Here is a 235,675-nt window from a genome sequence, read left to right as displayed (position 1 = left end):
GCCGTGCCTGCTGCCTCTTTCACGGTATCCAAGTTTTTATGCACATTGCTCTAAGAATTAACTAACTAGCTAATTCAAACAGAGCAGCAGAACCGAGTTATTTAATGCATCAAAATCCCTCAGAGATGTTGAAAATTATGAGGTTTCAAAGACAAATACTGTTTTTATTACATAGCCAGACAGGGACCCTTAAACCCACCGGTCTTAATGCAAATAATATATAACAATGAAAACTGCAGGAGCAGTTTCAGAAAAAGGATTGATACTGAAGACAAAATTGCATGTGTCTAGCTGAGAAATTGCTTGAAGTACAGCAAAATTTTGTTAGGTGATAGAACCAATAGCAGATGTGACATGATTTCCTCAGTCATTTGGGTCCAAAATAAAGAAGATAGGAGGAAGAGAATGATGTACATTCAGATAATTTTCTTTTGACAATTTCAGACAAAAAATCTTTTTAGGCTTTTGCTTTGAAACAGCATTGCTTTAAACTGAAATAGGGTGGGTTTAGATTAGACATTAGGAAAAAAATTCTTTACTGTGAGGGTGGTGAGACACTGGAACAGGTTGCCCAGAGAAGTTGTGGATGCCCCATCCCTGGAACATGGACAGGGTGGATGGGGCTTTCAGAAACCATGTCAAGTGGAAAGTGTCCCTGGCCATGGCAGGGGAGTTGGAACTAAGTGATTTTTAAGGCCCCTTCCAACACAAACCATTCTGTGAATCTTGATATTTGCCATGTTTCATGCAGCCCAAAACACACATATATGGACTGTGATGTCCTATCATATCCCTATGCCAAGGATATGTCAGTGTCGTTTACTGACACGAGTCATACAAGTTCAAGTTGCATAAACCAATGCTCCTTTGTATTGCACTAAGTTACTGCTCCTCCATCCAGAGGGATATCCCCTCAAGATTTTATTGCCTGCCTTACGAGTCTATTTGGTATGTATCAAAACAGCATTTGTAAATGAAGTGTGTGAGAGGCTAGGGGTGAAATGTAAAGTAAAGTAAGCATTGCACAGCTACAGCAGCAGGGCAGCACCATTTAAAACACGCTCTGGAGATTAAGGAGTGTAAGCAATTTCTAGGCATCACCAGCATTGATCTCTTTATAAATAAGCAAGAGCAGTGAGACAGACAGCTAGAGAGAGGCAGGCATGACATAGGAATCTCTTTTCATTTCAGTCCCAGCCTTGACTATGAAGGAGATGGATTTAAGAGTGGGAAAGAGAAAGGCTGAGAACGGTAAACTAATGCTCTCTTGATGAAAGATGGAACCCACAAAACCTCTATACCATCCCCAGTGCCCATTTCACATGTAATGGCAAGGAAGGAAAACTCAACCCACTTCATCCTTGGAAGGCTCCAGACTTATTGCTGTATATAACCGTACTGCAGATCAAGGAAGAAACCTGTCTCTGAGACTACAGTGAGAACAAGATCTGACATCTTATAGAATCATAGAATTGTTAAGGTTGGAAAAGATCTCTAAGAATACCAAGATCTTGATCCGATCCCAGCCCTACATATGGGGCACGGAGTCACTGAGTATCATAAGGTGTACAACTCCATTTCCACTTTGGGCTACTGTGGGACCAGTAGCAGATCTTACTTAAATCCTCCACGTATGTATGGTACAGGTGGGATGCAAAGTATGGAGCTGACATTGCATCTCAAAAGCCAAGGGCTGAAACAGGCTGAGTGAAACCAATATTTCCTCATCTTACACTTTGGTTTTAAGTGAACAGATTAAACACTATCAAGGCAGTCCAGAGAAAGTAAATGGTATAAAGCAATATCAAATTCAAGCAACATCAGAGAGAAAAACGTAGAAATTGTTTCTGGGTATCGTCTTTGCCTGCTGAAAAGATTTGTTAACTATACTGGATCACTGTATAGACATACTGGATGTGACTTTGGTTTTCAATGGTTTTTAAAAAAAAAAGAGTAGGCAATTACTGACATATCTTACCATGATTTAAACAAAACCCAAAACACAGCACTGCTCATTTTTTTTAGTGAGAAATGGAGTCAAGCTTGCAGTTTCTTTTTGTTTCTTGTACTTACACCTTTAAAAACCGAGTACTTTGACTTTAAGACAGCCAGCGGAGACTACTGGGTCAATGCATAGGTGGATTTGCCTAAAGAGTTACTGAACTCTTGCCACAAGTTGGACATGAAACACTGGAAGTAAGATGACTTTGTTAACTTATGGCATATGTCTCATTATTGTACAACTCCCCTGCTTGTGGGGCACATTTTTAATCTCTACTTCTATCAGCTGTTACAACTTAAAGGTGAGAGAAGAAATACTTGGGACTTCCAGAGGTCTCTTTTGAGTTAGAAAAATAAATCAGAGTATGTTCACATTTTTAAGAATTAATTTTGTTCCTTGTCTGTCCTCAGTATTTTTGTCTATCCTTAGTGTTTTGTCCATCACATTTATCATACTCCATATAGGTCTGCTTCTGTTCTACAGATCGGTAATTAACCACTGCCTGCATACATTTGATAGCTGGTACCCAAAATTCAGCCTGTCCCCAACAACTGACTCCATCCTCCAAATCACGTACTGTAAAGAACTCCACGCTCCAAACCAGAGGGCAGAGGAAGCAAGGTGCTCCTCCAAACAAGATGATAACTTTTAGTAATAACCTTCACAAACCAAAGAGCAAGGCAGCATGGGCTGGAGCACCATCTGCTGGCATCCTCTCTGCTGACTGCTTTTACTTTTGGTTGCTCCCACACACTCATGAGCACCACAGCTTATTGCCCTCAGGGGACACAGTGGCCAGGGATACTTGCCCCCACTTTCCTGCAGGGTGCAGGAAGGGGCAAGAGTGTGGGCTTCCTCCTAACCAAGAGTGGCAGGAGTCCAGGGGGCTGGGACAGCAGGGGTCCAGCCTTGCTGGCCACACTCCCCAGCCGTGCACCCGCTGGGACAGCCCAGGTCACACGGCTGGGAGCAGACACGCACCCGAGGGAATTCTCAGCCAGCAGCCCCATGGGGCTGCATGTCCCCCATGCTCTCAATTTTCCATGACCCGAGCACAGGGGAATCTCACAGCCACTGCTGGAGAGGCGAACATCTTGGCAAACACAGCCACATATTACACAGTGATCAACTCTCAAACATGAAATTTTTTGCTTTCTGGGTACCACTGACCTTGCTTGAGGCCTTCCCTGAGCAAAGTGGAATAGATTTTTGCAAGGGTGATTGGCTGCCAGGAGAATTAAGTATGGTTTTGGTAATTTTTTCCAGTACATCACCATAAGTATTCTCCCTGTAAAACATCCTTTCACTGTCTGGTTTTGTAACTGTCAGATGACATTCACATATTTTCCCTTTCCCTGCATTTGCTGCTCGAAGCTCAGTTCACATATAGATTCCTTGCCACAGGCAAGAGGACAGAAGGGCCCAGGCAGCTGTGGAGAAATCCTGGCTCATGTGGAACTCTCCACAACTTGGAGCATGCACAAGTGCCAAAAGCAACTTTTTGCATGGCCACACTTTCTATTTAATAGTCACTGGATAAAATACACAAATATTAGAGAAAGTGTAAAGGTGAGACCAGCAAGAATGATCTCAAAAAAGTGTCTTCTGAAGAAAGGCCAAACACACTGAGGCTGCTCAGGGCACACTTGAGATGCAAAGACTGAGAAAGGGGAAAGTAACTATCCTGTCATGCTGCAAGGAGAAACAATACATCGTTCTCTGGGTCCCTGGGAATAGGACAAGGTGTAGAGAGCTCAGCTTGCCATGAAAAAGGTTCAGATTGGACGTTTTGAAGACCTTCCAATAGAACAGATATTACAGCACTACATTAAGTTGCCTGTGGGGTCTCTGTGGCCAGGACCAAGTCAGGCTTTTCTCAAGAATGAGGGAGGTGTAAGTGATCTTGTCCCAGTGTACAGGGGTGGATCTTGAAATCCTCCTCCAGCTGTATAAGCATTAGTCTCCTGGGAGCAAACCCATGCATCCCTGGTGCAGCCTACCCAGAAGGAAACACGTTTGTCCTTTTAGAGGCATAGCCTGGGTTTTTGGAGAATAGATGGGAAGCTTTGGATGAAGATATGGAGCAGATGAAAGTGGATGTCCAGAATTACAGGTTTAAATTTAGGCAGAAATTATGATCAAATTCTACTGTAGCATCTTAAACATTTTTTCTCCCACTTTGGAGCTGAAGTTTGGTCCTCCCTACTGCAGTCTCATGAATAATGTTAATGAAAATCAAGCCAATGTCTAAGCATGCTCAACGTCCTAACATTTTAGGGCCCAGTTGTATTACTTTGCGTTATTCCTCTACACATTCTCAACCTTATAAGCAAAATATGGTTTGAAAAATTCAGGGACCATTTTAGACTCCAGTAGGCAGACAGAAAATGTGCCATGTTAGAAGGGACAATAAGGACCCTTGTCTGTGTAAAATTGAGAATTCCCATGGCCAATGACTAGATGTGGGAGAAGGGGAAAGCAAGGAAATTTTTAAGGAAAGATAGCAGACTGAATTAAACACTAAGTTTCAAATGTTTCCAAACCTCTGTCACTAGCATCAGTGCACTTAATAGAAATCATGCTAATATGCAAATGTTTTCAATTCAGCTGTTATCTTTTCATATTTTATTTGTTTATTTAGTCATGGTGCTAACAGTAAAACTATATTTTCAGCACAGTGCCTTCGGGGATATTAAAGAAAGTTCCTTTATTATTTCAGGCGGCTCCTGAGAATAGCCTACATATTTTATATAGATGTAGCAGATCAGTAAAAGCATTTCCTCACAAGACATACAAATCCAACATTTTGCATTTTGCAGCCATGCAAAGGGATAACAGAAAAAAAATTATGACAGACGCAGAACAGCAAGATAGGAAAAATCCTACAGTCAAGCAACACAAAGGGCCAAATACTCAAGTCTCTTTAAATCAAGTCTTTCTAACTTCCCTTCTAGATCCCAGTATGTAACTGACACCAACTTACACTCTCACCTGTTTGGGTATAAGTCTGGAAGAGAAATGCATACTTCATCTTTGGACTTCACTCTGCAAGCAGAACCACATGTATGCCTCAAAAGCCTCAAATGTGTCCCTGGCTGAGGATTAAATTTTAATCTGCATTTTAAAGCACATGTGGTGGTGATTGAAAAAAATCGGGGAAGAAACATTGCTGTAACCACAAGTTTTTTTAAAATGTTGACTATTTGAAATGGCCCTGAATGCTGTAGAGCTACATTAACCCAGCTGGTGAGATAGATTAATATGTTGCATGTGGCTGATGTGCTCATACACTTCAGATAATTCATTATACAATGCTACTGATATTTAAGAAAAAGAAATGGTAGGAAGTTTCTCCAAAGTAAAAAAGTTTCTCCAAAGTTCTCTATTAAGTATGTACATATACAAGCAAAATGTGGATGAACTCAGTGATTGTCAAGGTGGCAGCATGAGAAAGCTTCTTTGTTATGACACTGCACAATTTAGGGACATGTTTTTCTGAATAAGGAAAATCTCTAGTCATGAATAATTTCTTAAAAGCATACCAGGCTGCTAGTTACACATTATAGTACTGTCAAAGTAGATGAAGTTTTGTAAAACAATCACCTTGTGTCAGCTATATCTGCCAATACAGAGAGTGCACAGCCGAGCCCTGAGTCTAAAAAGCACTGAGTGTAAAATTTGTTACATAAGCCTATGCCTTGAGATAGGGCTAATCTCCTATTTATCTGGACTGCATCAACACTGCAATGAAAACAAACCAAAGTTTTAAGAGGCCACAAATGCCACATTCTCTCTGCTGTGTTGATGAAACTTTTAATTACAAAATGAGTGAAGCTAGTTAAACTCCATAACACTGTCGATTGTGTTGGCCTAACACAATTACAGTTGTTGCAGAAACATACATTTCTGCTAGCTCTTTCCCTTTTCTCTTAGGCATACTGCTCCATAAACATAGAATCATAGAATTTTTAAGCAATTTGCATCACTGCTTTTGTGATGCCATTGTTAATAGCCAAGATCAATAAACTGTATAAGTGTGTCAGTATGCTTTGCTGGCTCACATAGGTATGCAATAAATCCTGTTTCTGCTGTAGCCTTGTGAACTGGAGAAACTGAATGTTTTGGAATAAATCCATATATGCTCACTGGAGAAGTGGGGAGTTTATCTCTGAGAACACACTTTCAAATTTGCTAGCTGTTGAATGAGATTAGTACCAGAAATGGATCACATTCATTTTTGGTGCAATTATGTCATCCTCAAAAGTGGGTTGAGTTCTACATGTGTCAAATTCCAAATCATACACTTCAACCTGTAAATTTTCTCTGTGATTTTGTAATAGCAGTGTCTTTCAGTGAACTCAGATTCAAGTATGCTAATATTGTGAGTTTCAAATTCATAATTCATGAAAATAAAGTACTGCAGGAGTTTGAAATAAATTTGTGCGGATAAAAATATTCCCTAACAGGAGGTTCATGGATTTTAAGGAAATTACAATGAGCACACTTCTTGCCAATTCTTTTGTATTAAGTCACTAGATGCTAAGGAAAGTATCTCATTAAATACTTGTACATGAGTTCTCATAGGAATGTCTGTTATACTGTCTTTCTCTGCTGCACAGTTGAGCAAAGAGGGACGCCATGTATTATGCTGTAATACATGTTAGCAAGGCAAGACATTGGCTGTACTAGGCACAGGGAAAGCAAAGCCACTATTAATTTTGACTCAGCTAAATACATTTTGGTGTTTCTCAAACAAGATAGCACAACAAATTCTGAAAAAGCCAAAAAATTATGCCTAGAATCTAATCCAACAATAATGGCCAAATCTACAGGGATAACTGTCCAGGCTCCCACAGGCTACATCTGCGGTAGTAAATCAAGCAGTGTCAGGGAACATATTGCTGTAACAGTCCCTATCTGCTGTCTCAGTTTCTGGGCATGGGGCAGAGAGATTGCTATCTCCACATTGCTCTTGGTGGGCCCCTATTTACCAAAAAGCACCTTTTAAAAGACATGCGCTTCTTGCTCTAACTGCTCCCATAATGACTCTCTCTGTCCTTGAAGTAAAGAGGTTGAAGGAAAAGATGAAAAAGAGCCTGGTACCTGGAGAAGAGGATCTTTTTAGGCGTTCCTGCCATGTTCACTGCAGTCTCATGTCACAGATACTCTTGGAGAAGCAAAATTCTCTGAAGTAGAGGGCAGAGAGCTGGCTTTTGTCAGTGCACCCAGCCCTCCTATCTGCTTGCCCCACTGTACCTGTCAGCCTCCTTCAACAGGTTTTGCAGGTGCTGAGGAATAAGAGCTGCATGTTTCAATGCAAAAGGAGCATTATGTGCTGAGGCTGTGTCTGTTTCCCCTGAAGCACCTGCATGAGGTGCCGAGAGTAGACAGAAGCGCTGCAGTGGTAAGTGGACAGTGGCTGTTGCCATTGCCCTGTGTTTCTGGGATGAGTTGACAAGCCGTATAACACCCCAGGATTGAACTCCCCTCAGAGCTCCCAGGCAGGGGTAGTGTTGGCATCACCCCCTGCCAGGGAGCTGGAGGACACCAAAGGGAGGCACAGCTCCTGCTATCAGTGTGACAGGATGAAACCACCTCCAACTGCTACATCTGATTCCCTACTTGCTCACACACACATTGAACCACAAGTCACTCTAAGAATTAAAAAGACAGCACCATAAACAGAGTCAAGAATCAGACCAAATAGGATGGAGATCTAAAAGCCTTAATCGTATGAGTAGCTCACAAAAGTTTTTTCCACTCTAGTGCTCGCTTGTCAAAATCATCATCTGCCGTTTTGCTCCACTAAATACAGAATCACAGAACATGCTGAGTTGAAAGGGACCCACAAGGATCACAGAGTCCAACTCTTACCCTTGTACAGGACTACCCCAAGAATCACACCACGTGCCTGAGAATATCATTCAAACACTTCTTGAACTCTGTCAGGCTTGGTGCTGTGACCACTTCCCTGGGGAGCCTTTTCCAGTGCCCAACCACCCTCTGAGTGAAGAACCTCTTTTCTGATATCCAATATAAACCTCCCCTGACACAATTTCAGCCCATTCCCTTGGGTCCTGTCACTTATCACCACAGAGAAGAGATCATTTCCTTCCTCTGCTCTTCCCCTTACAAGGAGGTTGTAGACTGCAATGAGGTCTCCCCTCAGTCTCCTCTTCTCCAGTCTGAACAGACCAAGTGCCCTCAGCCTCTCCTCACATGGCTTCCCCTCAAGGCCTTTCACCATCTTCATCACCCTCCTTTGGATGCTCTCTAACAGCTTAACATCTTCCTTATATTGCAGTGATCACAAGTGCACACAGACCTCAAGGTGAAGCTGCACCAGTGCAGAGCAGAGCAGGACAATCCCCTCCCTTGACCAGCTGGTGATGCTTTGCCTGATGCCCCCCCAGACACAGTTGGCCCTCCTGGCTGCCAGGGCACTGCTGACTCAGATTCAACTTGCCATAGACCAGGACTCCCAAGTCCCTTTCCATGGCACTGCTTTCCAGCATCTCATTCCCCAGTCTGGATGTACATCCAGGGTTGCCCCATTCCAGGTGTAGAATCCAGCACCTCCCCTTGTTGAAGTTCACATGGTCGGTGATTGCCCAGCCCTCTGATTTGTCGAGGTCTCATTGCAGGGCCTCCCTGCCTTCGAGGGGGTCAACAGCTCCTCCCAGTTTTGTCCTGCATCCAAGTCATTTATGAAGATGTTGAAGAGCACAGGGCCTAAGATGGAGCCCTGTGGAACCCCACTAGTGACAGGTCACCAGTCTGATGTTCTCCCATTCACTATTACCCTCTGTGCTCGACCTGTGAACCAACTGCTCACCCACCACGTGATGTGTTTATCCAGCTGTGCTGGACATTTTGTCCAGAAGTATCCTGTGAGAGAGAGTGTTAAAAGCTTTACTGAAATCCCAAAAGTTTACATCAACTGGTTTCCCTTGATCAGCTAGGTGGGTTACCTTGTCATAGAAGGAAATCAGGTTCAACAAGCAGGACTTTCCTCTCATGAAGTCGTGCTGGCTGTGACTGATGACAGCATTGTCTTTCAGGTGTTTTTCAATACTTCCAGGGTCCTCCTTCTTGCCCTTCTTGAAAACTGGGACAATGTTTGCAAATTTCCAGTCAGCTTGGACCTCTCTGGATTCCCAAGACTGCTAGAAAATCATCAAGACAGGTTTTGCTATGACATCAGCCAGCTCATTGAGTATTCTAGGATGAATCCCATCAGGCCCCGTAGATTTGTAGGGATCCAGCTGGAGCAGCAAATCCCACACAGTTTCAGGGTTGACTGGGAGTTGATCATACATAGGCTGTGAGTGGCTTTGTTTTCCCTTAAAACAAATCTGCACAAACTGAAGGCATCTCAGGCACCTGTTGAAGTACAACCAACCATTTTAATTGCATGGGGAGGCCTTAGCTACCTCCACTCCCTCAGCTGAGCTACACTATTCAGTTCTGAAACCTTTCCAAGCACAGAAACACCAAACACAGATGAAAGGTCCCACTGCTCTGCAAAACAACTAAAACCACTACCCAGTTCCTGTCCACACAGATTTGTCATGCTGGCCTCCACTGGTTTCTCTTCATGTTTATTCACAACTGTAAAGACAATCTGTTTGTGGGGTAAAAACTTAACGAATGGACTGGATGTACTTAATGATGTGGCTATTGTTCATTTGCTCTGCACACTCTCTGTCAGACAGACATGGCTTTCAGTAAAGCCCATTGGGTTACTGGGTTTTTTACAGCCCAGGAACAAGTCAATGTGCTAAGCAAAATATTAAAATACTAGATCCCAGTCACACAACTAAATACACAGCTAGTGACATTCATTGAAGGAAGCCAAGCTTAGCTCATCCTACACCAACCCCAGGACTCACAAAATGATTGCCCTCTGATTGCCCGCAATCCCTTTTCAACCCCCTGTTGCAGGGCTACATCTGGATCTCCTCTACCTTTGAAGGATGCTGCCTGTGGGAATGGTCCATGGGCAGTGCTAGAGGGACCTTCTGTGAGTTCCAGATAGAGGCTGTCAGAAATCACCTGGACCTGTCCTTGGGGCATGCTCAGCCTGATCATCACAGCTGTGCAGTCAGTCCCTGTCAAACCTCAGTGTGCGATCCCCAGCGTGATGCTGCCGGTGAAGTAAAGCCAGTCACATTACGTAAAGTCCAGTAAAATCACATGGGAATCAAATGTTAGTTTTTTTTATTTACCTTTAAAAGCAATTAAAAGTTAAGCTTCCTAGTGTCCTTTCTTTTGGTCAGACCTAAGAGGACCTTTCCTAAAGGCAGATTGATTTTTTTTTCCCTAGGAATTATGTATTTAGAAAAATATGTACATCCATATATATACAAATATTTCATGTTTGATTGATAGATTGACAGCTATAAATAGTTGCATTTAATTAAGGCAGTACTCACAATATCCTGGCTCTTCACATCCACACCCACTTCACACTGATTATGTTCTGGATGTATTCACAAAACTCGGCTGGGATTCTGTATGTCATGGTGCTCATTTTCTCTGGTCTCACTGACAGCACTTACACATAGAGGTTCACCAGGACCTTTTGTTTTGGGAACATAAGTAATTTTTTTCAAGGTCCATATTTTTGCGTTGTGTGAAATTTTTAACTGTCTTCAGATCTAAAATATCATTTGAATGTGCAGTTTATTTCTACTAACTACCAGTTTGCTACAGATGAAGGTCCCTGAAACCCCTGTTAGATCACGGCCTACCTGCGGTTCTGTTTTTGCAATGGTACTACACAGAAAAGAAGTATGTACACACTGCAGCTGGCAGCTAAATGATGTAGTATTTTAGTGGTGAATCTTGGGGCCAGCCCATCATCATGTAAATCCACACTCTTTTATTGGTGTGGTTTTTTAGGAACCCGGTACCATTAATGTCTCCCCAAATCCAACAAAACAGCTCATCAGTGGGGAACCCACCAGCCCTGCTTTGCAAGTGAAAGGCTCATCATGAAGTCTTTCAATATCAGCAGGCTATTTAAAAATTGAATTTGTGGCAGTCTGCAAGAGACTTCTGTAATTTCAATTAGGCTTTCTTTGGAATGGGCTATCTAAGAAAAGAACGGTTTTGGAAAATAAAGGCTTTATCTACTTATTAGCAAGTCAATAAAAGCCATGAAGTCTCCAAACTTCTGCTTTGGCTTTGTGTGCCTTAACAGACCAAACAACCTAGCTTCATTTGAAACTGGTTTCAAATTACTTGCAGATGGCTGGATGTAGATGAAAGACTGCATAAAGGTGTTCCTTATTCTATTCTCTACTCCCTAGACTATTGGGCTATGTGCTGACACTTGGATGCTTGTTTTACAGTATCATTTGACATGTGGGATTTATGTGTCAAAATTTCATTTAAAGCCAAGAAAATGTCAACTAGCACGCACAGAGAAGCAGCAAAAGACTGTGCTTTTCAAGACAGAAGTCAGTGAGTTGGACACTGCCAAGTCTTAACCTTGTACCAAGCACACACAGACAAAAATTTGACCCAACTGCCAGCAAACTAAGATTCCTTTGGTGTGTTCTGCTGAGATTCCATTACTGCCTTTATCATTAAGAAAATAATGTAATAAAATGAGACCTTTTCCCTGAATGCATTAATAAAGATAACTTGTTGGTCAAGCTCCAAAACCACTGGAGCCACATTTAATTTACTGCCTTTATGGATTTAGGATTTGGTTTGCTGCTATGTTCAGTCCACTGCAACAATATAATGGGAAATTGTAATGGCGTGTTTAAAAGAAAGGGTTTATAATCTATCACTGAAGCTTTAAAATGTCTTGTGCAGACATCCATAATTAAATGCTACCAAAAAAGGGCTTTTCACATGGTTTCACCACAGCTTACCAAAGGGGAAGCAGGGAGGAAGAGCCAAATAATCATTTTGTGTTAGTCACCTTAAACCAGTTTAGTGAAAAGAACTACTACAATAACTTCTAAGGGCTTTGCAACCCCATTTTGCAACTTCTTATGTCAAGAATGTCTGTGTATTACTTCATAAAATATCGGATGGCATACCACTTGATTCCCAATCAATAAAAATAATAATGAGTTATGTAAAGGTCCTTCTGATATCTTACAAGCAGATAGAACAGTGCCTTGTTCAGAAAGGCACTGGTATTTTGTTTGTGCCTAATTTAGGTGGTGGAGACTTTGCTGTTGCCAACACATGAAGCACTGAGAAAACCAGAGCACTTGTGAGGTGCAGTACCATGGACGGTGTCACATGGCAGAGATAAAGGTGGCATGAAAGACCTGTATCCTGTCAAACTCCACATAAGAAGAACCCTGCTTGCTAAGAACGTGATTCTACAGCCTCCCACATTGAGCAGGAACTGCTCCAACAGCTGCATTCTCTTGGGCTTGCTGCTACCTTGTGATACATGAAAAATGGGAAATTAAGTATTGGTTTGTTTGAAATGTCCCTTGCATGTAAATGAGATCATTTTTCAGAGCAAGGTTTTAAGGTGAAATGCCAGCCTGAATGATTAGACATAAATTGTCATGGCTTCGGCTCACCTGCAAAAAATAGGCTCAAGCTACCCTCCAAGTGCCATATGTTCCTCCCTTCCTCCTCCCAGGACAGCAGGAGCCTCCTCCTTCTCTTGCTCAGGTTTTAGGAGATGACAGCAGGAGTTCTCTCTCCGCATGGCTGAGCAGTCTCTCATGACACCATGATGTGATCCAGTGCCTGGGTGAGAACAAATAAAAGCCCCTGACAGAGTGAACACTAAACCCATCCAGTTCATTTGGATTTATTTTAAGATTGTGGGATATGGTAAAGAATGTCTGACAAATCCTTTCAAATTGTCCTAGGAAATGTGCCTGACTCTGCTTTCAGGCAAGGTAGGAAGGAATCTGCCATTTTAAATTTACCATCAGGACTGATTAAATGCTTTGTTGAATAAGATGTTCTTCAACCCAGGTGACAAAGAAAAGCCTTACTTAGAAAATGCAGCTTGTCCAGAGACTTACTCTAGTTGCAGAATTAAACAAACATTTTTTATTTGTGTTCAAGATTTTTCATTTCTGCAGCTTTTGCCAGAAGACTGAAGATGTCCGTGATGTGTAATTTACTGCTCAGTGATTTTAAAGATGAATATTTGGATTCTCGCTGATATTTGGTTTTTATTGTTCATTTTTTTACCAGGAAGGTTGTCAGATGCAGCTTTATATAAACTCAATCTATTTGCTTGTTCTGAAACAGTATGTCTTGTTTCAGGAAGAGTTTGGAAACAAATGCTCTGGTGTTTTGTTTGCTTTGCTTTTTTTCCTCTCCACAGCTCATGCTTATACTTTTTATTAATTCCTTGCTGAAAATAAATTTTGTATTGCTGGGATTTCTGTCAGTGATTTTGGGATTCTTCCTCCTTGCAGACCTAGTGAGCTAGGCTACCCAGAGCAGCAGGGCATGGGGGACGCTACCCACATCCTCACTTTTGCATGTCCCAAAACCTACTTGAAGCCTGTCAGCTTGTGTCTCCAACACAGGCCCACCATGACCAGTGAGAAATAGATTAGACCATGAACAGCCCAATCACAACAGGGCTCTTTTGACCAGCTTTATCACCATATGGATGCTGTAAATTCCACTGTGACCAGAGCAGCTTTCAGGAACCTCTGTGAGGTGAAGGTTCACAAAAAGTCCTGAGAGATATCAAGTTGGGCTCAGATCAAGTTTAGAAGTTTATATCCAAAACATTAATCCTGACAGCCCATGCCCAGCAGGCAGTTGACCTTCTTGGGAGCACTGGGGCCTGGATGCCCCATTGATAAGGACTGAACATGGTCCTCCTGCCCACACCTTGGCAGCTCATCCAGCTTAAGCCAAGTTAAGGCCCACTAATGAGACCCACTTAGGAGTCACTCCAGGAGAAGTGCAAGGGCATGCCTCATAGGTGTTTTTAGAACAGGACTTTTCACAAAATACAGCAGCAATGCTATTGAAAGGTGGACAGAGGAAGCCGATATGCCTTTACACAACAGCCGTAAAATTCTGCCAAGGAGCAAGCAAATCCACTTCATTTCCTCCTCCCTGTGGAAGGCTTACAGCTCACCAGGTTCCCCGATTGTGTTTCACCTGGGCACCTAATCAAACAAACTGTTCATGAAGTAAGAGCTGACTGAGCAATATTTCAAATCCTGCAACTCCATGTACAATAGAAGTTGTTTTAAAATTACTTGCCAAATTAGCTCAAGCAAGCCAGCAGCACGAACCCCTAGCCAAAGCCCTCAATGCAAGTCTGAAAGTTGAAACAAAACTTTTAGGGCTCTTAAAGAACAGGAGATGAGGGAAATGGCATTTACATATATTACAAAAATGTAATTCATAATCCCAGCGGTGGGAATGCTAATGCCTTGTGATTAATGACAGCAATTTCTTTGTGAAATCAAAAAGATCTCTGGACCTGAGGACACTACAAAGAGCAAATGAAACATCCTGTAATCATGGCTGTAACTCAGAAAAGCAGACAGGTATATGCCTTACCTTAAGTACAAGGTTAAGTGCTTTGCTACATAGGGTTGTACTTGAGTCAATGTATTTTTTTCCTGTACTGACCTTTGTCTTGTCTTCTTCTTAGTGAATGCATTCTATTTCTGCTTCATTTAATTTTTTAAAAAACTAGCTTTCCAGAAATGGCTAAAAACATTTTCAAGTATTTATTCACTAATGTGTCTTATCTGCCATTAATAAAGCATACAAGAACTGCCTCTAAAAATTAACAGACTTCAGTATGTCTATCATCCCCCACAACAAACATGTATTCCAACATAAGACCTCTGAACTCCTCTCTTGACATGAGATATTTTCACCCAATAGTAACCGCTAGTTAATTTCTCCCTGCCTCTTTCTTCACATTTGCCTGTAATATAGAAAGGCTGTGACAGGCAGAAGAATACAGTGTCTGTCTTATTCTGTGGGTATTCCATCATGGCATATGAAACGCCTATTTGTTGCTCTGTTTATACAAAATTAGGTTATTGACTGTCACAGACACACACAAATAACACTGTAGGCTGAAAAGACATCCAGAAAAGTCTGAGTTACAATGCAACTACATTGCATCCTCTGAAGCACACATGGACCTTTAGGCCATCATCTGGCAAAGCACTTAAGCGCTCTACCTTTAAGCATGTGATCAGACCCACCGATGTCTATGACAAACAACATGCTTCCTTGCCCTCCCTCTGCATGGACATGGGAGATGAGAGATCAGATTTTACCACATCCTTGTATATTTTGAATAATAGGTAAAATAGTATCCCATGTCCACATTTGTGCTGTTTTCTATCATTGATAAACTCTTGAATTCTTATAAACAGGTAACTTGGCACTGAGCATATTCCTCTCTGAGAACTAGATGCTCACTAGGCCTGAGGTTTTAAATCTGCACCATCCTTCAGTGAGTCTTGTACATGAAATACAATGATTTTTATTTTGATGGGAAAACTATTAACTGGATTTCCATTAAAGTTTCGCATATGAGAAGTATGTGTCATTGCTCATTTGGAGGGAAGGACTTCTAAGCTCCTGTAACTAAAATCTTCAAAAGAAAATGCCATGCAGAAATACAAGCAGAGTGATTTCAGTGTCATTTCCTGGACATCAACAGTAAAGCAAACTGTGACCATTTAGATAACTAAAAGATCTGGATTAATGTGTCATGATTCCTGTAAATTTCTCCTATGAATAAGAATGTTTTCAGATTAAGAACTGGTAATTTATCTCTACTTGCTGCTCCACTGTGGTTACTTCAGCTACAATCCCACCCTAGGGATCACAATAGGGGGTGATTGCTGGCATCTGACATCCACCCCACCCCCAAAAAATAAGACTATTTATTTACATGGGGAGTGGGCAGGAAAGAGAGGAAGGAATATAATTGCTAAAACATAGGCTGTACTCAGAAATTGCTTTTTTTTTTTCCCCCAAGTAATATACATTGGAATCTCAAGTAAATGGAGTGTATAATTCCTTGTGAAATGGACACAGAAACAAATACTCTGAAACACAAACCAGCACACGGACAGAAACGCATATATGTCTGTGTTGTACTCAGACACACAGAGAAACTGTAATTCCTTTTATCCACTTAAGTGTATGTCTTCCCCTAACATCTTACTTTCTGTACTTTCAAAGTCTTATTTTTTAATTAAGAACACCTAATTTATTTTTTTTTTAATGACAAAGCCACAGCAGACTTGTGGTAGGCTTCTGGAATGCAATTACCCGATTCCACAGTACCAGTCCCTTTTCTTTTTGGATGGCAGTCACAGACTTCAGATGCCAATGTACTGAGGCTAATTTTTTCCATCAGCAACATCTAGCTATTTGGCAGGATGCTCTAGAATTTTTGCTGGCTGCCTCAGAGCAGTTAAATGGCAGCACTCTCCATATATTGCCTGGGAAACTGATTTACCTGGGTGGTATTTTAACCAGTGTTTTGCCTTACCCATAGATTTTATGCAATAGCTTCCTACTAATACACATGCCTCTGAATTATCTTCTCATTAGATTTCCACAAAGACATACTTTTATTTGTAGTTGGACTTCTGTGCTTAAATGTTCTTTCATGATTCACAAGATCCTGTGGTCACAAATCCAGGGTACCAAGATTCCTGAACTCCTGTGCTGAGGGATAGTGGAAGCCATGCAATTAATCTGCACAATTCACCAGCCAACCTGAGAGAGACAGAAGGGAAATGATTTCAGCCTGATCTCAATTTCAAGTTGTATTTGTTTCATCAGCATATTTCCCTTCTCAGTGTTACTTCCAGTTGACTAAAACATTCTATATGGTTCAAAACTTTTAGAACAAACTACCTTCCAGGTGAAGAGCTATTAAAAATCTATTTCTTTTCTAATTTGCCAAGCAAATGTTGAAAAGAAGGTGCTGTTCTTGATTTGTTTTTCCCCCTTTTTTTTTGTTCTGACCAGAAGCATTCATGGAGTTTTCTATGAATTCACAAAAAAAATTATATGCCTTGCAGCTTCATTTCTTATCCATAATATGTAATGAACTTCATATTATATCATACAGCTGATATAAAAATAAATATTTGTGCTAAGTTCACATATATATGTAAAAACACGTAAGTACATATATATATGTACATGCATGCTACCAGGAACCCAACTTGAAAATATAGTTTACTTGAAAATATATAATGCCTAAGCTGAGTGACATAAAATTGGACGTCAGTAAAGGCAAGCAGAGCACAAAATTCAGTTGGGAGAAGGGTAAAACTGCAAGGAGAATTGAGTTTCTTGGTGCCCATGTGGTCATAGATAACGGGACAGAGCTGCACCTGGGGATGCTTAGGTTAAGCACCAAGAAAAAAGTTCTCACGATGATCTAGTTAAGTGTCCAAACATGCCTGTGGAGGATGGAGATACTCCAGATCAGACCCAAGAAGTGCCTGTCAAAAAAGGTTTGGGAGTAGATGATGTTCCAGGGTGACAGGGAAGAGCATCTGGGTGGTCCCTGAGCCCATACCTCCACACAGCTCTGTGAGCCTGTGACTCCAGCCTTGCTCTCCTGGCTGTCCTCACCTCTTTCTTTCACCAGAATTTGACTCCCTTGCAAGTGAGAGACCATAGGCCATTGCTTACATCCCCTATAATCAAAACATCAGGCACTTTCCAGGGAACGATGAACAGTTGTCTCTCCTCAAAGGAAGCCAACAATCCACTGCTATTCAGCTGAATGCTGGATGTCTTTCCCATGAGCTGTCACAATGATTAAGCCTTCTGCTGGTTTATCTATTAAACCTTTGCGTTTTAATTAAGGGTCTCGGAGGAGGCCTATTTTCTTTGGAAGGGGAAAGATGTAATTTTCATTTTTTCCCTCTAGTGCTCCCTCCTCTTGGGAAAGTTCCCCCATGGAGCTTAAGTGTGGATAATTTGCTTTCTGCATCAGAAAAAGCATCATCTACAGAGCACATATTCCAGTGGACAAAGCATCCCTTGGCTTCAGGACACATGCTTCAGTGCAGGCACATATCCATGGAGTGGCAGGTAGCTCTCTTCACTGCCCTTGATGGGAAGCTCTTGCCCTTTCCACTGCCTGTGCACTGCTCCTAGCAAAACAGGTCTCATACCTGTCACTGCACAACAGGTGACTCTCTGCATCTGTGCTGTGTGGTTGCAGAAAATGTCAGGTAAAAGCACCAGTGATGTGGTGTTCATGTGCACTCAGAACCCTCTATGTCCCTCCAGAGTGATGGTACTGCTGGGTTGGCTTTACACTTTATGAAGGGCTTTCTCCACATGAGAAACAGGTTCTTCATCACAGGACTGTTCCTTCTGTGCATCTTTTTCTGCAATCCTGGTTGGTTTCAGTGCTGTCAGAGCCTTCGCAAGAGCTGTGCCTACCTCCCCTGGAGCTGATGACAAGCCACATGAATGACCACAAGAACATTTTGTCTCATTACTGTGCCTGGAGCCTTTCTCCTCTCCACCCCAAACCACAGACTTACCAGAGCTGAGGAACGAAGCTGAAAAATTAAACCACGTTTTGCTCTGTGTCTGAAAAAAACATAGTAAGCAAACACATTTTGTAGAAAGTAGTAAACAATTGGGTTTTTTGGTAGGACTGAGTGCATCTGAATGACAAGAAATACCTCCTGAGCTTTCTCTGAAGTTAGATTTCATATGCATTCCTGTCCATTTTTTCACCAATATCATCATCATGGCCAGTCTTCGCGAGCGAAGATTTGGGAAAGGTCATTACCCTTCGAGCCTGCGCAGTGGATTTTTTAGGTGAGACACAGTGTGCGCTGAACTGAGCCCACCCTTTAATCCTGAGGTTCATCTGCCGGGGCCGAGCGAAGCTCGGACGGTGGCAGGGAGGTCCTCAGGATGTAGGTTTGTTTAGAGTGACCTTCTCTTAGATGGATGGCCTTGCAGGGCTGACGAGCTCCATCTGCCCAGAGGGGTTCCCTGACCAGGAATCGAACCCGGGTCATGGAGGTAAGAGTGCTGCATCCTAACCACTAGACCACCAGGGGGCCCCTCACCAACATACTATACTAGGAAAAAGGATGATGACTGGAAGTTACTGTAATTTATATTTTAAATTTATAGAGGGCAGGTCCTCTTTAGGATGAATTGAAAATCTTCTTTCTGCCTTCACCAGTTATTCAATGTTAATGTGCTGGACTGTGCCCAGGTGTTGGCAAATCACCTGCAGATTGATGCCTCCTTGCTGCAGTTGGAGCCCCCAGGGAAGAGCTGGCACTACCAGGGCTCCTGCTGAAAATCCAGGACAGCTGCTCCATCCATTGATAAGTTTCACAAGGAGCCTGCCACTAGCTCTGGGCACCTACATGCTCCTGAAAATCTGGCTCTACTGCCAAATACTTATTCTCCTTATGGTGTGAAAAGTGCATAACTTTCTTCCTTAGTAGAATTTAAGTCTCATCCCTGTGCCAAATGTAATATTGCAAAATTCAAAGGAATTATATAGAACCTACAGCCTGATCTCCAGAGCTACTTATCAATCTCAATTTCCATTTAGCTCAGCTGGGTCACTCCATTCTCCAGTGCCCTTGGCTCAGTTATATTGTCTTACAAAAGATACAGTTACAGATGGAGACCCAAGGGTTAAATTGCGTAGGGTATAAGATCAAGATAAACCTATGGAGTCCTAAAGAAGTCATGGTTAGATGTCAGCTGTTACCTCATGCTGGCATTCTTGGATCATGCAGTAATGTGAGTTCCACATACGTGCTCTGTCAATACTTTTATTTGTCCCATGAAGTGTTTCTCCTCGGCCAGCAACAAGTCAGATCCTGGGACATAAATCTCATTGCTATTTTATCACTGGCTGCTGCCATGTGGAAGATAAAACTTGCTACTCCCCCTGCCTTGCTGTCAGCCCTTTCTCTCTCAGCAGCTTGTCAAATGCCATTCGCAGATTACACAGCTTTCATCTACCCAGCAGTGGACGCCTGCCTGCCGTGATTCCACATGCTTGCAACTGTAGGTCATAGGGAAGACTCAACACCATTCAGCTCCTGATGCAGCCGATGATTGCCCCATCGTGAAGCCCATTGGTGGGCCACTGGGAATAGGAATATCCAGTGCTTCTGGCGAGCAGCAACATTGGTGTTGCAATGCTGTTGCATAATTTTCAAACTTGAGGCTTGCAGCTTCTTGTGTTCTTAGCCAGGAACAGTTTGACAGCTGCCTTTGTACCAGCTGAGCTCCAACTCTGCAGGGCTTCACCTTTCCAAGAGCAGCAGCAGTGGAAAGGAAATACAAGGAAATTGCAGAGAATGGTGTGACAGGTGGAGGGCTTTGCTCAAGGGTGGCAGTGCCTCATCCTTCATTTTTACTGCATTATCTGTTACAGATGTCTGTAGGCTATGGCTTCCCAGACTTCTGTAAGATCAGGCTCTGAACAGGAGAGACCAGATGAAAGTCTTTAACTGAGGAAGAGAAATCAATTACCATGATAGATGAGTTGTAGCAGTTGGAGGTGAAGAAAAGAAAAATGGCCAGTGAGCTCTCCTACAGCACACAGCAATAGTCCATGTGAAGCAGCTGTAGTTCCCCTTCAGGAGGTGTTTCCAGCCATACAAAACACCCATGGCCAGCAGGGTAAATGCCCGCTGCCAGCCAAGTGTAGTGGCAGGAGCAGCTCCTGGCTGACTCACAAACTTCTGAAAATAAAGCCTTGAAGAGATCATATTGGTTTTCACATATTTGCATGGCTTGGTGCTCAGAAAGTAGTCATCCATCAGCAAGGAAAAGTGATGGTGAACAAATTTTTCCCCTTTGATAAATCTGCTGATTTACAAAATTTCTTTTCATTATTTTTTCAATGAAAGTGGGTAAAATTAAAAAAATAATAGCACTGAGTGTATCACATGAGAGGTGTTCAAATAAGAGGCTCTAACAATGTCAGGTCTTCAGAAAGCATCAAGCAGTAGCCTTCTGAAAATGAATCCTTTTGAAAGTTATTTGGTATAGGTATCCAAGAAATTTGACCTCTAAAGTAATAGTTTTTTTTAAGAACTGTTTTTATAAACCAGGAATTATTCCACTATAATTTTGATGTAGCAATAATTAATCAAATTCTGCTGGATATTTGTATATATAGTCATATACAAGATCATTACTTTCTTACCTCGTAGAACAAATTTAGTCTTTATTTTAGATATAAAATAACTTGGTTTTGTACTAACCCCCCTGCTTGTCTCCTGTACTTTCTACACAACAGAAGTACTGAAACATAGCACTTTTTTTAATATCAAGAAAAATACTATATCTGAGGTGCTTTTTCAGTGATGCTTTTTCAATGAGAAAAACTGGCCTTGCCAGATATCAATAGTGGCCATGTGTTAGATGATGGAGTCAGTTGCAATGAGCTTGTTTAATTTGCAATCATACACAAACTTAACAGTAAACAACATCAGCAAATAATGAGCAATTGATGGAGAGCATTTTTTACTAGGGACAACAAACATGAAAGTCAAGATGAATCCATTACTTCAATTTCATGGACAATGTGAATTAGAAACAGGCTGCATACATTCTGTTTTAACTTAGAGAATAAAATGTTTTCATTGTCTAAAATCTAGATTCATTTTCAGTAAAACTCAAAACTTATTTTACTTCCTCCTAGTGTTTTTTTCAAAAAGTCCACAAGTAGCTGTCTTAAATATAGCAAACTAATTTTTTATTTAGATAAATGTGAGACAGCAAACAACTTTTTTTGCTATTAATTGACAGAAAAGATGCAATGGATCAACTCAGACAGCTCAGATCAATCTTTTCATGTTTAACATGTGTTTTGAAAACACAAAAAACACAACTTTGCAACTGATCGATGTGAATAAAATTGGCTACACTCTCCTTCTTCCGTATTAGCTAGAAACATCTATATTTAACACCTAATATACTAATTTCAATGCCTCGTGGCTTCCTCAGGCAGGTTTCTCCTATGTACCAGCCCCAGCGCGTATCTAAAGGTGCCTACAGGACACCACAGTGAGAGTGACGGTTCGTGGTATTTTCCTGGTGACAGAGTAGTAGGTGGAAGCCCCATTTTCATTCCTGCTGTCACACCTGGCAGTTGAGTGACTTCAAGACACCTCTCCATATCTCCCTGCCCTTGCCTCTCCTGCAGGAGAGAACAAGGCTCACCACTGCACTCTGTGCTCCATGACTGCCTAGTGCCAGCTCAAGGAGCCTCGCTCGGTCCCTCTGTGCCCCACACTAAAGCAATTACAGCAACAGACTGCAAGAGAGTGCAAAAAAAAAGATGCAAAATCCACTGAAATCAGCCAAATCAGCTCAAGCATTCAAAGTAACAACTACGTTCACAGAATAAGAAAGAAAAGGCTGCAGCATAAGTACCCCCACAGATGTCAAATGTGCATGGGGAAAAATAACACAGCTCAGCAAAGCAAGGGAGAAAAACACACTAGGAAGAACGTAGGAGCAGCAAGAAAGGGCTGCCCCCAAAGATAAACAATCAGGAGGATGGTAAACAAACCCTGGAAAAAGAGAAAAAAGACAAAGAACAGATGGTGGTGAATAAATAAAGCCAAAAACATAGCAAGGATTACAAAGATTTTTTCTATAAACATCAGTAGAGGAAAGAGCTCATAAGAATGGTAAAATGTTATTTATTAACTCACAGTTTGTTCATTTTATGGTGCCCGCCTGATGTATTGACAGGTGTATAAGCCCAGTTCCCATAAAGAAAACTCACTTTTCAAGTGCACTGCTGCATCTGGAGGGAGGTGGTTTGTATTTGTTTTGATGTGGATTTTTGCCTATATCCACAGGTTGTCATTTTTCTGAGAATATCCCCAAATGCTGCAGGGAAAAAACCTGCCACAAGCAGTTCAGTTTGCAGCTAGGACCAAGCCTCTCTAAAAAATTATGTTTTCTCAGTTCTTTAGGGAGGATGACTGTGGATATCACAGGTGGGACTTTCTTGAAGCAAACAAATGTTTGGGGAAAGCTTGAGCTCTCTGAAGTTGGAAAATATTCTTGGTCTGGGTGAAAACAGAGGAAACAGTCCATCCTTGGTATGCCAAATATTTCTACAGCAGACATGTGCTAATAACTACCTCACCTAATAGTTATTATTTATGAAACTGCAAAAATGTGTTATTTTTACCAAAGTAACAATAGCAAGACACATAGAAAGACAATATATCCTGGTGACTGATGACTCCACAAAGGGACATTGAGACAGACATCTACCCTGCAGCACAAGCTCTGTGTTAGGCCATGGGCAGAAGTTGCGGCTGAATCAGGTTATCTTGCACCCTGTGGTCAGTTTGAAGGCTGAGGTCAATGAGAAATCATAACTGATAAGTTAGACTGAAAGAGCTAGCTGAAGAATTACATTTACTGACCACACTGGATCCTACAAAGGCTATTTATTACCCACCTAACTAATTGAACTTACTACTGATGGCATGGCCAACCCCTGCAGTGCCTTTTACTGTTGCCTGGACCTGATGTTTCCCTTGCAAAGCAGTTGTCAAAAAACTGAGTCTACTGTTGGCAGTTGTGCTTGCTGGTATTTTAGGTGTTGTGGTTACCTTGTGCCATTTGTGTTACATTGTTATTGACTTCTTTCTGTGGTACCCCTCTTGTTTGCAATAATTTAAAAAAACCCGTTGTAAATGTGTTGTGTCCTGAGACAACAAATCACAGTGGTTTGTTGTTATTGGGTTTAACCTTCATCAGTTCGTGTTGCAGCCTTGCTCCAGTTTCTCTGGCCTCAGTTGCCAAAGCAACACGAACTCTAGCCCTCAGTTTTTTGTCTTAAAAATATACATGAGAAGCAAAGCTGTGTTACTGCTGTTCTTACATTTCTATATGGATTAGATGTGTATAGATGGATGGATAGATAGATAGACAGACAGATAGATAGACAGATAGATTAGACAGATAGATTAGATAGATAGAAAGATAGCTACCTAGATAGATAGATTAGATAGGCAGAAAGATAGATTAGATAGATAGAAAGATAGCTACATAGACAGATAGATTAGATAGACAGATAGATAGATTAGATAGATAGATAGATGTGTGGTTCTCTTCAGGAGTCATTGTATTATTTACCAACATTTTTCCACGTACAGTGGATTGGGTACAGAAGAGGTTACTACTTACATATCCAAAACTGCACTTCATGACAGACTGACTAAAATCATGCCTCCTGCCTGAAAAGTGACACAAAGTATTGTATGAGCACAATAAAACCCCAAACGCTAGGTATGAAATGGATAATATTTAATGATAAATGATAAGTTGTCGAGTCATGTCCGACTAAATTAGATGCAACCTATTTCTGTTTAGCTATATTCCACTCTAGCAGGGGAACTATGCTAGGGAACTGTAGCAGTGGATTGACAATACCTGTTTAAAATTTGAACATAGTTTTTGCAGTAAATATAAACTGAGAGAAACTTCATTCACCTCTGCCCCATTTGAGGGCAGGAATTTTTGCTGGCCACCAACATTAGCTCTTTCATTTACCAGGGTTTGTATCCTTGGCATTTGTCATCAGCTTTATTGGTTTCATCTATTCTTTTAAGGAAAGAATGAAATGGCTTTCCTTGATTTTATGATTTTGAATATGCTTTCCTTCATACCCAAGGAATCACCTACCATGCATCCTAAGAAAGTCCTGAGTGGGACAGGTGGGAGGTGTAGTCCCAGCTGGCCTCACTATCAGCTTCAACAACTTTCTAAAGCATCAACCCCAAGGCATTACTGGCCACCCCAGCCTGTACTCTCTCAGGGACCAGACATTTTCACAAGGTTTTGTACATCCAGCTGATGTGTACACTTCCTAGTTATTTTTCTCAAATGCTGTACAAAATCCTTCTCCAAACACCAAACCTCTTCCATGCCTGTATTCAGTCTCTACACATCTGTGTGTTTGTCATCTGTAGGTGAGTGGAAGGCATTGCAAAGGCCCCTTCTGGCAATGTCAGGATGTTATTTGTGCCAGTTAACATGGGCTTCCCTCAAACAGAGGCATTAAACCTTTAGCACCACAGCCACAGCTGTCTTCTTTCTTTAGAACTTTTTTTACTATAAAACACTCAAAAGTGTTTGTTAGTGTCTGCAGTGCATAACCTGCTGATTTAATGCTTTAGGTTTTAAATCAAGCTGACACGTATCAGTCTTAGAAATTAATTTGTGGTTGCACAGAAATATTCCCAAACATACGCATCACCCAAAACAATTCATTCTGAATGCTATGAAGAGAAAGAAGGGTCTTTTCCCACACAGAGCATAATGATATGGTAAAACACATCATCCTTACCACATGGAAACTAGAAGTTTAAATGAATAAAAACAGAGATTAGGGCAATTAACAGAAAACAGGTTAGTGCAGTGGCTCCTGAACACCATTCTACCCATACACCTTGCAGCTTACCATGTGTCATGGAGGATGCCAGGCCCCACATGGACAATACTGTGCTGGTTTTGGTGCTCTTCTTCCAGGCATCCACTGTTGACTATGGTTGGAGCAGGACAACCATATGACCTTCACTGCCTTCCTTAGGATCTGTGGATACAGCAAGTCTTCCTGCATCTGCCTCTGGAGCAAAGTTATGACACTCTGAGAAGAGATCACCAAAGCATTTGAGCTGTGTCCTTGGCAGCAGATACTCTTTGCTCTGTCTTCTGATGGTACACGTTCCAACTCCAGGACAATCCCAGAGTAAGACTGGGCTAAGTGTGCACATGGGTGCAAAGAAAAGAGAGTCTTTTCAAAGCCAGATACTACCAGTGTCTTTCCACTCTGGGACTATGATGAATGTTTATGCTCACAGCACTGACTGTTCATTAGCAGAAACTGTCATTTTTTCATCTGAGATCACTTGGCTGAAGTGTTTTGCCAGTAAATTTCTGGCACCTCTCTTCGTGAGGAATGCCAGACAGCAAATTGCTCACCAGCTGCATCTACACTTTTAAATAATTGACAGTTCCATTTTGTTCATTTTTAGACATTGATGTAGCTGACAGTTCCTTAAGAGATGTCTCTGTGCTCAAACTGAAGGCATATCTGAAGAAACAGCCACTGGAAGTGCAATATTGCTTTTTCCCCTTCCGCCTTAATCTAAATACCTTCAGCTTGAAATGTCAAATATTGGACTCTGTCATATTCTTTATCTCTGTATGTATAATCAAAAGGAAACATATTTCCAAAGATGACATTTTTATTTTGAAATAACCTGTTGATTTTTAAAATACTGTTTTAATTTCCTCTTCATTTTCCCAAACTCTTCACAGTCCACCCAAACTAATTTTGAGTTTTCCAGTGCTGTTCATCATTAAAAAATAAATAAATCTGAGCACACATTATTGAAATTGTAGCATTGGGACCTTGCTACAATTTCTGACTTGTTTCTTTTTAGAGGAAAACTTGGTTGAGAAGAGCTGGAGAGAGGGATTAACTGGAAAGGGACAAGGTTGATAAGGAGGTTTGGAGCCAAGTTTTGTGAATGGCAATTCTTAAGGCTGGAAAGATGTTGTTGTGCTTCCTCAAGGGAGCTACTCTCTATGCTTGCCTGATCTCTTCCAGGCTCTTGTGACTCAGCCATCATACAGAGTAGTTGGGTGTGCTGGTCTGCAGTTGGCAGCACACAAACTGGAATTCAACCTTTCAACGTAGCTGACTGATCAACATGGTGGAAGACTGGGGTCTAAGCCCTGAACCAGAATCTAGAGCTAAGAGACAACTGAAGGGGTTGAGCACAGGCCCAATCTGCTCAGCATATGGAGAAGGCAAGCAGCCACATGCTGTAATCCCACCCATCCTGTCCAATGGTCACACATCTAAATATCCTATTAGACTCCACGGCAACAAAGAAAATTAGAACAAAAATGTAGAAATCTTGCAGATCAGCAGATGTGCTCTGAGCTCTTGAAAACTAGACCACTTGGATTAAACTGTGTACCCTCATAATGTTGGTGGGGCAGGGAGGGAACTTTAGCCTTAAAATTTTTAATTTATTATCATATCTAAGCTCTTGATCACATTTTTGCTCATATATATAACTCAAAAGGGTGTATCATGGATCCCCTGTCATGGGGTCTTTACATAGTTTTGCATAAGAGATTAATGATTTTACTTGGCTTGTTTATAATGTTCTGTTGACTCGAGAAGTATGACTTTTTTTTGGAAGAAATGCTTTTCTCTAAAAAATGTTTGTTTAAATCAACCAAAATTCTTTGTGATTTGACTGACATTTTTGGCCAAAAATTATTAGACTTTCAAACAATTCAGAAGTTCAAATGTTTTGATTTTTCATTAACTTGAACTGTTTTGCTTCCTGCTTTACTAAGGACTTTTTAAAAATAAAAATGCTTTTATTAAACTCTCAATCCATTTTAGGTGGTGGTCATGATTTTACAATGACACAATTCACTGAATCTTTTTCACCTCTTCCTCCAGTTTTAGGGGTTGTCTATCAAACCCAAAAACTTGTTGTCTTACCATCTCTCCCATTCAGGCAGCCAGGAATAACCCTTGGCCCTGCTTACTGAAATTTAGAAATACATTCTTAGTGAGACTTGATGCTGCAAAGCATTTACACTCCCTAATCCATCTGATCCATAAGGAGAGAGTTCATAGGCAAAGTAGCAATGCTCAGAATGCTCAGGGAGCTTATGATCAGTGCACAGGCACTATGCTCCAAACCTCTGTGCACAATTACCTTAGTTTTCCTAAAGCTGGTCTGTTTTTACCTACATGAGACTGTGTGTCTAGAGTTTCTTTTATTTCATTAATTATATCACACAGGAGGTTATTCCTCTTAAAGCCCTCTTGGTTCTACTTCTCATATTAGTATAGGCAGCTTCTGCCCTGTGAAATGTGCTCATGCTACTGCCTCCTCCTAGAGCTTCATTGTTTTACAGTCAGCAGTCACCTGGGAGGTAAAGGCCCTAATCAGCAGTTTAGAGGCCTTTCTCATCTAACCAAATCTGGATTTATTTGGCGGTCAGGAGGAAAACTTCAGCAGAGGGAAATGAGTGTCACTTAGCAAGGCTGTTAGCACTCTCATGGCTCAACTCTAACCCAAACCTATATTCAACACATTTTGAATAACAAGTACTAGAAAAGCATGGAGTTTGCACAGCAGTCATTGTGCCAAGTACAAACATGAGAAAGTCCCCACACCATGTAAGATCTCCTTGATTATAGGTGCAAGGCTGAAGACTCAGCTCACATTTTCTTAGAGAATTGTACAGGCATCTTGAGTTAATCCATTAGCCACCATGATTTCCAGCTCTTTCCTTGGACTGCAGAGTACTGACAAATGTGGTCAGCACTGCACCAACACAGAATGCCATACCAGAACTAAAGGTATCTAACTGACCACTTTTCACCATAGCACAGCCCTTGATTGCTCTTCATTCACTGGTCTCTAGGTTAACTGCCACTTACTCTTCAGGCCATTGATAAAAGGTAGCAAACTGCACTGATGCGAGATCTGATCCTATTAATTTCATTGATTAGGTTGCAGAGATTTTATACTCCTTTCATGTCAAAACTAAAATGCAGCCAGGAAAAACAAATAAAATACCAGACAACTCATATCAGTACAGCAATCACTAGCAAGTAAATTCACAACCTCATCGCAGCTCTATCAAATTAAATTAGTAAATTATCTTTTCTCCAACCCCAAGTCTGTCTCAGTCTTTGTGAACTGGCATTATGTATTTAATTGATGTTTAATTCCTTCTTGAGTCACATCTCAGCCTTTCCAGTGTTTCGTTCAGACAGGCTGATCTGAGTAGCGACTCCAATTGTTTCTATTTCAAGATTGACTTAATATTTACCTTTATATGAGTTTCCCAAGGTGTGGGGGATCACCTCATTTAAAAAACAGCCCCTTCTCAAGTAGCTCTTTACAAACTCTTATGATCTAATTATTGAGACCTCTGGGTTAACCTAATTGACTATGTCAGTGGAAGCCATTGCATGATCAGCCAGCATAAAAGCATTGCTTGCTTGCCTCTTCTATCTGTCACTTCCAGTCTTTCCTTGAGAGGAACTTAAGAGCTAAATCTTTCTGCTTAGCTTCATCCACTGTGGCTGACCCAGATGGATTAACAGCTTGAATCATTCAACAGCAGAGCCAGCTGCAAACCCAAAAAACAATTCCCAGCTTCTTGTCTTCACAAAGCCACAAGAAGGCAAGACCTTCCTCCAGCCGTTCTGTGCAGAAGCTCACTGAGAACAGACGCAGCATGTCCGTCTCACTCTGAAGCGGGATGCTAAAAGCACTCAGGATATTTGCAATGACAGCAGCCACAGTGGGAGGGCAAAGCCTATGTTTTTTTCCATGAAACTCAGGACAAAGCAGTAAACATTTAATCTTCTCACAGGAAGCCTCTTTTCATGCTGCTGTTGCTTTGTTCACCCAAGTTTGAGCATATTGGATCAAAGGTCCATCTAAACCAACAAATCTAGTTTTTCCAGAATATGTTCCCAAGCTCCAGACAGTTGCGGCTGAAGGATTTCCTGAGCCAGAACCAATGTCCTTCTATGAAGATCTCTGCGCAGGGTTTTCTCCCACAGGTTTTTGCAGGACGTTGGCATATATATGTGGTACATTTTTGATACGTTAATTCAGAGCAGACTATGTATCATTGATAAGCAAAATGATTATTAGAGTAGCTGCTTGGTAGGGGCCAAATGGTTACATAAGGAAAATGAATCCAATTAAAAGTCCATTCTTCTCACAACCACATTCTTCTGAATCACTCATTGTTCAGGCTGAAGTTTTCCATGCCTAAAGAGAGGGGTTTTTTTCTTATTCCGTTAAAGTCAAAGCAAAATCCCTGCAACCATTTTTAGGTTATGGGAGAGTGATTCTAACCAAATTTTTTCCAGAAGAACTACAGCAAAAAAAGATGAAATTTGAAACTCAGCCATGACTGAGTAATCAATGAAAATTAGTGTTCTTGCGTGCTCTGAAAGTAATTGGCTTTAATTTAGCAAAGTTGCGGCTTTTCACAAACAGTGTGCTGTATACCATGTATACTCATGGCTGAGATGTCTACAGGTGGATGTACTGCAGGGGTCAATGAGCACAAGATCTCTATGTTGCTGTGGAACCTGCCATTCACTGAAGTCAACCTGTAGAAAAATTATTTCTATTTTATGGGTATGTAGATCTGAGCTAATCCAGCCCTTGAATTTCTTCCCATCTCCATCAGGTGTGAGGGCTCTGTGCTCAGACTGTGAGAATAGTGCTTCCGCACAGGTGAAAGGGAATGAATCAATAAACCAACTATGTTTTCTAAGAGCTTTACTAGGTTTGAAAAAATCTTCTTCTTACTCTTTCCCTCTGGGAAAAAAATCCTTGCAGCAGCTCATCTTCAGAGGGGAAGGGAGAGTCCTTCCTCACAAAACCCCTGGTGGTTAGGGATGTCCCTGAGATACAAATGGTGGTGATTAGGACCCCTTAAGATAGGTCTTACCTCATAACTCTTAGTTCTTGGATGAGTCTTTAACTCCTTTCCAGTCAGCGAACAGGATGAGTTCTGGGTGAACAGAGGCCATTGGAGATTCCTGCTGTTCTCTGCGCATTCTGTGAGACACTGATGGTGGCCGAGTCATTTTCTGACCATAACCAATTTCTTTAGGGAGTCGACAGAGTTAACGGCCCATTGCTCAGCAGCACACCTCCAGAGGCAGCTGTTGCCTCAGTAAGGAATTCACTGACCGAATAAATAATTCAGAGTAGGCAAGAACCCTGGCAGGGCCAAATGCTTAGAAAATAGTTAGGCCAGTGACCAAGGTAGGCTACTTGAACCTCCCCTTCTGCTTCTTGAAGGGAATATTTCTTTTAATGGGGGCCACATCTGATTATTTTTAAAGCTTCATTGTGTTTGAAACAACATAAGAAATTGTGTAAGACAACAACCAGCAAAGGAACAAACAGAAAACAGCCCCAGGCCTCACCCAATGACATTTTCTGAGAGTTATTCTGAAATATCTTGATATACCTAGGCATCACTCATTTACGCATCTTTGTTTACTTTACATGAATAAATGGCTCCCACAATGTCTGAAAGGTTTCACTTCTGGCATTAATCTTCAAAGAAATTCTTGTGAAGCAATTTCCTCCCTGTCAATTTTTAGCTCTTTTAGCTCTTCCTCTTCTGGGAATCATTTCCTTGGACAACTAATTATACAAGAAACCCTTTTTTGACAGAATTTATAAATGCAAGAATAAAGAAAGAACACCATTCTGAGTCACCTGAAAATTGCTATTGTGCCTTTTTTCTTATTTTTAAAGTCTTTAAAGCATATGGATGATACATGACAGATTACAACCTTGAATTTATGCACCACCAGGAAATGCCATTATCCATCAGCCAATACTGAAACACAAAACTCTAGAGGTTATTTATATGATATACACCTACTCTATATTCTTTTTCTTTTTCATCCTGAGCTCATCAGTTTAATAAAATTATCTACTTTGTCCTTCATCAAAGCACACAGTGCCATGTTCTGAACCCTTTGAGAAAAAGTGTACAAAAAAGGTTGGCTAGGTAATATCCATAAAAAATTATGCAGGAGTATGATGTTAAAATGCCTTTTAATATTAAAAATACTATTCTGCATGCCTGGGAAGGGTTAGTATGAAGAACAAAAATTTCTTCAATTCTGTAAAATCTTAGGTTTTCACTGCTTTACAAGTTTCAGTTCTTTTGCAAAGTTGCAGCTATAACTGAATAAAAACTTGTTACATAAAACTAAAGATAAAAAATCCATGGCAATTCTTTTTTCTTTAAAAATACAAAATTCTTTTTTATATTAATTTTAGCAGTATTCAAGATTGAAGTATAATAAGTATCTCATACAAAATAAGCAACTTCTGTGTTCTTTCCAAAACCTCAAAAATAGTTTAATGCTGGGTTAATCAACCTGTAATTATCAATGAAGGAAGGACTGGAATACTCTGAAGCATCTCAGCATAGGCAAGCAAGAACCTAATGAGACCCAAGAAAAGAGTCAGTTTTTAAATCCTTTTGCAACATAATAAAGTTGTTTCTGTTAGAAACCCTAAATTACCTTTTCTTTTATTGGCTCCCAATCCCATTAGTTGAGTTTTTAATTTTTGTCACTTGCCATGGAAAGACTTTGATCATGTGTTAAATGGTTTTACAGTAAGTGGGCAGGACTGCAAGTAGCAAGGTACAGAACAAGGAACTTATCCTCAAGAGCTTCATTTTGATGGGCTGCCTTTGATCCCACAAAGACCAGATTACAACTTTGAAGTCCATCCTAGCAGTGGGTGGATCACCTCAGGAACCGACCAGAGAACAAAGCACATTCCAAAGGCAGGACCTGGCTTAAAACTCCTGAGCTGCAATTCAGGGACTTCACCAAAAAAAGAAACCCAATACTTGTGCCAAGCCATCTAACAACCACAGAATCTGGGAGAGTGTTCAACTCACTTCCTTTTTATCTGTTTGTCCAGTTGCCAGCTTTCCCCAGGTTTGTTCTTCAGCAGCCACTGTCAAAGAGTTATTTCTTGAATCATATTCTGTTTTGCCTATACCTTGCGCAAATGACAGGAACTGCTTAATATTTATGGGAATGTAACAGAGAAAAGAATTTTAAATGCTTCAAAACTGAGGAATCGGAAGATGAAAAAACGTAAGAAAAGCATTCAAAATGTCTACAATAAAAGAAAGAGAAGGAAAGAAAAGAAGTTAAAGATTATTTTTCCTTTCGTGAAAGCCAGCTAGGAATTCTTGAAATTCTTCAAGCGACATTGAGCTACATCTTCTAGATCTAAATGTGAAACAAGATTTAAGCACATGCTTACACAGATATTTCAACCACTGACAATTTCTGTTCCCACAGGAAGATTTCCTCTTTTCTTATCATTTCTCTACATCTTCGACAGTGTCTTCATTAAAGCTGTTCCTGAGTCATAAATTTGGTTTCTGAGTAGGGAGTTTTCTGAAAATCATAAAGTGTTAGATTTAATGCAGAGGGAAGCATAAAATGATGTAATTTTTCATGTTGTGAGCACTCTTCCACGTATTGAAGAGATTTGTCCTGGGTGAGAATTCCCACTGAAGCCCTGGGGAAGAATTGGATTCAAATAAATTATTCCCAGAGAGCTAAGTTCCATTTTCATTACATTTATAGGTATTGAAAACAGGGAAAATTTGTGAATAATGTCAAGAGGAAAAGATGTTAGAGAGAAGAAAAGGAGTGGGACTTCTCTCTCCTGTATCCCCTCTTAAAACAGACTCCTGGCTTGAAGGCCACTTAAGGAAGGACACTGTTTGTATTGTGTTTGCATTGCAGCACTGACTAAGAGGAACACTCACAGGAAAAAACCAGTTAATTAAAACACCAGCAATCAATTTAAAACAACAACAAAGCCTATTGGGAAAGTTCCTGGGAGGAGATACTACTGTTGTATTTCCTCCAAGATTTCCACAGAAATACATAATATCCAGTGATTGATTCAGCCCTTGAGCTACAGATGACACTTTGCAGACTATCAGCGGATAGGAACTTGGGATCCAGCTGTGGTAACTTCTTTCATATGCACAGAGGACTCAGACCCCAGTCCATGAGAGCGGGGTGACACTTACCACAAGTTGACTACTTTCCTCTCAAAATAAACTATGAATCTCACCCTTGGAATTAGCCTGCCCAGAATAAAAGTTACCAATAAGCTTAATGACTCTCCTAGGTTGCAAGCAAAAGATTTAATTCCATTAAAAAGCCAGTAAGTCTCTTCCTACCTAACTGTTTATGGTTAAAAAAAAATCTCTGTCTGTGGCTGATCATGAGATATTTTGCTTTAAGAGGCATGCCAAAAGTTCTCTCATTTTTAGAGGTTTCTAAATGCATTATTTATAAGTTCCTTTACTCTCACAGAATTCTTTATAGTTGGAATTGTAGTATTAACGGAGCTTGGCTTTACAGTCAGAGACAGAAATAGAAACAATAAAACTTTAAAACTTACTAAAATATTTTATGAATAAGCTCTTGTAAAATATCAGGCATCTACAGAGCACACTGTGGTGTGAAATACTCCAAAGGCCTTATTGTTGCTTCTTGGAGACAACATGTATCACTCACTGACAGCATCTTCAGTCAGAAATACTGAATCTTTCCAAATGCACACTGTGATACTTTCTACAACCACATTCCAAAAATGTCACAATTTTTAAATATGTCTCATACACATCTTTTATACTTCCACATCTATAAAATGGAGTGAGATGATTCAGTAATACAACATTTAATAGCAAAATCTGCTTTCAGTCGTCTGACTACAGGTTCTCAGTTTGAGTTCAAATCCCAAAATAAGTTTTGGCAGGAAGAGATATTGTGGGGTGGGGAGAAAAACAGGCAGGGAAACAGAAGAAGGAAAAAAGGTAGATTCATGAAACTGGAAGCTTAGTAAAATGTGCCTGCCTTTGAGTTTTCATGCATTGTTTATGAAATGTGAACATCTCTATTAAATTTCAAAATACCTTGATGAAAACTCAAACAAAATATTTTTAAATATTTGAATCCCTGGGCAAATTTTGAAACTACTCAATTTGTCCCAAACTCACATCAAGAAATGGCAGTTCTAGATAGCCTAATGGATTAAACAGAGTTCTGTGAGTTATGGTACTTTGAACAGTACTGAAGTCCATGCCAAGATGCATGATCCTGGACACCACCATCTCAGTACATTCTCTTTTGTACTTGCATTCATGCTTTATGCAACTTTTTCAAATGGTAGTGTTTTCTCTGTGCTAACAAAGATAAATTCTTTCTTCAAATACAATTGTGTGAAGCACTATTAATTCATAAATGTTCAATACATCTTTCTAGTTTGTACTTCTGAAGAAACATGACAAACCTCTGACATTATTTAGGGACAATAAACATTGTCCAGTCCATTAGTAAGTGAAGGAATGGTAATGCTACAAATGTCAGAGAAGAGATACCAGGATGAATATGGTTGAATCAGCAGCTGGGGTACTTGGCATTCAAGAATCAAATAAAAATTGGCTGCAAATACTTCAGGTCTACAAATGTTAAGATGCAATTATTTTTGGTATTTAAGAATACTGGAATAACAACTGAATGAAATGTATTTCAAGGAGTTGAATATGTAGCTTCTGATGAGAGCCACAAAAATTTCTGAAGGACCGGAGAAAATTACATATGGTGTGACAGTAGAAAAGGTTAAATAGAGATTAAAATAGATATGGTTACAAAGACCAATCATATCAGAAATTCAGGTGCCCCTTAATCTAAACCAGAGCAAGGTAATATAAGAACCAATAGTTGGAGTATGAAGTTTGAACAATTCACATATGAAGTTAATCCAAATTCCCTCTTGTAAACTGACCAAGCTCTGTTCCAATCAGGCTTCTTTCTGTCACTGGCTCTATTGGAAATATTAAGCAATCCAGAAAAATCCATCTGCGAAACCAAGTCCAGAAAAATCTGTCTACCAATGACTTCGCTCCAACTCTGGTTTTCCCTTCCAATATACTCTGCAATAAATGTATCATGTTGCAGTTCTAGAATCAACTCTTACTTGGCACTGTGTCAAGTGCTTTTTTGAAACTCAAATACATGAATTCCATTGAATTTATGCATTGAGCTGTCTCCTAAAAAATGCAGGGTTTGGGCACATGACCTACCCTGAAACCTGAGCACAATACTGTTGCACCTGTGTGTCATGATTTTTCTCCAAAGCTGATTCCAATCCAATGGAGATAACTGTTCAAGGGTTGGGTGAATTTCCCCATCTTTGCTAGGGGGACTCCATCACGACTTTCTAGTGGCATGCTTTTATCCTTTCCTGTTGGGCATGCTAACTCCACACTCACATACTCTTTCACACTCATAGGACAACAACTTTTATTTCCCCTCTCTTTGAGTATGCTGTTTTCATCTCAGGCATGGTCTCTTTTCCTTCCCTGCTCTTACTATTAGCTTTGTCCTGTCATTCATCCCATGGTCAACATCAACCTCATTTTCCAGGGTTCTTATTTCTTTCTTTTTATGAGCAAACAGCCTTTGGCAGTTTACAGTTATTTTCTGAAGTCTATTCACTGACTTTTTGTAATCCTTACACTTTGTCCCCTTTGAAACATAAACATAAGGATAAAACATACTGGACAGTCCATATCCTGGTTTGTTTTTTTTTTTTCCCTGAATAATGTTTGCTATCCAGACAGTTCCAGCTCATGTTCACATCTTTAGCTGGATACAATTCTAAACTTCTTCAGCATTCAGACTGCTGGGTCCCAATGCCTTCACCTCTATATTTTTTTGCTCTTTGAAGTCAGTAATCCTAGAATTTAGCTTACATTACACAGTAGGGAATATGATCAAACAACCTATTTTAGGTAGTGTAGCTATATCGGTACAATGTTCCACTTGAGCTAGTAAACTGTGAGTCTGTTAGCTGGAGCAAAAAATGTGGTAGCACATCTTCAGATATTCAAATCAGCCCATTCAGAAGTATTTTGGTTCTCTTTTATGGGTAGATACTGTTGTGTAGACATAATTTTTAGTTACAGACCAGTTCCTTCCTTTCATCAGAACAGGTGTTGGGTTTTTTTTTAATTTAAACAAAATTAGCTTATGGTTACAGACACAAGCTTGTTTTCTAAAGTTAAGTCTTCCATAACATACTAATTATTTATCAAAATAAAAATTAATATAGATCACCTGTTGTCATTAACTTTGTGAATAAATGTTAGCTCTAAATGATCCTAACATGATTAGCAATATTTGTTTACCAGACATAAATATATTATTACAGAGAATCATCCAGCAGTACAGTAACAGAAAATCTTATGTGTGCATATATACCTGTGCCTAAGTCAACCTTACAAGCCACAGCAGGCTCCGTAACCAACCAAAACCTGCTCTCCCTGGACAGCACAAATGCTTTTGATACCCATGTTCTAATTGTAATTATTATACTTGACTTCGCATCTTGCATGAGCAGTTGAAGTTTCACCGTTCGGCAAAGTATCTTTCTGAAAAACATACAGGAAGCTCAGTTGTGTCTAACCTCGTTCAATACCACACCTGACCTTTAATCACCCACTGAATCATCTACCTTTTCACTATTATTGATGGTAACACTTCTTTCTTACAGTAACAGAATAGTTTAGGTCAGTAAGGACCCCTTGAAGTCTCTAATTCAACTTTGTGTTAAAAGCAGTGCAAGCTTTAAAGTTATATCAATTTATTCAGGGCCTTGTTCAGTTTTGCAAACCTCCAAATCTCTTGTCCATTCCTCTTGCCTCCGTGATTCCTTTTTCCATTATTGCCTCCTCACTCACCTGATTTTTCTCTTCCATATTACAGAACCAAGCTTGAGAAACTGTGTGTGTCCTCTCTGACCTTCTCCACATTGTTTTTCCCTATTCTTTACCTCTTCTTGGCTGATCAGCAGAACTCTGCTGAAGGTCATTGCTGTAGTTTAGGGACAGTATTCTCCAGTTTAGTGCTCCTACTGCTCCACTGCTGCTCACTACCCCCTTCCTCCTGTGGCAGGATGAAGAGAAGAATAAGAGGTACAAAAGATAAAGATCATGGGTTGAGATAAGAACAATTTACTGGAAACATCAACGAGACAAGTAAATGAACAGTAAGAGCAACAATACTAGCGACAGAAAAGAAACTATTCACACAGAAAAACCCACCTGATAATAGACAATATCAGCCTCATTTTCTTGACCAGAAAGGAGGTGGTATGGAATAACATCTGTGCCCTGGTCATGCCCCCTCCCAGATACTGCAAAAAATGAACCCTGTCCTGGCTGGAACCAGGACAGTCATCTAGGCTGCAACGTCCCAAAGCCCCAGTTTTTTGCTACTAGCCTTGACAGACTCAAGCAGACAGTTTCTTTTGTCATGAGGCTGCAGGTGAACAAAGGAAGCTTTTTTGTTCCTCAGAGGTTATTTCTTAGTGCCAGGTCTTTAACATGCAACTCTGTCCCGGGCAGGCAGAACAACACTGTCTTCTGGACAGCTGCACTGGTTAGCACTCAGTTCTTCTTAACAGGGAATTCTCACTAACAGAGATCTGCTCTGCGTCTGTATGTATCTCTGCTCTCCCTTTCAACTCCAGTTTATCCCATTGTCTCGTCTCTGTCATAGACTTTTACATATCACCCTCTTTCTTCATTGCTGAGACTCAGAACATCTCTGCTTGAGATACACACAGTAAGCAAATGTACACACATTTCAGAATAATGTAATCAAAAGTCACTGGAAAGCTTTTGCTCAGATTCATAATTAATCTCTCTCTTAGGGAGAATACCCCAAAATCTGTCTTTTTGTTACTTACTTGTGGTAGTTTTTTGTAAATTAAGAAGCTCAGCAGGTGACAGCTTCGATGGCACTGTATCGGTCTGAGCTATTGCAATAAAGGATCACTAATTTTGCCATGGGAATTGCTAGGCACTTTTGCTTATACATGTGAGAATTATAATTGCTACAAAACATGAGCTGTAACAAAGGATTATCAGGTCTGCATTTCACAAAGTACTACCTAGCAGTATTGCCTAACACAAGATCTTCCTAAGCAGTCAGTGTCTCAAGCAGGTGGGTGAATTGGATGCACCTTTTACTCAGTCTCATGTTTCAAAATTCAGTTATCAAGATGTTCTCCTTGCCCCATCATTTCATCTTTACACTAGTTACAGTAATCAAATTTCCTTGCTGCTTTTTGGTTTTGTGGTATAAATATCACTACTTAACTCAATGTAAATCACAGGAGACCTCATTAAACCCCACACAGAAACTACCACTAAGAGGAAGCTTGTGTTATTAAACCCTCATTTATCTCTAATAATGATGGAACATATAACATTCTTTTAAGGGGAAACATTAGCATCTTGGTTCCACACCTTAACTGATTAGAGATAAGAATGCCTAATTTTCAGTTATTAAAATTAAGTTAAAAGAAATATGTGAGAGATGAAAATGGTGAACACTGAAACATATTAGCTAGATATGGAAAAACTGAAGGAAAATGGGGAGTTCAAACATATCATTGATCAAGCATAGTTTATGACCTTCACAACAAGGTTACATGTAGTTTACTGCAATTTGATTGCCACAGAATAGAGTAAGCCACTGAAACTTATCAATCTCTACCCAGTGAATGTGTGATCAGCCAATGGCACAAGATGCTCCACTAGTGTCACAGAAGACAGAATTCAAAGTGCAAAAGATATATGACTTTGGAGTTCAACTTAAAACTGAAAAAACACATGCATCTTTCAAAAAAACCCCAAAAAAACCAAAACCCCAAACCCAAAAAAACACCAAACAAAAACCAACTCCACAAAATCCCCCAAACCCTAACAACTACTCAACAACTCCCAAATCCTTCCTGGCTACTTTAACAGTTATTAGGATCATTTTGAAGATTAATTCTAGACAGTACTTGACCTCAGGTGAAGTGCTTACAAGACAAAGACAAGTGCAGAAATTCCTGTCTGAAGGCACGATTATTCTGTGCGTTCAGTAAAAGCAGTAGCAAATCAGGCAGCCAAACGTAGTTTACATAAAAGTAGAATGAGGAAACAGTAGGTGACCTTTCCTTTACAGACCTTCTCAGACTTCTTTTAAAAGTCACTCCAAAATAAGCACATAAAGCAAGGTTTGTATCAATCACCATGAAGCATAGAGGAACCTCAACTTCAAATCACAGCCCCTCACTGCATGCTGGTTCTACTCTCTTTTCCAGGCTCTTGCTGTCTCTTCTCTTAATGCTGCTTCCTGCTGGTTTACAGCACTGTACACTGGGGAGACAGCTCTCCACTGCCAGGGACTCTTGTGGGAGAACCAGGAACACACGTATGTTGTCGATTTCTTCCAGGTGCATTTTTTATTCAAGTCCCACTGAACTCACTAGAAGAAGTCTTGGGGTATTGGATCAGAACCCAATATTTTAAAAGCCTTTGAAATTAAATGAACTCTCCAGTTTGTTAAAAAGGAGAGTCTAGAAATGAGTCTGCATCCAGCTAGATGGGGCTTGAGACATGACTTTCTGAGGTCAACGCAAACAAGTTTGACTTGCTACCCCTTTCTTTTGGTTATATTACCAGTAACACCATTTTAGAAGCTCTTTTGAATTTCCCATTTGAAAGTTTCCAAAAAATGATGGAGGCATATATATTACGTAACAGCTAGTGAGTAGGAATCATGTAGCCCTATCCATTCTGAAATGTCACTTTTAGACAACAGCTACTGCTAGCTGACCAGCTCTCACAATCAAGAGCTTTACTTTCATTTTCTTAGTTTTCTGAAAGCTTTTTGTAAGCAATTAACATGCAGTTTTAGGGCAAGGTGACCAGTACTGTGTAAATACCAACCTTCCAAAAAAATGTTAAACATAATATTATTTTCAATAGGATAAAGTTACACAGATGTGACCAACAGTTTTAAGTGTAGTAAACATGATACTCAAGAAATCTGAGTTTTCTAATTGTAATGAGATTTTCAATTGATATTTTGAATACCATGATGGATGCCTTCAGGCCTTTACTATGTCATCTGCATTTTCAGGCATGTGGCTTGGCATCTAATGTTTCATCCACTACAGGACTTGTTTGGTCAGTTGAACATTTATACAGTAACAAGTCAGCAATTGTGATTTTTATGACTATCATCAGCTAAAGGATTTGGTATTGTCTACATTGCTCAAGTAACCCATATGTGTCGAGAAGTATATTCATTTTGCAATTTTAGCCTACCCTGCTGCCCCTCTGTATTCCTTACAGATGCTCCTCTGTTACTTTTTACACATTTTAGAAGAAAAGCATCTGATGTTTTATGAGGAATAGCCCTAGCAGCAATGTAAAGTGCAAGTCTAAACCAAAAAGTTTTAGATTTTCATTTTTCCCTTCTATGAGGCCCCTTTTCTTTTGCTTAGGCATCCACATTTTTTCCAATGTTTTTGAAATGTTGCATGTATTTATGGAGGAATTTTCAAAGCCACCAAGAGGATTTTGATGTCAGACTGCAGTTCTTCTGAATGAGATCTGATTATACAAATCCATACACAGACTGAATATACATTAGGCCTTCTGTACATGCTGAAGAACAGTTAACAGAGCTAGCAACTAGGCAGCACCCAAAAGTATACTCAATTTGATTCTGCAACACTAGTTATTCCAACCAGATCATCTACAGGGAACTAAGTCACATATTTCCATAGTGAGTTGGTTCTCTTGTGGCAGATACTAAGAGCAAGAAGCCATAAAGCCATTTCACTAGCCAAGTAAGCCAAACTGTAAATATAAACCTCTCACCACAGTATATTCAATTAGAAAGCTGCAACTGCCTCCTATTCCAATTTGTGATTTTACAGGATTTTAAGGAACAGCACCTTTCATTCACAGCCAACCAGTGCAATTCCCTCATTGCAAGGATTCAATTCCTCTGTGTCCTTCATCCTCAGGGGCTGGTTTTCAAGGCAGCACTGCTGAGAGGCAGTCTAATCCAATTGCCTCACATGCCTGTGGTAGCCAACTGGATTGCCAATTGGTCTTTGACTCCATGAGCTGTAGAAGTATAAAGCCATATGGGCACAACTGTCAGTCTGGTGCTAGTAACACTTTTTTTGTCAGGGCAGCGTGTTTGTAGTTTGTATGTCTCCCAAAGAGAACAGTTAAATATAGTTTTTCAGGAAGCTACATGTCAATTACAGAAAACAAGTGACATACAGCACAGAGAATGGATGACAACTAAATGTAAATGATAGTAGGAACTGTCAGTGCAATAGAATTAGCAACAACAGTTTATTTTTATCAGAACTATTTTTACCTGTAACTGATTTAGGAACAATTCCTATCTTCAGTTGAAGATAAAAGACAAACTAAGTACGGACTTGTGTAGGTAACTAGTGGTTTTAGTATCATTTTAGAAAACAGGCATACATTTTTATAATCTGTAAATGATGGGTTCCCTAAAAATATGAAGGCTTTCCCCCTTTGCACAGAAATCTGCTTGAGCATCATTATAACGATTACTACCGGTGGATGGAATTTTTATATCCATTTGGTAGTGATTTACACTAGTGTTTTCAAGGCTGCCAACAAGCAAATCCAGAAGGCAGGCAGCCAAAATTCCAGAAGAGACAACTGTCTTTTATTTTATAGCTTATGCTTTTTGAGCTTAATATGATTTTCCACTAACAAGTTTTGTACCTTCTCCCAAGTGCTAAAACTGGTGTGCAGAATTGCAAAGTAACACACCCTCTTCAAGGCAAGCTAATATTAAACTCATGGTAAATTATAGAAGTTATACTGTTTACTTAGGGATAAAAACAGTAAGGTTTAAAAGAACTGTACATGATTTATTGCAGACACTTGTTTCAATGTTTATACTTTTAAGCCTGACTACAACGTGTTGTTTCTCATTTTATAAAAAATTAACTAATACATAAGAGACAATGAAAACATTGCTGTAACACTTAATAGGAACACAAAGTATGCATTGGTTATATAATGTGCTTGATAAATAGGTTGCAAATAATATCAAATCTGATTAGAAAGGCACCAAAAACAAGCTCTGCAAAAAATGCATAAACAGAAATAGTTTTCACATTTTTCAAGAACTCTTGGAGGTGGGCAACCATTAGCATGGTGAGGACCAAATATTGTTCTAAATATGATGACTGATGCTTTTTAATGATTTCTAATTCTAATAGCATTAGAACTCTTGCAACAGCAATATTAGCAAAGAAAAAGCTACTCATCCATTAGCCTAGACTCTACACATGAAAGGAAGTCCTAGCTACCAGCTTCACATCCATCAATGTGAAGGATGAAATATAGTTTTTCTGTATAAAGCATTTATTCTTCCACTGATCACACACTGGAAAGATAATCCCCGTCAGGATGGCATGTGCTCATTGCTCCTCAGAGCAACAGCTGCCACTTGCCCATGACCATCTGAAACTAACAACACGTTCGCTAAGTTCTTGACTTTATAGAAAAGGTATCTTTGTGTGCCTCCCAAAACTATAACTGCACAGAAGTGAACACCCAAAGAACACCTTTCGCTCTATTAGAAATTACTGTACAACTTAAGACATGTAAGTCAAAAGTAAACAGGCTATAGATGACATAATGCTAACAAGTGGAGAATAATATTCATTCTGAAATAATGTCCTTAAACTGATACCCTATTATTCCCAGTTCAGATATGAACTGGAAATCAGTCCTCTTTTTTGCTTTCCTCTCCCTGGCACAGGTCTGACTATAAAACTTACCATTCTGTCTTCTTAGTAAAATTTGTCTATCCCAATGAATGCCTAAGCTATGTCTTGTTTCCTACTCCACAGCAGTACACAGAAAAAATGCCAGTTTTAAAAGACACTCTCTTGCATAGCAGCATGGATCCTATTCTATATGCAGGGTGTACGCTGACAATTTAGCCTCAGAAATAGGATCTTTATTCAAAGACAAGTTATGAGCCCACAGGCTGCAAGTCTTGACACGCATGACTGAGGACAAGCAGCCACTGCACACCTGATGCTGATTCCACAAAATCACTCAGCCTGACCACACTATGCTTTCCCTCCACCTGTACAAGGTATACTTCTGTACACATCCAAGTCGTAGCAGATTCCTGGGCACCAATTAGACACTCCCCTATAGCTCAGTTCTAATCCATGTGATGCAAAAGACTTTTAAATATACATTGAAGAAAAAACAGTTATTCTACACGTATTTTCTGTGTATTTTATTGATCTGATACAATACACAAGCATACGCAGCATGTGTGTGTCTGGATATACATACATACACAAAATGCCAAATGTATGATACATACAACAAACAAGGCCAGATTATCTGGTCTTGTAGAGATCTTTGGTCCAACACAGGACCAAAGACCAGGGTGGACACATACAAGACCTTCAGAACTGTAACACTGTCTGTGCTTACAGTTGCCTGAGGACCAGGACAGCTTCTGTAACAGGACAGAAAGACAGTAGGTATCTATTTGTGATGTAATAATAGAGAAGATGGTTGCTTTTCTCTTATGGTTATTCTGTTTTCCAAGGGTGAACCATTATTCAGATGATTGTGACTTGCTGGCTTTGAACCAGGAGATAAAGAAGAGGTGCACAGAAAGTGCTAATGGGTTTCCACAGCACAAAGATAGCTAATAAAGCCCAAGTATAAGGCATAGCAGATGATGAAACCACCCAGGCACAGCAGGTTGTTGGGACTCAGGGGCTGAGATTTGGGAAGTCTGGATACACACTAGAGAAAGAGCTCTGTAGGAATCCTTGCTCTATTCTTTGCCCACCTCCAGACCTGCTGTACTTACACATCCCTCTGGTATCCTCTTCTAATACCACCATAGAAGCAGTCAGAACCCACCAGCATGCTAATGAATCTTTGCCAAAATAAATAATTACTTCCCTTTATTTGTTATTGATGTATTTTATGAGAAGAACAGTAAAATTAGTCAAGTTGGTTATCAGGCACCTGGCTGTGGGTTTTACATAGGAAACCACAGGTGAGAGTTGAAAGAGGAGAAGCCTCATGGTCTCACAGTGTATTCTAGGAAGAATAAGATGTACAGTTACAAAGTTTGTGGTTATTTTATATTTTAACTGTTTCAGCTCATGGAAACAAAGAATACTGGTGATATAGCTCTGACAGGCATATTTTGCTGTTAAAAAATAACAAAATATATTTTAAGCCATATTTTTTACTGTAAGATATGTCAGTTAATAACCTAGACCTGAATTTCTTCCTCCATTGCAAGTTCATAGCTTGGATCAATAAGACATGTTCCTATCATTTTCCCATCAGATACTACTGGAGAAGCAGTAGGTGTCTGCATAGTAAGTAAAGAGAGAGAAGGAGAAAAACTTGGGGTCATGGTTGGTGGAGGGTATCCAAGATTATGGATAATGGGAGAATGAGCATATTTATTAAATGCTTGCCTTGATGTTATATTTGGCATTCTTGGTGGCACTGTCCGTATGCCAGGCTGTGCTACTGATGTTATCAAGGGAGGAGGGAAAACAAGAGATTTCTTCTCCTTGGGCAAGCTGTGAATGTGTACGTTTTCATCTTTCAGTTCTGCAATATCATTAAACACTGAGGCAAGAGATTGAAATCTGGGTTCCCAGCTGAGTACATAATCTCGGTTATAACTACCTGCAAGATCCTCATCAGAGGTGCCAACAGCTGCAAGTGAATCACACCCAGAGTCTTGCCTATCTGACATCGGGACACATTCTCTTGTGAGGTCTGTCATTATACCTTTCTCTTTTATTCCAATTTTCTTAAGTGTTTGAGACAAAATTTCATGTGCATAGGCTGTGTCACAGGCTTCTTCTCTGCCTTCTCCTTTAATGGTCTGCATGTTCTCCGTGCTTTGCATGGTAGCCATGCCATCCATTTCTCCAGACTGATAGGAGAACTGATCAGACTCTCTTGGGATCCCTGAATCTGGCATTCGCGAGCCGTACTCGCTCAGTGCTGAGCTGGTGTTTTTTCTGCAAGGATACTCGTTGATCCTTTTTATTTCTTCATCCTCTGCAGTTTCTCCTTCAGCAGAACCATGGCCACTGGAGTCTGAATGCCTGCAGGGGACATCATCATCCTTCCCCTCTCCAATTCTTGCTAGGCTCAGCCATTTTGCTATAGCACCCATGGGAAGCATACTGCTCTCAGTACTTTGGATTTTCTGGCAGTCCTTATCTTCTCTTGCTGAATTCACATCAGTAGCTGAGGAGGAAACTGCTTCTTTTTTCACACAAGCATTCATCAGATCTTTTCGCTTATGTCTCAGAGTAAGTGCGATCAGACCGACCACAAGCAGCAAGAACACTATCGATGAAATGGAAACACTAATGGTCAGGCTGTGTGCTGATGCTGTGAGATCAATATCAGGAGAACTGGAAACATTTACAAAAACAGTGCATATTGTGAACTTTGACTCCATTTTTGGGCTATGAGCTCTTACCAACAATTCCAGACTATCATCATTCTTTTTGATGCCATTTTTCTTTCTGTGAACAGTGTGAGTCAAATAAATATTACCACTGGTTTCATTCACAGAAAAGAATGGAGAAGGTTTTAGAAGAGAGTAATGAACAACTCCGTCCAGTCCACCATCACTGTCTGATGCTGTCACTCTGCCAAGTAACTGGCCTGCTTCATTCTTCTCGGGGAGATTAAAAAAATAATGTTCTTGTGTAAATACTGGGTCAAATTCATCTCTCCCCTCAATATCTACCTGAACTGTAATGGTAGCCAATGAGTCACCTTTGTCTTTTGCTTGGATTATGAGGCAGTACCTATTCTGACTTTCATAGTCAAACATTTGCTTTGTATGAATATCTCCTGTCAAAGGATCAATAAAGAACATGTCATGGTCTCTAGGAGCTTCACGATGAGCCAAACATGAAGACTGAATGGAGTAGGTAATGTGCCCATAGGAGCCTTTATCAAAATCCAGTGCACAAACAGCGCACACAAAAGAAAATGTAGGCATATTTTCACTGACAATGCAGCTCAGACTGGGAAACAAAAAAAGCGGGGCATAATCATTGTCATCTAGGACATTTACAAAAACAACAGCAAAAGCCATATTTTTTATATCAGCTCCTCCATCTGTGGCTTGGATGATCAAAGTGAATTTCATGGTATCCTCATAATCCAGCATTTTCATCAAATCCATTGATCCTGTTTTCTCATCCAAGCGAAAATGTCCCCTGTCGTCTCCAGAGATGATAGCATAAGTGATCTCTGCATTAGTGCCTGCATCACAGTCATTTGCTGAAACTTCGGTGACATGACTACCTATAGGGATGCTTTCTTTGACATGAACATGGTATTCCGGGCTGCTAAATACTGGAGCATTATCATTAACATCCAGCACAGTTATTAGCACAGTAGCAGTTGAATTCAAGGAGGGTGTTCCACAGTCAGAGGCAAGGAGGACCAAATGGTGAGAAGAAGCTGTTTCCCTGTCAAGAACATCGCTCAAAACCAGACTGCCAACAAGTTTGTAGGATGTTTCTGACCCCATGACGCTTGTTTCTATGGAGAATAAATTCTCAGCATTGCCTTCAATAATAGAGTATTCAACATATGTGTTTTCATGGGTCCAATCATAGTCGATGGCTGAAAACATGAGGACGCTTTCTCCGACTGAGGCATCCTCACTCACGCTGAGATTGTACAGAACCTTTGTGAACTGAGGGGCATAGTTATTTACATCTTCTATGTGCACCGCTATGGAAGTAACTGCAGTGAGAGCGGGACTGCCACCATCCATGGCTTCTATCAGAAGATGAATAGTGGAAATATTTTTCAGCTCTGTCACTGGTCCTGTAGCAAACACTGAACCTGAAAATACAAAAGAATTAACAAAAGGCCACACTCCACAGGCAAGTAAATGTGATTCCAAAAGCTGAATCTAAACAGTCATATTTGAAAATGACTCAACCATAATGGCTGCACAAACCATAGTAAATCTCTTGCATCCAGAGAATAGTGGGTCAACAGCTCAATGGATGGACACGATAGACATCACTTACTAGTGGTGTCCCTCAGGGGTCTGTACCGTGACCAGTACAGTTTAATAGCTTCATCAGTGACACAGACAATGGGATCGAGTGCACCTTCAGCAAATGTGCATATGACACCAAACTGAGTGGTGTAGCTGACATGCCTGAGGGATGGGATACTATCCAGAGGGAACGTGGACAAGCTCAAGAAGTGGGGCCTCATGAAGTTCAACAAGGCTCAGTGGAAGGTCCTGCGCAAGAGTTGGGGCAACCTTTGATACCAATTCAGGCTGGGAGATTAAGGGATTCAGAACAGCCCTGTGGAGAAGGACTTGGGGATACTGGTGCACAAAGAACTGGACATGAACTTGTAATGTGTGCTCACAGCTCAGAAGGCCAACTGCATCCTGGGCTGTGTTAAAAAAAGTGTGCCCAGCAGGTTGAGGGAGGCGATTCAGTCCCTCTACTTTGCTCTTGCTGGAGCCCACCTGGAGTACTGTGTCCAGCTCTGGACTTTTCAGCACAGTAAAGATACAGACTTATTGGAACGAATCCAGAAGAGGGCCATAGAAATGATCAGAGGGCTGGAGCCCCTCTCCTGTGATAAAAGGCTGAGATAGCTGGGGTTTTTCAGCCCAGAGAAGGGTCCAGGGAGACCTCACAATGGCCATAAAGGAGCCTTATAAGAAGGATGGGGACAGACAGGCTGTTGTGACAGGACAAGGGGTAATGGTTTTACACTAAAAGAGGGTAAAGCCAGAGTAGATATAAGGAACTATTTTTTTTTTATGAGGGTGGTGAAACACTGGAACACATTTCCCAGAAAGGTGGTAGATATCCCATTCCTGGAAAAATTCAAGGTCAGATTGGACATGACTCTGAGCAACCCGATCTAGTTGAAGATGCCCCTTCTCATTGCAAGGGGTTGGACTTGATGACTTTTAAAGATCACTTCCAAACTATTTTGTGATTCTAAGAACTCATAGCTAATACTGTGAAGCCAAGGCCTCCCCACAACAATAAAGTATCAAATACACATACTGCATCTAGAGCAGCAAAAATATGCATGGTTCCGGGACAAACTGAGAACTCCAGTCTTTGATGCGATCAGTTCTTCACTGATAATGGCAGATTTAGCCAAAACATATGCATGGACTTTGGCCACCAAAAATTTCCAGAACTCAACTAATCGCTGGCAACAGGTGAGGAAGCAATAGGACTCTTCAATTTACACTAAAAAAGCTGAAATAATAAGCCATGCTTACAGACTCACCATTCTTGTGATCAATGGAAAATCCCTCAGAAGAAGAGAGGATTTTGTAGGAAATCATTCCGTTATGCCCAGAATCTCTATCTGTTGCAGAGACTGTCAGAACAGTGGCATCCATAGAAATAAGCTCTGGCAAGTTCACCTGACATATAAAGCAAAAATAGAGCTTAATAAAATATTTGAAACATAAAAAGTATACATTTGGCTTTATTTGATCTTATTAGAAAAAAACACACACAGTTCCCAGCTTTGGAAAAAGTTTTACTTACCCATTTTCTTCTGGGGCAAAACTATAAAGAGCTGAGATATTGAAAACTATGCCTTTAATACAGCCAAAATTCACAGTACACTATAAGCAGTAGTAAAATCCACCCAGCTCATTATGACAGTGAGTTCAGAGAATAAATGAATCACTTTTTTCAAAATTACATTAATGGACTGCAACTAATAGCTTTTCTTCTTGCTTTCAAAAACACCTTCATTTCCATACATGGAATACAGTCTGCAGTCTCTGTCTGGAATATATGCTTAACCACTAAAAAAAACCCAATACATGCACCCTGAAAATTCCAGCACTAGAGCACTGGATTATTCCTAGAATTTAGTATTTCAAAATTCTCCCTTTTTTCCTCTAGGAAACCAAGAAAGCCCATTCCCTTTTTAACAATTTTCATTATTTGAAGTCCAGATACAGTACTTTTGTGACCAAAGTTTCCTTCCAAAGTATAAATCTTTGGAAGTATAAATTTCAAATGAACAGCATGATATAGCAGCTACCTCTGTCATAACTTGAAGTGTTAGTTTAAATAATTTAAACAGAGAGATTATATGTATATAATAACCATACGTATATATTAAACTATATATAAGGAGCATAAATATGAAAACACTTGAAAGGATAATAAAAGGGTAAAAATACAGGATGATGAATAGGGAATTATACATATCATTGACCAAAAAGCAGCACTGTATCTTGCTCTCCAAGCAACACATCCAAACATAAGGATTGTGGAAAAGAGAAGCTCAGCTGTTTATGTTAACATGGTCAATAGAGCTACACTGTTTTGCATCACTTTATAATGCTGCCTATAATGTCTGCTCCAATCTACAAAAAAATTCCTAGCACTTGCAGAAGAAAGTACTTGCCTAAACTATTATCCATAATCAGACACATAGGAGGGTTGAAGAAAACTAAAGTCTAAAAATCACTTGAGCATTAATAGTGCATTTTTTTCCAGAATGTAGATTTATGAGTACAAGTGGGAATTTTACATAAATCCTGACAACTCAGGCACCTGAAAGTTTTACAGGTATCTAAGTGACTAAACCACTGTGCCTGCACTTGCTCATAGATTGAAAATTCTTTACTAAGCCAAATGTTTAGACTTATTTCTTGAATAAATCTGTCTGATATTTATAAATGAAGCATTATTCAATCCACGTCTTCTGTTGTGCCTCATATTTTTGGCTCTGAGGACGTCCACCACACACAAAAAGCACCAGATCAAACAAACAGTTCAGTTCACAGGATTGCAGAATGGCTGAGGTTGGTGGGCACCTCCGGAGGTCACCTTGTGCAACCCTTGCTCAGAGCAGGGTCACCTACAGCAGGGTGCCCAAGACTGTGTACAGATGTGTTTTGAATATCTCCAGAGACAAAGACTCTACAACTGATCTGAGCAACCTGTGCCAATACTTAGTCACTGCTAGAGGTTTAAAAATAAAAAAAAAAAGAAAAAGAGAAAGATGTTTCCTGATGTTTAATAGAATTTCCTGTACTTTGATTTGTGCCCACGCTTCTTGTCCTGTCACTGGACACCACAGAGTGGAGTGTGGCTTGCCCATCTGACTTGCCCATCTTTACTCCTCACCATTATTATTTACACAAATTGGTAAGACTGAGCTTTCTCTTCTCCAGGCTGAACTATCCATGCTCTAGGCTCTCCTGCGCCTCAGCCCAAGCTGCACAGGCCTAGTCCCACACCAACAAGTCCTAAGGAAACAACTGCTCTGGCACCCAATTTCTCCTGTGGCACTTTTATTGCAGCCGACCTTAACCTGAAGCTCCAGGCTTTGTCTTTCTCCCATTCCAAGCCCTAACTCCAAGCTGTTACCTCTGCTGAGCCTTAGACCACGCCCCACAGTCCTACGGCTGATTAAGTCAGCAAAACCCTTTTAGCAGCCTGCTCTTGAGAGTCTTGTGTGATATCATGCTCACTTTGGCAGCACAGATAGTAAAACTGCAATGACACAGAGAAGTTATCATGACCCCTGTGCAAGGATGATACGCAAATTCGTGAAGCATTCCATACTGTTTTAGGGATCTGGGGTGCTGGTTGGCAGCAGGCTCAATGTGAGTCAAGAGTGTGCCCTGGTTGCAGAGGCAGTAAACTCTACGCTGGGCTGCATCAGGTACAGCATCACCAGAGAGTCAACAGAGGTGAATGTCTCACTGCATTCAGCCTTGGTGTGGCCTCACCCTGAGTGCTGTAGGAAGTTCTGGGCCCCACCCTTTCAAGAAGGGTGTGAAGGTTCTTGAATGTGTCCAGAGGAGGACAACAAAGCTAGTGAAAGGGCTGGAAGGCATGTCCGATGAGGAGTGTCTAAGAACTCTGGGTTTGTCTCATTTGGAGAAAAGGAGGCTTAGAGGTGACCCCATTGCTCTCTGCAGCTTCCTGAAGAGAAGGGGAGAAGGAGGTGCTGAGCTCTTCTCCCTGATAACCCAGTGACAGGACACGTAGGAATGGCTCAATAGTTGTGCCAGGAGAAGTTCAGACCGGACGTTCAGAAGCACTTCTTTACCGAGACGGTGGTCAAACCAGAACAGGCTTCCTCGAGAGATGGTCAATGTCCCAAGCCTGTCAGTGTTTAGGAGGCATTTGGAAAATTCCCTTAAAAACATGCTTTAGCTTTTGGTCTGCCCCTGAATTGGTCAGGCAGTTGGACTGGATGATTTTTAAAGGTCCCTTCCATCCTAAATTATTCTAGAACTCAATGACTCTGAGATTAGGTCAGTTGGCTAGAACATGGTCTAATAACACCAAGGTTGCGTGTTCAATCCCCATACAGGTCACATATTTAAGAGTTGAACTTGATGATCCTTGTGAGTCCCTTCCAACTCAATATTCTGTGAAATCTGTGACTCTGTTTTATAGACGCTCTAATTTCTTAAATCATCTCAGTGGCCCATAGCTGTCCATAGTGACTAAAACTGCTTTGTTTCACTGTTAGACAATTTGATTTCTACAACAGTATAGCAGTTCAAATGCTTGTCCAAAAGTCCAAAAGCTGAGCTCTGCACCCTCCTCAGTCCAGTAGGGGAAACTGGGGAAGTCAGAACTCCTATGCTTCACTCCCTAGATGAGCACCACTACTGTAAGGCAGGGTTACACATTACAAACTATAAGTGCATGAACTATCACAGGGGCACTTGCTACACCTCTGTGGAGCTGTGTAACAGAAAATGAAGAAATTCATGCCATAGTAACAGGGTCAGAATAAATGTATCAACTTCTTCACCATTCTCTCAGAAGAAGGAAGTTCTGAACACTGAACCCTGCTCCTCACTGGTTTGGATAATATCCCGTAACTCCTAGTGATGAATGCATGGTGTATGGAATACAGCTAGCATTCACATCACTTGCCTTCTGAAGTCAGAAACCACAAACATTCAAACAGAACAATTCCCTCAGTTCTTTTAGTAGAATTCTTAGGAAGAGGCTGGGGTTTCCCAGAAGAGCTCTGCTTTGTTTCTGCTCAGAAATAGTTTGCAGAGACCTTTCTTCTTGGTGCTCAAATGCATTTTTAAGACAAACATAAACAAGTACTCTTACTATTTATCATCATATACGGAAAGATATCTATCACGTGTTTGTTGTCCATTTGCCATGTTCTCACCTGATATGAATCCTGAGTAAAGACTGGTGGGTTATCATTGATGTCCAAAACAAGGATAGTGAGTTCTGCTTCTGTTTGATGCACAGAATCTGAAACTATGATTTTCAGCTTATAAACAGCAGTTTCTTCAAAATCTAATGGTTCCACTACTGTGACTACACCAGTGTGTTGATCGATGGTAAATTTCATTCCAGGACCATTATCATAAATAAAACCAAACTGAAGTGCTGGCCTGGAGTCTGCATCACTTGCTGACACCTGAGTCACTATAAAACCAGGCTGGGCATCTGAAACAATAATTTTGAGAATAAGTCATAGCTAAAAGATGATGTTACAATTTCTGAGGATTTTGCCTATTTTGTAATATTGAATCTTTGATATATGTAAACTTTCAGTATAGCTTTTGATGTATTTTAACTTTGTGTTTTACAATAAGCACAGTATCCAGAAACAGTATGGAAATAGTAGTGGATTTCTTCAAAGGTATGTGCTGTATCCCAGTTTTAATTTGGGTTTTCTCTAGACTTTCTCAGATCCAGTGTAGTCATAACTGTTTCTTTGCTACCAACAGGAACTTACATGGTTTTACATGAGCATTTAGGTGACATGAATTTATTGAACAATGTCACAAACCTCCACAAGAATATTTAACTGAGGCATCAGAGACCCCTGGTCTGTGTAGAACCAGCAAATGCAATTCTGAAGCTTTTCAAAGGAGGAGGCCACTAGAGAGAAAGGAGACCTCCAGACAGACCTACATGGTACAAAAATATTAGGGTCTATCAAGGTATAACCCTATGAGGTTGAGAAACTGGATACAGACAGCTTTGTCATGGGCTAAATTGACAGTACCGGTAACTGCAAACTGAACCTATTAGTGATCATTTAACAAAGCCTGGAACTAACAGAAGCTAAACCATTTCCCATTTGCATGCCTGGGGCATGAGGCTTCAAAAATACTGTATCATATCGTAAAACAACTGTTCTTAAACGGCATACAAAAAGCTAAATAAGTAACTACTATTTACAGCTGCTGTGCATCCATGAATTCTGTACCTGTCATTACCAGTGGGAGTTAAATTTAGGAAAGGCTAAAACATATCATGAGAAAGACAGCCTTGATATCTTTTCTTAACAGAACTACTGGGGTTTCAACACCTAAGTCTTTATAAATTTTCCGTTGTGTATCTTAACGCATTCACATATATGATGCCTGTATTTGAAAGTTATGGGCTTAAGACTCAAGATCTGCAAATGTTGAGCTAACATCACACAACATACCAGATGTGTGCTGGGATGAGAACTTGGGAGGTCCTGGGTCCTCCTATTTATGATCATCAACTGGATCAAGTTATAGAGCATTTTAACACTTCATTCAAATTTACAGAAATTATTTCTTTCATCACAATGAAATTCAAAATGTCTCATTTCTAGCAACGCTAGTTTTACCACCAAGCATTTTTATTGGAAAAAAGTGGAAATTGAAGACATATGAAGGATATGATACTGGAGTTCAAAATGAACAGATTACAGTTGTATTTCTGCAGATTTTTTTCTCTTTATGAATTGCCTATGGTTTTGTTCCAAACTATTCCTAAACACAATGTCTAAAGATTAAGAACAATGCCTCTGAGAACAAAAGCAAAACACAATTAATTTTGATATTTCAGCTTTAATACTACCCATTAGCCTTTTTACTACAGTTGTTTAGTTACACCAATCACCAAAAGCACTACCGTTATCTCACAATTCCCAGCCTTAACAAAACTTAGCTGTACTATCACACTTACTTTCTGGGACCTCCACTTCACCTAGCAGTTGGAAAACTGGAGCGTTGTCATTAACATCTAACACCTCTATCCTCACAATACTTGTAGCAGAGAGTCTGGGGTTTCCTTTATCAGCAGCTTGTACAACCAACCTACAATTAAAGGAAGCAGTAATTGTCACTTTTGGTCAGAAATCACTGAATTATCCACCAATGTTATAAGCAGGGGAAATTTTAAACCCAAAAAGATTAGTCATTTCTGTTCCTCATGGCAACTCTGAAATTCCATCTTTCTTTCTGTAAGGTTGACTATCCAGAGTTTTAGTTTTTCATCTTTGAGCAAAAATGTCCAGGAGATTCTACAGGGTAAAAATATATTAAAATCACACAAAGAAAAGGAATTGTTTTTCTGTATTCATTTCATCCAGTTACATACCAAATGCAGGTGGTTAAACAACTCTTTTAAATAAGACACAGTTTTTCAGTTGGTAATTCAGAGCAGGAATTAAAATGTAAGCACTAAATTATCCTTTGGAGGAACCTATCTCTCTTCATTGTTTATAAAGAGACAACAGGGATGTGAAAATGGGGTAATACAAAAACATCCAAAGTAACATTCAGCCAAAATGCCTGCAGACACATTGAATAGCCCCTCCATTACACTATAAATGTAAGTGATGAAATGAAAACCCTGAATACATGCACCATTTGACAATGGTAAGGTTCCCGCTGATTTTAGCAGGACCAGAATCTCACTGCCAGATTAGAAGAGTTGGCCTATACACTTCCATATTACACCTGCATAAGGAAGGGTAGTAAAGATCAGACAAAAAAAGAAGCTATGTGAAGGGATATAAAAGTCAAAGCTGGGCATCTCAATTAAATGTTTTATGCAATAACAATTGTTTACATGTCACACCATATTGCCTGGGTCTCACTGAAGATCTTTCGAATGCGTTATTTCTCCTTCTTTCTTCTAAGTCACAGTTTCTGTTTAAAGTGTCAAATAGATGTTACTTCCTAAATGTTCACATGATAACATGGAATACCCAGGCTGTAACTCAAGCTGTGGATTGCAGCACTTCCATTCCTGAACCACACCAGCTCTGCTCTGGGTGTCCTTGTGGTTTTTGACACTGACAGAAGACATAACTTGAATTGCAGACCAGTATTCAATCAATGACCATGCAAAATTCCATACAAAAAATGTATTTTTTCTAGAATGAATATTGTTAAGGTATACATATGGAAATATTTTACTAAAAATAATCACTTTCTAAGGTTTCAGGAAAAAAACCTCTCATAAAAACATTTTAGCCAAGGCATTAAAATTCTCTCAACACTTCCATTATAACTCCTATTATAAGGGACTTAGAACTTCTGGGGGTGAAAATGTTCAATTTAGATAAATAAGCAACTCCTTGCAAATTTGAAAGAACTGATGGTAACATTTTGAAATCAAACAGGAAAACAGTTTTGAAAGCTTCTTTTGCTATTCACTATTCACCTAACAATGTGATTAATACAGATTAATAAAAATGTGATTAACACAGATTAATAACTAATTATAAAGAGAAGGAATATGAAGCTTCATATTCCTTGAATATACTGTCAGTTTGAAAGGCTAGAATTCCAACATAAATGCTGAAATAACTCAGGTTGCCAGTTAAAGACAGATATGAGAATTATGCTCATATGCTCAATATTTCACCAGCAGTAAACATCCTTCCATTGAAGGATTTATTCAAGTGTTCTTTTAAAGTACCTAGTTACAAATAAAATGTGTTACACTACTTAAATTACTAAAAATCAGAACTGGTGTTTTTGATTCAGTGAAAAGCTGAAAAATAAACTTCAAGTTAAGTGTCCTATATGTTATGTTAAAACAACATATATTTTTTAGGACATTATTATCAAATTACACTGATACTAAGAAAAACCCCCCACATACTCTCTCAATCTTTCTGATGTCATTTTCTACAAGTTATTCTCATACATAAGAATTCTTATTGGATGTTTAAAACTTTAAGGTCCCAGAGGACAGGAAAACTTGCAAATATTTTTACTGATACTACAACCATATGTAAAAAACCCCGTAATTTCTACTGACACATACAAGAAATCTACTTTTTGTGGAGACTGTGGTACTTAAAAAGGGTCTATTAATGAATCTGCATACTCATATTTGTCTTCAAGGCATGATTTATTTGCTTTCTAATTCCAATTATGGCATGACCTGCAAAGAAAAATTGTTATGTCCACTTGACCATATTTATGCACAGTTTCTTGAAAAACAGGAAAAATATTTAGTGCAAGACAGCTTATAGCTGAAAACAGTTTACAAAAGCATCTTTATCAGATTATGGAGAAGAAAATTTAAGTATATTCTAATCTAAAACCAGAACATATCTCTATTTCTTGGATTTGATTTGATGTTTTCTCTGTGTCTTTACATATTTATAAAGAATGTTTCCAGAGAGGGAGTGGCTATACAGTTCTTCATAAACTAAAATCCAGGAACTGTCATTGTTCCTTAGTGAATCATCACACTCATTTATGTCAGTAAGTGTTGCCATTGATTAAACAAGACTATTTCTTTCTCTAAATTTGATAAGTATGCAAGAATCCATAGTACAAATGGGCAGCTTTAGTGCTGTTCTCAGTGCTGTCTGGCTTGCACCCAGGTTCTGTGGGTAATGGATATCAACAGGAAACTATGAAATATGAAATATGCAATATGAGCATTTTCAAGTTAGAGTGAACAAAGAAAAATACATTTTTATGAGAACCTTGCATACAAACCTGTAAGATGAAGTGTTTTCGTGATCTAGGCCTGTATTTGTTGCTAGAATTCCTCGTGCTGAATCAATTAGAAATGTTGCATTTTCATTACCAGATAAAATTGAGTATTCCATTTCTCCATTCAGCCCACTGTCAAGGTCAGTTGCAAATACCTGTTTGTGAGCAAACGTGAGGCTTAATTAAAACCTGCAGAATGCAATTTCAGAAAGAAAACCTTATACTACAGTCAGATATTTCTGGTTACTTTCCTTTCAACTGCACAGATTTAAATAAATCATCGTCTTTGTCCCCAGCATGAGTGTCATGTGAGGTCACAAAATCTGCTTATGAACTGCAATGGGCTGCACATGAATGAGTAATCTGAAATTCAGCTAAAGAAAGTGTTAGGGCTGAATATAATAATTTTACTATTAGGTTGCTGTTAGAATGCTGTCCCTGTTTAGTACACAAATATGCACTTTCTCAGTGGTACAGGACTGACCTTAAAGTATTGCTGCTATACAAACACACAAAGCATAAAATAATTAAACTATTAAGCTTTCGGATCTTTCATAGAATAGTTAATTACCTTTTAAAAATACAAACCAGAAAACATAAAAAGGGCAGAAGCAATCTATAAAACCAACAGAATAACTAACATCCATCAGCAATGAACAGGTTTCTCAAAGACTCCTCTGACTCTTTGAAGAGTCATCTTTGTATTTTTCTGGTTGCTGAACAAGCATTATAATGAGTATGGGATCCAAACCACAGCAGAAGCAACCAGTCAGATTGAATAAAGGAAACATAATAGAATGTATTCTGTCATAAAATTTTGATTACACATCTGGCTTGACTGCCTTTTGATTTTTCTTCATTCCTGGACATATGTTTCTCTAAATACAACGTCCATCAGTTTCTAATCACTTTGCCCTGGAGGCATTTGTAGCGTTCCATTTATTTATTCTCTAGAGAAAGAATATCTTTAGTACCTAACATGACCCTCACTGTGACCTGACTTGCAATGCAAGAACATACACTGAGGAAATTATGTGTTCTTCTAGACCAACTGATGTATTCTTTTGCTCTAACATGGCCAGATGGAAACACTTTGGGAGAATGGATCCATTCAGAGGAAGAAGTGTTTGCACATTTAAATTAAGACAAGCTGCTCTTTAGGCATCAGATTTTAAATTGAACACTTGGGTTTGATTCTACTAGTCTGATGAGTAGAAAGTATTCTTTGTATTACTATAGCCCTTTCAGTAGATGCATTAGTACAAGATCCAGCCTCTATTGTAACCAGAACCGCAGATTTCAATAGTATCTTTCAACTTCTTGAAGATAGAAACATAAATTTTTTAAAAAGAGAATTTAAAGTCCAGCTGCACAACTATCAAGAAGATACAGAATTCTCTTTCAACTTAAACCTGAATGAAAGATCTGAAATGTCATCTAGAAAAAAACTTAATTTAATATTTTAGATATCCAAGCAAAGTAGTAGCAACATCAAGAAGCTCATTCTCAGTTTTTAAAAGACAGTGGTCCAGAACAGACCTAGCAGGATTGTAGTCATGAACAGATGAGCCAAACTTCTTTTTAACTACAGCACTGGGCTTGGGAAGATATACTTCCACTTACCTGTACAATGTCCATTTTGGGACTCTGGCCTTCCCATACTGATGCTTTGTAATAGCTTTGTTCAAATTTAGGTACGTTGTCATTGACATCTTGAATCAAAACTGTCACTCCACAGAGCGCTGAATTCAAGCTATTTTCAGCCAGAACTGTAAGATGTATTTTACACTTAACTTCATAATCAAGAAACTTTGGCTCTTTCACTGTGATTGTACCTAGTTTATTAACAGAAAAATAAAAAATCCCAAGATGTGACACATATCCAGGGAAAAACATGCACAAATGCAGTTATGAAATTCCTAACATCTATGGTCACCTCCACCGAACACATGACAGAATTCCAGCAAGCTCTCCATCATGTCCTTCTTCTATGTAACATCACCCCCCACATGAACAGCTAAGTTTTCACCGATCATTGTCATGTTGGCAATTTCCTAAAACAAAGCACATTTACTGGTAGAGGGATAGAGAGAAAGTGGCTGTGTGCTCCCTTGGTACATGACAGTGAGACTGCCATGCCAGAAGAGACTCTTGTCCCTCATCTAGCCCTCCATCTATATCCAAATCGGGCAACAGCTGCAGTAATTTATGTATCTGACTGGCACACAGGTAAAACACTGGCTCTTTCTGATGCAGTGAGCTCCCTCACCCCAACTATTATTCTATCAAAAATAATAAATGAAAATTATTGAGACTACAAGTACAACTAGACATCTCCACATTAAACATGAAATGTTCTTGGAAATCTGTAGTCATTGTTTCAATGTTCTAGGTAATAATTCTCCATTACATCTAAGCATCAAACATAGTTAAGTTGTGTATTAATTTCATTGGAATTCAAATTCAGTTTTCTATGGACTTTTCAGTAACAATGCCATGACTATCTATATCCCAAACTTGAGATAGCATAAGTGCTTTTTATTTTTTTATTTTCTAAGATAAGTAGCAAAGATTAACTCTTGTGTATCAATCTATGTCTTGAACATAAGGATTTCAAAGCTGGCAGGTGGTCTTTCTTCAGCACAACACTTAAAAATTATCACATTCTGTATACAGAGGAAGAAAAACAGACAGTGGCAGAAGGAATACACTTCAAGATGACAGAGAGTAAACTGAAAGACTCAAGTGTAGAGTGGAATAAATAATCAAGTTTGAGGTACACCAGCTAGGAGGAACATGTGAAAGAACCAGAGTTGCTTATTATAAAGAAGTGCACGCTAAGAAGAACCAAGATAACAGTCTTCAAATATGTAAATAATAGGGGGGTTGCCTTTGTCTTACTTCTACTGCTACTGGGTTAAGAAGTAATAAGTTTAAAAGATTTCAGCAAACATGAATATGAATAAAAACTTTCCAATTGCCAAGACTTGTTCAGATTATTGAGAGAGTTTGCAAAATCGTTACCCCTGATGGCTTTTAAGAACGTTACAGATGTCAGATTTTGGCACAATTGATTCCCCTTCTGTATCAGAGAACAGAGTAGTTCACGTCTTTGAGTAATTTCCTACTATACTTTCTATGATTCTACAACATAATAAATCCCCCTATAGTGGTTGACAGTCTTCTTTAAAGTATGGTTAATTAACTTCAGTGCTTGAAAAGACAAGTAGAGCACACCTTTGGCTGTTCAGAATATGTAACATAGAAAGGGCATCGATACAGCTCAAAATACTTTTGCTGTAGAAGCAATGGATAGAGAATTACTGGTGTCAAAATTATTCTGATGTAAGAGCTGCTCTCAGAAATTCCTAAAGGCTACACTTCAGTTAATGTTTTCTAAGAAACAGAACAGTTTCAGAGGAAAGGAAACAGAAGAAACCACAATGGTTCAAATGTCTCAAAAGAAGACTTGTGACACATTCACCGCTATAGAAATTCCACTCCTGTTTGTGAAGAAAAGTGCTTATGAGACTCTTCAAAACATCATGTAACCATTTTTCAGCCTAGCTTGATAAAAAAAAAGGAAAATCCCATTTGATATATTTTTTTTTTGGAGGTGATATTGGAGAAGATTCATTTTCTTGGGGATAAACTTGTCTAAGATATTCTTTAAGACTAATCTCTCTAGCTTTATTTCAGTGACATAAAAAGGACTTGAAAATCAAGAGTATGCACTTTAAGTGCCCCTCATCTAAACAAAACAAAATAATTTTAATTGTCCATCAGCATCAACCATGATAAACTTTACAGTGGTATGCCACTTGATGCCTGGAGACATCAGGATAATCAGATTAAAGCCTCCAGAAACTGAGGGAGAAAGCCACTTGTTAAGAGTACAACCTACATTATTTCTGAGGAAAACTCCTTACATTGTCTATGCCATCCCAGAAGGAAAGACTACAGCTATTCAGAAGGCAAACTCTATTCTTGCAAATGTTTAGGAGCTGACAGGCAACAGAGTAGTTATGCTGTCTTATGAACCTTAGATGACAAACATGTAAAGGCATAGGGGGAAAGTGCTGCTACCTCCTGCACCTGAAATTCCTGACTGAAGAGCAGCTAAAAGCAGACCTGCTGCAGAACACAATCACACACAAAAAAAAAATGAACTACTTTAAAACATGTCAACGTTTGCCTGAAACAAAGAGCATTAAGCTCAACAAGGTTCTAATGCTTCTACATTAGAAGTGTTTTGAAGGTTTTTGTTTATTGAGTTTTCAGGCAACTTTATGATGAGAAACAAGATGGAATTTCAGCTTGGATCACAAAGTTTATCCACCCCCACACCTGGTGACCAAAGTTAATCAGAACTGAGTGTCTTAAACAGATATACTGGTGTTCAGTGTCTTTTTACATCAAGTTTACAACATTGCAGGTCTCTCCATGTGCCTGAATTTACTGTGCCTGATCTATTCACTGTAACAGGAGAATTACCCTAATTACTAGGGAGTACTCTTAAGATATCTAGCCCTTGTTCTTGTGCTAGGAACTTGCTAATGTTCTAAACTATACACAGAGACTTGAAAAAAAATTGTAAAAACATACCTGTAGTGGGATGTATGGAGAATATGCTCTCCTTGTCACTGAAGATGCTATATTTTATGTCTTCTCCCGTAAATTTGTGTTCATAAGCTTCTACTGTTAGAAGTGATGTACCTATGGAAGCAATAAGACATTTTCATCATGTCCACTTTAGAAGGTTTTATTCTAATTTTATATTACTGATATTAATAGCAGATGCACAGCTATGGACCAGGTTAGGTGCTTATTCATGAAATAAAATAGTAGACAATAAAAATATTTCCCTCATGACTTTCACTGTTTTACAAATTCATAGGCAAGGTACTGTCTATCCCTCCTTGCCCAGTAAATTATGCATCTGATACCAACTTCCTCAGCCGCTTAAATAAAATTATGAATTTTAACTTCTCTTAATAGCAAACTCACATGAACCAATGGAATTCTCTCTTACCTGAAGTCATATGTATTCCTTTCATTCAGGTTATGCTGTCTTTGATCATTTAAATCTCACCTTTTCATGAGTGCTTTTAGGTAAAACAGTCTTTTTTTTTTTTTTCCCCTGTGCATTATATTACCCATGAATGACCAGGAAGAGTTTATTTTTGCTCCACTTAACAGAATTCAATTTGAGTTTCTGAACAACACTCTAAATAAAGTATTTTAATTAGCCACCTTTTGACAAAGGGAATGAAAAGATGAAACTATGTGCACAGCTATGTGTCAATTCACGGAGAATCCAAATTTCACTAAAACAGCAATAATTTAATATAGAATGCAAGAGACATGAAATAAAAATCCTGTTTGAAATAGGATTAAAGGGAATATGTGGAACTGAATAAATTATCCTGCTCAGAATCATCACATTTAACAAAAATGTAGCAAGTTAAAAAGTATTATAAAAATTTGCAAATAATTATTCTTTTCAAGTGAGTGAGGAAATTGTTTAGCATATATAGCAATTGATTTTAATGGTTTTAATTACTTAATTTAATTGTAATTGATTCCATGCAGCTGTGATGGAGTGAGGCAACCTGAACTCTTCCAAACAGCATTAGAGACAATAGTTACTTTATTGCATCACAAAGGGCACGCTGTTCACACTCAGTGTCCTGGATGTTAAGGAACAGAGTAAAAGATTTTAGTATAAAAAAATGAGAGGAAACATTGCTCTTACAACTATCTGACACATTTTATTTTACCATTGCTGTGTATTACATTATAAAAACCAGACTTTTTATTTTAATGGTTTACTATTTGCTCTCAAAATAGCAAAAATATGCCGATGTTGACAGATGTAATTTTCTGTATTTGTCAATATACTTGTAAGATATTTACTAGAAAATTTCTGAAAGTAAAATCCGTCTTTTTAATAGGTAAAAAGTGATATGAATGCTGCACTTGGGTTTTTTAGGAACTAAAATAAGGGGCTATATGTTGGATTTTCATTGCCAAGAAACTTTGATTTGCTACAAGTTCCTGCAAGGGCAATCATTCACATCACTCAGAACATAGTTAAAGCTAAGAGAAAAATGTAAGGTCTGAAGAATATCACAATTTATCTTTTAATGCTGTCTGCAGTCCTTCTGTTTGTTTGCTTGTTATGTTTAAGAAGAGAAACCACCAGAAATAAAGGGAGCAGCAGCATTTCCACTTGAATCCTTGTTTTTCAAAGGTTAGGTTAATAAACCGTTGTTCTGGGTCCTCAAATCCTAATCCTTTAAGCTTCACATTTTTCACATTTCAGATAAAATTGTTTACAACTTCTTTCTGTCAGAGAACAAATTTTTTCCTGTTTCTGATACCTTTCCCAGAATAAAATTCCTCCAAAAAATGAATTTTTACAGCTCATTGTCAAAAAAGTATGAGGTCTGTTGTGACCTCAAACTCTGAGGTCTGTTGTGACATAAAGAGGCCCTACACAGATAAATAGCAAAAGCCAGTGCCCATTGAAACTTGCAGTTTCAATCATACACAATTCAAAGGTTGCCTCAAGCAGAGGTCACAATATGTAATGCTTAACATGGAGAACAATAAAGGAAAGGTAAACTTTCTGCCCACAAAGCACATTGAGGATGAGATCAGCACTGAAGTCAGAGCAAGGAAGAAGGGAGATCAGGATCAAAGCAGGAAGCAGTCGGATTGGCTTGAAATGTTATGCAATTGACTTCTGAATTAGTTAAGAATATTAAAAGACATGAAGTGTAGTTGAAAATGTTTGTATTTAGGGGTTTTTTTCAGTTTAATCACAGACAACCTGATTTCATTTGGAAGTATCTCAAACAGTTTTATATAGCCTACACCTCAACCTTTGCTTTATGTCTCTGGATTTGAAACTGAAAAATGGCAGCATGAACAGCATTTGCCTATCTGGCCAAATCAGCTCCAAAACATTTACTGTGTTTTGTGTTAGGACATATATGTTAATTATATATATATATGTATATATTTATTCTTTTTTACATTCATATGTATGTTCATACATGTTTATATACACACCAGCACTGCACTGAGCTACTGTAATTTTGTATCATTTCTTCTCTCTTCAGTATTCATTATAGTAGTCTCTTTTCCTGTCCTTTGCCTTCTGACCTGGGTTCATCCTTGCCATTATTTCTTGAGACCTCTTAATTGCCATGAAAGGAAAAGCTAACTGAGCACAGAGATGACTATTCAAGAACCGTCTGGATGCAATCCTGTGCAATGTGCTCTAGGATGACCCTCCTTGAGGAGGGAGGTTGGACCAGATGTGGTCCCTTCCAACCTGACCCATTCTGTGATTCTGTGCCTTACAGAGTAAGAGCCTACATATTTTGTATCTATCAGAAAAAAAAATAGAGGAGTCAAAAAGTTTTACTGGTGAATCTTTCTCCAAGGAATTGTTATGGAAACAACCATTCAACTGAAAGTTTGGTGAATAATAAAGGTTTCTTACCCTCTAAAGAGCACAGTGTCTTATTATTTATTGACTGGTTTCTAAGGCCTGCTGTAATGCAGTTTATAATATTTAAAGACATTAAATATTCAATATTAAACAAAAAATAGAAAAATGGGGTTTTCTGAAGGTCATTAAACTTGGTCAAACACTTACAGAAAATCTGACCACAGGGATCAGTTCCCAAGGCACTCACCCAGTTGAGAGGTTTAGACTACCTTAAAATTAAGGACACTTGGCTTTGGTTTTTGTTGTTTATATTATTCAGATTTTTTATTCTTTTTAAAATAAACTTAGCATTTTCCCCCTCTATCAGTTAAGGCAGAAATAAAATTAGGAGTAAAAGCCACATTTATTAATACCAGATCTATAAATAATCAGCATGTAATGTAAATCTCTCCTGGATTGAATACACTGGTACTATTCACATTCGTAGGGGTCCCAGGATCACATATATCCTATAAGCTAACTTCCATGACAGTTTTAATTATAATCATGCCTTTTTCCCTACTGAAATTTAAAATATTTAATATTTATGTATGCTTATATAAATAAGAAAACACCATAAACAGTGACGAAACAGTACTGGTATTTGATAAAATCTCTCATATTCTTAAAAGAATTTGATCTTCTTAGCAAATAGACTTATTATTAAACACAAATTTGATTTTGTGATCAAACCCTCATGTTTACCCTGAAGCTTTGTTAAATTTCCTTTAATCAAAACAACTTAAATTGAATCTTAATTATATTTTCTATAGATTGAATGGGAGAACACTATGGTATTCTGATACCACAGTTCCTTGGGGCTTTTCTGTAATTTCAGGCTGGACTTTCTAGCCTGACTCAGGAACATATCTACGCTTATGAAAATCTAGGATCAGAGCAGTATACCTATTGCCAGAAAGCCCTGATCCTTCTTCTCTTTCTTTAAATCTAACAAAATCTATCTTCCCTCTTTTCCTTTTTCTTAAATAGAAAGAAATATTAATGCAGGATTAATGCAGGTTAATTCCATCTCCCATCAAAAGACTAAAACCCCTGGGTCTTGACCTTACTCTCCTGGGAAGCCTCACAAACAGGTTTTCACGACACTTTCCGAAAAGCCGAGCCTGCTGCAGCAAGGAAGAGACAAAACAGAGCCCAGAGCTTGCCTCTGGAAACAGCCTGGTCTCTTGGCTTTCTGGCCACTTGGGACAGAGTCCCCTGTATATCACCACAATTGACTGCCAACAGGCAGATCAGTGAAAAGACGGAAAACCAGAGATTAACACACAATGCTGTGACATCAGAACTGTCTTCTGGAAGTAGCATTTCCCTAGGGTATCTTTCATATTTCAGGAGGGTGCTTTAACCATCAGGTTGCTGCACATTCCCCTCTTTCCTGTTGGAAACCTTTCACTTTTTCCAACATTCCATGTTTTTAGACAGACAGTGAGAGAGAGAGAAGGATGCTCTTGCTCGGTAGTTTGATTAATCACTCATCACAACTTTTTAAAAATAGCCTGAAACCAAAATATTTCCTCTGTGGTTAACAAAAAGAAAGTCACTTAATTAAAAGAACACTTCAATGCCTATTTTCAATCTGTTAATTGAAACAGTAATACTCACAGCTTTATCTTTATCTTAAAATACATTGACTTGGCTTGTAGTCCCAAACAGGTACAAAGGAATGGCTGAATAACCTCAGCAGTAATTACTGCAACAGGCATCTTCACCCTTCATTCTCTATTCTGTTTGCAATCATCCAAGAATATTGATTGGTTTTCCAAAATTACTAACACATTTCTTATTTACTGATTCTTAATCCAATATATAGGTTGTTACTCAAGATCCAAGAATTCACTAGTCTCACAAGACCCGTAGGATATAAAAGAGTACTGCTTTCATTTTACTGAGAGAAATTTAAACTATAAAGAACTACAAAGAGGAATAATGACTTGTTCAAGGTGAACTTCATGAGGTGTTTGAATCAAGAATATAGTGCAAGTCAAATCTCTAAATACATCTGGCCAATTGTATAGTGAGATTTGTGGACAGAAAAATGTGAAAGGCACTCCTTTCTGCCCTTCATTAGAATGAAACCAGTCCCTGAAGCAGAAGAAAATACTTACCATACCTAATTGGCTGGAGGGATAACCACTATTATTCTTTGAATGATAAAAAGTAGAGCAGTATTTCTCATCATTACACTGAACAAACCCAAATAAATCTGTAAACACCTTGTAACCGAAGCTGGTTTGTCCATTGGTATCATTCCATTAGAGAATAGAGAGACACTCAAGAAGCCTGTCTGAGTGGCAATGTACCAACAGCCTCTGAACTTCTCTACCCTTCCCCTCACCCTACCTCCCTCTCTCCTTCTGCAAAATCAGAAACTTCAGTATGGTTTTAGAGTATTTCTGAAAGCTACTACAGTTCGTGAAGGGTATTGCCAAAACAAGAAATGACACATCGAAACTGGTTCCCAACACTCACCTTATGTATGCTTGTGAGCATCAGCCAGTGAAACAAATAAATGCTGTCCACCCACCACAAAAGTAATTTTGCTAAAGGAATGATGCTCAGGGCTTCCCCAGCTCAGGGATAGAAACATACCACCTTTGAAAAGGGAGCTATTTAATGAGAGCATCACTGCTGTACAAGGGCAGCAAACTTAAGAGCCAGACAACACCTCCATTCTTTTTAATGCTGGTGAACTGGAAAAGGGCAGGTGGGTATTTGCTACATCCGCATTAACTTTTCCCTGCTGCTGCACAGAAAAGAAAGGTTTTCCTATACTATTTGTTACAATTACTCTTTCAAAAGGAGGGGAGATTGGCAACCCCAAGAAGAGGGATTTCATGCCCACCTGCTGCACTGTTCTCAGGCACACTTGCTTCATACAGGCTATGGCTGAATGAAATCTCCTCCTCTTGTTCTTCTGTAAAGATAATGATCTTAGCTGTGGCTGTTCGAGGTGAGATACCTTGATCTGAAGCTGTCACTAGCAGCTGGGTACTGAAGTCCTTGGAAGCCAAGGGCTCTTGAAGAATGATGTCACCTGTCTTCACATCAATCTGAAATACAGTTTCTGCTATCATCAAATTAAAAACAATAGCTCCATTTGATCCCAGATCCACATCCTCTGCTCTCACAGTGGCTACTATCTCATTCACAGGGGTTTCAGCAGGCACAAATGCCCTGATAGGATTCTGCAAAAAGATGGGATCATTGTCATTGACATCCTCAATGTGCACCACAACACTGACAGTGGTGCTCCTTGGCAAATGGGTGCTACAGTCACTTGCTACAACCCTAAATGTATAGTGGGACTTGGTCTCCCGGTCCAGTGCTTTTGTAGTAACTATAGATCCTGTTACACTGTCGATGGCAAATGCTCCAAAGGTGTTGTCAATGAGGGAGTACAGAACTTCACCATTTAGACCATCATCTTCGTCAGAAGCATAGAGGTCCAGGATGGCTGAGCCTTCCTCTAGGTCTTCTCTCACAGAGATTTGATACTGGGGCTTTGCAAACAACGGGCTGTGGTCATTTTCATCCAAGACTGTTAGATAGAGCTGTGCAGTGGAGCTCCTCGAGGGACTGCCTAGGTCATGGCACTCAATCACAAGAGTGAAATTGCTGATGTCTTCTCTGTCTAAGCCACGAGTGACCAGCAGTTTGCCTGAAGTGTGATTTAGTGTGAAGTATCCTCCAACATTTCCACCTTTCAAACACATAAAAAATAAAATTATCACCAAAAACTATTAAAAAAAAAAGAACCCTTTGTGATTGTGCTATGTAAATTGCAATAACAAGATCCAATTGCTCGTACAGCTGGTGTGCTCATGTGCCTTTCACATATTTTATTTCTCTTACACAAATTAAAACCTGTATTTCATTTAAATCAGTGGGTGGCAATGACAGTAAGTGCAGAATGTCATATCAATTTACAGAGTGGCTATTTGAACAGATGCATGTCGTTTTTCCCAAACCAGCCCACCTTATAAAAGCTCATGCATCTAGGTTGCTGCATGAAGTGACCTCTTCCCAACCTTGGTTACAAATTCCAGAAACCTATAAAGTATTGCTGAAAATTGTAATTACTTGCTCCTTGTTCTCTTTTACAAACCTGTCTCTTGGAATTGAATAGTTGTACAAGGTCTTGATTTGGGAGGAGTGGGAGATAAATACGAATCAGTCAACTGAGAAGTCAGCATTTTTAGTAACAGTGAATGGCATACATAGTTTATAATGTGTAGAAAAACCAAAGATAATTAAATTAAATATCATAGAAAATCATGAAAACAGAGGAATTCGTAACTTTTTGTTGGTTGTTACCACAGTAGTTCTCTGCCTACACTTGAGCTATTGCTGAGAGCTGCAGACCAAAATAAGCGTAGCAAACTTGTATTTGTGAAAAGATATTACAGGAGGCTTTGAACAGCTGTAGAGTTTATATTGGCACAGTGGACACAGGGAGAGTTTGGCAAGATGAAAGCTAAGTATGACATTACTAATTGCTGAGTGAAAGAAGCTCTCATAAAATAAAATTAAATACCATTAAATAAATAAAATCAATTAGTTCTTGCACTTATTTTCAAGGGTATATTTACATTCAGACTTCTACAACTATAACAGAAAGGACAAAATCATGCCTTCATGATTAATTCCTCCTTTCAGCATTTGGTATTTTTTGGTTTTCTCTCTGTACTATTTCAAATCCAGAAAGCAGAATGAAAGTATGCCTGGGAAGTGCTTATTAATGCTGACAAAGAGGTGAAAAATCTTTTTTCTTTTCCACATAAAAGAAGCATGCAGACAAGATGGGAGCTAGGGAGCCTGGTAAAATCAAGACTAGTCTAAAACTTGGATCCTGTTGTTTATATACTCCCTGATTTATATTAACAAAAATGATGGAGTGTAGCTTACCAATTATTTTGTATCTTAGAGCTCCATTATTGCCAGCATCCATATCTACAGCCTGGCTAATGTAAACAACAGAAGGCTGTTGGTTCTCTGGGATCCAGATTTCAGAGGCAGGAAAAAGAAACATGGGAGAGTGATCATTTTCATCCAGCACTGTGCAGATAACTGTCACTGTACTTGATAGTGACGGGGTTCCACTGTCTTGAACCAAAACTACGAGCAGTAAAAAGAAAGCAAATTTTATTCAGTGGTTGTGGGTGCAACAATAAATACTCCTTAATAATACCAGAGTAGGAGAGTTATTTGTGCAATGCAAAAAGCATATACACTTCTGTACCAGAAAATCTTACCACTTGTACATAATTCAGAAGGCATGAAAAAAAGTAATGCTGATAGTAACACCACACCCATTCTCACTTTCCACTGTAGAGGCACTCATAGATATTTTACATTGTTACCTTTAATGCTGAAAACCTCCTGGGTTTCTCTGTCCAGTGATGCAGTTGTGACGAGCTCTCCACTGCTTAAGTTCATCTTGAATTTCTCATAACCAATTCCTGGTAAGATTTTATACCAAAGCAAGGAATTCAATCCTTTAAAACAGAATGGAAGTCTTAGTAAAACATAGCCACTTTCCTCACATTCAGGTCTACAGATTTGTCTGTTTTTTCTGAATGACATTTCCATACAGCTCCTAATCAGACCTTCCATTTGTACATAGTACAGGGATTTTAGCCTTTCCTTCTTTCTCTAGGAAACAGGCTAAAAGTGTGCAGGCTTTTAAAAACCTTTCCTTCAAGTTGCATCCCTGAGTTGAACAAGAAATGTGACTCCACACTTTTACCTATTATGGTTATAAAATAATTTCTGTCATATTTCTTCTAGTTGCAACACCCTCCTGAGGAAAGTATAATGTCATCTCCATCACACTTATTATTACCTTTAATGAGTTTAATCCTACATTATACTCCAAGGGCTTGTACTACTGTACTCTTTAATTTTTTAAAAAATTTTCCGAAGTTTCATTTAATCCTTCTGTGTTTTTTCCAACCAACAATCAGTCCTTTAGTAGGGTAGGAACAGTTGGTGCACCTGGAAAACTACAGCACTCCTAGTCATACAAAAACTGCTATTCAGAGTCAAATACTGCCTGCCTGCTCTCATCTGCTGCAGTCAAGCACAGATCACAGTCAAGCAACACATCTGCACTGGAGTTGATGGAGAAACACCCATGTGAGAGAAGAAACAGAGCCTACAGTTTTTAACATCCATGACTTCCTTTGTTTACCTTTTAATAGCTTTGACAATGCTACTGAAATGTGATTAAGAGAATTACTACTATAAATGCATTTGCACCTAAACTAAGTCAAGGAAGGGACATATTCATACAATACATAGTATACGTATGTACACATATAGGTGCCATCTGAGTTGAATATCCACATAATGTCGAAATTAAAACTTTTAGCCTTTAAAAGACACAGATACGTAACATCTTAATTAACCTTCTTTCCCATATCCAGCTGCAAGGAGTGTACAAGAAGCATTAGGAAAAAGCTGCACACCCTGCCCAAGAGAGAAGCATGATGACTTTACACATTCTCATAGCACAGCAGAGCAGCTAGCACATTTGCACTCAATCCAACCTGTTGGTTAATTATTCAGTAGTGCCAGCCACATTTCAGGGGCTGAAGTTACAAGCTGAAATGAGAAATAAACTATTCTTCCTGCACATCACAAGCTGGAAGAGGAAATAAACCCATTTCTTGCCACTGGCCGGTCACAAGGACCCCTTTCCCTGCTGACCAAATGGCAGAGGGGATGTATGGTGCCTGAGCTGCAGCCAGGGAAAGCCTTCAGCCCCTTTTCCTGTTCCCCTGTCACAGCATGGGTAGTCCCTGCACTCCTACAGCTTGTTGAAAGCAGCAAGAACCGTGGAATTATACTGTGGTTATGCCTAAGTGCCAACACTGGTGAAGAAGCAATGAGAATAAATGTCCTCCCTGTCCCAAATCTAGACTCAAATCTCATCCTTATAGGACTTTCTAATAATATCTAGTGAATGGCAGTAAGCCCTGTCTCATAACTCTAAGTCAGTGGTCCCTATTAACCTTTTGAAATTTTTCTCCTAAGGCTCCAGACACAACTATTGAGCCACAGAGGTGCACATCAGCTTAAAAACAGGCCTTGCCAAATGGTAGTTTAGTTTATTCAGAGCTTCTGCTAAGACCTGCCTCAAGACAAACCCCTGACCTATCTTAAATATGCTGCTGGTATCTCTGCTTTCCCATGCATATTTTTTAACATTCACCTGTATTACGTGTGTCTTTTACATTTGCAGGGGGGCACAGAGGGTTCCCAAAGTGAGGCAACACAGACATGCAGTAAGTGCAGGTCTTGTAATGTGCATGAGGGAGTTAGTTGAACAAGAAGTTTCATGGATATTCATGGGAAAGAAAACCACTCCAATCAAAAATTTTAGTCATGATTTCCCCCCAAAAAGACCCTATTCCCTTCACAGAGACTGAAGTAGAAAGAAAAATAAAACAAAAAGTTGAGAATGGCAGATATTGCTAATAAAAATTATTCCTCCCAGTGGTCAGTCAGAGAATGTATGAAGGGAACAGAAAAAATGTGATGGAAGAAAGTCCTCCACTGAGACTATGCAAATATTACTGGGATGTGAACTGCAATTTAAAGAGTCTATAAAAATGAAGTAAAAAGTATGATGTAAAAAAAAAAAAAAGAACACTATGAGAATAGCATCATTCAAAAAAACTGTATTCCAAAAACACAAGAAAAGTGCATAGCATTATATTTATATGACTCCTATATAAATCAAGTTTTCTTACATTATGAACATCACTTCAGTATTTGTACGAAACAACACTATTACATATGCATGACATGGGGCCAAATAAGGCAAATGTGAGAAAAAGACCCAACAGAAGGACTGTGGTTACTGGAAAATGTACTTCAAAAAAAAATAGCAGGAAGGAACAATCAGCCACAACAGTGCTCCAACCCAAAGTGTCTGCGCAGGCAGGCGCACACTGTGCCACCCAGTACACTTGGAATGCCCTTCCTCTCCACCCTGCCAAGCCACCCCGGCTCCCTCCTCCTAACTGCCCCTGGAAGGGAGGAGGGAGAGGAATTCAAGCAAATTCTCACTTTTTCTCTATTATCTTGCAAACATTTTTCTCCAAATACCACCTTTTTTATATAGTGTGATCCACAAAAGAAAGAAAATACTTGGAAGAGTGAGATACAGAGGCAGATTGCAGCACTGCTCAGCTGTCATGAAGATCATCACAGACAGGGATACCTACCCATTCCTAATTTCTAAATGCTTTATAGATTTGTGGGGAAATGTCTTTTTCTATATAACACCTCTCCTGAGCTCACATCTGCCTTTTGTAATCAATATATGCTCTACATTAAAATGACCAATCTTACTGAATACAGAAAATTATTTTGCTAAAAAGTTCTATAATCTACTTTTTGGATGGCACAATCTTACACAATTCTAAAGATGTACAGAAAGTGAATCCACAGTAAAAAGAAAGTCATGCACAGAGCTGAGACCATCTTTTGGGCAAATGCAGCAGTATTGTAATATTTAGTTCTCTTTTCAGATTTTATCTTTACTGCAGACCAAAAACTCTGTGTAACTGCTCCAGCAGTTACATCAGTTACATATGATGTAAACATCATATGCTGTGCATTTTAGATATTTCAAAAGAGCAGGTAGTTGAAGAACTAAAAAGAATTTTGTGTTGCTTAGACTGTCTCAGGTTTAGTCCTCACCTGTGATTCACAGAGCAGATGAACCACCCACCACCCGCCTTATTCATCCTTTCTGTGTGTGGTTGAAAAGCAATGCATTAACATCTTTTGCATGAAAAATCCTGTTTAAATTCCAGAGCGGCTTCCACGATCCGTTCACAGCTCAACCAGTCGGAAAATCTTGGATTACAGTGCCCCTCTCTGGTCAGAAAAGATGAGTGCATATTTGCCGGTTCTGATACAAAACGAGGGCTCATGCCTAGTGAATTGCTTTAAAACTGTTCAAAACGCTCTGATCGACGGCAACAAAACATTCAGATACTAACTTTAACTAAGCTGAACATTGTTTGCTAATTATTAACCAGCGCACGTTGGCTTTCTTCACATGAAAGCTAAAGTAGGCCGTGTCATGCAAGTGCACGTTTTACATTTAATATAGCAGTCAGAGCTGAAGCTACCCCAGAGTGCAAGTCAGAATACCTCCAAACCCTGAATAAAGGTTGAGAGCCTGAACCAAAACACATGTTTTGAAACTCAAAACTCATACATTACCTTGGAAAAGCACAGCAGCTGTACACGCATGGCAGCAAGACTGGATTGGTCTACTATGGTCCACAATCAAATCAACAGCAAAAGGACACAAATTACCTGCATCTCGGTCCACAGCTTCCACTTTTATGACAAACTCTCCTGGATCTTGGTTTTCATGAACTGCAGTCTCATAAAATTGCTTTGTAAATATTGGGATCTCATCATTCACATCAAGAACAATGATGGTCAGAACCTGCGTGGCCGAGAGAGCTGGGCTTCCATCATCAAGAGCCATGACTGTCAAACTGTAGCGCTCCTGAATCTCACGGTCTAGAAGCTGGGCTGTAGTTAAGAGTCCTATTATAAAAAAAGAAGGTATTAAAAAGTATTCTGGTCCAGGTTAGGATCCTAGTTGTTTCGGCACTCACAGTTTCAATGTAGCATCACTGTGCCACTGCTGCAAGGCTTCCAGACTTTGGAGTCATTCATTACCTGTGATTCCCTTTAGGGTCCTAATTGGCCCAGAATATCCCTTTTGACATTAGAGGGAACTGGGATTCATGGAAAATTCACCTAAAGTTCAGGTACTACTTTTCATATGACTTTGGGATTAACTTTTTAACTTTATTTAACATAAATATATGTCTTCTTTTGCACATAAGTTATGCTCTTAGGAGCTCTACAGATTAGTGTCAGCTGCATCAACTAATGGATTCAAAATCAGAATAAGAACCAGAACATATTGCAACTATTAGGGCGATATTTGCATTAAGACGGTTAATAGTCAGGAAACAGAGAATTTCAGAGGACTGAAGAATAAAATGCTCTGGCACTTTGAGCCTCCTCTTAACATGTTCCACTCACAGTGGACACACTCCTTGATCTTGACTTGCCTTCCCTTGTGTGTATGTATCATAGCATGTGTGTGCACATGCTTTAAGTATGCATCATGCCAAAATCAGAATGGAGTATTTCACTGCACACACTTTCTTTAATGCACTTTTCCTTAATGCACTACTGGAAGATGCTCCTAAAGTACACCTAAACAACATGGTAACAGTGTCATGCCAAAATTTTTGAGCTGAGTCTCATTGCATGCAGTACTGTCATGCTTGTGCAGTGCTCTCCTCAAGGTAATCCCTCCTGAGGACAGTAAGGCACCTGGGTAGAATGCCAACGGGGTATTTCACTATTGCACTGTATTCACTCCCAAATGTTGTCCTGAGATGCACATCACAAGAAACTCCAGAAAATAGAAGTTACAGTACCTGTGATTTTATCCAATACAAATGCTTTGTTTTCATTGCCTGAAAGAATGTAATATGTAACTTGTCCATTTCTTCCCTCATCAGGATCTTTTGCAATTATGTGGTGTACAAGGAAGCCCACCTCCGCATCCTCCATGACATAGGAAAGAGACGAAGATGTAAAATTGGGACTGTTGTCATTGACATCTAAAATAATAATTTTCACAGCCAAGGAATCCAGTCTCCGATCAGTCAGATTTATTGCCTGGTCTGACGCAGACACTGTAAAAATCACAGAATCAGTAATCTCCCTGTCTAGTGGAGAAGCCGTGGTCAAAGTGCCATACAAAGGGTGAATAAGAAATGGATTTTCACCCATGTTACTCGTTTCTAGGGAATACTGTATTTTGCTGTTCAGAAAACTGCCATCTCCATCTTTTGCATTGAATGTGTAAACCGGAGTGCCAACAGGTACATTTTCCTCTATGCCAATCACTACAAAGTCATCTTGAAAAGATGGAGAATGATCATTCTTATCTTCTATGTCAACACTTATGAAGACAGTGTTATTTTGTGGGGGATTATTATTATAATCCTTTACAATAACTTGCAAAAGAAAGTGTGAAGCTGTTTCATAGTCAAGCTCCTTGGAAAGAAAAAGGTCTCCTGTCAAGCTGTCTATTTCAAAATGAACACTATCATCATCTTTAGCAATACTGAAATGCAGTTTCCTGTTAATTGCTAGATGATTATCAGGCCACTTCAGAGAATCCAACACTTGTGCAGGTTTAAAATTTTCAGGTACGACAAAGTGCTTGAAATCTTGAGAGAAGCCAGATCTCCCATTGGGCAGTGGGATTACCTGCAACCAAAACACAAAGACTGTTGTATTTTCCCATTATTATGAATATTGACATGAAAATTATTTTCCTTGATTGAGAGTTTAATAATTTCTTATTTGTGACTACGTTTACTCTTAGTATGTTTCAAAGCCAGAAAACAAACTCAGCATGCTGTGTAAGAGCAAATAGCCCTTGGTCAGCCATTCCATAATCCTTTAATGCCACATTTAAAAAAAAAAAGGGACAAAACTGTCTCTCATCCTCTGAATCCCAGGGGTCCAAAGACAGACAATTTGAAGACTTCTATCTCTGCCTCTATTCTGAGGCACTTCAACTGTCTTTCTTCATAGGACAGCACCACACAGACAGATGTGACAAAGAATGCACGGTACGTTGTGCAGTTTACCAAGCGCAAACAGATGGGTTTTTTGAGGATTGTTTATGTCATTACAGGATTTCATTCATTATGGCTTGCTGCAGTGTTCCAAGTTAATGCTTTAAAATGAAAGGATCTCTAACTTGTCTTGACCAAAGCATATTTTTACAAGCTATCCAAAATTAACCATCTTTTGGGTGACTTGAACACAGCAGCCTCAGTGACATTCAACCTTGGATGGAGGAGTGCACAGGTGGCCTGGACAAAGCAGCCTTACTCTGGCTGGATAAACAGCCGGTGGAATGAGCACACAGTGGATTTTGCAATGATCTCCTACTAAAGCACAAGCATCATCTATTTGCAAGACAATCCAGAATGGTGTTAGGTATTCTTAACAAATCAAAAGGAGTCTGCCCTCTCATTTCCTCCCTCAACAGAAAATTGGCTAAAGAAAATTACCATGAGACAAGGTGCTTACAATTTTGAACTTCTTCCTTTCTTCAGTTTATTTCCTTACCTTCTTCCAAAATGTCTTCTTTTCCAAGAAATTAATAATCTAATATAACTGTTCTATCTGTACAGTGTAAATAAGTACCTGGATGTAAACAGTAGCATGTCCTTGAAGCGAAGGCATCCCCTGGTCCCTGGCTGTGATCATCATTCTATAGTCTGATCTCTCAGCATGTGATAGAGACCGGGTTGTTCTTAACTCTCCACTGACAGCATCAATCTGGAAGTATCCTATGTCCTCTTCTATGGGGTAATAATGGACATGTGTTATTGTAAATCAATTCAGCTTGCCTCCATAATACTGAACACTGTGATAAACACTGAAAAAGAGCGGGACGCAGAGGAAAGGAACTTGCTGCACTCATTTGGATCTCTGGCTTGTTTCATTCACCTCATCTTCCTTCATTAGGTACATAGTTATTATAAACCACTTAATTTGGATTTAGAAAGCTACAGAGAGAAATGCCATGGAGTACTAAAGCAACTGCCCCATTTTGTTCTCAGGTCATTACTCACATCAATGGCACATGCATCAGGAGAACAACAGATACCCAAGGATTGGTCCTTCTGTTTCCAACTCTGGCAGGCAGGGCCAGAGAAGGAATTAAGTGTTATTCTCTGAACGAGCACAAAGGGTCAAGTATCTGCTGCTGGCCACACGGCTGGTTCCTGTGCCTTGCCAGACCATGGGGTCAGCAAAGAGCCCTATGGACCCCTAAGACACTGTAACTGCAGTGATGCTGCCTGCCCTGTCTGTGCTCTGAATCAGGACCTAATTGAGGGTAGCTAAAATCTTACAGTAACCTGTTTCAGAGCAACATGTGAATATTGGAAATCATGCTTATAACCTTCATCGAGGACTGGTGGCATTCTAGTAACAAGCAACTTTAAATTAAAATTACTACTTGCAGTTACATCATATTACATTTATTCTAGAGCTACAAAGAATAATTCTACCACAGATGAGTAAATAGCTTTTTCTGACTTAGAATTATAGAAGCATTTAAGTTGGAAAAGACCTTTAAGATCATCAAGTGGAATCTTTAACCTAACACTGCAAAGTTGACTTAACCATGTCCCTAAGTACCACATCTACATGTCTTTTAAATACCTCCAGGGATGGTGACTCCACCACTTCCCTGGGCAGCCAATTCCAATGCTTTACAACCCATTAAGTGAAGAAACTTTTCCTAATATCCAATTTAAACCTTTTCTGACACAACTTGAGACCATTTTCTCTTGTCCTATCACTCTGTACCTGGGAAAAGAGACCGACACACAATCCCCCATTTTCAAGAAATGGAATCAAATTACTCTCAAATTTTTAGTAAAATGGGAAAGTATCTATTACTTCATATATCTTACCAGAAACAGAGAAAATCACAATTGTCATAACTACTTCTCTCAAAATACTATGCAAACAGCTTTTTGTTACATGAATTTTTAATAAGGTGTACTAGTGGGTTAAACAAAGTCACGCAGCATAACAGCTGCTATTCTAATAAGCATCTGTGGTGAAAATAAATTCACTGCAGATGTAGTACACAAAACACCCATAAAGGACTGTATTTCCATAGGCACCTAAGTGAGCATGAAGCTGTTTATGTTCTCCAAATCTACACATGCAAATTAGTTAGCTGCACATATAGATGTTCGTTTTTGTTCCCAATCACCTCATCTGCACCTGTAAAATACTTGCACCTGTAAAATTTGAAAAACCACTGAGCAAATTAGATAGAAAACTGGGTTTTCACAACCAAAAAATAGGAGGGTTTTTTGGTATGGTTCTGCTCTTTTTGTCTGATTATAGGTTCCTAATTCTCCATGAGTCCCTTCTAGGTTGAGTCTTGCTGTCTGGAACATAATAGGAAATAGCCAACAAAAGAAAACAATATGTAGAGACAAATATATTGAATGAGACAGTCCTGCATTTTGCATTTTTCATGATAGTTTCAAAATATTAATGGTTCTATATTACTGTTTTCATAAGTAGCTTTTGGGTTACTTTCCTGATTTTTGTCCCAACAGTATGTCTACATTCACAGATATGCCATTTTGTTCCATATAATGCTTCATGACATAAAATCCCAGCCAAGCAAAAGGCAGAGGAGATATGAAAAACAGAACACATAATGTGAATTTCATGCATATATTTTCAGTATTTTGCTAAAACTAACATTTATAGTTTCATTAAAATACAAATATTGCATGAAACATTCAGGTTTGTGCATATTTTGGTAGCAATAAAGGTAACAAAAAAGTCTGATAATATTGGAAAGAGATATTGTATAGAACCAGAACCCCTTGGGACTTCCATTTTGTGTTTGTCATTTTGTTTGTCTCTATAAAGACAGCCAAAACTGAAACATTTTATTTCTATTTTTCTGTTATTTTTATCAGTCTATTTTTTTAAAATTTATTTTTGGAAAATTGAAAAGTGTAACCATTTGATTGTAAATCAGAAAAAAAGTTTTACACTCATAGAGTATGTCAGTCATTGCTGTAAAAGCTCATGCTCCCTGCATTTCCAGAAACATTTGCTCAGCTTTCATCTCGAAAAGTCACTTGAATTAGGCAACTGCTGCTTATATCATGCATCCTAAATACGTCCTTTTTGTGTATGAGGGGAAAAGGAAGAAAGTACAGGAGAAATGAATAAGAAATAAAGAAACTGGAGGGAGCAGATGAAGCATGAAACAGAAAAAAAGTAAATCTCTTGGTAATTAGACTTTTCTTGTGCTTGCAAAAGTAACCTGCCAATAAACTGATATGTTTTTACAATTAAATTTTTCACCTCTGCCTTGTCCAACCTGTTGGCCAGGTTTTCATTTACATGAGGTTTTCCAAGGTCAAGGCACTTTCTCAGCTCTGTGGTCTCAAACATGATCAGAGAAATTGCAATTTGGGACAAAAAAAAAAAAAAAAAAGATGGCCTGAGAAACCCCCAGGAATGTGTTACTGTGAACTTTGGCAAAACATTCAGGCCTTCCACAGACTGGCACTTCAGCAAAATGGCCCAGAAAGCAGACACAGAGTAACACCAGAGATTTCTCAGGTATCAGTGACTTCAGAATTTAGTGATGGTTAGCTGTATATTTTAACCTAATTCCTGAAGAACTGTACCTTCCCTAGGTGTGCAAATACTTAGTACCTTGATCATCTCATTCTCTTTTGAGATGAAGGAAAAGTTGTTTCTCTTAACAGAAAAGAGGAAAGCAATGCCATGGCTCCCCAAGAACCTGAATATGATGGTTTCTGCAGAAACGCAGCCCTCTGCAAGTCTAGGAGTGCTCCCTGCACACTGCTTGCAATTCATTCTGGAGAACAAGTATTTCACAGACATACATACAACACTTGCCAATTCGTGTGTGTTAGCAGTGTAAAACAGGCTTCTCCTAGCACTTGTGTGGTCAAGCGCTAATGTCGTCTTCACATAACTGGTCCAAACATAACTGTAAAAGCCTCTGCTTTGCCAATGCTAGTCTTAACACACAAAACAATACTTTAACATGCACTATAAATACACACTAATTTTTCTTGTAAATGCTATACTATATCCTATTGGCAGTCATAAAGGAGGCCAGGCAATACACTTCGCATTTGCCAGCATCACTAAGGAACAGCACGCATAGCTGGGATTCACCTCCCTCTGAATTAGGTTACTCTTTCAGTGATAACATAGAAGTGGAGGTAGGGTCATATGACCACCCACTTCCATACACATAAATGTTCAAGGATGATTTGCTTTGATTTTCTGGAAGAGGGAGGGGAATTTTGAAGGAAACACTTCCCTGCAACCCAGAATTCATCTGGCATGTAAACGTCAGTTCTTTTATAGATTTTTCCTTATGTAATTTGTTGGCATTTGTCAGTAACCCTCCTGCATAGCTTAATCTATTGCTGCTATCTTGACATTTCTTCAAGATCTCAAGAACATTAAAAATTACCCAGTGACATTTACAAGCTTAACAGTTGACACTGACACTCACAGCTCTTCATCTTGTGGAAGTTCCACAACTGTAGAAAAGAGCACTGGTCTGCATGCAGTGCCCCAATTAGCCTGCTTGTCTTTGTGTTTAACAAATATGGCTGTAAATCAGATCATATTTCTTCTTCATATTTTAGTATTGAACAGTGTCCCAGAACTAGAAAATACTATTTTAAATATAAACCAGGCAAGAACTTCACCATGAAACAGAAGACCAGATGTTAAAGGCAGTGAGCCAACTAAGAACAACAACAACAAAAATTAGTATCAGAGAAACTCAGCTGTTTCTGGATTTGTTTATCAGGAAAATATCTAGTTCCAAAGCTGGAAGGGCTTTTTTAGTGGTTTGGGGTTTTTTTGTTTGGTTGGGTTTTGGGTTTTTTTTGCTGCTGTTTTTATCCTTTTGTTCTTTCTAGAAACAGCTTTTGCAAGACCAGCCATATTTTGTGTTGCTAGTAACTTTTCTAATTTGAACTTTAACTTACTCCTCTGTGGGGCTCTACAGTGAAATCAGTAAGAAAATCCAATGTGCTGTTTGAAGTAAGGGGATATAGTTAGATACACAGACCAGCAGAGACCCCTGAAAAGCACTTCCTGTGTTGCCTGGCTATCACACGTCAAACAAAGGGTTGCACACTACTCGTTCCCTTTTTCTCAAGGGGGATCATTTTGTGCAAAATATTCTTACTCACAGTGCAGAAGTCTTAAGGTTCTCTCCAATTCCCTCTGGAAGAGGCAGTCATTTGTATTCAAATTAAGGGAATAATATGTTTTCTTACTCCGGTCATACAGTATGCTCTATGTGCAAATTTCCACAGACTACAAATATCACACTTAAAAGGTACTGGTTACACTAAGCTGGTAAAATGGAACAGGTATCAAACAGAAAGAAATAGTTCTGTTCCTGGTAGCTCTTACTGTTTTGAACCAATAGTGGAACAAAGCAGGAGGAACAGACCTCCCGGGTTACAGATGGAGTTATCACTTTTATGAAAGTATAGCAAGTAAAAACATGCAGTAAAAACAGACATCACATCTATGTCTCTTACCAGTATTAATGCCCCAGTCCCACTCATGTTCTAATTTAGGACTGCTCTGTTATTAATTTCACTGCAAACAAAACTGGATCCTACAGCTTACCCCAGAAGTGAACTACTACATGTAGGAATTATGAGAAAAACTAAAGAAAAGTGTTTTTAAGTGGCCATGCTATGTCAGGTTAACGCAGCGGTAAACAAAGGGTGAAACTTGAACTAAAACCCACAAGCCTCTTGTTTGCCCAGATTATCTGCTGATCCCTCCAATCCCTGTCTCAGACTGTCGCAAACTGTTATTTTAGTAAGAAAATTTTCAATTGGTCATGGGAAAAGAGAGATCATTTTTCCTTTAAGATGTTAAACAACTGACTGAAATACTAAACTGTACAGTACAAAATCATGGTCCTAATCTTTCCTGAGTGCTGTTTGAACACACTCTGGTCAGCCACAGAAGCAACCAAACCCCTGGAAAGATAGCACAGAGGGGGAAGGGAGGAAAGGTAGCTGCTTGCACCTCCTTGGGTACTTCATAAGACACATGATGGTCCTGATTCTTATTTACACAGGCACCTTTATTTTACCAGAAACACAAAATAAACACAAAATGTATGTACACGTGGCACCTCTAAAATTCCAGTTACCTTAATGTATCTTTTCTTATTAATAACACTTTAAATTCTTACCTGATTCTACTGAATATAATACAACACCGTTGTTTCCAGAATCGAAGTCTTTTGCAAAGATGGTTGTAACAAGTGTCCCTGATGGTTGCCCTTCCAAAACCTGTCACCAAGTAATTTATAAATAATTTGCAAGTACACGTCGACAAAATGAGTCTTAGAATAAATTCCTTGCCATAACACAAGAGTTTATCTGTTGCTCTGTTTTCAGTACTAATTTACAGTCAGTGCAATGAGCATTTCAGGAGATGGTTAAGTAACAGCTATTTAAGCAATGCTCTGTTACCGTCTGCATAAATCGCTAATTCACTCTTCAGTACAGAAAACCGGGAGGTCGAAAATTAAAAGAGATTAAAACCCACTGCATACATAAATAAAACTGTATCCGTGTATCCTTTATATCTGGCAGCGCACAAGGCGAAGAAGTGCCATGGTTTGACAAGACCCGAGGTTCCCCGTTACGCCCGCGCCGCCCCCGCGCCACAGGGTGTCGCTGTGAGCCCGGCGCTTCCCGGCGCATTCCCACCTGGATGCGCAGCGCCGGCCGCGGGAAGCGCGGCGCGTGGTCGTTGCGGTCCCGCACCGCGATGTACACGGCGGCCGTGGCGCTCCGCTGAGGGGACCCCTGGTCGGTCACCAGCACGGACAGCTGGTGGTGAGCCTGCTTTTCGCGGTCCAGCGCAACCCAGTTTATGATTTCACCTGACGGCCAAAGAAAAGGAAGGAGAAATGGAGCTGGGTATTTACTGTATGCTAGCGCACTCGTCTTACTGCATGCAATTATACATTTAATTTAACATGGAATGTTAATTTATTTTAATTTAACATACGTGCCCTGTGATACGCTCTTCCACTGATATTAAAACTTCAGCTTTCCAAACTGCATTGTGTAGAAACAGTACAGTTTGCACGTGTACTTTAGTACCATATTACATCCTTTAGTGTACAGAGGATGCCCCAGAGCAAAGGTATAAAACGAACCAATCCACTGACCTTCCAAAGAAATCCATCTGGCCTGTTCTTCAACACACTTCAGGACAGATAATACATGAACACAGAGTTTTAACAGCTGACAAAGGGCCTTTATTAATTAAGAACATTAATCAGAAGCCCTTATGTCTCCTATACATTCTGGTAAACCCAGTAAATAAATCTGACCAATCTTCTCTTCGTCTGCTTAATACAGCTGTAGATTTTTGGTTGACAAATGCCCTCCACACAAACAACCACATGGGTTTTTTAGATCTTGTTGGTTAACTCCTAGTACTCTGCCTTTAAACTTCCATAAGCGGACTCAAAAGGAACCTGCTTTGAAATGGCAATTTTATTTTGAGATTCATCCAGAGAAATTCTGGAAAAGCCTATTCACTCTCCATGAAGACTGAACGTCTGGGAATAGGAATTTTAAACAGCAGATCTTTGCTCACTACATATCATTTTGCTAAACTGGATTATTTACAATGCCTGTGTCCCTTGGAGGATTCCCTTCATCTAGGCTCTCCATGCTCTGGTCTGTGAACATAATATCTATTACTCAAGGCATTTGAGACTCACTGCAGAGTACACCCTGTGCTGTGAAAAATTTCTCTCAGTCAATTTGACTTCTGTGATGCCATGTACAACATTAACTCAGTTTTGATGTAAATTACAGAAGTTTTCACAAATATTTTAAATCACTCTGTCTGACATCGTAAGTACCCTTATAGCTACTTATGGATATCTGTACTTTTCAACTCTACTTGATCACAGGCAATTAAATTCCCTGTATGAACTGCTGAAGCTATAACTTAAAACTTCTTTTAATTTCTTCAAACACTGAAACTTATGACTAAGTGACCTCAACAAAGTCATGAAAAAAAAAATCAAATCCTAAAGTTCATTCCACATGAACATGTATTGGATTTATTTCATTCCCCAAATTGTGAAGTTCTGAGTTAGAATATTCACATATCAAACCAAAAGATTCACAGCAGTTCCTGAAAGCTTTATAATTTACTTCAATACCCTTAGGGAGTGCTCCTTTCCAAAAGCAATATTAGGCAGATTACAAATCATAAAATGCTACCTGTGTTAGAATTCATCTTGAAATACTTTCCATCAGACAAGAGGAAATAGGAAAGCTGTCCATTTCTTCCTGAGTCTCTGTCAACAGCTGTAATGGTGCCAACCACGCCCCTGGGAATTGGATTTTCCTCAATTTCAAAGAAGTAGCTCTCATGCATAAACATGGGAGAATTATCATTTTCATCCAGGACATTAACTATTACAGATGTACTTGCATTTTGCCTGAGGTTTTCATCCTCGGAGGTGCTGACCAAGGCTCTAAAACTTAGTATCTGTGCACATTCATAGTTCAAATGTTTCCGAAGATAAATCCAGCCAGTATCAGAGCTGATTCCAAATGCAACAGAATCAGTGCTAGGCTCTAAGAAATACGTCAGATTGGAGGTAACGCTGTGTGGATCAAGCAAGTGGGCTTGAACCTGAAGGATTCGGGCACCTGGAGAGGTAGCTTCACTGACTTCTACTTGATACACCAAGTTCTGAAAGACCAAAGTAGGGCCCATCTTCTGCTCTTCAATAACCACCGTCAACATCAGCAAAGAAGTTAGAGGAGGACTTCCACAATCTTCAGCTGCTATGTGGAGAGTATATTCCTGCTGCTTATCTGCAAACACTGTCCTAGTAAGGTTTACCACTCCAAGACTTGGATCAATGCTAAATGCATTTGACTGCTTACTTGCAATACTGTATTTGATTGCCCCATTTAGGCCACTGTCTTTGTCTTCTGCATGAGCAATATAGACAGCAGTGCCAGGAGGCTGGGTATGTGAAATAGTTACCTTATCAGATTTGGTCAGAAATACTGGAGGGTTGTCATTAATATCTATCACAGATATGTTGACTTGAGTGCTACTGTAGACTGGGGAGTTACCCAGCTGGGACTGAATGGTGAGCACCACAGCAGACTGAGTTTCATGATCAAGCTGTTTTTTGGTGCGTATAATGCCAAACTGGGGATCAATAGAGAACTTTCCATGTGGATCACCAGAGGAAATTCGGTAAGAAACCACTTCTAAAGAATCTAGAAATGGAAATAACAACAAAAAATATAAAAAAAAATATCTGGAAGTGATAACATGAATGTTGGTAAGAACATCTGTGAAGAATGCATGCTGTTAAATTCAATGGAATAAATGTAGGCTACACAGATGTTTGACATTCTTGGGCTTTTTATGCTTCCTTATTCCTCTCCCTGGAGCCCTTCAGTAAAATATGAATGTACACAGTTTGTCCACTTCTGCACTGTTTGATTTTCATCACACTGCTATTATAAAACTCTATAGAGAAAATGGTATAATAGCCTTTTGTTTTTCCCTGACCTAAAATATAGAAAAAACACTCTTACAAATTAGTCTTATGGGAGCAATTTCGCTACCCACAGGCATTCACTATAGCAAGGAATGAAACAGATTGCAGTTCTCTGAAAGAACTGCATTTTAATCAACTTACTGTTCATGGGTGACCATTCATACATCAAATGCTACCTAAAGCAAAAGCTGTGTAATGATTCAGGCTTACTATCAAGGCTGCCCCGCAGATGCTACCTCCACCCTGAGGACAGTCCTTCCCAAAAGAAGGAAATGGGAGGACCTGACTTGTATAAAACCTCAACCTCTACCACTTTAAATTTACAGATCCATCATCATCAACCTGTTATGTGAACTCCTGGCTCCTACTGCTCTGCATAGGAACCAAATACATATGGCTTTTAGGACAGGGTCTTTTATGACCATGGACTGGCAGGAGCTAACTCTTTAACCCTTTACAAAAGATTAAAAAAACAGGTGGATTAAATACATTTTTAAAAGGTCCCATAAACATTCATCTGGACTTCTCCGCCTAATTTGAGACAATGTGGGGCTATGTTTGGTTGGCTGGGTTTTGTTTCGGTATTTGGAGGGGTGGTCAGCAGCACTTCATACAGATCCTCTGAAACTTATGAATACTCTCTGATTATGACTATCGCTCTGAGATGTCTCTTGCATGGCTAATACTTTAACACAATCCAGACCATCACACAGACCCTTCCTTACACTTTCACAACATGCTTCCCATCCACCCATTTACATTTATAGAAACCCGTTTTGAAGAAAATGGAGGCCATTGCCAATCCCCATGGACCACCAAGGAGAGTACCAAAAATCTCCAACTGTTCTAAAGAGTACCATGATAAACCAGTGATTACACCAGTTGCTGTAAATACCAACAGTAAATTCTATTTATTGCTTGACAGACTGAATGAATAACATGGAAGTTTAGAAAAAAAAAGTAATCTACAGATATTTGCAGTTAATGGTCACAACAAAAATGCAATGTAATCTCTGACTGAGCATGCAACTTACTTGGAGGCTCTCTGGCCTTTACAGTGCCTAGCAGGCTGTCTTCAGGTGCACCTTCTGGAACAGAAAAGGTATACCGCGATCTCTCAAATATGGCAGGAGCCAAAACAGTCTGAAGGATGTTTACTGTGACAGCTGCATTGGTGGCAGAGGGAAGGCCACCCCCATCCCGTGCAGAAACAGTCAGGAAGAGTGCAGAATGTGCCAGGTGGCCAAGAACTGAGACAAGGTAAATAGTTCCTGAAAGTACACAGAAATAAAAGAGCACTGATGTAAGATAAAATTCAGCAGGCTGTCAAAATAGTTTCAACATGTCTTCCCTTAGAGAAATGATAACGTGGACAAAAAGCAGCACTCCCAATTTGTTTTTTGAGAGCCAAGTTCTTTTCAAATGATATGGTCTTTAAAATTCACAAAGACACTGAGACACAGCAAGTTCTGTGTCAAAACACAGTGTCCATAATTCTGATTTTAGAAATGCAGATTCAGCTATATCTTTGATAATATTAGGCAAAGCACAATTTTACTAGTACTAGTCTATAGGAATTTGGAAGTGCATTGAGGGGAAAAAAGTACTTTATTGTTACAAAAGATTAATTTATCTTTGCAAATGGTAAAGTTAACTTTATTTCAAACAGGTAACGGAGACATTCTGCTTAAGTAACTTCTGAAATAAAACATCCACACAATGGTTTAAGCCCCAAAATACAAACCTTAGGAGCAGTGTGCTCTATGGAAAATATCTGGGAAACAATCATTTGCTGTCTGATCACACATTTCTGGTAAAATACCCTTTAATAGTGAATTCTAAGTTCTGTTGAATTTGCAAGCTGCTACCAATTACATTTTATATAAACTCTATGAAGTAATTCTTTGAAAAGAAAATAACAGCACTTTGGACGTGCCTTCCTCAAGATAAATACATTTTCATCCTTCAACTCTGATGAATGAGACAAGCTGTCTCCAAATACACACTCTTCTGACTGCTAAAATAAAAGTTTTTAGTACTATCAAATAGTTATGCCTGACTTCCAAATACTCTCTCTATAACTACAGAAACCTACATCACACTATTACTACCTAAGATGGCAGAAAGAATGAACGTGTCAGGGATCCTGTCCCATCTTCTTCTACAGTAAAAGCCTGTATGAACTTCAAAAAAGCTTTGTTTGAATGAACAGTTCAGTCTCAGCAATGAGAACAACATCCAAACCATAGCTCTCTACGGGCTGTTCAAAATGGTCTACCACAATTATCCAAAACTGATACTTGTTAATTATTCCACAAGAGACAGTCATACACTGTCCTTTGCAAGCAAATTGAGGTTTTATAAATGAGGATATAAACCCACAAATAAATAACTAGCTCTCAGAGCATTTTGAAATGTCTGGTTTAGATGAAGTGAACATAAATGTTTAAAATCTTAGGGATAAACACTAGATCACAAAGCAGTACAGCAAATCACAGTATTGTTGTTACTCATAAATTTTATAACTAAATTATAACATGAGGCACATAGTGGAAGATCAGGTGCTTTCAGCCAGGCAAAGGATGGAATACAGAAATGTAATTATGTCCTAGAGAGCATTAATACTGGTTTGTCTTATCCTTTCCAACATCTTCTCTATCACCGAGCAGGAGGAAGAACACTTTCACTTATTCTGAGGTGACAAAAATCCATTAGTATTTTAAGACCCTTAAGTGGTCACAGATTTTGCAACACTGAGAGAGTTATTTGTGAAGAAAGTTTTTCAATATAAAAATGAAGATGAAAGATGACCAAATGCAAGAAAATTTTTCTTCGCAATGAATGAATTTAACTAAATATACACTAAATGATAAAATCACAGTGCGCTAAGGAGTAGGGCTGCATCAAATTCAAGTGATTCAACTAATAGGGACAGCCTTTTACATACCAACAAGGTATTTTTAAAAGATCACCTATGATTTTTATAGAAGCTGGTGAAGACACAAAACCTCCAGCAGCTCAGTAAAACCAAACCTTTAAACTCTGAAGGACCTTTGTAATTTCCTTGCTCTCAAGACGAGTTTAGGAAGGATGACGTTTGTCATCCAAGTTGGACATTTAGTGGTCAAACAGGGTAAAACTAGAATTAAACTGTCTTAGAAGCATCAGTGCATGATTCAATGACAATATAACTTCTCAAAATTTAGGGTGAAGTCACACTACTATTTTGCTGCAGTGCATTTTAAGCAGAATAATGGAAAACACATAAAATCCTCATAAATATTCAAATGAGCATGCATTACACTTTCCAAATATACTGCCAGGACATTATAATAACAAACTGTGTCTTAACATGCTTAAATTGCATTAAAAGGGTCTTCAGGATCAAGGAAGAATGCTTTTCACTAAGAAAAAAGGGACACTTATTCCAGTGTGATGAACAACAGTAAAAGTGCAAGTGATACAGATGAATTCAGAATTCACTACTGATCCAGCTCCTATGCCAACAATTCATACAATTCCAAGAATAAACCTTATTTTGGCCTTTTTTTTCTTTCTTTTTGTCTCTGATGATTGAGTTTTATGATTATTTAAACAGCTCAATGAAGTAGTTCTTCAAGGACATAAACTTTTGGCATTACCTGAGGTAATCTGAGCAACTGTAGCTTGAAGGAAAAAGGTGTTTAATTTTTTCCTCGGAGGTTAAATATATAAACATGGATTTTAGATACCACTGCTGTCAAATGAAATTAAATCAGTCAAGTGGACTGTATGTTACTTGACCAATTGGGTATTTTTCTATTGACAAGGACAAAAATATCTTGTTCTCATTTTGGATACTCTAAGATGTATGTGAAAAATTGAAAAACTTCTACAAAAAAGGATCAAATTGAAAATCGTACTGTCAGAGCAATAACTAATGACTTCAGAATATTCTTTACCAAAGGGTGTAGCAAACAGTGTTCCACTCCAGGACTTGTGAAGACCTGGTTGAACAGAAGTATTTTAGAACCAAAACTCCTTCTCTGCTGACCTAGACAGACTGCAGCAGACTCCATGCCAGTTAAAAAGAAAAAGGAAAAAAGAAAATTAATACAAGATTTTGCTTTCTTTCTTCATTTTTTCGCTGTGCCATTGGGGAAAAAAGGCAATAGGCAAGTACGTCTCACCAACTCAGCTCTCTTTTACAGGATCAGAGACACCCTAAGAACAATGGCAGATTCCAAGCAAAAAGTATATGTTTTACATATGGTTCCTTCCAACCTCAAAAACTGCGGTATGCAGAAATTTAATAACCCATTTTAAATTTTAATTACATACATTCTGTTTCTTTCAGCATTAGTAGGACTGGGCACTAGCTTTGCATTTGGTGATATATAATCTATACAGACTGGATATTTGAGATAGCTCTACCATATGGTAGTGAACATGCCTCATTAGGCTCTATAATGGCAAAGAAGCTGTAGAAGTAAGCAGCATCTGGGATTCCACTTTTTATATGGTTAGGAAAAATGTGGGACTGTGACTAAAAGGGACAGTCAAGACCACTTGGGCCAAAAGCAGCTGCCAGCATACCTCAGAGCAGGCTGGCCAGGTGTACCTGGTCTGCTGAAGCACAGTGCAGGAGATCCCCTAGCACTACACTGCAAGGACAGAAACCAGGGGCTAACTGCAAGGAGCAGGAACTGTCAAAGTCACACATTCTTTGTGTGACTGTGTGACATACTTGACAGAGGTATGTCTCACTAAATAACAGGCTGAAGATGAATCATGATTTTCCTTTCTTCCCTGTTCCGTAATTAAGACAGTGGCTTATTATCATTACTTAGGGAGGCAGTGGTCTTTCATCCTTGAGACGTGCCCTGCCCAATGCAGCTGTGTTCTCAGCAACATGGCCTCAATACTTGTGACTGCTGCTTGTTCTAGAACAGATGTACTGGTCACATAATCTGACCAGTGGACGTTTAGGATTGTACGGAGGCAGCGTTGATGGAAGCGTTCTAGGAGCCGCAGGTGGTGGCGGTGGATGACCCATGATTCAGATCCATATAAGAGAGTAGACAGCACTATGGCTCTATAAACACTGATCTTTTACTTTTCTTCAAGTGTTTATTTCGCCAAACTTTTATGAAGCTTTCCGAAGGCACTGTATGCCTTTGCTAACCTGTTGTCTCTCTCCGTCAATCTTACCGTCCGAGGAGATGAGGCTACCTAGGTAATTAAACTGCTGGACTGATTTGAGCTCTGATTTGCCAGTGGTGATATGGGGATGATGGAAGACTTCCTGAGGTGCAGGTTGATGGAGAACTTCTGTTTTCTTTAAACTGACTTCCAGCCCAAAGAGCTCAGCAGCATCTGCAAAGCAGGATGTTAAACACTGCAGAGCTGCTTCTGTGTGGGCGACAAGGGCAGCGTCATCAGCATAGAGCAGCTCCCGGACAAGATGGTTTAAGGTCTTAGTGTGGGCCTTCAGTCACCTTAGGTTGAAAAGGCTTCCATCAGTAAGGCAACGCAGAAAAAATCGTGCCTTGCAGAATTTACCACCTAAGGAGTCTTTCTGCTGTGCCTTTTGCAATCGGACATGCCTGTCTCGTATTGGCCTTTTTAGCCACCAGTGCGCTTGTGACAAACGTGGGTAGAGACCTTTCCCAAATCTTCGTTCGCGAAGCCCAGCCATGATTATTATTACTACCACAGTCATTTGCATCCTGCAGTTCATGCTTCAGAGAACTTAAAAGACAATTAGGTTGCTGTGGTACTGAATATATTCTTCCATTATGAAAAACAGTTTCTATAAACACTGACAATGGAAAGGGAATAATGAGACAGCTCCTCTGCGAGGAATGTTTTACCAAGACGAAAGCTCCCAGCAGGAGACTGTATGGACACAAGCACAGGTCCACTTTAAGAAGTTACTGTGTGAAAAATGCCACCTTCTTTCTTACAGCTTGGCTCCCCATATAAAAGAATAGCCTTATCTACTGCCTTTAAAAGCATTTAACTCCCATCTTTCAAATTTATTATTTATATTACTGCAGTGCCTTGAAGATTTTACCTCTGCCTAATTCCTCATTCTGCATGAGAGAGAGCTGGAATCAATTCTGCTTCAGAGGTGAAAAATCATCTAATTACACACCAGATGATGCATTAACATCCAGCCTCACTGACACCTTGGCAATCTCATTTCCTCAACTAGATCTGCATGGCTGTAACTGACTGCAGATTCCAACCTTTATAAATTAAAAGCATGACATACAGATTGCCTACTGCCTGGGTATGATATGGATATGCATTTTAGACAGAATTTGCAATGCTGGTTGCATGTTAGCAACTGCCGCTGCAGGTTCTAGTTTGGGAACAGCTCTGCTCCAAGGGAGGTTTGCTCAGCACAGCCATGCTGGAATTTACAAATGTTTTGCTGCAGAACAATGTGCTTAGTGGTTAGCAGAAATTGTTACAATGGTTTGGAGGGTTGGATGTACAGTGACAGCTAGTACTACTGAAGGGCAAAATCATGACTATGAACTCTTTCATCTGCTTCATACTTCCTCACTCACTGTAGGGCATGAACTTCCAAGAAGTCTTGCTCTCCACTTTGTGCCTATGAACCATGACAGGTAAATGAAGCCAATATTGGCCTAGAAAGTGCAAATGCATTAATGAAACACAGGACTTGGCATCATCCGCCATCCTCTGGCAATGACAAAATTTCTCATGGCATTTTTGTTGTTGTTATTTCTGTGTAGGTGCACCCTATTCCACAAGCAGGTTAACTGCTAAGTGCTGTTTCTAAAGAGTTAAAGGTCAGAGGCAGGAATCCAGAAGTAGTTCTTCAAGTATTTCTTTAGCAGTATTTCTTCAGGATATATCCTAGGATGGGCCAGCTGGCATGATCTGACACACAGCTTAGACAACAAGCAGATGGCAGAGGTACATATGGTTCATCACCCTAGTTCACCTTCAAAGCCAGCCACTGAACCTGCTGTTCCATACTCTGTAGGTCAGTTAATCTGACATAATAGTAACTCAGAGCATGTTTGCTGTCTGATTACATAAAAAGTGAACACTCCTACATAAACATGGGTTAAAAACCCCACACCAGAAATCAAAGCATACACCACTAAGTCGGCAGGACTCTGGCCCAGTGAATTGCTGTATTTTCAAGGACAAAGGCAGAGACTTCCCCACACAATCTGCACAGTTCCAGCCCTGCCACACCACACCAACAGGTCACCTTTGCTTTCTTAGCTTATTCAAGTTTTCCAGAAACAGCTTTCTAATCAAGGACCTTTTCAATCAAGCTGCCAGCCTCTAGATCCAAAAATAGCTCAGTGCACAACCTGGTAACAAAACTCGCCTGCCATGGTAACCAGAGATTATATTTCTTTGAAGGTATTGTACCAAAATATGCACTGTACCAGGACACATACAGAATGAAGCCTAATATAAGACAAATAAAATATATTTGCTCTTCTTATATTAATATTATGAAACATTCCCGATGCTCATCTTAATCTTCATGAATTGATTTTCTACAATGCACACTCCCCTGCTACACTCATTCTAACAACAGTGCGAGGGCATTTTGCCATGGCTGTCTGCTCTCTTGGTGTGACCTGTCACTTTCTTCTTTTCTCCAGGTTAACTAAGAACATGAAGTACATTAAATACATCTGTACTCAAAGAGCCATACAGTCTCTAGCAAAGAAAAGTGTTGCTTGTCTGAACTTTACCATACAAATATCACACATTCCTCCAAAATGGGAGGTTTGGGCATAATTTTTGTCTTTTCTTCATTTTTCTTGTTATCAGCCCACATCACCTGTGCAATCTCATGGAAGTTCACTCTTCTGATGAGGTCTTCTGTTTTTGAGATGTAACGTTGACTTAACTGCGAGAAAGGGGGAGTGGGCTGGAGTATTTTTGTTAATGCTTTGCACTCTGTCATGCACAATGAATCTCAAGTACACACGTCACCCCACCATTGTATGGTTTAACTTTTGGCACATGGCTTGTAGGAATTTTTATCTTTGAAGATGGTCAATTCTATTGGATTTTTTTTCATAGAGAAAAAAAGAGACACATACACTAAGAGCTGGCAGTATGGACATTTTTTCATGCTGTTCTGCTAAACGGCTTTCTTTCAGGGCCAAATCAGCATGCTCACACTTACTACAGCAATATTTTTGTGCTTCTAGGACAATATACCATTTCCTGTATTCTTTATGTTAGATTTCTCATTAGATGAGATCTCAGTGAAGGTAAACGTCCACAAATTACTCAGCTAAGACTGCTAATTTTTCCTTCTTAACTCAAACAAAATTCTTCAAAAGTGAACACTTACTAAACCAATGTCTCTGATTTGCAGCATATCATATGAAAGATGAGAAGAACATTAATTGAAGAAACTGCAGTTTAAAAAAACAAGTGGCCTCAAAATGTTCCAAAATAAAACACTCCTATTTTTAAATGTTATTTATGTGAATCTCTTCATATGTTTAGCAAATGTACTACATGCTGTAGGAAAATGCCAAAAGTAGTTTAAAAATAAACTATTTTTTCCTACAATACTATATGAAAACATCATTAATCATCATAAAAATGGCCTTGTTTTCTTTAGAAAGGATGCACCCCCATTTTACTTTGATGCCTATTGCAATCTGCTATATATTAAACATTGTATAATACATGCAGTTAAGCAAAGTTTGGATTTTCCCCTTCCCCCCACACCAAAAAAAAGAGATTTTGGTATTTCAGCATTACTTTTCAACCTGTATTGCAATAAAAATAAAGCAAAACTTTTTCATGCAATTAAAATCTCCTAATATGTGACTGTTAAAAAGCATTTCCATTTTCTTCAATAAAACAAAATTTGTCAGCATACTTAACTGGAATGAAGCTATTCGGAACCAAATCAAAGTTTTATTTTAAGTCAGTTTGACATTAAATTGCATTTACATATGGTGCCATAGTACAGTAATGGAAGTAGTACAGCACTAAAATACACACAAAACAAGAAACATATACCAGTGGAGGGACTATTCTGCACAAGCTCTGCACTTAACCCCTCCTTTTGCATCCATTACCAGGCACTGTTAAAGCAATAAGATTCTGCACTCAAATCTGTCTTTTGGTTAATTAATTCTTACATTCTTAAACTTGCATGATCTTTAGGTGTATTCCTCCTCTTACTTTTCTCCAACAGACCCAGCTCCTAGATTGCTGTACATCTTTTGGAGGACATTTTAGTCACATAATGCCCTATGCTATTCAGTTAAAAAGAAATCACAACACATCCTAAAGGAAATGTATTCATTTTTTAGCAAATCAAAATTTTCTCAGAAGTATGTTCATTTTGCAGAAGCTGTATTTCTTGGCTGAAAAACTTTTTTAATGTCCAACTACTGACCAACTCTTGTAACAAGGCTTGTCTGTCATACTCAATACGTATTTTTTGGGTTAAATAAGTAACAGAAGGTTGATCCAAGTATCTTCAAGTCAATGGAGAAATCTCCAAATATCTCACTGTACTGGGTCTGTATGGCAAGGGGTTAGTAGCAGGGGGGCTACAGGGGTGGCTTTTGTGAGAAGTTGCCAGAAGCTTCCCCCATGTCCAGTGGAGCCAATGCCAGTTGGTTCCAAGATGGACCTGCCACTGGCAAAGGGCCAAGCCCATCAGCAATGGTGGTAGTGCCTCTGGGATAACAAAGTTAGGAAAGGGAAAAAAAAAAACCAACAACATACCTGTGCAAAAGCAATTGCAGCTGGGAGAGAGGAGTGACAGTATGTGGGAGCAACACCCCTACAGACACAAAGGTCAGTGAAGAAGGAAGGGGAAGAGGTGCTCCAGGTACCACAGTAGAGATTCCCCTGCAGCCTGTGGTGAAGACATGGTGAGCAGGCAGGCTGTCCCCCTGCAGCCCATGGACATCCACATGGGGCAGTTATCCACCTGGAGCCCACAAAGGACCCCATGCTGGAGCAGGTGGATGCCCAAAGAATGTTGTGACCCCGTGGGAAACTTGTGCTGGTGCAGGTTTGCTGGCAGGACTTGTGACCCCACAGGTGACCCACACTGGATCATTCTGTTCCTGAAGGACTGCACTCTGTTGAAAGAATCAATGCTGGAGAAGAGGAAGAGTGTGAGGAGGAAGAAGCAGCAGCAGAGACAACCTGCAATGAACTGTGTAGTTTCCATTCCCTATCCCCCTGTGCTGATGGGGCAGGAGGAGATAGAGAAAACTGGGAGTGAAGTTGAGTGCAGGAAGAAGGAAGGGTGGGGGACATTGTTTTATGATGTAGTTTTTATTTCTCATTACCCTACTCTGATTTGATTGGCAATACATTAAATTTATTTCCCTAAGTTGAGTCTCTTTTTCTCATGACAGTAGTTGCTGAGTCTTGCTCCTTGCTCCTCCAGGAGCCTTTCATCATAATTTTCTTTCCATCCAGCTGAGGAGGGGAGTGATAGAGTGACTTCAGTGAGCACCTGGTGTCCAGCCAGGGTCAACCCACCAGGTGCACAGAAACAGTCTCAAAAAAATACACAGGAGGAAGGTCATAGGCTTTGTTTTAGGCATCTAATTTACATAGGAATCACAGAACATAAACCTAAATATACAGTCGAAAGAAACAGAAGCTAAGTTAAATGTTTATACTGCTGTAATGTACACTGTGGGAATGATACTTTCTCTCCATCCCTTTCATACTAGGTTTAAATCACAAATAACTTCAAATGAAGATAAAACACTGGCTACTGCCTTTTACTTAGCCTTCATGGGAGTCTTCTCTGCTCGCAGTGACTAGCTAGGGAATTTGTTCTAAGACTATGAATGGACCATTTACCTGAAGACTGACACATGAAGTCACACTGGTCCAAAACAATTTTCAAAGATTATTCTTAATTTTTTTTTATTTGAAACAACTTCCCTGAACCAGAGCTACAGTAAGAAAACCATCTTTTTATCCATCTCTCAAAAAGAGCATCACTAAGATCAGTGGAACAGTATGCCCTTGGGTGGAGGAAAATATTATTGGCTAGTAACAAAATGAGAGGTTACAAATTCAGTTGTTAATTCCAAAGTCTTAAAGTTAAGCACTGCATAGGTTTTCTGCCACACTTATGGTTGTATCCTGTGACTTACATTTTTAATTACCAGCTCTGCCATAACTATAAATACACTGTCTTTCAGATAGCTTGTTAGGTAACAATGGGAAATAAACAAACATAGCTGAAACAGTTTCTTAGCCAGAAGAGCTCTTCAACTTGCCCTGTTCTAATCAATTCATAAGTACTGTTCATAGATCATGCATGGATCAGATATCTACAAAAGGCAACATAATGAAGCCAAGATGTTGTTTACACCAACACTAGAAACAAACGATAGGAAGAGTCACGAACTAGCAGAGGAACTGGTTTACAGTTCCCTACCCATACATTTTTCTAGCTACACAGCTCTTAAAGTGGTTTTTCTTGTGGACAGTCTATCATCAATCAAATGAAAAATACTTCACTTCAACTTTTTCACAAGTGGAAACACAATAAATGTTATTTATGAGTACAAGAGCATATCAAAAACAATAAATGCAGTGTCTAAAACCTAAAATAGCAAACAAATATAACTAACAAAGACTCGTTTAGAATTCAAAAAACTTTTCAGTGGAATGTCTATCTGGTCAATGAAGGATATTCCTTCTCACTGAATTTATCTATATACAACATTCATGTGTCACAGTGCTTGAAACAAAACATGGATCCCCTTCAAAGAGCTTGGATGTGCCTCAACCTCATAATATCTATGTATCAAAAGCTGTATTGATATATTCTATATAGTCAGTGGTTAACCAGATGATAGGATATCCTGTATTGTGAACACAGCTCACTGAAAAACTATGAGTTTTCTTGATATATCCATACAATTGCTTTAACAAAGCAATAGCCAGAAGCAAGCCATAGCAGTGAAGAATTCAGGTTTCAATTTTTATTTTACTGTTTTATCCTTTTGTCTTTAAAAAATTAGAAAGAGAATGGGGAAGAAAAGTGAATTTTTAGTGAGTATTCTAAGTGCAGCGCTCAAAAAACATCCCCAAAGAAAATTACAGTGAGATAAATTTTCAAATCCAGATGCCATATAGATGCCACAAAATAGAAATTACGTGTCACAAAGAACAGCATCATTTTGCATATGATTTTAATGTATCATAGTGTAATTTGACAAACTGTTAGCTACTAATTATTTTAAATCTCATAATACTGAAAATATCTCTGTCCACATACACATATAATCAACATAGTAAATCAAAATTACTAATGCACTGATTTTCATTCCTCCTTTCTAAATGCTCTATCAGTGAGAAAAATAATAATTTAAAAAAATAAAACTTATCAGTAAGGCAAATACACGGAATACTCCAACACCATCACTGTGCCTCCTTTTAGGTCTTCTAATAATAAAAAGAGCAGATAAAACAGAATATGCCATACTGCAAATTGGAAAACCTGCAGAACACATCAGTAACAGACTGCACATTCACAAGATTAGAAGAAAAAAGACCAAAACTGCAATATGATCTTGTTTGGCTTACAGGTTTGGAGATTCATCTCCTGAAGAATGCCTATTCCCTGATACACTCGTCCACTGTCCTCTGTTCACAAAACACAGCCCACATAACTATATGAGGTTCCCCACATAACCTTCAGAGAGGCACATATAAATTAGGCCATATATCAGAGAATATGAAGACAGCTTTAGCACAATGAACACTGGAAAATGTCACTGTTCTAACAAGAAGTGAGGAAGAGCTCAAAATCTCTGTGCTCTAACAGTGAACCACTTGTCATCTGCCTCTGAATACTGAACAGCTTTTGCAGCTATTCTAATCCACAAAGAGTGAAAAACTTCTATGTGACAAACTGGTAATTTTAATGGGCTTTTCTTTTTTATAATGTTTATTTTTTTGAAGAGTTTAAAAATCATTCTGCACACCAATGGCTGAGCATAAGCATTATTGTTGGTAGATGTGGAAGAATATAAAAGGAAAAATCTATTCAGAAAAAAAAAAATCCCATACCATTAATATTAATAAGATAAAATTAGACACAGTCTAACCTTGTGAATTACCCAGGAGATCTGATTAAGTGCAAACAGATTCCAAGCACTATAATGTTGGGAACACTGTCTCTGACCTAAATGCTTTTATCATCACAAAATGTCAGCAGTAATGACCTCAACCAACTTCACCTTGTATTTGGTCTGCCTTTGATAAAACACCATGATAGATCCACAAGGTAATAATAACTTACAAACTTAGAGAGTCTTCATGATCAAGCATGACATTTTTCCTATACCAAGTGCCAAACTGGAAAGAGAGGTCAAAAGGTCACAATTCAAGGAAAAAGGCCCTTCAAAAGGCTTCTGCAAAGCCTGTGCTGCTAATGTGATCCACAGGGGTTCTCTCTGACAAGCCTGCTGGGGCAGTTTTAAAATAACCAGTTAAATGCCTGTGGAGAGCCAGCTCCCTAATTATTGATTGACCTACGTATTTTTGGCATCAGTTATGCCCCAGAGAATCTGATTTGACAGGTAGTTAAAAGTCCACAATTAAATAACTTCTGAAAAAGCCAAGACAAGCAGACCAACTTCCTAAGCAGATTAGTTTCTTCTGTTCATCAGAATATTTTGGGAACTGTGTAAAAATAGACATCATTTTGAAAGAATAGAGCCTTGCAACATTTTGTATGCCAAATAGCTAATATATACACATATGTACCACAGTCAAAAAAAAATCTTCAAACATATAAAATAATCACCTGTGCCATGACCATCTGTTAATCAGGATACGTTCATATACAAGGGTTGGCTCTCGAGAAAAATGGTACTTGCAGTTTAGTCAACTATTCACTGAAAGGCAATGTGGGTGTTTGTAGATGCAATACTCATGTTCTTTCCAGCTGATGTTTACAACTATTTTAAGGTCAGAGAGCTAACTACAGGGGCTGCTGTACAGTAATTCAATCTGTGAGATTCAACCTGTCTTGGAAAAAATTCACAAAAATTTTTTTTGCCATAATTGTTTTCCTGCTCTTGTCATCACTCCTTCACTGAACCTCTCTCCAGAAACCAGAAGGATGAGGTGTCATACCAGGAAGTAAAAGGCAGAAAAAGACACGAATCTAATCATTGAGTCAAACAGGGAGGTGATTAAGTACTGTAAGACTGTGAGCAGAATGGGGACTTATCCTAGCACAGAAGGGAAGAGACTAGAACAAAAACAGAGAGATAAAATGGAAGGACAAGCATCTTTAAAGTTCTTTTATTGCTCCTCAAGAGTAAGACCTAAACATTTCAGGAATTCAGATACTGTTGTAAAAAGCCAATGTTTTGATTATATCTTACAAGGATGAATAGATTTAGGGCTGAAAATAGTGGATAAGTGGCATGCTGCTTGTCCTTCATTGTACTGGCATGTACTGTATTTTCCATTCTTCTCCTCATTCCAGTGAATGCAAAGGTTTCATGGTAAACCTAAATCCTCCAATTTACTCTAAAATTATTTTCCATCAGAATCTAAGTTTCAACTGTATGACATGACTGCAAATCAAAGAAGTATAATCAGGGAAAATATGCATGTTGTGTAACTATCACCTTTCTGAATCACAGATTCACACAGTACCTGTGGATGTATCCACTGTGAAAAAAGAAGAAAATTCTCCTGGGACCAGTTCGTATGTGACAAGGCCATATATTCCTGAATCTCTGTCTGTGGCAACAACATTGATGACTTCTGTTCCTGGCTGTGTGTGACTGCTGATACTTGTCACATAGATGTCTTGTTCAAATATAGGTTGATTATCATTAATATCTTCTATCTCGATGCGAACAAAAGCTTGGGCACTCAGTCCACCCTGTTGGATAAATCAGAAAGATAAAAACAAAAAACAACGTCAATTTTAAAAATTGGATGATGCACAACTGGCTTCAGCCTATCCTTAGGAAATGGAGCATGCTGCAACAATATTGATCAATGAAAGTGTCCATTAAAAGCAACTTACAGTATCCACAATACCCCAAAATACTGCAAGCAAGCAAGCTACGTGCTCAGCAAACTCCAGTGGGCTGACTGAGTACACAAAGAACTGCAGCTTCTCTACAATGGTGATGCCTGAACATAAAGTCAGTTTTGTTAATACTAATGAGCGCAACACATGTCAAAAACCTTACTAGTCTAAGCTCACATGTTTTTACTGTCATCACCAACACCCCACTTATTCCTTCACAGATAATAGTCAAGGCTTTCTGTCCCAGAAACACAAGCCCCTCAGGTGACTGTGGTGCTCCAGTAAAGCAGGAATAACTCCTATCTGTGCGTCTTTCAGATTTAAAAGCATGACCATCTTAACAGTGGATATGGGCTTTTTCAACCATTGATCAGGGACACAGACTAGGAGCAGTGCAGGACAGCCAAAAGCTGACTTGTCAGGCTGCTGCCTGCAAGACCTATCCTTAATTTACCACCCTAGCAGGTTCTGCTCATCCAGCATGTGCCTGTGTCTAGACATTATATATATATATATATATATATATATGGGGGTGTGCATCTAAATCTCTATATGTGTGCACCTGTGCTTGCCTACATACCCACACCTTCAGCTGGTGTACACAAAGACAGAACAGTACCAAATTCACTGAAGGACATAACTGAAACAATATGTTGATGTAAAATTAAAAACTAATTACATAAAATTGTTTCCAGTGCATTTGTGATTTTGCAGAGAAGGAAGTCTCACCATACTTTCCAGGGATCTTGGCTCAACTTCTCTGCTCTTGTTTCTTTTCCCTACAAAAAAGAGCTGGAAAAAGAGCCAGACCTTGGCTGCAGCTTTGGCATCATAGCTTCTTCAAACCCAGCAGCTCTGCTGCTCTCCACACAGCTGAAGCTCCTTCTACAGGTGCCCTCCAAAAGCCCACGAAAATACCACATGGGCAGCCATGGCACCATGTTTAGTCTTGCTCTGGAGTGAAACTGGAGAAGCAAGGAGCAACTGCAAGCTGGCTTATCAAACTACACTACAGCAAAATACAGATTTGCTCTGGAAAAGCGCTGAATTTTGTGACAATGTGCAAAAAAAAGACAATCCTGCGGCTGTTGAACTGTAGACTCCACAGGCCCCCGAGTGAAACAAATGGTAATTTACTTCTCAGAGACACTACCTCGTACTCACTGCAGACTCCCTCCATGAGTTTGGAGGTGTTCATATTTCCAAGATTATTTTACAGCTATAACAACTACAAACATTTCTAAAAGAAAGCAGCTCTGTTGTGGCACAGCTAACACGCAGTGCTGGGTCACTGACATGTTCAGAGGCACAAAGCAGCACATATATAGCCTGCACATGCTGTATGCCATACATTAAGATACAGATGGAGGAAGAATCCTATGCTCTTCAAAGTCACGCTGAGCACACTGTGCTTGTAACAGTCACTTACAGAAACTGCTGACACAGATCAGATGCTGCTGCATATACAACAAACTATGCTGAGCTAGTCAAAACTTAATTTTGCAGTCCCAGTAGCTATAATATTAAAAAAAAAACCCACAAACAACTATGTTGCATATTTCTGCAATCTAATTGTTCATGTCAATTATTCTTAAACCTGACCTTTGTGAAACTATTCAGTGATTCAGACTGGATATGACACCTTTAGACTTGCCCTGCCACATAACAATCTCCCACAAACTATTTTCGAAGGTTTGCTTTTTTATCTCCAAGGGTTCAGACATATTTGGGGGCAAAAAATACTATCAGCATTCACTTCCACATTTTCATAGTGATTTTTGCTTTGTTCTGGTCTGGTTTTTTTCTTCTGTATTGAACCTCTGCTGGGGGGCAGTGACATTCCCAAGAAGGCCCAACTATGTGGAAAATTAAGATGATCTTGTGCATCATGTGTCTGTGTTTCACCCACAGACTAGGAGATCTGGCCCGCATTCTCCTGGTGTGCTCGTTTTCTTCTGAAGAAAATCAGGCATGGCATGCTTCCAGGGCTCACACTGCTGCAGAGGCAGCCAGCAGCCAGGACACGTGGCTGGGGCCAGGACTCTGTAGAGTACTGGACCAGCATCAGCCCAAAAATTACTGGGACCATCATGAAACCTCATGCCAATATGAAGAAATGGAGATGTGCAGATCTAGTGGGCTCGCTGCCAACACCCTCAGTTCAGGGCAAACCTCTTCCCCAGTACCTTGATTTCCGTGGTAAGGAAACCCTCTACAGGAGGTAAAAGGGGGGGCTGGAGGAGGGGAAGGAATGTGCTCTGTTCACTGTCAGAAGATGCTCTGCAGCTCCACAGCTTTCAGGTACTTTAGAACAGAAATCAAAAATATTTTTAAGGGAAGAAGGCCAAGGAAGAAGTGAGATCAAGACTAAAAAACATCTGAAAAGATAGTTAGAACAGCATGAAATGAAACTCACGAGAACTTGTGTTAAACTCGTTTCTTCTAAGTTTCATTACTGCTAAACAGACATGACACTCTCCAATTTGTATTTATGCTATGGAGTTATGTAAAGTGATTAATTCTAAGTATATGGGGAAGCATAATCTCTCAGAAGACAGACCAAATTTTATGATAGAGACAGAACCTTCTTTTCCTGAAAAAGCAGTGTATACCTTCACACGAGTCAAGTATGATATTAGCTTATCAACTTACAGTATTAACTGCCCCAGTTTTTGCGCTGGCTATTGAAAAATTTTAAATATCATCCCAAGTGAGAAGGAACAACGTACTCTTATTTCTAACAACATAGGTACACTTATCTACTCAGAAGCAAGTAAAACATGGATGTTGCAAAACATGAAGGCTGATTTAAATGAGTCTGTTGCTGACAGAAAATTACATTTGTTACAAGCAACAGAAAGCCACAGTTGTTCATTTTGAAATCCCTTATTTCATATGTTCAAGTATTTTTAACTACTGTTGTGGTGTTTGATGCAACAAAAAGTCACAATTATAGCAGCTTCTTTGTCAGAGTCCCAAGAGTTGTGTCCCCTGTGGAACAAAAAGGGGGCATAAGAAACTACCATTAAGGCAAAATAACCATCAAAAAAAATTTCTTTACTTTGTCAGGACAAAATTTGTGTGCAAATATGAAGCTATTACTACACCTTTTTATCGTGTCTCAGAAAAAAAGTTACCCTGCCTTTGGCAGGAAAGAGTCTTTGTCTTAATAAGTAGAAATGGTGCTATTTTGAATAGCTGTATTTCTTCATTTTGGAGCTGTAAAATGCTTAAAACTCCATCAAGATTTTCATTACAGCCTCCAATGTTTTTGTCAGTGGTGCTGTCAAATTTTTGTTCCAAACTAAACTGTTAGATACAGAATCTGACATGCAGACTCTTTTTTTTTTTTGTAAACCTAAAGGATGTCAACTTGAAATTGTAAAGCTGTCAAAGTAGAGAGATGTCTCCATTTATTTCAAAAGCCTTAATTTGTTCAGAAGCTTTGCCCGTGAATGTCAAGTTTCAATGTTTCAACTGCTTCAGTGTAAAAGACAAAGAAAATCGGATAAGCAGAGTGGTTTACCAAAAAGCAAAGGACAAAGAACAAAGTATCTTTCTATGCAGAAAGGTAGTAACTCACTAATACACCTGCTGATGGTGTACTGAACCTTTTGCAATGATAATGTAGCAGCCGAAAAACCCAAGACCTAGCATTTCTTACAGAAGATACAAGGATGCTTCTTTCCATCTTCGCCTAATCTATGAGAGTGCTCCCACAAGCTCTCATGGGATGCTCATTTAACAACAGTTTAACAGAAGCTGTTTTCCATCTGCCTCTCCACAGGCTCTTGTGTGCCACTTAAGTTCACTCACTACATTTTCTACATAACGCATTAAAGACACAACTGACAAACTCCAAACCCATGTAATGGAGTAGCCATGAACAGGTGGAGGAAACTGATAGTTTTGCTGTAAGATAAACTGAGCACCACCTGGAAAATACTTCCTTTTCCTCATCATTTCTAATTAACTGTGTTATTTTCTTTGCTTTTAACCTCTCTCCCCTCCTTCGTCAACAGTGACACTTCACTCTTCCTCTCTTTTTTCTAGACACATTTCTCCCCTGATCATAGCCTCTACTTTGAGGCCCACACCTAGCATCATTAAGCCATCAAAAGCAGCAGCACAGTGCCAGAAGATCAAATAAATATTCTACTATAACTCTGCTGTAAATGTGGAGAGTGACTCAACAAAAGTTCAGGTATACCAAAAATGCTGAAAAGCTAATATTGAATTTAGGTGCTTTAGTATTTAGGTGTCAGATGGGCAAAGTTTTAGAAGATATATCAGTGGGATCTACAAAGTGCTGACTTTCAGTAAAAAGATCAAGTCTTGCCTGTCACAGACAAGGTAATCAAAAACTGAACCCTTCTCCCCATTACTGAACTTGTGAAAACACAAGGTCCCTAATGAAGATAAATGAAAGACCAATTTGAAAATTAAGTACTCTATAGTTTCAATGCATTGGCTGTTTAACTTTTGCAATAAGACTCATCACTAGAGCAATAATTTAACTAAGAAAAATTAAAAAATGCATCAAGATTTTTTCATGGAAACATATTTCCTTTCAGATTTTCAAAATAATGTTCTGTACCAGACTAAGTATCTTAGAAACTTGTCAAAATTTCACTGCTATTGTCCAGCTCTCACATAACCTTTATTAATGACTAATCTTGATATTCCAGCTATGGGTATGTTTTCCTTAAACTTATATAGCTTCAAAGCATGTTAATTAAAGGAAAAATGAAATTTTTAGGTATAGAAGAACAGATAATTTTCTGCTGTTATACACTGCAATACTGACTGCTTTACTCTTCAAGGTTTGGATATCTGTACAAAGTACAAATTTTGAAGACAGAAATCACATATCAGTGAAATTCCAAAATGGTTACATAGAACTACCTCTGCTATAAGGATTGCAGACACTGTCCTAAAAATACCCACCCTTATATCCTTATACTAAAATCATAGAATCATAGAATTGTTTGAGTGGGAAGGGACCTTTCAAAGGTCATCCAGTCCAACCCTCCTGCAATGAGCAGGGTCAAGTTATTAGACATTTAAATGAGTCAGGAAACAAACATACAAATATATTTATGTAATTGTTTCTCCCCTAAGGAAATCTATGGGGAAGAAAAGCCATGTTGCTAAAGGTACTATTAATAAAAGGGAATACTTCTGTAGCCTCTGAAAAAACACTGAATTGTGACAGCTAAAGAAGAAAAATCAGATTAACTGCTTAATTATTACACATATATCCAAATTCAACACAATAGAGACCCTCATACTGCTACATTCTTAAAATGCAATAATTAATACCAACTGTCAACTGCAGATAAATTGATCTAGTCATGAATATGGAAATCATAGTTCGCTAAGTTTTTTCGGTGTACTATAACAAAAAGCACAGACATTTTAATGAAAAATACAGTATTACCAGCACAACTGCATTTTTAAAAAAATTAGATACACTTAGGACATTATCTTGAATGCAAGTTTAATGTCCAAAGTATGAAATAAAGACTACGTAGCCTGAAATAATTCAATTTCAATGCTTTTAAGTTCAAATTTTACTGCAAAATGTGGCCTGAATAACATTTTGAAAAGTGTCTTTATGTTAATTTTAACATTTGAAGCCAATCAGTATTCTTTTTCTTCAGTTTCTTCACAATTCATTACTAAAAGTGATGAAGGTGAAGACAAGTACAGGCTGGGACTCCCATTACAAATCACCTTTGGATATTTTTATAACAAAATGAATATTTTGCTGTGAAAATAATGAAATTAATAATTTTCTGTTTCAGTGTTTTTCTGGAGTTGCACTACCAAAATTTTCTGTTAAGTGGCATTAGGTAGACAAGGGGTCTAGACATCTCGATGTGTTCCTACCACAACAAAGTGTGTCCTCACCCTCCTTGCCAAACAGAGATCTGAAATGGATAATTTCAGGCACATACAACTATCCTGCTCTTGCTGTACCACAAATACCCACTTGCAAGCACCCAATCTTGTAAAGTGGGAAAACTCAGACATGCTGCTGCAGAGAGGCTGTACCCAGCCTCAGAAGTAGCAATGGCATCAGCCAGCTAGAAAGGACAAGGAATTTATCCAGGAAAATCACTGTCACCAACAGTAGCCATGCAGTTCTACCACCAGTCATCTTGAAAGAAGGGAGCAGAAGTAACCTGGAGTCCACTAGTTCCAAGAGGAGGAGGAAAATCAGCAGGGAATAACACACCCTAGAAATGTTTTTCAACAACTTGTTTATCAGTAATTGGGAATATCACAAGCTGATTTGATTAATTTGGGTCAAAATTTACAGTTCATGAAGTATTATTTTCTGCTCTCTTTAAAGATAGGACATTTTATTCAAATTCATGCAGTTTTTACGTACTCATGACATTCTCATTTAAAACTATACAGCATATCCAAATCTCCAAGTGCATTCACAAATCTGGCAGTATGGAAAGGTGAAACTTACCCCATCCGTAGCTTTTACTAAGAGGTCATAAGTGGTTGGATCTTCTTCTCTGTCAATGTCTTGAGAGACACAGATCTGACCAGTTCGTGGGTCAATCTGGAAGGCTTTGGATTTTTCATAAAAATGAAATCCATCATAAAGAGAATACTCAATTTCACCAAACTGGTCAGCATCTGCATCTGTTGCTTTGACCTGCAGGTAGAAAACAGAGATAAAAATGAAGCCAATGAAACTATTACTCATTAAAATGAGGTGTCCATGATTTTTGAATAAAAGTTACCTGTTTGTGGTGTAAAAGCAAATGTGCATACACACGAAAAATACAAGCACGCTCTGCTACCTAAGCTGTCTGTCTGCAGTTCATAAAATAACTCAGGTACTGACAGTGTAATTATTGCATGTAAGTTCCAGCATATAAGTTCCATTAGACCTGTCTTTAAAATTACTTGTGTATCTGTCAATAATTTTCTCAATCAAGTAAACTTCCCAGGACTGGAAAAGCCATGCTTATTAAGCCATGACTGTAGGCCATACATTAAGCTACTTTCCCTTCGTGTTATTTTTACCAGTGGAGGTAGGTCTTATGAAAATATGTCACATATAGATCAGACAAGTGCTGCAGGACATCCTTACCTAATGTATTTTATAAAAGACTTCCTAGAGCTTAATTTAGTTTTCATTTGAGTGCAAGCTTGGTGGTACTTATGCTCTTTGGACCACAGGTGAATTAATTTAAAATGTATTTGATAAAGAGAATAGTTTTGTACACTGCACCTTCAGTTTTATTGCCCTAACATCTCTGATAACAAGTGTTTTGTGCAGAGTTTGGCTCTTCTTGGAATGTTCCATTGTGAAAGCTTTCACTCAAATTTAGAAACATTTCAGTAGAAAATAATTTATAGAAATATGTATACATTAAGAATGCCAGTATTTTCAGTTCCCTAATTTGTCATTATTGGAGATACATACAGAATTTTTCCTTCTCAATTGGTTTCCTTTTCTACTTATTCTTTGAAAATTATAAATTCTGTGTTTTTTCCATCAGCTTGTCTATACAAGCACAATGTCTGAAGACCTTGACAGAGCTTTGGAAACTTTAGTATCACAAAGCCCAAGAGTTAGAATTGGTGGGAGTTCACAGAGAAGACCTGTGCTAGCCATTGCCTGCACCTGACACAGGTTGGTGAGACCCACAGCCATCAACCACGGGCAGTGCAAAGGTGGAGGTCTGCACAGGTTTTCCTGTACAGGAAAACAGCTGGCACAGTTTTAGGTACAGTTTCAAAAAAAACCCCCAAAACAGGCCCAGCCAGGGCGTACTGCTAGCAGTAAGTTTGGATTAGGTCATCCTGTTTTGGGGATGTAAATTAATTTAGTTGCATGAACAGAAGTTGTGCCAGGTCATTTGGCCTTGGGACCCAGAACAGCCTTTGGCTGTTGCTCCTACTGATACAAACATGGCCATAAAGACAAGTTGGTGCCTTCATTACAAGCTCACTTCTTCGTCTGCACAGGAATTGTTTTGGCACTAAGACAGTGAACTGGGACTGAATTAAAACCAAATGAACAAAACATGTCTTGAGAAGGGTGAAAAGCATAGAAGTGGGGAAAGGGAAGGAAACCACATAAAAAGTGCCAAGGCAAATTATAAAGCTACAACTTATTCTATATTAGTTATATCCATCAGAATTTCCAAGTGACATCCCAGAAGATACATGTGTTGTTTCAATTACTATTTTTGCTTGTTGTGGTTTCATTTTTGTTTGTTTTTAAGACTTCTCCACTTCTGCATGGAATGCTCAAGATTTGCCGTATTTCAGAAGTATCACTGTGACTGCACCACATACACCAGAACACCTTTCCTCCCACAAGATGGTTTCTCACTACTCCAAAGGCTATTATACCAGAGTTTCTGGTTCTGCAAAAAAGAAAGCTCCTTTAGGAGAACCCTGTGCTCATAGAGCCCTTCATTCCCCTCTCCCACCCTTACAGTTTGCATCCCACGGCTGCAGCTCAGGGTACAACGTGCATCCACTCCTGACCTCAGTCCAACCACTCGTTCTGGACAAGTTAAAAGCAAAACTCATACTTGTGCAGCAAAACAAAGACCTGGTCCTAAAAATTCCTTACAGCTGTATGTAAATCAAGTCTACAACATGTATATTTCTCCAGCCTTGTACTTTGTTATTTGTCATAAAAGCAAGAACAGAACATACATCTAGTGTGCTCTCAGTACTCTACCACAATAATGTTATGAAACAATAATTCACTTGGCCCTTATAAGAAAAGAATCTCCATTTATTTCTTTTGCCTGAAATCTAACAGAGGTGACGATGCTGAAAGGTTCTGTGTGCCTGTGCCTGCATGCAGTTACATGCATAAATGCTAACATTTGTGTCTGCAATTGAGCATGAGTGATTAATTACAGGTAAAATTTGAAGGTATTGTTAGAAGTTTTGCCCATTACGTCTAGTGACTTGTTTTCTTTCTTGTAAATTATGCAGTCCTCAGACTTTGAATAGCACATGCAAAGGCTATGAGTGAAGAATTTAAATAAAAATGCTTCAGTTCAAAGCAATACAAATTTAAAGGTCTAATTGTGGTCAACTTCAATTATTATAATCATCTCTCTCAGGCAGCAGAACTAAGTGGCATCAATTTTTGCCAAAACATATGATCTTTTTCCCTGTTCAAATCCCTCACATCTATTCAATTTCTACCCACTTAATAGTCCTCTTTTTAATCACTCACCATGAAACCTTTGATCTGAAGAGGGAAGAATCCGGAGTTAAAAATGAATGAAAAATTCACTGTAGCAGACAGAGCTGACATTGAATGGTACTACACCTAAGGTCAGGGAAGCAATTAACTATGATCATGGAATCATTCAGGTTGAAAAAGACCTTAAGATTATCAAGCCAATGCAAGCTGATTTAGAAGGAGGAATTCAGTGAAAACATGCTAACAAATTCAAGTTCTGATACAATTAAGAGACCAAGTTATTGAAGATTTTAGAAATTAAAACACATGGTAGTCTCTGTCCAAAACATGTTGAGTTGTAATAGCATACTGTGTGAGTACCAATCCTACTGAGGATTGCAGCTGTTAACTGCCTGAGAGCTGTGAATTACAGGAGGAAATGAAGGCAGCAGCAGGAATTTTCACAGTGGATTGATCAAGAGTGTTGTATGTTGGCAATATCACGAAGGTTATAGAGTTGAACGGATTTATGTGCGTTGGAGAAGTAGGAGGCAAGAGAATACCAAATACGTAACACCTCTGACAAGCCTAATATAAGACTGGGATCGAGGAGGAAAAGAAAGTGGAAGAAAAGGAAGTGTTAGGCCCACAGGACCTTTCTCCTTCTTTCACTAAGCATGATTTCAATACACTAAATTGAAGATACAAATTATTGAGTGTAAATTTGGGAATAAGTACCAGAAAGTATTCCCTCAAAAAACATTTTTAAAGGCCAACAAGAGTCATGGTATGGAGAGCTACTGGTTGGATTTCTCTCATCAATCATGCCTTCTGCAGCCTACATCCTTTGGTCTGTTTGTACACTGTCTAGACTGCAAATTCATCAGAAAAAAAAGAAAGTTTCTTTGGTGTTGTTGATACTACGAATAACATAATAAATGGTCAGGCTGCAGACATTCCCTCAGGAGGAGAAGAAAGGGGGACCTGGAGAAACATTATAGAGAACAATTAAAAAAAAGTTGATCCACCTGTGTGATGTTCAGACAGACAGACTAGTGCGTGAGGAGAATAAATAGTGTGAACGTTCTTACATACCAAAGGGTGTAAGAAGATAAATAAGGAAAATTCAACAGTGTTGGAAGTGCAGAAATAATTTTCTATTTGCATATGGAAAGGGGATGATCTCAAAGAATCTGTGAAATTAAGGATAATTAACCTCACCTAGATGCACACTTTAATCCATTAACACATGTGAAAGTTTGAATGGAGAAAAAAAATGCTGGCAGTACACATAAATAAAAGGGAATAAAAACATATTTTTTAGTGCTATGCTAAGGAGAGATTTCAGAGCTTACAGAAAGTAAATATTTGGTAGATCTTTTGCTAGTTCTGTTCACTTCAGTGGAATGATGACAAGTCATAGCAATGGGCACTATGACCCCATATTTTACAGGCATTAAATAGCGTAACCAAAAAATTAATTGTAAAAAAAGATTAAAGAGAATTATATCACCCACTAAAGTCCAGACTGATTTAAATACTAAGCCATTTTAAGAGAAAAGTCCCCCTTTTTTTCCTTTCCTTTATTTCCACCCCTTTTTGTCCTCAACAGATTAAAATAAAGTTCCTGTGGTTAGATTTAGCTTTCCTTATGTTTTTTTCCTAGGTATTATTACCTAACAACTGAGTATATTTTGAAAAGCAGGGCATATATTTTATGTTATATACAAAATGGGAGAAATGTCTTGTGCACACAAAACCACATAAGGAAAGACAATCCTATTACTTGCAGATCAAAAATTCAGGACCTATGTAAAAATAATTTTTAGGATTTAGAGTATGCAGCCTTAAAGTTGAATGCTTTGCAATGCTTAATTTCACATGTGAGTGACCAGGATTAATTTTATGGCTTTCAGATTGACTGACTAAAAGTGGACTACAATGGGAAAGAGCAGACCATCCAACCAAATAAATCATGACTGTGGTCATCTCTAATAGCAATTAAATGAGACTAAGAAATATTAAATCAATTCTTCATGGCATAAGAATTGCTCCCATACCACATATTTTATCAACTTTACTCCATCTGATTTCAGCTTACCAAGATATAGCTTTCATAGCTCATAAAATCTGTTTGGTCAACTTAATGTCAGAGTGTAAGACAGATTTTTATTTTGTGCATAAAAAGTGTGTTCATTCCTTTCAGTTGTATTGATATTGTGAAAGGCAAGTTAATTGCCAGTAGCCAGTTCTACAGAAAATCAGAATGTTGGGTGAACAAAAGCATACTCCACTACTCAAGACAACCAGGGGATCAGGCCCAGCCAGCATGGGTTTATGAAGGCAAGTTCTGTTTGATCAACTAAATCTCTTTTTATGACCAAGTGACCCGCCCAGAGGGTGAGGGAAAAGGCTGTGGGTGTTGTCTACATGGACTTCAGCAGAGCCTTTGACAGCACCTCCCACTACATTCTCCTGGAAAAGCTGGGAGCCCAGAGCTTGGAGAGGTGCATTTTTTGCTGGGTTAAAAACCGGCTGGATGGCCGGCCCCAGAGAGTGGTGGTCAATGGAGCTGCATCCAGTTGGGGCCAGCCCTGTTTAATATTTTTACTGAGGATTTGGACAAGGGGATCAAGTGCACCCTCAGTTAGTTTGCAGGCGACACCAAGCTGGGCAGGTGTGTTGATCTGCTGGAGGTCAGGGAGGCTCTGCGGGGGAACCTGGACAGGCTGGATCAATGGGCTGAGGCCAATTGTATGAGGTTCAGTAGGGTGAAGCGCCTGCTGAAAGACAGCAGGCCTGTTCCCTGTAGTATAACAATGCCTGATGGCTAACCCTTACCAGATGAGTTCTGCAATTCCTCATGTAGGCAACCCAAATACCACTCGAATGGCTATCAGTACTTTGGAAGCATTTTTTTATGCCTGACCTTCATGTCAGGTCCATGGCCACTGGGGATGAGAGGAGCAGCCTGAGTTGGTGGCATGCTATGAGTAAAATGTGACTGTAGAAATACTGGTAGTGAAATTACTGGTAGTTGATATTCTTCAAGTCACTCGGCTGTAACTGTACCTGTGAGATCAGCACATCAGCTGCCACAATCACACATTGTCAGATGTCTTCAATTTAGTGCTCTTATAACCCTGGTTAGCAAGCAAATAGCATATAAAATACAAACCAATGATATTTACCTCACAGCTGCCCAAGGCAGTGTTGACAATAATCATGAAACCAAACCTGAAGAGTGTAATAAATATATTATTTCTTTGGATTTTTGTATATCTGCCTCAACACCCATGATTACACCCCATCTCCCTAGTATGGCAGGTTTAACACGCAGAAATGGGAATAAAGCTGCAGATTTATTTGCTGAAGTCCTAAAGGCACGAGCTTTGACTTCAAGAACAGAACTTAACACCAGTCCTTGAACAACAACTTGCATTGACAACAAAGCCCCACTCCTCATCCTCAAACTGGGCTGCATCTGGAAAGCAACAAATCTAATTAGTAACTGGAATTTAAGCTGATCTTGCAACTGGCATTGATGCTCACTTTGCCAACCACCACAGGTACCCCATACTCAAAAAATCCACAAAGAATAATAAAATCCTTCGTCCTCATCCTTGCTTTGATGCAAAATTTCTCCACTGTACTGGTCAGGTCAACAGACTTGACTAATGTCAATCTTTCCACATTCTTTTCATCTGCTATAGAATGGAGACTACCAAAGCTGAACAACGGACAATCAGCACTACACAGATATGACCTTGCTGACTTCGCCTGCAGCTGATGCCAATTCCCTCAGGTCAATCCAGGAATTGTCATCAGTTTTCCAAAGGTGCTAGTAAGAATCAAATCCCATCAGAAACAGTTCATAATTCTCAACAGCCTTTAAAATGAAAACACAGAAGCCTAAATGCAAGAAGAGAATGACAGCACACAGACTGTAACCTCAAGTAAGCATTACATTTCTTAATTATGATAAGGCTTTTGGGTTTGGCCTTTCAAAAAATTACAAAATGGTTCAGCAAATGCATTTTGTGCTTATCTGTTGTGTTCTTTTTTGTCCGCACAAGTTGTATAGAAATTTCCAAGCTACACCGTTTTAAAATAAGATAAAACTATCTCCATTTCACATTATAAATCTCTCATAAAAGATCACACTGATTTTTATCTTCTTTATAATACACTGGGTTTTTATACATTTTATAACCTTCTGCATCTTCCCCATGGCAAGTAAATGAAAGGAAACGTAATTTACTTGATGAATTAATATGAGATTTTAGCTTTTTGCCTTCTCTGCTCTTCTGTGTATATAACTGCTGACCGTGAACAAACCTGGCAATAAAAAATATTGACAGATCTTTGATTTACTGCTTTCAGTTAGGCTATAGAAAGCAAGAAAAATTAAAATCACTGGAGGAGAAAACAGCCTAAGTACATTACAGCATCACGCTCTCATTCTGAACACCAGACCTCATCCAGCAAGCCAAGTCCAGATCCAGAAGAACTAGGCATTTCATTCCGTACTGTAATCTGCAATGCCTGCTCTGATGCTAGCCAGAGCCTGACTTCACTCCTGTTTAATCCTGTTAAACTGTTCCTGACATGCCTTCAGTTTTGCTGCCATGCCTCCTGCAAAACAGCACGAGCAGCTAAATCCCACTGATGCTAGCCAGGATCCACAGGTGTGGGAGGCAGGTCCTGACCTTATCACTCTTATCACACTGATAGGATCTGGACCATTACAAAATACAATTATGAATGTCTGAATTCACAGCAAGCAGCAGTGCTGCTAATGCCTACATAGTACATAGTAGGACAGTGGTTATAAAATGTGTTTTGGGAGCTGGAAACTTGAGTTCCAGCACCAAAAATGTCTGCTAAAGGACCATCTACTCTGTCAGACTACTTGGTCTACACTGCATTCCTTCTTATTGTGCAAATGTAACCAAATAGAACATAATTTATTTCTATTGTATATGTAAGCTGAAAGAACTGAAAAGAGAATATATTTCTGAGGAAGGAAAATAAATTTTCATAGCAACTAGCAAATATTTGCATGACTAAAGCCTTACTTAATCATCAAAGTCCAGACCCCTACTTTTCAGTGAAAGAAGCTTCATCCATTCATTAATGCTGCTCGCATACTCTGCTATAATTTTAGATTTTATAACCTTGCTATGCACTGTTAAGAGTTTTAGTACAAATCCATTTTTATTCATTAACTTTAGTAAGCTACAGAGCTCCAAGACTAAGCACCTCTGCCAAGCAACAGCAGAGCACAAAAATTTCCCTATTCTGTGCTAATTACACAAAACAAGGAGTCACAGGTTTAATAATCAAGAATATCTATCAAACAAGTAAATAAATATTTGTACTGAATATGTTACTTTAATGATTTTGCATTGGAGCATGTTTTAACTTTTGGTGGCGGGATTAATTTTAAACTCATATTTAATAAGTTGTTTTAGAAACCACAACTGGCTATCTTATTTAGGATGCCTTATTATGAATGACAAATCTGCAACTTCATTTTTATTGGCAGCATGTATTATTACATTAATAAAAAAATAATTCTATTTTTTTGCCTAGATCAATCAACATAATTACTATATTTATAAAGCTGTAATATTATATATTATTTAACTGATCCTAATGATCAAAATACATATCCTGAATGCAGAGTAGGTGGGTGAACTTAAAACACAACACTAATAACAAAGAGATCTTTTGACTATACTAGTATCTTTGAGAAACAAATTGTAGGGAGATGCTACAAAGGAGAAAGAACTGTGTAAGTAGAAAAGCAACCTTGAACCCAGCTGCCCCTTCCTTTTGGCACAGCTTTGTGGAACTAGATTTTGAGTCAGATTGAGGAGGTGATCCAATAAAAGCTCATCATAAAACCTATGTTATTGGTGCAACACTACATTTCAGCCAAGTCGGTTCCTGATGCAGCTGACCCTGCAGGGTAAATGGCAGGAGGGTGGCAGGAAAGTACAGTCCAGGTAGAGCCTAAAAGCCCTGTCAGCAGTGGCATGAACTTAAGACAGGCTCAATATAAACACTTACACGTCTTTGTGCAAACATTTCCCAAGCCCCAAAACCAGTCTGACCTGCGAATTCTGCTCACAAGCCACAGTACTCCAAACAATATTCCTGGCTAGATTGATACAACTATTTATGGAGCCATGTTGTCAACAATATCACTAAGAGTAGAGCTCCATTTAAAGAAACAGAAAACAGAATTAAACCCAAGAAGCTTTATTCAGATTATTGAAAAATTCTTTTCCTAGTTTATTTCCAAGTCACATTAGCGAGTATCAATGAGCAGTCAAGGCAGAAATCTCTTAAATTTTGCTGTCAGCATGAAAGGGTTTGTTATCACACCTTTACAGTAAGCAAAGACTATGCGAGCTCCCTAAATTGCCACTCACAAATACACTTGTAAATTGCTGCACTCATTGGGTAAATATGGTGGTTTAACACAGGGGAAAAGGTGATATGGGAGGCCAGCTGGCAGCCTGCTGCCACTGGGGGAGAAACCATTGAGATATCATTACCTGTCCAAAGAGCTCTAGCAGAAGGTTAATTTTGAAAATGTACAGCTTTGTTCCAGACCAGAAAAGGCGTCAGGGAGGGTCAACCCAGAGCCTGGGCCCCCCACACCTGTATTACAGCTGTGGCTATTCGATGAATTGCATGTGGGTGTTTGCTAGAGCAGCACGTTAACTGGTCACCACCCTTCCATAAATCAGGAAGGAGTCCTCCCCCCAAAAAAACAACCAAACGCAGAAAAACCAAAACCCAGAACAAGCAAGTTGATCAAAGCTAGACAGGTTCTTTTGCATTCCTCATGGCATCAGCTTTTGATCTGCTGTTTCAGTTCATTTATTTCTTCAATTAGTAGTGAATTAATTTCTTCCTACTATCTACTTCCTACTTTTTTTTTTACAATTATTTATATCCTTTAGATTGCTACCTGAGTCAATTAATTAAGTGGCAATGGATTTGTTTAATTTACCTAGTCATCCACACACCCTTGAAAACCAGGTATTTTTATTACAGCCATTAAAAATCAGGTACTACTGTAAGTCAGGTGACAATAACATTATCATTAGCAATGACATTATCATCCTCCTCATCATCATTTGTCCCATTTTATTTTGATCAGCATGGTAAGGTTCAAGAGCACTACTTCAAGACAAGCTTTGCAGGACACATAAGCAAAGGTAGTCAAAGGTTTCTATCACTTTACACATCTAATGTTCTGAATCCAAATGCTCATTTTAACAGACTGCCAAATATGAAGAAACATGAAATGCCTTCTAGAATCTCTTCAGAAAGCTGGCCCCTTCTGCCCTGTATCATGAATATCTGTTAATGTGCTTATGTGCAAAAATCACACTATTAATAACATCTTCTAGTTTGGCTCTCAGAAATACAGCCTGCACTACTTTCATTTATTCCCTGTAAAAGTTGTGTCCCTAAGCATTAAAAAGAAGAATAAACTCTCTCCTAAGGAAAGCATATATTTTGTGTAACTGGAGTCTTATAGATTATAGCCAATTTATATTTGGAAGTAAGCAGATGAGGACTCTCTTAGTTAATTTCTGCTTTTATGGAAAATTTAAAACACCGCCAAACTCACAGCTTGAATACTGTATTCATAGCACTTGAGAAAAAATATTCTCATATTTTCTTCACTGTAGAGTAAAAATTAGCAAAGGATCTATACATTTCCTAATAATTGGTGCAGAAATGAAGCCTGACACAAAGTAGAGACATTTCTCCCCTCCTTCCTTCTAAATCAATTTTTCATATACACACCAATTTTTTCCTCTCTCTCCAACACTGCCTGTCTACATTTCGAGCTATTTTTGCTCTACACAACTCTCACACACACGGAATTTAGGGGCTAACAGAGTGCAATGTGCAACAATAAGCAATCATCAGAAAGAACAAAAATTACAGAATATGCAAATCTTAACCTCAATTGCATAACATGAAACAAAAAATGTCTAACAAAAAAAATAAAGAATCCTTTAGTAATTTATTTGGTTTTGTAACCCACTGAGTGCACAATAAATATAAGTAAACCAGCAAGTTCTTCAATTTAAGTCAGCTATGTACTTTACAAATATAATTCAGATGGCCCAGCTTTGAATATGGAGGTGGCAGAGCCAATCCAAAAAAGCTGAAGGATATCACCTATGATCCATGTTTAAGCAATGACATGCAGAAGCATCACAAAGTCACCACCACTCTAAATTTAACACAAGACAGAGCTTTTAAACACTCTCAATATCTAAAATTGAGCTTACCACAAAATACTTCCTGACCCCAAACTAAAAATCCTCATTAGAATTACACTTATGCATAGAGCAAATACTCTGTTCAGTGAGGGGCTAGTGAAATTTACCTGAAACATATTCTCATGCCAACTAAGCCATACACATCAATAATAAAAACAATTGTGTGTACACACCCCTTCACAAGCTGCAGATCTTCAAATGAATGCAGCAACATCTATGTCATTCAGAATTATGGGGCCAGAAATACCTCTATTCCCTTTTCAGACTAGTCTAGATGTCTAAAAGAAACCACAAGATGCACAGCCTTTCATTCTACAATTTTTCCCTGTTCATACAAACTCTGTGCACAAACCCCATGACATGATGGCCACAAGACCAGCACGTTACATGCACACAAGTCATGTAACATGCATACACAGTCAGATGGAGCACTGTGTGACAAATGTTTCATTTGCGTCAATGTGATAGATGCACCTTCATCAAATGGGGACTCAGGAGCAGACTATCCTCCTGAGCTACACATGCCACACAGAAATGCCAAGTTACAAAAGCTCCCAGGCCACAACAGTCCAGAGCCAGCTAACAGGGCCAAAGAGAAAGGAGTCATGAACCTGCAGCACAAGTGGATCCCAGCATATTACAACAGATGCATTACAAACTCCGATACTTTATTCACCAATACCTCTTGCTGCATGAATTGAGTGCTTTTAAATAGCCTGATCCAATACCTGACAAACCTTAAGCATTCACAAAATACACCCCCTAACAAAAGGAACATTGTATGAGGGAATAGCTCAAGCACATCTACAAGCACAGAATGTGGCTAAGTTTCATAGTGTAATATTTAAGGAAAGCACGCTGTGTACTAGCAGCAATATTTAATTAGTAAAAGTGGATTAAGTTCCAGGAAGGAAATAAGAGAGGATGACAGGGTATAAATTGGCCACATCAGTGATACAGATGGAAGCAACTCTTTTTTTCTGATAAAGAATTCTCCTACAAACAGGACACTATAGAGTCCTATACTGTTCCTGTACTTCTTGCAAAGCAAAAGTCAGCTGCTTTGAAGTGGGAGATGATGAAAATCAGATGGCTAGGTCCATTTGCTCAGCTCCAGAATTCTCCAAAGTCTTTTGTTTTCTCTTAGGAAAAGGAAATTCTCTGTTCTGGGAAATGGTTCTGAACATTTTGGATTTAGCCCCTTCAGTGATCAAAACAGTTAACTGGAATGAATTTCAGCTTCAGCAATCAGAAGAATGAGATGGTGCTGGCAAGTAGAGGAATTCTTCAGTATCTGCTCTGCAGAAATAAAAATTAAAAACATAGAAACTCCAAAAAGAAGCGTATGTCCAACTTGGTGTATACAGAATTTGTACATCCATATGTCTAGGGAGGATTGAGGCCTCCCTGAATATTCAGACAATATGTCTCTAATACTAAATCACTTTATCACATGTGCTACTCTTAGATGATCCATGCCCTATTTCCTCATTACTTTTTTCTCAAACTAATGGATGAGAGCATTTGTAGTGTGGTATTTAAACTATAAACAGAACAGATATTCTTATTAAACGAAAAGGATCCCGGCAGTTTTGTCACATCTATGTGCTAAATTTGTAGCCCTTTAATTTTCATTGTTGTATAATATTCCTCCATTTTCTGGAGAAACTAAAAAGACACATTAGAATAGCAAACTGCTGAATAATGAGATTCTGCTCTCAATTGCTTCCATCTCTCATGCATACTATTGGTACCTGTCCATGATGTTAGTTAATCTCAGCTGACTTTACTGGAGCTTTTCACCATATGGCCAAAAAAATGGCTTGCTTTTCCCAACCTCTGCCATGCCATTTCATTCCTAGACCTGGACCCATCCTTTCCCATACCTCCTCAGAGAGTGACAGCTTCCCCCCACCAGCAGCTATACAGCAGACACATGGTAAGAGTCTTTTCATTTAACTTCTTAAACAGTTTCTTAGTGAGCTCTGGCTCCTGTTAAAGAACACAAGTGGGAATCACAGCAGCTAAAGTTTCACAACAGAGCTATTATATTTCATCCATACAAGAGACACTGGAGAGAACAGAGCAGAGAGATGGGGATATCTGGGCTACAGTGTGTGCTCTTTCCACTTTGTACCACTGTTTTCCACTTCGCTTGTAAATACGCCAGCATATTTTATTCTCAAGATCTCAATCCACTATACAGAATCAGAAATTGTTTTCTAGTTGGTCTCGCCACATAACCTCATTTTCCCCCCCTTCCTTCCCAAGTGAAACTGTAGCTTTTGAAGAAATGTTATAAAGATATAAAACTCCCAGACTGGAGCATAACAACTGAGTCTTTAATGTAGGACCTTGTTACTGGACAACGGCCAGGCCCAGGGTCTGAAGAGTAAGATGCAAGAACCCCACAATCAACAAAACTACTCTTCTTCTCTCCTTTCTTCTTGTCTCCCATGAAGGGTTCAACATAAGTACAATAGTTAAACAGGCTAAGGTCAGGGGTTTATTCTTTCTTTAAGCTTTTCTGAATGAACTGTCTTTTCTTGTGTTACATGCATAAATGTCCAACCTTTCTCCAAGGATGTTAAACTCCCTGCCAAAACAAGTCATGGCTACAAATTTTCTTCACAGGAAGAATGTTACCCCATTGTTTTTCAATTTATGCTTTTTCAATGCTAGACAAGGAGTCAAAAGCTTATAATATCTAATCTGAACTATACAGTATTTCATAATTCCTCTGGTTAGTGTTCCTTTGTTCATTTTCTGGCCAAGATAAACAAGTCCAGTCTTTGTTTTCTGTTTCCCACTTCTGAAATGTGAAACATTTGACATCAGTCACAGTTTGCGTTGAGAAGCTGGCTACTGTATCTGCAGAGTCACATCATGCAGCACTAAAAAAACCTCATCTCCTTGACTGACTATGAAGCTGACATTGGTCAGCACTGTAGAAAAGGAAAATCTCAGTCTCTGACAGTGTCCTAGAAAGTGATGGATCAGGGCCAGTAAAGATCTTTCTCCACAGATGATGGTCTAATCCTTGATGTCTCTATCCATGCTTCTGTCCACAGGTTGCAGTAAGGTCTCTTGAGCCCACAGGAACATTCATAATGACTAATAACTAATTGTTGCTACTGATCACTTATTCATGAAAGTTGAAAAGGCATGAAATGATCTCTTAAAGGAGTGACCTCAACCAGTGTCCCAGAGTCCTCTGTCAAAAAGGAAAGTGGAGTTGGTTGGTCTGCCTTCTTCAGATCTCTATCATCGTTGGATCTGCCATCAGACACCACTGTTGTGTACCTCCACAACAGCTTCTGACATTTAGATTCACTTCACCATAAAGTATAGAACTTTTTTAACTGGCAGATGTTTCAAATTTGGAAATTTACCATTTACTGGAAGGATAGAAGCCTTCAGTGTGCTGACTGAAAGGTAGGATGCAATAATGGCGCACGGAGCAGAATGGAAATCAACTCGCAGAAAGGTTGAAGAATGCAAAGCGACATTAGGAAATAATGGAACACTATTCCCTAATGTGGCCTAAAGCAAGCATGGTACCGGTGCAGCTCAAAATTTACTCCAGTAGAAAAGTGACGGTGGGAAGCGACATGCAGTTGGAGGAAACCCAGTGTCTTATCTGAAAAGATTAAAATTAAACTTGACATTTTAAAAAAGTCAGTTCCATGGGGGAAAAAAAACCCCAAACCAAACCATCATCAATACACACGTGCTACTATCAAAGAACTACTTTCCAAAAAGAGCTGAAAGCCAGGAACGAAAAGAGAGAAAAACAACCTTCACACACACACAAAAAAAAAAAAGTCAGGAAAATAACATTTTTAAATGTGATTCTTCCTACAGGGTGTTAAAGAATATGCTTTAGAAATTTGTGAAAGAATTAATTATGCTGAGAGTGATGGGGTTTGGTGGGAAAGCAACTGCTCTACCGCAAGGTAAGTGTAGTCCATCTGGCCCATCAGTTCTACACATTCACGCTTAGAGAATTAAAGAAGCCTGTGCACTTTAGCATTCAAGCCCTGTATTTTGCACATGCAGTTTTTTGTGACAGGAAACAGAAACATGATCTCCACATAGCCACCATGCTCTGTGCTCCATTACATTTCACAACTCTGTCATTTGAGCTGCTTTCACATCTGTAACCTAACGCTCCAGCAGCCCAGCCTAAACACACATCTGGTAATCTCATGCACATCGCATGCACCGGGACCACAGGTGGGGTGATACAAATTGAGTCTGTTTGGAATTGAATGCAGAATGGATTGGAAGTACATCTAGAAATAATTGAACACAGTGACCATAGCAGTAGCAGCTGAAGCTTATGAGCAGTGAGATGTCTAATAATTCTTAGTAGAGCTACTTTACCATTAACACACACTCATAAATAGCCTACACTGAAGAAAGAAACTGCTTCTTCTTGAGAGCAGCTGAGCTGAACAGGATTGCCACAGAGCAGGCAATGCTTGCCAAGCACTTGATTATAATAATTATCTGCTAGGCTGTGCAATATGCTCAAAAATATTTGTAAGCAAGGTGAAGAGATTCATGGAAAAAACGAACAACAAAATCAATACTTTGTATTCTGATTACAGGGCAAAACTTTCTTTGAAATTACTATACATTCTCCATCAGCCACAGAGGCAATCTCTAAACGCACTGTAAAATGGAACGGTAAGATTTACATTTATTTTCTCTCACTAATGACAACTGAAAATGTTGTGGGTTTTTTTTGTCTCTGAAAACTATCCATAGAAACTGTAGTATTCTTTACTCACGAAAGATTGTCATTATCAGGAGAAAATATCAGGCAAATAAATGCACTGCTTCACACATGCACTACTACTACTACTTCTATCCTTTGTATTATAAAATCCAAGGTGATAAATTAAGGAAAGGAAGGGTCTTTTGCCTAGTTGTGCTAACAACACATAATTACAGCCAATGGAAGTTGACTGTCTTTGCTCCTGCAAACTATTTCAGCAGTCTCCTATAAAGTCAAAGGAGATAGATTCATTAGTTAAATATAAATAATCCTTAAAAGACCCTTCACATCATCTCCTGATTCTTCTGTCACTTGTCCACTGCCAACATCATGATCTCATTTCCTGCAGCCTTCTCCCTTTTACCCACTCCTCCTCTGCAGGATTCAGTCTGCTTCTCCAAAATTAGCCACACCACTTAAAGAGCACAAGTTCATAACAGTGGCTGCGCAGTTCCCTGTGCCAACATTTAGTGTGCTGAATGCACAGTCACTCATGAAACATCTGTCAAGTTTAAGTCTTCTGGAGTGCCACATATCATATGCTATTGCAGTTAGAATGGACAACAATACAGGCAGGTACTGAGAGCCAGTTCATCTGTTCTGTAACAAACTGAATTTACTTTTTTTCTGCTGATCAGAAATAAAGGTGAGAAGGCTCAGTTGTCTCATCCTAAGAGTAACAGTGGCATTTTTGGATCACCAATGGTTCCCACCCCTCCTGTGTCACAGCAGTATAAAGGCACATGTCATACTATACTTAGCCTGGAAAGACATGACTGAAAAGTGGACAAAAAAAATGTTTCCTTTTATTTTCAGAATAAAATCTAGAATGAAAATAAAACTACAGAATGCAACAAAAATAAGGGTTTTTTTCTCTAATCTATTTTCTAACCTCTTATATGATTTCCTATACAATTACAAAAGGCTATTCTATATATCAGTTCAAAAAGTTGAAACTGTAAACTGTTCCTCTACTAAATCCTGTGGCAATTCACCATCTTTACAGAAAAGAAGTTCTTACTTCATTTCCACTTAGTCCTATAGACATCTTCTACAGGCACTATTCAAGAAGCTAGAGAACACATCAAAATCAGGAGCAGGACATACTTTGCAGGACAGACCAAGGTTTGAATTATTATGACTAGTGATAATGTGGATTGAGCACTATGAAGCACAGTGCTATACAATTTTACTACAGAGGCAGAAAAGGAGAAAAGGGGAAACTCGGAACAAAACCCCAGGAAAATGAGATTATCAGAGAAATCCAGGTCTTCAGCCTTTAGAGAAAGCAACAGATACACAACACGGCTACCAAGTGATACAGTCCTTTGTGCTAAAGTTGCCTTCAATAATAATACCATACTGGCTACAGCATCTGGCTCTTCACAGCTGCAATGCAAAAGTCTTTCTTTTCTGACTCCTTGAAGATCCACTTGCACCAAATTAGAGTAAAACACCCATTCACAGACAACAACATTGATTTCCAAGATAATTTCAGAGCCAAAAAATACTTTTCCTGAAGTCACTGAGGTTCCTCCACCTCACCCACCAGCAGCTAAAAAAAAAAAAGTGTCCTGTAAAGACATTGACACCAGCATTATTCAATGTTCTTGCTTGCCACAGCTTTTCCAGGAAGATGTGCAGCTTCACACACAGCAAACTTAAAATCCCAAATTAAAGTTCATATTTGTTTTGTAAATGTATGGCCACACACCAATATCTTTTAAAGTACATAACATACAAGAAGGCAAATGAAGAACAGGCTGAGACAACTAAAGGACAGTAAGAAAATTGTAGAAACTGTCTGAATTAAAAAAAAATTGAAAACACTTAGTAAACCATGACACAGAATAGGAAAGAAATGCAGTTAAAGGTGGGGTTTTTTTCACCCAATTCTGAGAAAAGGAAAGAAGTTCTATAATTCCACTATTAAATTAATATAGAATTATACTACAGAGATAAAAATGACAAAACAAAATTAGAGATTCCATAACAAAGATTAAAAAAACATGGCAACGTTGCCCTGAATTCCTACTGTTCTGCATCACAAAATAATCAGGATTTTAGTAACAGTATCACAGTAGCATGCAAAGGCATTTGCAAAATGTATGGCAAAATCAATTTCTCAGCACAGGCAGCATTCTCTATTACTACACGAAATCCAGATGGACTGATTTGAACTGACCATGACTGCACTCCAACACATTTTGAAACTAACCCCAATGCCACCACCTGTGGGTTTCAGACAAAAGAAAAACCCTGGATGCAGGCCAGCATGCAGAAAAAGGTCTCTTTCTCACCATTATTTTCCTCCCTGTAAGTATCTCCTTTCTATCCTACCATCTAATCTATAATCTGATGAAAAATAACTGCTATTTGCTCTAGCTTCCCTCCAGTCTAAATGCCTCCTTTAATTACAGAATACATCTTCAGGGTTTCAAAATTCTTAAACTAAATTTTTTCACAAATAAAAAAATCTTATGCAATTTCTTCTTTATTACAGAATTAATAAAAATATATTTAACACAAAATTCAAAGCAAACTGTGCCATGGTGTATTTGCTTGCCTTTAACAACCTTTCCCCTCACAAAGACTTCCATTATTTTTTAATATACTAGCCATGGACTGGGAAATTTCAGAAAAATGATCACTAGCTTTATATCATCATCACCCTGGCATTCAAAGGAAAAGGAATGCAAACTCTATGCCTTTATTAAGGCTCATTTCACACCTAGTATAGAAAATAACACCACTCAGTGGTAAATAGTATCAGTAATAAAATATGAGCAAAGTCATGCTGCCATGTACTCATCTTAGTCCTGTGCCTTGAGATAACTTGCCCAAAGACAACAAAAAAAGTTACTACTAAATATTGATAATGTTTTGCAAAAAATAAACACAGGGATAAAAACAAATTATGGGAAGCCTGGAGTGATCAGGTCTTCTGGACTGCAGCTTCATGAGAGCCCTCTGTTTCCAGGCAGCTGCGGGCAGGTGTGACTGCTGCTGTGGATAACAACACTATAGAGACCCTGGCCACAGCTCAGGCTACCAATGCCCAAATACTGAATGCAACAGGGAAAAAAATATATATTTCAGGAATTAAACAAGCTGTATAATTCATGCATTAAGTGTAAAAAGTCTATTCTGTGGTTATTTCTGGACTTCCAGCAGTAAAAGCAAAGAGAGTATGTCATTACTGAATGGGATAATTTCATGACAGAAGTGAGAAAGGTCTTTTGCTGCAAAATACATTGGAACAAAATCTCTTCAAGCAAGTAAAATTGGCACAGACCTTAACAAAAGAATTAAACCCTTAAAGAATACCTGTTCATCAAATCATTGTGTCTGTCAGAGTAATCTCACCTTGAAATCAAGCTCATTAATTAAAAAAACAATAATTACATGACATCAAGTGATATAACTCAAAAGATCAAGTGTAGAAAACTACAGCCTTTAGCGAACAAATCCTGTGATAAGAGTGTTTGCAGCATGTCTGTCTACTTTACTTTACATGCAGCTCCCCTGCATTCTTTGAGGAATTAGCACTGCTGATCATCTGGCTTATCCATGGGCCTATTGGTCATTGATAGACACACCGACAAACTTTAAAAGCTTCTCATCTTCAAATGTGTTACCAACATCAACTAGGAAAGTAAGCTGCTTCTGCTATTTTGCAGATAACAAGTACCTACAGTTTTGAACTTTGAACCAATGGAAATGAGAAAAACCTGCCAAGACAAAGTTCTGAGGTGAAACAGCATTTTTCTACAACACTTTAAAGTATGAATAGTACTGGATCCTCTCTGCTGCATGCAGAAACAGCTCATCATGTGGACATTGTCTCTGTATGAAGCTGTAGCAGCTGTCTCACATTAACATGCTTAACATAAATACAGTTACAATATAGATGCAAAACTATTAATTAATTAATTTTAAGCTAGTATATTGTTGATATAAGTTCAGGGAGCATCAGAATCCCATAAATCTCTGCTACTATTGAGATCTTGATCCTTATTTTCTTTGGCTGGATAACAGCTAAACTGATCTACTCTCCCTCTTTTTAGGGCTTTACTCACTCAGCAAAGTAATTATTATTTTTTTTCTATTGGTTTAATCTGTCCATAATTACATACTACTTTTATCAAATTCTAAAGGTCACACAGCAGTCATTTTGTGTGTTACTAAATAATGTCATGTGAACTGCATTTGGAGGTTTTAATGTAAACAAGTGTAATGAGACTTTATGAATTTTGTGGGAAACTGAAATATTTCCTTAATATATACTTGGTTCCCATAAAAACCCCAAACTAACAGCCCTGGCAAAATGAAACCCCTTCTCCCCTCTGACAGGACAAGTTCCTGTTGATGTGTATCAGCACCAATCACAAAGGAACACACTTTTAGTACAGAGGTTTCACTACCTTGTGCACTTTTGGACTTTTTTTTTTTTGCTTGGCTGCCAAAAGGAGTAGTTTCTCTTACAGGGGTTTCGGTGACAAAGACAAATGAAGCAGCAGTAACCAGCCAAAGATATCCAGTCCCATTCATGAAGGCTAAGAAGGAATAAGGAGTAAGACAATTAATAACATGATACAAAGCTGTTCCTAACAAGCTGGGCTTGTAAGATAAGGGCAAATTTAACTTTTCCTTGTTTTTCAGCTATGTCATATTCCCTTTTAAAAATCTTTTGAGAAGCACTTTGAAGCATACCATATTTGGCTATCCATTTATTCAACTCCTCTATTTATTTACTGTCTGTAAATTCCCAATTCCTGAGTAAACCAAATGAGGCACATGACAAGAATTGCCTCAAAGTCTATGCAGGAACTGCCAAGAAGTGGGATTCCTCCCAGCTGGGGATGTTACTGCCATAAACACCTCGAAGGTGTTAAAAAACCCTACCACCTTTCAACTATCACCCATATCCAATGTAATCTCCCTACAGAACATTAAGCTACCCATTTTGGTATTCATCTGAATTTATCATTCTTCCCAAACATTCAGAAGGCCAGAAGAGCTCACAGGGTTCCATTCCAGCCACAGCTGGACTTAATCAGAGTGATCACAAGCTCTTTCACCTTTAGGCCTCACAACTTTGACTGCAATGGAGCAGATAACTGAACACACCACAGCTTCAAATCCTGGAAAGGCTTCCACCAAACTGAAAGACAGCACGGCAGTTCCTCAGCAACCAGTCACTCAGCACATCTCCTCTCCATTTATTCTTCTCTGACTAACTCTCCACTAAATAACAGGTCAAATTTAAAGCTCCCATCCTTATCTTTAGACCTCTTCATTGGAAATGTCTCACCTCTGGAAGAAACTGCTTTTCAAAAGTGACAGAACCATTTGTTTCAAATTACATGTTTCAAACTCTTGTTTCCATGATGAACACAAAAAATGCGAGGATCATTTCCAGAAGGGATGAGGACAGCAACAAACCTTAGATTTATCAAAATAAAAGGCAAAACCAATTTCCTAAACTACTCTTCTGACAGTAACAGATAAACCAAAATGCCCCTCACCCTCAAGTAAGCAGTTATTTGGTCAGGAACATCAAAAGAAAGCAGAAAGAAACATATCTGTGTTCCCTTAGGCAAACAAGCACTGTGTCCAAAGGCACCACTAGTTTCTGAATGAGACAGATACATAAGTCCTTCCCTTGCACAAAATTGAATTTATTCCAGATGACTACAGAACTTCCCTTCTTCTCAACAAAGCAGTGAACACTGAAGTAGCTGTTCAGTGGGAAGAATTACTTTTACTTGGGGCTGAAAGAAAATACATTGCTGACATCCATTATGGGAAGGAGATCTGATGCAATTTTGAGGAAGTGGAGGAACATCGTCACATTTTCAACACTATTTATACTGTTCTATCTATTAAGTTCATGTATTCTTATTGACAGACATAAAAACCTGTTCACTTTCAAACACTATTGAACACAGTTGATGAGGAGATCTTAAAGCTTATTAAGATAATACTTCACTACACAGAAGGTCAAAGCACATCTTTTCAAATATGGCCATTTCAACAAGCTTAGCAGTTATGTAACTAAATGAAAATCACAGAAGGATGTATTACGAAAACAGTATTGTTACAGTATCATTATTCAATATGCCTAAGAAAAATAGATTTTTTTTCTTACAGTAACAAAAGCCCAGTACATTGATGAGTTTTATAAATTAGACTGTGTTCTTTCTACAGTAATTCGTGTTACACAGTAGTGCCTCATTTTACACTTTAATAATTTCTTTGCCTGTATCATCTGGCAGTGCCAAGCTTCAAGTCCAAGGGTCTGAATAAGGAGGTGGCACCAGAGCACTGCTCTATAAAGACTCTCAACTCCTGAGAAGCATCAGGTCAGCTACACTGTCTTCTTTTGTCCCAGAAGATAATGCATACAAAACTCCTTTACTGTAACTACATCTGCTATGCATCTAGTGCCAGCATAGTAAAAATATTTTTTATGGTTTATTTCAAGTTCTGCCCAGTGGAGTTTTCTTCATGCTTTTGTGATGTAGCCTCCAGAACAAAGTTGCTTGTGAAAACAAGTCCACTCACACCTACTCATCTACAGTCACAGCTGAGGATAAGCAGCCATGGAAAGAGTCATCACCCTGGCACAGAGAATAATATCCAGGCAAGTGGAAGGAATGAGAGTATTTTCAAGCAGTCAGGTTTCTTGCAGCCTAAAGACAATGAACACAAGTCTCATGGAAGCATGTGAGCCCTTTCAAGAAAAACTAAGAGCAGCTGCTAAATTTCTCACTTTGCTTAGAGCCCTGATTTCACAGTGAGGAGTCAGTATCATATTTTACAAAGAAGAGTGGGTGCTTGTTTCTTTTTCATGACAGGACCTGACCTATTGGTTCTGTAGCTCCTCAGATGAAGGCACTTGGACACACTACAGCTGCACAGCTCTGGAAGAAAGCAAATTTCATTCTGTAACAAAATACTGCCCACAGTCAATCTGAAGGTATAAAATGTGAAGCTTTAAATTTGTTTTAGGACAGTGGTTGATGAACTGTATCTGAGAGGTATGTAGGCTATCTACACAGCTGGGGTGGAATTTTTCTGCAATAGAGACACCTGGAAACTTGAAAATTACTGTCAAAATAATCTCACAAAGTTTTTAAATTCCTGATGTAATACTGCTACCAAACAATTCAAGCCTTATCTTAAATATCCCTGGACTGTCTGTGAAATCAAGTGGCTCTTCATTTATAGATGCATCTAAAGACAGACTGCAGTGAATCTACGTTTGTTCAAAATTGTGATACTCTTCACAATATCACAGAAATGTAGAGAAAAATGCACAGTAGCAACAATTATAAGTAGAAAACCTCGGAAAGATAACTCACAACTATAAAGAATTTATACCATAATACTAAGGAAAATAGACCAGTCAGGTTCCAGAAACAAATAGAAATCTAAATGGCAGGGCCAAACACACTGAATTTTGCTGTTCTTCATGGCTGGTAACACTGTGGTCAATGAGATAGCTTAAATTGTTATACAAGTAAAATATCCAAAGCTAGCTCTGAATAAACAGGAACAGTAGTATTATTATAACAGACATCAGAGGACACATAGTGACAAAATTAAAACTTCTCTTTCTATTTATACTTACAGGCTAGCTGACCACATAATTATAGATATATAAACAGATATGTTTACTTAGCAGTAAAGCTCTGGGTACTGGACACTTTCAAGTGCTTAAGAGAGGAATAGACTGAAAGGTATCTTTTTTCTTTTACTTAAAGAAAAAATGCAGCATTGCCCAACAAGGGTAATCAACAGCTTCAAAAGAAGACACTTGCCTCTTTTCAAGTCAGACAGTACTAAAAAAGAAAATCAAGAAAAAAAAGCAGGAAGAATAAAGAGTCAGAGAAACTGTCCCTGAGTGCTTCTTTTCACCCTATTTTTACCAATGAAAGCTTTCATCCTGAATGGACAAGGAATTCAGAAATAGAACTAGATACTAAACTCCATGATTACTGAACTAGAACTAAAGAATCATCATGGCCAGGAACACAGGAGGAAAAAGATACCTTTTGACATAAATATATAACAACACTGGCAGAACCAGAGAAGCCTGACAGTTAATAGACTAAGCTTTGAAGTTTGGAAAAGTTTGCCAATGCATGTCAGCAATTTCCCACAGAAATGAAACAGACTGACCACTATCTGGGGCAAGACTGTTTGAGATTTACCAACCACACTGCAGAAAGACAAGAAAAAAAAAACAGAACTAGGTCTTTCATTGACTTAATTAGAAAAACAGAAATGCTGCCACACACAAAAAATGCCTCACGATAGGACTAAATGTGCCACATTTGTCACGTTGATGTTACTAAAGTGTTCCTTACTATTAAAGCATGCAAATCCAAATGCTGCTGACAAACAAAATCCAGTTGCGTTATTAAAAGCATATGTAGTGGGTTGACCCTGGCCAGATACCAGGTACCCACTAAAGCCGGTCTCTCACTCTCCCTCTGTGACTGGACAGAGCAGAGAGGAAAAAACCAGCTAAGAATTCATGAGTAGAGATAAGAGCTGGGAGAGGTCAGTGATTGATTACCTTCATGGGGAAAACAAGACTCAAAGTGGGGATAGTACTTATATTTATTACTAACAGGATAAGAGCCAAAGACTGAGAAGTAAAACTGTCTTAAAAACACCTTCCCCTCCCACCCCTCCTTCCATGTTCTTCCTCCTCCCCCCCAGCAGTGCAGGGAGACAGGGAATGGGGGTTATGGTCAGTTGTTGTTCCTGCCGCTGCTCAGAGAGAAGAGTCCTTCCCCTGCTCCCGTGGGGTCCCTCCCACAGGAGACAGTCCTTGATGGGCCTCTCCAGCGTGAGTCCATCCCTCGGGCAGCAGCTCTTCCCAAACTGCTGTCCCATGTGTCACTCTTCCATGGGGTGCAGTCCTTCAAGGATGAGCTGTACTGACGTGGGTCCTCCACAGGGGCTACAAGTCCTACCCGGGAAAAGCCTGCTCCAGCGTGAGCTTCCCTCTCTACGGGCCACAGGTCTCCGGCAGGACCCTGCTCCATCTTGGGCCTCCCATGGGGTCACAGCCTCCTTCAGATATCCACCTGCTCCAGCATGGGCTCCTCCATGGGCTGCAGGGGGGTCTCTGCACCCTGATGGTCCTCCAAGGGCTGCAGGGGCACAGCTGCTCCACCACGGTCTGCACCACGGGCTGCAGGGCCTCAGCTCCGGCACCTGGAGCACCTCCTGCCCCTCCTTCTGCACTCACCTTGGTGTCTGCATTGTTCTTCCCATGTTCTCACTCCGCTCTTCCCTGGCTGGAATTTCTTCTGTGCAACAATCTTCTGTTCTTAAATATGTGATCACAGAGGCGTTACTATTACTCCTAATTGGCTTGGCCTTGGCCAGCGGCAGGAAGTCCATCCTGGAGCCGGCTGGCATTGGCTCCATGGAACAGGGGAAGCTTCTAGCAGCTTCTAACAGAAGCCACCCCTGTAGCCCCCCGCTACCAAAACCCAGCCACAGAAACCCACTACAGCATGTTTTTCATATGAGCAAGTTTTCTAGCAGCACACAGAACAAACCACCATCCTGGTTCATGCTATGAAAAATTCTATCTATTGAGCTGATAAATATTATAATGCAAAAAGTTAACATGAACAATTGGAAAGAAACCCCATATAACTTAAGTCTCTTTGTATACTTTGAAACATTATTCTATTGTAATCAGTCTTCAAAGTCTATATATCTGCCAGTTTACTATGCTAATGCTTACAACATGAAGAGTTTCCTATAAAGCACAGTGCAACAATACATGCATTTTGTACAAGTGACTTCAGGAGGAAAGCTTCTGTCCAGACAGACTGTACAGGACAGATGAAGAAGCTGAAACAGCTTCAGTCAAATAAGAAAAATAAACCAGCCACATGGTCTAGGATAGAAACATTAGGCACCTCGATAAAATATTAAAAATACAAAAGAAAAAAAATTTTGTAGTTTGTAGAGAGGATTGGGAGAAAAGAACTCTCCCTCCCATTCTGATTTAAGCACTATCAATCAAGCTGCTCACTGCTCAGCAATACTGGCTTACCTGAAAGCACAGCTGCAGAAGAGCCTCTGTAACCTGAGCATGTTCCATGTTCTGTATTGCTGGGTTTAGAGGACAAAAGCTTTCCATGAGGCTAGATATTGTTTAGAGCTGGACCCTGGCGTAGGCAGGAGTGGGAAAAGTACCTAATTATTATTTTTAATTCCCTTTATTACAAGCATCAGTGTCACCAAGAAAATTCAGCATATCTTTTTGCACAATTGCTATGAAAAATACTGACACCTAAAATTCAGTAAAAGATCTGTTTCAAGCATCTGCTGGACTTCTGGAAGTTTTCTAGGTACCACTTCTACTAAGATGTTAAAACCCCTAACTTTTGCTGTGAAAGCTCACCACAACCTGATATTTATATGTAAAGGGGAAGTTTCCAACTAAATTATAAAGCTTGTGAGTGGCAGAATAATTGATTACTTCCATGTGGTAGCAGGCTAATGGTAACACATTCTCCTAATGATCTCTATAGTTTAACCTGGGGATTTTAAATTGGGCATGCATTTACCACATCTCAGTATCTTAACAATACCTTTCATATTCCAACAAAATGCATAAAGACAAAAAGGTGACAAAGACATCTAACTTCTAATTGCAGGGAACAAAAGTATGAACTCTAGTCAAGCAGAGTTCACAAAAACACTATCCTTGTCAAAGGAAAACAGTCTGTGAGACTTTCAAATACCTGAAATTAATAAAGACTTCCCACATACAACTACCAAAATGGAAAGCTTTATGTTCAATGGCCATTCAGAATTCTGCCTAAACTTATTGAGGTTTTAATTGCAACACACAGGTCCAAGTTTCCAGTAATCCATTTTTCCTGCTCACAACACATACTAACCAAGGAAAGACTAACACGTAGTAAACAGGTCAGTGATATAATACTCCACTAAGTGGCAAGTGAAGGCAAGGGGCACATTAAATGCTGAACAAGTGAAATTTCTAGGGAATGGGAATGAATACATTAATAATCTGCCTTGCAGAAATTATTAGAAATCTATTAGGCAATTAACTGCCTTAAGTGTTATATCCCACTACAGGGAATGGAGCTGAAACTGTCACTCTGTAGATTGTTAACACCTGAACAAAGCCATTAGGCTCTGAAGTAACTCATTACCATTCCCTGCAAGTGCTCCTGCAGAAGCATTTGTTAAGACTTTCACATTTTTATACCCATTTCTACAACTTCACCCCAGGTCCCTCATAAGTCAACCACTGATATTGAGTGTTCTCTGCTTTATATTGAACTAATTAATTCAAGATAATTAAGTCAGGCTTTCAGGATTAAAGAGGCCTCTGGGGGAAATAAACCAACAGCAATGAAATGGTGGGAGTACAAAGAAAACTGAAATTTTACACTAACCTCTCCTTTATGAAAGAGAACCTTGCTTTACTGTCCAGCACTCTCTTTCAACTTTCCTCTCTTAGGTCTTATTTCCACAAAATGAATTCCTTGTTCTGGTTTTCTTGTCATCAGTTCCCTAGGAAACATCCTGGCATGCTACAGCATCTCACCAGAATAATATCACACTGATTAAGAACACCTTCAAGACTTGAAATGTTTTACAAGCACAAGTCTACAGCTGTGATTGTAGAAAATACATTCTAAATTGTGTCTGGTTTTCATGATCAGGAAAAGCCTTCACTTATAGATATCACACACCCACCCCTTTACAGAAAAAAAGGGAGATGTGAGCTTGATTTCTACCTCAGTCTCTTTATGAGTGAATTAACAATTAAGCTACTGGGGAGAAAAAAAGGAAAGAGAGAGAGAGAACATTTACTTTGTTAATTTCTTTGCTTTCCTTAAAGATCAAAAATTTGATTTATTTCCAAAGGAGATCTATGTTTCATGCAGCCCGCAGCACCTTGTTAATTTCATATTTAATTTGAAATGGAAGAAGGCAATTAAACAAATTTCAGGTTCATCCTAACTGGAAGCCTGTGTTAATCTCTCAGCTCAGACAAGGTAGGATAAGATCTAAAGCACTGAACCAGAATAAATGTGATAAAAGAGCTAACAGAAGTCACATCTCTGGGGATTTGAACCAGAGAAGACATCAATAATAGCCTAATCCTGTTACTACTTATTTTGTGCTGCTGGTCTAAATGTCAAAACCATATGGATGATCCAAAAAATCCACCTAAAAGAACTTCTGACTAATGGCACTGAAGTTACTTTATATTGATAAACTACCCCAAAACACACAGTTTGAAAGAACAAATTAAAGATGGCTCTATCAAATTAATGTTAGAAATTTAAGTTTTAGAATAATATATCACATAAAGATCATCCATAGTATTGGTGCCACAGCTAGAAGTGATCAATGTACTTACAGCTAGTAACTCTCTGAAGATATAAAATCCTCCTGGAATTGTCACAAATACACATAATGTTCCTAATATCTAAATCTGTGTACTACGTTACAGTTTCCAAGGTCTACAATGACTGTACATATGAAGAGGATGTGAACTAATCCAGTGAGATGAATAACTCTAGAGGAGTTCTATGAAAAAAAAAAGTGTTCTTGAAGTTCACATTTTATCCAAGAGTAGTCAAATTACTAGAACTCAGCTTACATTTCTGTCTCAGATGGAATCCCATTTTCATTATATTTTAAAGGAAAAGAAGTAACACTACCACTTTATTGCTGCAAAAGAATATGACAAGAATCTTGAATAGACAGATTACTGTATACTTGTTAAAAAGCATTCAGATATCTGAAGAGAAAAAATTATTTCAGGTGTATATGGCATTAAAGGGGCTATGAGCTTAACAGTTAGCTCTGGAAATGGACTTTTTTACAGTAAGAAACAAAAATAAGCCAGCCTGCCTATCACTTTATCAGCATGTCCCCTTCTATGGTTTACAACAAAAGTATTTACTATTGTCATGGTTTAGAGGAAATCTCTCCCCAGAAATTTGTCAGTGTTCTTTTCCCCATTCACTGCAGAAATTGTTTTTAGATCGCAGTTTGATACACAGTGAAAATCTGTATCAAACAGAAGCCTCATATACCTCAACTCTTACATTATTGTGTGTTAAATGACTAGAACATATTGAGCACACAAAGTGCCTGTAACTCCAAGTCTCCAAAAAATGCTGCTGCAACTGATGGTAAGTTCCTGTCTCACACCTAAAAGAGTGTTTCTGTGGATCAATCTGGAGACCAGTATATCTAATGCTAAGCATATGTAGCTTCATGCCACTGTAAAACCATTTGCACAAATCCTTAACTTTGTAACACAGATGTTCTGGATGCGTGTCCTTCACTCTGATAGTGTTCAATTAAATACAAAAGGAAAACTGATACACCCTTTTGCTCTGAAAGCTTAACTGAATTTCTGACAGTTTGCAGAACTCTACTTCAGTCCTATCAACCAGGTGGCACTCTCACAACAGCATTCATTCCCAAACTAAAATTCTTCCTTTTTACCTTTCAAGTATTTTAAGGACAGTAATCACAATACACGTGCAATACAACTCATAGAAATCTAAACACTCTGCAGGACTCTCTTCAGAAACAATTCATCATGTTCTCTTTGACTCTGCTCATCTTTCTCTTCCAACAACCAACTCATAATAATGACAAAATGCCTTTTTTTTTTTTCCTGGCTACTGCTGACAGCAGCTTAATATTCCAATCTCATCTCAGTCTCTATTAGTCTGCCTCCTTCTTATACCTTACAATTGTTTTTATCTCCCATCAGTACTTTAATTACTTTTGTCTTCTTTTCTCCCATTTCGTACATGCAACAGCAAAGTTATAAACAAAAGTAGGCTGAATTACAACCACAAAAGATTTTATGCTTAAGAACTTCACAGATGCAAGAGAAATAGGACTGAGATGTTTATTCTCCACAATCAGAGATCCTATTTTTTGCTTATAGGGATGCATCTTCTTTAATTCAATGAATATTAATTTTAAAAGTGAATACACACATTCTAAATATTCAGAGGTCCTGAATTTTCAAAGCATCTTTAAAAGTAGGATAAGGAATATGACAGATGACTGTCTGCCTCTTGAGGCTCTCTGAAGGCTTCATTAACAATTCCACTCAAGAAAAGGAGTTTTAATACTGCACGGTGAGAATATCCACACTCACTGTGACAGTTCGGGAATCTTCCCTGTAAACGACTCATGACCTTTGTCTGACATTCAGAAATTGTTTTATAAATATTGGTTTTTTCATTAACTCTCATACACACCATTTCCAACCCTGCCACTCCAACCAGACAGAATGACTAGCCATAAAGAACAACAGTTGCTTCATAGGGTTAGGCTTTTTAAAGTCAGGTAAGGGTTTTCTCCTGCTTGTTCATAAGGAGGAAGTGGAGAGAGTGGACAATACCCAAGCAAGTAAAATTCACTGAGCAGATAAAACACAAATGTAAAAAGACTTGAAAGAAGAGCCTTCATAGGGGGCAATCTCAGTAATTTTCAGAGAGGAGAAAGAAGATGTGGTTTTATTTAGCTGGAGACACATAAGATTCACATAAGAACAAAATGTCAGAAAAGCTTTGTTATGAAGAAAAGCCGGAAGATGCAGAAGCCAAGACGAGCTGGGCTGAATCCCAACAGTGACTTGAAAGATTTATGGTAACTCCAGAAGGTGCTTAAGAGACCCCACAGAGATGCAGATTCCAGGGGCTTAAAGAATGAATGGCCTAACAAAATAAATCCCTAACACATAAGCCAGTGAAATGTCCCACCAGAGGAGGAGGAGGAACTCTACCATCAACCCCAGTTAACCCACATGTTATTAAAAACAAAATCAAACCACAATGAATTCACATGCAAGTCTATGAGCCAAGAGAAACATAGATAGTTAGTCCTCAGAGCAAGAAGATGAGATTTTAACAGTTGCAAAGTGTTGAGCTAATGTTCAGAGGATATGCTGTTTGGTGGATTTTTTTCCCCCGCATTACATGGAGTAAAGCTCAGTATCTACTATAGGTCTCCTTGGCCCCAGGGCTAGACTTGCAGATATACAGAGAGAATTACAATATGCTTGGAGAAAGAATATCACCGGGAATCATTTCTTTATGAGGAGCTTTAACTTCTAAGAGACTCACAAACCAACGAAAATAAAAAAGTCATTGGACAGGAATACTTCAGACCATGTAATTATCCCTTAAGTTTAAATTAAATGAAGGAATAAACAACAGTTACTCTGTATCTCAAAGTTCATGTGATAAATGCATGATGTTAAAAATGAGCAGTTAGCAAAGACTAAAAAAAAAGGGGGAGTTGGATATGAGAAAAGTCTAGGACTTCAGTCAACCATGATAAAAATATATAGGTATTCATGGATGGGAGAGAGTAAGCAGAAATGTGAGTCCTAGGATGAAACGAGAGCATGCTGTTAAAGTTGGCCATTGTTCTAGAGCTGAAGAAGTACCTTCCTCACTTCTGTTATCAGCAATGATTATGGCCAGTGTAACCAGAGTGAGGACACAGGAACGGAAGTTATGTACCTTAAAGTTAAAATTCAAACAGCATTCAAAGTGGGAGGATCCAAAACAGAATTACTATAGAACTGAAAAATCAAATTACAAACTTGCAGCCACAATCATTCTACATCTTAACAAAACCACCTATCTTGAAAATATTGAATGGAGGCACTACATTTAAAAACTGAATGTGAGAACTACAATCCTATCAGCCTGGTCCAAACATATAACAATACCAGAATACCTTCCAACAAATAAAGAGAAGAGAGAAGAGAAGATAAAACATTTGCCAAGTACCGCAGTATCCATTCAGTAACAGATTTTTCTAGACATACAAGTAAGTTGATCTCAATTTAGTAAAGCAACCCATAGAAATCATATTTCTTTACATTTGTAGTACAGACAATACAGCTATTACTGAGAGAAACATATGGTAAGAAACTAGATAAAGAAGAAATGAAAACAAGATGTCTTGAAAAAGAGAAGTAATGAATGTGTTGGTTGTATTGATAACCAGCTTGTTAAGTCTATTAATTAACTAGAAAAAAAACCAGGTCATAAGCACTTAAATAACATTCAACAGTTCTTGGAACTAGAAAGCACTGTCAATATAGGAGATCAATAGTATCTTTATACAGAAAAACTAGACGACTGAAATAATAAATATAAAATGACAAAACATGAAATTCCATACCTAATATAACTAATATTTTTGCTGTGAGCTGGGAATTTATTCATTGGAAACTGAAGAGGAGAAAAACACCCAAAAACATGGATGACTATAACTCAGAGTAATCCAGCCTAAAAGACAGGTACACTGATTGAGGTGAGATATTACCAGATAAGTATTAACATTCCCCTGCAAATAACTTGTCACTTTCCATTTGGAAAATACTGAGTATAGATGATGGGACAGAGAGATCCGGTGGTCGGGCTAGAGCCAGAGACTTGATGAAAACACCTGCCTGACTATACATTTCAGGAGGCACAGCAGTTCTGATACACTTCCCAGAAATGTGTGGTAGGGGAGGTGTAGTCACTGGGAGCCCTCAGTGGTGGATGGTGGGTACTGAGATTTGCACCTGATAATTCCTACCAATGTTTCTAACTTCCATCCACACTTTCTAGGAAAAATTACTAAGATTTAGTGCATGCTCACAGGCCTAAAACATGGTTTCCATTAGGAGAAATTAGCAAGAATAATGGCATAGCATAAAATCAAAGTCTCAAAGAGTACACTTTAAGCGGCCTCCAACAAGATATACTAGACTTGGAAGACATTTATGTGTCCTGGAGATTTCTGAGCACGGCATTTTAACAACAGAGGTTTTGAAACTGAGGGATAACTTGTGTCCCATAACCACAGGGTTCTGGAAATGTAACATATGTTCTGGTCTAACTCCCAAATACTGGCTTGGGTCCTCCCTTCAGACAAACATTTCTCAAAATTAAAAGCAGTCAGCCTTTCAACCAGTATGTTTCAGCTGTCAGGTCTTTCCCGCTCCTCAGACACAGACAAAAAAGGAGATTAAAATTAAAAAAAATTATTTATTAGTTCCATGAAAATTTAAACATTACTTCTTTAATTGAATATTACGACCCTAAGAGACTTGGGGTTTGGCTTTTATCAATGGGAAGAGAACACAAAAGCAGCCTGGTATCAGAGCAAAATCATTATAAGACTGTACCACTGCCAAAATTATTGCTAAAGTCATCAACTTCAAAGACAGCTAAAAAAGGAAAGGAACAAATTCCAGGATATGGAGTTTTACTTTAATAGTAACAAAAGGGAGGAAACAAACAAGCAAACAAGAGGTTGCCAAATATATGGGAGGTTGCCATTCTTCTTTCTTTTTAAAACCAGAATGCTCTCTCTTAGATCCTTTAAAAGTTATATAAATCTAAAACTAAAGGGAAAAGAATTTTCTAAGTTGTGATTTTGTTTTCAAATGAAACATTTTGGAAAAATAATTATTCTACTATTACTAGTGATGGCAGCACATACTGTTTTAAAATGTGTTACACTAAGAAGAAGTTCTATGCTCTGGGAAAGCAGGTCACATTTGTATTAGAACGTGTTTCATCCCTTTGCTCCTACAATGTCACGCATATACAGCACTCTCTACCCCTCAGAAACCCACAGACACACGTGAAGTTAGCTGGGATTTTCAAAACCTGAAATCCCCCCAAAGAACAAGTTGTGGCTGATTTCATTAGAGCTTATATTCCTAAGCTCCCTGTATGCTTGTTCAACAAAAGCTTTTTTTGAAAATGCGCTCCCAGTTTTCCCCACTGCTTCACAACTTGTGCAGCCATCAACTGGCATGATGTTGTTGTATGGTATTACTACAGACCTACACAAAGCAGAAGGCAGAGGCAGGAATTACCAGGTTTTGTTATTTTTAAAATTCATCATTCACCGAATCTTGTGCTCCAAGTTAAACAGCCAATCTCCAATTTAAGCAATTTTTGCCCCATCCTTTTTTTTGTACCATGAGCTGGAGACTCCAGCTGCAGCTGGAGCCCCTGAAGAGGCTCCAGACATCAACTGACCCTTTGTATTAATGGTGCTAAAAAGCTACCCCAGAGCCTCACTAGAATAACTACAAGTGTAAGCAGAGCATGCCCCAAGAAATCCGAAGTGCTTTCAGTGATTTAATTTCTCTAAATGCTGTAAAATTGTGGTCTATTGGATATCTTAATGAACAAGAGTAACAGTACAGTACACAAAACACTCAAAACAGGAACCAACCTGTTGAAAACTGAGCAAATGCTGAGTTGTTACATTAAGGTTACTGCTTCCCTCCCCTCAAATTCAAAAGTTTAAATTCTATGCTGATACATTCTTGAGATTAACATATTTTCTAACAGTGTGCCAAAAACCCCTAGTTATACAGCATGCACTTATGGTCCAATGTATGGCATAAGCATTAACAAAGGGATAATCCTTCTCCCAAAGAGATTATTCTCCTCCATTTGGGAGCATCTTAAGACAACTGAAAATCTTCTCAGAAGAGGATAACAGACATGCCTGTTTGAGTCCATGCCCATGTAAGCGCACATTGATCCTACAGAAATGTCATTAAGCATCACAGCGGTGAAAGTAGCAAACTGTGTCCATAAAATTATCTAATTAATCAAAATGTTGGGATTTCTTACAGAATCAAACTGGGTACACGTCCAAGGGAATAGTCTAACAAACGATTAATGAAGTACCCTTAAGTAAAAATAATGAGGTGTCTATGTAGCTATGGAGAATATTTAATATGTAACCCTATGAGTGTAAAGAAGCAGAGATAAAGGTATCAACATATCTGTGACTGATAAAAGCCTTTGAGAAAATATAGTTTAATACAAACAATAGGTCAGTTATCAATGCCACACTGCAGAAGAACACATGGAAGGAAAGGCTTTGGTAAATCATTACTCTGGTGTGTCTGAATATGAGTTCAAAATTCAAAGCAGGAAAAACCGAATGCGCAGTATAGAATTGTATTTATTGGGGTTTTATGCAGTTGAAAACAGAAGATCATGTAGAAGATAAAGTACCAGAAGGTGAGTGCAGTCACCTCCAGCAGCTTCTCTGACTGGTAAAAGACATCCAGTTCCTTGGACATTGCATTAAACCATATGTGTTTGTTTATAACTGTTTAAAAAAAAGGGCATACACAAGTTGTTTGTCTCACATATGTGTAGTCAGACATTAGTTAAAAAAACTGCCCTTCCTGTTACCCCTTCCCCAGGACCAGATGTAGGCACAAGCCAGTGGAAATGGAGCAGACATAAGCATGACAACCTAATTCTCTGCATGAGGGAAGTAGCTAGGGACAGGGAGGGGGAAGGGGAGACAAAAACACTTTACACAAGGTCAGTGCAGGAGACTGAGACATCTGTCAGGGCTGGAAGTTAGTACATTTGCTTTTATTACAGCAAATAATGTCAGTACCACAACAGTTTATGCTTAAAGCAGTGCAGCCTGTGAGCACAAGTAAATAGGCATGACAGTATCCTGATTTTTGCTTTAAGTCATATCCAGCAGGAAATGGAGCTAGTAAAGTCTGGCATAAATGTAATGATTGTTTTCACTTAGTGCAAAGGACAGGAAGAGAGGGAATCTAGAGCTGTGTCTCCAATGTTGTACTTGCAGTTACAGAACGAAAACTCACTTCTAAACAAAACATATCAAAGCATTCCAAAATCCGTAGATTTGATCCATCCAGAGTAACACAAGTATCAATGGGAAGCTTGTGGAAATGAGGAAATAGGCACAAAAAAGAATTGCAACACAACCATCATCCCTTAAAACATGTTCTGCTAACTCTCATTGGCAGATGCTATGATGAAGAGCGAGGCTTTGGGTTGTACTGTCAAGTTCACCCACACAAAGAAAGCCTAATTAAAACTTTCTTTACACTATTTGATTCAAATGGGACTAAGTGAGGAATAAGAACTGACAATACAAAACACAATTTCATCAGTAATCCACCTACTTTGTTCCTGCATTTACCCTAAAAACCTAACCAAGTAATTATCAAGAGGACTTGGCAGAGATTTTATATCCAACATAGCTGGCCAGCACATGGGTACTTGCAAACATCCTTACTGCATTAGAGTGCATTAGTAGTTAGCGTAAATGCTTACAGTTACTACATTTGGTCATGTGTGTGTTAGACAGGATACAACTGTTTAATCAGCTATTATTATTTACCATATATAATATAAAATACTACTATATATATTACTATATATAATATAAAATCATACACACAAATTTAAATAGTGGAGTAGTTCAGTACAAAAAGCTGAGAAGTATCTGCACATCTTCTGTTGCAATGCTAAACACACCATCACTGGACATGTTCTCCAGGCATGGTGTAAATCCCTTGCAATTCAAAATTCACCAGAGGAGAATGATTTTACCTAAGTGCCAATGAAATTAATGACATTGTACAGCTTGTCATTGAGTTGTCTCAAAGAGCTTAGAACTGATTGAATGAACTGTGATTTATAAGTATTATTTTAAAAATCCATTACTCCTCCTGAAAGAATTGCCTTTTTATACAGAATAGTAAGCTTTCTTCATAGACTGAGACCAAGGGCACTTTTATTAATTCTATAAAATGTGAACTTGCTTCTACTACATTACCTTTGTAAACAAGGATTAATTGTATAATTTCATCAGTGGCACATTTCAGTATTTGTCGTTCAAAAGTAGGTGCTGGCCAAACACTAATTTTTTTTCAGCTAACGAGTACTGAAAATGAGATGGAGAGGTGACAGAACAGATGGGTGAAACCATAGTACTCGGTGCCGACCATTCTCTTTGTCTCCAGGTTGAAAGCATAGGTGTGATTTCTCATGGAACAGGTAGCTGATTGGCACAACCATTACCACAGTATATTGGGGTTGATGAGACTTTGGAAAAGCTGAGGTGAAGGCTAGGTAATTTTCACAGAAAAAAATCCATTCAGGGTTACACATACATAGAAACTATCTTGCTTGGGATGTCCTTGAGCTGAAAATGGTTGAACACCAAGAATCCATGAGGGAGAAATTCACATGTTTGCCCTATTCTTACACTCATCCAGGGTGCATGCTTTTAGCATCTATAAGAGGGATATGGAGCTAAATGGGATACTGGTCCAATCCAATACATACACTGACTCTTACACACAACATCTGTGCCAAATGAACTGTGTGATATTGTCCCCCAAGTGTTTTGTTGGCTGATATCTCTGTTTCCATACTGTTGACACCTGCAGCAGGATTTGAATAATCAGTTAGAGAAAGAGCCCCACTGCTCACAACTGCAGTGTGCACATCATTTACTGTTCGACACTCAGTGTGGAGCAGGGATTGCTCACACAACCTCTGTCATTAATGCAGTACAGAGCAAGTTTCCCCAAGCTATCGACATAGATACTGAAGCTCATAAAGCTTCTGACCAGGGTCTAAATCAAACTCCTGCATTTTAAAAGAGAAATGCAGACTCTGGAAATCACTGATTTTTTTTCAGCATCCAATTAGAAGTTTGTTTTCAAGAATGAATTGAGCTGTGAAGCAAAACAATTCTCATTCTGCTGTGTGTCAATCTGTTTGCATAGAAAAATGGAATTTAAGAGATTCCTAACTCATCTGTTTCCTAGTACTTTAAAGCCTTCCAGGAAAGACTAAGCCTTCTGCTGACATAGCAATTTATGAAAATCTATATGGATGATAAGCTGACATCAATGTTTGATAAAGAGACAGGCAGGCCATGCCCAGACATTTACAGCCTATTAATAATTTGCTTGAGAGTATTATAAGATAACTGCTGATGTCAGCTCTTTGTATAAAGGTGAACACCAGCAAAACCCATCCATTTCCATCTAAAAATGTAGTTCACAATCATTAGTCCAAAAGGTCAGTGGCTATGAATGAACTCGTGCTGGACACTTAACTGAAAGTTTATTCATTATTTTGCATAAAACTATATAAACTTAGCAGCCAAATGTATTCAAGGACTCTATGTTTGCCAGTGGTGCTCTAAGTAGTCTACAAGCTAATATTTTAATACAGAGATCTCTGCAATATAAAGTCTAGGATTAAGACTATTTAATATCATTACTCCTCTTCCACTACCCCAAAGCTAGGGATACATCTAATTTCTCTAATAAGAATACTTTTATCATATATGCTTCTTTTCTTAGCACAACTATAGACTAAAGTATGCACCAACTTCAGACTTAGCCACACACAAGCCTTCAAAATTTCACAGAATCACAGAATCACGAAATCAGCTATGTTGGAAAAGACCTCTGAAATCATTGAGTCCAACCCATGCCTGAACACCACTATGTCAACTAGACCATGGCACTGACTGCCACATCCAGTCTCATCTTAAACACCTCCAGGGACGGTGACTCCACCACTTCCTTGGGCAGCCCACTCCAATGTCTAATCACCCTTTCTGTGAAGAAATTCTTCCTAATGTCCAATCTAAACGTCCCCTGGTGGAACTTAAGACTATGTCCTGCTGTTACAAGTTGCCTGGGAGAAGAGACCGACCCCCACCTGGTTACAACCTCCCTTAAGGCAGTTGTAGAGAGTGATGAGGTCTCCCCTGAGCCTCCTCTTCTCCAGGCTAAACAACCCCAGCTCCCTCAGCCTCTCCTCATAGGATTTCACCAGCCTCGTTGCTCTTCTCTAGACCTGCTCCAGCACCTCAATATCCTTCCTGAACTGAGGGGCCCAGAACAAACACAGTACTCCAGGTGTGGCCTCACCAGCACTGAGCACAGGGGAAGAATCACTTCCTTGGTCCTGCTGGCCACACTGTTCCTGATACAAGCCAGGATGCCATTGGCCTTCTTGGCCACCTGGGCACACTGCTGGCTCATGTTCAGCTGCTGTCAGTTTGTGCCCCCAGGTCTCTTTCTGCCTGGCCGCTGCTCAACCTGTAGTGCTGCACGGGGTTGTTGTGGCCAAAGCACAGGACCCAGCACTTGGCCTTGTTGAACCCCATACTGTCAGATTTGGCTCATCTATCCAGCCTGTCCAGGTCCCCCTGCATAGCCCTCCTACCCTCCAGTGGACTGGCATTCCCCCCCAACTTGGTGTCATCTGCAAATTTGCTAATGGTAGACTTGATCCCCTCATCCAGATCATCAACAAGATGTTAAGTACCTCAGCCTTTTCCTCATCTTTGGTAACTACATTCCCCCTGCCTGCATTCAACAAAAACCAGAACTTTTCCTTGCCCCTCCTTTTGTTAATAATGTATTTATAAAAACACTTTTTATTATCCTTTACAGAAATGACCAAATTAAGTTTTAACTGAGCTTTCGCCTTTCTGATTTTCTGTCTGCATGACCTAACAACATCCTTAAACACTTCTTGAGTTGCCTGCCCTTCTTTTTTTCCCTGAGTTCCTGCAAAAACGCTCTGTCCAGCTAGGCCAGTCATCTTCCCAACCCACTCATCTTTCAGCACATAGGGATGGCCTGCTCCTGTGCCTTCAAGACATCTTTCTTGAAGTATGTCCATCCTTCCTGGACCCCTTTGTTTTTAAGGGCTGTTTCGCAAGGTACTCTCCAAATCAGCATCCTGAATAGGCTGAAGTCTGCCCTCCAGAAGTCCAGCAAGTATAGCTTAGATGACAAATTTCTCTGCTGTTACTGTAGTTCAGCCTGGGGTTTGGTCTTCCTGTTGTCAATGTATTAGTTTTAAAATACAGTAGCATTCTAAGTCAACAAACAAAATCTGTCTTTTCTGCAGCTGACTTCCTGAAATTGAATGCAGTCAAAATTAGACCTGGAAAGCTCAAGAAGCAGAGTAATGCATGGCATAATCTCTTCTAGCTTCTTTCTGGTCTGCCTCTAACTAGGATGAGTTGGATTTCATAGCTCTTTATAACTATTTTGCCAGCAGCCTAGTTTGCTGGCTTCATTTCTGCTTTCAGTAATTACAGAGTGGACTAAATGATCCAGAACCAAAACCATCAGGGAAAGAACTTTCCTTTTAGCTCCTTGTTTCAACATTCAAAGAAAGAAAAGGAAGAAAAATGCAGTTTGCAGCCAGTGCTGCTACCTGCCTAGTGTCTCAATGACAGATTACAGTCTCTAAGTCTCCATCCCTCAAAGCAGCAATGTAACCTCTGTCCCTTTTTGTCCTCTTTGTCCTTTTTAATTTTGCAGAAGGCAAAGTAAAAATAGGAGAAGATGTATGTTTTAATTTCTGGTTTAGGACTCTCTCATTCTGCAAGTACCTCTTGGAAATGTGCATTTCAAGTAAGCATTAACAACTCTCAAATATACTAAACACTTAAAAATCCTCAAAACCCAAGCATTCTTCTTACATATATTATACCTTTAAATATGATTTTCTAAAATCCCACAGGTTTATTATTCCAGAATTTCTGGTATACCTAGATTAGCTGTAAGAGCTTTAAACAAAATCTTTATTTGCTGTCATTGCATTTACAAACCTCCCACAATCTCAGTATCAGAAAATCTGTTATTTTTAAATAAAAGGAACGAAGGAGCTCTAACCAGGGAGTTGAAACAGCCTCCTTAATGGACCAGAAAAGTGCAAGCTGTCATAACAGTGGAATGCATATGGGTCTCTATCATTTGCCAGATAACATATGTTTTTTCTCTTCCTCTGCTCTTTCAGAGATGATTCTAAAGCCAATAAACACAAATTTTCTAATAAACCATAAAAGAAAATACATTTACTAAAAAACTACTGACATGACTGTCAGTAATTCATGACAATTAATGTTCTCTTCAAGATGCAATTACAGGTATGTAACTTGTTAGACTTTCAGTAAGAATGCATGTGCTGTATAAAGTGAATGACATTTATGCCACAGAGTACCCAGCATACCTCAGCAGTGGAAGAAAGTTTAACCTACAAGCCCCAAACATATACAGAATATACTGTGCTGTATAACACAAAATAAACACCTTCATTATGTTCAAAACATGAGTTGAGCTGAGAGCTGTCACTGTCACCAAATCTTTAACTATAAGCTTTGCACAGCCTGATAAGGAAAATACTCTTTTACGCAGCAGTCCATGGAGAATATGAAACAGAATGTGGAGTTTCCACCCCATCTAGGTAAAAGGTAAAACACAAGGCAAACTGGTGCCAACCTGATGCACTGATTTCCCTTTAGATGAAGTTTTAGCCTGCTCAGAGAGAGAGAGAATATTGCCACTTCAGCTAGAAGACTAAAAAGCCTGATAAACCTAGCAACACAGTACTATAATTCAGAGATATATTGTACTAAAGAGAACTATAACAGGGAGTATTGAGAAGCATTGCAATCACCTAAAAAAGCTTGAAAATGAAATTTGTTGTCAGAATTAAACCTCTGTTAGTCTATGGCAAAGCTTTATTCCTTAATTCATTCATAAGATTAAGTGAATGGCTCAGAAGAGCCATTGTCACACCTCATACTTTTAGGCCACAGAAGTGCAGTCATCAGAGAGGTATACATCATAGATGCTAAACCTACCTAAAATTGCCAAGAGTGCAGAAATAGGATATCCTCACCATCACTCAACAGTCATAGACATTTGTAATCATGTTGGTGCCTGAGAATGGGATAAAACATATGATAAGAAAAACAGGAGAAAGCCCAATTATGCTCTCATTCCTCCATCTTATTCCATTTCTGGGGCATGCTGAAGGTCTTCAGGAAAACAGATTCATGTTATGCTGAAAGTTCATCAGAATAATTGAATAATCAATGTCATCCTTAAGGTCAGTGACCACTCAAAATTAACATGCAGTACCTCTACATGAAGAAACCAGGATTTTGATACATCTGCAAATATCAAAACGTTACCAAAATATCTGCAGACATCACATCACACCAAGAGTGCTTCTGCTGCTTCTACTTTTGTTACTGCAAATTGCCTTGGTCTACAATTTATCTCCAGTTGTGTTCACCTTTTCCTCCTTGTACCTTTTTTTGTTTTGCTTCTTTTTAATCATCTCATCAGTAATGCATAAATTTTAACAAAGGTGTGTCTATAAAAACTGGTAGCAAACCAGAAGTTCAGTATACAAAAATGGGCAAAAATGTGATAAAGTCTGTTAATGACTTCAAAATTCTTCTTACATCTTTCACTGTATACCTTTGCTCTCCTTTCTAATGTCTGATAACCCATTAGTTTCCCACTGATTTTCCCTTTTCTTCATTTAAACTTTATCTCTTTTGTCTGCCCAGATTTCTGATCACTACCTTTGTTATCTACCCCAGAGATGCAATCCAGGGCAAAACCAATGCCACAATTCTTTCTTATATTAGCTGATGCAAACAAATTCCTGTTATTTTTCAGGATGAGGCTTCTCCCTTACTAGTCAGTCTGCACTGCAAGGAAGAGCCTTTTGTCTACAAGGAAAAGCCTGTACATACACCTGGAATAAAGGAGTATTTCCAGAAGTTGATGAAAACTATGTCCTTTAAGTACACAGTGAATTCTTCTAATCGCTAAATTCCTGCAGATTAGGAGAAACCAGTAAAACACAGACTTACATGCAAGTAGATCCATTTCATAAGTCTTGTCCATATTACGGGTTACATTTGTGGAGAGTAGGGAAAATGAAGATAATCTAAATAACCACGGCAGAAGTAAAAGATTTTCCAGAAGGAAATGAATCTCCCATTAATCAACATGCAGTCAAGAATATAAGGGAATAAATTGTCCAGTTATTTAGTGGCTGGGCAGAGGTACAGCAAAGCACTAAGGCAGAAGGCTCTAGACACTCAATGTACGAAGCAATGGTTTGTCACCAGTTAGTCCTCAAGCTATGGTTACTAATGAACAAGACTTCAGTAATGCCCTCCCTACTGCAAGAGGCCCTCTGCTTGCAGAGGGAAAAGACTAGAAGGTTTAGAAGACTTCCAGGGACTATGATTGTAATCTAAACGTAAAACAAATGTTTATCACAACCCCCCAGGCTGTGGAGCAGAGGAAGCTATGACATGAGTAGCCTCCTTCAGTATCTTGGTTTGTTTCCAGTTCTCCAGGAGCAGCATTAACAGAGTCCATGGTTACCTCTTTTTCATGCTAGCTCTGAAGTTCAACAGTCCACTTAGAACAGCACTCATACCACAGATCCTGAAAAACAGCTTGGCCAAACCAAAACTTATTTTCTACATTCTTATCACTCACTGCAACTTCTAGAGCAACATAAACAAAGCTGCCTGCTTCATGATAGCCCTTCCTGCTCACAATCTTTGAGTATCAGGAAAATGGGGGAAGAGGTATGAGGATAATTTTAAAAGGTGGGTATGTTTAAAGCTTAAGCCTGCTACACAACACGGTATGAAACTTGGACATCACTATGATGACCTTGGATTCACCTGTAAGTAGAAACAGCTTTGTTCCCAGGCAGTCCATGGGATGCTCATCTGCTGTTCCTCCTGATCATGTCCCTCATGTCTCACTCTCATTCATCTTTGGCTTTAATATCCCAGGTTTGATCATTCAGCCACCAGGGTGTAACTATTTATTTCTCCTTTCTAAACAGGATTATGGCAACATGGTGACACTTGCAAAATTCAGTACACCACGGATGATAGCCACAGGAACATGACCCCTGTGGCCCTAGAAAATCTCCACTATTAATACCTCAAAACATACCAGGAAAAAAAATAATAAAACCACAATCACAGGTTATTTTCTTTAAAATATTCAGGAATCCTTCAGGAAGCTTTTTCTCTAATTAAATCAAGAGCAAAAAACCGTTATTGATCAGCTCCAGGTGCGGTATCAGGCTGCCGCAGCGCACCCCAAAGGCTTCCGATCCGCTGCCTTTCAGCACCACGGACGCCCGCGCCCACGCCCAGGGGCAGAGACCGGGGCTGCCGCAACGCCCCTCGCTTCTCCCCGGGAGACGGCGAACTTTTAAAATCACGTTATTAATTTTCTTCCGGGCTTTCCTAGGGTTATCGGTTCAGGATGTCCTTTTCTTTTTTTTTTTTTTTTCCCCCATGGGGTTGGAGGAGAAAGAAAGGGCAGTGATGGGATTTTCTTTTTGGTTTGGGATACAAAATGAAAAGCTCCATGACCTCAACCTTGCCAAACTTGTTACAGATTCATTTTTATTACGGCTGTGCAAACTGTGTACTTTTTCAGCTCAAAGTGCAATTAGAAAAAGAGAAAAAAATGACAGAGAGGAAAACGCTTTTTGTTCAAATAAACTACTGTCGGACCCAAAATATCATCAACGACCCTTGATTTGAAAAATTAATTAATTAGGGCACCCGGAAATTTTCCCCAAATTCATGTGAGTTCTGCACAAACTCAGAAACATGTCTACATTTACCCAGGATCAACTGCTGTGAATTTTCCTCTGATGGAAAAAACTTGGTTCAGTTCAAAGCTATAAATTCTGACATGTCATTACAAGCTAAAAGCAAAAGGGCTCTTTGGCAACCCCTGGCCCTCCAAAGCCTCCATTCAATCTCACTTGCAAAGAATAAAGGGCGTTTTACGGACAAATAGAACACTTTGCTCTGTTAACATTAATCAGTTTCTGTGAAGGCAGAGTGAGTTGATTATCCTCCTCAGCAGAGAGCTCGGGCAATGTTACCAAGCCCCTGAAGCGCTCTTTGATTTCAGGCCCCTCTGTGTTACCCTGCCCTTCTCTCTCTCTCTTTCACTTTGAGTCCCGCTTACCCTCGGAGATGGGTCCTACTGGGTCTCCTCTAAGGACCACCTCAAGCCCTCAAAAGTATCACAGGCTGTTTAACTCCCCCTCTGGGGTTTAACCAGAGGTGATCCTTGGTTCCTTCTGAAGACCTGAGCTTCTGCGCTCACCACCCACGCTACAGGTTTTAGGGACAAGGAATACATTTCCAAGACCCCGCTCAGAGGCGGTTCCAGGACCGTGTTACGGGCCGCGCTCCGAGCGCGCAGCCTGACGCGGGCCGGCGCGCGGCTCACCTGCACGAGGGGGCGGCCGGGCGCCGCGTGCTCGGGGAGGCGCGCGCGGTACACGGGCCGCTCGAACCGGGGCTCGTTGTCGTTGGCGTCCTCCACGCGCACGCTGAGGCGGCAGGCGGCGGCGCGCGCCGGGACCCCGCCGTCGCGCGCCACCACGCGCAGCTCCAGCGCCGCCTGCCGCTCCCGGTCCAGGCGCGCGCGCGTGCTCACGGCGCCGCTCCGCGCGTCGATGCGCAGCAGCGCCAGCGCGGCGGGGTCGCCCTCCAGCGCGTACCGCACCTCGGCGTTGGGCGAGCCCGGCTCGTCGGCGTCCGAGGCGCTGAGGCGGAGCACGGCCGTGCCGGGGGAGGCGGCCTCGGAGACGGTGGCGCGGTAGTGGGGCTGCGGGAAGGCGGGAGCCTCGTCGTTGAGGTCGGCGACGCGCAGCAGCAGCGGCTCCTCGGCGGAGAGCGGCGGCGTGCCGCCGTCCGTGGCCACCAGCCGCAGTTCGTAGAGGTCGCGGCTCTCGCGGTCCAGCGGCCCAGCCACGCACAGGAAAAAGACGCCGGCCCCGGCCGCTCGCAGCGCGAAGGCGCCGTCGCCGCCCAGCAGGGCCAGCGCGATGCCGCCGCCGCCCTCCGCCTCGCCGTCTTCGTCGGCGTCCGAGACGGAGACTCGGGCCACGTAGTCGCCTGGTCGCGCCCCTTCGGAGACCCGCGGGCCGCCGCTCTCGGTGAGGTAGAGGAGGCGGATGGCGGGGCGGTTGTCGTTCACGTCCAGCACGGCCACGGAGACGAGGACGCTGGAGACCTCGGGCTGGGCGCCGCCGTCCCGCGCCTCCACGACCAGGCGGTGCAGGGCCCGCGCCTCGCGGTCCAGCGGGCGGCGGAGGCGCAGAACGCCGCTGCGCTCCTCCACCGTGAAGTAGCCGTCGGGGTCGCTCTGCCGGCGATTGATGGCGTACCGCACCTCGCCGTTGGCGCCCAGGTCGGGGTCGGTGGCCCGCAGGCGGCAGACTGCGGTGCCCGGTGGCGCGTCCTCCCGCAGCCGCGCTCGGTACTCGCCACGGCTGAAGGTGGGCGCGTTGTCGTTCTCGTCCAGCACCCGCACCGACACCCGCAGGCGGCCGCGGCGCCGCGGGCTGCCGCCGTCCCACGCCTCCACCACCAGCCGGTGCACCTCCGCCCTTTCGCGGTCCAGCCGCCGCAGGAGCACCAGCTCCAGGGGCTCCGGCCGCCCGTAACGCAGCTGGAAGAGCGGCGGCTCTCCCGCCGCGCCGCCCTCCTCCAGCAGCGCGTATCCCTGCGTGCCGAAGCGGCCGGCGTCGGGGTCGCGGGCAGCCGGGAGGCGGAAGGCGGTGCCGGGCGGGCTGAGCTCGGAGACGTTGAGCTGCAGGCTGTCCCCCGGGAAGCGCGGCGGGTGGTCATTCACGTCGGTGACCGCGATCTCCACCTGCACCACCTCGCCGCGCAGCGTGGCCGCCGCAAAGCTGTAGCGCGCCCGCCGCTCCCGGTCCAGCCGCCGCGCCGTGCGGATGATGCCCGTCTCCGGCTGGACGTGGAAGTCCGCCAGCACCGCCGACTCGCCGCTCCCCTCCGACAGGAGGAAACCCCCCGGCGCCTCCGCGCCCGCCGGCAGCCCCGCACGGATGTCCCCCACCAGCGTCTCGGCCGGCAGCCCCTCGTCCACAGCCAGGCTGAGGTTATACACCGGCGCCGTGCTGCCGCCCGCCGCGTACAGCCACAGCAGCACCAGCAGCGCCAGAGCCCTAGTAGGTCCCGTCGGGGGAGCGCTGCCTCGCTCTCCCCGGCACCTGCTGCCCCGCAGCCGCCGCGCCATGCTCCGCTAAGCCGGCATCGCGGGCAGGCTGCGCCCTGCTACTCGGCGCCGCCGCCACCGCCGCGCAGGTGCCTTCGCCTCGCCGCCGCGGGAGAAACTCCCGAACGCCGCCGCCGGTGATGGGAAGGACGAGCCTGTGCGAGGGGGCGGGAGAGCAGCTCCCCGTCGCCACCGCCCCGCGCAGCCCCCGCCCCGCCGCCCCCGCGCAGCGCTGGGGGGCCCCCGTCCGCCCACCCAGCGCCCGGTGGGCTTGGCGTCCCCAGCGCACGGACATGTCGCGCTGGGCCGGGGGGGCGCGGGGCTGCTCCAGTGCCCCCCAGAATCCGGAGAGGTCTTCGCCGAAACCGATTCTCCGGGAAATCACCTGGCTTCCTGCTGATGGGGGAAAGCGGGACTAGCGCACGGGCTGCCTCTAGTTGCAGAGGCATGCCTCGTGAAGGAGGAGAATTTAAATGAAACAGAAATCTACGAGGATAAAGGGATAATTCAGCAAGGATTTTTCTTGCCTTAATATTCTGATCCTCGTTTTCCTTGCTTGTTATCCTAGCACTAGGTCAGTATAACACTGAGCACGGCAGGGAAGCCTTTACCAGAAGTAAGTTTTAAGTAGAAACTTCTACTAGCTTCAGCAAGACCAGAACGTTTTTCCTTTACCACTCTTCTGACTCCCATATCTACCTCAGAGTGGTCTAAGAATGAACTAGTATTTCTTCAAAGATGCTGAGAATACACAGCATCATATAAATGCTATGTACCAACCAACCATCCGTCTTTCCATGAAAGCTAAGTACAATGTTGCTCCCACCAATCCTTTACAAACTTCATTTCACTTTTCTGGCAAGTCTAGCAGATGCTCAGAGAAAAGTAAATTCGTTCTAGGACAGACAAGTCAAATCAGGGCAAAGACAATAAAGTAGTAAGAGAAGTTACTGTAGCTCAGTCCTCTCCTATAAGGGGCACTTCTGAAAGGGCAACTATTTTACTATTTACCACTTTTCCAAGTCATGGAAGAGCACTGCCAGAGCATTCCCTGAGAAGAGAGCAAAGTTTCTGTAACACCCCTTGATGTATGGGGAGGAGAAGGGGAAGAGAATGTTTTTTCCAACAGTGTTAGGACCTAACAATCCCAACAATCCCACATATCCAGGTAAGAGGGAAAACTAGGTTCTAAAGTAAGTCTAGATGTCTTAGTGCACATGTGTAGCTGCACGCACGGGAGAGGGGACACACGAGATCATATCCAGTGTACCTGACTTGCCTCCTTACGCACAGAGACAGGGCTGAGCAAAAGCTAGATCTTGTCAGATCTTCTTAGGCACATTCTGAGAAAGTCTCTGTATATTTATATACTGTGATAATTACAAGCATAGAAGCAAGAAGGAAACACTGAGGTTCTTGCCAGCTTCGTTCATATTCATTGAGAAAGCACATGGATCCTCCCCAAGTCACAGATGTTCAATATGAAAATGCCTGAATTCCACTGAATCACAGCAAGTTTGGAAAAAGAGCCATGTCCTATGCAGCCCATGCAGTCACTAAGAAAACATGTGAATCATGTTCAATCAGGCACATTCACTGAAAAGCTAAGTAAAACCTTCTGTTGACAAGGTCAGGCAGTGCCTAAAGAGGGAAGTTCTGTATTCAGATACAGCATGCATGAAGATAGCAGAGGAGAAAATAAGATTGACGTAGTTATCTGTGTTTCTGGCAGTATTCATGTAGTATTCAAGTGAAACCAAGGCACTTAAACAGTTTTATGAGAAGTAAAATCATGTATAACCACTGCCCATCTACATGTTTCCAGAAATAGTACATCTTCAGGACACTATAGATGTTCTGCCTACTGTGAGCATGAGCCTTACCTTATAAGCGTTCCTCCGCCTTTTTCCTCCTCCTGCCTTCTATGAGTCTATTCTTTCCATTCCTTTCTTAAACTTTTTCTCTTCCTCTCTTTTGCCATGTTCATGATCTCATTTTTTTCTTCCGCAAACCACAAACAGAAGTTTCTAAATTTTGAGGAGATGTTTGTCATCTCCTGGATATATTTAGCTGCCCCTGCTGTTCCCCATCTCCTCTGTGACATGCTGACCTACACAGAAAAGGGAAGTAATATACGTAAGACATGGAGGGAAGCTGCCACAATGACATTATCCCAAAGGAAGCAAGGTTTCAAAGTTTTAGTGCAGTAGCTCCCTCCTACATCCTCCACAGGTCGGTCTCATAGTGAAGACACTTGCCAGCTCCTCAGATCTAGCAAGTCTTCTAGTGTAAAAAGTGGACAGGAGGATAAGCATAACATTATTTGAAGAAGAAGCATGTTGGTTAGAGCACACTAAATGCCTGTGCATTCCAGTTGAGAAGGGATCCACCTGTGTGTGAGCCAGTTGCTCAGTTAGACAGCAGAAAGTTACTTCTCCACCTGTCCTTCATTCCCTTTCCTGGAGGTAGCCACCTCTGACTTCATAGGCAGGTGAACAACATGAAAATTCACTTTCAAACTGCTGAGGTTTCAAGCCGAGCCTCTTCAGGCAACCCTGCATGGGCATCCGTCTAATCCACTGTGCAAGGCAGTGAACTCTGGTGCTCCCAGAGCAGCTCTCCATGCCAAATTCAGCTGTCCTTGTGGCAGGGATCCAGCCTCCAGGAAAGGACCGAGGAAGGAAACTGGAAGGTGATAACTATATCAGCTGCTCAAACTTAATCGGACGGTATTTGTAAATCACTATTTACTATTGTTTAATCCTCCTTGGATTAACTGAAAATTCTTTTTCCTTCAAGGAGAATTAAACTCTAGCAAACAAAAGCTGTGTATGATACTAGAGTATGAAAGATCACTGAAACAGAGTGTTGTTACAACCATGAAGGTCTATCATAAACAGAGTTAATTCTACCCACTAACACTGCCTTGCCCACGCAACAGCTGTGGCAGCTTAAGATATGACCCTCCCATGGTGAAGACATGGCTGAGGTGGTAAAGCAGCATGACTACTTCCTTTTCTACAACTCTCTGGCTCACTGCAAACCATCCTCAGCAGCAACAGCAGTTTAAGCCAAACCACCTGACTCGGGACTGACGCAGGGTGGGAGCACTACAGGATCCATTCCAGGGCTCATTAGATGGGCGGTAGCAGCCAGCTGAGGGCAGAGCGTGGCTGAACTGCTCCAGACAGAGCTGAAGCAAATAAAATAAAACCTGAAAATCTTTCCATGAAGTTATTTCCTGTGCTGAAGGAAGACAGTATGGTCTCAGCTGCTCATTGCTGCCTTTTAGCCAGTGGGTACCATGCTTCCATTTCTGCCTACCAGGTGGTGTTCCCTGATCCTCTGTGGGTTTAGTTTAAGGACAAAGATTAGCTAAAGCAATGCTGAAATAATGATTTCTGTTAACCCTAGTGATTTTTTTTCCTATGCTGGGTTACAGAGCACTCATATAAATCAGCTTTCTGGCAAAATTGAGGTGTGAGGAAGCACTAATATCTTCAACTATTGCAGCTGGATCTAAGAAAGGATATCTGTCTCCAGCCTCGCTGGCTGGGGTCACTATCGATATTCAGCCTGGAATATGTGATATATGGAGAAAGAGTTAACTTTGCAGAGCATCAGGTGTTTCATTATTTATAGTTCCCCAGGCTCACATATATTGATTTCAGTAACACCTCTTTGAAGGAGTGTCAGCTGAACAAAAGATTTGCTGGTGACCAAATGGAGGCTAGTTACAGTTACTATAATAAAAAGCTATGTGTGAGACTTGTCTCCTGATAAATGTAGTGAAATGTAATTAAGAGTGATTTTTAATTCTTTTTTTCTTTTCTGGTAGCCATCCCTTCACTCTTAATCACAAACTAATTTGCAGAACTAATTTTGCTGCGGAATAGATGAAGAATCTCTGATGAAGAATCATGTAGTTGCCAGAATCTGACAATATTGGAAATAATGTACTAGAGTCTGTCAACAAAGGTAGGAAAGACTTTCATACTGTTTATGGTACAGATAATAGTAGTGGGTTTTTCAGTTTCATTCCAGATGCCTTCGCTCCGTCTGTAGAGGATGTTGCTGCCGCCTTCTGTTGGCAATTATTTCAGAATTTGTCACTCAGGTATGACTAAATAGGATTACCCAGATCAATATTTTCACATTAACTTTTAGTTCATTTAACTCATGCTATCATCCAGGCCTAATCATCTGTCCCGATGTTGTGTTTTCATTTTATGGATCTTCATTAATCTCTGTGCTCTATATCCTGTTCTGTTTCTACTGCACACCTTCCCAGCTGCAAACCCAAGTGTCACATCACTTGTCAAGATGATTGCTTAAATATATTTGGATGTGCCTGGAAAAATAGAACTCTGTGTTCTACACACATTAAATTTATCCTACTATCCCCTGCAGGATAAAGATATTTCTTGTTATGAACAATATATAACTGATTTTTTATTATGAACAAAGTTTATAGAAAATATTAAAGAAAATATTAAAATAAATATGAATATAATTGAGATTCTGCTACACAGATGTTCATTCAGATTTTGACATCCTAACCAATTTTTATCTATATGTTTAGTTTATAAACTTAGCCACAGATTTCATTAACCTGGCAATGAGTTTTATCCAGAAGGTCCTATTTTTGATTGTTGTTCACTGCCTAGTTTGTTTTGCAGTCTATATAACAATTAACATGTTATAAAGCTATCTTTAAGATGGAAGGCTTCTTTCTTTTGCTGTCTGTTATTCCAACAATCTGATGCAGATTTGAAGCAATCCCTTTAAGATGGGTTCAAAGGTTCATCCTTATGGGCCAGGAATAAATATACAAGAGCTTCCCACTCCATGGGTTGCATTCCACGTAAAGCTGTCTTTTGCCATCTGCTTGCCACTGCTGAATCCAGGCCTTAGTGGTCTCTCTAAAACTTGGAGGTGAACTCCAGAAAGCTTGATAAAATATAATCCGAGGCTGAATTTAATACTCCTTGGATATAATATCTCCCTTGACTACTGTGTTGAATTTTGAAACAAAATGTATGAGATTATCTAGATTATCAACTTTTGTCACGCAATAATAGATCGCAAACTGCAATCAGATCCAGTTGTCAAATTCTATGTGCGTAGAAGGGCAAAAGGAAAAAAGATGCAATGAAACAAAATGGGACCAAATCCTGTTATCTGATGTGTTTGTCTGAACTGCAGATGACACCAGAAGTATGCAATGTCCAAACATATTTGCAGGAGGTCTAAATCCACAGATAATCTTCATCTGGATGCAGCCTCTTAACTCAAGGACATAAGTGCAGCATTAGAGAAGTTATTCCATATCTACAGGACACGATATCCTAGCATTTACTACACTCCCCAAATCTCTCTCTCTAAACTTTGAAGCTTTAAAAAGCAAGAGCTGTCTGAGAGCAAGCAAAATAAAACCATTAGAATCACATCTGAAGACATAAGAAGCCATCAATTAGAGGATTGCTCTGAGTTAGCTTTTCCCAGATTTCCCTGCAGTGACATCAGTTAGCTGATGTTAATATTGGCCAGCACTGTGCACAGCACCACTGGTGCCAGCAAGCCAAAATACCACAGTTGGAAGTTAAAAGTCTGTTAATAGAGTTCAAACTGCAAACAAGATGCAAATATCAAGAATGATTGCAATGGCACACCAGAGGATAGGATGCATTTTCTGTCATTTGCAGTATTTAAATCAAGGTTAGACAGCTAACAGACATGTTTTATTTCAGTCACAAATGGCAGGGCTTTAGGCAGGAAATACCGAATAAAATTAAGTCAGGCTAAACAATTAGACTGTTCTTTTCTGGCTTTCACATCTATGAAAATCCAGTTTCCTGGGGCAGCAGCCCTCATCGCAGAAGAGCAGCCCACACAGCGTGCTCAAGACCTGGAAACCTGCTGCTATCACTTCATCAGCTGAAGTCCCTGCTGAGGACTCAAGCTTGTGGCACTGAGATGAGGGAGAGTTGACACATAAAGCTGTATCTTAATATGCTAAGCCACTATGCCAGCTGATTCCCTTGCTGCTTTGAGCTAAGTAATTATTTTAAATAGCTGTAAATCAGAAAAGGGCTTTGCTTTTAAAAGAAAAATATACTGTAATCCATGTGTGAATTAATGCCCTTGGCTATTTTCTCTCTCTCACGTGCACAAACACTAAAAGCAACGAATTCATCAGCAATTTTTGAGCCTTTGTACTCCTTTTCCAGATGATAATTTCATAACGAGTTTGATGCCTGAGTTTTGGCTGCTGTGCTAAAACTGACACTACCACAATTACGTTCCTAAAAGATTCACATGCTTTATTAAACAATCTATTAAGACAAAGCTATAAGTACACAAGAACAAAACAATACTCCTTGTCCCAGTATAAGTGCCTCGACCTGCTGATTTTCAGGGCATACAGTATTATGCAGTACTATGTATTTCTCTGGGAAGGTGACAGCTGGAGCTGTGGCTGGGTGGGGTGAAAGCCCCCCACCAGCCATAGGGGAGCAGATGTTTGCATTACCTCCTGTAGCAGGTTTGTTTTTGTTGGCAGCTGTCAATAAACTGTTGCTGGCTAATTCTGCTCATTTCATTTTGATAGTGGACACCTAGCAGCTTTTCCATAGGCATCCATTTTTACTATGTGTGAAAATACGTTTGTACAAATCCTAATTAATGGATCCGATTTGCTTGAGAGTAAGCCAAACTGAGTGCTGGAGACAGAAGTTGATTGCCTGTTTTAATTCAGGACATACAAGCTGCATCTAAAAGTAGTTCTGACAGCTTCCTCCAGCCTCTCCATGTCGGTATGGGGAAATCCTGTTTTTACTGGGAATTATCCAAGATCCTCATCTCTTTTTTTATAGAGTTTATCACTGCAGAATCTTTATGGGGCTGAGAAGGTTCCTTATCACATTCCACAGAGAACCACAGGCAGATACTAAATTATGTTTCTGTAGGGCACGTTTGCATCTTGCAATGGACAGAGAGCCCGGAGGTAAAACTGACCCTGCTCTTCAGCTGAAGATGTCATAGCACCACCCTCAGGGTCCCCACCCTGAAATAACAGCCCCAAGGGGTAGATTATATGCCAGAAAAGCCCTGGCTATCTCACCATCACAATTTTTAAAGCCAAACAGGTGTCTTTGCACAGTGAATTTATTGGGGTGGGGAGCTCCTGCTGAGCATTCACTCCATGTGAGCACAGTCACAGAGGGAGTCAGCAATGCAGCCTACACCTCCTGCTTCCCAAGGCAGTGGCTTTGGGCTTGTTTTTCCCTGCTTGCTTTCCCTGGTGTATTCAAGAATAAATCAACACAAGCTTTTACCAATTTTAGCTATATATCTTCGGCTCTGGTGGTGGGAACATCAACTATGACATGCTTGAGATCAAAGCAGTGGTTTTAAAGTTTCAAACATGGAGATCACACCGTTACCCAGAGCAGATTGTTCCCCAATACAGAATAGTCAACAAAAATCTCTTTTTAAATGTTTTTTCATCACTCCTAGCATATTCATGAATGTTCACATCTTTGACTGTGTTACTTTAAACATAACTACTCTATGTATGGGTTGCAATGCTTCCATGTATCATACTTCTGTAAATATAGCAATCGATGTTTGTATTTCAGAGTGAACTGAGGCAAAAAGGATAGGAAGGAGAAGCTTCTCAAGCCTTTAAGTAAGGCATAAGATAAACTTCAGTAATGTATTTAGAGGAAAAAAGGACTGCTTGGCATCTGTAAAATGAAAGCAGTACTTCTAAACCCATTCATGCCCTAGAATGTGGCTACAGGAACAAGAAGATATCATAGGAAGACTAAATTCCTACATCTAATTTTAGGCAAGAATTGTCTGTAGGCCTAGCTTGCTATTTCAATTGCACTTGCCATGTGTTCATGCCTGACTTGACCACATTGCTCCTGAATTCCTGCATCAAAGGGTTTATGGCTGCTTCTTTCAAAATAACACAAAATGCATCCCTTAGCTGAACTGTTCCAACAATGCCATTGGGAAAATGAAACCAGATTCCTAAACCTGCTTCTCAGAGTAGGTATCTTGGGGACAGCACAGCTGGGGACGGCCCTGGCCAGGATGCCCCCAGCCTCAGTCATACTCTAAAACTAGATGCCAGCACTTTGGGGATTATTAGACTGCATCTATTTTAAAACACATTTTTTTCTAACAAGAGTTACTAGCCTTTTCCAGGACACCAAGGAAAAGAATTAACACCCTGCTCTTCAGACTTTGCCAATAAGAAAGATAAGACAATCTTAAAAGTGTTTACATATAGAAAAAGATGTGCAACAGATTCCACTCTGCTGGAAGCAGACCTCAGGCACAGGGAGGTGTAACTGCCTGGAATGGGAGAAACACATACGTACCAGAAATCCCAGTGTTGTATCTAGCAGAAACAAACCAGCACTGAGAGGGGCATAAAATATCCTAGTGAATTCAAATACCGTTGTTCCTGTGCAGCACAGTACTTACTTGACTGAAAATTCAGAGAACAGAGAAACTGGGCGCTCTGCTGACGTTGGGCTGTTCCCAAGGCATCATTTTCCCTTCACGCAAACCAGACAAAAGACCATTTCTGCAGCCAGCCTCTGGGCTGGTCCCTAGGAGAGGACCTCCCTTAGGGAGGCCCCAGCCACCCTAGGGCCCCCAATCTGCACAGGAAGAGCTGCTGCTGGGGTGATACAGATGGTATCCCCACTGTCACACAGGGGTGGGGACCCCAAGCTCCACACCATCCCTGCTTCACACGGGGCCTTGCTCTGCCTTTCAGCTTCCCAGTCCTGACCACCATATCCTTGCCTCTGCCCACCACACCCCCACATCTGCCTACCACCTCCCAAATGAACACAGGCAAGACTCCCAGATCACCACACAAACCCACAGGGAAAAAACCACACAGGGAAAAAACCACACAGGGAAAAAAGACATTGTACCCTCAGTAAAATCTAGATGCTTTCTCTCTGGCTCCATCTTCAGTTTATTGCTGAATGGTGGCGAGGGAAGGGGAGGAGACCATCGGGCAGCAGAACTCGCTGAGGGCTGTAGGTATTTTCCTAGGTCTGGGAGCAGTTCACAACTTGCTCACTTATTCTTAAGAAAACAACACTCATGAAAGTGCTCCTGCAAGGCTGAATAAAGGGTCTCTCTCAGGCTCAAATCTCAGTTTACACACAAAGAAAAAAACATATTGCCAGCATGAGCTCATGACATGGTGATCTCTCTCTGAACACTCATTTTGGCTTATGCACTTGGAACAGTTTTGCTATTTTCTCTGTAGCTCAGTTGTGCGATATTTCACCTCGCTCTTCATCAAGAACCAGGAGGGGTCCGTATTGAGATGGAATGAAAAAATAACAGGGATTTTAATTTAATGTGCAATTCTTTTATGAGAGGGCCTTTTGAAATGACAGACGACATTTTTATTTTCCTACAAAGACATTCTCTAAAATGGGAAGAGTTCAGGTCTGCATTTTCTCTTATTCTCTCTGTCATGAAAGAGCTGCTTTCAGTTGTTGACACAGACTGTCAGGATTTCATTGCACTAAACAGATTGCTGGCACCTGGTGGGAAGGTAAAATGAATTCATCTACACTGAAATACTAGTTTGTACTTCAAAAAGTGGCATTCATTTGCAAGTCCTAAAGCTGTCTACAGATGTGAATGAATGAAGCTTTATAGTGATCCTGCTGGAGGGGTAAGCAGAGTATGCACATTTCAGTCCCAAGCACAGAAGGCACCTGACGTGTCCAAGGTCAGACTGAATGCACCTGAACCAAGATCTACTGAAATCCATAAAAGATTTCCTGCAACTTCAAGGCATGCTGAGCCGAGACCTAAACCAGTGACAGAAACAAAATAATTCATGACCCTCAAATCTCTCTTGTAATTGCTATTTTAGGCTACTTTTCTTCCTCCTGTTTTAGAGCAGACTTAAACCAGAACATCAGCCAAAACATGAAAATTTATTATAAGACAATATGATACAAGAGAATTTGTGTTAAAGCTTTCCAGGAAAAAATCATATTGCAAGGACAAATAATAGCACTTTGTGGCCAAGATAATCTTTAAAGGAAATCAGAATGAGTTGAAATATCCCCATGGGCTTCTTTGCTTGAACACTAAAGAAGTTATCTGAAATGTTTTATTTACTGCAACAACTTCAAGCCATTATTGCCTAGATTAATGAGACAGAGCTATAGCAGAAATACCAACTAGAATTCAGGACTCAGTAGCATACCAGGGAAATGAAAAATCCAGACCACTCAAAATTGCACACTGTTAGGCTGCTAAACAGATGCAAGTCTTAAGCAATGAGCACTTAAGTCTTCTTATTAATTTAAAATACACTTTTTTAATTGCAGTAACAGCCATGTAGTCATAACTGTAGGATCCACTTAGAAATACAGATGGCTCTAAACTATATGGAAGCAAATTATCTCAGCTGAGATTTAGTCATACCACAGGTATGGAAGACACTCAAGCTGCTCTGAAAAAAAACAACCTTATTTGCTTGCACACAATACCACCCGAACAGCTCTATTGCTTTCACACCTGGGCTGGGCAAAGTAGATTTGTCAGCAAAGGCTTGGGACTTCTTTACTCTGCAGTCAACAGCATCACGAATATTTTTTAACCTACCGTTTGTACTGTCTTCTCATACTCTTATAAACACATGGGGTTTATATTAGCTATGGTTTTGTTTTCTCTAGGTGGCCACTTCTTACTCCACTTCACTGCATATTTAAACTGACTGCAGTTACAGTAATGGAGGATTCCCCCATTTGCCTGCTAACCACAGTCTTGCAACAGAAAACACCATGGCACTAACTTTGTCCTCTTCCTCTCCTTCCCTAAGCTCCAAACCACTTATTCACCCCCTTGAGATGTTCTGACCAAGGCAAGAAAGCAAGTTTCCAAGTCAAAGTTCTTGAATAGAAAATGGCTCTCCAGCTACCCCTTTTCTCTCTCACATTAGCAGCCTTCCAGGCTAAGATCCAGCACTAACTGGTGGCTGAGCCAGGAAAGGACAAGCTCGCTCAGATTGCTGGAACTTCCTGGGCCAAAACTAACACATTCAAATCAAGGCAATAGGTGGTCAAAATGGACTGTGGAGCACAGGCATTGTGCACTCACAGGGGATAAAGCCAGCTCATAATCTCCATGGGTATTGGTTTCTGATCAGATGGAAGATGCATCTTCCTAAGGAGTGTGTTGAACGAACCTACTGTTGGGAGGCAAAAGCCTGGCTGAAATGACAAGGTCTGTCTTCAGAAGGGTTCATCATAATCTCCCCCGGCCAGGTAACAGAAAACAAACAAAAAAACCCCGCAAAAAGTTGTCCTGGCTACTAATACTGCCTCGAGCATTTAGAAATCCAGCCAGAATGAGTTTGGAAACCCAACTAGGCCTTTGGATCATAGACTTGGAACAACCTAAGACAGACATGCTCAAAGGGCAACGTACTCTGCTCTCTCCACTGATTAAAACCCCCATCCAGACAACATCACCTCAGCCCCCTTCAGATCTGGTTTCAAACATTTTCTTCCCATCTGTGCTCCTTTCTCAGCTAACTCTGTGCAATGCTGCTGTTGATGGATTATACAAAAGAGAGATACAAGATAAAGTTTGTATTGTTACTGTAGTAAAGACTCTCCCATCCATATTTCTTTCCAAGGACCCCAATATAAATGAAGACTGCTCCTCACAAGGCAGGGAAGAACAATCCTCATATATTCTCTACAGGACTATTTTAGTTCATTCACGAATTATCATAACATATAAAAACATATGTAAAAAGTATCGGGTGAAACCCTGGCCTGACTGAAGGCAATGGCAAATCTCCCATTTACTCTAATGGGACAGGATTTCATCCACTAAGTTCCAAAATGAACCTTTTCTGCCTATATTTCCTTGGACATGAGTAGCACATATTAGGCAGATGCTCTGTGTTTGCTCAACAGCTAAAGAAAGTTCTTCTTTTCCCCCCAAATGATGTCTTGTATCCCCAACAGACATCAAATAATTTCTTCAGAAAATAATATCAAATTGTCAGGGCTTGTACTGTGTAATCTGGGTTTGGCATAACCAAATAAACTCCCTGGCTGCTAGTCATGTCATTAATAGTAACAGCACAGTTAAGAGACCTTTCCTTTGCTTTTCCACTTGTACATGTCTCCGTGTCTAATTTCAAATGCAGTTAATCGTGAAACAAGGAATAAACTGTAAAGTGGAAAGGTTGAGGATGAGGAAATATATTGAAACTCCTCTCAGTGAGTACAAGGGCAATGATCTGAGCACCAGGGACATTAAATTGGGGCAGAAAAAAGTGTTCAGAGAGGATGGCTAGCCATCACGGCAGCAGTGCATGACTTGCCTCTCAGAGTTTTCTGCTACTCCTCTACATGGGTTGCTCCCTTGCAGCCACAGGACATGACCCCAGCCAGAATTTCATCTGCTCCAGTTTATGCTCCATGAGTTAACCTCAACTGCCTCAGTCTGCACTAATAAGCTGGGCAGTGAATTGCAACAGGCTGGGATGTAGGCAGGCTCCTGCCAAGAGCTGCCTCTGGCCAGGGCATGGAGGACAGGCAGGTACAGGGGCCATGATCCAGGGACTGCAGCCCGTTCTCCCATGCACTCAAGTCACAGACAGCATCATGGGATATCCAAGGACATCAAGCCATTGCAGATAATAGGTGAGCAACTTCCTAGGAGGTGAAGATCATTGGGAAAATAAGTATCTTCAGGGTAAGGTGACAAAGAGTTTTAAAATTCTCTCTTGGGAGACACAGCTTTCCTACTAAATTACTCCTTCGTGAACTCATGCCTGGCTTTCCCTCTGCCCATCAATTAATGTGTTAAAAAGCCTCACCAGAGCACTGGGAGATGTAATTCCCTCTTCCAAACCTATATCTAAAGCAGCCGTTCAATGTTGGCAGTTTTTGTATGCCCAAGTTTGGAAGCCACATTATTTGACCTCTCTGTTAGAAAGACAAAACTGTCAAGCTAATATCTCAGCCTGGGGATTTTTTCCTCTTTGAAAAAACACAGAGAAAAGGCAAGGGCACAAAAATGAGAAAATGCTTCAAACTAGAGTTTTAAAAAGGCGTTTAGACAGAACAAATATGGATCCCTTGGTTCATTGTTTTCTGAGGAGAGAAAAAAGCAGTACATGAATGCGGTTAGAACATTTCAAAATGAATTAAAACACCCCATCCCAGCACACCCAGCTTACCCTCTCTGACTGCCTTACCTCAGTTATTACTAACTGGTAGAAATCAACTCTGCTGTTATGACTGAGAGATTCAAGGCACAAATATGACTGCAGAATTTGCTGCAAAGGCTTATGACCAGAAGAACTGGCAGAGAAAAGACATTTCAGAAAACACAGCCATGAGGACAACATAACTTTTTAATTTCCCCACCGGTATATGGTGGGTGGATTTATTTACCTTTGGTCTATGAGGCAAGACTTATCTGTTGGCTTAAATCTTTACTAAGGGGAAAAGAGGAAAAATTAAGGACTTGATAGAGGAAGCTTTATAGTATGAAATTTGGAAGGCTTAATCCTATGACCCTACTTCTGTGGTGGGTTTACAGGACACAAAAAGCACATGAAAAATCTCACTTCAGTGTTACTTCTCACTATTCATTCTCTTGTGTACTTTTTTTTTTTTTTATTTCTAGTTCCTTCTGTCAAAGGAGAAAAAGCCCAGAACAGATGTGGAAAATGTAGATAGATGGAAAGTGCGTCAATCAACCAGCCAAGACATATTTAAAAAAGGCCAATGCTGCTCCTTAACCACACCTTTCTCTTTTCACCATCTTGTCCCTGGTACCTCCAGTGTCCTGTTTCCAGCACACAGCTCAGCTGGGCAGAGTACATGGCAGACTTGGGCTTACAGTGGGAGTTTCTGTGCGCAGTACAATGCACACGAAAACACATTAAACTTGGTGTGTGTGTGAGCAAAGCTGGCTCAATAAAATGAATGAAAGAAAGGAAAAAAAGAAGGAAAATTAGTGAAAAGAAGAGCAAAAGCAAAGATAGCAAATAACATCCCAACAGTTTATCAGATCATTAAATGAGGGCATTGTTTTTTCATTTAAAACTCAATATTTAAAAATAATAATAAAAACTCATCCTATTAACTGATGCAACTAATGGAAAACAAATGCATGGTTTCAATGAGCCAGATATGGAGAAAATGCCAATGAATAGATTTTGGCAGGGCAAAGAAGACTTCAGTGCAGAGCGAATACAAGCAACACTTCCTCTCCTCCTCCCATTATGGGATACAACAGCACAGAGTACCACATACACACAGAGTACAAATCACAACATTGCTGTCTTGTTTTAAAAGTAGAAAAGAATGTGAAATAGGAACTGCAAACTTAACTTCCCAAAATTTATTTTCTAGGGAATGTGCATATATTTTATTTTCTGCAACTTAATGTCCAGCATGCAAAGTACATGGTTCAGTTGTGGAACACACTAAGTTTGGCATAAGGATCTCACTTGGCATGAAGATCTCACATTTTTAATAACAAGGGAGATTGGGCTGTGCTTTCTGAGTGATAGCTATTACAGACATCAGCTTTGCACAGTTATGTCTTGGGGTTTCACTGGAGCCAGAAGTCACAGCCTCCAGAATTTCAGTCCTGGAGTCCAGAAGAGATTTTGCTCCAGAAGAAGGAGTGAGTCCAACACAAGTGCCCGTCAGCAGCACACTTAAGAAATTTGGTGGCCACAGACTATCACTGCCAGGTACCTGGTAGAGCTCAGCAAGGAGCTTACCACTCCAAGCAAGTTTGGCAGCACAGACCACTGGTGGCCTGGCTGAATTTAGCACATCTTTCATTTGGCATGCTGCCCCTTTCCCAGAGGAGACAAAGATTGGATGATCAGGCAGCAAACAGCCTGAAGAGCTGGGCACATTTCCAAGTAGTCAACACCACCCTGCTAAAGCTGCTGTCACTGAAACTAGTTCCTAGGAAAGGGCAGGAAGAGGTAGGATGTGTATGGAGCAGTATAGTCTGGATTTACCTCCATACCTGTGAGGAAACCTCCAAACTGGGACATGGCTCCCTTGGCCGATAGAGTTACAGTTGAGTTACAGTTTCCTACAGTTGAGTCCTGTAGGAAACATTTCATGGTTTTTTTAACAACAAAAACATTTCAACACTAACATCTTTGACCAGTGGCCTAGACGCAAAACCATCGTAGCAACCACCAGGGACAGTACAGTTTGTAAGAAAGAAGCTTTGCAAATAACTACAGTCATACAGCCCTATAGCCATAGGGGCAGGATCCCATGGTGCTACGCTTAATTACTGCTCAGGCTGTATATGTTTGTTAGGGACAATGATCACTGCAGGGAGGCAGTGAGCACAGCAGCTACATTTTATATTCAGCTGTAGAATTTCTTTTCCCCAAACTGCATTGATCTTGCCAAACAAAATTTAGAAATCCAATGGAGTGGATCAGTAATGCTGCTCAGTCCCATTTCAAACACAAAGAAAAAAAATATATGAAACTGTGCAGAGGAAAGCATGTGAAAAATGAAAAATGTAACTCCACACTCAGTGCTCATTGTGACAGATTATAGACCACAATTATTATTTTTATCGCTGTGATGTTTTCACACAGGAGAAACAACAAAGTTGTCAGCAAAACAGTTTTAGAGTCTATGTCTACAAACTCCACAGTGAATTTTAGAAGACATGACCCTATAAACACAGCTCCAGTGTTTCCAGCAGGTGATCCCTTTCTCACCTCTAAGCATCAAGGGGAAAAAAAAGAAACACATTTCTTCTTTCCCTGTAATACACTCGCTTCTCTGATGGTCCTGGGTGCACAGGAGGGAAACAACAGGTTATTATTTCATTCTGCTCATAAGCAAATGGGAGACAAAGAGGCTTTTGGTACAACTGGGAAAAGGGGCAGAACTCTGGTTGGGAGGATAGTGTTGTGGCTGGGTTTCTGCCCACCACCTCCCTCCCCACTGGAAGGATGAGGAAGGATGTGGTGTGTGCAGAAAGGAAGAAAGCAGAATTCCACTATGCTATGCTGGTGTCCTAATCAGCCTTGGCACAAGGGGAAATTACAGCAGCCTAAGAAAAACTGAAAGCACTGAAAATGAATTTAAAAAGCTGAGACATCAAATGCCTTTTTGAAAGGGGCTTCGCTGACTGTATTTACTTTATATCTGCTTATCATTAAAAAGTGAGGCTAAGAGGTTTTAACTTTTCCAAGGCAAAGTCTCAGGGAACATTACCTTTATTCTCTCTCACTTAATACAGATTCTGTTCCCTTTCTATTGAGGGAAAGAAATGACTTTACATGAACTGCATATGAGAACATACAGGAAAAGCTTTGAATGAAAAACATGGGAGAGAGAAAATGAGAGGATGAGGTTTCCCGTTCTTGGTGAAGTGTATTCTCCATACAGGAACATTTCTAAATTCAACATCCTACTTTGGCCCTGTCTACACCAGAGAAAAGCACCATGTTAAAAAAAGTGTGAACTGACATGTCTTAGGAAAACTTAGGAAAACACAGTATTGCACTGAGGTATGAATGACAACAGCTGTGTTATTGTAAAACGTGCTGGCTCCTAGTGGTTAACTGTGAGGTGTGTCCCGCAGATAATCACCAGTTTTGTTTTTCACATCCAACATGCCTCTTCACACAGATATCTGTTATCATCCGTTGTTTCAAATGACCTGCCTTGGCATAAGCAGAGTGTAAGGCATACATTTACAGAACAGCACACAGACATTTATGCTCTGGCCATTCATTTTATACACACACTTCACTATCCCTTCTGTCTTCTCTTTGAACAGAACAACATTTAGGCTTTTCTCTTCTTTTTGGAAGATGTGTCTGGAGATGCAGTATTCTGCCGAGTAGAAAGTTCTTCCGTTTCGTAATTGTGACCATTATTTATAATGGTTTTTTGTCTGTGATTTTTTTTTTTTTTTTAATTTCTCTATAGGTACCACCTTATTGTGAGACTTATATGTCCTGGAGTATTCCCGAGTCTACAATTTTAAGACAACTTAGAAGTTCCAACCATAATTTAATGATCTGTATTACCTGCAATACCAAATCTATTTACTACACTGTTCATAGCAACTATTTATGGGGTTTAAGAAATTAGGGAATTGTGAAACAGAAAAAGTTAGACACTTTCTCATCACAAGGACGGCTTTTCACTCACAGACATTTTGGCATTCCCTCACCAGAATTTCCCCTGCTCAGCTTCAGCAATACAAAGCATTTCGCAGGACAGTCAACTGGGTTGGTCTGAACTTTTCCTAGTGGTAAGTGGAGGCTAAACAACTCTACTGGGCACATTGCTGAGCTGAGTATGAGGTTAAAACAAAAAAGCCCACAGACATGATTTACATGAATATCTTCCTCACTTGGGTTTAGGTGTCCTTGGTGTATGTCTGATTCCATCTCAGGCTTTAATGCTTGCCGTTTTTCTGCCAAGAATGTGAAATCTGTTGTCAGATTTTGTTATTAAAACCACTGTGTGGTGTTGCTAACAACCACTGGTGCATTTTAAACACAGTGTGCTGTATCACTAGGATTACTCAAGAAAAATCAAGTACAGTGAGAACTGGGAAGGTGGGGGCAGAACAGTTACCTGTCAGCATCAGGTCACATATCAGGTCATCCAGTCAATATTTTCCCTGTCTCCAAGAACAACTTCCCATTACAAAACACTCCCACTGCATAGTTCTGTCAATGTCTGAGGTAGCGAGGCTAAGCCACAGAGGGACCTGAAAGAGCAATCCATAGCACTGCGCACTGCACCTGGACAACGCGAAACTCTCCAGAACAGCTGAGGATCTCACAGGCTCCTCAGGGATGTTGTTGATGGAAGAAGGCCAGGACAAGTTTGGGGGAAAAGAATAAAAGAAAGGAGTTACCAGATCATAATTAATCAGGCTAAAATACAGGCTAGAGATAGCTCCCCATGTCTTAGCATAAAAGTTGCCTAAAAACAAAAAGGAAGGAGAAATTGAAACCTGTGAGAGAATACACCAAAAAATGCACTACCGCAGGATTATGTTACGGAAAGTGTGTGGACCTTTTCTTCAGTGTGTGAAAGTTTGAAACATGCTGTGCCATTTTCAGCACATTCTATTTTAATGGCTAGAGAAAACCTGCATCATTAACCTGGTAAATGCATGTAGCAACACCACTAAAACTGGAGAAACACCAGGAGCAGTTTTCTTTCCTCTTATATAATTAAAGGACATTTACAACCTCACCTACAAATAAAAAAAAAAAACAAACCCACCCACAACAGGTTTGCTCAGTAAGAAGAAACTACATTTCACTATGTTAATTTAAATTAGCAGCAATCAATTTTATCTATAATTTCATTTAGCTACCATGATTGAGTTGCTAGTTACTTTTGAATTTCCTGTTAAAACATTGATTTAGAGCAACACAGAATAATAAAACTACCTCAGTGGCATTTTCAGTTGCAAAATAGAACAAAGTCATTAGCAGAATTAATAGATTCTGGGTTTCCATTGCTATGCTTTCTTTAAAAGAAGTATGCTCATTATCATGTTGCACGGGAAGAAAAGAAATTAAAGGAGCAGGAAAGAATTAATATACTTACAGGACATGAAATTTGACTCATCTGGCAGCTGAAGCCATGCTCAAATTTTTGTATGGAATTTTTCTATTCATAATCTATATTGCTCCTTTATTGAGAGCAGATCTCTAGTTGTCACTGCAGGAAGTTTGCTTGTCAAGGGGATTTACTTGGAAATAGTTAAGTCATGTTATGATTCATAGTGTCTTTTCCCAGTTAAAAAAACCCCAACACTGTTGGATGCAGCACAAAAGTTTTTCTGATCTCACAAGCTACACTCTTACTTATCACAATAGTCTCCCAACAGCAATGCATCCTGTCAGCATGACATTCTGTGGCTATAAACTCACATCTCATTCCTCAGTTCACCGTTTACCTGCCAGAAAGAAACAAACTCGATGTTGTAAGGTAATCCTTATATTCAATCAGTTGTAAAAAAAAATTATCCCATCTTATAAAGATATTAATCATGCAAACTTTAGCTTCACTCTTCACACTGTACTTTTAATCCTTGTTTAGGATTGTGCTTCCAAGCACTTCCTCAGTAAAAACCCCAGTGCAGCTGCAAACCCCTCCAGACTCATCATTGTACATTGCTCCGCAATTCTCCACGTGCCAATGGATTTTCTACAGTATCTTGGGTATCAGAGCATGAGGGCACCAGAACATGCACACACACTACCTGCACTTCCCATAAATGCATTTATAGATTGCTGTCAAGAGATTTATTTGCATCAGGGTGCCCACATTTTCATTTTCGCCATTGGCTGCACCCACATTAACATGGTGTTGCTTTTCCATTCTATCATTTATACCCATGCAGCATTTATCTAATCCAGAAATGCCTCCTCTACTCCAGCCTGACAGATAAATGCAGCAAGTTTTCAAATATTTCCTTTCAGATGTCATAGCTCTAGTCTCTTCTAATCTTAGTTTTTCCACTGTCCTTTTCACCTCTCTCAGAGGTTTCAGTTAATCACAGTTCCTTCTCATCTGGTCTCTAGGAAGTCTTATTTTTCTGTAGGTGTACCCCTTGGTACTCATAATTCATACTGATGCTGCATTGACTCTCCCTTGCTCTGAAGGGCTTAACCCTTCATCCCTTCTCTTAGCTGGAAAAAAAGATATTTGCAGCATCCAAGAGTTGTTACTGCAACAGAAAGAGCAAAGGTGACATGTCTTGCAAAGACACATGTTCTCCCTAAAAAATGAAGCAGAGGCTGCAAAAAAATATTGGCAGAAACGAGCGTTTCACACATTATCTACACTTCTTAAACACAAGGGTAAAGTATGGGGTTTTTCTCAAGGAAAGGAAAAAGCCCCAGCACAATACAGTTTTGCCAAACGTTTTCAACTCTAGTTCTCTTGTAAGTGATTTTAATCTTCCTTCACTGGAGACAGACATTTAGCTCAATTGGTTTTTGTACTGCTGAGGTCTAATTTGCAGGCAGGTGCCCCAATTAATCCATGAATCCATGCTTTAGAAACAAGTTTGGGGCTTGTGTGCTCTATATTCAAAACAAAAACCCTAAAGAAAGGTTAACAAAACCCTGGTAACAACATGCATCTGAAGGAACTTAACATGTTATTGACTTAAAGGTACACAACTAAACATTACAAAGCCTATACTACATAGATTCAATACAAGCAGCAATAGGAAAACAATAACATCTAAGAGTTAATCCTGCAAATCCCTGAAATCAAATTATTTAAAAGATTTTCAAGAGAATATTTTGAAAAAAAACCCCCAAAAAACAAACCAGTTCACATCTAGAAACTCCACAGTTCCCATCTAAAGCAAATACACCTTATAGAGTTTGACATGTATCTTAAAAAATATCTGAGCACTGTTTTACAGCAATTGGTAGAATACATTCTAATTAAAGAGAAAATTCTCTTGGTTAGATTTGGTTATTTTGCTGGAAAACCTCTCAAGGTAATTTCCAACATCAAAATTTATGACTGCTTATGCAGGTATTTTTCAAGCTTCTGATGAGATGACAGTGCTGCGTGACTCCTGATTAATTTGATTTTATAAGATAAGGAAGTATAGGAAAAATGCATGTGAAAAAGTGTGCACAGAAGCATTTGCATTTTGCTAGTCCTGTAATCAGAGTTTACTTCAGATCCTTACTCAATATCAAAACAAGAAATGCAGATTCCCCTCAGAGCATCAAAAGTCTTGAATCATCTTCAGAAGGGAACGGCCATTCATTTTTCATCCAACTTTTTTTTGCCAGTTTTCAGCCAGTTTCTTTCCTACTAAGCACAGAACTAAATTCATAAGACTTCAAGATGTAAAAGCCAGAGAACTGATTCTTAGCTGTTGCCATTAAAGAAGCATCAGCTGGGAATCTCCCAAAGTGACAAGCTCTACCTAAATGACCACCAGTGAAATCTGTAGTTACCTGCCTGCCAAGTTTCAAAGGACCAAAGTGATTCAACAACTGCATATTCTGCTTATGGAACAGCTTCCACAGAAAGTCATATTTATGCTAGTTTCAAGTCCTACTAATCTAGTGTTAACTTTGTAGAACAAGATTGCAGGTTGACCCTTTTTTAGCTGATCAGGCTTACTGGCATTCATTAATTTCCAAATATGCAGCATTTCCTTAGGTGTATTATTTAAAGTTTAGAAGCCTCATCTGAAAAAGAATGAGGCATTTTGGGTACAAAATCAATACATCCCGTGTTGATACTTACATATGTGACATGCCAGATTGATAGTTTTTCCAACTCACTGGAGGGGAAAAAAAAATAAAACCCAAACCAAACAACAAAAACCCACTGTGTGAAATAATTACTTCAAAATTCAGTGATAAAACCCCCATTGATTTCATGATCAAATTTTCACATGACATGTAGAGAAATATTCTTTTAATTTGCTCCCATTAAGACAAAATTAGTTTAACTCTAAGTTTTCTTCCATCCACAAAGCTCTCATCCACAAGTCATCTTAGAACTCATACTTAACTCCAGAGATGTTTGATTTTTTTTTTAAACATGTTAGAGAAAATACATGAACAATTCTGCATTTGTTTTGCTAGTCCCTTCATGCAGACCAGGAGCTCTCCAGAAAATAACAATCAATACTTTCTCTCTTTCCATTACAGCTGATAAACAAAAATATTTGTCACTGTACTACGGGAAACAGTCCATTCTAATCCTAAATTCCTTTCATTTTCAATACATATTTAGTTGTTTTTTGTTCTTCTTACTACAAAAACCATAATGGAAAAAAAGACATGAATTCATATTGTATGGAAGGTTTTATTGATGGCTAAATTGCTGTCACATCAGGTGCACTTTAATTCTAACCCGACAGAACTAAAAAGCAATTGGCTATTAAAGACTTAACATCTGTAAGCCTTTAAATTGCCAAAGACATACTGTTCTGCACAACTTTCATGCTGCCAGCAAACAACAGCATTTTAGCTGCACAGCTAAATGCTTTAGTACACAGCCAAGAGTGATCTTGAAATTTATCCGTTACACTTTTATGTTACAAACAAAGACCATTTTCTTACTTCTCTGCAATTATGTACAGTATAAAACAAAACTCAGGGTTTGTGGTAGAAATTATTTGATCATATACAGAAGACAACATCAAATTTTATGAAACTAAGGACAATAATTATTTTCTGAGATCAGAGTCCCATTCAAGATTACTTAGACTGACATTGCAGTGCGATGCTTTCCAGAACCATGGAAATACACCCAGTAGACGAGACCCTCCTCTTCTGCTTCACCTTATGACTTACATGGACAAATCTAATGTCACTTTGTATCCTACACGATCAGACCTATGTCACAACTCACTATCTAGGATTGCTTTGAACTAGAGAAGCAGTTAAATGATATCTAATAATCTTGATGTACCATAAAGAATATTTACAGAAGTGTATGTGATGATATTCACTTTACTGGGAAGAAAAAACTGCTGGGAAGGAAACGAAAAAGTAAATCAAATGCTCAAGAATACAAATAAGAAAAAAAAAATCACAATTAGAACTGGGACAACATACTAGAAAGCCAAAAAGGAAATGCATTATCCCAAGTAAGAGTGCACAGCCTTTAATTTACAAACCAAATCTTTACCTAGGGCACAAAAAAGAATGCCCAGGCAACCACTGCCCTGTGATAGCAGATTCCCACAGAAGTCCAGAGAAGAAACACAGGTTCTGCAGGAGACTTTATGATATCTCTTCAAAGTGATAAAAAGTGTAATAAATGCAGTTTCTAAAGGAAAGTGTCAGTACAGAAAAGATGTGCTAGAATAGTGAGCCAAGATCCATAATTTCTCCATCCTAATTCCAAACTATCAAAAGAAATGGACACTTCTTAAAAAACAAAAATCCTCTACAATCCTACCTATTTTCAAGTAAGTTCTTTCTCTCCACTCTAGTTTCCTAAAGAGGATTTCAGTGTGAGCAAGAAAATTCTGTGTAACAGCAATAATTCATGGATTTCTGGAACGAATCATTAGCAGCGGTACAAACATGCATAAGCCATAACCTGTATTGTTACCTATTATGTTAGTTAAAATGGAAAGAGCAGTAATCAAGATCCAGAAAAATTCAAGTTACCATTCAAATAAAAGATGTTTAATCCAACTCATAAATACCAAATACTCCCCACCCTTTTTGTGAAGTTGCTTTAGACAATAGCTGTCAACCAAAATTCAGTTATTTATGCAGCATGGACTTCCTTAAAATGACATTGTCAAACATTCAGAGTATAAATACAAGACCTCCTGTGCATCATAAAAAAGACAAAAATTCTCATATAATAAACAACACTTAGTTTTACTAGCTTTCTGTAAGTTACATTGCAAATAACTCATTTCTCTAACATAAATCTCAGATTTGAAAGAAGACAGGCTGGCAAGTAGAAATAATTATTGTGAACTGCTTGCTATCAGTGCTGTGGCCACAGATTAATTCTCAGCATCTACCCAGCATGAAACTTGCCAGTGCAGCTATTAACACCACTAGCAAAGTTGCCAACAACTGAATGGTCTGATAACTTAATGATTTTCTCCACTGCCCTGTGAAGCACTTAAGAGCAGCACAGACAAGACAGATAAGCAGTAGCAAGGAGGTTTAGATGTTTAGTGCTTGTTATGTGACTATTTGTAAAGCCAATGAACGATTTGTCCCTTCAGAAGTACAAATTATCTTTCAGAAAGAGTTTATTTTAAACTCCTTCCTAAAATCATGGGAAGACAGCAAACTGTAAAATTAAGGCTTAAATTACTTAAGCGTTTTTCCTCAAACTCAGTTTTAAAAGTTTACTGGACTCTGCTGTCATATATGCTTTAGATAAGTGGAAAAAACAGCTGATTTACAAAGGAAGTCAACTGGTCCTAACCCTGCAGCAACTGTGAACAATATGATTTGACAGCAGTCCTTGCTACAGAAGGTCCAATCTGAAATAATATAAGTGAAGATGAGTACTTGCATTTGAAAGCTTTCCTAGGGAAAGAAACACTTTGAAGATCCATTTCATTCCATAACACAGCACCAACAATGCTCAGTGGCTGTGTTTATAAAGCAAACTACCTTATTATTGTGTTGTTCTGCTTCTTTCTAGATTACTCTGTTACTCTAATTTAGTATCTATTTAGCATATGTACAGTAAACTATACTGGTCTAAAATCCAAGCATCCCCAAGAAATTCCCAGAAGATGGCTCCTATGCATAAATTTGCAATTAACTTTTGAGGTCAAACAAGGGTCTTTCAGAAAACCTAGCTCATCAAAATATTTTTATAAGAATCTATTGAGTGTGTAAGTCTAAAAAAATAACCACCTGCACATCTATCCTTTTCATGAACTATATATGCTCCACAAAGTTAACAGCTGCAACTGGTTTGCTGGGATCACAACAAAGAAAGACAAAAGGAAAGAGAAATAAAATTTATTATAAAACATGTTGAAATAGCAATGACTTAGCTGACTTTTTGCTCTGCTGTTCTAGACAGAACAAAATGTGACTGAAAGCTCTCAGGAAGGCCAAAACAGAATTACAGAAGTAGTACGTTGCCACATTAAAATCGTTTTCTCTTGATAATTTCTGGTTTCCAGCTGACAGGATGAGTTTCTTCCGTCTAAAGGGAAAAGAAAAATCTTGTAAGGATTATTTTAAACTTGAAACTCACCTATAATTAGGATTTAGATTAAAATATTACTTATCAAGTATATATACTCTATTTTGTATGTAGTATTATAAATACCTAATTTACTATGTAATTAATTTACCCAGATGAAATTTTCTATCATCTCATAGCAACACTTGTTCTGTTCTCTTTTCTTTTTCTAATAAGGCAAAAAAATCAAGTTGCCAATGGCATTTCAGAAACAACATTGTGGTTATCAAAGCATATGAACAAGAATCCCAGTTACAGTCCGTCCAGAGATACCTACATCAGTATTGGCAGATGCCACGGAGTCTGCAGTTTGCCCAAATGCAAAATGGATACAACATTTCTTATTCCTTTATATCTAAGAGTTGCTCCAAGTCTAATTCAGTGCAAAAATTCCAAGTTATAATAAAAATCCTTATATTCTTTGTACTGAAGACATACACCGATAAACTATACAATCACCTATTGTCCTCTCAATAGGTAAATGGATTCAGATTTGAGAATAACAGTTTGGAAATAAGCTACTCTGAATTCTCAAAATGGTCAAGGCCAATAACTAGATCATATACAGAAGTACAATAAATCTTCAAAGTGCAATCCTTTTGCTAATTCATTCCCATGTTTTGATCAATACAACCACACGCAGTTCCCCACTGGGTTCAAACACAATGTACGTTATTGTATTCAGATTTCTCCAAACTTCATCACAAAGGTCTTTTGCAGAAGAGTTGACAGACCTAACACTGACTTGTACTATAGTATATAGTAAGAATTAGGAATGCAGAAACTACCTACCTCTTAATGCTATTACATATGGCTTTCAAACTTCAATAAAATGGATTACACAAATCTGTACATGTCCCCTATAGACATGTGTTATATTTGTTAGAATTTTTTTTTGATTTCCTGAAAATACTTTAAAAAGACACTTTGACATACCGCAGTATCATCTTCTTTGTATACTTTTATGGTTTTATCAGCTTCAGCAGTTAGCAATCTGCTTTCTGACTGGTCAAAAACACAAGCAAATATTCCCGATTCACTGTCCAAAGAGCCTGGCTGTACAGCTGCATGTACTCTCTGGAAGTTGTATCCAGTTCTCCAATCCCAAAGATGCATAGTACCATTATCAGCTAAAACAAACAAACAAACAAACTTAGTATTTTGACCAGTTAATTTGCATCTGTTTGCTAAAAACAGTATCATTAACAATTAATAAATACATCAGGAATACATCATATAACATCCATGTAGAATAGCTCAGTATACCCTGAAAGTTTTCTGATTTTCTGCTGTTTTCCTTCTTAGTTAAGAAAGGCTGATGGAAGCTTCCTCACAATCTCATTCAGTTTTCATCAGACAACCCAGAGAGATGATACACTGCATTAAAAGGCAATTGCAGTAAGTTGCTTTGGAAGCACAGTAAGGACTGGCATTCTGAATATCAAGCTCCCTGTTTAGTAGCTCCACTAAAGCTGAACAAAGAGGCATCGTCCTGCCAAAGAGATTAGGACATTTAGGACTCTTATGTAATGCAAAATAGGTTTAATGTTTGAAGATGTTTTATTCCAAATACAGGTTAAACCACTGCCATTTTACTGCTACTGGCACAGCAGTCTGAACTCTGTATTCAGAAGGATGCTCTCAAGACAATTTTTCAGTTACAAAAAACAATACCCTCCCAAAGCATTATCTAGCCGAAGCAGATCTATTAAAATTTAAATTTCTCCACAGCTGCCACCTCAACAAGAAATGCAGATGTTTCAAGAAGGGTATTTCTACAGTAGAATACTCCAAGGTAACATCAACATATTTTAATTCAGCATCAACTTCTTTGAAGTTGCTGTAGATAGCATGAGGATGTAAAGGGGGGAATCAATATTCAGATTTTAATTTTTAAAAAGTCACAAATAAAATACTTAAAATAATAGTGGGGTTTTTATGTGGAGAAGGAAAAGAGTTTTTTTAAGACTCTACTACTAACATAGAAAAGTCTTACAAGGATGTTCTAGAAGTGTCTTCAAATAATAATGAAAGTATTTTGTTAAGTTCTTGTTAAGTTCTTGTTCTCACTATGAATGAGCCAGTTGTCAAACACAGTTTTATCCAAATTTTTATACATACTTGAAAACATAACCAGGCAATATAACAATATAACTGGCTATTTTCCAACTCCTGCTTAGCACATTTCCATCCTACTTCACATCCCCAGCCAATAGCACATACTGTATTAAATGACCAAGTGCATTTCAGTGTTTCACGGTGTAACTTAACTTTATTCTTTTTATGCTCTGGTTACAAACACAGAAATGTTTTTCGTAAGTTTCCCTCGGCAAGTTCATTGAACTGTCTTAGACAGTCTTATCACCTGTGATGCTGTGAATTGAGTCCCATCCTTGTTTGCAACTACCCAAAAGGTTAGACAAAATCAAGAGATGAAAATTCAGGCTCTGCAAGTTGTGTGGAGCAATACAGTCTCACCTCTCAATTTGCCTCAGACTGCTAGAGCTCTCCCAGCAACTAGTCTAGGACCTCAGAGATTTGGGTTTAGCCTCCTGCTGTAACTGTGTTTTCCCACACAATCTTAAGACTGTTTCTCTAGAGCTCATCTCTCAAATTGTAAAATTAGCACTTCCTTTTTCCACACTGTTTACTCATTTCCTGTTTATAACAGCAACTACATTATAAACACATGTACCTCTCTCCCTCCTATGCAGGTACAATGCCTTAACAAACAGATCCAGCTGGGATTTCTAGAAGCCACTTTCCGAAAAGCTTGCCACTAAAAATAGTCTTGTACAAAGATAAAAAATTCTCAGATTATGGTTTCAGTAACACATATTTGGAATAAAAGATTTTTATTACAGTGTCATGTAATATAGAGAAAAATGCTACCTACAATATGAGATAAATCTTATTACATTAAACTATTCATGATCAGATAACAGTAAGCATTCAGGATGCTTTTTCTACTTCCACAATACAGGTACATGAACACAAACTAATAGTTCTAAGACTTTGGGAGCTCACAGACCAGTAACAATACTCTAATGTATCACAAGATATTAAATCCTTGAAGTTTTTGAATGAAAGAATTAAACTGATGTATAACAATAGACACAAAATCCTCCCACAGGCACTGGAGCCAAGTGGCTGGTTTCTTGATTTAAGAACATTTAATACTGCTGAGTAAACATGACTTTGATTCACAGGACCAAATCAAATTTGGAGATTAGCTATCACTCTTTTAATAGATACAAAGACAACATCAGAAAATACGTGCAAAAAACTTGAAGATAACAGAGCCAATGCATTTGTGCTGCATAAAAAAACCAGGGAAGGATCCACACCAAAGCATTATAGCAAGCTTTCACAAAATGTTTCTATATCCTCTATCCATTGTCACTGCATCGTCATGTCACTAACTCTTGAGGAGGCACTAACGATCAGCGGATCATAATGGAGGGACTCTGTAGCCTTGCAGCAGCAGCCAGTGGAGAAGAGGAAACCTCTTCCCTGCAGCACATTAGAAGTCCTTCAAATACATTTTTGTGCTTGCAGCTCAGTAACATCCAAGAAGATAAAACTGGCCCAACTCACTATAAATGAAATGGTGTGCTGTAGCAGACTTATAGGCCCAGATAAAGCAGAGCTCAAGTGAGCATCTTTGCCTAAAGACCTGCAGCCACATGTACATGAGGGAGTGGAGAAGAAATGTGTATTTCTCATTTTTACCTCCTGAGACCAGAACACCATCAGAATTTACAGCCAGTGTGTTGATAATAGCATTGTGGCCAGAGAGGTTCTGAATGAAGTTTCCATCTGGGAATTTCCACTGCTTAATATTATCTGGAGAACCAGATGCAAATGTGTAACTGAAAGAAAATAAACACATTATATTAAAGTTCAGAATAGCTGTAGGGAAACCAAATGTCCTTCACTAAAACTACCGCTAAATGCTAGTTGCAAAATTACTTAATACTAGTACTGCTTTTCTGACATATTTCCTTCACATAAAATTAAGCAATTTTATGAAGTCATGAATTACCATTTCTATTGTTTTCTTTCTGTTCCACAGACTAAACTTTATAACATCCTATCTGGCATAGGATTTAATATGTAAATAAATATTTAAAATGCACATTAATTTATGATCAATTGTTATTCTGACAAATTTTCAAGTTTAAGGGCATCATCAGCAAAGGTAACAGAAAAAAAACCCAAAGCAACAAACCCTAAGCAAAATGCCCAGTATTGGCTCGTCTTCCAAAACTACACAGCCAAGGATGAAGCGCTGAAAAAAGTAACTAAGAAAGATATTTTCTTTCACTGAGTTACCCTAAGATAATAAATTCCTTAATTTTAACATGTGCAAGCAGTTACATGGTTATTTGGGTAGTGCATACAAAAGCCTGTAGGAATACTTTCACTTGTCACAATGTCTGAGAGATTTGAGATTTTATGAATTCTACAACTAAAAAAATAAGTATAACAAAAAAACCCCAGAATATTAAACAAATACAGAAATACTGAAATACAGGCTGACAGTTGCTACTGTTTGACAAGAACACCTCAAGCTTATTTTCAAAACGGTTCAATTCATGAATCTGAAACAAGAATTAAGTTATTTTCCCAGAATATAAGTAAAACTAGGGGGTTTCTCTGCTATAGCTAACAGCCTATAAAATTTTTGAGGTACAGATAGGATCAGAATTTATTCATATCAAAGATTTTGAATTTCTGCACTGATAGAATGTAATTTTAAAATATTAAACATCCAGAAGTACTGGAGTTCTATGTGAATTCCTTTTTAATGAGGATTTATCCAAATAGGCAACTGTTGGTCCATCAAAATAGAGCATCTAAATTCTGAGCACTTCCAACATCTGCTTCAAAGATTCAATTCTCACAGCAAGTTTCTTTTTTACAGTCAGTTAGATTGAAATGTCTTGTGCAGTGAACCACGTATTCAAAAAAAAAAAAAGCCATTTTATTAATCACTGCCTCCTTTAGCCATAATCACACACGCAATGGCACATTACAAAACCACTTTCTCCCAACAATCATTCAGTTATATATTTGTTATTAGCCTTACAAGGCCTGTATCATTGATTTTTTAAGGACTGAATGAAAGGCACACACATAAGTAACCCTGGAGGATATGAGACATTCTCAAGATTGCTAATGTACACCAATGCCAATATTAGGGAAATACAATCAGTGTAGTAAACTGTATTTGATAATTGATACATACATTTTTACATCATTCTAAGTGCATTAGTTACTCACATTATTATGCCCTGCCATTCTAAATCATCACTCACATTGGCTTTGTCACCTTCCAAAGCTTTGAACTGTGAAAGTGTAAACGAATGAGGAAAACTTACTGTCTTGGATGTAGCACTACTGCTCTTACAGATTTCTTGTGATTTGTTAAAGTAACACGAGTTTTTCCTGCCACTAAATCCCAGAGCCGTATGGTTGTGTCATGACTGCCTACAGCGAAAAGAAAATTTAAAAAAAATAGTAGAAACCATCACATTGATTCTATCACAATCACTACTTTTCATAAGGCAGATAAAAATTTAGATGTGATAGAGATAAAAATATGTTGCTAACACTATCTCAGACAAAAAAGATCCTGGATTGCAAGAGTCTTTTACTCAGTTTGAAATTCAAGATGAACTAAGAAGTTATACTGCAAAGCTAGATTTTGACATAACAGATAAGAAGATGAACACTTAACCATGGTACTGGACACTTCTTAACTGAATTGGGGAGAACTGTGAAATACCAGAGAAAATCGAAGTTTCCATGCATATTACAACATAAAATGTAACCAGAAAAAAAGGAAGTGCAGAAAAACATTCAAACAATGTATTGCCATATTTGCTTAAACATATCATTAACAGTATGGACCATTGCATGGCTCATTGTCAACAGAAAACTAGTAAGAGAAATTGAGTAAATTCACAAAGATAGTATTACAAACCTCACACAATTACTGAACAAATACATTCATTATTAGGTTTTTCAATCATGTTACTCATGAAACCATGCCCACTATACCTGTAATAATTTGTGGTTCTGCAGCTTGGCACTTCACTGTTGCTACTGCATTTGTGTGTCCCGACAGTGTGTGCACACTGGCCTTCGTCCTTACATCCCAAATCTAGGAATTCACAGCAAATATGACAGAGGTCAGTAACAGGTGCTTATTCGATGTATTTTAGGCACTGTCATTGATTACATGATTTTCTTGCCATAGCCTTAAAGATTACATAATGCTATTTAGGTGATACTTTTCATCCAACAATTCATCACAAAACTGCCTCAGCTGGCAAAACTTCAAGGCGAGCAGGGAGCCTCCCAGTGAATTTCTAGGCATATGGATAATTTAAGTCCCCATAGACCCGTACCATCTTCAAATACTAAGCAATCCTACATATACTATGCAGTGTACCTACTAAATTAAGAAATAAAATGTTACCCTGAAGTGACATTGCATGTTTCTGTATTTGGGCTTCTCAACAACATTTGGGTTTTCTCAACAACATAGGTCAAAGTTAACACAAATCAACTGAGTATTCCATCTAGATTGATGTTAACTTTCGGTAAGTGCTTGTTTTTACAAATGAAAGATATTGAAACACACACATGAAGATGTTAAAATGCAACAATGCTATACTTACTCGTGCTGTTGAATCTCTGCTACACGTTACCAGTACATCTATTGTTGGATGCAAGTCTAAACCATAGACAGCACTTAGATGACCATGGTAATGTCTGATAACCTAGATGAACAAAAACCACAAATAACACAAACTGATAACTGAAAGAATATTCTAAATGCTTTGATTTTTATATTTACCACCACCAATTAAATCAAATAAAGAAATGACAGCTTACCTTATTGTACTCAAGATCCCAGCATTTCACTTGTTTGTCTTCTCCACAAGAAAAGAGGTATGGACTTCTTGCACTTACTATCACCCCTCGTACAGTACTGATGTGTCCCGTCAAAGACAATTTCAATTTGCCACTAGCAAGGTCCCAAATCTGCATCAAAATAGTTATTTTGAGGTAAACAGGTAAAAGTTCTACAGTGATAGTCTGGATAAACAGCCCGGATGTAACTGATTCTGCTGCACTGTAAATTAACAAACATTTGCTTTCCAAATACATTTATTACCATACATTTATTACCAATACATTTATTACCATGTAATAAATGCAATATCAAGAAAAGAAGTAGTACTACTTCACAAATCCAAAGCAAAAGGAAAAAAAAATTTCTGCAGTTCATTATTCTGCAAACAGTAACCAAGAAATTGCTTGCAAGGGCTAAAGACATTTTTACATAACTAGAGAACAAAAAAATCCACCCCCTGCAAACTTTGTCAGTAATTTCTTCCAACCTCTTACCTTTATGGTTCTGTCAGCAGAGCCAGTAACAAACCACTGATTTCCTGGTTCTACTGCAATACATCTCACCCAGCCCAGGTGACCACTGATAACCTTCAGAAAGAACAAACACTCTTCTAAATCAGAAATAATACATATACATCTATTAATGTAATTTTCATTGTCCAACACTGCAATTTGCTAGTATTCACCAAGAAAAGTCAAATGTGAAATGAGATCTGAAGAAAGCTTGATTCTACTTTAGTTAAATAAAGAGACAACTAGAAATTTACATGTCACACACAAGACTTGGGGAACTCATAATATGGAAAGACCCTGTTCCTACAAGCAACTTCTTCACATCTTTTAAGAGTCTGTAACACTGCGGCTCAACACTTGAAGCTTTGCAGAGAAAGACTATTTGAGCACAGGTTCCTTATGCTGCCATACAGTGCTTATAGAAAGAACAATTATAAAAATATCAGCTATTAAATCATATTGCTATATAATAACCTCTCAAACACCATCACCTCCTTTTCCCCAAATAAGAGGTAATATGAGTATGTCAGAAACCTTCTGGTAACAAAGTAATGGAGGCTGATCTGAAAAGAAAAGCTCCGCCAATACACGCCTTGCTTCCAGCAGCATTTCTGTTTCTCTCGTTTCTCCGAAGTCAGACAGCTAAACTCAAAACCCACTGAATGTCATATTTCATGTACTGTCATACAGCTCATTTCAAAAGACTTAAAACACAACAAAGCTCCTTGGGCAGAAATTCTTTGGAAAGCTAAAGTGGATTCTTCTGATCACAAGATCACAGCCACAAGCATTTGAGATAGCTGCCTAGAGTTCTTCCTAGTATAGGAATAGAAATGGGCATTTCTGGGGAGAAATCTAAGATATTATTCATCTGACCTATATTTTGTCCCCATCTTTCACAAATAACTTCAAAACAAGCTCAGGAAAACCGGTTAATAGGTAAATCTTAAGCAACACATAGATGAAACCCACATTTGGTGTTCCACCTATGCTTCTATTTCTGAGTTGTCTGAACAAGTTTTTGTCCTGTTGAGCAAAGATTTTGACAACAAACCTTCACTAAAAGTGTTTGTATGTAGAATACATATAGGTATGTACAGTGACTCAAACTGTATTTACAGTATTTCTCTGAAAAGAAACTGTTCCTAAAAAGTAGGCATTTTTAATTTGTTTACCCCTAAATCTCTCATGGGTTTATGTTAGTGCCATTACTTTCAAATGGTATTTGTTTTAAATTTTATAGAAAACACATTCCAATACTGCTGTATTCAAAAACTACTTTTTAAGATTAGCCTTCAGATTTCCAACTAATGCAGCATTCAGGACTCCTCTAAAAATGTAAATGCCTACATATGGTGCTATATTCAGATGAACAGTGCTAAACCAATACAATTCTGATACTAGAGTATAAGATTTTAAAATATCAGGAAAGCATAACATTTCTAAAGTAACATTCACCCTTCCTCAGACAAAATATGGAATAGTTTAAATTTCATAGTAAGAACCAGAAAAAACCCACAAACGTGTTCAAACAGATGCACCAGAAAAGTTAAAAAAAAAAGTCTAAAATATCTGAACCAATACATATGGCTTAGAGATTCTCCATTCAACTCCATTCAGCTCCTCTGTCATAGTCATGATTAAAAAATTCAATGACATGAGGTTTTTGAGGAATGGCTATTGTTACCTGCTCAGAAAATTAAAAGGCAAATTAAACCATTTCAAAAATAAGATTAGAAGTCAAGCAATCTAAACTGTAGAGATAATTTGTGATTACAGTATGTAGTTTTTTCCCCTATTTTCATTGCAAATAAAAGAAGTCTTGATGACTGAGTGCCTTTAAGTGTTTTCAGACAATTTCATTACATTAACAGTGCTAAAGTATTTCTTCAGTGTTTTATTAGTTTTGAATTTTGCACCTTGTCTTTGAATTCCTCCACCCAAGAATCTCACTAGAAAAGAAAAAACAAACTTTCTAGCAAATTTATCACAATACAGCTACAAAAGAGTAAAAAAGTTTGTAATTTAACATCTTTGTTATTTGAGGAGTGTGAGTATATAACTTAGTTGCAATAATTTTTCATTTAATTTCATTTTTGTGAATGAGAAGAAAAATTATGCTTTGAGGTCTTTACAGAACATAAAATATTCTCTCACTTTTATATGCATGTTCATGTCATATAATTTGTAACTTACTCTGTACAGTTTCCAAGGTGGATGCCACTGGGGTTTGGGCATGGTTGGAGCCTTCTTTGGCATTAATGCAGAATTTTTGTTTCCACCAGCTTCCACCATAGCCTGTAAGTTAAAAGGAAGGTTACTCTTATGTTTTGTAGCTTACCTCTTTGCCCAAAACCTAAAGCCTTCTCACTCTGATCTCCACACAACACGAAAATGGATTCAGAAGCAATCTGGTCAACACCATGTACTTTTCACATTAGATGTGCAACAGACTCACCACAGACATCCCAGGAGGCTGTGAACGCTCGGATATTCCAGCATGCCTGTAAACATCACCCACACCAGCAGCTGTCCGATTTGCATCCAACCTAGGTTGAATGAAAATGGTTGATGAATTGCAATCAACTTTCTCCTACTGACTGATAAAGTATCACAGGGCTGCATGCAGTTGAGTGTTGTACACCTCTAAGGATGGAGAGTCCACAACCTCTCCTGGCAACCTACCCAGGGCCTGACCACCTCAAGGTTCAGGACATCCACAAAGCTTCACATTTTTTTCTTCTACCTAAAAAGAATTTCCCTTGTCCCAACTTCTTCCCATTGCCTTTCCTGACATACAAAAAAAAGCGTACAGAAAAGCAATGCCTGGCCACACTAAAAGCAGTTTCTTTAAACATTTTAAAATTGAAATATTTTAATTACTCAAAGTAGCTCTTATCCCAGCTTCTGTGATTTGCCTTGAAATTCCCATAGACAACAACAGTGTAATGAGGTAACACAGCAGTACCTGGACTGAGAAGCAGGAAGTGCTACAGCCAAGGACTGTGCTGCAGATTCGCTAGGCATCCTCTGGACCTTAGTATCTGCTGTCAAAGCCACACCTTGAAGAGAAATAACATGTCAAAGACAACTCCATTAAACAGAAACTCTCCAAAAGTGTACTATACAAACACATATATATACATATATACTGCAAACAAGGGCCTGATACAAGCCCATAATATTAAACCTCATCCTTCAATGACATTTTCACATGCAAGTCAAATCTACTGCGATCTTTATTTTGGCCCAGATCCTCTCCACCTTCTACTAAATATTTAAGTAAACAATTTCTAGAGTAGGAAACAATGTTTCTGGTGTTGGAAACAAAAACAGTCTTACTAGGAGCAGCATCCATTTTTTTACCCAGCTTCAACTGCTATGGAAATCCAAACATCACAGAAACAAACATGATCCTGAGAAGAATTTGCTAACTTAGGCCCTTTTGTACACTTTATTATGCCATCCCTATGTGGTGGTTGGCATCATACAGTGGTGCCAGAACTACAAGAGGTTTAGTCCCACTGAGAATTTCAGACTACATCTTAGGATTTATAACCTTATTTCAAGAACAGCAGATCATTTTTATCAAAAAATTTGAAAACTCTCTGCAAAGTATAGTTTTGGTGCACACTAGTGAATTTAACTCATTGCTTTATTTCTATTCCTAAGCTAACTTCTGCCAGTTGATGACAAAACCAATATTTGGGCAAGCTACTCAGATTAAAACAAGAAAAAGTAAAAAAAGAAATCTGATTTTTAACCCTAACATATGATTCTAAGACTAGAGGAAACCAGTGTGAGCAAGTCTTGATCCCACAGTTACAGGCAACCATGCATGTTTTTTAAATGGTTGAGGGTCCACTGAACACTCACATTTGTTAACTTACAAACCAAAACACAACAGATTTTCCACTGTAATTCTAATAACCTTAAACACAATAAAAGATCAGCAGCTAAAACTAAGCTGTCACAAAAACAGAGCAGGGTTCATCAGTAACAGTGACAATTAGCAATGGCCAACCTACCAACATAGGAACATAACCCTTCCAAGCACAGACAAAACCAAAGTACACTAAAATTATTAGACCCTAATGTCTCTTCCTCAGAGTAAGGTAGGGAAATCTACACTTTTCTGCGCTGGTGAAGAAAAACATTATATATTCCATATTGTCATTCAACTGCCTTCTGGTGTGAACCACCTCCTCCTTGTTCACAACAAAATCCTAAAATCCTAAGAGCAACTCTGACACAACAGTGGAGGCACCAGGGATCTGTGGGTCTTGGGAGAGGAGATTCCTAGAACATTTTTGTGATGACATTACCAGGGAGGTGTAACCTCATAGAAAAAATGACCATTCAAACGATGACATCCACGAAGGCTCAGTGAGCTGCATCTGTGCCTAAATCCTCCTCCCACCTTCTATCCCAGAACATTTACCAGCCCCAAAACTCCTCGCATTATTACTATGAAAGAATGGAATAGCATTATCCACTACTATCAAGTATGGATTCACATCAAGAGGAAGACTGCTCCTGCTAGGATGGAGGCTCTTGTTCATACAGGAAGCCAAAAAATCCATACAAACACTTGCAAAATTTTACTTACCAGGACCAGGTGGGTATGGGTGTGTACCAGTTACCATATACTCAACTTCTTGTCCTAAAGAGCAACAACATGTTGTATTAATAACTACATTTTATACTGCACTGCAAATAATGCACTCAAATAGCAAACAGAGGAAAACAGAGCAAGTCATACATAGCAGAAGAAACCAGTAACCACTTCCAACGTACTCAGACATTTCTCATTTTCATTAATTTAATTTGTTCAGGTTACCTCCATTTTCTAAAACTCAATTGTAAAAAATAATTAATTTAAATTGTGAGAAAAGGACTCAAGAGAAAAATCTTCTTACTGCCTTTTGAAGCAGATATTGTGGAAAATGATTCAAGTACACAAACAGCACAGTTTCTGAAATGTAAGCTAGTCAAGAACTGGTTGTCCGTGTTGTCAGAACTGAAAAAGGTTCTTTCCTTCTTCAAATATTTTTCATTATCTCCCAGCATCTTTCACACTGCTTCCAAATAAAGTACCTTGGTCTAAATTTCAACTAAATATCAACTATCTCAATTAAAATGAGGCAGCATTTGGCCCCCTTTAGAAGAGAAATTTCTATATGGGATCTACCTAACATATACACATTATACATTACAAAATACAGATTGAAAAAACCTGCAGATTTGAAATAAAGAGTTTTCTGGTTTATAAATTGTATGTCTAAAAGGTTGTAAATATACTATGAAACAAAATTAAAAAAAAGAGCATGCCCTTGATCATCATGAACTTGCAAAAAAGAGAAATACATTACTCATTTTTAACACCTAAGTGCAGCACATACTTATGTTATCAAAAATTTCTTTTTAGTAGTGAATCACTATAAAAAATCCACAGCACCTTGTTCTGGATCACTTACCTCCTGCGGACCCTAGCCAGAAAAATACCAACCAAAAAAAGGTACTTTGATTTCCATATTTATCTGCAATGGATTAACACTGGACTGCATTCTTCAGACTTTATGTCAGTGAGACTGTTACAAAAGAAAGGGCAAATACACCACTAAGAGCAAACTAACCTTGATTTCCAGAGTACTGTTTGTGTCCATATGGATCCCCAGTGCTCGCACCTCCTTTCTCTCTCAAGTTCTCTTTGAGAGTCGGCATGTGCAGCACTGAGCCGTACTCTGTACGCAGCTTCACTGCCATTTTCACTTTGTGACTGTTGGAAGAGTAAAGCATAATCCTGATCACAACCCAGCTCTGAACTGTTATTAAGTTCTGAAATATTTTACAGAGGATGTTATAAAACTTACTTCATTATTCTAATATTTTTATTCCCTCAAGACTGTTAACGCTACAGATACACCTGAATTTCTGACTTGGAAGGAGCAATCATTAACATAGTCCCAAACTTCACTGAGTGCAGCAACACTTACCTTTCTTCATCTAATGGGATGGGCTTGGCATTATCAGCTACAAACATATCATGGGTTCTCTTCAAAGACCTGAACACAAGTGTGTGCACAGAATGCTTTTGGACTTCCTAAAATAAAGAAAAGAGCATTGAAATACTTTTGGACATATTTAAATGAAAAATTAAAAACTGAAACATAAATCAAACTGAGGATCAATTTCAGATCTCAGTACTGTTAGATGGCATGCAACTGTTTAGTTCACAGAAAACACATATCTTCATGAAAACTAAAAAATTAAGTTTATCTGTTAATTGTTTTACTTCAGTGTTTATTCAAAACAATATTCCCTTCTTGAAAACTGACAAAACTTGAAAAGCAAGCCAAATGCTTTGTTCAAACTTTTTGAACTGGTATCTACATCACAAATCCATGAGTACACAAGTTTTTTCCCCTCATCATTTCCAGTTCTGTTTCTGTATGTTGGAAATAAAGAACCAATTCTGAAGAAAACCTCCTGTAAATTTTACTTTACTACCACCATAAAAAGAACCAGGGCAATCATCAGTTCCTGCACTCAGCGCCACTTTGTGTTAACACACCACAATCTACTCAGAGAAAACGTGAGATCGAACCTGACAAAACTTGTTTTCCTTTTATAATTTTTGTTGGTTTCTATTAGCAAAACATAATTTAGATCCCATTCAGGAAATAAAAAGCAGAATTCTAAAGCTATCAACTTATATAGCATATTTGCTTATCAGCAGCACAACTCTTGTTTTTATTAGTATTTTCTTTAAACTTAATTTAAAAAATTATTAGAAATCTGAGCCTGATTCCTTTGGTACAAAGCTCTGCATGACTGTATGTTCTGTATGTCAATAAAAACAATGGCAACAAACTCGAAGCTACATTAGTAGCTTCTGGCACCAAGTATCACTCAGCTGGCCAGCTTTCAAGATGCACTCTGCAGGTACTTTCCCTATTAAGCTCTGAAAATTGTCTCTTCACTCATCAGCCCATTTTGTAGTGTCTGTTACCCTTCTAACTCAGCAGCACCAACACCTTGCTCTTTTTGCCCTGGCTCAGAGCTCCTGCAAACTCCAGGCATTAAGTGAAAAAATCCCTAATGCTTGGAACTGGGTTAGGAATCTCATACATCCAAAGAAAGAGATAAGCATTACAGCAGCTAATTACTACTCCACAAGAGAGCTGTTGACATCACAAAACAAGTAGTAGGTAACACAGCACCTCCAAAACAGGGAAGAAGCTTCAGTAAGTAATTCTAAGAGATGCTCTTCTGTAAAAAACACCTCTTAGTGTTGCATGGAGCAGCAGCCTTTGCACCTTCTTTTATAACTCTGACAACACTATGTACTTCTACAAGTGCATGACGTTCACCCCACAGTAACAACTCCGTGGCCTACAAAAGCAGTGCCCTTCTCCACAGCTGTACTTCCAAACCCTCACAAAATCTGTACCGTTTTCCTGACAGGCTGACAGAACCAAAAATTCTCCGGAGGTAGGGCAAAATAGCATCACTTCCCCAGAATCACAGAATATGCTGAGTTGGAAGGGACCCACAAGGATCATCGAGTCCAACTCGTGGCCCTGCACAGGACCATCCCCAAAAGTCACACCATGTGCCTGAGAGTATCATGCAAACGCTTCTTGAACTCTGTCAGGCTTGGCGCTGTGACCACTTCTCTGAAGACGTTGTTCCAGCACTCAATCGCCCTCAGGGTGAAGACCCTTTTCCTAATATCCAACCTAAGCCTCCCCTGTCACAACTTCAGGCCATCCCCTCGGGTCCTGTCACTGGTCACCACAGAGAAGAGATCAGTGTCTGTCCCTCCTCTTCCCTTTTGAGGAAGCTATAGACTACGATGAGGTCTCCCCTCGGTTTCCTCTAGCGGCCTGTCCCACCGAGGGGGCAGTGACGGTGGCGGGCCCGGCACCGGTCCCCGCAGGGGCCCCACTCGCCCCGCTGACCCGGCCCCGGCCCCTGGTCTCGCCCGGGGCGCCTCAACGGCCCTCCAGCCCCTCACCTCCGCCATGGCGCTGCCGAGCCCTTCCCGTCACCGCCTCCGCCGCCGCTATGGAGGCGCTTCCGCCGCCTGCCCGCGCCGCACCGGAGGTGACGCGCAACGAGCGCCCGAGGGGCGGGGACAGTGAAGAGAAGGGGCGGGGTTATGGGCGGCGCCCTGCGGTGTGCCGGGGCTCACGGGTTCGAGTACCGCTGGCGCTGCTGCAGCGGACGGTCCGAGGCACCTCCGTAAAGTGGATAAATATCTAAAGGCGAGGGTGCCAAGGGGATGGACCCAGGCTTTGCTCGGTGGTGCCGAGCAACAGGACAAGAGGCAACGGGCAGAAACTAATGCACAGGAAGTTCCACCTAAACATGAGGAAGAACTTCTTTACTGTGCAGGTGCCCGTGCACAGGAACAGGTTGCCCAGAGAGGTCGCGGAGTCTCCCTCACTGGAGATATCCCAGTCTGGACGCAATCCTGTGCCATGTGCTCCAGGATGACCCTGCTGGAGCAGGGAGGTTGGAGCAGATGCCCCACGCTGGTGCCTCCCAGCATTCCCCACCCCGTGTCTCTGTGCCCGGGGGAGGTGCCGGGCCCGGCCCCGCTCGGGGGGACCCTCCCGGGGCAGCGCTGCGGGGCCGGGCCCGGCCGGGAGAGGGCGGTGCTCAGCTTTGGGAGAGGCGGCTGGGGCTGCGCTGCCGCCCCGGGGCGGGTGACGCGTGTGCGCCCCTTCCTCACCCTGAGGGGTTGAGGATGCCCTGGCCAGCCCGGTTTTATAGAAATTCTCGGCTTTTCTTGCAGTTGTGGTATAGGTCGTGCAGCTACAGCTTTTAACAGCTTTTAAGCTTTTTTTTTTTCCTCGTAAGTTCTCAAGGATAAAGCCACACGGTTTAAAACCGGTGCGATATGGGGTACTAGCCATTATAGCTGATCTTTTGGGAAAAGTATAAGTAGTTTAGCTCCAGAGGACCTCATTTCGATGGAGACTGAGGCATGTGAACGAGCTGGCAATCCTTGCATCTCATGGCAAAGAGTAGGTTGTGAAAGGGCAGATGTTACAGTTCTGTTCCAAATGGATCCTGATATTCCACCTGATTTTTCATTTCCCTTCATAAGGAGAATAACCAAATGCATCTGCAAATTGCAAATAGGCACCTACTTACTTCACATATACTCATTTGCTCTTAAATTCAGGAAGTCTTATCCTCTCTAGCAATACCTGAGATTTGGCAAGTGCATCTTTTGCAGTCACACCATCTTCTTTACCACTACACCAGCCACTTACTCTGTCTGTCTGCGTGCCTGAGCTGTGAGCAGTTCACAGACTGATTTGGGCTAAAAGTAATCCGATGGAACACCAGTTGTTCCAAACCTCTTTATTTGCCACAGGACAGCATTAGCCTGAGATCCTTTCTGACAAAAAAATTGCCTGCTTGACATAATGACCGTGTCTTTTCTGCAGGTGACTCATTTCTCATGGCTGCATTGGTGGTTTATATTTAGTTTTTTAAGATACAGTGATGGAAATGTGCTCCAAGTGTCTTTGACCCCCAGTTCCTGGTGTGGGCAGAGGTGGGGGAAAGGTTTCAATTACATTGTGCCACTAACAGTGCAGAGTATTGCCAGCTCAGTTTAAAGCCCAGCCATCCAGGGGGTGTGTTTAACGTGACGACCTATTTTGGTAGTCACTCTGGTGATGCTGGCAATCCCTGCTGGATTTCAAAGCCTCTAGTAAAGGTCAGCACAACATCTCAAGGAGGGGGAGCATCACCTGCCTTTGCTTAAAGTGCAACCTGGAGTGCAAACTCCACAGGGCAGTGTGTCAAACTGGGGCAAGTCTGTTATGTCCTCTTGGGCTGGTGAGGTTAGATTGAAGATACACAACATTTGAAGGGAGATTTGGGGGGTAGGGGATTTCAAAGAGGTTTGTCTTTTTTATTTTTTTAAGTTTACACACAGAGTAGCATGTGCCTGTTGATCAGTCAGTTGACTGGTGGATTTGATGCATGGAAATGGTTTAAAGGCTAACCTCTGGCAACATACAGAGTGACATAGATGTTTCCTTTCTATCATCTGTTGAAAGAAATCAGGCTTATTTTTACTGCTTTTTTAAGGGAAACCAAATTTGAAATACAGGCTCTGATAGCAAATTTTAAAAATCTCCATTTATATTTAGCAAGAAAACTTGACTGTGCTGTTTATAACTATTATTATTAGAATTCATCTGGCCCTGCATTTGCTGTAGTTGCTCTCATTTTTTTACAAGTAAACATTCACTTTGGAAATTTATAATCTCAACTTGTTTCCTGGTGTTCTTGTAATGCTTTAGAAAATCAGAAGACAAATTAATCTTTCTAATAATTTTTTTTCTAGATGGTCTAAGCTGAAATTTAGTCCTGAAACTTCAATAAATCATGTCAGTAATATTAATAAGAATATGCACTTTATTAGTTTTGTTATATGTGGCTTCTGAATGTGTTCTTGCATGTCAGTTACAGCTGCATGAGCTTTTGGTGTTGTATTAAGGCCCACTTACTAATGTTTTAGAACTTGCTTGCTCCCAGAACATGGAAACAGAATTGATTATCATTTATGAGAAACATTTGAAGTAGTATTTGCTACCGGTAAAAACAAATAAGAAATGAGGGTGTTCATCACAGCAGAGATGAACATTTAGGTTTACAATACTCTTTTCATAGGCTGGCACTATTACAACACTAGTTGTTTAAAAGGACATTTCTAAATCAACAGCTATTTTTAAATTAAAATTAGTAAACACTATAGCTCACCATCAGCCAAAAAGGTTCTGTTTCCCAAGACCACCTCGGGGGTACATTCAGCCATGATTTGGTGACCACGACTCCCCTAAGGACAGGAGGTTTGTGTAAAGAGTTGCCTCACTGGCAGACACCTTGGCACAGCAAACACAGGGGGCAGCAAGCAAACAGTCATTCCTCAAAACACATACACGCCTCTGCCAGTAAGTGCCTTTTTAGTACGAAGATACTGTACAAAGGGGTGTCCTGGAACACCATCAGGTCCATGATGTATTATTATTGCAGTTTCTAGCAGGTGTGTTGTGGTATCACTACCACGTTAACTGTGGGAACTCTTTCTCATTAACCACATGAATTGGAGGAGGGAGTATGAAGGGAAAAAGATAGGTTGTTCTGTTTTGAAGATAAGGTCTCTTTGATATCATTTTTAGAAGAAATCTGAGTCATAGTTTTGGTTCTTCATAAGGCTTCATTCAATCCTTAGAATGTGTCAGCCTGACTGTAATGGTTGTAAGCATGAGAGAAAAATCACATCTCATAACCAAGATGCTAACACAGGTTACCTTCTGCTGCCAAAATGCTTCTCTCTATATATATGTATGTTTGCCCGCATAGAATCCTCTGTATGCCATTCCAAATTTGGACTGTTTTTGCTGATAAAAATCTCCAAGCAAAACATTTGCAGTGCAGACAAGGCCCCTGCCCTGGGGCATCTGGTCATTTGGCATGTAGCTGCAAACCTGCTGTGGTATGACATACACATGATGTCCATGGTGAATCCTTGGGGAGACACAACCACTCTCTCCTTGGGAAGCCGATAAAAAGTACTGGAGCTGGGAGGGGCAAAGGCTGCGTTTCAAAGGAGAAGTCCCATCTGAAGGCAGAATAAGCCTAGGGATTTCCCATGCTGGGACTCTGCAGATGGCTTGGGGGTTCCCCTGTCATCCAGTCTCCGACATCCTCTACGCAGACACAGCCACGCTTCTTCATTGGAAGCCAAAGAGGGCTTAATGCCTGAGGGAGGACACCATAAGTTACTTAAGAACATGTTGATGGTTTCAAAATGAATTTTGGACAAATATAATGTATTTAATTAAGATCTGTGTGAACTGATCCAGGATAATTTAAGTTTCTAGCTCAGGACTAGTGAGACCTTGTTTTAGTTCTGCTGTACTAAAGCCCAGGGCAAGGGTTCAAAATGACTATGTCCCTTCTTTACATGTAAGATGAGGGTTACTGAACTTCCCTCAGAGGTACATGGAGGGAAAGGTTTATGCATGCATTTAAGGTTAGGAGATGCCTAGAATCAATGATAATATCTTGGCTAGCATCCATAAGAGGAAATAATATGTCAATGATGTCAGCTTTGGCCTTAGACAGATCTTTTTAGTGCCCATAGGGAGAAGTTTGTGTTCTTCCAAATCTAATAGTGCTGGTCATGTCCTCATGCAAGAGATCAAATTCAGTGGAGTTAGAGCTCCTTGAGCCATGGCTGATTTTGGTCCAAACTGTTTAATGATTAAACCAGTCACGTTGAACCTCTGCAGTTTACTAGAATTCTGACAACAGCAGAAATACAGGAAAAGGGCTTAAACCAATCAATTTTAGCTGTTCTTATTTTTGCTTTCCGTAAAATCTTCCACTCCATCAAGTAAGTCTTTGAAATGGAAGTTCAGACCACAGTTTGCGTCCCTTTGTATGTTTAGTTATTGATGTGAATGACTTCAAAGAAGTGTGCTGCCTCTCACTTGGCACATTTTATTTAATTCAGTACACTATAATCATTTATAATGTGCCAGAAAATTACAGGATAAAAACACTGAAATATTAAAACTCTGCTAACATGAGCAGTGATATGAAACCTCTTATAAAACATCAGAAAGAATGTTTGAGTGTTCCACTATGATTTTGAGTAACTTCATGCTGTATTCTCTTAAAAGATTATTTAAAATATTTAAATAATATTTGACAGATATAGTTTTTGTATTAAAAAAGGAAACCGGCAAACTAATATGTAAAATATAATTACTTTAGTTCATTTACAATACTACAAGGCAAAACTAACTGAATAATGTTGGTTTATGCTTACAGTATTCATCTGATCTTTAATAGATCAAATAATTGTTTTCATTCGAAACTATTAATGTAATTAATATAATATACTTTTTTTTTACTTACATGTAAAAAGACCCAAAGATTTGCATACCTTCAGACAGGCACCATCAGAACTATTTAGAAAAATGTACCAATCTGTATGATGTGAGTTTACTTCAAATTTAGTATATCTCTGAAACATTCACATTTTCAACAGAGAGAAGAAAAGGAAACATCATAGTGTGATGTGATGATTTTTTTTTGGTCCACTTTTTCAGCTATTTTAAAAGACTCATGATTTTTGAGAAAATGGTAACCTTGTGTAATCTGAGCAGGAGGTACTTTCAAGAATTTGAACATGTATTTGATGCCAGCATCAACAGAGGTCTCTGGGACATATAGATAAGGGTCATCCAGAGAAATTGCTCAACAACATGTATCCAGGCATGCAGGGAAGAGAAAGGTTGAATATTAACAGAGAAACAGTGATTGCTCAGAAGGGTTAGTCCTATCCCCACAAAGCAGGAAATTAGTGATGCCTCCAATATATATAGGAACAGAGGGAACCTCTCCCCGTCAGAGCTGCTGCTGAGAGAAGGTCCCTGAGCTGCTCAAGCAAGCCAGTACCATGAGACTGCTCCTGCTGTTCCTGCTCTGTGTTTCCTCCGTTAAATCCCAGGGCTCTATTGACTATGACGATGAGGTTGTAATACTGATATTGATTAATAATTAATAATTAATAATTAATAATTAATTTAATTTAATTTAGTTGCATGCATGTCTTAGCTCATGTGAGTTAGCTAAGTTAGAAGCTGTGGGAAAAGATGATCAATGCATGTTCTGTTCCACGTGAAGTGTTCAAAAAATAACCTTTATATATGTAACTGCACAATAGTTATTTTCTGAGTTTGGAGATATTTTCTTCCTATTTCTTTTTCTCTAGAGGATGAAGGATGTTTGATGGTAAGATTAGTTATTTCATATTAGTTATATTATCCAAATTTATTTAAGGATATTAATTTAGTAGTGTTGACATATGATGTTACAAACAATTAGTCTTAGGTACAAAGAAGTAGAAATGTGTAATTAATCATGTCCTGCCTCAAAGACAGTGATCCAGCAGACATTGAAAAAAAGCAAAACCAAATAAACTGCCAGTTCATATAGCTTTACATTGGAAACAGAGTGGTAACAATTGCTAAACAAAAGAGCAATCAGTCTAAACATATTTAACTTGGCTTAACATATTTATTTTTGCTTAAGTAAAATATTTTAATGGGAAACACAATTTAGAGTCTTGGTACATTTTTTTTATAGTTCAAAAATCCCCGCAAAATTAAATAGGTCAGGGCAGTCAGATTTTCTCTCTTATACAATCTCAGCATTTGTGTTTGTATATTGACTACTGCTAACACTAATGTGTTAAATCATTTTCAGCAATTCTGTGTTTTGTATGCTGCCTATTTTGAAACCACTTGAAGCCTCTAATCCTGGATCCTTGCAAATGTTTGTCATTTGCAGCTAAGTTTGAGTGGGATTGGAGATGGCCATAGGTTTTGATTCAGTGGTTCAAACAACTCTTAATTTAAATAGTTTAGTTTGAACAAGTGCTTAGGGACCAGACCCGTTTTCCCTACTCAACCTTTTAGATGTTCCCATTTCTGGCAGATGTGGGGAAAGTATGCATCAGAGGGAGCTGTGAAAACCTACTCTGAGGGATATTATCGAATGCTTTTCCTAATTTCATCAGTTAATAGCTGGCAGGTGGCCTGAGACCCGATGATGTATTTGACTGTGGCCTGATTTTCTGAGCCCTTACAAATATTCCTGTAGCCCAATAAAAAACTGTGACACTGATTATGTGCTGCAGAATATGCTTCCTAGCCTCAAGGATTTCTAATTACTTTATTTATTTATTTATTTTGTATCCTACTACTTCAAGTTTTGTGGTGCTTAGTGTCTCTGAACTATAGAAAATTTATTCCTTGGTTAAAATTGGCTATTGAAATATTGTTTTACTTAGGTTTGAAGACTTTTTAGTTTATCTGTATTTAGGTAGAGGGAGTGTGACTAGTCTTACAAGGGCGGGCATAGCAATGACTTTTACATAATATCATTATAATATTTCTGTTATGGCTTTTTTCATTCCACTCCATGGCTTTCTTTGCTGTTTAAAATACTAAAGAGTGCTGAACAGATGCCTCCACCCTGTGCATCCCATTTTACAACAGCAATCCCAGATTCAGAGAGTTTTCTCTCCCCCTGGCTCTGCAGGATGACACCCCTCTGTTAGGCGTTCGGGGCCACCGACCTGTGGACAAAAGGCGGGAGATGGCCCCCACGCTCCGACCTGTGGCACCTCCCATCAGTGGGCCTGGATACCGGCGCCGGCCCCCAAAACCAGGGAAGAAGGGGGAAAAGAAAGAACGTATCATCTATCCCGATGCTGGTGGCTGCAAGCATCCTCTGGAGGAGATGGTAGGTGTCTGCCTGTTGAGACAGCTGGTGACATACTGTCCTTTTCTTCTAGTACACCCAACACAGAGTTTTCTCTGACAATTGAGGGGCAGTTGTTCATTTAAAGCAGTCTGGGTTTTCTCCATTTTGCTTGCATTTGCTAGGACTGCATTCAGAAAAGTAATGTCACAGAGTCCATGGGATTAGTCACAGAGTCCACCTACAGTGAAGATGGGAAGATGAGAGTTGAACCATAAATGAGGAAAGGAAGTATCTGTGGGTTAGTCTGTCCCTTCCATGTGGCTTTGCATAGGTAACTACTAAGGACAGAAAACCCTCTGCAGAAGCACTGGCTTCAATTTCAGATAATCTTAAGGAATCCTAGGAACCAAAAAAAAAATCAATTTCCCTTGTCTTTCTTAAAACTAGTTTCAAGATGTAACTATAGTTTACCATCGGTCACTGCCCCAGCTCTTACAGAAGAGCATACAAGCATTCTGAGAGCTAGTACACACCTTGCTGCCTTGCAGTAGTTTATCCCATGGTCCCTCCTGTGCTCCCTGCTGGAAAATGCAAGCTGTGACGGTGCTGAGAGACATCCTACTGTCTGAGAGCAGATTTGAGTGTGGAGGTTGCCAACAAATGAAGTCTGCTAAAGCTTAATGAATACATGGTTGTGGTAGAGTCCCATGCTGCCTGAGTATTTTGGTTCTCACGGAATGTCAGAATTTCCCATCTCTTTTTAAAACACTGCTGTCCTTGATGGTGCAGCACCTACTGTAGAAGCAATGGTGCTCAGCTTCTCTCATTTCATGAGAGATACATACAACAATGTGTAGAGAATGTGATTGATTCTCTGATGCCAGTTAGAGAGGAAAGGGGTAGACATAAACATGCACAGGCACCAGGTAATTCCTGACAGGCTTTAGTCATAGTTCAGGTGGCTTAACACAATGAACATTTAACAGTGCAGAAAAGGGAAAAACAGACAGGGGACCAAAAAAGTGTGAAGAGAGAGGGCTTTTCTCAAAAGCTTCAAAAAAGTGTGCTCCTGAGGGACTCCAGACTCCTTCCCAACCTTCAGAGTGCAGCTTCTTTGTGCAAGTTGAATATCTGGATTCCTTATCTAGACACTTAAATATCTGGTCTCACATTACAAATTTGTCAGTGCATTCAAAGGTATGGTTGTTCACTGACAGGATTAGAACTTTTTAATCTTGACTTTTATTCACAGTCCTTTTTGCTTCTTTTAAGGGAGTACTGTGTCCAACTGGATGTGAGCTACGAACTACACTGCTAAAACAGGAAAAGAATGTGAAACCAGTTGTTCGTGATCTAAAAGATAAAGTGAGCAAACTGTCTGACAGCTCTTCAACTTTCTTCGAATATGTGACTGTTCTAGAAGATAAACTGACAAAGAGGCAAAAACAAAGAAAGGGTATGCTATTTCTATTAATTACTCGTGTAAATGGTATTGGAGTTTCATTGGAATTCCTACAGTTACTTGTTAGTGGACTTCTTTAAAAAAAAAATTAAAAATACAGTGCAATACCTGCAAAGCAGGTTTCCATGACCAGGTCCTCTTAAATCTTAAAAAAACCTTTGAGAGAGGCAAAGGAATGGATCTTATACTAAAGCAAGATTCATATAAGGCCCCTAAATGTAAGGGTCTTGTGTACCCCCTTACCTGCTTTCCTATGTCCATCCAATCCATTTATGACCAGCCTCTGGCTTGGCACCATGGTTGCCCAGAAAGAGGTTGGTGAATTATAGCTCTTTGGCAGAAGATAGCACCACTGATAAATCTATTAGCTAGCAAAGAAACAACAGTATACATGTACCACTTTCCTGAGAATATCTGCATAGTTTTTGCACACTGTAGAAAATTAAACAAAAGAAATACCTATCCTTCCTCCCTGCTAAGGAAAGAAGTGGCATCTCAAATTGTACTTACAGATTGCTCTGCATTTCCTAACTGGAAAATATGTTGAAAACTAATTTGCTTTTCGTCTCTTTGCTTTCCTAGACAATGAGGATTTACTTTCTCAGTACAACACAGAAGTGGAATTGCATTATAATTATATAAAGGATAATCTGGATAATAACATCCCATCTAGCCTCAGGGTCCTTCGTGCAGTTGTGGATTCTTTACACAAAAAGATCCAAAAACTGGAAAATGCCATTGCAACCCAGGTGGACTACTGCCGTTCCCCATGTGTTGTTTCCTGTAATATTCCAGTGGTTTCAGGCAAAGGTACTCATTCAACTATTATGACATCTTTTCTCCCACTTATATCACTGTGAAAACTGATAGAGGTATCATTCAGTTGGTTTGTGAAGCCTGTGCAATTGATTAGGAGAGCAGGAAAGACGGAAAATGATCCTAGATGAAAAAGAAAACTTTTATGGATGCCTATATTGGTCAGACCAAAAATCCTCTTACCCCATATCAGTCTTCACAAGTGGCCAGTAGCATTTTAAAGAAATATGTGATTCAGGGTCTTTGTAAGGTGGATGTGATACATTTGTGACGATCATAGTTGTACTTTTGATTTTTTTCAGTCAAGAAAGGTTGATTCTTATTTCACAAGCTTGTCTACTTCAAAAATTCATTGTAAAGTATATAGTCTTCCATCACTCAGTTTGAAGTCCTAGAAATTCCTATTTGGAAAAGCTGAACAATGTGGGTGCATTGTTCTTTCTTCCCTGGTTCTTTTACTTGATGTGTCACAGAAATCAAAATGAAAATAGAATAATATATATATATTTAAAATTTTTCCCTTATAATCAGCAAACCAAAGGATAAGAAGAGGGTTGGAGAAGTTCACAGCTCTTCCAGTAACAGTCTCCGGTTTGTTCTTGCAGAATGTGAGGATATAATCAGAAAGGGAGGCGAGACATCTGAAATGTACCTCATCCAGCCAGATCCTTTTGTCACACCATACAGAGTATACTGTGACATGGAAACAGATAATGGAGGTTAGTGTGAAATAATTATATTGTTAAAATAATAATTAATATGAATGATACAAAAGATAATTAGTAATTTGCATTTTATACAAACAAGTGATACCTTTTGTAATTACTTGAGAATTTAGTCTGACTCATTCAGGAAAGTCTCGTTGGTCATCTGCTGATGCACAGTAGGATACTTCTATAAGGAAACTGGAAATAAATAGTGTAGGTATCTTAGTATGGCCAGAATGGACGAGGTGGGCAGACAAGGAGAGTCTGGTTCATTTCTTACCTCGCTACTATGTGCTAGACAAAAGACCAGGGCATTCCTTCGGGTTCTGCTTTTTTTCACCTTTCCTTATGAAGCAAGGTACTACTTAAGCGTGAGCAAAAATGGCAAAGCTGAGCTCATAAGCAGTGAATGACCTGCTGCAAGGAAGCCATATGCTCTTCTTGTCCTGAGATGAAGTTAGAAGGACTGTATCTTAATGGTTGATGCTCCTTTTGTACTGGCAATTTAATGTAAATACTGTTGCTCCTGTAGGCTGGACTTTGATTCAGAACCGCCAGGATGGCAGTGTTAATTTTGGGAGAAGATGGGATCAATATAAAAAAGGATTTGGAAATCTTGCAAAGAGTGGAGGGAAGAACTACTGTGATACACCAGGTAAAACACACAGCGTGAAACTCAAAGAGCTCTTCTTACTGAAACTGTTTGATCCTATTTTTTGAAGCTCTTTGACTTTCTTGAAATTAACTAATCCACTTCAGTAGACCCATTGGCAAATAATAAAGTTGCCTTGAAGTATATTGGGAAGTCTATTTCACGGAGTTCTCACTTGTTGCTTCTCAGGTGAATATTGGCTTGGAAATGACAAGATCAGCCAGCTTACCAAAATAGGGCCCACTGAAGTTTTAATTGAAATGGAGGACTGGAATGGTGATAAGGTATCAGCTCATTATGGAGGTTTCACCATACAGAATGAAGGAAACAAGTATCAGCTTTCAATTAGTAACTACAAAGGCAATGCAGGCAATGCACTAATGGAAGGAGCTTCACAAGTGCATGGAGAAAACAGGACAATGACAATTCACAATGGCATGTTCTTCAGTACTTATGACAGAGACAACGATGGATGGTATGTACTCACACTAAACATTTAAAATAAAAATAGAGCTTAAAATAGAGCTGAATATAGAATATTTCTCTAATTTTATGTTAGTTGTCGTAATATCTCGAAATATGTTTTATCCCTGCAAGCCAGCAGCCAAACGTCCATGCGATTCCCTTGGTGTAGCCAAGGACGGGTAAAACTGTGTATTAGGTTAGTGACATTCCACAGCCAAGTAAGAAGCAAGCATGCTGAATTGTATTGATTCAATTTTATTGAATTACTTACCGTAGGCAAATCAGCAAATCTGGATGCGATATGTTCATTGTCAGAGACTGATGGCGGCAGTGCTGAGGACACTGTCTTGCTAAGTAGGAATATTGATGCTCTCTCCAGTAACCTATAATGGTTCCTGAAGAAAGAGACAGGTAGCATGTCCATTGAAGAGACAAAGTTCTGCCTACTCAGAAGACAGGAACTCAGTTGTAAAGTACATAATTGAGCACCATATCTCTAAACTCTGCTTAGTACCTAATTACATAGTCATGAATAAAGGAATTGTTTAGATTAGACATACATTTCTCATTGTTTTCTATCTTTAAATTTCATTGATATTGTAATTATCGTTATGAACTGCAAGTAATTGTAGTTATCAATCAATAAACTAAAATGACATTCCCAAAGAGATGCAGCTAGAATTTAACTATTTTTTCTTAGCTGCTTCACCTTCCAAGTGCACTGTGTAGCATACACTTGAGATGGTCAAGCTTTTACAGAAAGTTCAGAGAGGAGTTTAAATGTTTATTATGGTTTGAAAATTTCAGTATATGGGCAGGTGTCTGTACTGTGTTGATCTGTTTGCTTATATGATATCTGTTACTCTCAACACATTTTTTCCCCCTCATCAGGTCAACTGCAGACCCAAGAAAACAGTGCTCCAAAGAAGATGGTGGTGGATGGTGGTACAACCGCTGCCACTCAGCCAACCCCAATGGCAGATACTACTGGGGAGGGACCTACAGCTGGGATATGGCAAAACATGGTACAGATGATGGTGTTGTATGGATGAACTGGAAAGGGTCATGGTATTCCATGAAGAAGATGAGCATGAAAATCCGGCCATACTTTCCACAATAACCGTTATCAAAGTGTGCAGAATCAGGGATTTCCTTTTAGTATTTGTACGTGGTTATCTTTTGAGCATGATATTTAGGCTTGTCTTTACACATGAAAAATAAATATGTATATACAAGCATATTGTGACCTAAAGTGAAAAGCTATGTCAAATGTAAATCAAAAACTGACTGATAAAGATAACTTACAAGTGTATTCCATTTTTCATTTGTTCATAAGACAGAATTAACTAGTATAGAATAACACTGAAAACCCCAACCCAACTTGTTTTGCTCTTTTACAAAGGTCTTCTATACCACTTTTAAAGAGGGAGAGCATTATTTTAAAATGTTTTCTAAAAATTAAAGTCTTAAAACTAAAATATTTTTCACATGGTTCCTAATTATTTATGTATAATCTGGGGAGAAGGAAACACATTCCCCTAAATAAGGGACAGTTATTTTCTTTTATAAGTAACAATAACTACCTGCTTAACAAGTTGAGCAGGAATGAAGTGAAAAGATAGTATTGAACAAATGGGTAGGTCACCACTCAGCTCATATCCTGTACACTGGATAAAATATGCCCTTTTCTGGGACCTGGTTCACACACTGTGCCTCTTAATATCCCTCCCACCACCCCATATCCTTTTATTATAGAATAAAATACAGTATGTCTTTCACACAATCACTCTCATGGGACTAGAGTAATTAATGACTCCAATCACAGGATAGGTGGAGGTTGGGTATTACAATAGAACTAGTGGTCTGGGCACCCTGGTGCAGAGAAAGATAAGACTTCCCAGCCCTGGTAGACAGGATCAACATTTCTCAAAGGGGACTGCTTTCCTCCATAAAGGAAGGGACCCAGATCACTAGGGTGGATGGGTCCCATCTGAAACCTCTAGTGTTTATTTAATCTGTGAAGCCCAGGAGGACAAGAAGGAGACATAATGACAGCATCTCACTACATGAGCACAAACATTCTGCATCCCCACAGGCAGGCTTCCACTGAGGCTAAGGAACAAAAACACAACGTGTAAAGGACAAGCCTGTTTTCCAAAAGCAAAGACAGTTCTTCACACGTGACTATAAAGAGGTCTTTGCTCTTCAGCAAACTTTCCAAAAAGGTTAGTCAGTGGCTGTGTTTGAGAAGCACTGACAAAAGGCTAAAAGTGAGCTGCTTTGCCAGTATTTGATGATAGTGATAAATGGTATGCAACATGCCAATGAGATCAGAGACAAGGAAGTTTCTTCATGCTTGTTTCTCAATAGAAGCACAGAAATATTGAACAGTGTAAATACTTGTGTAATTTTATGTCATAAGATATAAAGGTAAATACAACACATTCTTCTATAATTGTGTAACCAATATAACTGGTTTTCAATGCAGCCAGCTTTTTTTCTAAAAGATCCTTACCACACACTGTCAGCAAGCTGATGTAGACCCCTTATCTATATAAAAACCCTTGCTTGGCACATGTACTGAGAAAGATTCAGGTGCTCCTCATCTTACTTGTGCTGGTTAGAGTCATAACCTTTTAGTGATTGCTAGAAAATAACAGCCTGTTTTGGGAGTTGTATTTTGATGAGTTATCATGGATCTGTCTTATTTTGAAGCTACAGTATGCATGGTAAGCTATCTACAAATCATCAATGGGATGGAAGGTCTATATATTTATAAAATCAAAGCTTAAGAGATCCTTAAAAGTCAGTCTCAAAAAGCATGCATTGTTTATCAAAGTGTACTCCATGTTAGGTGTCTGTGGCAAGAGTGAGAACCCAAACCACTCTCAGTTCTGCCTGAGAACTGACTCCCACTGCTGTTGTGCCCCCCTTGAAATAGAAATAAGAGGAGATGGCCTAGAATAGTGAGTGTTGAACTTGGTCAGACTTTCACAGTTCATGTTAGTGGAGGCGGGATCTTGTTATGAACATACTTCTAAATTTTTTTACTTCTTTAGCACTCCTAAACAAAATAAATAATTCAAATTATATATATTTTTATCTCAAGCCGAGGCGTGAGCTGCCAAAGACGTAGACAAAGACACAGTCAAAGACATAGAGAAAGTTCATATTAAAAGGGTTTTTAAATCAGTATGTCCTTGAAAAGGTTTTTCAGCTAAAAATAAGATCAAAGAACTCTTCTGTTAATAATTAATCATTGTTTATTTTTTAAACCACAGATATATCCAGTTGCCTTCAAATTCACAGAGTAAAGGTACATCATGCATATATATATATAAAAAACTTTTCAACTTGTACTCGTAACACACATTAAAAGCCTGTCTTTCTACAGGGTTTCTATGGGCCTGATTTTCATTCTAACAGTTTTGAGGGAATAGTCAGAGGCTTTAAATGGCAGCCAGACTATGCCATTTTCGATCTCATAAGGAACATTGTACCGGGGGTCATAGTGGCCTCCCAGGTAGTAAATGCCATTGAGGTTGGCTGCCTGGCAGCTGTTGTACCACCATCCGCCCCCATACATCTCTGCACAGTTCTCCTCCCAATGGTCCTGGTCCAGGTCAAAGGTGCTGAACTTCATCTGGGCATGGGACGTGTATTCAGTGCCCTCTTCCAGCCAGCCAGCAATCAGTGCATCCCCAGCGGTGCCCTCGTAGGAAGACACAGTAAGGGCATACCCTTCTGCTTCAGACCCTACCTGTACGATATACTCTGCATACACAGCATTTCCATCCCAGTCCTCTAACTCTACCCGAAGGAGAGTATCATTTTGAGTCAGCAAGTGCATGTTTTCATTGCCCAGCCAAAACTCTCCTCGCCCTCTGCCATCCACGCTGCCGAAACCTCTCTTGTAGTCTTGCCAGGTCCGGTTAAAATTCACTGATCCATCCATTCTCTGTTGGATCAATAGCCATCCTCCCAAAGTGGTCTCTTGGTCGCAATAAACAGACAAGACCTTATTCGATCCCGCTGGCTTGATTTTGAAAATGCCACTTTTGGCACCAGAAGTGTGTTTCTGGCGGATATCATCACAGTCTAAAAAAAAAAGTTGATCTGGTTTGACAGAAGTTATCAGCAAAATTTAATAAAAGGTTCAGAGGAATCCAAATACCAATAGTTCAGAGGAAAATTGTTAAACATGTTGTGGAGTACACTAGGTATAGTGACAGGCAACATTAAAAAGAATTCAGAAAAGAAAACTTTACATACTTCTTAAATTGTGAATTGTCTACGTAATACCCGAGTATTAATGAAATAGTTTCCCTTTTGTTTCGAGGTGGCAACAAACAGACACAGTGCTTACATTTTATCATCACACTGTTGTACTATAGTATCTAAAACAAGTCAGTTTGGTTATGGATGGAGTTCAGCTCCACTACCTCAATAACTACCTTTCCCAGTGTTGGCTGTCCTTCGCTTCACTGCTGGCGATCTGAAGCTGCGTGCCTGAAAGTCTGGGGTGTCCTCTGCACTCTGATCATGTTCCACCCCACCTAGCTGCTCAGTTATTCCACGGGTCTTTACTGATTTGGTCTCAAAAGTAGAGCCTCCCTTGTTGAAACTGCTGGTCACTACAGACTTGGAGTGACTTGCACTGCCAGATGGGAATCCAGATGGGAAAAGTCCTGCAAAGTCATCTTCCTCCACCTCTCCTAAGTCTGCAAATTTGTCTTTTGCCCCATAAGTCCCTGAATGACTGGTACTGCTTGTGCCAGTAATGTGCTTACTAGCAGTGGATGGAGAATCAGGGGCAAAAAATGACTCTAGCTCAGGGCGTAACATCTCTAGCTTGTGCATGCCATCTGCACCACTAAAATGGTAGGTGCTCCCTTCCCCTCCAGCATTTTCTGCTCCATGTATATAGGAGCAGTCTGAGCCATCAGAAGAAATTGTTTTCTCAACTACTTCTTCCCTAGGGCCATCAGGGCCACTGACAATTTTTTTGGTGGTAGTTTTGGTGCATCTACGAACAGTGGAGGAGGTTTTGTCTTCCAGACTAAGGGTTTCTCTCCCATGAGGAGGAGTAACTAGTTTACTGGTATATAGAGGTCCATCCCCCCTTGATTCTGACTTGTGATACGGGCTGTCTCCTCGGGAAGGGTTTCTCTCTGTTTCTGGTCTTTCTAATACCACTTGCATCTGTTTGATGTCATTAATTATGTTCAGAGCTTGCATTTCTGGCAGAGGCTTATGCTTAAAATGATCAGGAACATTGGAGTCCTTAAGTGGCCTCATTTTCAGTGTGCTCAGGGTGGTTGGTTGAAGCTCTGGGTTCAAGTTGATGGAGCTGGCTTGGGCAAGCTGCTTCTGGATGTTGTCGTAGCTTTCTTTGTCCACCTGGTAGTCAAAACTTCTAGCACAGGTTCCTTTACAAGCTCGTATCTTAATATCAATGTCCACCTACATAACCAGAGAGAAATAATTTGGTTAGGGAGCTTTCCTGACTTCCTCAAGTAAGGATATCCTTTACTGAACAGGAAAAAGATGGGAGCTGCCCTTGTACCTCCCACCTACAGCTGAACTTTTCAAAGTTCAGTTTTGAAATCATCATAGGTTTATTTCCATTGTAAATACAACACATGCAATAGCACAGTGCACATGAGTTCCATGGAGTTCCACTGTAGCACGTTCCCAATCTCTGCTCCCTTTATTCTCGAGGTATAGGGGTGTCTTCCTGGGTTTGAAAGGAATGCTGCAGAGCTGGGAATGCTTTCTCTGTGGACTGGGGCAGAAATGGGTTCACCAAGGAGAGGGGAAGACACTGGATTGTCCCAAAGCCTGTCATGGCCCTGCTGTGAGGCCTGCCATCATGGGGTTACCATTGCTTTCTCAAATGCTGGATTTCTGATCCAGGCATCAAAAATAGGACATTTCCTTGCATTATCCCCAGAAGAACTGGCTGCAGTTATAACGCGGGTTCTAATGCCAGCTCTGGCTCTGAGCAGCAGTGGCAGCATGGGGATGAACAGAGCACATCCACCTCCTAACTGCTCAGCAGCTCCTTACAGGAGGAGAAATGCCTCATACAGAACCAGTTATCAGCAGATAACTGAGAGCAGAAGGAGCAGATGGGACCAGGAGTCCTATGGAGCTCACGCTGGTTCCCACAGAGCGGAAATAGAATACCAAGATGCACAGAAAGCAACTCATTTGGGGATTTGTCTCAGCCAGTCAGATCCTGTGAGAGTTGCACCATGTTTTCTTCCAGGGAGAGCACTGCTCACCATGAACAGTATAAGGAATAAATCCTCTTTCTGTAGCTAAGCCCTGGAAAGAATGGAAGCTGTGTAGCAGATACCTACCTCTAAGCGTTTCATCTCCACCACTTGCTCCTGGATGCTGCTCTGCAGAGCTTTAATTCTGTTTACCTGAGTGACAACTCTCTGTTTTAATGTCACAATTCTCCGTCTCAGCTCTCCTGACACGAGACCATAAGTCTCATCAACCTCTGAAACAGAAATGCCTCAGTCAGCTATGCATGTGATTTTCTTTCCTAATTGTGTATCGTATTTTAGGATATGTAATTAAACACATAATTTAGAACATATTTCTCATAGTACTGAGCAGATAAAAATTGTGTTAGTTTTTACTAACTAGCAGTTAAGAGTCTATTATGAGTCTATTATTATGTTTATTCTGGTTCTTGACAATTATGTCCAGTGCAGCACATATTTTCACTGCATATTGCTTATTCACAAAAAAGAATAATTCGGCAATGGGTAATAAAACTGTGTGCGAGATACTCACGATTAGCACTGTCCAGGTTTGGTTTTAGTACATTTACAGTTTCCACAATTATCTGATTGGATTTTTTATAGTTGTTTTGATTATCTGCAAGCAGCCTTTTGATTTTGTCTATTCTGCGACTGTAATCCTGGTCCATTTCATCAATCAGTCCTTGCATTCTGCAGCCTGATGGACATTTGGTACCCTAAAATTGGAAGAGGGAAATAATTGTGTTAAAATCCTCACAAGTAAACATTTTGTGTAATGATAAAAAAAACCCTGATCAGTAAAGCTTATCCTCAAAAACCTACCATAAACATGGGGTGAGGAACAAGTAAACTTGCAGTTTTCTCTCTCCTCTGTTCCTCATGGGTGAGATTAAATACACATATATATTTATTTCATAAATATATATATACAAACACACACATATTTTCTAAAGGGCTGCTGTAAGAAGTCTGTTGTCTGGTTTGAGCAAGGATATTAGAGGCCAACTTTTTTAAGTGAAGTTTTTGTCCGAAAATCTGAATGTTCTTACAGAATTAATCTCTTTGCCAAGATGTCATCAAATAAATGTAGCATAGAAACGGACTGAGATGCAAAAGGCAAGAAAGAGAGAAATTAATAGTTTATATATGAAGACATCTAGCCACAGAATCACAGAATCACAGAATCACAGAATCACAGAATCACAGAATCACAGAATATGCTGAGTTGGAAGGTTGACCCACAAGGATCATCGAGTCCAACTCGTGGCCCTGCACAGGACCATCCCCAAGAGTCACACCATGTGCCTGAGAGTATCAACCAAACACTTCTTGAACTCTGTCAGGCTTGGTGCTGTGACCACTTCCCTGAGGAACCTGTTCCAGTACTGAACCACACTCTGGGTGAAAAACCTTTTTTCTAATATCCAACCTAAACTGCCTTGACAGGCCATTCCCTCAGGTCCTGTCACTGGTCACCACAGAGAAGAGATCAGTGCCTGCCCCTCCTCTTCCCCTCATGAGGAACTTGTAGACTGCAAGGTCTCCCCTCAGACTTCTCCAGTCAATCACTATGAAACTTTTACCGAGCATCTTGTAATCTGACTTCCTAAAAAGTAACTAGTGAAGAGTATGTGATTTCTAGCTATTTCTTTTCTTTGTCTCACATCTTTCTTTCCGGTGCCCTTCTCTTACCAACTCCAGAAATGGCAATATCAGAATTCTGAAAAGAAATGCTTCTTCTGTTTTTCTAGGATTTCTAGGATTTCTAGCCTTCTTTAATTTAATCTTTCTTTTCCAGACTTACTTTCTCTTCTCATTCTGCACCACTGCAAGCTTCTCCCTCTTTCTTTCTCCTTGTTTTCTTCTTTCTTTCTTTCTTTCTTTCTTTCCCACAGGAGATCTCTCCAGGCTGCCCCAAACTGAAGTGTTACCTATCCTTCCTCAGACGTAATACCCAAGGCTGTGTGGCACCTATTGCAGTGATCTGGCTGAGGTCTGTGAGTGCCCTATGGACAGGCCCCATTTTCACCCCAGAGCTAAGAGCTCACCCAGTCATCATCAGCACAGATGGGCCAGTTCTTCTCATACTGGCAGGTGGACTGGGACATGTGCTCCACAATCCTGGGACCACGCACTCCTGCACCCAACTCTTCAAAGGTACTCTCTCCAGCTTGTGCCTGCCAGGAGGAAAAAGGGGAAAAGCAAAACTGAGATTAACTAAACAGCTGTCAAGAGAACAGAAACATAATGCTGATGGCCTCCAACATTTAGTGGCACAGCTGATATGTGGCAATCACAGCCATCTGGTAAGCACCACACCAAACAGTGCAAGGATTTTATTCTCAACATTTATTGTAAGTTATGATTTTGTTTGTTTTCTCAGAGTAAAGCTTATATCTCCTAAAATTAATGCAGCTATGTAGAGAGCTAGTGATGCTCAGGATATATTATGCTAATATCATTCCACATAAATATTTTTTTCTGTGTGTAAATATAAAATTAACTTGAAATTAGAGTGAAACTGGGTAAGTTAAAGCAAATATTTAAAAAATCCTATGTTCTATTTCTATTTGCTGCAATACTTTAAAATTCTTATTGTCGCTTTACCACCTTCAGTCTATACAAAACTGACTTAAAGATATATATGAAGAGGTTTCCCATTAGTGTTCCTGATTTTAATCACAGTTACTAACTGTGATTAAAATCAGCTTATAATACTGTTTTGCCTCGCAAAAGAGCAAGAAACTAATAATTAAAATAATAATGTCAGTCATGAATGGATTTCACTCTGCTTATGGAAAGAAGAGAAATAAATATACTGAGGTTTTCTTCAAGTCTGAGAAGAAAAAGTTATATATACAAACTAATTCTAAGCCAAAACATGATAAGGATTCCTAAAGTTTTATCAGTAAAAGACTGTAAAATTATTCTTGTTCATTAAAAAAGCCCTGTTTTAGGGCTTGAAATGTAATTAGGTCTGACTGGATTCCTCTGCATGCCTTTTTTATTTTTCAAACATCATAATTAAAGATTTACAATATTAAATATTAATTATTATGATGATTATTAATGATTAATTCTGAGGCTGAGAAGGAAATCCTAATTCTAACCTCTAGGGTCAGAACCACTCTGGGGAACTGGAATGTCTTTATTAAAATCAGCACATTCACACTAGTTTTATTAATTAATTACTTGATCCAACCCAAGTGCCTCCTAAAGGTAACACATAAAATCACAAATGCCCTTTGGGCACTGACAGCTCCAACATGGCTGCTTCTGTTTTGTCCCAACTGCTTCCTATAATTTCTATCGTTTGTTAAAACATGCACTTCCTTCAAAAAATAAATAGTTACAAAGAGAAATGTAAAGAATCTAACATAAGATTATAGACTGAATCCTCAATGAGAAAAAAGCAAGGCTATGTTAGCATGGTTGAAAAACAATTTTGTCTCTTTCCTTATCTAAAATTTGATTCTTATTTAGCTCCAGTTTCAGCTGACATTGCTGCCACAAGAATCCTTGTTTTTAAATATGTATTTCATAATAAAGGTACTGTGTATCATTTGTAGGTGGAAAATCCTGCTGAAATACTGTCCAAAGGACATGAAAATTCTTGAACGGTTGGAGTCACTAGCATCCAATAAGTTATGTCTAAGACTTAGAGCATCACCCATGAATCTATGAATTCATGTTCATGTATATGTTTTGCTCCTCTTGAAGCCAGGCAGACTCAGCAAAAACAAATTAAGCAAAACCATAGAGAGCTGGATAGTTAAGAACTACTAATGAAAGTACATCAGTGAGGTGGTTACAGTAAGCTTGTGCATATATGTGTGCATTGAATTTTACAAGCTAAATGACAGCCAAAATTTATCTAAATTTATTAATGAACATTAAATAAATGTTTACTATTCAAAACAGAAAGATATAAAAAGAGTCAAGTAAGTAAACTCATACCCAAGGTATGCTGAGGCCCAGCAAAACACAGAGGATCCTCAAAGGTATCATCTTCAGGAGAAGAGCAAGAACTCTGACTGAAAGGATGCTCTTCACCAGTCTTTTAGTGCAATTTAAACCTGAATGTGAAGCTGGGATTAATCATTATGCTCCCCTCTGTTTGTAGAAAAAACACACCAACTACCCCCCTCCCCCTTCAGTGATTACTTAAGACCTCTTGCACAAGTTTCTGATGTTATTTGCTCCAGATAAGTTTGTACAACACCAACATGCTGGCAACACCATGAGTTCCAGGAAAAAAATCTGTCTACAGTTGTTTCTCGTCACTGGATGTTCAACTAAGATGTATGCAGGACCTAGTGGGATCCAGCAATGCTCATTTTCTGGAAGACACACACTCTGTGTGATGGGCATTTAGCTGCATAATCAAAGAGGTGACATCTGAAAAAGGAAGTAATGGGTTTGCCCTTTCTGTGTGACTATGTTCCACTGCTGTGAAATCCACTGGATGTTCCAGAGCAAGTATTAGTTTAAGAAAGGTTAATACAGTTTATCTGTGACCATGTGGTCATCAACCTAAATTAATTTCTGAGGTGCAGAGACCACCTTACATCAGTTTATGGTCTTGGTGGTATTTGTGGAATACATGATGGGTTTAACATTGTGCTGTTTCTTACACCAATAGTGTATTATAATTTTTATCAAGTAGGATTTGTTTAAAATATATATTTATGAAGAGCACAGTAGAGTGGTAGTTGAAAATGTCTCAGAACAAATCTTAAGCATAATTAAATCTTCCTAAGGAGTCATGGCTCCCTAATAGGTTATATAATGAGTATAGTCTGTGTGGTAACTTTTGATAATGTCTTGCTTCTGTGATCTCTATAACAAGCCTTACTGGGAAGGGTCATACATGGCTGTCAGACACTTGAGAGATGCTGCCCATCTCAAAAGTTGCACTGCAGTGAGCAGGAATGAGCAAAAAAACCTTTGCTAGAGTAAATGTGGATGTATTCAGTTGAAAAAACAAAACTCTCTTGGCTTTTTAAAACTGCATGACACAAAACTCTCCATCATCAACAGGGTACAACATCTTATCACATTCTGCTTTACAGGAACACATTTAAGCTTAACTCTGACATTGTGAAACATACTAAATTCAAAATAGCTGATTTTAGCTTTGGATCCCTTCCATCAGCCTCACAGGTTTTGTCTTTTCCTCCTTTCCTCTGCTTTTCCTCTTGTTTTCTGCCTTCAGGAGGCTTGAAGCCTCTCCACGTGAAACTCACTGCAGTTGAAGTGGATCCTTTGTTTCCTCCCATTTCTGGCCTTGCACTTCATGTTGTTCTTGTCTAGGAAAAACCTCTTAAACCTGACTTACACCAATATCACTGAAAACAAGCCATATCCTGAGGAGAAGAGCTCAGTAAGATGGTACTACATTGATCAACACCTACACCACCAGGATGTAGTTTTGCACGACAAAGGGTTTCTCTTATATTTAAGGCTTAATCTTATCTGTGTGTATTCAGAAACAAGATGGTTTGTTTACTTCAATTTCCAGCAACAAGCTTTGTAGAGTCTTCTGTTGAATCTCATGCAACAAAAACTCTTCTGAATTCAGCAACAAGAAAGCCAAACTAACTTCAACAAAAAATGTCCAAATGGGTCCCATATTACCTTTGCTCAGTTTGAAGGTCATCCAGCCATGGCCGTATTGTTGGTTGATAAATGCACATAAGGTAGCTCCTGAACTCAAAGCAGATAATCAACATACTAACACACCAAAATTCTCAGCTGCTAACTTCATCAGGGGCAAGATTGATGATGCTTCCCCATCAAGTCCTATACAGTTTAGTTCTCTCTGTTGCAGCAGTTATGTGAAAGAACTATAAAAAACTCAGAGGACAATTAAATGCTCAAAGGGGGGAAGGAATGCAATAGGAGGAAGTCTTACAGGATTAGGATTAATTATTTTACAGAACAGAGTAAAATGGGCCTCATCAAAAATACACTGAGGTCCGTCGCAAATCTCCCACTCAAACTCAGAAAAGCTTTATTTTAGCCTCTATGGTAGATACAAAAGTCTGGTTAAAGTTCACAACCTTGGAATCTTCCTGCTTAGGAACACAAGAATTGCAGGTGCAACCTCCATGGGTTCTCCTTGTGCATACATTCATGGACTGTGCTTTATTGCAGGATCACGTATGATGTTTCTTCCACTGAACCCCTTTCTCTTCACACAGAGCATGGATGGTGCTCCACAGGCAAGCAGCTCCCCAGAGCTGTAGTGTCTTTTCATTGACTGAGGATGCTCTGCAGATTGCTTAAATCTTCAAAAATTTTCCTGTAGTGCTTTACAAACATTGATTCCCTGGCCATGACTTTCCCTTTTTCACAGTTGCAGAAACCAAGTGAGGAGGTTAAGTCAAAAAGTAGTTACTAATTTTTGGGATCCATTTCAATAGTCTGAGTCTTCAAAGCACACCATACATGCGGATCCCATTGATGGCAGCTGCATCTCTGTGCTTGCACTGTGGCTCAGGGGGAATGATCAGCAGATAGCTCTGAGGCACCTGAGTATCTTGCCTCTGGTCCCACAGGAACAGGGTGATCAGGGCAGAAATAGCACCTAATTCTGCAGGATATCAGCTGTAAGTAAGAGACCACTGTATCCCACCCGGTCTTGCCCACTCTATGCTTTACAACCTATGCAACAACTAAAGCATCCCTCATAATTCAGATGTGATGTGACATGTGACTTTGGTTCTAACTTTTCCCAATTTGATTTTGGACCTTGATTTTGTGATCATCAATAATACATGAACATTATTTTTGTAATTTAATAGACCTTAAAAATCAAGAGTTGTAAAAGCACGTAAAGAACAAGAATTTCTGGCCTTTTCAACCACGCCGACAATTTGCTAGGTGGTGACCTGGGCATCAGCCACTGGTGTAATAGGGGACATGGCAAGTAGCATGTTCCAGGCCTCTTTTGACCCTGATGGAGGGCACAGCTCTCTGGTGACACTCAGACACATTAAACTTAATGCTGGTCCAAGGAAAACTCGGCCATCAAGGCTAGAGGGACAGGAAAAAGCTGATAACTTATCATAAACATTAGGTAAGCTAAGAGGGGTTTCCTGCTTGCTGTGAAGGGAGCTGCTGGGAAGGCTGGGGTGAAGGAGGAGCTTCTCAAGCCTTCCAGTTGAGGGCTGAATCTGTGCCTGACCTTCAGCCTGTACCTTTTGTTGCAATCATCCAGTCACTTCTCCCAGTGTTTGTTTGAAAGGCTAGAGGCCAAGAGCTAGTAAACTTTGGATTTAACTTTAATTTATGATCAAAGGACAGAAGTGCAGTTCACCACTTCATCTGCCCTGCTCTTGGCTGAATGCCACAGTAATAGTCAGGGAGTCTGGGATCTAGCTCAGCTTTGTGTGCCCTATGTGAGTCCCACCTTGTTTGCCCAGCGCTGCCTTTGTCTCCTGCCTTACCACCAGTCCCCATCACCAATTTCCAAGTGGTGCCTTCTGCTCCTCTTGTCTGCTCATTCATGTCCCTCCTCTGGATGCTTTGTCTTAGCCTCCATTCTCCTTCAGATTCAGCTCTCATCTTCACTTTCTCTTCATATGCTCCTTAGGCTACCTAACTCTTTTGAAGTTGTTACTAGTCAGTCCCAGCACCTGGTCCCACACTTTCCCCATGCAATATCCCAGGACTGAGGAATCCAGAAAGTCCTCCAGTCCATGCACTTTATTTGACTCTTCCTCTATCCCTTCCTTATCCACTTTTTTTTTTTCCTTTGGAGTGATATTCCTCTGTTTTGTGCTACAGAGGTCTTTGGAAGAGTCACTGCTAGCACAAGGTGTGCAAAAAAGGCCACCAAGTCCTATAATAAATTTTTATAAACTGAGAGGGACAGACTTTTCTAAATACAGGCAACTTTTACTATAGGCTATGGTCTGAGGGTCATGTACAATAAAGAGTAATTTAGAGAAAAGAAAGACAAGATCTCAGTATACAAAATAGGGGCATTAAGTTCAATTGCAATGTATTTGCTTGCAAAAAATAATACAGAGACTATCATTCTCTTTTTAAGAGTTAGAGGAAATAAGAGATCTTTTCAGGCCTGTTTCTGATAGACAGAGGGTTGGACACAGAAGAAGGGAACTTCCAAAGGCATGACTCTTGCCAGATTTTTTTCAGGGCCCAGAGAATATAACTGTGGGCTGGGATCCTGCCTGACTCACTGATGAACTCTGGCATAGGACTTGTTTGAAAGATCAGGCTTTTTGGATTCACTAACTCTGACTCTCCTGACCATTGGAGTAAATGCTCCTCTCCAGAGGTTAAAATGATTTGTGAAAACTTAAGACACCAATCAACAAAACAACTGGAAGAATAAGCTAATCTTATTTATGGTGAGCAGTCCATAAAATGCCAGCTCACACCAATGGAATGTGTGCAGTTACAGCAGATTATCATGAAATAAATCATTGTAGCCAAAAGCTAAACCAGGAGAGGCAAATCACAGTTCAGGCCCAGCAGTGTGGATACAGAGGGGAAAGGAATATTTTTAAAATACATGTTGCAAATATATAAGTAATATCAACCTTAAAGTCACGTCATAGGTGGCATAAATTGAAAACAGGAAGTGGAAGGGACTCAGCCAATGCCTCTCAAGTGTGTGTTTGCAGAATCAGGGTCAGACTGGGTTTGCCAACCCTTCCCTTGCATCCTTCTGTCCAGCCTCTCTACACATACTGCTTCAGCCAGGAGGAGCCATGGGAAAGGCCTCACAGCATAAAACGTTCAGGAAAACTGCTTTGCTTGGTGAGGAATTGGGTGTAAAGGCTGGTGGTGAGCTGTGCAGCATGGCTGGTTGCATGGGTGCAACAGAGTTGCGCAAATACACCAGTTCAGTGGTGTGGAGGGGTCATCCCTCATTTCAAACAGTTGTTAGCCCCATCTGACCCTACACTAATGATGTAGGGTGACCCTACACAAGTAGGCTTCTTACCTACTTGTGAGAAACAAACATTCCTCTTAGATTTTGGTCCAAGAGTAAAACTTCAATTAATTCAAAACCTCAGTAAAAATGAGAGGGAGCCAGCACTTTATCATGCTGTGGAGACTCAGATCCAGAGAAGAGGCTCAGCAGCAGTCTCACTAGAGACCTAGGCACCAAAATTGGAAGACTGTTGAGGTAGCATAAACTGACTTTAACATCTGTTTTGTTTAGTGTAATGTCTCCCTGTCTTTAAAATAAAGCACTTGAATGTGCTATTGAGAAATACTAGAGCAATTTCTGTTCTTTCACAAGTAGCTAAAAATAAAGACTGGGATATACTTCCTGTTCCACTTCTTAATATATCAGCTTGAGACAGTTTCTACCTCTGAGTGTATTTTTTGTTGACAAATTTGTCTACAAGCCTAAAGTGATTTGCTAATGCACTACTCAAATGTACTCATCAGATTTTGAGCAAGTACATTCAGACAGCATCGCAAATTCTTTGCAGGTCTTGATCTGTGCTGTGAATTTGCTTATGTGGATCACATGGGAAATTATTACCAGACCCAGAAAAAGAAAATGCAAGTAAAATACAATGAATTTATGCTGTAAAATTTAACATTTTTTAGTTGGATAATGACAGTAGATACACTGGATCAATTTTAAATATTTATGAAAAAAGGGGGGTATTCAGGAACAATGTCTGTACAGTGCGCTACTGTGTGTCGTAGAGCAAATGAAACCTATGCTGAGTAAAATTTAAGTGACTTGTTAGTATGTATGCTCTGGAGTAGAACACTGTTCTTGGTCATTGATAGTATACTTCCTAACACATCCTGATTGAACACTACTTTGTGGTAAATTCGGTTAAGTAGTCTTCAGCAGTAAAATAGGCCACTTTCAAGTTGCTATGTACTCTGATCTATGTCACAAAACAATTTTATTAGAAAACTTGAAAACTTTGGGAAACAAGCTACATTTTATGGAGAAATAACTTCAACTCATGTCTCTAAACAGAGCAAAAACCACTGGTGTGCAATTCAGAAATGACTGAATCAAATAGGTTTGATCGGAGTGACATTCCAACCATCAAAAGTTTTCTTAGTTTTGTTTGGCCAACTGCAGAGCACAGATAACAAGTTCAGACTTTTTTTGTAATAATTAAAAATTTATTGAGAATGTGTACAGAAAAAAATAACCATCCACAGAGGTAAGCACCACTCAGGGAAGAGGTTTGGGCATCTTACAGTCAATGGTTTTTTATAGTCAAAACTGTAATGTTTGGTAAGTTCAGTGTCTAGGAGAGAAAAGATTTGCTTTCCCTGTTCAGATTGGCCTTTGTGAAATTGTCCTTTATGTGTCTCCAACCTACAACAGAAAAAAAGAGTATTTTAATGTTCTTCTAAAGAAAGACATACATAAGGCTATGATGACATGTTGATAGTGTTCATACATTGTTATACTAGTTCAAAATTAAAAATGTAACATTTAAAACGCATAAGGGCAAGGGATTATTTCTGATCATGAGACTATTCATTTATTTATCTGTTAAAAGAAACAGTAATGTAAAAAGTATACTAAAATTGAAGTACAAGTATTTCTGTGACAAAATGGTAAACAAAGCCAACTTCCGTAAGTGGGCTTAACACTTCAGCTGTCCATGCTCAGTGTTTGAAATGATCACTATGTTCTGTTATTATTTTAATTATCTCCTCAGCCCTGTGGTCGAACCTGTTTGGTGCCTAGGTTGTGCTGCTGTCCATCTACTGACAGTCTGTTGAATGGGATGATTTTCATTGCAGATTTCTTCATGGAGTACCACCGGTCACGCCAGGTTGCCCAGATAATGCCATTGTCAAATCCAGATGGACCAGCATCTTGTGCTGTGTACACACCACCTAAAAAATATCAGTTGGAGTAAAACAGTTAGTTGCTTTCTAAAATAGTTAATGTGCCCATACGTGTTTCTGGTACTAACACTTCCATGGCACCCCTGGGCATGCTAACAGGCCCTGTTCACTGCCTTTGTCCTCCTAGTTTGCTTCTCTCAGAATTGATTCTACCACTTTGGGATGGAGAGTTCCTACTGCTGGTGTTAACAGTTATTGCCAGCTTTGGATTTTTCTTTGCCACTAAAATGCAGTGTCCTGGATTATAAGTATTTAGAAGACACTTCACCTGTATAATATTTGCCATTGAGGTGGCCAGCATGACATCTATTCATCCACCATCCAGATCCATCTTGCTCAGCACAGTTGCCATCATATTTATCATTGTCATTATCATAGGTACTGAACTGCATGCCGTTATGATAGGTAAAGGATTTATCACTTGGGTCATCTCCAAAATCATAACCATCAAAGGCATCCCCGGCTTCACCACCAAGAAAGTAGGCATAAGTCAGTCGATATTTATCTTCTTCACTTCCCACTTTGAATACAGCATAGTCAGCAGTGCTGTAAACAAAGGAGAATGGTGACTATGAGCATGCTGCATTCTGAGTCATGCACAAATGGAAAATGCATAGGTGTTAGAACTGCAGAAAAGGCATTTATTACATCCTAGCTTTTTTAAAGGAATTGGTTTTATGTGATTGTGGGTCTCAGTTCAACGACATACATCCAACCAACTTTTGTGCTCCAGTACCAGACATGTTTTCTGACTATTAGTCTTCACTGATATATGAAATATCTACATTATAAAAACACAGACACACATATATCTACATCTCCCAGGTTTGTAATGCTGAGGCTTACTTAGCTCACGAGAAGTATCTTGGTGGAAGGAGTGGATGTCTCCAGAAATAGCAAGGACAATAAGTCCTCCAGAAGAAAGGAATACATAGAATAGAAGATAAAAGAATAGAACAGAACAGTTCATTTGTAAGGGACTTATAACTGTCATGTAGCCCATAAGACACAGAAGACTCAAAGAAACTTGAAGAGAAGAAACATATTCCTTCTGCCTAATAAATGAGTGCTGACAGCATGTGGCCTTCAGACATGCACGTGTGCCTGGCAACAAGTCCCACAGTGAGTGCTGTCACAGCTCTAAGTTCAGGAGCCAAAGCAGTGTCCTACGCATGTTAGCAGGTCTAAGGGCTCGTAATTTCTTCAAAGCTGTACAAACTGATGCAACAGTGGGAGCAGTAGGTTTTAAGCTGTCATTTTCAAAAGCATCATGAGCAAATACCTTTTTTTGCCACTCCAGTCCTCCAGTTCTATTCGTAAAGTGTAAGGCAGAGTAGACTGTGTAGTTATTAAATGTATCTTCTCATTGCCCAGCCAGAACTCAGTGGTGTCATCTGGAGACAGGTGTCCAAATCCTTCCTTGTACTGAACCCAATTTTTAGTGAAGTCCTCACTCCCATCCAGTCTCTGGGGGGAAAAAAACACCAAAACCAGAAATAAAAACCTCAGTCAAAAATATATGTATCTTATGTAGGTAAATAAATCTGTGCCGATGCAGTAAGCTTGCTGATAGTAATAATACATGAGACATACCCTTTGTAATACTGTCCAGCCATTGCCATATGAGTCAATCTCACAGTAGACTAGGAATGACTGCTTGGCTTTCTGAGGCTTGATAAAGTAAAGACCACTTTTCCTGGCACCTTTATTTGCAATGTCTTGGCAATCTGAAGTAAAGACATTCAAAGGATCATGATTAATCTAGCTACAATTCTGTCCTCACATATATTTTATATTCTAACTTAGCGCAAGAAATACAATTAATCTAAATGCCATTGTTGCAAAGTTAGCTATTTAGTCCACATACTTTAATGTCACTGCCATAAAAAATCTTACTGAGCATCCCAGGACTTGTGTAAGATGAAGATGAATTTAGTCTCACATAGAGTTTAAGCAACTTAAATGTAAAACATAGTCATTGCATTAATTTTTATAGCAACAAAAAAGGACACTTTTGGAACTACTGGAATATTTTTTTTTTCCTGTGTTACTCAGTAGAAATGTGATAACCAGTTATCTTCTGTTTGTCCATCGAAAGTCTACTTACGTTTAGCATACATTTCGGGAAAATGGTATTTTGGCTAAAAAGGCCACGGAAGAACTGTGTCCCATCTGAATACCTTGTTTCCAGAGTGCCTACTTGCCACTGACATTTATCCAAGCACCAGCTTTATAACTTGACATTTTATATATCTTTGCAGAAATCTATGGTCCATAAGATTACAAATAACTCATTGCTGTGACGTCAGTCGGCGGCATTTGTAACTGAATTAGCTCTCCACCATATATGAAGCATTTTGCATACCTCTTCCACTTGTCTCCTGTATTTCAACCCTGTCTTGGCATGGCTCCTGACACTGTAACTCAAGCTGGGTAATCTTCTCTTTCAGCTGTGTGATCCTGTTGCTGTTCAATATATGTATATCTGTCAATTGTCTGGACAGAAAGACATAAAAATGGGCTGTTGACTCCTCTGTTTCTGAATATGTAATACACATTTCCCTGTACACATACCTCATATATCTAGCATGCTGCTACATGCACCCCTGTAAAAGGGGGTGCCTCTATTAGCACTGATATTTAAAGTTAAGGAAACTAGCCAAAATTGGAAAGCACATGCTTAACCTTACTCAAAACCACATGCAAAACTTGACTCTAATCACCAAAACTCTAACATGAATATAACTCTATGGAGAGTTTTACTTTGCTCTCCTAAAGTAAATGATAAACTATTCCTCTTTAATTATGGATGTATTTGTAAAACATGAGTTCTGTAAATAAACTGCTGTAAGTGTCAGAATGCCTAAACAATCTTTGACATAATGGTATAGAAGTGGAGATTTTTTACATTCAGGTCAAAAAACATATCCTTAAGATTTAAAAATATTAATGATGTTTTCAATTTTATTTTCAATGTCAATGTAGAACAGACTACTAATGAGTTTAAAGTTAATTATGATTTATAACAATGTAACTGAGCTGATTTTCATGGATATATGTAGAAAAATTGGTCAGAATGAATGATTGTATAAATATTCCACACACTCTGCATTACAGCACGAACTCATGACCTCCAAAGATCATGAAAAAAAAATGTAGGGGTAGCTGTTACAGCAAAAGAAACATAAATGGAAATATTGCCAGGCTTCATGGCATTCTTATCTTGCACTTCTTGCACAATGAACAGATCATGCAGATGAGCAGAGAATTCAGTATCAGATCCTCTTGATCCTCCTGTGCCTTGCTAGGCAGCTACTAATGACAGTGTGAGCAAAACTGTCCATGTCAGCGCAAAAAACGTTTCTGAGAGAGCCATGGTGGCACTTGATAAAAGAACAGAAATAAAACAATTTGTATTGTCAATAACATAAAAAGTGGAAGATACCTACTGTATAGTATTTTCATGAGACAATATAGTGTTTTCATATCTGATAATTTCTTCAATTATTTTCCTGGACTTTTGAGTAAGAGCATCAATCGAATCTGTAAAACAGACAAAGGTATAAAATAATTGCAATTATGCAATTTAAAAGGAAAACAACATAAATTATACTTTTCAATTGTGCACTTATTTCTATATTCTCACTTGGTAATGTCGGCTTCTCTGAAGGATAGAGGCCTTGGATGTGCTGAATCAGATGTTCTGCTGTCACTGTGGAGTTAGAAATTTGCTGCAAAATTCTCTCCATTTCCTGCAGTTCATTATCCACAGTGACATGGTATTTATTAAAGAAATCTGCAATGCCACAGGTTGTTGGGCAGAAGCTACCCTAAAGAAGAAAGAATAATAGTTGGCAATGTTTTGGGACCAAAGAAAGGAGAGGAGAATATTTGGGCAGAGGAACTTTCCTGCACTGCTGACACAAATGATAGTGGATAAAAAAGAACAGGAATTTGCCGCTCTGCTGTATTTGCATTTACAGAGGCAGTTTACTTTCATGCTATGTGCATACATAGCAAGAAAACAGTGCATGCTATTACTTTTGTAGCATCTTCTGGATATGTGCTTTCATCCACAGCGCAGCCTCCCATACATTTTTACCAAGCATACATTGCTATTAATAGATAACAGGTTTAAGCACAGCACACTTAATAAGTATTGAAAACAACGAGGTTCAAGTGATAATGGTAGTTAATAATCAGCATAGGAAAGCTTTAATTACACTTTTAAGACAAAAGAAAATTTTTCAGGTACTTACAAATCGATCATCCAAAATGCAGCAGTTGTCTATGGTAGCAACGTACTGAAGAGAAGAAAGAAGACCATTTTCAGTGGATTTTTTCTGACAGCGCTTTCTGTACTAACATGTTTTCTAACACTGTCTCTTCACTTACCGCCGTGCTGGTACAAAAGAGCAGGGAGAGGAGACACCCCAGGGGAGTCCAGCTGTGTAACCTCAGCCCCATCATGTCTGTCCCACCAGGTGCTGACGGCTGCTCTGTGCAGTTGTGCAGCCAGCAGCTGAAAATGTTCAACCCAGCACAGGGTGGCAGCAGTTTAAGGAGGCAGGCTGAAGCTAGGGGCGGGCACTGGGAGGTGGTGGGAAGAGGTGGGGTAGGGTTTTGAGGTGGATTCCCAGAATTTGCACACCTCTCTTACTCCTCCCATTTTCAGAACCTGTTTCCCACTTACTCACTTGATCTCTGCTCCAGACAGGCCTCAGGGGAGGCAGGAAAGTGGAACAAGGTATTGAGATGCTACATCCAGTAACACGAGCATAAGGAAACACACTCGGCTTCACTACGGGGGCTGGCAGAATTTCACTCAAATAGTACAAGGAAAAGCCACAGTAGCCATTTGAATTATGTGCAACAACTGTAGCCTAACAATAAACACTGTTTTGTAGTTATGAAGCACTTCTCTGCCACAGATCTCAATGTGCTTTGCAAAGAGACTCAACATAATTTTCCCTACTCTGTAGATGACAAAACTGAGGAAGAAAAAAGTATGAAGTTGCTGGACAGTGGCATATCTGCAAAGAAGCCTGTGGTATTTGTCACAGACAATGAAAGCACAAATGTTCCCTACCCTTCAACACAAGGAGTCCATTTCAATGACTTTGGTCAATGCTTTCTTATTGGGGAACTCAGTTTGTTGGAATCTGCCTTATTCAATATTCCTAGAAGACTGGTGACAGGCCCCCTTTTCTGCTACGGGCTTTGTCCCAGGCAAATTGTTTCAGTATGTGCTATCTGTATTAACAGCAATCATACCTTTCCACTCATGCCCTGCACCTGGTCTCCAGGCTGTGGCTTCTCCAGAGAAAGCTGGATTTTGTGCCTGTACAGCATCATGCGTGATGAGACAATGTTGAATGAGGCTTTTGACTTCATTACACGTTTGACCAAATGATGAAAAGAATGGTGGGACTGGGGCTCACTGCTAGATCTTTTGTTACTGGGGTCAGCTTTGTGATTTCAGGCAAATGATTTCACCTTTGTTCAGCAGGATCAATACTTCAACTTTGCTTAATAGGTACTTAAAAAATAGACAAAAGCATTCCATATAAACCAGATTATTACAAAATTACATCAAATTATGCCCTGAAACATGGAGAGTTCCTGACCTGTATGTCCTCTTTTTATCTGGTCACATTAGGTCAAACAGAATGTTCCTATCATGTTCAAAGATATTGCCAGAAGGAAATATGAGTATTCATGATGCTAAAAATCCAACTGATGTGACACTTCCGTGAAGCTGAAGCACTGTTCACGGGAGAGCCAGCTTTCCAGTAGCTGTACTGATGACCAGTGAGTTAGCTGCCAGGCTGCCAAAAGTATTTTTCAGAAGATGACTGCTATAAGTTTGTCCTTCCAAATCTGGTATTACCCTCCAGAGTCATGTGCAGAATGTGCTTCTGTTGTCCATACTAATACAGAGAGGACATGATTCCACCTTTTATGTGGTTAGTTCTGTTTCTTAAAGAGTGAAAATAAAGTAAATTAAAACTGGGTAAAAGTCTACCTGCTTTTGTGTTTTTTATTGTTTCTTCATTGATGGTGTTAACATCGACTCAGGAAACTACCAGTGAACCTCCTTGCCACTGCTGCTCATACATTGAGCTTGCTTTGCTGCTTCTTTGCAGGTCATGACACATGGGTCCACAGGGTCCTGGAGGTACAGTGTCAGAGGCTGTGCACCAGCAGGATTCCCTTAGATATGACAATACAGAATGAGTAGATGGCTGGTATGAACTTCGTAAGATAACTGGCCCAGTTTTAACCGCAGATGTACACTGAAGAGTGCAGATGGGCACGTGCTGTCCGTGACGCAATTAGGTGAACCACATAACACAATTCAGGTATCCCTCAGCCTTTAACAGACTAAAGAACACCCCTTTCCCTTTTGTCACTAATAACAGTACATATAGGCTTGAAATTCTGTCAGAAGAATATTTGGTTACAGAAAATGAAAAAAATTGTCTTGTGTTTCTGAGTAAGAACTTCAAGAGGCAGAAAAGATGACAACAGTCAACTCTGGCAGTAATAGCCTAGCTGATCTTGAGATAAAAAGCCTGAGCTTTTAGAATTAAACCATGAAAATTGTTGTAATGAAATAATATCCATGTATAAATAGAGTTTCAATGTTCAAGATAGTTGGCTAATTGGGCAGACAAAGCAAAAGGACCATTATCCCTAAAAATGAGTGAGGAATAGAAACCCCAAATTTTAAATCGTGTGCTTGTGTTGCACAAAATTATCTCTGTATATATTTATATTCATGAAGGAATCAATTTTCAACATTGCCTTAGTGATTACCAAATATCTGCACATTGCATTTGTAAGTTCTACTTAGCTGTATTTATGGTTGCAAACACTGGTACTACTTAGCAGAAGATGTAGATACCTGAACCTCAAGAAATTTGTGCTTGCTTTACCAAGTACATGGTCATGATTTAGCTTTAAATAATTAATCCTTTCATATATTTGCTTCCTTTTCTTTTCTTCTCTGGTTTCACCATTCATTATTTAGAAATATTTCATTCCTGCTTTTCATTAAGTTGAAAACAACATGTTTTCTTAGAAGAATGAATATGTAGTATTTTTCCTCCCTTACATGACATTTTGTCTTGATGTGTTCTGGCTACAAAACAGCTGACCCATTTACCAAACAAATGTGCTAGAGACCTAGTTGTACCCTGAGACGTGTCCAACATAATTTAACCATGTTGATTTTCTGGCCAGTGTTTTATTTCCAGTAAGTCTATTTGCTGCTTTGTTAGCACATGAGGAACAATTTGTGTAGCACAGGTGGAAATGAGTTCTCAAACTCAGTTTACTTTTTTCTTGCAATATATTTTTGAGGAGATAGTAAAGGTAAATCATTATTTGTTTAAAAGAGCTTTTTTCAACTCAATATTGATTAGTATTTTTGTCATAAAGCCACTAGGACTCTATCCAACACCTTCCCAGTATTCATAGAAAACCTTTCCTCAGAAAAATGAATCAAAAAAAAAATGTTTTTGTTTGTAAATTAGTTTCTGAATATCATTATATCCTTATGGTTGTCTTGGAAAAACAGCTGTTTTTTAAACTCATACTTACATGCTTTAAGAAAAATCTGAAAAATCAGTCTGCAGTATTTCAGAAATTCTGTAGTGACATATTTTAACATTTTCAATGGGGTTTTATTACTGTTTAACCTAAAGTGTTCAGTGGACTTGACTTGAACTTGCATTTTTTTTAGATGCTCCCACAGTTAGTTTTCCCATTTAAAAACAAACATCAAAAATAAATATAGAAAAATACCAAATAAGAAATATTGAAAAAAAAACCCTACTCTGCTTTGCAATCCATCATCAATATGCGTCACCCTGCTTGTACTACTACTAACTTAAACAGATTAGTGGGCAAAATCCCCTTTGCTAGGTCAATCAGTGAGTGAGTGACAATTAGGATGAGAAATAGAAACAGCTAACAAGTTGTCTAGTATTGAAGTTATGCTGATGGTGTGCTAAAAAGCCAACAGTACGAAAGTGAAAATGAAAAACAAAAAGGTTTTGTAGCTGATCTTTCTCTTTCAATACTCAAAACTTGGGCAAAAGGTAAATCACAACATTTTTGCCAATTGGATAGTCCACTCTGTGCAACACACTTCTTCTCCACCCTTTCTGAACTGAGTCAACAAAAATCAATGGTTCTTCATGGAAGAGACTTTAATTTCTTTTCACCTGTGACACCAGTACAGGTACTCACTATGCTACAGCTCAAATACTGGCTGGAAATAGTTATTTCTTTGAAAAGTGAGAGAGGAAAAGTAAGAAATGTATGTATTTCATGTCAGCCAGAGCTTTCCATTTTGAAAGAATTTATGAGGTATTTTGCTGCATGCACACTGTGAATACAGAAGAGGTACTTTCACTCATTTTAGAGTGCATTCTTTAATAATTATGGGATAATGCATTTTCTGAAATCAAAACATGGAGGTTACATTGATTTGTGACTGCTAAAAGTCAGCACTTTTTGTAGATAATATAACAACCTAAAAGATCTTTTGATTTCCACACAGAATAATCAAGGATTATTGCTTTAACACATAGTTCTTATTTTGTCTTCAAATATTATTGCAGACAAATTTTAAAAAATATTTAACAATTTAAAAGGCCAAAAATCAAGGCACTTCATAGTACTCCTGAAAATACTTCATATCCATAAGCCAGATGTTTGATGCTTTGAAAGAGCATCATCTTATTTTTGAAAAAAATTATAGTGTTTCTCCTTAGCATTTACTTAATTTCATACATTTAAGATTTTATTTAAACTTCATTCAAAACTTAAAGTATTAGGAGAGGACATATATCTAAAAAACTCAGGAATGTGATATAAAGGAATGCGGTCAATATAGTTCAGAAGATAACTCATTTTGTTGTTTTGTCAACAAGGCAGGTTGTTGACAGGTTTTTCTGAGTCCCAGAGCACAGGATGTTATACTTCAAAGTGATAAAAATCTACTAAATTACTACAAAACCCTAAACCATGTTTTGGGTTCAGTGAAATATCATTATTGAGCTTTGAGTTGTTTGTGCCTTAAATAGGGGTATTACATGCAACAGGGCAAATTCTCTCCCTTTACTGATTTACAGAGATCATTTTCAACTGTTGATTCACTTAGGAAAGGCTGGTATTCAGACTGTCTGCAGAGGAGAGATTGCAGTGTATACTTTACCTTGAGGGTAAAGAACAGTGAACTCCATTTGTTAAACAAAGAAATGCACCAATTTGTGGGAATGAGATAAGTAGTAAATTCAAATATTTGCTGAATATTTTGTAATTAGTTGAGAGGACAGAGCCTCAATAAACTAAAGCCTACTTCAATAAACTAAAATATATGCTGAAACTATTGTTTGAACAGGAACTTATTTACAATGACATTAAAAGAAACATAGCAAAAATGTAATATATTTCACAATAAACCCCCAGCCTGTGAAATACTTTGCTTGTACTTTTTTAAGCAATTAGAGGAAACCTGACTGTCAGAAAAATCCTAGAAATATAATGGAAAGTATATTTGCTTTGGAAAAATGTACTCTCTGTTGTCTTCTGTGACTTCCAAAATTAGGCCTGAGTGATACTAATTCTGGATGATTGAAGCAGAAAAATGAATTTCACATTTATTTTACACTACATCTGTGCTCCATGATGGTGCACAAACCTGTTTACAGGGAGAGAAGCACAGGCCTATGTATGAAACATTAATGGCACTAGCCTATTAAAAGTAAATATAATATTTAGGGTCACTGAAGGAAATCGAATCTCAGGCTGATCATTTGAACCATCAACAGGAAAAAATTATCCTCTTTAATTTTTTTTTTTTTTACTTTGTAGCCTTTTTCTTTCTCCAGCATAAAAATTAAATCCAGATTTCTCCCCTCTCCCCCCCCTTTCTTGTCACAGCTTATGAGAGGAATTCAGAAACTGGCTTACTCTTAAAAGCTGTACATTAAGCAATGGATTCCTATCAGTGACTGAGTTATGGCAGCTATTATTGTGGACCCATATCCCCCATATAGACCACAAATACAGTCACGTTTTTCACTAGCAACTCTGTGTATGAATTTCACACAGGCTTGTTACTGATTGTAGTTTCTTTTGGGCTTCACTGACAACCACACAGCGCCATCTGATGTCCTCAAAGAGCAATAAACTATTCCTAAAATTTGTAAAATCATATAAAGCCCCAAATCTTAAAATTAAGACTTGACCATGACAGAACATCGCCTTCCAAGCCTACCTGGAAAATAACCTCTAAATAATTGGCCTCTATTTTCATCAAAACAATCCTAACCTCATGTATGAAATTATAGGCTCTGAGCTAATCATTACTGCTCATGATGGAATGATGATGATAATGAAAACTCAGTCTTTAAAAAAAAAAATTGAATAATCAAGCTGAGAGAATAGAGGTAGTGAATAAACTACTGTTGCGAAAAATAGATTATTTTATTGGAATCTCAACAAGCTTATAAAATAGCCTACTTACTTACTTTTGGACAAGTCTAAATTGTGCAAGAAACAAAACTGCTGGGGGAACCAATAGAATACAGGCTTTGATCCCTTCATCAGTGCACCATTGCAAATAATAGAAACAATCCTAAATCCTTTCCTCATGTTTTTGGCAGATCAACTAATAGGTGTGTCTTAGTATTTTATACACATTGGATATTAATTCTTTCTCACACACATCAACATCCATATGGAAATTTGCTAAAACTGTATTTAAGGTTCCATAAGGGCATTGAAATGATTTCTGACAAAGCAAGATCCAGTCCTTCACAGAACCATGAGCAGTCGCTTTCAAAATCCATGCTATGACAATACTTGAAAGAAATGAAAAGAATAAAGCACTCCTCTTTATTACAAGACTGTTCTACCAATGTACACATGTGCATGTGAATATTTATATCTTAATATAGATAAAATGCCCTGTTAGTCCAAATGGGGTGAAACGCACACATTTGCCTCTCTGCCTGGCGCAGCACAGAGGATGCTGGTAGGAGCCGACGGCAGCTTCTGCGGCCAGAGGTTGTTTTGCAGGCGAGGCGGCTGCCGACAGAGGTGAAACACAGCCATCTACCGGCCTCTGGGTCACTGGGTGTGAGCAGCCAGGTCTTCCAACGTCCAGAAACTCAGTTGTGCAGCATGAAATCTTGGCCCAAGACATTTCAGTGGAAGTTTTACTTACACTCATAGGTTATAAATGATTCTGTTTGTCAGTGGCATTTCTTTTTAATGTGTATTTAAAGCACAGATGTGAGGACTGCAGCATATTGGTTATGGTATCTCAGCCAAGGTAAACTGCATTTGAATTTCACCACAGGATTTGAGACCATTGCATGATTTGCTGAGGATTAGCCATGTTTCTTGCTATACTGCAATATGTTGGAATCTTACTGCAAAGTATTCTGTACAGAATACACATGAAAGACACTTTAAAAATTTAACTACAGAAAGTATCTATCTTTATGTCTATACTGATAGCTGAATATTTTATACCAGACAGTTCTCTCTTCAGGTTCTTGCTTCAAAATTTACTTTAAGGAGCTACAATAAATATATATTTAGGATAAAGCTAAAGTAATAACACATATATTTATTATATCTATTTATTACATATATTTAGGACAAAGCTGGAGTAAACTATGCATACATAACATGTTCCCCCCCCACCCCCCATGATTATTTGGATGTTTACTAGTTTATAAGGACTCAAACCTTGCAAAATTTCAACATAATAATTAAGTATTTAATAATTTAATAATCAAAAGTTAGGTCCTTGCTATGTGTAGGGAACCAAATTTTCTTTCTCTGTGACCTCTTTGGTTCTGCCTCTTTAATAACTTAGGACAGAAATTGTTCATCACTGCTAGCATTCTTAGCGGCACTAAGAACGCTGGAAGACAGTCCTTAAAGCCTTTTTTTGCAGTAGGAAAACATTGTACCTCACTAAATAGAGAACTAAATTCTAAGATCCCAGCATGACTATTTTCTATCTTCTCTCAACTGCATTATTTATAATTGCAATTTGAATTTAGCCTAACCGAAGTTTTATTAACAATTTTCAAAAGTACTTATTTATTTGTTTTCAACATGGTTACTTCTTACATCACTAAACCCCCTCTCGTCATCACATAGTATTGTCAATGTTGCATCAAACGCTGTATTTTTCAGCACTCCTGCAAAGACATCGGATTTTATTATTGTATCATTTGCAAGACGTAATTCATGAAATATAAGTGCATGTGTTAAGGGAGGCCTGGCTGTTATTGCATCGAATTAGTATGTAAGACTGATTCAGTCATAGTCCTTCAGGTGACTTCAGTTCTGTCAGACAGGGAGTAGCTCTGAAGTACCTATACGTGATTAGCCTCCCGTGGAGACGTTCGGACACAGCCCTCCAGTTCCGACTTCTGATGGCAAAAGCGTTCCTCCTCATATACGGCACAAGTTCCTGGGTTGGTGACATTTATCTAGAAATTCAATGCAGAACCTGAGAAACCTTTCCTGTCAGAGCTGAGACATGCACTCCCACAGAAAGCCTCACTTT

The 235,675-nt window shown here is 39.4% G+C and overlaps 5 protein-coding genes and 1 non-coding gene across 10 annotated transcripts; 2 read left to right on the top strand and 4 right to left on the bottom strand.

Annotated features, from left to right (window-relative positions):
- Positions 1-43,674: 43,674 nt before the first annotated feature.
- On the bottom strand, positions 43,675-154,416 carry DCHS2 (dachsous cadherin-related 2). Of its 5 annotated transcripts, none has more exons than XM_051790612.1 (20): positions 152,474-154,416; positions 107,674-107,865; positions 100,805-101,036; positions 87,166-87,402; positions 84,825-85,844; positions 83,286-83,461; positions 82,763-82,862; positions 77,140-77,297; positions 75,348-76,188; positions 74,197-74,436; positions 70,221-70,355; positions 69,766-69,975; positions 67,703-68,560; positions 61,944-62,054; positions 58,962-59,173; positions 57,342-57,493; positions 54,562-54,692; positions 52,772-53,058; positions 48,878-49,016; positions 43,675-47,443 (listed from the first exon to the last, which is right to left on the bottom strand). In XM_051790612.1, the coding sequence occupies exons 1-20, from the start codon at positions 154,289-154,291 to the stop codon at positions 44,817-44,819; spliced, it is 9,876 nt and encodes a 3,291-aa protein (XP_051646572.1). In that variant the 5' UTR covers positions 154,292-154,416; the 3' UTR covers positions 43,675-44,816. The 5 variants fall into 5 exon arrangements, with proteins under 5 accessions (XP_051646572.1, XP_051646574.1, XP_051646573.1 ...); XM_051790614.1 differs by having other exon boundaries at positions 70,221-70,319; XM_051790613.1 differs by having other exon boundaries at positions 77,140-77,294.
- On the top strand, positions 51,085-51,190 carry LOC127472563 (U6 spliceosomal RNA). The gene has a single exon (XR_007905054.1). It is a non-coding gene; the product is annotated as a U6 spliceosomal RNA (small nuclear RNA).
- Positions 154,417-176,164: 21,748 nt separating the features above from the next.
- Positions 176,165-194,611, bottom strand: PLRG1 (pleiotropic regulator 1). Its single transcript, XM_051790626.1, has 15 exons — positions 194,522-194,611; positions 192,498-192,604; positions 192,138-192,280; positions 191,111-191,164; positions 189,470-189,563; positions 188,960-189,050; positions 188,698-188,799; positions 186,484-186,576; positions 185,968-186,117; positions 185,751-185,852; positions 185,128-185,230; positions 184,446-184,554; positions 182,794-182,933; positions 179,998-180,191; positions 176,165-179,022 (listed from the first exon to the last, which is right to left on the bottom strand). The coding sequence occupies exons 1-15, from the start codon at positions 194,528-194,530 to the stop codon at positions 178,963-178,965; spliced, it is 1,551 nt and encodes a 516-aa protein (XP_051646586.1). The 5' UTR covers positions 194,531-194,611; the 3' UTR covers positions 176,165-178,962.
- Positions 194,612-199,911: 5,300 nt separating this feature from the next.
- FGB (fibrinogen beta chain) lies at positions 199,912-207,393 on the top strand. The gene is made up of 8 exons (XM_051790629.1): positions 199,912-200,077; positions 201,649-201,852; positions 203,086-203,269; positions 203,858-204,085; positions 204,697-204,810; positions 205,331-205,453; positions 205,640-205,925; positions 206,807-207,393. The coding sequence occupies exons 1-8, from the start codon at positions 200,003-200,005 to the stop codon at positions 207,033-207,035; spliced, it is 1,443 nt and encodes a 480-aa protein (XP_051646589.1). The 5' UTR covers positions 199,912-200,002; the 3' UTR covers positions 207,036-207,393.
- Positions 207,394-209,155: 1,762 nt separating this feature from the next.
- Positions 209,156-216,303, bottom strand: FGA (fibrinogen alpha chain). The gene is made up of 6 exons (XM_051790618.1): positions 216,151-216,303; positions 214,242-214,370; positions 212,726-212,909; positions 212,281-212,426; positions 210,370-211,378; positions 209,156-210,013 (listed from the first exon to the last, which is right to left on the bottom strand). The coding sequence occupies exons 1-6, from the start codon at positions 216,199-216,201 to the stop codon at positions 209,304-209,306; spliced, it is 2,229 nt and encodes a 742-aa protein (XP_051646578.1). The 5' UTR covers positions 216,202-216,303; the 3' UTR covers positions 209,156-209,303.
- A 6,005-nt stretch (positions 216,304-222,308) lies between these two features.
- FGG (fibrinogen gamma chain) lies at positions 222,309-227,629 on the bottom strand. The gene is made up of 10 exons (XM_051790630.1): positions 227,467-227,629; positions 227,331-227,375; positions 226,718-226,901; positions 226,521-226,614; positions 225,437-225,567; positions 224,665-224,798; positions 224,354-224,538; positions 223,340-223,617; positions 222,893-223,059; positions 222,309-222,529 (listed from the first exon to the last, which is right to left on the bottom strand). Exons 1-10 carry the CDS (start codon positions 227,539-227,541, stop codon positions 222,515-222,517), a joined length of 1,308 nt encoding a protein of 435 aa, XP_051646590.1. The 5' UTR covers positions 227,542-227,629; the 3' UTR covers positions 222,309-222,514.
- Positions 227,630-235,675: the final 8,046 nt, after the last annotated feature.

This window comes from Manacus candei, unplaced genomic scaffold, assembly GCF_025592945.1.
Source record: "Manacus candei isolate 608988 ecotype Guabito, Panama unplaced genomic scaffold, ASM2559294v1 h1tg000028l, whole genome shotgun sequence".
In the NCBI taxonomy this organism is placed as follows: domain Eukaryota; kingdom Metazoa; phylum Chordata; class Aves; order Passeriformes; family Pipridae; genus Manacus; species Manacus candei.
This window is presented reverse-complemented; position numbering and strand designations above follow the sequence as displayed.

What these genes read in the sequence shown, in the direction of transcription:
- DCHS2 (XM_051790612.1), bottom strand. Translation starts at nt 154,291, where the DNA reads ATGGCGCGGCGGCTGCGGGGCAGCAGGTGCCGGGGAGAGCGAGGCAGC. An exon ending in GCCTGAGAACAGTGCAGCAG is followed by an intron (nt 62,055 to 67,702) that starts GTGGGCATGAAA and finishes TTGCTTCCATAG; the next exon opens with GTACATCACTTCTAACAGTA. An exon ending in CCAAAATGGACATTGTACAG is followed by an intron (nt 57,494 to 58,961) that starts GTAAGTGGAAGT and finishes GCTCACAAACAG; the next exon opens with GTATTTGCAACTGACCTTGA.
- PLRG1 (XM_051790626.1), bottom strand. An exon ending in CTTCCTGCTTCTCAGTCCAG is followed by an intron (nt 189,051 to 189,469) that starts GTACTGCTGTGT and finishes CATTCAACCTAG; the next exon opens with GTTGGATGCAAATCGGACAG. An exon ending in TGGTGTTCTGGTCTCAGGAG is followed by an intron (nt 180,192 to 182,793) that starts GTAAAAATGAGA and finishes TGTTTGTTTTAG; the next exon opens with CTGATAATGGTACTATGCAT.
- FGB (XM_051790629.1), top strand. Translation starts at nt 200,003, where the DNA reads ATGAGACTGCTCCTGCTGTTCCTGCTCTGTGTTTCCTCCGTTAAATCC. An exon ending in CTATTGACTATGACGATGAG is followed by an intron (nt 200,078 to 201,648) that starts GTTGTAATACTG and finishes CTGGCTCTGCAG; the next exon opens with GATGACACCCCTCTGTTAGG. An exon ending in GAACTACTGTGATACACCAG is followed by an intron (nt 205,454 to 205,639) that starts GTAAAACACACA and finishes GTTGCTTCTCAG; the next exon opens with GTGAATATTGGCTTGGAAAT.
- FGA (XM_051790618.1), bottom strand. Translation starts at nt 216,201, where the DNA reads ATGATACCTTTGAGGATCCTCTGTGTTTTGCTGGGCCTCAGCATACCT. An exon ending in TGGGCCTCAGCATACCTTGG is followed by an intron (nt 214,371 to 216,150) that starts GTATGAGTTTAC and finishes TCCTCCTGGCAG; the next exon opens with GCACAAGCTGGAGAGAGTAC. An exon ending in TGGAGATGAAACGCTTAGAG is followed by an intron (nt 211,379 to 212,280) that starts GTAGGTATCTGC and finishes CTGGTTATGTAG; the next exon opens with GTGGACATTGATATTAAGAT.
- FGG (XM_051790630.1), bottom strand. Translation starts at nt 227,541, where the DNA reads ATGATGGGGCTGAGGTTACACAGCTGGACTCCCCTGGGGTGTCTCCTC. An exon ending in TCTTTTGTACCAGCACGGCG is followed by an intron (nt 227,376 to 227,466) that starts GTAAGTGAAGAG and finishes TCTTCTCTTCAG; the next exon opens with TACGTTGCTACCATAGACAA. An exon ending in AGAGAAGCCGACATTACCAA is followed by an intron (nt 226,615 to 226,717) that starts GTGAGAATATAG and finishes TCTGTTTTACAG; the next exon opens with ATTCGATTGATGCTCTTACT.